Below are 288358 nucleotides of genomic sequence, written 5' to 3' on the forward strand. Positions count from 1 at the left end.
GTCTCCCATTCTATCTAATCGTGCTGAAATCGCTTGTGCAAATACAACTATGCCCAGAGTCCGTTCAAAGCCTCTCTGGCAGACTTCTATTGTTCATCAAATCTTCCGTCGTCACATGGGGCCTCTTGATTCAGACCTTCCAGTATCCGTTGGAGTGCCCTCCTGGCAGACACTCACAGTTCATTCGAAAGCCTCAATGTCTCTAGGCAGTGCACCAATATCTTTCCTCTGCGGCAGGCACTACACATACCATGCTCTTCGATGGTCATGGACGCAGATCACATTGTGCAGACCCAGGTACCGTTAATCAGGGAAGAGCAACAGACTCTCATGCTCAGCAACACTTTAAGGCTCCAACACTCATTATTCAGTGTCAAAGGACGCTCTGGCTGCTGTTTCATGGATACCACAAATATAGTGCCTTTTTCCAATTCTAGATCCTCCGGTGCACTGCCATTCCGTTGGAACAAAGGAAAAGGGGAGTGGCCAAAACTCAGGCGAAGGGGGTCAGGGGACCGCGTGCTGTCAGAGGTTACTAGCACAGGACAGATAGAAAACTGAATCTCCAACCAACCCTGCCATCAATAGCAGGGATCCTTCTCTTTCGTTCTTTCGTACTGAAATTCTGTGGCAAACAGGCCTCCTTATTCTCTGATGTCCGGTCCTGTCTGATGAAGCAAGCACGATACTTGGATGAAGCACTTGTTATCTTTGTCCATCTTTGTTACTTTCTGAGTGCTGAGACTATTGAGCCAAGACGTCCGCTATCATTGATGGGAGTTAGGATTCGTCTTGGTTGCCGTTCTGCAGGGTATCATTCTTCCTTTGACTCTGGAAGATCCCGCAGAACCTAGTGATGTAGGAAATGTGACACAGATGTTAGTTCTCTTCCAAGTAAAGAAAATCAATTCCTAGTATTTAACAAGGTGACTGCAAGCAGGTGGCCTACAATCTTTGTGGGAGTGGCCATACGCCATGGGACTACTATAATCTAAAATGCACTGCTATTCTTCATAGGATGCAGAGACAAAAGCAGTAGGCAAAAAACAGTGCCTCTAGTCTTTTCAATTGTGTACTTTCTATTATTTTCTTGTCATCTAAGGGTAGATAGCTACATGGGAATTCTGCATGTATGTCCTCACACACAATAGCATTGTATACTGGGGTAAACATCTCTTGAAATACTACCTCTATGTGCTCCTACAGTTCTTATCTAGAACATATCAAAAAAGGGAAAGGTATGAAACAACTTATCAGAGGCATACAGATACCTCCCTTTAATAATGGTGTTTTAGGTGAAGTACAGTGTATTGCATTATAGATAGATCCTGAGAGAACAGCAAAAAGGTATCATTCATCTAAATGCCTGCTCAAATGTAATGAAGGAAGCATGAACTTTTCTTGCCAGATAAGAAAATGACGTGTAGAGTTCCAATGGTTCAACCTCACTGAGTACGCTAGTTCTTTTCCTTGAGCAGAATGTTTCATACGAGCAATTCAGTGTTTTTGTGTAATAACTTGCGTATTCAGTTGAATCAATCAGACATATATAATGTGAAAATGTAATTATTAGAAACTGTATCTGAATATCTGTATATAATGATGAAGAACATATTATTTCATATATGTCATCCAATAGTATAAGTGACTTAGGCTTTAGGCCTCAATTTGAATTTCTCATGCCATCCCTTTGGCTTTTAGTGAACTGATTAATCAAATGAATAATGGTTTTGTGCACGGTAGTGGTGATCTCACCTTCTACAGGCATTCTCTTCACCTGTTGACTTTGTATGCAATGTGGTCCAGCTTATTGCTCTTATTGTGCTACCAAAATGACAGCTATGACCATCCCATCTCATACCCCTTCTAAGTCTCAGATGCTCCAACAGGAGATCTGTGAGTTAACGGCTAATAATGAGGAAGTCTTCCAGGATTAGTCCCTGATTAGTTAGCTACATCACGCTAAAAGGAGGGTTTGAGGAACTGAAATCTGAATTAGACCCTGATATTAAACACAAACCTCTGTGCCAAGCACATTGGCTCACTGAGCTATCAAGAACACAAACCCACATGGGAACAATTTTACAAATTTGAAATACACACAATTTTTCTCAAACTAAACTTTTAATCTGTCCCTATTTACTTTTCATTAGTACTTTTCGTGCATTTAAGGTTGTCATCAAATCACAGAGGTTGCTCTTTCTGTAGCTACACCCCCTTCAATTTTCCTTTTGCGACGCATTGACGGCGATAAGACAAAATTACATTTTTACTCCTTAACATTTTCACTTCTCAGAATTCTCTTACATATTCACTGTCATCTAATCACACGCTTTTTCCTGCGCCAGCAACATCCAAAACACAATTTACCACAACACAACATTCTTATTCACGAATAGCTTACTTCCATTCAAAAGAGCAATCTTACAAACATACAATCTCCTATTTACATGGCCATGTTACATATACTCCCATACTTTATACTGCAGTCATATATTCACCACTCACACATATTTTTCAAAAAGTGATGGAAAGCAAGAAAACAGCCGGCGCTTTTAACTAAAACAAAATGCAAAATAGGTGTCAATTCAAATACCAAAGTGACATGTCTTCAAAACGAACAGAGCCCGTCGACTCCTGTTCGGGGAACCGATCAAATCAGATACCAGACCACATAGATTCACAAAAGAGACAGTCCAAAGACTGCCCTGAGACCATCAGACAGGCGAACCACAAACCCTCTTACAGACCATCCCATAGTCCTGTGCTGGTTGGGCCGGGCATCTGGGCGCGTAGCTCCAGGACCCTAGCTTACCCAGTTGCTCCTAGGGCTTTTCCGAAGAGAATTTGGCCGAGTGAGCAAAACCCTTTTTGCAACACTAGGGCGTCCAATGTTTAATCTCAATTAATCACCAAACAAGTCTGTGGGGCATCTTACCCGTGCAGTCACACCACTGCCACGCCAGACCCCCAGATTCTCTTGTGGCTCACTAACCACCAAATTCCAAATACAGTTAACTGTTTCCAAAAGCACCGCTCAACAGTGCTATTCCAAAAGACACCAACAATACAATTCACTCACCTGGTGCACTCAGGTCTGATTGCATATTCTTCACTGCCAGCTCCTGACAAAATGCCCTGAAGACCAACACGGTCAGCTCCTGGGTTACACCTTACAGGATTCCGGCGATGGGTCAATAGCAGCTGGGGAGATCTCTGGGCGCAAGAGTGGAATCTCACCAAAAACTGGCTCTTGCATTAGGATCCTTAATTTCTTATCCACCCCTTTTGACCAGAACTCCCCCCTATCCCTCTTCTCCCGCTTATGGGAGGGGGTGACCCTAAACGCGGAATCCCGGACGAGCCCCCAACTGAAGTACTGAAAAATAATAATCCCAATAGAGCCATACTTACTAATAGCTCCAATACCAATTACCAATAATCAGCCAGTTGGTAGTGAAGAAGTTTCAATCATTTATTCTAAATGGACTCTGTACAGAGGAGCCTCCCCATCCACACCCAGTCAGTGTGACAAGAAGACTGCCAGATTACACTTAGAACAAAGCATATATACTGTCAGTATATCTCATAGACACCCCTTACATGGAAAAGTACAACTTCACATGAAGGCAACAGGAAAACCCATATAAGGCACAATTGATTGGAACGAAACTTAGCTCCTGCTATTCCGGGGGTTGGTCAGCGAAGGTGCCTCCCTAACGCTTGGAGACATGGGAGTACAGGCACAGCTTCTTCAAGAATGTGCTCATCCCACCGAAAGGCAGATGTAACCTTGAGTTTCCCAAGTTAGAATCAATGGTCCATTCATAGCCCAGGCCGACCTTTAGACTCTCCCTTTACACAGTGACAGGTCACGTGTTTTCCTAGCAAGAGCAAGAGGTACGGGGAAATGAAACCAACATGGGGTTTCTTCAGAAAAGGCCCGATTCTTAATGTATACATAATTCGAGTATATTCACAATGGAGGGATTAACCTTAAAACAGTATGCTAATATATGGAATACAAAGCACTCTCAGTTCTGCTCAGCTCGTTATAGCAAGGATGAAGTGGGTATATTAATGCTCAAACATTCTCAATAAACTAAGTAGGTGCATCACACTAATTTCTAACTACTACTATGTGTTTTCAGTTTAATATCAGGGTCTAATTCAGATTTCAGTTCCTCATCTTAAATTGATTTTTTTAGACCAAACATACTTATTAAATGTAATAAGGCAACCCTTTGTTGTCCCGTGGCAGAGGTAGGTTCAGTAATAAAAAATAATTTTATAATTTTTCACCACCAGGACATGTAAACCATAAAAGTACATGTCCAACTTTTTAAATATATTGCACAATGCCCTCTGGGCTGTGTAGGGCCTATCCTAGGGGTGGCTTATATGTATTAAAAGGGAGGTTTAGGCCTGGTAAAAGGTTTATTGTTCCAGATCGAATTGGCAGTTTACAACTGCACACAGGCTGCAGTGGCAGGCCTAAGACATGTTTTAAAAGGCTGCTTAAGTGGGTGGCCCAACGAGTGCTGCAGGTCGACTAGTGCCATTTAATTTACAGGCCCTGGGTGCAGGTTGTAGCACTTTACTAGGGACTTATAAGTAAATTAACTCTGCCAATTGGGTGTAAGTCAAATTGACCATGTTTAGAAGAATAAGCAAAAGCACTTTAACACTGGTTAGCAGTGGTGAGGTGCACAGAGTCCTTAATTCCAGCAAACAGCAGGAGAGAAGGCAAGAAGTTTGGGGAAAGACCACCCCAAAGGCTTTTAGGTCTAGCATGGGCCCCCAGCTTAAGTTGGAGAACTACCCACCTTCATGGGAGTTCTCATTACTAAGGCAGAAGCACCTGGATAGACCATCACCTTTGTGGTAGTCTGCCCAAGGCGGTGTTCCACTGTAACATCCATTTCCTGTAGGGAAATAGACCACCACAACAGTTTAGGATTTTCACCCCTCCTTTACATGAGCCAGCTGAGGAGCCTGTGGTCTGACTGAACTTAGAAGTGAGTTCCAAACCGGTATAGGCTTCTTCAGTGCCCAGACCACAGCAAAGGCGTCACTATCAATTGCACTCCACCTCTGTTCCCTGGGGAACAAACTTCTACTGATGAATATTAAAGCATGGTCTAGGCCCTCCTTATTAAATTCTGATAGTATAGCCCCTATGCCAAGCTCTGAAGCATCTATCCACACTCTCAGCTTCTTCAAAAAGTCAGGGGCTTTGAGTACAGGTCCTATACACATTGCTTCCTTGAAGGTGTCAAATGCCTTCTGGGAACCCTCTTTCCAGGTCACCTTCATAGGCTGCTTCTTAGAAGTCAGCCCTGTTAAGGGGGCAACAATGGTACCATTGCTGTAAACAAGCCTCCTGTAGTATCTAATGAGGCCCAGGAAGGCCCTCACTTTAGTCTAGAGTGTTGTGGGGTTCCCAGGCCAGGATTTTCTCATTCTTGGCTTGAAAGGGCTGCACTTTGCCTCCTTCAACTAAGTGTCCCAGATACACCAGACATCCCTGCTCTATTTTGCACTTGCTGTCCTTCATAGTCAGGCTGGTCTGTTGCAGAGCCTGAACCACATCCTGAAGTTAAAACAGGTGGTTCTCCCAGCTGGAACTATAAACAGCTATATCATCAAGGTAGGCTGAACTGAAGCCCTCCGTTCCAGCCAGGACCCTGGTGACCAACCTCTGGAAGGTGGCAGGGGCATTCGTTAAACCAAATGGTAAGTGGCCCTCTGGGGTGGAGAATGCATACATCTCTTTATCCCCTCAGCCATGGTAATCTGCCAGTACCCTGATGTGAGATTGAAGGTACTCAGGAACTTGAAAGATCCCAGCCTGTGAATGAGATCATCAGCTTGGGAGATGGGGTGAGCAACAGTTTAGTAACTGAATTTAACCCCTATAATTGACACAGAACCTAAGCTCTGAGGTGCTGCACGGTGGGACGTCTTTGGACACCAGCACTACAGGGCTGGACCAGGGACTACTTGAGTGCTCAAACACCACCAATTCAAGCATCCTGGACACTTCCTTCTTGATGCTAGCCCTCACCTTGTCTGATAACCCGTGCTTTTCACAGGCATACTGTCGTCTGTATTAATGTCATGGTTACACAAATGTGTAGGCATAGGGATGAGGGAGAAAAGAAAGGCAAATTGCCCCAACAGATAGTGACAGCCACCTGCTGCTGTGGGCCAGAGTAGGAGAGAGATTGACACCTTACACTGACCCATCCTGCTCCTTTGAAGATGGGAGGTCAGGGAGAGGTTCACTTTCTTCTTCCACCCCATCATCTGTCACAAGGAGTATGGTGACTTCAGACCTCTCATAATGGGGTTTGATTGACATTGAGTATCCTGAGGGGCTCTTGGGGGTCTTGAGGTCTACCAAGTATCTGACCTCCCCCTTTCTCTCCTTCACCTCATAGGGCCCTGACTAACAGTCTTGTAGGACCCTATGGCCCACTGGCTCCATCATCCACACTTTCTCTCCAGGCTGAAACTCAACCAGAGTGGCATTCTGGTTATGGCAGAGTTTGATTACCTCCTGGCAGGCCTCTAGGTTCTCAGAAGCCTTCTGCCAGAAGCATTCCATATGGTTTTTGAGAGCCAGTATGTAGCTAATTACATCATGGGGTGGATTTTTGAGTGCTTGCTCCAACCTCTCCTTCACCAGACTGTGAGGTCCCCTAACAGGGTGACCATAGAGGAACTTAAATGGGCAAATCGCAACCCCCTTTCTGTTGTACCACCCTGTAGGCAAAAAAGCAGACCTGGTAAGAGGACGTTCGACTTCTACCTCATGGGCTCAGACAGGCCCATAATCACACATTTGAGGAGGGTCTTATTGAACCTCTGAACAAACCCCTTGGTCTAAGGGTGACAGGGTGTGAAGAACCTATGTTACCCCACACTGATTCCACATTGACTTCATGTATGCAGACATACATTTTGTGCCCCTGTCAGACAATCAATCTTTGGGGAACACCAGCAGGGTGAAAATCCCCATCAAGGCTCTAGCCACAGCAGGTGCAGTTGTAGTCCTCATAGGGATGGTGTCTGGGTGCCTACTGGCATGATCCAGCAAAACCGGAAGAGACCTTTCCACTAAGGCAGATTTGCGGTCCAAAAATGTTGATGCCCATCTTTCAAGGGGGGTGTCAACAACAGGTAAGGGACCCAGGGGATCCTTTCACTTTTCCCTGACTTCCCACCGGTCTTGCAGATGGGATATGACTTGCAGAATGCACCTGTCTTCATCCAGGGCCAATACAAGTGGGTGAGAAGCCTGGCAATAGTCTTGTCCTGCCCCAAATATCCTGACTGGGGTATATAATGGGTCAGACCCAGTAGAAAGGCCCTGTAGTACTTGGGGACAACACCACCAATATACAAGTTGCCCTATGCTCAGGGACCTTAGGCTCACTATATAGGAGGTCATTCTCCTAAGGAAAAGAAATGGGATCCAGTAGATACCTTGGATGCAACTAGATGACCTAGATTTCGCAGGCAACCTAGCCCTAGAGAAGACTAACTAGGTGACAGCCACATCAGCACAGCTTGACCTCAACATTCACGGGGAAAAACTAAGATCCTAAAGGCTAACATGGCCTGCACATCTGCAGTCGCTCTTGCCGGTGATACATTGGAAGAGGTTGAGGCCTTCACCTACCTGGCAGTGTCATAGACAAGGAGAGTGGCGCAGACAGCCATGTCAAGGCAAGAATCAGCAAAGCAAGGGCTGTCTTATTTCAGCTAAATAGGATCTAGAGCTCCAAGGGTCTAAAGCTGCAAACCAAGATCAGGCTTTTTAACATGAGACCTTCATTAACACCTGCCTGATGAAAATCCTCTAAATCAGCTGGCCAGTCACCATCAGCAACAAACACCTAAGGCAGCAGGCTTTCCAACTCTCTGCTCATCAAGAAAGCATGAAAAGACACTGGGGCTGAAAAGGTCACAGATGGGTCACACCCTCCGCAAGCCCGCATCAAACACTACCAGGCAAGTCCTCACCTGGAACCTTCAAGGGAAAAGGAAAAGAGGAAGCCCAAGAAACACCTGGCGCCAAGGCCTCAAGGCTGACTCAAAGAAAAGCCCCGAACAGTGGTGGCTAGAGAGTCCTGGTTGATAGGCTACACCCAAATCTACCAATCGATGAGGTGATCTGAAGAGGAGCTTTCAGCTGCCTTGGCCTCAGCTTGCCACCTCAAGGCCTCTAGAGTTGGGCACTCTCTCTGAGCTCTACAGATTTTCACCCTCAACTTGTCATCCAGCAAACTCAGGCAGGTCTTCCTGGACAGAAATGTCCTCCTCTCTAGGTTCCGGGGTGGCACCTTCAGACATAGCCTCCTCCTGGACCGTGGGAGTTTTAGAGGCTGGTTCCCATGCCCCTTGTCCTTCCTCTGATAGCTGCCTGAGCCATTTTTCTAGGTTACAGGCCTCCTTGACTCCCCTCTTGCACTGCCATTGACCTTGTGGCCAGGCACACCCACTCAGGCAACCATAACATCTTCAGTTGGACCCTGAGCTCCATTTCTTTCCAAACAGTGTGATCTATGTCATTCCCTTTCAGACAATCAATAGGTAGGGCAGGACTCACAGTTATTCTAAGAGAACCTGAGAGTTCCCCATCCCCCACTGAAAGGGAACCAGAGACACTGGGTAGTGTATCTCACAGTTGTTTGCTACTACAACCTGGTGGAATGTTTTAGGGATTACCTGCTCTGGGGACACCAGACAACATCCTACAGTAGTCACACTGGATCCTATGACCCTAAGAGCCTCCATCCTCTGCCCATTCATGGTGACGTACTGCCTATACGTGGAAGTATTAGCAGCCATGTGGACTTTGGGCACCATTCCCTTGTCAATCAGACACACTAGGGTAATCCCTGCCCAACACCCCATACAAACTGGGGCATTCTCCTACCCAGGTATTATACTGGCCAACCCTTGGGTCTGCCCAGTAGTGGGATGCAGTGCCCTATTAGGGCACTTGGCATTTCCCTTCACATGCCCATACCGGTAACATTCATAGCACTGGGGGACACCTTTTTCGGTCTTGGTGTCCACAAACTCATTCTTCTTTTTGTCAGATTGGGGCTGGGTATCCTTCCCATGTGAACTGTTTTGTGGGCCCTGGAGAACTACTTACTTTTCTTTTTGTCTACCCACTTCTTTCTTCTGTTGAGGACCCTGAACACACTCTTGATGCCTTCTTGGACACTTGGTGGTGACTCACCAGGTCTGCCAGAAAGCTCCCTGAGCTCAGTAAGCTTGCTGCCAATCAGGTGTTGGAGCAACTATTTAAAATAAATACTGAGCATGTGCTCTCTCAAAATTAGAGTGTACAGTTCATTAAAATCACTGACCTTACTGCCCCTTACCCAACCATTCAATGTCTTGCTGGATTAGTCTAATAAATCAACCCAAGACTGGTTTGGCAACTTCTGATTGTCCCTAAACCTAATACAGTATTTCTCAGGGGTCAGCCAAATCTTGGTGTGTAAAATGGCCTTCAATGCAGTATACTTCATCTGGGCACCCACCTCTAGTGTAAGAAGGGTGTCCTTCCCCATTGTGGGCATGTGTTTCCACAAGTGTGCCCCCCTCAAACCTCCTCTGGGACCCTGTGCATCCTCAGTGCTATCTCATATGCAGAAACCATGTATCTTTATAATTCCCCACCAGATAGCTGCGACCCCGGTCTTGAAGTATGCAGTCCCTCACCTCTCCATTGGAGACTGGATCTCTGACACCATTTCTGCTGGTATCAGTGGAGTAGTGTGGCTCACTGGTTAGAGGCGGCAGGCCTGAGAGCAGAAGTCAGCCCGGGACCAGGGTTCAATTCCCGATGCGGCAGGGTCGTGGACCTTGGTCAGCGGACTCGATAATTCTCGCTTCGGTGCTTACTATAATCAGGGGTTCCACTCGGCAACTCTGGGCATTAGCTTGCCTAATCTCCACAACGGCCCCACCAATTCCGGGGATGCCTGGCTCCACCTTGGGGACTCCCAGCAAGGGACCATCCCACAGGGAAAGCCAGGACGGGTTCCCCAGAGTTATACAGCGCCGGGACGCCCCGTTGCTGGGGCAGCTGTGCGCTTTACAAGTATACTACATTTACATTTATTTATTTATCTGCTGCTTGCTTAGATTTAGGGTTCAGCTCCTTCAGATTCATCTCACGAGCCATTCTCTTTTCATCCAGAGCCAGCTTCTTCTTCTCTAGGGCTCTGTCTGCCTCAGCCTTCTCCTTTGCCAAGGACCTCTCTGCATCTGTCTTCTCCCTTGCCAAGGCTCTTTCTGCCTTAGCCTTGTTAAGGCTCTTTCTGCCTCAGTCTTTCTCCCCTCAGTTTTCAGTTTGGTTATCATCAGCCTGAACTCCCTTTCTGCTTTCCTCTCCTCTAGCTCATTTTGGGACAGGTTGTGGAAGGACTTACTTCTGCCTGCTCTGGATCTGGATCTGCCTCTCTCCTCTGAGGCCACAATCAGGGGGTTGCCATCCTCCCATTCCATTCCATTTCCTCCTTTTTCTCCTTCTCAAAGTCCATCTCCTTCTGTGCTGTTTGCTGGTATTGGCAGGCCTTTCCCCAAGCCCTGACGGCCTTCTCGAGCTCCTGCGTCTTGGAGTTCATGTTCATGTGAAGCCCTTCTCTCTACAGAATGCTTTGAGGTCAGCCAGAGTGCAGCTCTCCGGCAGTTGAGCTCAAACTCTATTCTTGCAGCAGGCGGAGACACAAATGCACAAAGTCAGGTAGAATGTATGTGAATTTGGATAAAGCAATAGAGGACAATCAAGGAAAATTTGAATAGAGGTTGAATCTGGTATCAGGTTATTTACATAAGATTTCAATGTTACACAAGGTCACTGAGTGGCATTGCACAAATTCATGGACTGGATCCCACTATTGCGCACCAATGTAGGAAATTGCATTTTTGATTGATGGGGTGAAAACTCTTCTGAAGCAATAACCACAATCCTTGTCAGGGTGAACCACAAAAGTCACTAAATTACCGTGCTTAACCCTGTGGTAGCTTGGCACAAAAGCAGTCAGGCTTAACTTATCCTACACTAATTTAGGAAAATAGAGAAAAATGTAATAAATAAAATTTTACCAAAATGCCAAAAATCCAGGCAGAATAGGAGATGAGCAATTTTAAAGGATTATACTTTTTTTAGACCAATTATTTTAAAGTTGAACTAGATCTTTAAATTCATAGATCCATATCTGTTATAGATCTATAACCATACCTACCCAACGCTGGCTCCTCTCTCCCATGCAAGTTCCTCTTCTCAAGCATAATGGTTGCACCAAGGGAGTACTTCCTGGACAGCTTTCACTTTTAATGGAGAAGATTCAGGCTTAAACCATTGCATTTTTTCAAATAGTTTTCAGCACTTCAGGAGCGACTTCTACCTGTCCATGTGCATTACAAAGAACTTTGTTAAGGGTGAGAGGAGGGGATGTGTGGGGTATAACTGAGGAAGGTGGCAACTCTACCATTTCCACAGCAAAATTATATTGCTTCCTAGGCAGTAAGTTTGAAAAGACATTACACCAAATCCATGCTGGTCTTCTGGTCAGAGTAAAGAAAGCAGGATACGTTTCTAAGATACAGCACGGTTTTCCCACTCTTACTATATGTTGTGCCTTCTTTTGGTCACTGCCCTACGAAAAAGGAAAGCCAAAAGGTTACAATGAAAGTTTATCCTAGTAGAGGGTTTTCCTCATCCTTTTTACAGTAGGGTCAGTGATTGTTTCTGGGGTCTGAAAATATGTTGGACTTGTCGTCAGATCCAGGGGAAGGAGAGTATCAGAAGAGGCTAAAGGCTGCCTGAAGGGACATTTCCATGTTTCAAGTGTCACATTGACATGTGCAGAGTTTTTCACTGATGGGGCGACCTCATAGCACTTGATCATCTGGGTATAGTCGTAGTCCCAAAAAGGTGATCCCTTAGGGAAATTGCTAATGAATTTTTTCAGCTATTTGAGACACCTAAAATCTAACTATATCTTTATAAATTCATAGATCTTTGTCAGTGATATTTCAAAATACTCAGAAATGGACACTACGGGCCACCTATATCGACCAATTTTCCGTTCATAAATGGGCCGATTTGCAGAATCGGTCCGTTTGCGAAAACAAAAAAGGCTTTTTACATGTATCAAACCATATTTTGATATTTGGTAACCTTTTACCGAATCACAAAATGGGTTTGCAATTCTGTATTTAGAAGTGGCATGTTTAGGGCATCCCTTCCAAATACCGAATCGTAACGGTATTTATGAATGTTTTGAGACCGTGAATGCAGTCGCAAAACATTCGCAATGTACCATCAACATCAAGTTAGTGGTAAACCATTCGCACATGGGAAGGCGTCCTGAAGGGGAAGGGACCCCTTCCCCTTTGGGAATGATTGTACAAACATTTTTTAATAGCAGGCAGTGGTCCCATGGATCACTGCCTGCTTCTAAAAAAATTAAAAGAAAACTTTTTATTTTCTTTATTTAAATGCAACCCGTTTTCCTTTAAGGAAAACAAGTTGCATTTTAAAAAAAAAGAAAGAAAAAAAATTGTTTATATAAAAGCAATCATGGACATGACCCCAGCAGACCACCATCTCAGTGATTTTAACGATTCCTAGGAGGTCGCAACTTGCGATCTACCTCATTAATATTAATGAGGTAGGTCGATTTGCGACCCACTAAGAATTGGTATAAGAAACTTGTGGAGTTTTAAACATTGGAAATAGTGATTACCTAATTTGATCAATGTGGCCCTATATATGACAGATACGGGGTTATCCACTTATACAGATCTAGTTTAACTTTCAAATAAACCATATTTTGGGATTTGGTAACCTGTTACCGAATCACAAAATGGGCTTGCGATTCTGTATTTGGAAGTGGCGTGTTTAGGGCATCCCTTCCAAATAGCGAATTGTAACGGTATTTATGAATGTTTTGTGACCGTGAATGCGGCCGCAAAACAATCGCGATATATCATCAACATCAAGTTAGTGGTAAACCATTCACACATGGGAAGGCGTCATGAAGGGAAATGGACCCCTTCCCTTTTGGTAATGGCTGTACCATTGTTTTTTAATAGCAGGCAGTGGTCCCATTGAGCACTGCCTGCTCCTAAAAAAATGAAAAGAAAACTTTTTATTTTCTTTATTTAAATGCAACCCGTTTTCCTTTAAGGAAAACAAGTTGCATTTAAAAAAAAAAAAGAAAAAGATTGCTTTATTTAAAAGCAATCACGGACATGACCCCAGAAGACCACCATCTCAGTGATTTTAGCGATTCCTAGGAGGTCTCAACTTGTGATCTCCCTCATTAATATTAATGAGGTAGGTCGTTTTGCAACCCACCAAGAATCGATATATGAAACTTGTGGAGTTTCAAACATTGGGAATAGTGATTACCTAATTGCGATTCTCAAAAAATTACTAATTGGTAATAGCAATTCTCAAATTTTATATATGTGGCCCTGTATATGACAGATACGGGGTTATCGACGTATACAGATCTAGTTTAACTTTCAAATAAACAATCTCAAATAAGTGCAAACATTTGTTAAAGCACTTACCAGAAGTGTCACATTTCTAGACACTTTGGCATCTGCCGGATGCCAGTCTAGGTGGGGCATGCAGCAATAAACGCATTTGGAGCTTTACTTTTTAGTAGGACTCAGTAGTGCACGGCCCCAATCTCAAAACCAACACATGACTGTCAGAATCGGTCCTACCCATGTCGCCAGCTGGATTACAGCAGCGATTGATGAATTGATATTGTATTCTATTGATGTAAAACTGAAAAGTGTATTAATTATCCCTGTGATCAGGCTAAGGCTATTAACAAGTCTTTAATAATATACTAATAAACATAACATATAACAAATTCAAGTTACTCCTAGGTGTCTGCATGGTGCATGAAGGTAGCCGTCAGTGTCAGCCACTCCATGTAATGGAAGTTTCCTTGGGAGACGTATTTACTTCCACATCATTTCTTTAAAATGGATGCCATATTGTTCAGAAATGCGCATTTTTCCAGAATCTGACAGGCGTAAAACGCATTTTAAAGAATGTATTTGGGAAGGAAAAGAAGAAACTAAGCTGTTTCACACATATCGATTTCATTTCTAAGAGTAAGTGCATATTATTTTACCCCCAAGAAATATTTCATTTTAAAACTGTTCAGGGTTTCCATGATACTAGTAAAGAACACGACGGTTTTAGCTTTAAATAACAATTTATTCATCTGTACATATTCACACAAAAGCATACAATCCCATTTTGTCCCCGAATTGTAAAAATAATAATAGATATATACATCATGGTATCTAAATACAACTGGCGCAAAAATCATGATTTGAAAGTCATCCAAAATGGCGGCTGTAAAGGCCACATTATTGTAGGTCATCTGCATATAGTATAGAATAAATATATAATAATGTCTATGTATATACAAAGGCACTGCATTGGATATCCAGTGGTGTGACTGAGGTGCCAGAATAGGTGAGAACTTGAGACTTAACCCTTCCTGCACCTTCTTTTTTTATATGTCGATCCCTTGTCGTTGACCTGCATCCTCCTAAGAGAATTAGAGCCACAGGATGAAAAGGGACGAGGCATCTGCTCTGGGTTCTGATTCAATGATTCCCTCTCACCCATCACTGGAAATGGCTCTGCCCAGTGCACCTTGAATTAGCTGGTCATCATTTATTTTGTGTCCTCAGTTAAGGGGTATGTATTTGACGATGTCTTCATGCACCGGAGCTTAACTCTTCACCCTAGATTGCGGAGTTTGAACATTGTCAGCCTGTTCATATTTTTATTATTAAAAATGCAAAGAAAGCCATTTTATTGCAGGCCAGCTGTATATGCTATGGTTGAGAAAATATTGCATGGGATATGTATTGATCATTAGAGAACATCTATTTACTTTAGTTTTTATACCCGTGTCTCAGGCATTCGGCAATTGGCTTTTGGCGCCTGATCCAGAATACCTGTGAGGGTCTGCATTTGACCTCATGGTCACAGGTTCAAATCCCAGGGGGTCCACTCAGCATTTCATCCATCTGAGGTCGATAAAATGAGTACCTTTGAGTTGGGTAACAATAAACATCTGTTATTCAGTGCCTTGATACCCTTGGGTGGAGCGTGTGCTTTACAACTACTGTGTTATGTTATACCAGGATTACGATGTTATAGTCGGAAATGCAGCACACCTGCCATCAAAATGCATTCAGTTCTCAGCTGTAGTGCCTGAGACATCTATTGGCATCAGTGCTATGCGCAGCCATTATCCACACCACAAGCACATCAAGGGCATTGAGAAGGGACACTGACTTCCCCACAATTTCCCTTGATGGAGTGAATACATGCGCCATCAGAGAAAAAAAAAGGGAGAGTCCTAGGACACAAAAAAATTCCTACCAAGTGGATTGATATTTGATTTCATAAGGGACCTCCCCGATTACTCCAATAACCAACTGCTTCGTTTTAATTAGTCACTGTATAATATGTCACTGTTGGTTTTGGTCACTATCCTGGGGCACAAAAGTCACTTGGATCACTTTTTATCTTGTATATAGTGTGAATACACATCAATTGTTTTACTCTTTTTTCATATGATTGTTCTTTGCTAAATAAAAGTTATGCCCATGCTCGTCTGAAGTGGGCTTGATAGAAAAACCTTTGTTTCTGGGCTCCAATTTCAAAACTTTGATTGATTCCACATTGAACCATTATAATAACAGAGTTAGAAGGGCAGAACTCCCCGTTCTAACTACAAACTCTACTTTGGATACAAGGAAGTAACATACCTTGTTTTATTTTCACATTTGTTGTTCAAATGAGTTCATTGTGAACATTGTTTGTTGGCTGAATGGCTATACCCAGTTCGCAGGGACATATAGGTTGCTCTTGTTCCTTGCTAAAATCAGATGGGGCGGCATATGATGCCTGGAAGCAGAGGTGGACTAGCCGGTCTGGGGTTCATTGCATTTCTCAATAGGCATGTGCTTTTGGACGTGAAGAAGGTCTGCGCCACAGAGAGTCATATTATGAACCTCGAATATGGGACTCCAGTGATAAAGTGAATAAGCCATACCAATGCTGGAGACTTTGGAGAGAGGAGATACTAGAACACTGCCTTTGCCCTCAGAATAGATGACCACTCTTCTCGAATGAATTAGAATCCTCACTTCGCTCAACAGATGCGAAATGTACATTTCTTGCACCCTTGCAAACTAGGGTGGAACCATTTGTGCAAATCGGCAAACAAGCAGCCCAGCTACCCTTGGAGCCACTTATGCATTTCCTATGCATCAGATTCCTTTAAAATGCATTGTCTTTATTCAGTACATAAGATATTTGTTGGGCCTATATTGGAAAATATCCATGGTTAATCCTTTGGAATTGGCACCTTAGAGACTCTGTTTGCTCGGCTCAAGGCACCATGCCTGTTAAGAAAATGGGATTAAAGGTAGTCTTTTGACTTACAAAGAAAGGGTCAGAATAACCTTAGGAGGTGCTGGAAATCCACTGGGGGTGCCAGAGGCAGAAGTGAAAGGTCGTGTTGGATAAGCTGACAAACGTATTCTTAGAGAAGAGGATGTAGCCTAACAGCTAGGGCGGTCAAGCTCTAATCTGGGGAACCACGTTCGAGTCTCGGCAATGACGCTCAACGTCCTGTGATTCTGGGCAAATCACTTAAGCTCCCTGTGCCAAAAAAAAGAATGTGTCCTTGTGTAACGCAACTGGTGCTCATGTAAAGCGCTCTGATACCTTTGAGTCAAGTTTGTGCTATATAAAAAAAACTTACAATAAAAAACTGCCTGTATCCATTGTAGGCCTGATGTAACAAAATGAGGGAACAACATATATGATGGTTCATATTTGAAAACCTCTATGAAGGCAATGGAGTGGGATGACAGCTCTCTTCTGTTTTCAATCGAAAACCGCAACACATATAAAAGCCAATTTCAAAAGGACTTGCAATGGTCATTTAGAACCCCATGGACCCGGAGGGTGCTTTTGAGTTCCCTCTGAAATGTTTGCTGAGAGCAAAGGGCAGGAAAAGGAATGCCAAATAAGTTAGGTCCTCATTTACCTGGACCCTCCACCAAGAACCAACACTGAGGGCGCTTACAGCTGTGAGGGATGGTGCAGGGGTAGTAGAGCTGATTTTTATAGAGGACTCCCAAGTTCAGAGCAAATCTGAGCTCATTACTCAATCACAACAAAGGCATGGAGCTTCACAGTCGAAACGGACTTTGGGTGGCCCCTGGTGGGCGTTGCACCGCAGCAAGGATTCTCAGAGAGAGATGAGACACCATCAGCTTGGTCTCTGTTATTAGCCTCTCCCGGGACACCTGCTTGGAGTCTGATCAGTCTGTAAATTGCTAGGCGCTTGGGAGAATGGATGTAAAAGCTGGATAGCTGGGCCCTGGGAACGCTGCAGCAGAGGGCACTACCCCTCACCACCGGGCATTGGGGTAGGACTGGACCTGTAGCAACAAGAATAAAATGAAAATACAATTTAGTGAAGTCATTTTTTCCAAGCTCAAGTCAAACTCTTATCAATTACAATTTCCAGAAATTCTTAATGTAAAAAACGGAATTCTTAAAGAACTTGCATGCTTCCCACTACTAACGTCTACAACATTTCAGGCTCTTGAATCGTGAGCTACAAGGGTGCCTTTGATGCCAGCATTTCTGAAGTTGGATCGGCCTTCAACAAAATGAAGATAGTTCCCAACCGGCCAGTGTGTTCCAAGTATGGGCCTAGAATGAATAGGTTGCAGTGGACATTCAAGGAGGAGAGATGCAAAGGCTTAAATATGTGTAGTTTGGGAGAGATGGAGTGATGAACGAGTCATTTAAGTACCAGGATCGATGAGCACAGCTCAGGCATTGAACATCATAGGGCAGAGTTGAGGTTCTGGAACAATGGGTGATGAAATAAGTGTTACAGGAGGTGGAAGGGGCGCCTCACGAGAACCGAAAATGGCAGTACAGGCTTGATTGTCTTTCAGTAGTGGTAGTAGGGAAAATATTGCATCAGAATTGTTAAAGGCGCAAGTCACTCTAGACTCGAGGGATGTTAAGGATAGTTAAGAGGAAAAATAGAGCAGTGACTAAGGCCCCTATCCTGACAGCCACACAGTAGTGCAGCCTCCCGCGCAGACACTGAGCATCCAGTAAAAATGACTGTGCGGGGCTGTGGGAAGTGCAATTTGTGCATTTCCATTTGGGAACAGCATCTAACAAACTATGGGGCCTCTTAGGATGGCGGATGGACCTGTGTCCGTCCGCCACCCCCGAGGTGGAGGGACGCCACAGGGGCAGCGGCGGTCCCTCTGTTGCAATTAGGATGTGACCGCCACCCTGGCGGTCACATCCCGTATCTTTAACCTTGCAGCGGGGGCTGCTTCAAGCAGCACCCGCCGTAAGGTTAAAAATGCATGATTTGCATTTACATGCACAACGTGGCAGGCACCGCGCGGTACCTGCCGCTTTGTGCATGTAAATGCAGGGGGGTACCATAGGTACCCCCCATGTGCACCCCCCAGCCCCGACACCCTGGGCGCCCGCAGGGGCCCCCCAGAAGCTATTGTCCACATGCTTTTCCACGGCGGTAAATCCACATCGGAAAAGCATGTTTACAAACTCATCGTAATTTGCCTGGTGGTGTCTAGCAGACACCGCCACCAAATTGCGTCCAACACCCCACGGATCAGCGGTGGATGGACCTGCCGTCCGCTGCTGATCCCACCGCCATCATAAGCTGGTGGTGGGTGTTTTGAAGGTCCGCAGCGGTGATTCCGCATCCTCCGGGCCGGTGGTGGCTTCCACCGGCCCGGAGGATGCGGAATCACCGCAATCATAATCGACCCCTAAGTTATTAGTTATTACCCATTCTCGAGTTAACAAAAAGCGCACGTGCTCTACTTTCCGGACTGATTTGCCCCAGGTTTGACTAGAGAGACACTCAGGATAGTAAAACCTTTACAGCGTAAACTTAAACGTAATTTTTTTTTTTTTAAACTTACAGCGCTTGCAGTTTGCCCCCTTGTTTTGATAACGAGTAGAGTACAAATAGGGATTTTCACCCTAGTCAGTATTTTCAAACCCTTCGTGATCGGGCCCTTCACTAGCGACTTTGACATCAAAACAGACAGAGAAATATGCAGGCTAGGTGGGCTTGGCGGCCCCTGATGTCCCATCTACAGGACCAGGCATTTCAACACCAGATACTGAATAAATTGTTCCGATAGATTAAAAGTATCTAATAGTCCACCAGCTCCTCCACTGGCCTTTTTCCATGCCACCCTGCCAGCGGCCACCAAGAGCTTCCCTGCTTTGGAAACTCATTCAATGGCTTTAGGAATGAGGATGAGTGCCAGCTGGCTCATGGATGGAGAACTAGCAATTATATCATATAATGTGATAGCGACTTTAGCAGTGCAGACCCTCGCCTGATCTGAACATAAATCAACAGAGTATTTATAACTCTACATGAGAAGTGTTTGCAATGAGCCAACAATCTCCTGTGGCAAGGGCGTTGCGCCCGGTGTGGACTTTGGCCTAAGAGAGTCCTGAGTGTAATGGAGCCAGGCAACGCCCTGCGCAGTGGCCCCATGTATCCTCGAGCTCTCCCAGTGTAATGGAGCCAGACAACGCCCTGCCCAGTGGTCTATGCATTCTCGAGCTCTCCCAGTGTAATAGAGCCAGACAACGCCTGGCCCAGTGGTCCATGCATCCTCGAGCTCTCCCAGTGTGATGGAGCCAGACAACGCCTGGCCCAGTGGTCCATGCATCCTCGAGCTCTCCCAGTGTGATGGAGCCAGGCAACGCCCTGCCCAGTGGCCCCATGTATCCTCGAGTTCTCCCAGTGTAATGGAGCCAGACAACGCCCTGCCCAGTGGTCTGTGCATCCCGAGCTCTCCCAGTGTAATAGAGCCAGACAACGCCTGACCCAGTGGTCCATGCATCCCCGAGTTCTCCCAGTGTGAGGGAGTCAGACAATGCCGGCTCAGTGGTCCGTGCATCTCGAGCTCTCCCAGTGTGATGGAGCCAGACAACGCCCTGTCCATTGGTCCATGCATTCTCAAGCTCTCCCTGTGTAATGGAGCCAGACAACGCCCTGCCCAGTGGTCCGTGCATCCTCAACCTCTCCCAGTGTAATGGAGCCAGACAACGCCCTGTCCAGTGGTCCATGCATCCTCAACCTCTCCTAGTGTAATGGAGCCAGACAACGCCCTGCCCAGTGGTCCGTGCATCCTCAACCTCTCCCAGTGTAATGGAGCCAGACAATGCCCTGTCCAGTGGTCCGTGCATCCTCAACCTCTCCCAGTGTAATGGAGCCAGACAACGCCCTGCCCAGTGGTCCGCCCATCCTCAACCTCTCCTAGTGTAATGGAGCCAGACAACGCCCTGTCCAGTGGTCCGTGCATCCTCAATCTCTCCCAGTGTAATGGAGCCAGACAACGCCCTGTCCAGTGGTCCGTGCATCCTCAACCTCTCCCAGTGTAATGGAGCCAGAAAACGCCCTGTCCAGTGGTCCGTGCATCCTCAACCTCTCCCAGTGTAATGGAGCCAGACAACGCCCTGCCCAGTGGTCCGTGCATCCTCAACCTCTCCCAGTGTAATGGAGCCAGACAACGCCCTGTCCAGTGGTCCGTGTATCCTCAACCTCTCCCAGTGTAATGGAGCCAGACAACGCCCTGCCCAGTGGTCCGTGCATCCTCAACCTCTACCAGTGTAAAGGAGCCAGACAACGCCCTGTCCAGTGGTCCGTGCATCCTCAACCTCTCCCAGTGTAATGGAGCCAGACAACGCCCTGTCCAGTGGTCCATGCATCCTCAACCTCTCCCAGTGTTATGGAGCCAGACAACGCCCTGTCCAGTGGTCCATGCATCCTCAACCTCTCCCAGTGTAATGGAGCCAGACAACGCCCTGCCCAGTGGTCCGTGCATCCTCAACCTCTTCCAGTGTAATGGAGCCAGACAACGCCCTGTCCAGTGGTCCGTGTATCCTCAACCTCTCCCAGTGTAATGGAGCCAGACAACGCCCTGCCCAGTGGTCCGTGCATCCTCAACCTCTACCAGTGTAATGGAGCCAGACAACGCCCTGTCCAGTGGTCCGTGCATCCTCAACCTCTCCCAGTGTAATGGAGCCAGACAACGCCCTGTCCAGTGGTCCGTGCATCCTCAACCTCTCCCAGTGTAATCGAGCCAGACAACGCCCTGTCCAGTGCTCCGTGCATCCTCAACCTCTCCCAGTGTAATGGAGCCAGACAACGCCCTGTCCAGTGGTCCGTGCATCCTCAACCTCTCCCAGTGTAATGGAGCCAGACAACGCCCTGTCCAGTGGTCCGTGCATCCTCAACCTCTCCTAGTGTAATGGAGCCAGACAACGCCCTGCCCAGTGGTCCGTGCATCCTCAACCTCTACCAGTGTAATGGAGCCAGACAACGCCCTGTCCAGTGGTCCGTGCATCCTCAACCTCTCCCAGTGTAATGGAGCCAGACAACGCCCTGTCCAGTGGTCCGTGCATCCTCAACCTCTCCCAGTGTAATGGAGCCAGACAACGCCCTGTCCAGTGGTCCGTGCATCCTCAACCTCTCCCAGTGTAATGGAGCCAGACAACGCCCTGTCCAGTGGTCCGTGCATCCTCAACCTCTCCCAGTGTAATGGAGCCAGACAACGCCCTGTCCAGTGGTCCGTGCATCCTCAACCTCTCCCAGTGTAATGGAGCCAGACAACGCCCTGCCCAGTGGTCCGTGCATCCTCAACCTCTCCCAGTGTAATGGAGCCAGACAACGCCCTGTCCAGTGGTCCATGCATCCTCAACCTCTCCCAGTGTAATGGAGCCAGACACGCCCTGCCCAGTGGTCCGTGCATCCTCAACCTCTACCAGTGTAATGGAGCCAGACAACGCCCTGTCCAGTGGTCCGTGCATCCTCAACCTCTCCCAGTGTAATGGAGCCAGACAACGCCCTGCCCAGTGGTCCGTGCATCCTCAACCTCTCCCAGTGTAATGGAGCCAGACAACGCCCTGTCCAGTGGTCCGTGCATCCTCAACCTCTCCCAGTGTAATGGAGACAGACAACGCCCTGTCCAGTGGTCCATGCATCCTCAACCTCTCCCAGTGTGATGGAGCCAGACAACGCCCTGTCCAGTGGTCCATGCATCTTCAACCTCTCCCAGTGTAATGGAGCCAGACAACGCCCTGCCCAGTGGTCCATGCATCCTCAACCTCTCCCAGTGTGATGGTGCCAGACAACGCCCTGCCCAGTGGTCCATGCATCCTCAACCTCTCCCAGTGTGATGGTGCCAGACAACGCCCTGCCCAGTGGTCCGTGCATCCTCAACCTCTCCCAGTGTAATGGAGCCAGACAACGCCCTGTCCAGTGGTCCGTGCATCCTCAACCTCTCCCAGTGTAATGGAGCCAGACAACGCCCTGCCCAGTGGTCCATGCATCCTCAACCTCTCCCAGTGTGATGGTGCCAGACAATGCCCTGCCCAGTGGTCCATGCATCCTCAACCTCTCCCAGTGTGATGGTGCCAGACAATGCCCTGCCCAGTGGTCCATGCATCCTCAACCTCTCCCCGTTTGATGGTGCCAGACAACGTGTATCCTCGAGCTCTCTAAAGGCCACCCGCCCCTGGTTCCTCTTACCTGTGATTTCCTCCCATCTTGTGCAGCATAAGCGTCTTCGGCGCGGATTGTCGAGTTGTTGCTGTTCACCTGAGTGTTTGCAGTGGCTCGAGGGATGATGACATCATAGGGAGTTTCCCCCTAGGAGCATAAAATGAAATTCAATTAAAAAACTGATGCAGAGAGTACGGGTCAATCCTCATTTCCATCAGAGCTATAGTATTCTTCTGCGGGTGAAGGGCTAGTTTTCAAAGCAACATGAATCAGTGATCAGGTACCAATGAACATCTGTTACTCAGCGACAAGATACCCTTCTGGGTAAAGGTGAGCTTTACAAATACACATGTTATGTTATGATATATAACTAACGTCAGTCTCAATTTGTGTAACTCATGCACAAGAGGACATATTTATCCAAATTCAAAGTCAAAATGTTCTTTATTCAGTTGTAATCACAGCCATAAAAGTGCACTTTCATTAAACAAACAAGGTTATAGTAAAAACAATATAAAATGTATACATATATACACATTCACTGCAAGACTATATTTAAAGCTGACGAAATAAAAACATTCATGCGTCTCGCTGTTATCAGTCAGCCTGATTACGAGTTTGGCCGTGTGGGAGCGGGCCGCCATGCCAGTGCCCCCCTCCCACACCGCCAAACTCATTCCCCGACTGCCCGCCAGATTTGGTGTTTTCTCCTGTTCTGGCGGACGGTGCTTTGGCGGTCCCAGGTGGCGAGCATTAGAAAGGCACCGCAATCGGAATGCCAAAGCAAGTTCCTGCACAGCATGGACTATTAAGTTCATGCCATCTTGGCACTTGGGGTGCATGCATACAGGGGGGCACAACATGTGCGCCTCTGCATGCATTCCCTGGCACTGAGGCAACAGGGGGCCCTGTAGAGCCCCTTCGTTTCCTCACCACCACACTTTTCATGGCAGGTTCACTGTCATGAAAACAGTGGCAGGGAGAAAACTTGTAATGTGCTTGGTGGTGCCACAGCAGCACTGCCAGCATATTGTGGCTTTACACTTCTGCAACATCACCGAGGGATCACGGATCCCCGGCGGTTGCAGCGGTGCTTTGGCGATCTGACCACCAAACTCTTAATAGGGCTGTCAGCCTGCCGGTGCGGGTATGGGTTTGATGGTCCATCGGACCGCCAATTTTACAATTAGGCCCATAATCTGTTCTTAGTTCGCAGACAACATGTAATTTAACACAGCGTAACAGCTGAAGAGTACCTAAATGTTGTTGTATGCGAAAGAAGGCCACCTTCGACAATACACAGTAGATGAAGACTGCAGTTCAGCCAGAAGCCTAAGTATTTATCTGTGCTCAATCTTCTGCAAGAGGCTGACATTCGTATACCCCCAGACACCAGCCCCAAAGTGCCGTCTAACATGCTATAATGACCAATCTCAGAATTGCAGATAGGGCCACTAGTAATGTCTGTTCACACTAGTCGTTCATATGTCTCAAATTCCTCACAGTGACTGCATATGTTCCCCAGGGAATAACATCTACCTTGGGCTTCTCACACTGTATGCCATTTACAATAAGATCCTTACTAGCTCCGACCATGCACACCATAAATATCAGAACCTGTTCAGAAATAACGCAAACCGCTCAGAGGTAACGCAATCCATTCAACTCTCCTTAGAAGCCATCCTACTCTGTTCAGCTCAGGAGTAATTGAATCCCTGCAACTCTTGTTCATGCTAGAGTATTGTAATCTATTCAACTCTTCTTTCCTCTGGAGTATTAGAATCCATAATTCTCCCCTCGGCTCATGAACATAGAAATCCTTGCAACCCAGGATTATTGTAATCCATGCAACTCACTTTCGCTCGCGTATTAGAATCCACCCTACTTTCCTTTGCTTAGGAGAAATGAAACCCATATTACTCTCCTGTGCTCAGGAGTAATGCAAGCTGTCATACTCTCCTTTGCATTCTCTCCTCTATTTAGGGGTTATATAACCCACCCACTCTCTTTTGCTCAGGCATATCAGATGTCATCCTACTCTCCAGTGCTGGAGAGTAATTTTATCCATGCTAATCTCCTTTGCTCAGATGTATTAAATACTATCCTGCTCGCCTTTTTTCAGGAGTAATGGAAGTCATACTACTTTTCTCCAATCAGGATTAATGCAAATCATACTACTCTCCTCTACAAAGGAGTAATGGAATCCATCATACTCTCTCCTCTGTTCAGGAGTAAAGGAAGTCATACTACTCTCCTCCAGCCAGGAGCAATGGAAGCCTTCCTAGTCTCCACTTAGGTCTAATGAAAATCACCTTAATCTCCTTCACTCAGCGATGGCAGAAGTCATTGACCTGTCTTTTGCACAGGAGTATAAAAGCTATATCTCCCACACACAGGAGTAATGGAAGTCATGCTACTCTTCTCCACCCAGGAGTAATGGAAGCCATCATACTCTCCTCTTCTCTGGAGGAATGGAAGTCATACTGCTCTCGTTCACCCAAGAATAATGAAAGGCATCGTACTGTCCTCTGCTCAGGAGTAATGGAAGTCATACTACTCTCCTCCACCCAGGAGTAATAGAAGCCATCATACTCTCCACTATTCAGGAGTAATTGAAGTCATACTATCCTCCTGAACCAAGGAGTAATGGAAGCCATCATACTCTCCTCTTCTCTGGAGGAATGGAAGTCATACTACCCTCCTCCACCCAGGAAGAATGGGAGTCATACTACTCTCCTCCACCTCCACCCAGGAGTAATGGAAGCCATCGTATTGGAAGTCATACTACTCTCCTGAACCAAGGAGTAATGGAAGCCGTCCTAGTCTCCTCCGCTCAGGTGTAATGGAAATCGCCTTAATCTCCTTCACTCAGCCGTGATAGGAGCCACTGCCCTGTCCTTTGCACAGGAGTATTAAAAGCTATACTACTCTCCTCCGCTCAGGAGTAATGGAAGCCATCCTACTCTACTCCACTCAGGAGTGATAAAAGCCTTATTTTAATGTACATTTTGCCACCAGTACTCGAGGTCCCCTGATTCTTATTTCTATTTTTGGATGTCTATTTGTCGCTGACCTCGCATAGAGTGGCGCCAAGGTTCGCTTTAACAATGTTTGCCAGGTGTTAAGCATTAAATTTGTCTCACCTGAAACAACGCGAACCACGTGCCCATCACACAAGAAGGACGTGCAGAGGTGCAGCGCTCTGACGCAACACAAGGGCATTGTGTGGCGTTTCACAATATTTAAAAAGTTTACACATACTTGAGTGACAAAGGGCTTCTTGAAGATAGCTCCGTGCCCTAAATGGAACGATTTATGTGTTTACCTGCTGGCCTTGAAAGGGTGGCACCCGCTGTACAAACGGATCGATGTGCCTGCAGATACCACTAATCAGCGTTCCAATGGAAGGTGTGAATCCGGGAGCGTCGGAAGGGGTGGGGGGCAATAAACCACGAGGTCACCCGTGGCCTGCACCTTGGCCTCGTTCGTCACTCAAGGTATTTTAAGATCAGATCTTCGTGTTCGTCATAACTGTGAGGTGGCCGCAACACTTATAAAACCTCTTGAAGGCTGCACCCAGTACGGTGATGAATACACACTTTGCAAGAATGAGGGGAGCATGCCACCGGGATGATTCCACTTTACATTGTGAAAAAGGGGAGTGGGGAGGATATCCATTGATGAAAAAGTTGATTACATTCTTAAAATCAATCAAACCGTAATGCAAGGCTCTAGGCTGCTGCGTTGCTAACGCACAATGGGGGGAAGACCCAGAATGCCTGGAGAAGCTGTCACCTCACGTGCTCGAACCTGAACTCGTCTTTCAATGCCCGCCAATGAATGACCTCGGAAGAAGATGAAACATGGAGGAAGAGGTCTTGAATGAGATGCCTCTACCAAAATTCGGGACACCCTTACCCCTTAATTTTGGTATGAATCCAATCATAAGGGCTCCAGGAACTGAACACCGGGCTATTTAAGCTAAACTCTGTACATAGGAGGTGTGGGGGCAAGAATATCGCATTCGTAAGCTGTTGGAATGGTTCAGCCACAGGACAGCTGTGGGGCGAGTAATGCAATGTTCTCCCATAGCAAGATGAGTGATTTGTGTAAGCATGAGGAGGGAGGGTAAGCAAATGGTGAGTAAGTATTAGGAAGGAGTAAGTAAGTTGTTGCCGTGCTCTTTGTAGTCAGATGATACTTCTAACGTGGACGAGTGTCATGGACAGAGGAGGGCGGCGGTGTGATAGGGCTAGGGCTCTGTCTGCCTCAGCCTTCTTCTTTGCCAAGGACCTCTCTGCATCTGTCTTCTCCCTTGCCAAGGCTCTTTCTGCCTTAGCCTTGTTAAGGCTCTTTCTGCCTCAGTCTTTCTCCCCTCAGTTTTCAGTTTGATTATCATCAGCCTGAACTCCCTTTCTGCTTTCCTGTCCTCTAGCTCATTTTGGGACAGGTTGTGGAAGGACTTACTTCTGCCTGCTCTGGATCTGGATCTGCCTCTCTCCTCTGAGGCCACAATCAGGGGGTTGTCATCCTCCCATTCCATTCCATTTCCTCCTTCTTCTCCTTCTCAAAGTCCATCTCCTCCTGTGCTGTTTGCTGGTATTGGCAGGCCTTTCCCCAAGCCCTGAGGGCCTTCTGGAGCTCCTGCTTCTTGGAGTTCATGTTCATGTGAAGCCCTTCTCTCTACAGAATGCTTTGAGGTCAGCTAGAGTGCAGCTCTCCAGCAGTTGAGCTCAAACTCCATTCTTGCAGCAGGCAGAGACACAAATGCACAAAGTCAGGTAGAATGTATGTGAATTTGGATAAAGCAATAGAGGACAATCAAGGAAAATTTGAATAGAGGTTGAATCTGGTATCAGGTTATTTACATAAGATTTCAATGTTACACAAAGTCACTGAGTGGCATTGCACAAATTCATGTACTGGATCCCACTATTGTGCACCAATGTAGGAAATTGCATTTTTGATTGATGGGGTGAAAACTCTTCTGAAGCAATAACCACAATCCTTGTCAGGGTGAACCACAAAAGCCACTAAATTACCGTGCTTAACCCTGTGGTAGCTTGGCACAAAAGCAGTCAGGCTTAACTTATCCTACACTAATTTAGGAAAATAGAGAAAAATGTAATAAATACAATTTTACCAAAATGCCAAAAATCCAGGCAGAATAGGAGATGAGCAATTTTAAAGGATTATACTTTTTTTTTTTTTGTGTTCAAATCGATTTTATTGAAATTTTTTGCAACAAAAGAAATAGATAAGTACAATACAGAAAGAATAATTTGTACATGCGTAAATGAGTAAGTAATAAATATAAAATGCAATAAACCAAAAACGCAGAGGAAGGGAAAGGGAGGAGAAGGAAGGGAGGATAGGGGAATGAAGATATCATAGAATCATAAAAACCAAACCATGGAGAGTTACCAACTGATTGAATATAACAAAGATGGCAGCTAGAGAAAAATTAATGAACAAGAGATAGAACAGTGTATTAAACATATCATTGTAGAACATACGAATCAATAGGTGACCAAAAAGATTGAAAGGACTGTGAATTGTGAGTGACACCTTTAAGAGACAGTTGAGCTCCTTTTCTTGTAAAGGTAATCCAAGACCACCAAGCATGAACTGAAAGAGAAGAAGCGTCTTTCCAACAAAAAGTAATGGACTTTAAAGCAGCTGTAATTAAGAAAATTAAATAACTGTGCCTCGGAATCATTAAGAGGATAGGAAAGGGCAGCCGATTTGCATATTAACACAGCATAAGAAATATCATCATGTAAAGGTAAAATTTTCAAAATGACATTCCAAACATCCACCCAAAATTTCATAATAATTGTACATTCAAATAACATATGACGAAGTGAACCCAAAGTTGAGTTGCAGTGCCAACAAACATCAGAGGGTATCAGTTTGGCATGACTTAATCGAGATGGAGTCCATAAAGCGTTAAATAAAATATAAGCATTAGTCTGATAAAGGGACACCGGAAGCCAACCGGAGATGCTGCTGAGCCAGATTGAGGTCCATGAATCATCTGAAAGGGAAATGGAAAGTTCTGTGTTCCAAAAAGATGATATTGCACCAATATTGGAGCCCTGGAATGTAGAAAGTTTTTTATAAAAAACAGAGACAGCTTTAGAAGAGGACGTAACAGCCATAAGATAAATCAAGAGGTCATTAGTGGTGGACGAGGGAATACCATTGGGAAAGGAGTCTAAAATAGAGTTACATAAAGCTTGGTATTTTGACAAATCAGAAACCGGAATACCAAACTTTAACTGTAGTTGTTCAAAAGGAATAAAGGCATTGTTACAAAAGACATCTTCAAGATATAAAATTCCTTTTGATATCCATGAGGACCAGAAATTAATGTTTCTGTTTAATTTAAGTAGGGCACTGTGCCATAAAGACAAGTGTACTGTAGAGAGCAAGGGCAATTCAAAATTAGAGTCTAAATCATTAAGTATTAATCTAGATGATTTAATTATAGATGACTTATGAACAATCTTAGAAGCAGACGACATTGACATCAACGAGAGCAGTGTAAAGGGGCGTATAATTGAGGTTTCAATATCTAACCATATTGGAGGTTTGACCATATGTGAATTTGAAAACCACAAGGAGCTTTGCTTTAAGATAAAAGCTTTATGGTAAAGGTAAAAGTCTGGAAGGGCAAATCCTAAATGGGACTTGGGGAGTTTTAATTTTCTGTAAGCAATACGAGGAACTTTATTGGACCAAAGGAATTTAGATAGCAGTTTATCAACATCATTATAAAATTTAAGAGGAAACTGAGTGGGAATCATAGCCAAAGAGTAAAAAACTTTTTGGTGCAATATTCATTTTTATAGCCTCCATTCTCCCCCACCAGGTGAGATGAAGGGGAGACCATTTGGAAGTTTTGTCTCTGATGTAATCAAGGATAAAATCCGTATTAAGTTTTAATGTAGCAGGCAATGAGGAATCAAATAAAATACCCAAGTACTTAAGCTCAGTGCTTTGCCAAAGAATATCTGCGCTAGGTAGCATATCCGGTGTACAAAAAGCATTTAAAGGAAAAAATTCAGTTTTACTGACATTTAACTTGTAACCTGAAACTACAGAATATTGTGCAATAATGTCTAAAAGGGAGGGAACAGAGGAAAGAGGATTGTTAATAAACAATAACACATCATCTGCATATGCTAAAGCTTTAACAGTGACATCATTTATCATAACACCTTGAATAGAATCACAGCATCGAATATAATTAAGAAAAGGTTCAATTCCTAATAAAAATAACAGTGGGGAAAGAGGACAACCCTGCCTAGTACCTCTAAAGAGTGGAAATTGAGTAGAAATTTGACCATTAATAAACAGCCGCGCAGTAGGGGCAAAATACAAGGCAGAAATCATACGAATAAAATTGAAATCAAAATTGAAAGACAATAAAGTTTTAAATAAAAATTGCCAATGAATTTTGTCAAATGCTTTTTCTGCATCTAAAGCCATCACTCCTGCAGGAGAAGTAATGTGAGAGCTTTGTTCAATAACGTGTAAAAGCGTTCTGGTATTATTTGCAGAATATCTGTTTTTCATGAAACCAGATTGATTGGGATGAATGACGGAATGAAGGATAGGAGCCAATCTGGAAGCAAGGATTTTAGCATAAAGCTTACAATCCTGGTTGATTAGGGAAATGGGACGATAATTAGAAACCAGGGTAGGGTCCTTATCCGGTTTTGGTAGAACAACGATTAAAGCATCCGTAAAGGAGCCCGAAATAGTACCAGAGGAACCAAACTGGGGAAAAAGGGCACTTAAATGAGGTAAAAGGTGAGAATCAAATTCTTTATAAAATTCAGCTGGAATACCATCCGGGCCTGGGGATTTATTCTTAGGAAGGGATTTAATAGCTAGTAAGATCTCATCACAAGTAATTGGGGAATCTAAAGTTAATCTATCGGAGGGAGAGATTTGAGGCAAATTACATTTATTTAAAAATGACTCAATCAAAGAGTCATCACAGGAATCAGGTTTATTATACAAGGTAGAGTAAAAAGACAAAAATTCTTGGACAATGTCATTATGGGAGATAGCAATTTGGCCATTAGTACCACGTATCGATGTGATTTGGGTTTTATCCTTCTTGATACGTAAATAATTTGCAAGGAGTTTCCCAGACTTGTTGGCATTAAAGCGAAATTTAGCATTGGATTTAGCAAGTTGAACCCCTGCTCTAGTGCTAAGTATAGCATTAAATTCATAGCGAAGCTTTTGTAATGTAAATTTGTATGTAGGGTCATTAGAAGAAATAAATAAACGTTCATATTTGGCAATTTGTTTGTCCAAAAGTTTAACTTTAGAGTTAAATTGTTTGTTTGCATGGGCCATAATAGAAATAGTGGAACCTCTAATGTAAGCCTTAAACGCATCCCATCTATTGACAAGTGAAGTTGAATCCTCAGGGCTAAATAAAAAATAATCCTGGACAGCTTGTAATAGTTTAGGTTTATGCGTGTCATTAAGTACCACAGTCGTGTTCATACGCCATCTATTTTGTTTGGCAAAAGAAGAGGAGACATTTAAAACAAAGGAGATTAAAGCATGGTCCGAGATATCAATATTACCCACAACAGGATTGTCAGCTGATTGGAGTAAAGAAGGTGAAAGCAGAAAATAATCAATCCTTGAGTGAGAGTTATGAGAATTGGAGAAAAAGGAAAACCATTTATCAGTAGGAAAGTGTATTCTCCAAATATCCGCCAATTTGGTGGATCTAAGGAAAGACTTAAAGGCATGAAAAACTCTAGGAGGGCGGAATTTTGCAGAGGAAAGCCTATCTAATAACGGATCAATAATCACATTAAAATCCCCCCCAACAATCAAAGGAACTTGTCCTAACCGCAGAACTTCAGTAGTCATAGCAGACCAAAACGAAGGGTCATCAGCCGTAGGGCCGTAAACATTAAGCAAATAAAAGGATGAGTCATAAACTTTAACCTTAACTACAATATATCTACCTTCAGTGTCATTAAACTTGCTAAGAATCTGACAGTGTAACCGTTTTGCAAAGAAAATCGCAACCCCATTTTTCTTCCCTAACGCAGGTGAGGAGACAATATTATCAACCCATTTTTTCTTCATGTATTGCAAAATCTTATCATCAACATGTGTTTCTTGAAGGAAACAAATATCCGCTTTGCAGGCCCCCAGGTAGTCCAAGATTTTCGTGCGTTTTACTGGATGTCGCAGGCCCTTGACATTGAGTGAAACAAGTTTAATAGAGTGAGTATTAGCCATTAGGAGCTAGAAGGAAGAGGAGAGGAAAAGAATCAAAGGAAGAGGAGTTGAAAAGCAGCCACAGAGAAAAAGTAACTCTACGTAGAGAATAGTAACAGGAAGGACACAAAAGGAGGAAACACAAAGGAAGGAAGGACAAACAGACAAAAAACAGAGACAGAAATAAGAAGATAGAGGCGCACACACGTTCCTCAAGCATGGCCAAGTGAACCGTTGGAGCCCGTGAAGAGTGAGAAATATATAGATGTCAGGAAAGATCAGAGTAGATGTCTTCAGGTAACTGGATCATGAGTGTCCATTGACGATGAAGCTTGTTGTGCTAGAAAGAGTCTCAAATCTTCAGGACGATGAAAAGATTTAGAAAAGGCATCTTTCCAGATTCTCATCGTAGAGGGATCAAATAGACCATACTTAAAACCAAGGCTTCGCAATTGTGGCCGGAGAGAGGAAAATTCCTTGCGAATAGCAACCGTTTCTTTAGCAAAATCTTGATGGATAAAGATTTTACAGCCATCTACTAAGAGGGAGGGAATGTCTCTTGCTGCTTTCCTGATAAGAACCAAATGATGGTGTCGCAAAACCTTAAAAATCATCTGCCTGGGTTTCGCGTGGCGAGGATTCCTGTGTGAGGGAATTCTGTGAGCCTTATCGATTTCAAATTTCTCAGGAAATTTGAGATTTAGGAGACCAGGTAGCAAGGATTCTAGATATAATCGGCAATCGGATCCCTCAATCTCTTCCGGAAGATTGAAAATACGAAGATTGTATTGTCTATTACGGTTTTCCAATTCCAGCAATTGAGTATGCATTGGTACTATTTGATTCACCAAAGGAGTAAAAGCGTCCAATTTAGTTTTATTGTCCTGAATTTTGATAGTATTATCAGACACTTTCATGGAGATAGAAGCCATGTCTTTGCGAACATTTTTCACTTCAGTGGCAATAGCGTCTGTATTAAGACGCAGCGCTTGAATTTCCTCAAAAATCAAAGTAAGGGAAGGTTCAGAAGATTCAACAGCTTTGGATTTAGCTGGAGGAGGTGATATCAGCTGTTTCCTTTTATTTGTAAGTAAATTTTTATTTTCCATATTGAGGTGAGAAATTAACCTTTTGTGCCAGAAAATTGCAAAAAAGTAAAAATCACCTCAAATTTTAATAAATATGTGGGAAAAAGGATGTAATTTTCCCAAAAGTACTGTAGAAAGGCTTGGTGCAGCAGCTAAACAGGAGCGTGGGTGTGGCCAGGCCAAAGCCAGGCCCTTTCTTTGTGTTCACTCCGCCCCCCAGGCAGTGCAAGCCGGCAGTAGCAGAAACAGAGGCAGGGGAGAGAACCGAGGAGCAAGTAGAAGCGCCTTCCGTCGAGGAAATCGTCCAAAAATCGAACTGCAGGTAGGGAACAGCTAAATATAACAAGCGCCGCTAAAAAGTGACGGGACCTGACAGAAAAGTCGTCGTTATTCGGCTAATTAAGCCGGTGGACTTACGGAGCTCCGGCGGTGGCGGCCATCTTGGTCGACGCGCTCGCGCGACTCCTCAGGATTATACTTTTTTTAGACCAATTATTTTAAAGTTGAACTAGATCTTTATATTCATAGATCCATATCTGTTATAGATCTATACCCATACCTACCCAACGCTGGCTCCTCTCTCCCACGCAAGTTCCTCTTCTCAAGCATAATGGTTGCACCAAGGGAGTACTTCCTGGACAGCTTTAACTTTTAATGGAGAAGATTCAGGCTTAAACCATTGCATTTTTTCAAATAGTTTTCAGCACTTCAGGAGCGACTTCTACTTGTCCATGTGCATTACAAAGAACTTTGTTAAGGGTGAGAGGAGGGGATGTGTGGGGTATATAACTGAGCAGGTGGCAACTCTACCATTTTCACAGCAAAATTATATTGATTCCTAGGCAGGAAGTTTGAAAAGACATTACACCAAACCCATGCTGGTCTTCTGGTCAGAGTAAAGAAAGCAGGATACGTTTCTAAGATACAGCACGTTTTCCCACTCTTACTATATGTTGTGCCTTCTTTTGGTCACTGCCCTACGAAAAAGAAAAGCCAAAAGGTTACAATGAAAGTTTATCCTAGTAGAGGGCTTTCCCCATCCTGTTTACAGTAGGGTCAGTGATTGTTTCTGGGGTCTGAAAATATGTTGGACTTGTCGTCAGATCCAGGGGAAGGAGAGTATCAGAAGTGGCTAAAGGCTGCCTGAAGGGACAATTCCAGGTTTCAAGTGTCACATTGACATGTGCAGAGTTTTTCACTGATGGGGCGACCTCATAGCCCTTGATCATCTGGGTATAGTCGTAGTCCCAAAAAGGTGATCCCTTAGGGAAATTGCTAATGAATTTTTTCAGCTATTTGAGACACCTAAAATCTAACTATATCTTTATAAATTTATAGATCTTTGTCAGTGATATTTCAAAATACTCAGAAATGGACTCTAAGGGCCACCTATATCGACCAATATTCCGTTCATAAATGGGCCGATTTGCAGAATCGGTCTGTTTGCGAAAACAAAAAAGGCTTTTTACATGTATCAAACCATATTTTGAGATTTGGTAACCTTTACCGAATCACAAAACGGGTTTGCAATTCTGTATTTAGAAGTGGCGTGTTTAGGGCATCCCTTCCAAATAACGAATCGTAACGGTATTTATGAATGTTTTGTGACCGTGAATGCGGTCGCAAAACATTCGCAATGTACCATCAACATCAAGTTAGTGGTAAACCATTCGCACATGGGAAGGCGTCCTGAAGGGGAAGGGACCCCTTCCCCTTTGGGAATGGTTGTATAAACGTTTTTTAATAGCAGGCAGTGGTCCCATGGATCACTGCCTGCTCCTAAAAAAATGAAAAGAAAACTTTTTATTTTCTTTATTTAAATGCAACCCGTTTTCCTTTAAGGAAAACAAGTTGCATTTAAAAAAAAAAAAAAAAATAGATTGCTTTATTTAAAAGCAATCATGGACATGACCCCAGCAGACCACCATTTCAGTGATTTTAGCGATTCCTAGGAGGTCGCAACTTGCGATCTACCTCATTAATATTAATGAGGTAGGTCGATTTGCGACCCACTAAGAATCGGTATATGAAACTTGTGGAGTTTTAAACATTGGAAATAGTGATTACCTAATTGCAATTCTCAGAAAATGACAAATTGATAATAGCAATTCCCAAATTTTATATATGTGGCCCTATATATGACAGATACGGGGTTATACACGTGTACAGATCTAGTTTAACTTTCAAATAAACAATCTCAAATAAGTGCAAACATTTGTTAAAGCACTTACCGGAATTGTCACATTTATGGACACTTTGGCATCTGCCGGATGCCAGTCTAGGTGGGGCATGCAGCAATGAACGCATTTGGAGCTTTACTTTTTAGTAGGGCTCAGTAGTGCACGGCCCCAAGCTCAAAACCAACACATGACTGTCAGAATCGGTCATACCCATGTCACCAGCTGGATTACAGCAGCTCTTGATGAATTGATATTGTATTCTATTGATGTAAAACTGAAAAGAGTATTAATTATCCCTGTGATCAGGCTAAGGCTATTAACAAGTCTTTAATAAAATACCAATAAACATAACATATAACAAATTCAAGTTACTCCTAGGTGTCTGCATGGTGCATGAAGGTAGCCGTCAGTGTCAGCCACTCCATGTAATGGAAGTTTCCTGGGGAGACGTATTTACTTCCACATCATTTCTTTAAAATGGATGCCATATTGTTCAGAGATGCGCATTTTTCCAGAATATGACAGGCGTAAACGCATTTTAAAGAATGTATTTGGGAAGGAAAAGAAGAAACTAAGCTGTTTCACACATATCGATTTCATTTCTAAGAGTAAGTGCATATTATTTTACCCCCAAGAAATATTTCATTTTAAAACTGTTCAGGGTTTCCATGATACTAGTAAAGAACACGACGGTTTTAGCTTTAAATAACAATTTATTCATCTGTACATATTCACACAAAAGCATACAATCCCATTTTGTCCCCGAATTGTAAAAATAATAATAGATATATACATCATGGTATCTAAATACAACTGGCACAAAAATCATGATTTGAAAGTCATCCAAAATGGCGGCTGTAAAGGCCACATTATTGTAGGTCATCTGCATATAGTATAGAATAAATATATAATAATGTCTATGTATATACAAAGGCACTGCATTGGATATCCAGTGGTGTGACTGAGGTGCCAGAATAGGTGAGAACTTGAGACTTAACCCTTCCTGCACCTTCTTTTTTTATATGTCGATCCCTTGTCGTTGACCTGCATCCTCCTCAGAGAATTAGAGCCACAGGATGAAAAGGGACGAGGCATCTGCTCTGGGTTCTGATTCAATGATTCCCTCTCACCCATCACTGGAAATGGCTCTGCCCAGTGCACCTTGAATTAGCTGGTCATCATTTATTTTGTGTCCTCAGTTAAGGGGTATGTATTTGACGATGTCTTCATGCACCGGAGCTTAACTCTTCACCCTAGATTGCGGAGTTTGAACATTGTCAGCCTGTTCATATTTTTATTATTAAAAATGCAAAGAAAGCCATTTTATTGCAGGCCAGCTGTATATGCTATAGTTGAGAAAATATTGCATGGGATATGTATTGATCATTAGAGAACATCTATTTACTTTAGTTTTTATACCCGTGTCTCAGGCATTCGGCAATTGGCTTTTGGCGCCTGATCCAGAATACCTGTGAGGGTCTGCATTTGACCTCATGGTCACAGGTTCAAATCCCAGGGGGTCCACTCAGCATTTCATCCATCTGAGGTCGATAAAATGAGTACCTTTGAGTTTGGTAACAATAAACATCTGTTATTCAGTGCCTTGATACCCTTGGGTGGAGCGTGTGCTTTACAACTACTGTGTTATGTTATACCAGGATTACGATGTTATAGTCGGAAATGCAGCACACCTGCCATCAAAATGCATTCAGTTCTCAGCTGTAGTGCCTGAGACATCTATTGGCATCAGTGCTATGCGCAGCCATTATCCACACCACAAGCACATCAAGGGCATTTAGAAGGGACACTGACTTCCCCACAATTTCCCTTGATGGAGTGAATACATGCGCCATCAGAGAAAAAAAAAGGGAGAGTCCTAGGACACAAAAAAATTCCTACCAAGTGGATTGATATTTGATTTCATAAGGGACCTCCCCGATTACTCCAATAACCAACTGCTTCGTTTTAATTAGTCACTGTATAATATGTCACTGTTGGTTTTGGTCACTATCCTGGGGCACAAAAGTCACTTGGATCACTTTTTATCTTGTATATAGTGTGAATACACATCAATTGTTTTACTCTTTTTTCATATGATTGTTCTTTGCTAAATAAAAGTTATGCCCATGCTCGTCTGAAGTGGGCTTGATAGAAAAACCTTTGTTTCTGGGCTCCAATTTCAAAACTTTGATTGATTCCACATTGAACCATTATAATAACAGAGTTAGAAGGGCAGATCTCCCCGTTCTAACTACAAACTCTATTTTGGATACAAGGAAATAACATACCTTATTTTATTTTCACATTTGTTGTTCAAATGAGTTCATTGTGAACATTGTTTGTTGGCTGAATGGCTATACCCAGTTCGCAGGGACATATAGGTTGCTCTTGTTCCTTGCTAAAATCAGATGGGGTGGCATATGATGCCTGGAAGCAGAGGTGGACTAGCCGGTCTGGGGTTCATTGCATTTCTCAATAGGCATGTGCTTTTGGACGTGAAGAAGGTCTGCGCCACAGAGAGTCATATTATGAACCTCGAATATGGGACTCCAGTGATAAAGTGAATAAGCCATACCAATGCTGGAGACTTTGGAGAGAGGAGATACTAGAACACTGCCTTTGCCCTCAGAATAGATGACCACTCTTCTCGAATGAATTAGAATCCTCACTTCGCTCAACAGATGCGAAATGTACATTTCTTGCACCCTTGCAAACTAGGGTGGAACCATTTGTGCAAATCGGCAAACAAGCAGCCCAGCTACCCTTGGAGCCACTTATGCATTTCCTATGCATCAGATTCCTTTAAAATGCATTGTCTTTATTCAGTACATAAGATATTTGTTGGGCCTATATTGGAAAATATCCATGGTTAATCCTTTGGAATTGGCACCTTAGAGACTCTGTTTGCTCGGCTCAAGGCACCATGCCTGTTAAGAAAATGGGATTAAAGGTAGTCTTTTGACTTACAAAGAAAGGGTCAGAATAACCTTAGGAGGTGCTGGAAATCCACTGGGGGTGCCAGAGGCAGAAGTGAAAGGTCGTGTTGGATAAGCTGACAAACGTATTCTTAGAGAAGAGGATGTAGCCTAACAGCTAGGGCGGTCAAGCTCTAATCTGGGGAACCACGTTCGAGTCTCGGCAATGACGCTCAACGTCCTGTGATTCTGGGCAAATCACTTAAGCTCCCTGTGCCAAAAAAAAGAATGTGTCCTTGTGTAACGCAACTGGTGCTCATGTAAAGCGCTCTGATACCTTTGAGTCAAGTTTGTGCTATATAAAAAAAACTTACAATAAAAAACTGCCTGTATCCAATGTAGGCCTGATGTAACAAAATGAGGGAACAACATATATGATGGTTCATATTTGAAAACCTCTATGAAGGCAATGGAGTGGGATGACAGCTCTCTTCTGTTTTCAATCGAAAACCCCAACACATATAAAAGCCAATTTCAAAAGGACTTGCAATGGTCATTTAGAACCCCATGGACCCGGAGGGTGCTTTTGAGTTCCCTCTGAAATGTTTGCTGAGAGCAAAGGGCAGGAAAAGGAATGCCAAATAAGTTAGGTCCTCATTTACCTGGACCCTCCACCAAGAACCAACACTGAGGGCGCTTACAGCTGTGAGGGATGGTGCAGGGGTAGTAGAGCTGATTTTTATAGAGGACTCCCAAGTTCAGAGCAAATCTGAGCTCAATCACAACAAAGGCATGGAGCTTCACAGTCGAAACGGACTTTGGGTGGCCCCTGGTGGGCGTTGCACCGCAGCAAGGATTCTCAGAGAGAGATGAGACACCATCAGCTTGGTCTCTGTTATTAGCCTCTCCCGGGACACCTGCTTGGAGTCTGATCAGTCTGTAAATTGCTAGGCGCTTGGGAGAATGGATGTAAAAGCTGGATAGCTGGGCCCTGGGAACGCTGCAGCAGAGGGCACTACCCCTCACCACCGGGCATTGGGGTAGGACTGGACCTGTAGCAACAAGAATAAAATGAAAATACAATTTAGTGAAGTCATTTTTTCCAAGCTCAAGTCAAACTCTTATCAATTACAATTTCCAGAAATTCTTAATGTAAAAAACGGAATTCTTAAAGAACTTGCATGCTTCCCACTACTAACGTCTACAACATTTCAGGCTCTTGAATCGTGAGCTACAAGGGTGCCTTTGATGCCAGCATTTCTGAAGTTGGATCGGCCTTCAACAAAATGAAGATAGTTCCCAACCGGCCAGTGTGTTCCAAGTATGGGCCTAGAATGAATAGGTTGCAGTGGACATTCAAGGCGGAGAGATGCAAAGGCTTAAATATGTGTAGTTTGGGAGAGATGGAGTGATGAACGAGTCATTTAAGTACCAGGATCGATGAGCACAGCTCAGGCATTGAACATCATAGGGCAGAGTTGAGGTTCTGGAACAATGGGTGATGAAATAAGTGTTACAGGAGGTGGAAGGGGCGCCTCACGAGAACCGAAAATGGCAGTACAGGCTTGATTGTCTTTCAGTAGTGGTAGTAGGGAAAATATTGCATCAGAATTGTTAAAGGCGCAAGTCACTCTAGACTCGAGGGATGTTAAGGATAGTTAAGAGGAAAAATAGAGCAGTGACTAAGGCCCCTATCCTGACAGCCACACAGTAGTGCAGCCTCCCGCGCAGACACTGAGCATCCAGTAAAAATGACTGTGCGGGGCTGTGGGAAGTGCAATTTGTGCATTTCCATTTGGGAACAGCATCTAACAAACTATGGGGCCTCTTAGGATGGCGGATGGACCTGTGTCCGTCCGCCACCCCCGAGGTGGAGGGACGCCACAGGGGCAGCGGCGGTCCCTCTGTTGCAATTAGGATGTGACCGCCACCCTGGCGGTCACATCCCGTATCTTTAACCTTGCAGCGGGGGCTGCTTCAAGCAGCACCCGCCGTAAGGTTAAAAATGCATGATTTGCATTTACATGCACAACGTGGCAGGCACCGCGCGGTACCTGCCGCTTTGTGCATGTAAATGCAGGGGGGTACCATAGGTACCCCCCATGTGCACCCCCCACCCCCGACACCCTGGGCGCCCGCAGGGGCCCCCCAGAAGCTATTGTCCACATGCTTTTCCACGGCGGTAAATCCACATCGGAAAAGCATGTTTACAAACTCATCGTAATTTGCCTGGTGGTGTCTAGCAGACACCGCCACCAAATTGCGTCCAACACCCCACGGATCAGCGGTGGATGGACCTGCCGTCCGCTGCTGATCCCACCGCCATCATAAGCTGGTGGTGGGTGTTTTGAAGGTCCGCAGCGGTGATTCCGCATCCTCCGGGCCGGTGGTGGCTTCCACCGGCCCGGAGGATGCGGAATCACCGCAATCATAATCGACCCCTAAGTTATTAGTTATTACCCATTCTCGAGTTAACAAAAAGCGCACGTGCTCTACTTTCCGGACTGATTTGCCCCAGGTTTGACTAGAGAGACACTCAGGATAGTAAAACCTTTACAGCGTAAACTTAAACGTAATTTTTTTTTTTTTAAACTTACAGCGCTTGCAGTTTGCCCCCTTGTTTTGATAACGAGTAGAGTACAAATAGGGATTTTCACCCTAGTCAGTATTTTCAAACCCTTCGTGATCGGGCCCTTCACTAGCGACTTTGACATCAAAACAGACAGAGAAATATGCAGGCTAGGTGGGCTTGGCGGCCCCTGATGTCCCATCTACAGGACCAGGCATTTCAACACCAGATACTGAATAAATTGTTCCGATAGATTAAAAGTATCTAATAGTCCACCAGCTCCTCCACTGGCCTTTTTCCATGCCACCCTGCCAGCGGCCAGCAAGAGCTTCCCTGCTTTGGAAACTCATTCAATGGCTTTAGGAATGAGGATGAGTGCCAGCTGGCTCATGGATGGAGAACTAGCAATTATATCATATAATGTGATAGCGACTTTAGCAGTGCAGACCCTCGCCTGATCTGAACATAAATCAACAGAGTATTTATAACTCTACATGAGAAGTGTTTGCAATGAGCCAACAATCTCCTGTGGCAAGGGCGTTGCGCCCGGTGTGGACTTTGGCCTAAGAGAGTCCTGAGTGTAATGGAGCCAGGCAACGCCCTGCGCAGTGGCCCCATGTATCCTCGAGCTCTCCCAGTGTAATGGAGCCAGACAACGCCCTGCCCAGTGGTCTATGCATTCTCGAGCTCTCCCAGTGTAATAGAGCCAGACAACGCCTGGCCCAGTGGTCCATGCATCCTCGAGCTCTCCCAGTGTGATGGAGCCAGACAACGCCTGGCCCAGTGGTCCATGCATCCTCGAGCTCTCCCAGTGTGATGGAGCCAGGCAACGCCCTGCCCAGTGGCCCCATGTATCCTCGAGTTCTCCCAGTGTAATGGAGCCAGACAACGCCCTGCCCAGTGGTCTGTGCATCCCGAGCTCTCCCAGTGTAATAGAGCCAGACAACGCCTGACCCAGTGGTCCATGCATCCCCGAGTTCTCCCAGTGTGAGGGAGTCAGACAATGCCGGCTCAGTGGTCCGTGCATCTCGAGCTCTCCCAGTGTGATGGAGCCAGACAACGCCCTGTCCATTGGTCCATGCATTCTCAAGCTCTCCCTGTGTAATGGAGCCAGACAACGCCCTGCCCAGTGGTCCGTGCATCCTCAACCTCTCCCAGTGTAATGGAGCCAGACAACGCCCTGTCCAGTGGTCCATGCATCCTCAACCTCTCCTAGTGTAATGGAGCCAGACAACGCCCTGCCCAGTGGTCCGTGCATCCTCAACCTCTCCCAGTGTAATGGAGCCAGACAATGCCCTGTCCAGTGGTCCGTGCATCCTCAACCTCTCCCAGTGTAATGGAGCCAGACAACGCCCTGCCCAGTGGTCCGCCCATCCTCAACCTCTCCTAGTGTAATGTAGCCAGACAACGCCCTGTCCAGTGGTCCGTGCATCCTCAATCTCTCCCAGTGTAATGGAGCCAGACAACGCCCTGTCCAGTGGTCCGTGCATCCTCAACCTCTCCCAGTGTAATGGAGCCAGACAACGCCCTGTCCAGTGGTCCGTGCATCCTCAACCTCTCCCAGTGTAATGGAGCCAGACAACGCCCTGCCCAGTGGTCCGTGCATCCTCAACCTCTCCCAGTGTAATGGAGCCAGACAACGCCCTGTCCAGTGGTCCGTGTATCCTCAACCTCTCCCAGTGTAATGGAGCCAGACAACGCCCTGCCCAGTGGTCCGTGCATCCTCAACCTCTACCAGTGTAATGGAGCCAGACAACGCCCTGTCCAGTGGTCCGTGCATCCTCAACCTCTCCCAGTGTAATGGAGCCAGACAACGCCCTGTCCAGTGGTCCATGCATCCTCAACCTCTCCCAGTGTTATGGAGCCAGACAACGCCCTGTCCAGTGGTCCATGCATCCTCAACCTCTCCCAGTGTAATGGAGCCAGACAACACCCTGCCCAGTGGTCCGTGCATCCTCAACCTCTTCCAGTGTAATGGAGCCAGACAACGCCCTGTCCAGTGGTCCGTGTATCCTCAACCTCTCCCAGTGTAATGGAGCCAGACAAACCCCTGCCCAGTGGTCCGTGCATCCTCAACCTCTACCAGTGTAATGGAGCCAGACAACGCCCTGTCCAGTGGTCCGTGCATCCTCAACCTCTCCCAGTGTAATCGAGCCAGACAACGCCCTGTCCAGTGGTCCGTGCATCCTCAACCTCTCCCAGTGTAATCGATCCAGACAACGCCCTGTCCAGTGCTCCGTGCATCCTCAACCTCTCCCAGTGTAATGGAGCCAGTCAACGCCCTGTCCAGTGGTCCGTGCATCCTCAACCTCTCCCAGTGTAATGGAGCCAGACAACGCCCTGTCCAGTGGTCCGTGCATCCTCAACCTCTCCTAGTGTAATGGAGCCAGACAACGCCCTGCCCAGTGGTCCGTGCATCCTCAACCTCTACCAGTGTAATGGAGCCAGACAACGCCCTGTCCAGTGGTCCGTGCATCCTCAACCTCTCCCAGTGTAATGGAGCCAGACAACGCCCTGTCCAGTGGTCCGTGCATCCTCAACCTCTCCCAGTGTAATGGAGCCAGACAACGCCCTGTCCAGTGGTCCGTGCATCCTCAACCTCTCCCAGTGTAATGGAGCCAGACAACGCCCTGTCCAGTGGTCCGTGCATCCTCAACCTCTCCCAGTGTAATGGAGCCAGACAACGCCCTGCCCAGTGGTCCGTGCATCCTCAACCTCTCCCAGTGTAATGGAGCCAGACAACGCCCTGTCCAGTGGTCCGTGCATCCTCAACCTCTCCCAGTGTAATGGAGCCAGACAACGCCCTGCCCAGTGGTCCGTGCATCCTCAACCTCTACCAGTGTAATGGAGCCAGACAACGCCCTGTCCAGTGGTCCGTGCATCCTCAACCTCTCCCAGTGTAATGGAGCCAGACAACGCCCTGCCCAGTGGTCCGTGCATCCTCAACCTCTCCCAGTGTAATGGAGACAGACAACGCCCTGTCCAGTGGTCCATGCATCCTCAACCTCTCCCAGTGTGATGGAGCCAGACAACGCCCTGTCCAGTGGTCCATGCATCTTCAACCTCTCCCAGTGTGATGGAGCCAGACAACGCCCTGCCCAGTGGTCCATGCATCCTCAACCTCTCCCAGTGTGATGGTGCCAGACAACGCCCTGCCCAGTGGTCCATGCATCCTCAACCTCTCCCAGTGTGATGGTGCCAGACAACGCCCTGCCCAGTGGTCCGTGCATCCTCAATCTCTCCCAGTGTGATGGTGCCAGACAACGCCCTGCCCAGTGGTCCGTGCATCCTCAACCTCTCCCAGTGTAATGGAGCCAGACAACGCCCTGTCCAGTGGTCCGTGCATCCTCAACCTCTCCCAGTGTAATGGAGCCAGACAACGCCCTGCCCAGTGGTCCATGCATCCTCAACCTCTCCCAGTGTGATGGTGCCAGACAATGCCCTGCCCAGTGGTCCATGCATCCTCAACCTCTCCCAGTGTGATGGTGCCAGACAATGCCCTGCCCAGTGGTCCATGCATCCTCAACCTCTCCCCGTTTGATGGTGCCAGACAACGTGTATCCTCGAGCTCTCTAAAGGCCACCCGCCCCTGGTTCCTCTTACCTGTGATTTCCTCCCATCTTGTGCAGCATAAGCGTCTTCGGCGCGGATTGTCGAGTTGTTGCTGTTCACCTGAGTGTTTGCAGTGGCTCGAGGGATGATGACATCATAGGGAGTTTCCCCCTAGGAGCATAAAATGAAATTCAATTAAAAAACTGATGCAGAGAGTACGGGTCAATCCTCATTTCCATCAGAGCTATAGTATTCTTCTGCGGGTGAAGGGCTAGTTTTCAAAGCAACATGAATCAGTGATCAGGTACCAATGAACATCTGTTACTCAGCGACAAGATACCCTTCTGGGTAAAGGTGAGCTTTACAAATACACATGTTATGTTATGATATATAACTAACGTCAGTCTCAATTTGTGTAACTCATGCACAAGAGGACATATTTATCCAAATTCAAAGTCAAAATGTTCTTTATTCAGTTGTAATCACAGCCATAAAAGTGCACTTTCATTAAACAAACAAGGTTATAGTAAAAACAATATAAAATGTATACATATATACACATTCACTGCAAGACTATATTTAAAGCTGACGAAATAAAAACATTCATGCGTCTCGCTGTTATCAGTCAGCCTGATTACGAGTTTGGCCGTGTGGGAGCGGGCCGCCATGCCAGTGCCCCCCTCCCACACCGCCAAACTCATTCCCCGACTGCCCGCCAGATTTGGTGTTTTCTCCTGTTCTGGCGGACGGTGCTTTGGCGGTCCCAGGTGGCGAGCATTAGAAAGGCACCGCAATCGGAATGCCAAAGCAAGTTCCTGCACAGCATGGACTATTAAGTTCATGCCATCTTGGCACTTGGGGTGCATGCATACAGGGGGGCACAACATGTGCGCCTCTGCATGCATTCCCTGGCACTGAGGCAACAGGGGGCCCTGTAGAGCCCCTTCGTTTCCTCACCACCACACTTTTCATGGCAGGTTCACTGTCATGAAAACAGTGGCAGGGAGAAAACTTGTAATGTGCTTGGTGGTGCCACAGCAGCACTGCCAGCATATTGTGGCTTTACACTTCTGCAACATCACCGAGGGATCACGGATCCCCGGCGGTTGCAGCGGTGCTTTGGCGGTCAGACCACCAAACTCTTAATAGGGCTGTCGGCCAGCCGGTGCGGGTATGGGTTTGATGGTCCATCGGACCGCCAATTTTACAATTAGGCCCATAATCTGTTCTTAGTTCGCAGACAACATGTAATTTAACACAGCGTAACAGCTGAAGAGTACCTAAATGTTGTTGTATGCGAAAGAAGGCCACCTTCGACAATACACAGTAGATGAAGACTGCAGTTCAGCCAGAAGCCTAAGTATTTATCTGTGCTCAATCTTCTGCTAGAGGCTGACATTCGTATACCCCCAGACACCAGCCCCAAAGTGCCGTCTAACATGCTATAATGACCAATCTCAGAATTGCAGATAGGGCCACTAGTAATGTCTGTTCACACTAGTCGTTCATATGTCTCAAATTCCTCACAGTGACTGCATATGTTCCCCAGGGAATAACATCTACCTTGGGCTTCTCACACTGTATGCCATTTACAATAAGATCCTTACTAGCTCCGACCATGCACACCATAAATATCAGAACCTGTTCAGAAATAACGCAAACCGCTCAGAGGTAACGCAATCCATTCAACTCTCCTTAGAAGCCATCCTACTCTGTTCAGCTCAGGAGTCATTTAATCCCTGCAACTCTTGCTCATGCTAGAGTATTGTAATCTATTCAACTCTTCTTTCCTCTGGAGTATTAGAATCCATCATTCTCCCCTCGGCTCATGAACATAGAAATCCTTGCAACCCAGGATTATTGTAATCCATGCAACTCACTTTCGCTCGCGTATTAGAATCCACCCTACTTTCCTTTGCTTAGGAGAAATGAAACCCATATTACTCTCCTGTGCTCAGGAGTAATGCAAGCTGTCATACTCTCCTTTGCATTCTCTCCTCTATTTAGGGGTTATATAACCCACCCACTCTCTTTTGCTCAGGCATATCAGATGTCATCCTACTCTCCAGTGCTGGAGAGTAATTTTATCCATGCTAATCTCCTTTGCTCAGATGTATTAAATACTATCCTGCTCGCCTTTTTTCAGGAGTAATGGAAGTCATACTACTTTTATCCAATCAGGATTAATGCAAATCATACTACTCTCCTCTACAAAGGAGTAATGGAATCCATCATACTCTCTCCTCTGTTCAGGAGTAAAGGAAGTCATACTACTCTCCTCCAGCCAGGAGCAATGGAAGCCTTCCTAGTCTCCACTTAGGTCTAATGAAAATCACCTTAATCTCCTTCACTCAGCGACGGCAGAAGTCATTGACCTGTCTTTTGCACAGGAGTATAAAAGCTATATCTCCCACACACAGGAGTAATGGAAGTCATGCTACTCTTCTCCACCCAGGAGTAATGGAAGCCATCATACTCTTCCCTTGTCAGGAGGAATGGAAGTCATACTGCTCTCGTTCACCCAAGAATAATGAAAGGCATCGTACTGTCCTCTGCTCAGGAGTAATGGAAGTCATACTACTCTCCTCCATCCAGGAGTAATAGAAGCCATCATACTCTCCACTATTCAGGAGTAATTGAAGTCATACTATCCTCCTGAACCAAGGAGTAATGGAAGCCATCATACTCTCCTCTTCTCTGGAGGAATGGAAGTCATACTACCCTCCTCCACCCAGGAAGAATGGGAGTCATACTACTCTCCTCCACCTCCACCCAGGAGTAATGGAAGCCATCGTATTGGAAGTCATACTACTCTCCTGAGCCAAGGAGTAATGGAAGCCGTCCTAGTCTCCTCCGCTCAGGTGTAATGGAAATCGCCTTAATCTCCTTCACTCAGCCGTGATAGGAGCCACTGCCCTGTCCTTTGCACAGGAGTATTAAAAGCTATACTACTCTCCTCCGCTCAGGAGTAATGGAAGCCATCCTACTCTACTCCACTCAGGAGTGATAAAAGCCTTATTTTAATGTACATTTTGCCACCAGTACTCGAGGTCCCCTGATTCTTATTTCTATTTTTGGATGTCTATTTGTCGCTGACCTCGCATAGAGTGGCGCCAAGGTTCGCTTTAACAATGTTTGCCAGGTGTTAAGCATTAAATTTGTCTCACCTGAAACAACGCGAACCACGTGCCCATCACACAAGAAGGACGTGCAGAGGTGCAGCGCTCTGACGCAACACAAGGGCATTGTGTGGCGTTTCGCAATATTTAAGAAGTTTACACATACTTGAGTGACAAAGGGCTTCTTGAAGCTAGCTCCGTGCCCTAAATGGAACGATTTATGTGTTTACCTGCTGGCCTTGAAAGGGTGGCACCCGCTGTACAAACGGATCGATGTGCCTGCAGATACCACTAATCAGCGTTCCAATGGAAGGTGTGAATCCGGGAGCGTCGGAAGGGGTGGGGGGCAATAAACCACGAGGTCACCCGTGGCCTGCACCTTGGCCTCGTTCGTCACTCAAGGTATTTTAAGATCAGATCTTCGTGTTCGTCATAACTGTGAGGTGGCCGCAACACTTATAAAACCTCTTGAAGGCTGCACCCAGTACGGTGATGAATACACAGTTTGCAAGAATGAGGGGAGCATGCCACCGGGATGATTCCACTTTACATTGTGAAAAAGGGGAGTGGGGAGGATATCCATTGATGAAAAAGTTGATTACATTCTTAAAATCAATCAAACCGTAATGCAAGGCTCTAGGCTGCTGCGTTGCTAACGCACAATGGGGGGAAGACCCAGAATGCCTGGAGAAGCTGTCACCTCACGTGCTCGAACCTGAACTCGTCTTTCAATGCCCGCCAATGAATGACCTCGGAAGAAGATGAAACATGGAGGAAGAGGTCTTGAATGAGATGCCTCTACCAAAATTCGGGACACCCTTACCCCTTAATTTTGGTATGAATCCAATCATAAGGGCTCCAGGAACTGAACACCGGGCTATTTAAGCTAAACTCTGTACATAGGAGGTGTGGGGGCAAGAATATCGCATTCGTAAGCTGTTGGAATGGTTCAGCCACAGGACAGCTGTGGGGCGAGTAATGCAATGTTCTCCCATAGCAAGATGAGTGATTTGTGTAAGCATGAGGAGGGAGGGTAAGCAAATGGTGAGTAAGTATTAGGAAGGAGTAAGTAAGTTGTTGCCGTGCTCTTTGTAGTCAGATGATACTTCTAACGTGGACGAGTGTCATGGACAGAGGAGGGCGGCGGTGTGATAGGGGCTTGAGTTAGGAGTACCGAGGCATTGCAGAAACAAGAGTGAGTTCAAAACCAGCTATCCAACTCATATCCAGTTCAGGGTGCTAAAGGCACACCTCTCCCGCTCTGAAGACTGTGTTGGCATCGAATTGAAGGCGCTATGCCCGACTCCCAGTCATCTTCAACACCAGGCCTCCACACCACCTTAGTATAGTCTACATATTTCATACACCTAAAGTTGGCTTCTCTTAGAATTTTAAATGACGTTTTCAAATAGAGCCCAGACTCCGCGCCAATAGACCTTTCTTTCTTTGTAATGCGTTAATTATTAATTATGAGCAGCATAATAATCTCTAATTGAACATCTAGATTGTTGTATATTACTTTTGCCTCATTACTCTCTGTTGTCCGAGTACCCAGTTGTCTTTCTTTATAAAAGGCTGCACATTACATATCATTTGTTTGCAGCAGGAGGGGTCAAAATCTAGAGGAGATGAGGGTGCAAGAATGCAAGTGCCCCATCCCAAGGGCTCCAGTGACCTCAGGGGCTGGCGTGAAGGGGCGTCAAGGCTTTCCTGAGCACGGTCTGTAGTAATTGACAGCCTCGACTCCAGCTTTAAGTTGGGTGTAAACACCAGTGTTTCCTACTTTCGGAGATTGGGGAGGGATGTCCCAGAGCTTAAGAGCCGTGCCAGGTGAACCATGTTGGGGAGAACCTCACCTTCACCCTCACGCCCCATTCCAAGATTTCTGTTTAACTTCATTCATGCACAGTAAGTTCTCTTCCTGCCTTGCCATGTGTGCTGTAGAGGCAGCAGGGGCCCTTTGTCAGCCTGAACTAGAAAGCTAAAGGCGCCTGGAAAGGTGCTTAAAGTCTCTCTGCGTTGTCCTCCCCGTTCCATGCCCAGTAAGGAAGGTGCTTGAAGGGTCACTGCAGAGATCGGGGAGCGACTTCCAGATCATGGAACCATAGCCTGGCATAACAGATTCCGTGGTAAATGAAACGAACACTAGTGAGTACATAATAATGTTTCATACTATCAAAGTGCAGAGAAGCATTTCAGTCTGTGCCAGGCACTATAATACGGACCATCATTCATGCTACACTTGAAATTGTTAATATACAGGAACCCAAATACAAGGCGAACAAAGTGCTTTGCAAAGGACAGTGCAAATATTTAGAAACAGGTGCCCACAAGAAGTCGGGAGGGCTGGGTCCATGAAGTCAGTCTTTCTTAATATCCATGTAAAATAGACATACACACAGAGAATCTACATAAAACTAATTTACACAATCAGAGACTAATTGTGACACGGATCTAGCCCCAATAACCCCTAACTTTGAGCACTGCTAGCGTTGTTAGAAATAATGTGTCAGGATACTTTACAGGCAGCCTCTCTAGGGAGAACGCGTGTCCCCATGTGGGACACAGGGCTAGGATTGCAAACGTGTCTTCCTCCTGCGTTGCAATCGGGTGGATTTCATCCACAGTTCTTCATCCTCTGCCTGGACTTGCTGCTGACCTTTCTGAGAAGCTGAGCAGCACCTTGACGCAATATTTCCTATGGCAGCACCAGGCAGGAAGACAAGGATAGAAATATCGACGATTTCTGACTCAAAGCAGGCAATTAAAACAGGATTTACAGAGGCAGCCAGCTAGAGGGAAGGTTGCCAGGAGAGTCATGTGTTTTTTCTTTGCTCTTGGGTCTTTGATGCCCTGCCCCTTCTCCTCTCATAGGCATAATTACTCGTGTCTTTTCCTTTCACTAACGTGGCTCTTACCCTGGACAAGACTGTAGGTCCAGTGGCAGTGGCTTGGCAAGGGTACCCAGGGCCCTTAGGCAAGCATTGAAAATGGGACTCCTATTTGTTGTCTGGTAATGAAATACAACAATATTCAGGATTCAGGTAACTTCTCGGGCTTCTGAGTCCGGTTAAACTGCACCTGCTGCACTATTAAAAGCTAACCTGATGTTCAGAGGTGGCCTATTTGAGCCTGATTTCATTACTCACATGGCATGCATGAAAAGATTCTGCCAAGGCACTGGGGATCCTCTTTCATGTGTTTTTGATGTGTTGCTGTTCTCGCCCTTTCCCTGCTGTTGCTTGGAGCCTAGAAGACAATCCTGCCTCCAGCTCCTCGGAGCACAACGCTGCCTAATGTTGCCTTGGTGCAGAAAGCATCTGCTGGTCTCACAGGACAGGCCTCTCTAAACTGGATGGGTTCTAGTGTGACTGCGCCGCTTCCGCCTCCAGGCCTGGAGGGTCAGCTTGGTCTAGGATGCTTATTCTGAAGGTAAAACATTCTGTGATGAGCACTGAAGCCATAAAACATTCTACAAAAAACTCCAGTTGCTGTGTACAGTTACAGATTGTTTGACAGAAATATGGATGAAACATGATCTGTTTCCTTAGTGACCATGAGCCCAGGGCAAGAAGACCACCAGATCTGGTGGCCGAAATAAGTCAATGAAACTAGCTTATCCTTAGACCATTGGGAAACAAAGATATCAAATAAAGAAAACCTATCCTTAAGAACTACATTAGGATGCTGCCTTCACCTAGCTACCCGACCATAAGTGACACAGACGCAGCTCACAGGATATCACATGCACACATTAACAGCAAGTCATGCAAACCAAGCTAACGTGATTTGCCTAGACCTGACTAACAAAGACCAATTCAAGTCTTGCTGATGAAGTGCTGTCTAAAAATGTCTGTCAAAGTCAAAGTCAAAGTTTCTTTATTCGGTTAAAATTTAAAACCATCAAAGCACAAATCACATCACAACTATTTATAATGTATACAATCTAAATGCTACAAACATTTCCAAAAATCAGATTTAAAAGGCCATTTGCCAACCATCTGTACGCCCCCAGCCAAAAACACCCTTGGCTTTCACATAAATACATTAAAAAGTTTGTCACATACAAAAGTACAAAAAAAGTACAAAGAAATCTCATTTTCATAAAAATTAAAAAGGAAGAAGAGAACATGATGCTATAATTGAAGTCTATTTCTGTCAGGAAGTCCTTAAACAAGTCAATAGAATGACACCCAAGCAGAACATTGTAACGGGTCGTTGCTTAAACGTAACTAACAACAAATTTCCAAAATTCTGGTTACTAGAACGTAATTGAAGTCTGACCAGCAGGAAGTCCCGCAGACTAGCATCTGCAGAAGGTGGATCAACCAGGGTAACAGGAAGTCAACTACATATGTTTAATACTAAATTAACTTCATCTGATTAAAAGTAAGTTGTGTGAGGGGTGAGTACCTCAATCAATAAAAAGTAAATCAAATATGTATGCCTAAGTTGTGGAAGCTTACACGGAAGTGACGTAAAACTGCCCGAGAAGATGATCTATACATCTATACATCTAGCTTACTGGCTTATAGGCAACTGCATCGAACAGACTGACAGTCAGTAATGTGCTGCCGGTAGCACCACATTTTCTGTACGTTGGTAACAGTAAATGTCACCTAGACTTTGCTAGTAAAATGAAGCATACCTTTGGGTTATGGTAAATTGCTCAGATCTGGACAGTTGGCACATTTTGAGTCATGGGAGTGTCATCCATCCTTAAAACGGTGTGACATTCCCTGTGTCTAATAAATGTAGTTTTCGTGGCTTGTGTTCCAAATGTGATATTTAAGAGCTCCACAGAAGACATCAGGAAACATCTACATTTAATTAACATTTGCGTTTAGTATGACTTGCTTAGCTGATATAGTGATTAATGTTGTATATTTTAGTGCCCCTAAGTGTTTTTGGCCAATGGCTTTACAAAGGTTGACCATAGGAAAGAGCGACTGATCTTTATGGTAAACAGATGCTTATTTGTTAGATCAGCAGTGATCTGAAGGAATCCTCAGGCTGGAGTGGAGCCAGGCTCTGACTAAATCTGTTTGTGAATTGACAGCTGTGATTCTAAAAATATTTCAGAGAACATCTAGACAGCTGGAAACTGCTATCGAGTTCTTAAAAGGCAAATCTCCCTGTGTTTCCTTGTGAGTCTGCCCCGCTTGAGCGCAAACCCAGGCTGGCTATTACTGCTTGCGGGTGGTTGCAGCTGGTGGTGTTGTCCACTGTGCACAGTGTAGTGAGTGGTAAACACAGGCTGCTGAGGCTGATGAAGGTTAGATTACAGAGTCACCGATCAGGCTTCCAAATGTCCTCTACATATGTAGACAGAGAGAGAAACATCAAGTTTGCAGCCGCAGGAGGCCCCATAACTAGCAGGACCCACACTCACAGTCTCTGCTCCAGTGAGGCCTGGGTGACAGCCCACTGCGGGGCCCCACACTGCTAATCCTCTGAGAGCGTACTACCCACTGCCCCCACCTCAGACTCCACTGATAAAGCTCCACTAATCCTCTATTTAAAGGGGCTTTTCATTCCCAGACCTCTTACAGTGTGAACCTTAAAATAAGCGAGAACAACTCAAAGCTAGGACAGATAATTAGTGAGATTAAAGCAGGTTTCTCAGTAGTGCACAGAGGTGTCTTTCAAGTTCTAGTTCATATTTTCTACAAACACATGGTCTAATCTGTCTAATCAGCTTCTCAAGTGGTCCTAAATTAGCTGTGCTGAACCCCACCAGAAGAAAATCATAACACGTTTTATGCCTGAAAGCATGATACACACCTGAACATCGGCCTGGAGTCAAAACTCTCATAAATGACTGCATCACTACCGAACGCCAACCTGCTGCAAAGCACAATCCTCATTCGATGACATCAACGTCCCCCTTCATGCCAACTGTGACAGTGCGTATAGTGATGAGAGGACTACTGAACTCCTGCTGAATCCAAACGACAACACACTTTGCATAATAAAGATATTGCCACAAAAGTCCTTACATCCAAAACACGTGCAATGCGGTGGCGACAGCACCAGCAAACTCCAGCTTGCTCACAACAAGGATAGGCAATACATGGTGGTGACAGCACCACACAGAACTAAACCAAGACGAACCACAAGACATATTGCAAAACGGTGAAATTGCCACCAACCTGTAGCTCTCAAAAACACATCAAACTTTGCATTTTATGAAAAGAGTTATGAACATTTACCTGTTCCCACCCACAAGTAGTATTTTTGTGGCATCACAACAAAATTCCAGTCCTTACACACACTGTTGTTTATTAGATAACACTAACCACTATACATCAGCCCTTTTCTAACTGTTTAGCCACTTATAAGATATTACGAAACTGACAGCAACTACAAATAAGAACATATAGGCATACTGATGTCCTCCACATCATACCTCAGCCTTCTCTAAATAAACACTGCTAATGAAAAGGAATAGCAGCTTCAGCAGCAAACTAATGCCTCAGCAAACCCCAGAACATTGGTACATATTGATGACATCACCAACAATACGTCATGGCTTGGAATAACACTACTGTGGAGCCCTAACTTTCACCAAACCAAAACACAGTGTCACGTATTGATAAAATCACCGACAAAACCAAACCTGTCTCTGGAAGCTGAAAACACTAGAGCATAGTGAAAAGGAAAACAGCGTACTACGGTCACCTCCAAATCACATCAGACTGTCTCATGACAACATAATCAACAAATCAGCCTCCAAGCCAGAAAACACCACTAAATGTGAAGACCTTGATGTCTAACCATGACCCACCACCTGCCAAGAGCACAGCACCATCCCATAGTGATGACACTGCAGTAAGACAGGATCGGCCCCAACCCAACTCATTATGTCCTGGAAATCAGAATCCAAAGCAAGCCGCCTAACTGTAGCAAAACACTGGAGAGAGAAAATGTCACCAATGTGTGAGTTATTTTCTGATTAGAATCAAAATTTGCTTATTAACATTATTCATTTGTAATTGAAACGAAAATACTGATGGATACAACCTGTTTTGCTGACCTAGATTAAACTAGGCCTCAATTAGACCTCCACTCCATTTTGAAATAACATGGCTGCTGTTTAATAATATTTCTTGGGTGTTTATATTTTCTCATTGACACCATAAGTAACAAAATATACACTGTATGTAATGACATGTTGATCTTGAGGAACTCTGGAAGAAACCTTGAAGTACTTTCAAGCCTCTTTTAGCTCTCACACTGTATTGCATTTATTTTATTTTATTTATTTATTTAATTTATATAGCGCGTTATAACCACCGGGGTCTCTAAGCGCTGTTTGTCCAGATTCCGTAGTGGGGTTCAGTATTTACTTGATCTTGACACCACCTCTAGAGACTGCTCCATGCTTGCTTGAACAGTGCAGTTTTTAACTTTTTTTCTGAAGGATAACAGATTGCTTTCCTTCCTTAGCTCTGTGGCCAGTTTGTTCCACAAAGCTGGGAGTGTGTTGGAGAAAGCGCGTCCACCCACCGTAGCCAGTTTAAAACGGGATTGGGACAGGAGGGTAGCGTCCGACGAGCGCAAAGTCCTGCTCGGTGTATATGGGGACAGACGGGATTTCAAGTATCTTGGTGCCTTACCGTACAGCGCCTTATGTACGATACACAGACCTTTGAATACAACCCTCTGCCGAATCGGGAGCCAATGTAGCTCCTGCATCAGGGGGGAAGAGTGGGCAGTCCTAGGTTTCTTATAAATCAGCCGGGCAGCATCATTCATAACCCCCTGTAGCATATCCAGCAACCGCTGGGGCAGACCAATATACAGGGAATTTCCATAGTCCAGCCTAGCCAGGATTGTGGCTGAGACCACGTGTCTCAAGGTGGAAAATGAAAGTAATGCAGAGATCTTCCTCAATTGTCGCATCAGGCCTATACAGGTACCCACTACCGTGGTGACTTGCTTTTTCATGGAAAGCTTGTCATCCACGTACAGGCCCAAACTTTTGACTGCAGACGCCGGTTCCGGTGGCACACCCAATTCCGCAGGCCAGAATTTCTCGCTCCAGGGGTTGCCCGTGATGGAAATAGGCAACACTTCCGTCTTGTCCGGGTTGATTTTTAAAGAATTCTCGGACATCCAATTGACCGTGGCTTTAAGTATGTCCTGCAGCCTGGTAGACGCTCCTGGGCCATCATCCAGCCGGATGATTATCTGGGTGTCATCGGCGTAGTTATATACTAGGCAGTCCATCCTATTCAGGAGTGCAATCAAAGGCTGCAAGTAGATATTAAAGAGTAGGGGTGACAGGGCCGAACCCTGTGGAACCCCACAAGTGATGGGGGCAGAGGTAGAAAGAAGATCCCCCAACTGTACTCTTTGTGTCCTGCCCTGCAGGAATGATGTAAGCCATGCATGTGCTGTACCCCTGATACCAAAGGACCTCAACCGCGACAATAGTTGTTCATGACACACAGTGTCAAAAGCCGCGGAGAGATCCAATAGTACCAGGGCGCTCGCTGTTTTTATATCAGCCCGACTCCTCAGTTCATCTAGGATTGATAGCATGACTAGTTCCGTGCTATGGTTGGCACGGAAACCCGCCTGATTAGGCTCCAGCAAGTTATTGCTCTCTAGATGTCCTGAGAGCAGTGCCAGCACATGCTGCTCGATCACTTTTGCCAAAAAAGGCAGCTGGGAGATAGGTCGGAAGTTCTTCAAACACTTCGTGTCCGATCCAGGTTTTTTTAGTAGAGGAATCAGGCGGGCCTCTTTGAAAGCTAGAGGGACCTGTCCTGTGTGAAGGGAAGAGTTCAACAGATGCAAAACTTCTTTCTCAACTCCTGGCAGTGCCAGTTTAAACACATCAGGAGGACATAGATCAACCCGAGAACCAGATTTAACTCGGTCCATAATCGTGAATAAGTCCTGTTTTGCAATTGGGGAGAACTCAGCTAACAATGTAATATCTGCCGGACCAATATGGTCAGGTGGGCGAGGACAATCAAGGGGTATAGTTGCAGCAATTTCTCCCAGAATATCGGAGATCTTGTTCACAAAGAAGTCCTGAAACCTCTGGCAATCCTCCTGGGTGAACTCAGTGCTTTGCTCTTTGTTTGTCCTGAGCTCAGCCAGGACCCGAAAGATTTCCTTATGAGGATTTCTAGCTGCCACTATTCTTTCCTCAAAGAAAGCAGCCTTCCTGGTTTGAATGGCTAGTTTATAAATCGCTAAGGATGAAATATATTCTTTCTTAGCTGTGGCGTCATACTCTTTCCGCCATGCTCGTTCTTTCCTCCTCACCCCACGTTTCAAATCACGTAAGGAATCATTATACCAGGGAGCCCCAGCTCCTCTCTCCACCTTCTTCACCCTGCGAAAGGGTGCCACCAGATCAATGGCTCTCCCCAGTCTATGCTGAAGGTGTCCACAAAGGGCATCAACATTAGCATTCTGCTCCTTTACCGGAGGAGACTCTTCCAGGAGATGCACCATTTTCTCCCCATCGATGTTTCTCCACTTCCGGGCCATTTTCCAACCTTCCCCAGGCTTGGACAGGTGGCCGTTCAATAGAATTCTACCCCTTATTAAGGAATGGTCAGACCAGGCACATGGCAAGATCTCTGTAGAGCTCTGGACTGGCATGGTGGTCCAAACTAAATCAAGCACATGTCCCTTCTCGTGTGTCGGTCCCTTCACTTGTTGAGTGAAGTCCAAGGAGGAAATTGCTTCCTCAATCTGTAGCGCTTGCCCCTCTTTAGGGGATTTTTCCCAATGGTAGTTGAAATCTCCGACAATAATCATTCATTTATTCACAAGTCTTTGCATTGTTCATGTAACTAATTTGAGGGGTGGGTAAAAAATTCCGTTCCACCGGCAGTGTTGGCAGAGTTTTGGCCACTCAGATTTACACATGTAACGTGGAGGTCCGGCCATATTCAGCCAACAGCCGCATGGTGGAGTATTTTCTCATGTGCGTCTCACCAACAGTAAATTAGCACGCTCAAGCGAGATTTGGCGTCCCCTGGTGAGATTTTCGGTCACTAGGAGGGCACCTGGCGAGATTTCCCCATCGCAGGCTGTTACAGAACGTCACGACTGTTCACTGTCAGGATGCTGCCACTTTAGTAGAAAACCTACTCGACCATAATCGACCAGCAGCAAAACCAACTCAAAAGCAGAGCCTTCTGGCACGCCGCATGGTGCCGTTCACTTTGATTTTTCAGTGCGTTGCAAGCTCTCAGTGCAAAAAATCAGCGCGAGCAGTGCAACGTGTCTATTTCCACCTGTACACGGAATCTTGCAGATTTTTTATGTAACTTAGTGGAAATTTGTGGAGTGAAATTCCGCAAGTTCCACCCACCCCTAACTAATTTGTTCTGTCACCTCGGATGACATTAGGTCATAAAAGGAGCAAATTATTATTCATATTATGGAATAATGCTAGAATGGTGGTATTATATGACGTTTTAAAATGCTGAACTGTGAGAAGTTAAATTATGTAATAATAATTCATTATTGATTTTTTTATGAACTAGTTAAATGATAATTAATTAGGTAAATTGTGTAATTACTATAGTTTTTTAAAGTTATATTTTAGGTGTGGATTGTTGGGTTTGGAGGGGTGTAGGGTGGGAAGTTAATTAGCAATAATTGATGTATAATTAATTATGAATTAAGTATTTAATTGATTACCAATTATGTGAACTGTGTAATTATTATATTTTTGAAGCTATGTTTTAGGTGCGTGTTGTTGGGCTTCTGGAGGTATAAGGTGGGAGGTTAATTAAGTAAATATTACATTTGAATTAATTATTAATTAAAATATGTAATGTGTTGATAATTATGTAAATTATGTAATAAATATAATTTGTATGATATATATGAGATGTGCATAATGTTTTTAGGGGTATTGGGTGGGAAGTTACTTAAGTAATAATGAATTAACAATTCATTATTTATTTACTAATAACGATTGTATTTATTACCTAATATGTTAATTATGTTATAATTTTTTCTTTTATTTATATTTAGAATTTGGGCTGCTAGGTATGTGGGAGTATAGTGTGGAAAAGTAATAAAATAATCAATTTATATTTGATATTAATTATATATAAAAGTATAATTATATAATTGTTTAATTGTTTTCAAAAGTGTATACATATATATATATATATCCACGCTACAAATTTTGTCAGTTCAGAACAGAAATTCGGGCATACAGGAAGCATCCATCGATGTTGTTTTATTCAGCAGATGGTATGAAAAACAGACACGTTTCGGATATACTCCTTCGTCAGTGTTACATCGATGTACATGACTGCACAGACTGGAGTGGGATTAGTAAATTATTTTACCCCTCCGCAGTCCAATACTTTCCCTACTGTTGCACCAACTCGAGTGGGAATAGTAAATTGTAAGTCTCCTGAATCCAATACTTTCCCTACAGTTGCACAGCCTGGAGTGGAAATAGTATATATTATTTCAAAAATGTAATAGTTTTGTAATTTAAAAAAATATATAGATTATTATTTTGTGTTTGTCTATTTAATTGCATATATGTTATGTTAAAAAATATGTTATGTTAAAGATAATTTTAGTAAAACATATTTTTTCTATTGTTTACTTTTTGTATATAAATAATTTGGCAATGTTTTTTAAAAAAATTCCAGGTTATTTATGATAGTTTTTATTTTTATATATATATAATACCAGCTTTAACCCACATAAACTTGCTTTTAGACACTAGCGGCACCGCCACATGTGTTTTGTCACATATCACCCATCACACATGGCAACATTCAATGTCATACTTAAAGACAATATATATCTTGAGATATTGTGATTATTGCGTCCACTTGGACAAGAGTTTAACTCACTAAACCAGGTCTGTGAATTTAGCGTTAAACCAAATCACAGGGCGTTCGACTAATGATTGAACAGACTAAGATACTGTTGTGAATTGGTTTTGGTTTTAGTTCACATTAATTCACATTACCTCATCGTCCCTCCCTCGCTTCCCTTCCTTACGCAATGAGGCATCCCTGCCTCACCAGACACCCATAACACGTGATTTATCACGCGGGGACTATAAGTAGCCCCCATCCCCCTCAAACCTCCTGTTTTTTCTTTGTCTCACCTTTTGAGACGCTCGTACCACGCGCTGGCCGTTTGCGGTGCTGCGGTCTCCTTGTTCGAGTTTCTTCTTCGTTTTGGATTCTTCATGGGGGTGTCTTCTCCCTGGTTGTATTCTGCCAGCTGGGCCTGGCGGTGCCGGTCTGGACAGCGCGGGGCCTTCCCTCACCGCGTCTGGAGTAGCGGTGCACTTTTGGCGGCAGAGAGGACGGGGTCCGGCTGACGGAGTCACCGGTCCGGGGTGGCTGGGGCTGTCTTTCCGGGTCAGAGGCCGGAAGGGGAAGCGGCGGCAGTGGGGACGGCTGGGATCCTCGGCTGGCTGTTTCTGGTCCTCGTTACAGTAAGGGCCTCCTGTGAGGCCGTTTTTTATTTTTTATGCTTCAGTGTGTTTGCCTCTGTTTCAAAGGTTCCTGTGCTGCTGTGTTTTTTAAATCTGCTCCCTATTTTAGACATGGCTCTGCTGTACTTCTGGTTGCTGTGTCATTCTGGCATCGCATGCTACAGAGCGCTTACATGTTTTGTCCTCCTCTTCTGTGGATGACAGGACTATCCCGGCTCGCCGGACTACGTCCCTGGGTCTGGGGGTTCTTCTGCCCTTCGGCTCCTGGGGTCCAGGTCTTGATTGTGGGTGTGGTGGCTCGCGCCTTGGTAGACGGATTCCTACTGCACGCGAGTCCTCTCATTCTGCGGTGGGTCCAGTGGACTCTCCCTCTGGGGACTCTTCTTCTTCGGGTGCTGCCGGGCCTTCTGCCTCTTCAGGGATGTTTGTTCGTGGGGAAGAGGTTCCTGCGATTCTCGCACACGTTAGGGTGGTCTCGGGGTTTCTCTGCTCCCGTGGGGTCGGATGCCATGTTTCCACAGTATGTTATGCCCCCTGTGCTCGCTATGCCCTTTCATGGTCGCATCATGGTATTTATTTCGGGAGAGTGGCATGTTCTAGAGCTCCCTTCAGTTCCCTGCTTTTGGCGGATGCTTTTCTCCCTGGAGGAGGGGGGGTCTTTCTTCCTCACTCCATCACAGTGGATGCCATGTTGGCCACCCTGATTGGTCATACGGCTATCAATCCAGAGGATTGTTCTTACTGTTGCTTGTGATATGTATGTGGAGGGGATCTGGAATTGGGCTTTTCTGCTGGTAACTTATCTGTGCGTACTGGCTTTTACTCTGCTCTTGCTGCACAATCATTGGTGTCTGCCTTTGGGAAGCTGGCCACGGCTATTCTCCTTGGTTTTATCTCGCTGTATTTGTGAATGCGTGACTGGAGGGCTGTTTCTTCGGATTAGTCCTATCTTCTGCAGCTCCCCTTTGATGACTGGATACTTTTTGGTGAACGGCTGGACAGTATGTTCTCTAAGGCCTTCATAGTTCGTGTGCGTGCTTTGCCTTACAAGGGCGTGGCGTCTGCATCTGGCTCTAGCCGCTTCTGAAATACGGCTCCTTCCTCCGCTTCTTCCTTCCGGTCTGCCCGGCAGTCCTCAGGGTCCTTTTGCATCCCGTCGGCGTTTGTTCCGGCCCTATTGGTCTTCTACCTTTGCTGGGTCCGAGGATCCGTTGGTTGCCTTCATGTGGTTTTCCTGACATCAGCCTCATTTTGGCCTCAGGACCTGTGGGCGGGAGGCTGTTGTTTTTCCTGGAGGCTTGGCAGCTGGTTGTGACGGATCGCTGAGCATCATTCAGTTGCTGGGGGTCCGGGACTTCATGACGTTTATCAATTTGCAGGATGCCTACCTTCATGTTCCGGTGGCTCAGGCTCATCAGCAGTTGCTACGTTTTGCGGTTGGCAACTCCCTCTTCCAGTTTGCGGTTTTTCCATTTGGGCTGTAGTCCGCTCCTCGGGTCTTCACCAAGCTTTTGGCCCCTTTGGAGGCCCTGAGCCACTGTCAGGGGATATTTCTACTTCCATATCTGGATGAATGGTTAATTCATGCTCCCTCTTTCCAGTTGTCTCTCGGTCACACAGAAGTGGTTCTGGCCGTTTTGAGGGAGCACAGCTTTCTTGTCATGTTCGGTCCCAAGATCGTCTCTTCATTGGGGCCCGGTTTTGGACTGATTTGGGGGTGATCAGTCTGCCCGAGGCTCGGGTGGCCAAGATTCATTCTCACATACTGTCTCTTCTGTCCGGACCAGTGCAGGTGGCGGCTTGTTGGCTCCAGGTTCAGGGGGATATGGCAGCCACAGTTTTTCTGGTTCCATGGGCCAGGTTTCATTTACACACGCTGATGGCTCATGTACTGGTGCATTGGTCTCCCCATTGCCTTCCCCTCTCTTCTCCGATCCCGGTTTCTCCTCAGATCAAGACGGCTCTGGGTTGGTGGCTGGTTGGAGATCATCTGCTGCAGGGTGTCTCTCTCTCTCTCCTCCGGCTCACGGGTTGTCATCGAACTGGAGGGAGTTGGAGGCGGTCCGTTTGGCTCTGTTGGCCTTCTCCCGGTTTCTGCAGGGTTCCGTGGTCCTGATCAGGATGGACATCTTCTCTGCCATGGCTTACATAAACGGACAAGGGGGGACCGGGTCCTCTTCTCTGGCCCTGGTGGCGAGAGGTTGTTTGTTTGGGCGGAGTCTCATCTGTTGGCTCTCTCGGCGATCCATATTCGGGGGTGTCCAATTCCCTGGCGGATGCCCTCAGCAGGGCCATTCCGTCCTCTGTGAATTTCTGCCTTCGTCCCGAGTTGTTTGTGGATCTGACCATGCTTTGGGGTGTTCCGGTGGGGGACCTCTTTGCGAATGTGGACAGTGCCTTGGTGTCCCGCTTTGTCTCCCGCAGTCGGGAGGGGTCGGCCTGGGCGATGGATGCTCTCTCCTGCCCTTGGCCCCGCGGGCTTCTGTATGCCTTTCCTCCTTTCCCCCTTCTTCTCCGCTTCCTGCTGTGGGTACGCTCCTCGGGGGCTTCTGTGATTCTGGTGGCTCCGGCTTTGCCTTGTGCCTCCTGGTTTCCTCTCCTGGTGGAGATGAGGTCGGAGGTGGAGTGGTTGCTGCCTCTGTCTCCGTCCCCTTTGATTTTTCCCGGCGTTATAGCTGGATGTTCTGGCCCGGATGCGCTTGGCGGCTTGGAGGTTGAACACTTGGGTCTTCTGCGTCAAGGGGATCCGGCTGGTTTGACCTCTACTCTGCAGGCGGCTAGGCGCACGTCGACCAACAAGTCTTACCTGCGGCACTGGCGTTCTTTCAGTCGGTGGTGTCTTGTCAGGGGTTTGGACCCTACTTCCTCTTCTTTGTTTGAGGTGATGCTGTTTCTTCAGGAGGGTGCTGCCTTGGGCTTGAAGGTTTCTTCCCTTCGTTTGCAATGGGCTGCGATTAAGGCGTTTAGGAGCTCTTAGGCCACTCTCTCTTTTTCTGAGGGCTTGGTCAGTCGCCTTTTTAAGGGTTTGGGTAATGTTCTTCCTACCCCTCTGAGGCATTTTTCCGACCTGGGATCTGTTTCTGGTCTTGGACGCCTTGATGTCCTCTCCCTTTGAACCCTTACTTTCTGTGGATCTGCGCCTGTTGTCCTTCAAGTCTTTCTTTTTGGTGGCCGTTTCCTCTGCTCGCCGCCTGGGTGAACTGGGTGCTCTTTCTTCCAAATGCCCTTTTTGTTGGGTTTTTGAGGACGGGATCGTGTTGCGGCCGATTCTTTCCTTTCGTCCTGAAGTGGACTCTCAGTTCCACAGGGATCAGGAGTTGGTTCTTCCTTCCTTTTTTGATTCCCCGTCCTCGGGGTCTGAGGTGCAGCTTCACTCTTTGGATGTTGTGTGGGCTCTCCTGGTCTATTTGGAGCGTGTCGCTCCTTTCCGTCTCTCGGATTACCTTTTTGTTAATTTTGGGCCTGTGAATCGGGGTTTACGTCCTTCTAGTCCTTCCTTGAGTCGTTGGGTTCGTTCGCTGATTTCTTTGGCGTACAAGGAGGGGGGCACCTTTCTCCTTTGGGGGTTCAGGGTTGTTCCACTCGCTCCATGGCTGCTTCCTGTGCGGAGGTCCAAGGGGCTTCCATTTCTGGGATTTGCCGGGCTGCCGCCTGGGCTTCCCCGTTGACCTTTGCCTCTCATTACGGGATTGGACAGGAGGTTGACTGTGCTGTTGTCTTTGGACACAAGGTTCTTTTCACTATGGTTCCTGCATAGTGGTTTTTCCCTTGTTTTCTGTGTTTTTTATTAAACCTGTTTTTGCATACCTTCTTTGGTTGTCCTGTTTGGCTTTGTACATCTCATTGCGTAAGGAAGGGAAGCGAGGGAGGGACGATGAGGTAATGCCTCAATTACTTACCGGTAATTGCATTACTCTGAGTCCTACTCCCTCGCTTTCCTTACTTACATCCCTCCCTCCCTCCCTGATGGTCCAGGCCAACCTTTGGTATGGTTTCGATCTATGTGGTATTACAGGAGGTTTGAGGGGGGTGGGGGCTACTTATAGTCCCCGCGTGGTAAATCACGTGGTATGGGTGTCTGGTGAGGCAGGGATGCCTCATTGCGTAAGTAAGGGAAGCGAGGGAGTAGGACTCAGAGTAATGCAATTACCGGTAAGTAATTGAGGCATTATCGCATATTGTTTTTTCATTTAAATTCAATATAATTTGTGAACAAATTCTGTATTCTTAATCTAATATTGCTTATTGCAGAGTGGGCAAATGTGAATATAACATTTAGTCTTTTTCATGTACAAATGTGTATAAGCAACCCATAGAAGGTTTTTTTTTGCATGGAGTTTAAACATACACAGAACTTTTTTATGTTGTTTAAAATGTCAGGACAGGGTTGTCATGACAACCAGAACCAGTTGTAACCTGTCAAAATGTCTTAGTGCAAAACATTGATTGAGGTGGTAGCTAGATGTAGTGAGCAAGGCGGTTGGATACCGGCGAAACGCGTCTGGGCTGTAAAACGGAATAAAGCATCTTACGGTGTCAGCGGCTTCTTTGATACGGAAGTTTGGACTAGTACTTGATATTAAGGATTCACCCTCCTGGGAATCCTCACGTTGACCCTCCTCACTTTGGCTGCGCTGTGTGACCAGGAATCGAGTGGTTTTCGCTTTCGAGGAGAAAGATACACAGCGCCCCCCGGAACCGGCATCTGGGACCTGAGTACACTGGTTACTGGCAAGGAGCTGCTCTGCCGGGATTCTGCGATCGCTGGAGGGCAATCGCATTCTTCAGGTAAGACGGCGAGTGCAATGTGTAACAGTAAGCAGGCCACGCAGAGGTTTATGGGAGAGGTAGTCCCGTAGTGCAAAACGAACACGGGCAGTGAATTTACAAAGTGACATTTCAAATTCCGATTATGGCCGAGGAGTGGGTTAAGGAACGTAAGAGGCAGCTCTGGACATTTTTAATGATGCAGACCCAACCGCATCAGCCGCAACTAGTTCCACAACCCAGAATTCTGAGCCTGCACTGGATGATGTTAAAAAATTAACAATGGAACTAGAGAAACTGCGCAAAAGAGAAGTCTCTAAATGGTGGGAGTGCAAATCTCTGAAAAGGTATCTGGATGTGGGGCGAGTACTTAGAGGACTCAGGATCCTAGTAGCCCCCACATATGAAAACTCAGACCCGGCAATGCTACAGGACTGGGCAGATAACAGCGCGCAGTCGTCGCTAAATATGTTGAATATCCTAATCAAATATGCGGCCAGTGACAGAGAAAATATCTTACAGAGAATAGCGGAAATTTACAACGAACTAGAATCACGAGAAAAACAGGAAGAATACAGAAAATAATGAAAGAAATTCAAGCAAAGGTAACAAAATACGAAGATGGAATAAAAGAGAGGAAAGCGATAAAATTCCAAAGAGACAGAAATGATTACCTAAATGGAAGAATATACCCTTTTGCGAAGAAATTTGACAACATAAGATGCCAACAACTGTCAGTAACGGCGAGCAATCCAACTATAAATGTAGAACAGAGCGAAACAGAATGGAGCTCGGAGTTAGAATCAGACGTGGAAAGCAATGCAAGTGGCAACATGAAAGGCAGAGTGCCCACCCCAATGCAGGAGTTTGCTTTTTTACGCATGGAACGTATGACGACCCTGCGCCCACGACCGCCACGCCAGGAGTGGGTAAAAGGAAAACAAAAGAATCAAAAACAAAAAGCAGACACAGAAAAAACAGACGCTGGGGAAAAAACAGTACAAACACAAACAAACGGACAATACAGACGAAACAATTGCCGATAAATCAAAGCATTAACATGGATAACATTGACAACACAGTAATCAACCTGACCAACATGGAATTGACAACAAAAGAAAGAGAAATTTTATCGCTTGGACTTACATATTGCACGCAAACTAACTTTGACTATGCACAAACAAGGATCTACCTGTTCCAATTTGTGCGAAAACTAAAATTGCAAAAATATTTCATCAACACGAATAAAAAGAGCATGGAAACACCAACAGGCTTGGAACAATTTGGGGCTTTGACCACAGCTGACATGGGGATACTCAGAGACATAACAGCTTTGGAGCAAGATGATCTAAGAAGCCAAATCTCTCCAAGTGAGGCAGCGGCTTGATCAGAATTGGACATATACCAAACCATACGCACACCATTCAAGCCCAAATCAGTTTTCATGCCTATGTTACCAAAGGATGGCCAGGATCTTTTAGCTGATTATGTGATTAAGGACTTAAAAGCACTGTCACTCCTGAGCCCTCACTCACTCACAACCATAACCAAAGAGAGGAGTACAACAACTTAATTTAAAAAATACAAGCACGACCAGACATCATGGTGAGGTGGTCAGATAAAGGTGGAAACATAGTCCTGTGGCCACTCACAATGTACAATAACGAGGCACTCTCACAATTACAGGACCAAGAATGCTACAATCGAATCAGCCCAACACATATTGTGGGGATCCAGGAGAAGTACCACAATGAACTATATCGCTGGAAAGGAATGGGCTTTATCAGCAAGCCACAATTTGACTTTCTCAAAAATTACTATCCCAGAACCCCCCAACTATACTTGATACCTAAGGTGCACAGGAACGCAGAACAGCCTCCGGGGAGACCAATAATTTCGGCCATAGTGAGCTTGTTCGAAAATACTAGTATTTTCATTGACCACTTTTTACAACCTCTAGTGCGTGATTTACCAGCTTTCATAAGAGACAGTGGGGACTTTTTTAGCAAAATGGATGTATGTCAGTACAACTCGATCTTTTAGATCGCGGTACTTGACATCGCAAGTTTTACAACGCAAGTCGTTACAACAACTTGCGTTGGAGGGCGCGGATTTAGGAATTTTTTAATTTTATATTCCAACACCAATCCTCGTAACAGTAGGGAAGGTGTTGGACTATAAAATTAAAACATTCCTTATTCCACAGCGCCATCCAGCGCAAGTCGTAGTAACGACTTGCGTTGTAATAGCTGCAGGGAAAAGGTTGTGCGGTGTAAACACTGCGTTGTAAACGACGTTTCCAGGCAACATGTATGATTTTGATTGGAGCGAAGATTATTTGTTCATGACCCTTGATGTGCAATCTTTGTACACTAGTATCAGACACAATGATGGGCTAAGAGCTCTGCAACATTCTTTAGGCAGAAGACCAATATCCTTACACCAACACACCTGTATGTTATTAGAGATGACCGAATGGTGTCTTAAAAATAACACATTTATCTTCAACAGGCTACATTACAAACAAACGCAAGGTTCAGCCATGGGTACTTGCTTCTCCATCAGCTATGCTAATTTGCATATGGGCTGGTGGGAGTAGCAAGTATTGGGGTCAAACATCAACAACAAATGACAAACAATGTGGTAGTATACAAAAGGTTCATAGATGATATTTTCATTCTCTGGAAAGGGTCAAGTGAGAGTGCAAAAACCTTTACTTCAGAGATTAATGAGAACTCCTTGAACCTCAGTTTCACTTGCACCACAAGCACTACATCAATTCAATTTCTAGATTTGGAACTCTTCATAGCAGACAATAAAATTCAGACACGGGCATACAGGAAGCCCACAGCAGGGAATGCAATACTACATGCCCAGAGCTTTCACCCTACCAAACTAAAGGAGTCGATACCATATGCAGAGTGCCTTAGAATGACACATAATTGTAGCACTAAAAAAGATCTAAAATATGCGAAGGAAAACCTCTTTTCAAGATTAAGATATAGGGGCTATAGCAAGAGGACACTAGACAAAGCAGAGAGAAAATGTGGGGAAAAGAGCAGGAAAGATCTCTTGTTTCCAGAACAGAATAGTCAAAGTAACATCAAGGACAAAACCACACAGAACACCCCGAGACTCATTACAGGCTACAACACGTACCATACCAACCTGCGTAAGATCCTAAACAGGCACTGGCCTCTGGTACGCAATTACCCGATCCTAGGTTCTCTATGCGACAAATCTCTTTCAGTCACCTTTAGAAAGGCCAAATCTATGAGGAGCCAGTTAGTTTGTAACGCCCCAACTAACACGAAAGGAACCACGTGGCTTCAGGCCCAAAAGGGATTCAGAAAGTGCACCAAATGTAAAGCCTGCAAGTATGAGATTAACATCAACTCTGTTAAGCTACCTTTCAGACGAACACCGTACACAATCGGGGGGAGCTTAATACGCAGTCTACGTACTTGTATTCACATGTGGAAAAAGATATGTGGGTAGCACCATCCACCAGGCACATGTGAGAATCTTGCAACACCTTAGGGCAATAGCTAATGACGACCAGGCATACCCCATGGCCAGACACTTAAACTCGCATCACGCAGGAAACGCACAGGATTTGATGTATTTTGTGATTGACAGCATACCCAAGAACATCAGGGGTGTGAATCGGCAACTGGCATTGAGACACCTTGAGTAACGGTACATAATCATGCTTGACTCAAAGATTCCTAATGGGTTAAATGCGGATGAGGTGCTTAATGTACACCTCTAGTCCAGAGCGGCTTGGCCCAATTTCCTTAACTACTTCGTAAACATCTGCAACTCACCTAACTTAAATTATAAAAATCTTACTTTGTCACATTACACAAAGCACTGATTTAGCTTTTAAACAACAATTTAAACACGTAGCAATTCACAACACGAAACAAATGTCATAGTCAACAGCACCCTATGTACATTGCAACAACCATTGGTATGCTAAATAAACTGCAAACATGGGACAGGGTGGTATCTGCATTCACTGGGAGTTGATTTAAGCCACATAAACTTGCTTTTAGAGACTAGCGACCCCGCCACACATGTTTTGTCACATATCACACATGGCAACATTCAATGTCATACTTAAAGACAATATATATCTGGAGATATTGTGATTCTTGCGTCCACTTGGACAAGAGTTTAACTCAATAAACCAGGTCTGAGAGTTTAGCATTAAACCAAATCACAGGGCGTTCGACTAATGATTGAACAGACTAAGATTCTGTTGTGAATTGGTTTTGGTTTTAGCTCACAATAATTCACATTATCGCATATTGTTTTTTCATTTAAATTCAATATAATTGGTGAAAAATTCTGTATTCTTAACCTAATATTGCTTATCGCAGAGTGGGCAAATGTAAATGTAACATTTAGTCTTTTTCATGTACAAATGCGTATAAGCAACCCATAGAATGGTTTTTTTGCATGCTTTTTTTGCATGGAGTTTAAACACACACAGAACTTTTCTATGTTGTTTAAAATGTCAGGACAGGGTTGTCATGACAACCGGAATCAGTTGTAACCTGTCAAAATGTCTTAGTACCAACATTGATTGAGGTGGTAGCCAGATGTAGTGAGCAAGGCGGTTGGATACCGCCGAAACGAGTCTGGGCTGTAAAACGGAATAAAGCATCTTACTTTGGATTGATTCAAGGTGTCAGCGCCTTCTTTGATATGGAAGTTTGGACTGGTACTTGATATATATACATATATATATATATATATATATATATATATATATATATATATATAATACCAGTTTTTCAGCTCCTCCTGGGAAAACCGCCCATCCTCTGGTGGCGCGTATACACCGGCAGAGCCACGGCCGGCAAAATTAATCGTAGCACAGTTCAAAAGTAGATGCGCACACTCGGTAGAGTTAAGTGATCAGCAGGACTTTATTTCCAAACTCGTTACGCGTTTCGGGAGTCTCGACTCCCTTGCTCACACAAGGGAGCCGAGACTCTCGAAACCCGTAACGACTTTGGAAATAAATATCTGCTGATCACTTAACTCTACCATGTGTGCGCATCTACTTTTGAACTGTGCTACGATACATATATATATATATATATATATACATATATATATATATATATATATATATATATATATATACACACACACCATTTTTTATATTAGTGTAAAACACATATTTTCCAATATTTGTGTACTTACGTTTTTATGTATAGAAAAACAATATTTTTGTGATCTATATTTTTGACCCAATATTTTGGTAGCACGATATTTATGGTTTTGATATGTTTTTGAACCGAAATTGGGGATCAGCTAGACTCTTTTCTGAGTCTCTAGAGATGCTGCCCGCTGCTCTGCCGATTTGTTTCTCTTTCTGAACTTAAACTGTGTTGTTCAGTGTTTGCTCATTGCTGCATCTCGTTAAATGCTAAATGCCCTTCATGGAGGTTGATAGCATGAGCTGCTGTGCAACATTGCTTGAAGTGAAGGAAAAAAAGCACAATGACGTTGGAAGCATTGACCTTGTCATAGTGTCTTTTTTTTAAGCCATATTCACAGCAGCCTGTACCAAGGGCGAGGCTAGACGAGCCCGCCTTTAGGTCCCGGCCCCCCGGCCCACGCAACACCATTGGTCAGTGTAGGTGGCCGGCCGCCCTATGGGAGGCCGGCCAGAGGAAGTGCTTCCGGGGCAAGAGGTGACGGACGTCCGGTGTGGGGCGGGGGCAGAGGCCGTGACCTATTTAGGTCAGTAACACAGGGATCTCGGCCTCTTCCTTCGCCTACATCGGACCTGCTCTCACCCTCCTGGCCCCATACCCCTCGCCTTAGATTAAGATTTTAACTCCCACCCACCCGTCCCCTAATGCAGTAATTTGAAGGGGTGAGTTGCGGAAAAGAGACATTGGACCATTGATATAGACTTACAAAATGGACGGGAGTACGCCTTGCGCACTCCCTAGGCCAGCACTGAGGGGAGAGAAGGTAAGCTCTCCGCAGGGGGATGGAGACCACCGGTTGGGGAGGCTAGGGCGACAGGTACGAGCCTCCTGGGATCCTGGGCAGCCTGGTGGACGAGAGGTGGGGCCCTGGAAATGGCGGACAAGGACCCGAGGGCTGGGGCCCATCACTCAGGGGCGCAGGTGGGTTGCACCTTGCGTGGGCATCTCGGCCTGGGAGATGCGAACCAGAGGGCCCCGTGGTGCTGGGGGGAAGAAGAATATTTTAAGAGCAAATGCAGCTTTAATAATGAACAATGCAATTTCGATTATATGCTTCAATAATAGCTGTTGTTAATGTTTTGATAATGTGTTTTCTGTTAATCATCTATTGTCATGTTTATGAGTGTTGTCATTAAACATAGCCTTTTGTACACCCACCTTATCTCAAAGTTTGATTAATTGGTGGGTAGGTCGGGCGTGGAGCATGCTGGGGGATCCGGGCCCTATACTGCTGTGCAGTATGAGGGTGAGTGAAGCAACACTAAAAAGGTGCTGGAACGATGGTGAGAGAAGCACCAACAGGAGAGTGGAAAAGCCACACAAGGGGGTTGTAGGGGAGGAAGGGGGGACTGGGAGTGCTGTGCCAGACGGGGGCAGCAATACAGAGAAGGGATGAGTGGGAAGGAGGGAAATGAAATAGTACCTCAATCGCAGTGGGAGCAGCAGACAGGCACTAATTAAGTGCAATCAATCTATGCTTAGTCCATGCTCCACAAAAAGGAACAGAAATGATGCTTGGCCTGTGCTGGTCACTTTAGAGGCAGCAAGAAAAGTAACAGTGAAGTCAACAAATGAATGCTAAGCAACGGGCACGCGCTCAGCACGCGCTTAGCTATTTACTGTAAACAATGACGTCTCACAAGCGAGAGTGCAAGCACCACATGCGCTATCTCAGGCTCGACCTAACCACTGCAGTAAAACAAAACAGTGATCTCTTGATTGGGAGACAGGCCTCATCCTTTACCACTGGCGCTTACTGGTGAATGTGCGCTATCACTTCAGGGCCAAGGCTGCAATTTCAGAAACAAACAGACGGTTTAGTTATTGGGACTATTAATTTTTGTAAACTATGCATGAGCGCGCACCTTTAATTAAAAGTAAACACACCCGCAGATCTGTCTCCAGAGCCATGTTTGCTTTTATATACTGTGCAGAACTCAATTACCTATTATTGTGTGTGTGACTCTCGGCGGCTAGAGGCAGAAAGCGAGCTGCGCTGGTAAACACGACGTTTTGTTTGAGCTTTGCTCTGGTGAATGCAGTGCCTCAGAGGCAGAAGCCTCCATTACTACCTGGTGATAAAAGATGGACCCACACTCGGGTTTTTATTCTGGCAGTGTTGCGCAGTGCGGTGCACCGTTTGCTGATAATACGGATAGAGGCGGCGTGCTACACAGGGGCAGTTCTCTTAAGCTGATGTCACGCGGTGGCACACGCTGACTGATGCTGATATGAAATCAAGACCTCCCAGCAGGTCAGAAATCTCCCTGATGGGTACTGACCACAGCTCTTGTGCAGGGGGGATGAGGGGAGGTGGGCTAGACAAGTAGTCAGTAGCTGGCACCCTAGTTAAGCAATGCAACAGATGCCTTCGTTTTTTTTTATTTAATATTTTTAGGTTTGAAACAGCTTTCCGTCTTGCCCATATTGTTTTTCCAAAAGGTGAGGCCTTTGAGACAGCTCTAGATGTCTCACTAGCCTACCGTTTTCCTAAAACAATTGTGCATAGTATATGTACATATATATATTTTTTTGTTTTGATCAGTGGGCTTCAACCCATCTGTTAAATTGTTTTTCACATTGTGCTTCCACCTACCACAGTATACAGAATGGGGCAAATGGGCCATCCGCTTTACCTGTTGGTGCCTTCACTTTTAGTGATTGCACAGAGCCGAGTGCACATTGTTCACATATGGGTAACATTTAGAAGAAAATTATTTCTTCAGTTGGAAAGCTGCTTTAAAGTGTGCTTTTTAGTTTATTTATATTTAAATGTACTTTAAGTACCAGCTATTTATTTTGCTTGTGCTCCTTTTTTTTAAAGTTTATGTTATAAAGTGTTTAAATGACATAGTAAACATTGTAACTGCCTACGATTTGCTTGCTTGGGTGATGATTTATTCTAAAGTATTATAAAATAAAATGCAAAGTGCAACCGAAAGGCCTGGTGTTTAACAACAACACTCGTTTAAAAAAAAGAATATTTAGTTATGCTTTACACAACATTATGAACGTGCAACAAAAGACTGTGACTATTACGTGCCTAATTCACCACGGCATTATAATTGAAATGACAATTCGGCCCTTCTGCATATGCTCCCCTGCATCTGTGCCATATATTTTCCCTCCATCCCCTTGACTATTGTGCCTTTCATATTACATTATTTCCTTGCCCCGTGGTTCTACCTGCGAGTCCCACCCATGTCCCAACAACCTAGTGCTCTAGCCCGGAAGTGCCCCTGGAGATAGAGGAACCGCCCCATGCTTCCGATATCAACCTACGATCTCTGTCCTACATTACCAGCAAAAACATCACGAGTTAAATAGCTGCATCAATGATTATTTTTATTGCAAGATTTTGATTGCAAACATAAAACAGCCATACTTAGGTGAAGGCATATTTTCTTTTTTTCCTTTTAATTTATGTTGCACTAAAAAAATCAAATAAAAACAAAAAAAATTTCACCAGCTTGTCTATGGCAGACATATTGTCTTTGTCAATGCTTGTTTGATGTGATGGTTTTCCATAAATGTGGCACCGTAGACACCTTAGCACCATAGGCTATAACCTAATTTTTTCTCTATGGATCATACACAGCTCCTTGTGTTTGAACGGCTGTACATTATGTTTAATGCTGTGTATCCAGCTGGTATTTAATCTCCCCTGGCAGAGGCAGACCTGGCCCGTGGCACCCAGGCTGTACTAATCATTGACCAATTGGAAAGATCAAGCCGCCTCTTTGTCAATAATTTACTTGAGACTTGCCCAGCTCAGTACACCTTAATAATGTGTCTTCAATGTGTAGAGTGTGTATGTTTCTGCACCAGTGCTCCTGAGTAATTAACCTTAGCCTAGAGATTAATGAATACCTTCAACCGCAAACACCTTGATCTGTACATCAGTATGCCCACCCTCTAGGACACTGGATTTAAAGCACAGAATCTGCTCTTATTGTCATGGGTGGCGCTGTGTTAGCGTTGTGGGAGTGTTTGAGATAATACCTATCAATGATGGTTTTGAGCGAGCTGAGTTGAAATCTTAGCTTCCCCAATTGACCACATTGTATGATCCACACAAATAACTTTACCTGAGTGTCTTTATCTGTCAGATTTTGAAGCACCTAGAAAGCACTGTTAACCAACATATAACAATCTTTGGTTATGGCATTGACCATCCACCTTTTGGCACTGCCAAGGCTTGTTTTTAGTCATGGTTTTTGGAAAACTGTATTGTTGGGAAAGCTGCCAAGCCCTCATAAATCTAAAAAAAAGACTAAAAAAATAAATATTATTTGGTCTCAAAAAGCAAACATTGTTATAGTAGTAGTCCCTGGAGCGTAAGGGAACTATTTTGTGTCCCAATGTGCTTCTTGTGAAAGTACAGAATGACATCACTCAAAGCAATTCTAGTCAAATGCTAAAGTGGGTTGGCCCATTGCCTAATACTCTATGCTGTAGGAGGTAGAAGAATTTTGAGAATGACACCATATCAGACCTGAAAAGAGTTGTGTGAAAGTACCCATAAGTAAGCATAGTATACACACAATTTTGGTAAAATCAAAAGGTCTTAGCCAATGCCAGACCTAAATATGAGCATGTGACACTACTCTAGGAGCCAGCTTGGGAATGATTCTTAATGGGCAGTCAGTGTACCTCACTGAAATTGTATTAACTACCTTTGTTTAAGCAGAGCAAAATAATGAATACAATAATTCCGTGGTTAATGATTAACTGCTTGTGTATTTATATGGCTGTTTATTTAAGGACTGGGGTCCGGCTTGAGAGTCCCTCACCAAGGCAAATCTAGGGTCATATTGAATAAAGTGCCCCACAGACTCCAACTTTCTGCGTCTCTGGGGAACTTGCGTGGCCCAATCCCAAGAGTCCTTGAGCATCTGGAGTCTATTATGTAGAGGGTGCACCCCTCTGGTCTGTGCTGTGGTGCACCTTTAACAAGGTGCGCTAGGCACAGACCTGGTCTCTGTGCTCTATGAGAGATAATGCACTGCTACCAGGGCAACATAGCCTGTTTTTGAAAGGGTGTCAGAGAGCCCCTGCAGGAGAGTGCAGGGGGATATCTGCAAGGGGATGTCTGGGGAGACCAGGCGACCTCCTCGCCCCCTTTCAAGGGACAAACTTGGGGCACACTGCTGTGCAACTGCCAACTGCCCCTTTACCTTTACCTCTGTGCCCATGTCTGTAACATTTGTAATATCAAAGTGCCTCAGGGGGGCACAAACCTGAAACACACACCTGTAGCGCCCCGGGCACTTTGTGCAATACAGCTCCAGAGCTCGGACACTCTGTCTTTTTTAATGAAACAATGATGAAACTTGTATGTTTCAGCACTGCACACAAAATGAGCACTAGAGCAGATTTGCCACTTCAATTAGGATAGGTGGATGTGCCATGTAAATGTGTGCTTTGGATAATTATACTCACCACAGCGCTGTGCTGCAACTTACAAATGAGAAGTAGCCGGGACACACACACAAACACATGCACACACACAGAAAGTAGTACTGAACAATGTATTGTTTTGCAGCATTTATTTTTCACTTACCAATGCTATGGGGCTGAATATGATCTTGTCCGGAAAGCATTCCAACCGAATCGGTCCGGGGATGCTTTCTGGATAACTCGGATTGGGTGAGTCTGACTGAGTGACTTTGATGAATCTGGATGCTTCCGGATATGATTCGGTTGGAATCCCATTGACTTCAATGGGAGCCTGTGTTCTGAACAAGAACACAGGCTCCCATTGACCATCTCACTGTCCACAAGTATGATTTACAGATCTAACAGGTTTATAGTAAATTTGATGACAACATCTGAAGTTTGGGTTATTATGTTTTTCTTGCCATTTACTTAAAAGCAACCAGTTTTAAACAGTAAACTATGAAAACTGAGAAAAAAAACTATGATACCCAGAGTGGTCAGGTGCTCTAATACTACTGTTACTTTTACATTTGCAGCTTTAGTCCTCAAATGTCTTCTCTCTTGCTGCTGGCAGTCAGCTAAGTCAATTTACATTTTCCTTCCTTTTATCTGCTTTGGCTTGGTACAGCAGTAGATCAATACTAGTACCTACACTGTTTCATTTTGGCATAGAGTACTGCCAAAATTAATGCGTTTCATTTGCACGTAATATGTACTGTTAATTCCTTGAAATATTCCAGGGTTAACATTCCATTTGTTATTAAGAGGTTTCTTCTTATCTGCCATTTGTAATTATGAACTCAGGCAGCTCCTGGGCTTCGTGGTACGTTTCTAAATAGCCTTTCGAGCCCCTCAAGAGCTGCCCTATGAGTCATGACCGCTCACCTGTTTTGAGTTCGTCTTTTCCTTATTCGGCTTCAGGCTCTGGAAGGTGCGATAGCGGGCTGGGGTATGTAAGTATTTGCTCATTCTTTATTTCCAATTCTGCACAATGTATCCTTTTAGCCTCGGGCCAGGCCCAGACTGGGAACCAAAACCAGTCCCGGCAAAGTGCTCGGCCAGCCCCCCCGGGCGATTGGGGTGCTGTTGAGCTGTTTGCCACGGCCGGTTTCGGCCGATTTTGTTTCAGCGGCCGATATTGCAGCTATGCAGCAAAAAGGGCCATGGAACAAAATTGGCCCCCAACCCTGGTGGCCCACCGGGGAAATGCCCAGTGCCTGCTACATTCAGTCCGGCCCTGCCTCGGGTCAAACTTACCTCACTTCATAAAACAAGCTCTATTGCCTTTCAGGAGCTTTCAAATAATTGTATTCTGTGGATGCACAAGATTGGCTTCACATAATATCAAGAGACTGTCTGTATAAACAGATATTTGGCTGAAATAATGACTGAGTTAGGACAGGTACAGGATGATATGGATGTGAGTGCAAAGTAGTTCAATGATAATTTAAAACAATTCATAAAACTCTTATGTTAAGTCAGCGGTGAGTGCTTTTTTTAAAAGAAATTGTTCAAGGGATTTTGAGAAGTGTAAAAGAGGTTATCATATCATATCTGATGATGATTCTTAAGTTCTTATTTATTCTTCTGACACAGATTCAGATCATCAAGATGATGTTGAATTTAATTGGTGTGGCCAATATAAGAGCACACTTAAAAAATTTCAAAATAACCAAAAGCAATGAAAGAGAAATGTAAAACTCTGGTCCTTATTGCGATAGCAGTCGCACGAGCGTCTGACCACCATCGCAGTGGGAGTGGGACTCCCCGACAAGTAGTCGGAGGTCCCACGCGCCAGATTATGATGCGACCGCTGTGTAGGGGCTTAGAAACATCCCTTTTCCTATTGTGGCTTGTGCTGCGGCCCGGAAAATTAACTATTTAGAGCTAATAGCAGGCTTCGTTGTCATGCAATGTTTCATTTAATTTCATAAACTTTATTCGACAGTTAAGTCATAAAAGCACAACATTAAAACATTGGTTATAATTCAAACAATTTAAAATATATATTTATAAAACCAGTTAAATAAATATTTAAGATACAATTAAATTATTTTGATAACTATCGAATACATTTAAAAGAGAAAGATTTCTCTATTTTTTAGAAGAGAGATATTATTTTGTTATTCAAGTTAAAAATACTTGATAATTCATTATACGAATTGGGGTATTGCTCCAAAGAAGGAAGCAGGAGACTGGCGCTGTCAGGAAAGACTCATGTCACACTAGCAAATAGATAGGGCAGCTTTAACGCGAGGCCATCATAGTACTTGGGGTGTCATGGGCGGTCAGTCACTGGCAACTCGGAGCAACATTTTTGAGCGAATTGACCATGCCCAGCTCAAGTACTTCGCCACAGCTATGGCTATGGGAGGGGTGGGGTCGGAACACAAAATTCGCAAGGCCACGGCATATCTTCTAATGCCCATAATCTTACAAATAGGCTTTATCCATATACTACGTGGTACAGCATATAGTGGACAAAAGAATAATATGTGGCCTACTGTTTCCCGTTGTTCCAAACACCTACAGCATCTATCATTGATAACCCCCCACTCCCTCCCCCATTTACAAGTGAATTCCCTTGTTGGGAGGGTACCCACCCTATGTTGAAAATACAGCTTACGATAATGTGGTTTTTCAATCAGATCCCAGTCCTTCTCAAACACTAGACAGGACTTAAATTCGAAAAAGCGTCCAGTAAGATGGGTGGAGATACCTTGAGAACTCGCGGGTGTAAATACCAGCTCCCAATACCTTTCCTTTAAGTTTTTTTAGAGGGAAAGACTGCGTTTAGTGGATCATCCCATAATTCCGACATACCCAACTTTACTAACAGAGATCTAATCACCTTCAGCCCTTTAATTTTGTGGAAGGAGTAGGTTTGTATAACGTCCATGAGGCCCTTGGCATAGTGTGAGAGTTCCTCTGTACACCATACCCTATGCCAATATAGTAGAGGGCGAAGCTTGGCTAGATCTACCACAGGTTTCTTGCCAAGATCCATTAATAATGGTCTCAGGGGGGTACTTTGAGGGAGACTAGTAACTTTGCGTAAGAACGCGTTCTCCAACAAGGTCAGACACTGTAGATTTTCGAACCCCCACAGTTCGGCTCCGTACAGAGCCGAACTCAGTACCTTCATTCCATAAATATCTAGCACTGGGTTAATCGGTTTAGTTAGGGAGGTTTTAAATTTCGTTAAAAGAATACCAGATTGCTATTTATGCATCAGAGCAGCCAAATCAAGTTGACCTTTCCAACGCATATCCTTCTGTAGGGTGACACCCAAATATGTAAAAGCATCAACCTGTTCCAGGGGCAATTTGTTCATATACACGCTACCTCTAAAGGATTCGTGGTCATTGAAGGACATAAATTTAGTCTTGGTAGTGTTTATTTCTAGGCCGCGCAGATGGCAGAATTCTTCGTATCGCTGTAGGGTCTTCTGGAGACCACGCGGTGTCTTTGAAATAATCAAGGTATCATCCGCAAAAATGAAGATTGGGATACGAATACCTGCCAGCATGGGGCATCCGTGGGGGCCAGGGAAAGATAGTCAGCCACCCCATTGACGAAGAGCGAGAACAGGGTAGGCGCCATAATGCATCCCTGTCGCACTCCTCTGCCAACGGGGAAGGCTTCAGTTACTTCACCCTGCGCCCCCCACCGGACCCGGGCAAAATTATCCTCATGTAACCGGACGATAAGGGTCAACAACTCCGGGGCCATCCCCTGCTCTCCCAAGACTTGCAATAGTTTACTACGCGGTACTAAGTCAAAAGCTGCCCTCAGATCAACGAACACAGTGTACAGGGCCCCCTTTCCCAAAACCACCGTCCTCCAGTACAGATTGATAGAGCAAAAAACGTGATCAATCGTGCTAGTTAGGCGGCGGAAACCAACCTGCAGGGGACTTAAGATATCATTGTCATCTATCCAGGCCTGGACCTTGGACAAAACCAATCTGCCCATAATGTTCTGCAGCGAGTCGATTAGGCTAATTGGCCTATAATTGCCTGCAACAGACTTATCTCCCTTTTTAAACACCGGGACAATGTCCGTCCCCTTCCATGAGGGGGGGACGTCGGCTCCTTGGGCAATTGCATTAGCAATATGCACAATATATGATCACCAGATTTGCATGTCATTTAAAAAAACATCCGCAGGGATGCAATCCATACCCGGTGCTCTACCCCCAGTTTAAGAACCACCCCATCGTAATAGGAATATAATATCAAAATGATCCATAAATCTCATCATCACTGCTCCTAGTGTACTGTGGCTTAAAATAATCGACCCAAAGATGCTGAGCCACGTTATTCTGAGGGCGATCCGGGCATCCTCCCCTATCCCATTTGAATGTGTCCCAGAACAATTTAGGGTTCTTAGCCGCACATGCATCTTTAAGTTCCTTCCATTTGCCCTCATCCCAAAGCTTTTTTGCCTCCAGCTGAGTTTTCCTGTAACAACCCCGTGCTGCCCTTACATTAGATGCATCCTTTGTTCTTAGAGCCAAGCCGAGGTTGGCCCGAGCTTGTCGGCAAGCCTCATTATATCAGTCAACAGATTTCTTACCCTTTTTGCTCCTACCTGTGCTTGGCTTACAAAAGTGAGATTTTAATCGGTCAAAAAGTTAAACATGGGCATCAATCACAAAGGAGTGAAAGTCCTCGATGGTGTCACTAGACCCCAGTGCAACTATTACATTGCTTACATCATTTTTAATTGCAGCCAGAGTTTCGGGGTGGTCAATGATTTTACTCCATTTTAGATGGCGCATATCGTTGACTAGGATAAGATCTGGCGCTATTACATCCTGTGGTGCTGGTGCAACCTCAACTAGAGACAAATTAAAAATGGAGGTAAGTGGGTTGTGATTGCTTTCTATTCGGGTCGTTACCACCATATCCATAAGATAATGCCACAGTCTTAAGTGAACAAGCAAATAGTCTATACGACTAGACCTGAGGCCATTATTGTATGTGTTAGTTCCCTGCCTATCTGATAGTGTTCGCCCATTAGCTGCCCTCAAATGATTACCCATACACAGTCCCTTTAGTTGAATGGCCGCCTCAGTCCATTTTTTTATAGGTGGCAACTCAAGACAGGGGATACCCCACCTGGAGTCTTCCTCTTTTGTGAGGCTTTGATCATCATGCCCAAGTGGCTCAAAAGTTGTATTAAAATCCCCCGCTAAAAGAGGCAAATTATTAGAGCGCGTAATCACTAGCAGGTCTTCCAATGCGGTTAAAACCACAGATTTTTTCCTCCCTGGGTGGCCTCTAGCGTAGACATTAAAAATATCTAAACTTATACCTGAAGGGATACTGAATCTCACTACGAGGATATCGGTATTATATACAGGACGTTGCTGAATATTACAGCTTAGGGCCTGCCTAACCCATATAACTAGCCCACCAACCGGGCTGCCCCTATCCTTCTTTACCGCTGGGACGTAAAAATTAAGGTAACCCATGCGGAAAACAGGATCTACTGCCCATGTCTCCTGAAAGAGACAGATGTCAAATTTTTCAATAAAATTGGACCACTCAGGTGAGACTAATTTGGGAACCAGGCCCCCTAAATTCAAAGATACCATAGCGGTAGTCCCATTCTTACAAGGCAAGCTACCACGGGAATCCCCCAGCCTAAAAAATTACATTGTCTATTTACATTGCCAGGCCCAAGAGGTAGAGTCAAAGTTATTTCTCCCATGGATGGATTTGGTAGTATCTCACCCCGCTGGTAGACCAAATCAGTGTTCCCTGCAATGTTTCACAAATAACACACTCGTATGGTTACACTGAGAAGGGACAATCTCACAGAAGTCAAATACATCACTCACTCATGAGGCACTTAATCAGGCATTTTAGCAAATTTAGCAAAACAGTTTTGGAATCTTGCCTTCAATATCATAATTTAGTCAGTGCAGAATATCTACCCATTTATATCAGTTTGGAGGCAGAATGGTACTCCCATCCAGATGCGATTGCCAATTACACTTCCCAGCATTTTAACTAATTCAGGACACATTCCTCAGTAGACATGTGTGGCTCCTGACTGAACATACAACCTCCCCTGTTCTTCAGCTGGAGACCAGATCCTCTGGCAGTAGTTTCAGATGCTTTTCTTTACCCTTACCTTGCGTGTTTCTCCCGTTCGTACTGAAGTCTCTCTGTCTAGCAAAAATCAGAAGGGAATCAATTACTCTACTACTAACACCTCCTTTTTGGGCACCCCGGACCTGACTTCAGGATCTTCTACAAATGTCAGTAGACATCCCTTTTTTCCTTCCCAACTTACCACAACTTCTAATGAATCATAAGAGCCAACTACATAACCTAATAACATCAGGCAATCTTCAACTGGAAGATTTCAGGGCAGCATGGTCTTTTCCTGAACTTTCCTCAGCTACTCATACATTCATTCACCTCTGAGTGGACACCAGGAACCTCTCGAGTTTTTAAATCAGCCTGAAAGTCTTGGATATGCTAGTGTATGAAATCAAGTTCAGATCCTGTTTCAACAAATGTCACTACCATAGCCAATTACCTGGGGTCCCTTGCAGCTCCAGGGAAATTTTATAGAACAGTGAATACATACGGGTCTGAAATTTTGCTTCATCATTATTTCATAGCAGGGAAGCTGACTTTAGGACACACTGAGAGCAGCCAAGTGGACTTCAGATTGTACGTTTAAGCTCATTTATTGTAAACCCGCTTCTCATGTATCTTTTGCTATATTCATGTAGAAAAGTCCTAATTTTATGAAAGACATGGAGGCGAGTATTATCCCACTACTTTGGATCTATAATAATAGTTAACATTACCCTCCCACTGTGGGAGTTTCCTACATGAACATTTGGAAAATCCTTATGATTGGCCAAGTGTAAAATTAAGTGAATAAATCCATGGAGAAGTCCATAGTTGTAAGAAGTAAGTTTAATCCAGAGAATATAAAGTCCCATCCATCAGCAAGCAGGAGTCAGGTGCAACTGACTCATCACAGAGAAGTAACATTCCATCTCTATGGTGCTAATCAAAGGGAAATACAAGCATGCATAGAACTTGCACAAGGAATCATAGGAAACATAGAGTTACAGGAGAGACACAGATTAAGCACTATATTACACCAAGTCTGTCTCTGATAAGCACTAATATTTCCCAGAGCTATGAAGAGCAAATATGGAGCTAAAAAAAGGCGTATTTTTCTAAAGCATTAGCTATAAATGATGAATATATGATACCATTGGGTAAGGACTGTGGAGCTACACACGGAGGAAATACTGTGTGTTATGGCATAAGACAACGATACATAATTAAAAAATGCCTGGAGATAACTTTACATCTCTGCAGAGATTACCTTACAAACCTTCCCCCAAAGAGTCAATCGACAATGCCACTTTAGTTAAAAAGCCTTGTTCATTTTCTGAAACAAGATGAGATTGCTGAAATGCTAAAAAATAGAAAATAAAAAATAAAAAATAGAAAATAAAAAATAAAAAATAGAAAATAAAAAATAGAGTAGGCAATGCACTGCGTAATAATGAAAGAAGTTAAGTTCGATGTTATTTTGCTGATTAGGGTTATAGAGGTGCACCAACTGGTGGCGTAACCGTCCGTTTGCGCCAAAAAATGATTCTCAAAAATGTGTGCACACAATATGTGTGAACATCCCAGTGATTGGGCACTCCCTCTGGTTCTTCAAAAGTGAGAAGACTCCGTGAGTTTTAAAGTTGCTTTATTTTCAGTTTTAGCGATATTGTTTTTTTAGCCTTTCATGAATGTAGATTTAATTCATCAACATCAACTGGCTTAATCAAAGATTAAATCATGATCGCTCCAATGCATTTCGGGCGGGATGCCCTTTCTCAAGGAGCTCTGAAAACGAAAACAAGAACGAACCACATTTGTATCCAGTTACACAGTTACTTCATAACTGTTATACTTATAGACAATGATCAAAACAACAAGTTCCCAGTGGGTGGTGACAGTTTGAACGAGCGTGTATAAATGGATAGTGCACACGTAGTGAGTTGGACTTAAAAACCAAGAGTATGGAGGGGGGGTCGGGGGGTGAGGTATAAGCATGTTATGGAAGCACCCGGAGTGAAGGAAAGATACAAGTAAGTCTTTGACATGCCGAAGGCAAGAAATAAAAAGAAACGCTCACGTGGGTTCACAATGGGCATTAAAGCTGAAAAATACAAAAATGACAAGGATGTCAGCGTTTCGAAATGCGGTAAATGCGGGAAGCATTAGCGCAAAACTAGTCGGGTGAAAGGAAAGAAACTGCAATCTTACCGGGCAGAAGTTCAGGTTCGGGACTGACAGAGTCTCCGTGTATGTTGTGGGCTAAACGCGAATGCGCGCAGTGGAAGTGATTGTATTTCACGTGTGGGAAATGGACAAAGATGAGGGACTCGAGGGTGGTGTGTTCAGAAAGTGAATAAAAGAAGGACAAGAAATGAAGTGCACGGGTCAGCCATCTTGGAGCGGACGTGGCAAGAACAAACAAAATCCCTTGTGATGGGGTAAAGTGAGGATGGGAAAGAGAGTAAAAAAAGAATAAAGGATGAAGGGGAAGAGGGACATTCAATAGATAAAAATGAACCTTAGTGGGAACGATATCATACATGTGTGGGAGCTGGGAACAAAAACATATTCTAGCAAACATAGTCATGAATGCGCATAAGGGCTATGTGTCAATAAATACCACATTGGGTACTAGTCCTGGAATCACACATAAGGTGATTATAGAAAACAACTCAGTTTGATACGGTCATTAAGACCGAACGGTTTACAAGATTGCAAACGGTAAATCCATGATGTTTCTCTTTGTAAGAGGAACTTATTATTGTCTCTTCCTTCTTTCTTTACAACGGTTTCAAGGACCATGAATTTTAGTTGTGCCACGGTGTGGTTGTGTTCCATGAAATGTGTGGCCACACTGGATTTTGTCTGTTTTGTTCTGATATTGGATTTATGTTCGTTCAGACGAACCTTTATTTTTCTCTCTGTTTTCCCAACATAGATTTTCCCGCAGGGACATTTAAGTATAAGATTAAATTGGATGAATCACAAGTTGCGTTGACTCTGACTTTAATTTCTGTACCTCTCATTGGGTGATTGATTTTATTGCCTGCGATGATATTGTTGCAATTATTGCAGTTGAAGCATGGTCTCGTGCCTTTGTATGAAACTTGACTTGGAGTTTCTCTAGATAGAATTTCCTTTAAATTGATAGCTTTAGTGTATGCGAACAGGGGAGGGTTCTTGAACATGTCTTTAAAATCCGGTTCAGATGCAAGGATTCTCCAATGTCCAAGTATAATTTTCTTATATCTCCCACTCAGTGTGGAGTATTTAGATACAACTACCATCTTGTTTTCCTCGCTTTTTGTGGTCTTATCAAGGGCCTTTTCACGTTGGATAAGAGAAACTTTTCTCTTTGCTTCATTTGTTGTTTCCGGCGGATAACCTCTTTCAGTGAATCTCTGGTTCATTTCATCGATTCTTTGTGTGTAGACTTCTGGGTTGGATACTATGCGTTTAACGCGCAGCATTTGGCTGAAAGGGAGGTGACGTTTGAGAGAATGCTGATGGAAACTTGCAAAATGCAACGTATTGTTGCGGTCAGTAGGTTTTCTATAAAGATCTGTTTCCAGGCCGTTTGGGGACCTGGTGATTGATACATCCAGAAAATTAATATTGGACTCATTCAAATTCCATATGATTTGGATGCGGTGATCTTTAGTGTTGAGGATGTTCAACTCCTTTTCCAGTGCGATTTTTGTGCCTTTCCAAAGGAAGAATAAGTCATCGATGTGCCGCACGTACATCAGTAGATTGTTGGTCCATTCAGGGTTGTCGTAGATATGGGTTTGTTCGAACTCAGCCATGTAAATATTCGCGTATGCTGGCGCGGCGCAATTGCCCATGGACATACCAGATAGCTGTTGGAACCATTGGTCATTGTGGCTGAAGTAGCTGTGGTAGAGGGTGAAAACCATAAGCTCCATGAGGAAGATTTGCATCGGTTCCGAAATATCGCTGTTCAATAGGATTTTTTCAATAGCTTCAATCCCTCCACCGTGTGGGATTGACGTATATAGGCTGTTCACATCCGCTGTGCAAAATATGAGATTGTCATGTTCATTGATTTTAATTTCTGCAAGTTTGAGCAAAAATTCGGTCGTATCCTTTATGTAACTCTTGAGTTCTTTCACCGACGGCTGTAGATAGCGATCTAAGAATTTTCCTATGGGTTCATGAAGTGACCCCTTAGTAGATACGATGGGTCGCATTGGAGGATCCATTAGACATTTGTGTATTTTGGGTAGAAGGGTTATAGTTGGACTTCTTGGAAATTCAACCAATAAGAATTTCTTGGTACGTTCATCAATTGTTCCTGTGTCGTAAGCTATGTTAATGATTGATTCTAGTGTGGATTTGTATTCATTAGTTGGGTTGGATTCGAGTGATATATAAGTTTCAGATTCCCAGATATGTTCATTGATTTTTGCTTCATACATACTTGAGTTCATAACGACAAGGGCCCCGCCTTTGTCGGCTTTTATGCATTTAATCAACTTGTTATCAGCGATCCTTCTTAGTGTGTCGTTGTCTTTTTGTGTTAGGTTCAAGGCTCTTGTTTTTTTCTTAAAATTGATTTTTCCCAAGTCCTGTTTTACTAGAGTCTCAAAGGTGTCAATGCTTTTATGACTGACAGGTGGTAGATATGAGCTCGATGGGCGTATCCCGCGTAGCTGGTCAGGTTTTCTATCTGTGGTCGGTGGAAGTACATTTTCAAAAAAATGGCGTAATCTTAATTTCCTTGTTAGCTTAAATGTGCTGGTCTCCAATTCAAGTTGGTTAGTGAAGGTGGTTGGAATGAACGATGTTCCCTTTTGTAAAAGATTAGTCTCATATTCAGATAGTTCAATATCGGAGATGTTAATGACTAACGATTTGTTTTCTTTTTGTCCTTCTTGGAACCTCTTGTGTTTGGTGCTTCTGGTTCCTTTTCTCTTACTCCGCCTGGTTCGTCGCTTTCTTGTGGGCCTTTCTCTAAAAAAGGACCCGATGTGGTGGCACTCTCGTCCGATGGTGTACTTGCCTGTTCTTGATTCCTGTTCATTTCGGCAGGTGTTTTTCTGGGTGGCCGGTTGGTTGTATCACTCCCAGAGGAGGAAGTATCAGTGTATTGGCTGAAATGCTCTCAGAGCTTTTTTGCAAATCTTCACAACTGCTAGCTGACGACGACACCCCAATCTCTCCATGCTAAATACACAATACAGGGTAACACTTGGCTGTATCACGGCTTGCTTATCATTTCGAGGTATTTCCTGTTGAAAGGCACCTGCATTGCACACTGCGGAGAAACTTTGAGATTAAGAGTTGCATAGGAAAGTAAGATCTGACACAGCCAATCATCTTGGAGACATACAGCATGGGCAGCAGCAGTGCAAACTTCTCCCAGACATAGAAACAGCTGCAGCATAGGTAGCAACAACAGCCGTCCAAAATTCTCTCACATACGGAGAACAGCTATAGCAGAGGCAGCATCAGCCGTGTACCTTTCCCTTCTCTTTGAGCATCTCGGAGTACTCATGGTGTATGACTTCAAAATGGGTAAAAAAAAATGAAAGGCAGTGGGGAGAACAATGGGAACTTTGACGTGTGGTAGGAGAGATAATAAACTAGCAGGAAATGTGGATTTTGATACTCCGCCATACACACAGTAGTGGTAAGTCTACGTCTGGAGTACTCAACTAAAGTATAACTACAAAGTTTAGAGGTCTTATATGCCATACTGCCCGCTTTTCTGAAGGCCACATTGGGTGTATTTTGTTCAATTCTCATTTCCTCACCTGGGGTATTGCTTCTACGTTTAAAGTCCTCTAGTGTATTCAGTTCAGCACCGGAGGTCATGACTAGTATAATTTGTTTAATTCTGAAGAACAACTTTTGGGGGTGGTCTGTCCTATCCAGGAGGCCTCACAGGAAGAGATGTGGTAGGTTCTGGAGCCGATTCATCCTCTAGGAGGTCACCTCAGGTGTACTGTACCCTGTTCAAAGGTCAACCTTTGGAGATTAGTATTCTGTTCAGGAGGCCTCTGGTTTATTATGCCCAGTTTGAAGGTCTTTAGAACTGTGTGTGAAGGCATCATTTCTTGCCAAAAATCTTCATGTTGAAGAATGTTCACACAAAATATGTGTGGGAAAGAATTCTCCCATTAAAAGGGTTTTTTATGGAGTTTTGTTTTGCAAATCCTACTTTTTCAGAATGTCTTTTGAGGTCAAGGTTGAGATGAGAATGTGAAAATGAGGGTGAAATAAAATCAAGAGTAACCTAAAGAGTTACCTTTATAGCACGTATACGCTGCAGTTACTTGCCCTTTAAGTGCCATTCGCCACAGAGTATGAACTTTTGGCTGTAGGCTTACCAACAGAAGTTCTTCCATTGGTAGTTGTCAGTAGACCATACTTGCCCCAATTGATTAAACGTGACGGGTATTGGGTTTTTCCCGGCTTTGTGTTCCATTTAGAGAATGGGTGTTGCAATCTGCCTGTCAAAATGTGTGGTGACGATGTGGACTTTGAGTTGCCATTGTGTGATGCATCACTGTGGGGTATTGCATGGGTCTTATGGCCCTCTGCTGAACCGTGTTAACTGTGGTTATGTAGCACATCAGTAGTAGTGTTATCAGGCTTGAAAGTTAACCTCTTAGTTATTTTCCTTTTCTAGGATCTGGGTTAGTGATTGTGGGAATGATCACTCTGTGGGGAATGTGGCTGAATCTGTTGGTCTCATCACACATGCACTGGACCATCACAGGGGAGGTCAGTAATGACTCTGTATTTTGGCGACCCACTCGAATACAACAGGTTTTTAATAATTAAAAAGAAGGCCTGATTTATTTTTTCTTAATGCAGCTAACAGCAACCCCACTAGGTGGAGACAAACGCCCCATTTCCACTTTTCATAGAGTATGCGCTTTCCTACTTATGAGCTGCTTCTTGGTTCAGAAACATAATGCAACAGTTTTGACCCCCATCCTCACCAAAGCATCTGAAATGCCTAATTTTCGTGGGTCCTCCTTAGTTGGAACATGGCATGGGGAGGATGTCACTGATTAAATGGCCTGTTCTCTTCCTTGACTGGGGCATGTACTGACTTGCTTGTCTCATTCATAACTCTTAGTTCCTTGCTAGTGTTGGTTGTTGTTGGTTAGGCGTAATCTTATTTCCTGCTGTGCCCCCAATTCCTCCTGTGTCTCAATTCTTCTGTGTTTCTTTTTTATTCTGACAAAATGTTGTGTCTCTAGTCTCTGTTACTATGGGTCCTTGTCATCTGAGTCTTAATTAGTATGGCCTATGTTGAGCTGAGTGTCAGGAAAATTAAGGAGGAGGTGAGCTTGAGGTTACAGTGGGAAGGGGTGAAGTTTTGGTTGGGTTCAAATTGCAGGAGCGGCAGAGTTTGAGGAGAGGGTGACTTCTAAAAAGGATAGACTTAAGGATGAAGTTGGATTGAGGTGAGGATGAGACAACATTTGGTGTGGCCAACCTATGGTTGAATTTAAATAACTTTATAGATGAGGTAAGAAAGGCATAGAGCTGAGGGGAGACAGACGGGAGCTGACGTTCAGGCAAGGTTGTTACTGAAGGGAGATAGAAATGAGAAGGCTGAAAACGAGAGGAGATTGATAGTGTCAAAGACTGAGATTAGGTTTAAGTGTGTATGAATTTGAGGTGAGGGTGAGGCTAGAAGCAATGAGGATGAACATTTAATTGAGGTGAAGCTGAGTTGAGGCTGATTTTAAGGTTGAGATACAGGTGAGGTTAAAGTTTATTTGAGGTGAATGAAGTGGGAGTGATTTGAAGAGGGGATGTAGTTGAGGTGAGGTTTTGGAGTGAGGCAAGGTGAGTTGAGGGTGAGGTGAGGTAGAAGGGAAGTTAAGGTAACTTTGAGAGTGAGGTGAGGTTTAAGTGAACTCGAAGTAAAAAGAAGATGAGGTTGAATTGAATTGCAGATGAGACTGGGTTAATGAGGGTCAAGATTGTGCACGATAATAGGGCCTCAACTACATTTGCTGTGGCCCTGCGACAGCCACAGTGGAGCACACATTATGAACAGATTTTCTGCACTACCCGCTCCCGTGGCCTCTTTCCACTCAGTTGTTTAAGCATCGGCATAGGACAACAGAGGATGCTAACGCTGTTTGCAGGCTAATGGTCCCCGGCACAAGGGCCATCTCAGTGCTTAACTTTTGCCGGTGTGTGCCAGCGTTCGACAAGGGTACTCATTTTTGCGGACCTAAACACCTTTGGACGCTAGCTTACAATGTATGGACATGTCAATCCAGTCACAAAAGTAATCATTAATCATTGTTATTTCTTTCACATCAGAATAGTAAATGAGTTGAAGTGGGAGATGCCACATTAGGTGGGCTGGGCCTGGACAGGGCGTGGAGAGTGCCTTAATGGTAAAATAAAAGGCCACCCTTCAGGAAAACGTTCATTCGACTTTTACACAGGTATCTGCGGAATTATCCCAGGGTAAAGGCCATCTTTAGCTCCATACTGTTGTGAGTAGGGACTAAATTTAGACTGGCGTGCTTGCGACTCATGTGACAGTGACCGAGGTTGGACGTGCGCATTGTGCACAATGATCAGAGTAGTTCATTTCACTAGTGAATCGAGTATTTACCACATTTGAAAAAGAAACATTCGGTTATGAGCTCAGCTAAAACTTGAACTATATGTCAACTGGATTTTTGTTTAGGTATTTCCCCCTGGGCCTGAACCATGGCTTTTTCTAGCCCAGTGCTCTTGACACGTCACTGCCTAAGCCATGGCCGCAGGGTAGAGAGAGTCTATAGTAGCATGTGGAAAATATAGACAATGTCTGCCCAGCTTAGGAGCTCTGAGCATGACCCATGCCGCAGAAATACCTGCTAAATGAGTGAAATAGTCCTGGGGCAAGCGCAGGTGCGTCGTTGTCACGCCATGCTTTCTTCCCTCTTTGCTGAGCCTTGCTCTTTACCTAACTATGCAATGAGGAGAAGGTAAGGTGCCATTGAAAGAGAAAAAAAATGGTTCCTTTTTTCTTCATACCCTTTATACATCCTATATTATAAAAAGGTTTTTAAAAAAAATGGCAGGAGGCTATTTAATAAATCAGATTGGGGAATCTTTATAATGAGTGAAGAATGCAAATGCGCGAACCAGTGTGACCCCTTGATAATTATCCTGGGCGCGCCCCAGTCTATGTTTTTCTTTTTAACATAAACTGGAGGCAGCGATCAGAAATATGAAAATCATTCTTGTCTCTCCCCAAAAAAGGAAATGTCCTTCCTGAATTCAAGTCATGCACCCCTAGATGGGAAATGCCAACAACCCTGCAGACATTTAGCACCATTAGGCCACATTGCTAAGCTTCAGCTCGGCTCCCTCTGGCACAGTGAGCACAGCATCTAAGCATGGGCCCACCCAGACCGCCCTGAAAGCTCGAAAGTGGAGATTGAAATGTTTGAATGAATTCGATCTACCAGTAATCACACTGGCACCCTGCTCCACTCATTTGCTTGTAGACCCTGTGTGCCGATACAGACTGCAACCAGTCGTGGGCATGCCTTTTTGGAGTGACATAAACCCCTGATATTATTGCCCCTTTGTAATGTTTTTACAGTTATTATGTCAGTGCCATAGCTCAAAAATGAGGTACTTACTGAAGAGATCTGTATGCAGCCTTTAGACTATAAGTTTAAGAAGCAATGGGGGTCAACACAGCAATGGGGGTCAACACAGCAATGGGGGTCAACACAGCAATGGGGGTCAACACAGCAATGGGGGTCAACACAGCAATGGGGGTCAACACAGCAGTTCGTCTTTTCCTGGTCAATAAAATGAATACTGCGGAGAGAGGCAATGATGACAACTACAACTTAAATGTCAAATCAAATTGTGGTTTGCACCTAATAAGTGGTCAGAATTATTTATGATGATCTAAAATTTTCCACATTGAAGAAGGCAAAAATATAGTTTCTTACCGGGCCTTTGTTCATGAGTGCCATCTCGGTAGGTTGGTACACGCTAGACCGCATCTGCCCGTTGTACCCGCTGTATGGAGAGATGGGCTTCTTGGCTGTGAAGAAAGAGAAGATGTTCAAGCAGCGTCAGCCTGCGGCGAAGTTATGATGCCACGCAGGATGTCAATGCCGGCGTACTCCACCCCTCTGAGGATGGACACCAACCCTTGAAGCCTGTGCCGCTGTACTCCAGCACGGGAAAGTCGAATGCCAACTATTTCGTGTGCCTAGAAGCTGAACCTGAGGGTTATCCAGTGCATTGTCCAACTCTGTGAACCTTAATACTATCCCTCTCCTGCACCTAGACACCAGATACAAGCAAAGACATATCACTTTTGATTGTTGATACTTCCTGTTCCTACATGTTGCATGTCACCCGAGCCATTGTACCAAGGCTTGGAGTGTACACTCTTTCATAGAGGTACGCATTGTAACTCTTTGGGCTCTAGTGCGTGCACCTTTGTTATTGAGTAGTGTGGCGCGCAGGTGGTCTTGCTTGGCTGCCATGGTTTGATCCTAAATGAAAACTATACTCATATGTACAAATTACAACAAAACAAATCATTTTTTGTTGACAAGGATAAGATGATATGATGCTCGAGATATAGGTTCCTGGTAGCATCCTCATGTTTCTTTTTAAATCCTGCCGAGGGTGGTACCCAAGAATAAAGGAAATCCCGGCTTACACTGAGGTTGTTTAAGACAAAGATCTGGAACCAGTTTAGGACCAGAAAAAAATTATTCTTATCTCCCTCCCCATTGAGGTTGAGACCACCATGTTAGTATTATCTTAACATGGTGGGTCAGACTGGCTGATGTTGAAGCATGCCAGAAAAGAGTGGGTGAGGCCTTTCCATCCAAAGCATTTCTGTTTTTGATTTTGATCTTTTTGTAAACATAGTTCTCTTATTCCAGAAATGAATGTAGTAATACAGGTCTTGCTGTACCTGTTTTGAGTTATGTTTTATGTGTGGAGGATGAATGGCAAGTAAACCTCTAACTCCTTTGTGTTATTCAGCATAAAACTATTACCCTTAGGCTATTTCTAGCGCCATCTCCAGTAAACACGCTAGAATAATTCTCATAGCAAGAACCCAATCCTATCCCAGTTCTATATTCCCACTGCCAATCGCTTCGCACCCCATGCATGCCTAAACGAGAATAATTAACTTACTCTTGATGCGGAGAGTTTATCCTAGGATCCACTCCCCTTCAGATTTGTCATAATTAAAGGGACAGAGATAATTTCTCTTTTGTTAACAGAGTGGATTAAGGGCCATATGTATCATTGAAGTTCGCATGCGCAAAGGCCGAAATTTGCAGAATTTTGGCCTTTGCGAATGCGAATTCGCAAAATGATATGTATGAAGTAAAATCTGGTGCAAAATAAGGAATCGCAAAATTTGCGATTCCTTATTTTGCAATTGCATTTAAGGAATAGCAAAATTACGATTCCTTAAATGCAATGTATGAAGCCAAAAAAATTTGCAAAATGCCTTTAAGGAATCGCAAATTACCACCAACTTCTAGTTGGTGGTAAGTTGCGATTTCCTTGAAAAATGCACATTTCAGCATTTTTCAAAGTGCCATGTGATGCACATACATGCCCTTAGGGCATGTAGGTGCGCCACATGTGCACCCATGCATATTTCAGGGGTGCAACAGGGTGTCCTTTGGACACCCCTGCACCCTTGAAATTATTCTCAAATTGCGATTTGCAAATTGCGAATCGCAAATTGAGAAAAAATTCCCATTCCTTCCTATGGGCTTCCTGGCCCATAGAAATGAATGGGAAAGTATTCCTTAATTGCGAATTCGCAATTTGCGAATTCGCAATTAAGGAATATCAAGAAATCACTAAAACATTGCGATTTTCTTGATACATACCATTTTGCGATTCTGAAACAGCGATTTCTTAAAAATCTCTATTAAAGAATCGCAAATTGGTTCCTTGATACATATGGCCCTTATTCCTTTATATACAAGAATATAACAACAGATACTGCCTGGCTTTAATGGTCATGTCGACCCCGCCACTTGTAAAAGTGCTCACGCACAAAGCATACTGGCCACAAGCACTAACGGACCTGACAAGCGATTGGCATCTAGAGAAGTATTATCAAATATTTTTATCCCAACTATATGTGACCTGGCACCAGATACAGCTAGAGTCGAATCTGCGAGAGTCTCTCCTGCTATCTCCCAGACTAGGTCTATCCCTACCTTCACATGAAACATGTAAAGGTCTGCAGGTGTTTTTCCTAATATTTATTGTACCTATTACTTTGATCACCTCTTCTGCTTCACCACCACTAACGGAATCTTATGTTAATCAGCCAATGTCAACATCAATGCTAAGTTGGAGTTTGACAGGAAGTAAGACAAAGCTTGAGGACACTGAATGGAGGAAGTTCATCGAAAATGTTTATAGGAATGGCTACAAAAGTTTTTTTTCTTTCCTTCCTGCAATTAGTTCATCTGCTGGGACACCCTCAGTGTGTTTATTAATATGGGTGAACATTTAATTGAAGTGCTTTATCACAGAGTTGTCACTGCACTCCCCTGATCTGCAGGTGTAGGCAGGAAGAATCAAAAACCATTGCTCTACTGGACATGATATTATCCTCGTATGTAGCCTCTCACAATGTCATCATCGCAGGGTATTTAAATCTAACCTTCGAGCCCAATCATATTTCACAAGTTCTATGCGCAGAGGAGGATGCAGTATGCCACATTCCCAAGTTGACGTCTGCCTCTAGGAGCAATTTGTCTAGGGCCACCCAGCAAATGGTGAACCTTAGTTTTACTCATGGATCATGTGCTTGTAATAGTCATTCCGTTTCGGACCTAAGACCTTCTCCAACATTTCATAGTGGCAATAATACCAGCTCTATACACTATATCCTCTTAGATCTCTGCATCTGGGGAACTATGCTAAGCATTTATGATTAAGTGGCTAGCCACATGGGAAAGATACTCAAGAACTATGATTCCCCAGATTGTATCCTTAAAGAAAATAGCCACCTATTTTTGGAACTCAAAGATAATTAAGGGTTTTAAACAAGCCATCAAGAATCCAAAATGCCAGGAGTGGTTCTCAGCTACCCGCAGAGAGGCCAGGAGTAATTTGGTGACTATCCTAAAGTCTAGGCAGCAGGGCTGCCATCGGGGAATCTAGAGCAGCATATAGGAAGATCATCAAATTTGACAAAGCAACGTGGGAACAATCAATCTGGGGAGCTCTTCTAGAGGCCTCATTTAAGAAGGACTCAAAAACATTCTGGCAGATAGTGAGCCAAGGAGCTAAAGGTCGGATTAAATGGCCTAAATCTAAGCCACGGGGGGTGGGGGGGCATTTTAAACTTATGTACAACAATCCCGTTCAGCCGTCCAACAGCCGGCCACTTCTTCCTGAGGACATACAGCAGTTCCCTGCCTTGTGAGACCACCACTCAGCTTTTCCCTTGAAGAAACTTTCGCTGAAGTTTGCTCCCAAAGGCAAGGGAAGACCCCAGGGCCAGATAAAATTCCTTCAGATATGTTTTACTCTAACCCCTCTATCTGGGTGACATATTCACATTGTTTCCAGTACAGTAGCTGTAGGTGCACCCATTTCATCTAAGTGAAAGGCCCCAAAATTATGACAACCCATCAAAAGGGTGTCGTAATCTCCAGAGTATCTACCATCCTATTAGCCTGTTAGACAACCTGCAGAAAATGTTGTGCAAGCACGTTCTGGGCCACTTAAAATCTTGGATAGAGGAGAATAATGTCATCTCCCATTTACAAGCAGGACTTGGGGCACAAATGGGAACTACTGACCAGGCCTTTAGGCTCCTTATGAATAAATGGAAGACTGTAGATGTTAGAGGAGGCTCACTCTTTGTCGCTTCATTGGTTTGTGTTAAAAATTAGTTTCTGGTTGGCTAGGGTACGCACCTCAGCCAGGCAAATCCCACCACTCTAGTCAGGGTAAGGGAGTTACACACCTAAGATAACCCCTTGGTAGCTTGGCAGAGCAGTCAGGCTTATCCCAGAGGCAATGTGTAAAGCATTTGCTCAACACACACACACACCAGTGACACCCAACATACACAACAAAAGAAGATACTTCAAACAAGTTTACCTAAAAATATCCTTTGTATTATATCTAAAGCACGTAGGCCACAATCACATAAATCACTTTGCCATCAGGCAATTGTCTTAATAATACATAGACTATAAATCACTCTGCCCGCTGCCCCTCGCCAAGGCCCTCATCAGGACGTCAATAGAGCTCTCACCACTTGCTTCCTGCTGGCTTCCTGAGGAGAAACACGTGCTCGACGGCCACAAAGAGCGCTCCTCTCGCGCTTTCACTTTTAAGGTTAAAAATGCATCGCGCACCCCATGCTGGTTTGAAACATGGGTGAAACATCAGTCCAGTCCTTTCCCTGTCCCAGACAAGAGAAGCAACTGAAAGCCATCCTACCCCAGACAAGTGTGGGGCAGCCCTCCTCACACAGTTTCTCCAGCACTCCTTCCACGCAGGACACTTTAAGATCCAGTAAGGATCTTTCTTGAAATCGTTTATCTCACTGAGATTTCCAACAGGGGTTCAGCACACACAAGCCCTTGGAGATTTTTCTTCACAAGCAGGATACCCAGCAGGGCAAAAAGAGTCAGTCATTTTCCTTAACCACCGACAGAAGCAGCAACTACAGGCTAGCCCACCCCTCACACAGAAAAGGCAGTGCTCCTCACATAGTCCTTCCGCTCTTCTTCTTGGCAGGGTCTACTTGTTTCTTGAAGTAATCTAAAGCTGTGGTTTTTTTTGTCCAATACTTACACCCCATTTTGTCATTATTCTCTTTGTAGTCAGGGTCTCTGAACTCAGTCTAAACCAGTCCTGTCCCCCCTGGTGCAGCATGACCACATGGGGCAGAGACAGCATTGTGAAAATGAGACACAGCTTATTACGGTGCTAGTGACACTCCTCCCACCACTCTAAATGCAGACCAGGCCTATTTAGCCCCGCAATCAGTCACCCAGGCAAGGCAGGCACCTCCACCCCCTTGTGAGTGTCTAGAGTGAATGCACATCCCCACACTTCAAAACCAGACGCTGAATACATCAACAGTCAGAGGCACACAGAATGGTAAAGCAAGAAAATACCCACTTTCTAAAAGTGGCATTTTCAAATGCACAATTTAAAAACCACCTTCACTAAAAGGTGTGTTATTACATTCTAAGTTCAGGGAGCCTAAACTCCATTTCTCTATCTTGTCCCTATGGAAAGTTACACATGTAAAAAAAAGGTTTCATTGTGGCCCTAGTGATAAGCCTATGGGACAGACACTCTTTCAGTAGTGAAAAACGAAATACACAGTATGTCACTATCAGGACATGTCACACAGCAGTACTTGTCTTACCTTTCCCATACACTGTATTTGGCCAAGGGGGAACCTTGGCCCTACCTTTACATGTAAGGAAAGGGAAGGTTTGGGCCTGGCAAGTGGGTGCACTTGTCAGGTTGACATGGCACTTTTAAACTGCATGCGCAGACACTGCAGTTGCAGGTCTGAGACACATTTACAGGGCTACTCCTGTGGGTGGCACAATCAGTGTTGCAAGCCCACTAGTAGCATTTGATTTACAGGCCCTGGCACGCTCAGTGCACTTTACTAGGGACTTACCAGTAAATCAAACATGCCAATCATGGATGACCAATCATAATCACAATTTACACAAAGAGCATATGCACTTTAGCACTGTGCAGCAGTGGTAAAGTGCTCAGAGTCCTATAGGCAACGAAAACAGGGTCAGAAAAATACGAGGAAAAAGGCAAAAGGTTTGGGGATAAACCTGTTAAAAGGGCTAGGTCTAACAGTTTGCGAACAGCATTTGATACTGTCCCAAGGGCAAGACTCTGGAAGGTCCTAGCTGATATGAACCTCCCAGTCAATTTGTGGAACATAATTATGTGATTGCACAAGGAGAACTATGCTAGGATCCAGTGAGGACCACATGGGTATTGACGGAATGGTAAACGTAGCAAAAGGTATTCGCCAAGGTTATGTTTTGACCCTGAATCTTTTTCTCATATTTGTAAATAAAAGAATAGATTACCCACAAAATTGTGTTAATAACTCATCATCTCTGGCCGGCAAAAAGTTGCCGGCTTTGGTTTTTTGCCGACAACACTTTGCCATTTTTCTACAAGAGGCCTGGGCCTTTAGACGTTTATGGACAGGTTCAAATTTTTTGTGACATATGGGTTAGAGATAAATGCTCTAAAGACTAAATTCATGGTTTATTCTAATAGACTATTAGATTAGGTGGTGCTCCTCTTGAGATAGTATCGGAATTTGACTATTTGGAGATCAGATTGTTGGATAAGGAATCCTGGGACCCCAAATCCAAAAGAGCCGTGAAGTTATCAGCCATAGAGCATAGGCCATCTTAAGGGCTGCCAAGCAAACCCCACCCTATCTGATCTCCCCTGCGATACCGATTTATAATGCCCAGGTAAAGAACATCGCTGTGTACGGCGATGAGCTGTAGGGTCATAGATACTGCTTGTTTCTTGATGTGGGCAAAAAATAAGTTTATATGGGGCTTTGGCTGCCTGAGGCATGGGATTCCACTCCTGCCACTCGGATTGGAACTCGTCTTCAAGACTGTTATAGAAGAAGCTGGATTGTCATCTTTAATGTACTGCCTTTGGGTATGGTCAACAGAGGATTTAAAGCCATTTAGAGAAGCCTTAAGCGAGGTCCTTACCTTAAAAGATTCATAAAAAATCCTTTGGCTGGTGTACATTAAACAGACATTTAGGAGCCTAGGGCTAGGTAGCCTATGGAGTGCCCCTTCAGCTTTCAATAGCAATGTTAAAGGTGTCGCCAAGCGGGCATACTGGACACATTTTAATGCACTTACCAAGTCTCCAGACTCTACAGATAGCAGAACCAAATACATTTTATGCACAAAAATGTATTTGAATTTGAGTATATCCTGGATTACGTTAAGCCGCCCTGGGCACGTTCATTTTACCTGTAGTTTTGTTATGGCACCCTCCCACTGGCTACTTACACCTCACGGTGGATCTTGTCTTCTGACAAGTCAAACTGTGCCCAGCCTGTCATTTCTCGGAAGAGTCAGAGGAGCCCTTTTCATTTGTTTCCAGGGCATACTCCAGATCAAGGCGTAAGTGGACTGCTCCAATTTGTCAGGCTTTGTGTCTGATGGATCTATTAATTCATCGAGGATATGTAAAAGCAAAACATGGACGGTCGTGGTCTTTACAGTGCCCAAATTAAGTATGTCCGCATAGTTGTTGCGCCAGAAAAATTTTAGGCCCTATTAGCTCTTAGATCCTGTAATAGTAAGGTTGTTTTTGTAACCCCTTCACCTGTATGCCCAAAATTAAAGTTAGAATTAGAAGGGTACTGCTGATTTGAATATTGTCAATATTCTATTTTCATTGTTTTTAACTTGATATTATATGTCAATGATTGTATCTTTTGGAAAATGTTTTAATTTTTGTATTTTGTTGAGGAATGTTTAGGTTTGAACTGACAACAAATGTGGAATTTGGAGATTGAAAAGCAAAGGTACCAGAAGGAAGAGGTGTGGTGCAGCGGCCAGGGCGTCTGCTCCGGACCAGGGGGCTCACTGTTCGATCCCCTGCTGCAGATTAGCCCAGCACCTTGTGACTCTGCGCACTAGCTCGCTTAACCTTCGCGGGACACCTCGCCTGAGATAGCTGTGCGCTTTACAAATGCTGGTATTATTATTATTATTAGAGCACAGCTCTGTTTCAGACATTTGTGTAATGATCTTCGTTGATATATTGGAGCTTTGAGTTAGTTTATGTCACATGTCAATGATTGGGTTCAGGAGGGAGTCTGGATGGTATTGCCCAGTTCGGAGCTTAGACGATAGTAGGGACCTATTAACTGTTTCTGAGGTAAACTGTAATAGATGAAACAGCTTTTTGTAATATCAACTGCATGAAGGATCAATTGATGTAAGATCAAAGCAGTGTCCCTTGTATCACAGTTTGGCCTGATACCTGTATGTAGTGTGATTATCTTTTATTAATTTTCCATCTTTCAAAAGACCTTTAGCTAAAAATGTTCCTTTAATATTATTGATCTATGTAGTCATATAGTAGTTTGTTGAAAGTCCAATGCCATCTCTCTTAGGTATTGGTTCCAATATGGAGCCCTGACAAGCTTGCTTTCTATCAAGCTTTAGATTAAGGGAATAACAACGCTACGAGAATGAAGGATCAACTTTAAATAGAGCTTTGGTAATGGCATTTGGACCTAGTGCACCATCTGTGTGTGCTATTTCATTTTACTTGGCCACATCCTCCTAGGCGCAGAAGCAAGACCCTATACCTTGCATAGTGCCTATTTATAAGTCTTCATATAGTTTTTCAATGTACACAAATATTCAATACATCTTGCCGTCCTGAATAAAATTAAAATCCAGGTTTCTTGGATCCAAATGATGTAATACCATGACACAAAGCCAAGAACCGCTGGGTTGGCTAACAATCTAGCCATCCTGACACATTCCAGAGCAACAATTTAATTTAGTCTTAAAAAGGGAGACGTCATAAAAGCCTAATGGGTGTGACATTCATTTGACTGTTTATTACGAGTAGAACCATGGCCATTCTTCGAATTCCATTTAAAATCCACTTAATTAGAATTATTTAGGTGTGTAGAGATAGATGATACTGAAACACCAGTAATTATTTCAAGTCTTTTCTGGATGTTGTGTTGAGATTGTGTCGAGCCCGTGCACATATCAATAAAGATGACTTGAGCGGGAAAGGGGTTACAGTTTTGTGCTGGAAGATGTAGCCTTCAAATGTTTCAAGGTAGTGACTTCTGTGCACCTTTGTCATCTGAAAGCCCCATGATGCAAAGCTTTGTCTCTGTGCCCCAATACAATCAAAAGCAGCCACCGACTTTTTAAGAAAACCGAAATGGTAAACGGAATTGCATTCTATCAATGCCATTGCAGGTCCCACGCTGCACTGAAGTGACAGAATGGTATAACCGTTCTATAATACATGGGATTCTACAACCCCTTTATAGAAACCTGTCTCTAATTTCTTTATAAAATCTGAAAAAGTTTCAAGAGTTCCAGATGGAACTTTCAGACCATCCAGTCGCCTAGGATAAAGAAATGATGTGGCCTCGCAACTGCAATAACTTATTACAGTTAAGTTCTAAAGCCTAAGAGCCAGCAGCAGAGGGGAAAGGCAGGTCATGTCATAGAGCATAATTAAAATAGATGTAAAAATGTGACATTTCTTCCTGGATGTACAGTGACAATCAGAAACAGGGCCGGACTGGGGACCGAAATCGGCCCTGGCAAAGTGCTCAGCCGGCCCCCCCTCTCCCCTGGGGGTGCGACCGCACTCTTTGCGAGGGCCGGTTTTCGGCCGATTTTGTTACAGGGCCGTTTAACGGCCCTGTAACAAAATCGCCCCCTGGGGCCCAAAACCGGCCCCCACCCATGCGGCCGACCGTGTGATTGCCCGGTGCCCGCAACGGCCAGTCCGGGCCTGATCAGAAAGAAGATATTTTTGGCAACATGCTTATTTCTTGCACTCCTTAGGTAAGTTTCGAAAAGTTAGAATCTTTCTGCGTGTTTTTACACATTCAAGCTACTGTGCCTTTCTCTATGTTTTTAATTTTGAACTACAGATTTTATTTTTATTCTTCATGTTTTCAAACATGCTCTCTCTTTCATATGAAAGAGATATGCACCAAGGGCCCGATTCACAGAACTAACTTAAGACAAAATCCTAAACTTACTACCATTTTGGTATTCACAGAAGGCACTTACTCATTTCGGTATTCACAGAAGGCACTTACTCATTTCGGTATTCACAGAAGTTAGGAGTCCTAACTTTAGGACTCCTAAATGCCTTCTGTGAATACTGAAAGTCTTAAAGTTAGGATTTTTCCCAGTTTAGGAGTAGTAAAGTTAGGACTCCTAACTTTAGGACTCCTAAATGTCTTCTGTGAATACCAAAAGTCTTAAACTTAGGATTTCCTCATTTTAGGAGTCCTAAAGTTAGACTTTAGGACTCCTAAAGGGGCTGAGATTTATTCAAGAATTTCATCCATCACTGTTATGTATACTTATTACATTTTGGTATTCACAGAAGGCACTTACTCATTTTGGTATTCACTGAAGTTAGGAGTCCTAACTTTAGGACTCCTAAATTCCTTCTATGAATATAAAAAGTTTTAAAGTTAGGATTTTTCTCAGTTTAGGAGTCCTAAAGTTAGACCTCAGGACTCCTAAACTGAGAAAAATCCTAACTTTAAGACTTTCGGTATTCATAGAAGGCATTTAGGAGTCCTAAAGTTAGGAGTCCTAACTTTACTACTCCTAAACTGAGAAAAATCCTAACTTTAAGACTTTCGGTATTCACAGAAGGCATTTAGGAGTCTTAAAGTTAGGACTCCTAACTTCTGTGAATACCGAAATGAGCAAGTGCCTTCTGGGAATACCAAAATGAGCAAGTGCCTTCTGTGAATACCAAAATGGTAGTAAGTTTAGGATTTTGTCTTAAGTTAGTTCTGTGAATCGGGCCCGGAGAATGTAAGTGGTTTGTAGGAAAGGTTATGTGTGACCACGTGTGACCACGTGTGACCACGTGTGACCACGTGCTTTGCACAGTGATGGACGTGGACCCTTTCCTGAATGCCCCAATTGTACTAATGTCTGGATACGCAATGTTGTTGTCATGGGGAACAAGGAGCTTGTGCGTGCACCATGACATGTCTGGATTGTGTACTTTTTGGAACAAGATGGGCACACAAAGTGCTACCCTCACAATGTTGAAAAGCTACTGCTTTTAACAGGAGTTGTATACAAAATGATAACTGTACAAACAGTGATGGGTGGAATGCTTGAATTAGTCTCAGCCACTGGCAATAACTGGAACCACAACCCAATCAATTGTTATTATTCACATACTGCCACCTGTTTGGACCCAGTCATATGCAAATCTTTCCTCCCTACACCGGAACGCAAGCAATCCAGAACCAGTTTCAATGTGGGCCGCAGGAACACGGTGTCACTGGACCAAGCTGTACCCGGCTGGTGTGCCCATAACTATGGCGAAACCAGCCCTGGCTGCTTGTGTTCTGGTTGAGGAAGGACCTTTCTCGGCAGTTCGGGCTGGACTGTTCTGATTAGAATAGGGTCAAAGCTGATTTGCACATAGCTGAGTCCAAACAGAGGTGGCATAGTGTGCAAAATAATGATGAATTGTGATGTGGCCCGAGCAATTACCAGGGGCTGAGATTTATTCAAGAATTTCAACCATCACTGTTATGTATACTTATTTTACCAGGAGTTGAGCAGCAAGAGTGTCTGGTGGCAGCATATTGTGCAGTGATCAGTAGGAATGAATAGGTCCTTTTTACCTATGCCACTAGAGTGAGACCTTAAGGCGCCCACATTTAAAGTTCTGCTGCTGTGTGCTTAACTCACGCTTGGCCTACATTGGTTTGTAGTGCTGCGTAGTGCGTGTGTGGTATATATGTGCTAGGTGTATTTGGGTCTGAGAATGGTACAATATAGGGTTAATAGAGTGCTGTACATTGTGCGTATATTATATGCATGTGCTGGGTGTATGTGTGCATGTGAATGGTACAATACATAAAGGCTGTAGAGCTGTTCAGCACATTTATTCTATACGCATGTGCTGAATGTATGTGTGTGCCATTGAATGGTACAGTACATGGAAGACTCTGGGTTCCATTTTGGTAGACCGAGGGCTGACTGGAGGAACGTGAGGAAAGGAGGTAGAAGAATCCCTCAGGCAGATTTGTGTATTGCTGCATTCCTGTAAACTGATGCATGAAGGGAGAGGCAGGCTCTTTGTATACTGCAAAGGGTGCTCTGTGCTTCAAAAAGAGGCGACTGTGAAGGGGCCTGGAGAGAACTCAGGGAGGATATGGGACTGAAAAAAGAATCATAAAGAGTTGGGTTGAGGCCCTGGGATAATGTGTTGATACATATATGTAAGCCTAAAATGGTACTTGGTCCAGTTGCTCAGGATCCATAGTCAGTCGAGCCCTGAGATGTCAGGAATAAAAGGGCTCTACCCCCATGGTTGGGCCCAGTAACTCCAGCTTGCACCGTGGTATTCTGAAAAGGCTACTGATACCATGTATTATAAGAAATAAAGTACTCCTGACATTCATGATAAGTATATTGTAAGTCATCTCGGAGTTCCATAACCTTGCAACGGAACTCATTCCTCTTTATAGTCAGGGAATTCTAAGGTGACTTGCAGCATCCTTATAATGTATGGTGGGAGTATGTTTTCCCCTATATATTGCCTTGATTAAGCACGTAATGTGGCCCCCTGGAGTAATTTGGTGGAGTAAAAAGCAAAACTAAGGAATGAAAATCCTGAGACCCCCCTCTCCTACTTCCCACCAGCATCTCAGGCTTTCTACTTTGCAAAAGAAATTGTTGAATGTGCTTGTGGAGCACCAACACAGTGGAATTATGTGAAGGAGCTGGGGCAGGATAAGCTGACCTTAGGGGTGAGCCTTTATTGTCCATCTGTGAGAGCCCTGGAGCATCATCCACCATATGTGTATATTGCAACTTTATATATGCGTGCCTCATTTTCATTTGACTGCGACTCCTCAATATGGTTATGTGCTTTGGATTCTTTGTATTTCCGTTATATTTAGTACCCCTGAAATTTCTTATTGCATCTCTGTTCCACTTTTTTGTCACTTAATGTATTGGTATCCCAGGTCGTTGTGAGGTAAAATTAGGCACATGTGAAAGGGTAGACTTGGTGGAAAGGAAGACACAGATACTGGCGGGGAGGGAGTTGAGTGTCCATAGATGGGACACAAGACAATTGAACACTAACTCTTTAGGGTTTTGGAGAAAAAGGGTAATTGAAGGATGATCGATAATTGGGGTGCAGTGGGCCCCTCCTACATTGGGTTTGTTTATACTGGCATGACCGTTATTTCAATGTTCCTGCTGGTACAAAAATTAGAAAAATTACCTTAAGCTTGTATTTTTTTGCCTCATTAGTATATACTTTAAATAGTAAATGTAAAAAGAAAACAGTGTCAAATTTGTTCTACTACAGCTTTAATGACCCCTGGCTGATAATTAAAGTAAACAAACACAATAAGGCCCTGTTGAAAATGAATACAGACAATTTCATGTACATTTCTCAATCATGCCCTGGTCTATGCAAAATGTTAAAACATGTTAAAACAAGAACTGAAGGCCAATATTTTTCCTTAGGAAAGGCGGCAACACTATTCGGACCGGAACCACTGCACCTTCTGCACTATTGAAAGCTGATCTGCTTGCGACTGGGCCTTGAAACCCTCTTCTTGAACTCTACATATAAGCACAGATCAGCGCAATTTCCATGTTCCACTTCTCCACATTCGCTTTCGTTTTTGGCTGTCGCTGCCTGGGTAGTATTCCATGCTAGCTGCCTGGTTAGAAAAGAAAACAATCTTTTGGCACGCCAAGTTGTTTTCAATAACACCTTTTCGTACAAGCCAGTTGAGCTGCAGGAGAATGTTCTCATTGCACATTTTCCTACCGAGAACAGAAGCTTTGCATTTAATTTTCGTACTGACAATCACTTTCTCGTTTGTTCATGTTTTAAGGAAGTATCACTATATCAGGCATGATATTGGTTCATTTATCCCCCAACCATAGGCTCAGATTAGGAAATAGGTCCGTGCACTCAATCAAAAGTGGCTCCATTAGTGATTTAGAAAGCTAAAATAGTTTGCAAATTGTTTGCAAAAATGCTTGCAAATTGTGTCTGTTTTGAATTTGCAAAGACACGCTGTACAACTGTTTTGTAAGGTATGGAGAACTGCATAAACTTGAGCTTGCTGCAATATTTGTTTTAATATCAGGGAAATCAACAGTTAAACCAACCAACCAACTGTTAAACCAACCCAGCAGACCATAACAGCTCCTTGAACAGCCCAAAAACCAGCCCACACACTGACCTGTCAGACCAGCCTTTCAGGCACTGTCTGATAGCCCGTAAATACAACAAGCATTTGCAATGCAATAGGTCTCGCATTAGGAAAGTTTGAGCTATTGGTATTGTAAATCACAAATCTTTTTTTTATGTTTTGGTTTTGAAAATAGCTAAATCAATAGCTTTGTCATTTACAATGCCAATAGTTTTAACTTTCGCAACTGTGACACCTATAGCATTTGTAATGCAATATGTGTTGTATTTACGTGACTTAGATGTATTGATATTACAAATAACAATGGCTTAATAATTCATACTTAAATGAAAGTTATTGTAATTTATAATGACAATAGCTTAAACTTTTGTAAATAACTTTCCAAAAACCTGGTGAAAGCAAAAAATCTGGGTGGATTAAAAGGATGGAACCCATTTGCATTATGACGTAGTAACAGTTGTTCCTTAGTTTTGTCCTATATACTGTCTAGGTGGTGGTGAAGTTAGCACATCAACATGAATTTGACACTGATTCGACATTGACTGAACTAAACCTCAAGAACTACGGCTTTTAAAAAGTTGTAAGAGTAGGATAGCACAAAGGAGTGATAAAGTTGTGAGACCTTATCCAGGGCAGTGAATAAGTGTGCACTTGAAATACCAAGGACCCACTGAATTCAGAAAAGAAAATCAAAATTCAACAAAGAAGTACCTTCCATCAAATTTTCAAAGCACTTTACAGGTAGGAACAGCAGGCATTATCAACATGTAGGCCGTGCCCTAAACAAAAGAGGGAATGCCCTCTGATGATAGCACGGTTTCTAATTGTGCGCCAGTGCTAGCTGTATTACAGAATGGGCCGCTAAAGGATCTGCGGCCTCTTTTATATTACCAAAAGTGCCTCAGGGCTGCGCAAAGCGAGAGCGAAAACATATTGTGCCCCCACCAGGGCTCTGTGTATAATACGACTCCAGTTGTTCAAGTGTGGCATGAGCTTGTTATCTCTACCATTGACCATGACTGGTGGTATTGTAATGCTGTTGTTCACTTTTAGAATGGCTGAATGTGTCATTCCACATGTGAGTGCGCACTTATTAGCTGGATTGTGGTGCCTGGCCCCAAAGAATAAACTTCTTTCAACACCAATAGAAGAAGTCTGTGTGATCTATTGCCATCACATAACATTAGGTAATACTTCAGCTATTAGCATGCTTGCTCTACTCCTTGTTCTCTGCAGCATCTAAAGATGTCCACAAACAGTTCTGAACATTTGCATGTACAAGCATTGCTTCCGTTGAAACGCTTGGAGGTGTGCAAAAACTGATGAAGTACTTAATCGGGGGTGGCGTGGCACTCAATATTGTGTTCAAAAGTACATAACATTTAATTTTTAGGTGCTGACCGGTCTGCTCCCTCTGCCCTGTGGGGAGTTAGTGAAATACGAAATAGATGCTGTCTGGATGAAGTGCGTTCAGCACGAAATGCATTGGGCATGTGGATGAACTAGTTGTTATGTACATTTTCAAAAGGATAATTGATGAACTTTCACTAAGTTGTGAAGCAACAACTTTATTTTGCATAAACTGAATCACAGGAAATAAAATCAATGTATTAATTGAACTACCTTGGAGTACTGTGCGAATATCTGTTTGCAAAAAACCTTGATTAAATCAAATTGGATCTTTAAGGAGGTGATTCCCCCAAAAGAGTGCGACTGGCCAATCTGTCAATCCAGACAGCATCTATTTCGTATTCCAAAAACTGATGAAGAACACTACAGAATCCTTATAATAATAATTCATGCCATGTTTAATCACGTGACTGTGCTTTGCAGTTCTTGATGGACCAACATGCATCACCGGGGAAAGTCAATAGATGTAAAGTAGTAAGCAAAAATGTATACATTTAGCATTTTATTTTTTTAGGGCTGGTCGTTTGTTTAGTCTTAATGTACTGGAAATGTACTCATATTTAATATCATCAAGACTCATGACTTTAGGCTGCTTTGCTGAATATTTCTCTTTTGACCTTAATAGAAATGCTGTAATGAATGTTTATATATTATCCATTTACACGTTCAATGTTTTCTTTCATGGGTATGAAAATCCGAATAAAGAATATTTGACTGACTCACTGACTCCAAGAAACCTATGATTAATCTTGGCTTCCTCAGTTCAGTTGAACAAACTGTGTGACCCTAAGCAATATTTAATTTTACTGAACCTCCTTTCCTTTTCCTTCATCAGTGCATTTGGCAGCACCTTGAACTACCTTGGTTTAGGATAAGTGGTCAATAAAATCCTCTCTTGTACGTTGGTTAGATATAGAAGGCAGATAGATGCCACCTGCCTTTTTGACTTCGTTCTCTACTGGCATCGTCATCAGGGCATGGCAGTGGGTGGCATGAATGCTTCTAAATTCATGTTAACAAATTACCGTTTATAACAAATTACAACAAGGAAATGTTTTGGAAATGTGAAACTTCTGTTTTTTTCTGTGTTTAAATGATGCTCGTTGCACGATTGACTTGCCAATATTTTCCTAGCTCGGCTCGTGCTAGAGTGAAAAAAAATGCATAAATACATGAATAAATAAATACCGCCTTCGGGTAAAGTCTGCGCTATATAAAAATGCATAAATACATAAATAAATAAATACCGCCTTCGGGTAAAGTCCGCGCTATATAAAAATGCATAAATAACTAAATAAATAAATACCGCAAATCACCGCCGTCACTCTGCCGGCCTGCGACCAGGAAGTCAGGCAGGCCGGCGCGACAACCGGAAACAGGAAGTAGGAGGGCGGGAGCCTACCCCGCCTCCCACGGAAGAGCCAGAAGAGCCGCGATTGGTTGCAGCACCGGAGCAGGCAGGAGCCTACCCTGCGCCCCGGTGCCGAAGAATGGAGGAAGAGTCCTGCTGCCGGTGAGTGGGGCTTCGCTTTGTGGCTGGCCTGCGAGGGCGGGGGGGGGGCATGTGTGGGCGCGCGCGTGGCGGCGGGCTGTGTATGTGTGTGAGCGTGCGTGTGTCTTGGAGTCTGTGTGTATGCGTGTGTGACTGTGGGGGAGGAGGAGGGGGTTGCCTGTCTGGGTGCCTGCGTGTCTGTGTAAGTGTAAGTGCGTGTGCGCGTGTGTGTGTGTGTGTGTCTGTCTGTCTGTGTGCATGCGCGCGCGTTAGGCTGGGAGTATGGGAGGGCGGCGCAGGACGGAATGTGCGCGTTCGCGCACACGAATCCAGAAAGAAAAGCTTGTGCACCCTCTTGTCCTCCTTCCCCCCAGAGTGATCGCTATTGGTCTCCAGCTGGACAAATGCATCCTTGCGGATGCATTGCCAGCGAGACCCAAAAAGGAGGCACCTAGTCAGAAAGCAGTGTGTGTAGTTGTGAATGCAAGTTAAGTGGAAATGAAATTGAAATTACACCAGGCTGAAAAAATTCCCATCAGCCCACCAAACGTGGCAGAAGCATCGTCATGTGGGAAATGGATGGTATATTCCAAATCTCACCCAACCCATCAATCGATGGTGCAGAGACCGGAAAACCGTGATAACCTTCGAGCCACAGTGTATTTCGGAGTGGTGCTGATGAATGTGCAGTGCTCAGAAAAAAGTGTGAAAGAAAATGTTAAAAACAACTACTGGAGCAGAAAATATGTTTATTAGGCACTGCTCTAGTGTTGTGATTAAGAACATGCGCTTTGTAGTCTGAAATTATAACTACAATGTGGCGCTAAGCAGTGTGGTCAACATGTTTCAGCTGTTAAAGACATTATCCAGCTTTCGTCAGGACCAGTGATAATAAAGATGCAACTGCAAAAATATGGAACGGCAATTCAAAATGGAAAAAGTAATCCTACCAGCAATTTGGAGCCCCAATATTAGCCGGAAGAGACTCTAAATGAATTGTCCTTTTCCCAGCATTATGTGGGAAGTAACCTCACCTCACCCGGCACCCGCTCGGGAAAAATGAGGCCCCGCTCTGTCCGTCGGTACCTCTGGCCAGAATCCGAGTGGGAGTGGAGGTGTCTGATAGCCCTACAAGTCAGTCCCACCCGGCCCACCTGCATGTTGAGCTCAGTCTTTTATTGGCATTTCTAAGTTGTGTCCTCTAAAAGTAATTGAAAAGAATCTGCTGCAGTAGAGATATAATTATCCATTCCTATGTCTTGTAAAGTGCTCTTCCTCATAGCTCTTTGACAAAAAGAAAATCATTATGTAACTTGGAATGTGTTAATCAAAACTCAACTTTGATTGGCAAAACGCAGAGCCAGTTTAAGAGAATCTGGGAAAACTATTTTGATATTTTGAGGGTGCTCTTTGAGTTGTTGATGCTCAAACATGCATTGGTAAAGTCAATAGGTCTCACCCTTGGGACCTGGTGGCTTTTTTTAAAATGGTTAAGCCATGTTGCATAGCGTCAATGATGCTGTGCAGGACGACTAAAGTTTTTTAAGCCTTTGAAGCGGCCGCTTGCGTCATTTGGTTGGCATATGCACCAAACATTAGAGGATTAACTGTTTAATAGGAGAGAAAAAGGTAGTGCTTGAAAACTAAGCAGTGGCCGCAGAGATGCCAGTCAGTCAAAGTCATAGTAAGGGACAAACATAAGATTGACATATTAGGCCACGAATAAGAAGCAGGCAAATTAGGGTGATAGAAAAGCCAGCCAATGGTAAGCAGAAGGGGCTCCAGATCCCCTATGTGTTCCTGGTATGCCACAAAATGTCTTGCAACAGACAGTGCATGTGCTCTCTAGTATGCCTGACTTAGAAATGCTAGTGTAGGGGTATGCAAATGATTAGCATGCATTATTTTTAATCTCAGAAGCGACAGACATATGCTTGTGAATTGTTCGCAGAGCAGAAAAGCCACAGTCTCAGGATTAGTGAAGACGTGCAATTGCACATTTATTTTTTCTTCTTTCACATGGATAACATTTCCCATGTTTAGAAACACCTTCACCTACACACTCTGTAAACAAGCTTTGGCAAAACCAATAGCTTTAGCGTAAAGTTGCACATATATGCAATCAGACATTCGTACATGCTGTTCGCTTGTCTTGCCCACAAAAATGCTATTTAGCGCATCAGAGCCTCACCTACTGGTGTTGCTAAAGACAGATAAAAAAGCAGCAACAAGGATTGCTTTCTATATAGAATATAAATAATTGAATGTGACAATGCAGTGTGATGAATGAGTTAACTTTCGAGATGTAGAATAGCCCCTTACTCATTTCAATGAAAGCTCTTCATAGAGGGTGGAATGATACAGCAAACAGCCAATAGCATAAGGTGAAAGAATATAGTCCTCTGGGTGTAGCCAAAGACCTCTCTCTATATTGTTTAAAAATAATTGGTAAGAACAGATCTTTGCAGACAGCTATGTTGCTATGTATTGAAGCATGTATACCTTCTGAAAGGAAGGATGAGTTTACAAATTCTGGGAGAGTAGTCCAAGACTTTTGCAATGTCAGTGTTTACCCACAAAGCTATTACTTTGTGGCTGTTCAGCACAGTTGCATTGCTCTACCTTTCATTGCACACTCATGTGGTCATCTATTTTCCCTCTCATTAACCACACACACACACCTGTAGAAAGTACAACCACATTCAATATGTGCCTTCAAACATCTGCAGTGCCTGAATTGATGGCCCGAATATTGTATTTCGGGCAACAGGTCCACGTCATTTGCAAGCTGAAAAGGGTTAAGGAGGGCCCCAAGATGTTTCTTTAGCACAGTCAATTTGAGAGAAATATTGCCTACTAAAAGGAAGTGCCAGGTTTTCACAGTAAGCAATAATAAGTCATATTGTAAACGAATAAGGCATTGAAAGTGCACAGAAAGTTCAGGCAATAAGTCAAGGAGAAACTGAGCAAGAACAACAGAAGCCCTTTAGAAAGTGTCAGAAGGCTAAGGAATGCATAGATCCAAAAGATAAGGAGGAACCAATGAATGCAGACACTCAAGGACAATGCAGAGATGAAACTAAAACAGGAAGCTGGCGATGGTGGAGGAGATAAGAGCACCATGGCAAAAATAGATAAGAATAAATAACAGATACAGAAAACTGAAGTCAGCATTGCATTAAGTAAAATAGTCAAAGAATATAATTGGACAGACCCGCACAAAAGGAACGATATAATTTAAGAAAAATTCAACCAAATTTGAACAAGAGTTTGAAACAGAAATTTTGGAGAAAAGGATGATAACAAAGAGCAGATTTACATCCAATTGTATGGATTAAATCGTCAAAGTAGAATACAAAAGGAAACCTACATTTTATCAGATGCGGAAAGAGTGGAAGAAGAAGCAGGAATGAAAACAGATGGAGAGGAGACAGTAAAGAAGATCGTGGAAAAAGTATCTCAGACCTGTAGACATTAAGACAGATAAAAGGGGCATTTACACAGACGAGAGGAAGATGTAGTCCACTAAACGTGCATCAAAGGAATCAGCAAATAAGGAAACAGAGAAATGCGCTTGACTCTTGTCTGAATAGTAGAGCACATGAAAAGCAAAGGAAAACAAACGTTGGCAAGTAACGAACAATGAACACACATGCATGAATTGGATTCTTAAAATTCTGGTCTCGCAGGACACCCTTGACTAGAGATCGAAGCAAGGGACAGACAAGGCCTATTACTTAACCAGTTAGAGCCTGCGTCGGGACCTTTTGAAGGCCAAACAGAGCTCATCGGCAGCCATACTTCACAACCTTGCACACTCAGTCATCATTCCAGCTGTAACCCAACTTCATCTCATTTAGGCTTTCACCTTTCACCTCATCTACCATCCACTTGATGCCAACTCAACTTTCAACACCAAGATTTCCAACCTCTTCACTGCAACCTCAATCAGATACAGAAGCAAAATATTCGGGAATTCCAGGCTCCAAGTGATGCATCTGCAAGGCCATGAAGGTCGCCTACTTTATCCTGCTGGTCACAGACAACATAGATCAGCTTGTCACTGTGCCTGTTCACACCATTTGACTCACAGAGTCATGAGCCCCTGCACAGACCACTCACTGCAACATGTAGAATAGACTGACAATGTCACCATGACCGTTAACCCGCTACACATGACTCCCAGCCACCTAGGTCAGCCCAAGTCATCAAAGACCATTAACAGAGGCTTCAAGCGCTTTCCGACAAATATTTTCTAAGATGCCCTTGTGTATCTGACAACCATGTCTGACCCTAATGATGATTTTAAGACCCTATTATCTAGCTTCAGCCACACCCTCCAGATGACATGAGATGGTAATGCCTCACTCAGTCACCGTTCTGTGAAGGCCAAGCACTTCACACTATGGTAATGTGAAGAACTAGTTTGCAGCAAATGAGCAATCAGACATAAGGAGAAGAAGTGGCAATGAGCACAGATACAAGAAGACCTAATGTCCAGAAAGGCCCTCCATGAAACCTATTGACAGCTTAGCAGAGGTCTCAAGTCCTCTTGCAGGTGCAGGGCCCTACAGGATGATCCCGCACTACTTAGATCCCACGCCTAATCACCTCTTGAAGACTCCAAGATTGAATGCATAGCAATTTAGAAAGACATCCCTAACAAACTCAACAGCCTCCTTCAAGACTACGAGTATAGTTTCAGATCTTAGTGCGATACAGAGAGCGACTTTACAAGTGCTTGTTGCACCCTTGATGCTTTCTATTAGTCGATCACAAGTGTGACTCCTGTCTCCTCATTCTGCTTTACCTCTCCAAAATGTTCCACACAGTAGACTATTGAGTCCCCTTTGAAACCCATAGATGCCAAACGTGCTTTAATAGCTCTGTTAAGCAATCAATTGAGTCATACATGCAGAAACATGCTCAGCAGGTCCATATGCACATCTCTCGATCTAGATCAGAGCACACTCCTAGTTCCTGCAATGTACACCAAATGTAATAGTCTCTCTAATGATCTTTAACCTGTGCATGTACTGCCTAGGAGTCATGCTAACCAACAAGGACTTAAGAAACCACCAGAGGGCTTCGGCGCTGGCTTCATTGGGTGGGTAAAGCTCCTCTACTATGCCCCTCTGGCACAAGTAGTAGTTAACAACAAGAAGTCGGATACATTCACCCTTAGTCGAGGGACTCGACAGGGCTGTCCACTCTCACCTTTGCTCTTTGCTCTATACCTTGAACCGTTAGCGGCCTGGATACACAGAGACCCAATCATCAGGGGACTCAAGTACACGGAGGGATTGGAGGACCGTATCTCCTTGTATGCAGACGACGTTCTCCTATATCTTGCTTCTCCTCAAAATCGCTTCTTGTCGTTCTTGATATTTTCAGGAACTTTGGGAAAAACTCTGGGTATAAAATCAACTGGAGTAAGTCTTTGCTCTACGTTCTACATGGGGATCCTCCCTCCCTACCTAGGGATTGCCCTATACAAGTAGCACAAGAGGGGTTTAAATATCTAGGAATCTTCATTACCTCTGATGCCAAACTCCGCTACGAGTGCAACCTCCTCCCCCACTACAAAGATTAAAGTGCGACGCCGCAACCTGGAAGGCGCTGCCGCTATCAATACTGGGAAGAGCAGCGCTCTTCAAAATTATGTCCCTTCCGCGCTTCCTCTACATCCTGCAGAACTACACAGATCTGATCCCAGCTAGGTTCTTCAAGGAAATAGAGAGCATCCAGAGAGAGCTGCTGTGGGATAGTTGACCTGAATTGCAGTACACAAACTCACACGTGGGTGGTACGATGGAGGTATATGGCTCCCAGATATTAGAAAGTACTATGGGCAGCCCATTTGGCAGCTGTGAACCACTGCACCTATCGTCTCGGACACAACCCCGGACACAGGATGGACAGATGGCTACTCTCCGGGGGGAACTGCAACAGAGCACACTACTTCAGACCCCGAAGATATTTACTAACGGGACCAACAAAGCACTCAGTCCAAGTCTGGCACGCAGTGAACCATAGCTTAGGTTGGGACCAAAACATCACACTGGCCACCCCGCTATGGCACCCGGAACAACTGGGCACCCTGGGGAGGACAAAAGGGTTTGACAAATGGGATCTCATTGGGTTGTCTCAGATCGGCGACCTATGGGAGGCAGGTAAAGTGCTGCTGTTTGCCTCGCTCCAGCATGCACATCAATTGGCAGACACTGAATACTTTAGGTACCTGCAAGTCTGACACTCCCTCCAATCTAACCTTTCAGAGGGGTCCTCCCCCCAGAATCCTCTCCACTGTAGGACAGACTGCTTAATGGCTACCTGCCAGATGAAGTCATCTCCATTACATATAAAAAAACTCATCAACAACACTCTAGATCCTCTTGCACTTCTACTGGAGCAATGGGAGAGGGATGGGTTAGAGCTGGATGTTAGGAGTTGCAGGAGGCAGTTTCATCACCACGGGAAGTCGTGATTTTGTCTAGATTACGCCTCGTTCAACTAAAGATTCTGCATAGAATTTATGTCTCTGGACCCAGACTGGTGCAAATGGGTAGGGCAACTAATGGGCTATGTAAGAGACTGTGTGGCCTGCAGGGCTCCTTTCTGAACATTATATCGGAGTGTGGGCTGGTCCAGAAACACCGGAAGAAGGTACATGAGTGCATGAGCGAGGTATTGGAAATTGAGATTAGGCCTGAAGCTAAGAGGTGTCTCTTGAACGTGTGGGAACCCATAGATCTTAACAGTAAGGATAAACTATGGGCAACTTTGGGTCAAATGGTGCCAAAAGAAATATCGTACGACTGTGGGTGACAACAGCATCACCTAAGCTTGAAGCTTGGAAGGCGGATATGGACCGGTGTATGATCAGGGAAAAAACTGTTCATGTTGCTCGTGGCTGCCCCTAAAAATGGATTGCTATTTGGGACAGATGGAATGCATATCATGGATACATACATGACCCCCATGTTCTTCCTTCCCAAGACGATCCAACATCACCATAATTGGAATAACTATCATGTCTCGCTGTATAAGGTGTGTTAGGATATGTAACTGTCAAGTCTCCATAATTGTTCTACTTGATTTAAGTGTCTATGTAAAGTTGTGACCAGTATGGTTTAATAAAAAGAATAAAAAATAAAAAACACTAGTGCATTGGTGACACGCTTTTCTATCTGAAAGTCTCATCTAGCAATGACATTGATCACACAAAGGACTCCCATACTCTGATCCAAGCCTGGATGCCCAAGGGCTATCTGAAACTGAAACCCATAATTTGTGTTTATGGCTAGTGACTTCAAACAATAAGAGGTACATACCTAGCTCATTGAGATGAATATTAATGCCTTCAACCCCCGACTCGTCCACATGTGCCATGTTTCTTGGATTGTACATTAAGCCAACCTCAGCTTCAAGGTCAAACCATTCAAAATATGACAACTACCTGTAATGAATTGACCTTTCCCTGCAGAATGAAACCCCTCTATACCGAAAGCAGATGTAAGAACTGCGCTACACTTGTAAAATCTTCACAGAGAGGAGGTGCTCTGATAGATGGCATCCTTGAAATGCAGCTGACCACACTGAAGAACATCCTCCGTCCAACAGCATGCCTCATTAAATGTCTGCAGTAAGAACAAGATCACTGTGACGTCCAGAGAACTAAGACTCCCTCTAACCTCAATCCTCACCTTTAGGGCCAGCTCTACTGTCTACAAGGCAGTTAAGCCTGGTGCCCCTCTGCTGTATAAGATTCACTGTGTACAGCACTCTGTTGATTTCTAACTAGGATTAGCAAGGATTGCACTTTATAATATTTCTCATCTATATTTATCTATCTCTGGCAATTGGCGACTTCAATAAAGTGCCATAACTGAAATCTTTGAGTGCTGGTGTCCTTATCTACACTGGATGTTGGGGCGAGTGCTATATTTAGCTATCTACACGTAACTATTCATAAGTATAACCCGGCCCTGGAAACAACTGTTAAACATCAAATTCAATAGCACAGGTTCATCAGATTAGTCAGAAAATAACTCAGCTCCCTTCGGAGAAGTTACATCTGCTGGGAATCGGAGAACAATAAATCTACTGTTGTAATTGAAAGAATGTCTGGTCCAAGTGGTATCTTCAAGTGGTTTATTAAGCAAGATGTAAGATGGTAAGAAGGATGTACAAGGTTCAGAAAGAAACCCCATCAGAAGCAGCCTCCTTGCTGCTCAGCCCACACTCTTGTATGGAATGTTGGTGAGTGGAATGCTTGGGTGCCTGGGTGTGAGTGTTGACAGTTGGAAGATGGGCTGAGCTGCTAGCAGGCTGCTCCTGGTGGGGCAGCTACCACTGTTCTTATGGACTTAATAAATAACTTAAAAGACACTACTCAGCTACGTCTACTATGTCACCTCTACGCATGGAACTTAATAGTTACAGCTGCAGTTGAGGATCAGGATGAATGAATTGAAAGACCTGCACAGCGCGCAGAGCACTTAGTGACGCAAAACGCCAAAGGTTCTAGTTCAAGTAGGAAAGGATGGAAGTGAGGTAAGAGAAACGTGATGCTACAGTAGAATTAGAATTAGTTAGTGGTAGCCAAGAGGCAAGAAGATCACACCATGTACAGAACTTCAGAAGGGGGTAAAGGCTACCACTAGTTAAATGATAGTAAACACGGCCTGGTAGAAACAACATGTATTACTTGTTTTACAGACCCACTGAGGTCAGTAATGTATACCAACACTGCTCTTGGGTCATAATGCCTCAGACTAAGGTAAAGATGGCTGTGAGTGACAGCAAGAGCCGCTACAGGGCGTGAATTGTGGAACCTGTGGTATCTTTCCTTGACATTTCAAAATAGAAAAAGAGAAACTAAAATTAAATCAAGAGTAAACACATGCTTGTTAACGAGAACTCCAGCTGTGAATAGTCTGAATGCGATGTCTAATGTTGGAACCGGAGTACAGCGGGCATGTCAGAGGTATTTGGTAGTTCGATCAGCAGTGGATTTGTAAATTCATACATTACGCTGCAGGGGTTATTCCATACGTTTGCATCTCTCTTTTGTTAAAGTCACGCTTTATTAGTACATTTAGCTGACATAAAAAGTGAACCATTTTTACCCTGCCCTCAAACAATAACTTCAAAAAATATTTTAACTCTGGATTGAAGGAGCGTTTACTATTCAGCTATATAATTATAAAGGTTGTGAGCAAAGGACTTATACAAAGAGGAAAATACCGAAAGGTATGAAGATTTGCCCAGCGACATTTCACATAATAAAGTATGTAAAAAAATAATATGTCACTTAAAATGAAGTGCTCATTCTATGACACTCTCCTGTATTTGAACCTGCCTCGAGGAAGCATAGCATACACATAGGACATACTCCAGAGTTACAAGAGGGCCTGCCTAAACTGAGCACACTTCACATAGATACATGCATGTTTATAGCTGTGACTGCCTACTCTAGGTACATGCTATCAACAACACAGCATTAACACAGTGTTCACATCTTGTTTACACCTTCTGTCTCATTGCATTAGGCACATAACACAGTCTTGTAGGTCTCGCCCCAGAGAGTGAATGCTGTTTTGCTTACAGTGATAAGCACACTGCTTATTATTGGTTGGCTTTCTTGCCACTCACATTTGATCGCTTCCTATTCGTTAACTTTCTTGAGCTTTCCCTTCTCTTTTGGTATTTGTTCCTTCCCCTGGAGCATGGACCTATTTCTTGTGTCCTTCTACCTCTCCCTTTTACGGTGCTACCTTTTTTTTAGTGTAAGCATTCTATGAGTGCTTACGTTTTCCATCTGTCTCCCTTGTGTACACCGTGCTCTCCTGGGTGTGTTTCTCCCCATCTCTCTCTCCCTCAGCTGCTGATTTGCTATCTCCCCACCAGCTCTCCTTCTGCTGTCGTTTTTGCTTCCCCAACCCGTTTCCATTGTCTGTGTGCTTCCCCCTTTGCCCACCTACCCTCTATTTTTCATGTACCTTCCCATCTTCATCAGCCCACCCTCCATTTTCCACGCACTCCCCCATCTTGCTCACCCTCATTTACCCATGTGCTTCCACATACCGCACCCTCCATTATCTGTGTGCTTCCCCATTGTTGTCTATAGCTGTTTTCTCTCTCCCCAGCAATAAGCTCCTCTCCAATCCTCCCTCCATGTTGCCTCGTCCCCCAACTGCTCTTTATCCCAATCAACTTCCATGTTTATTTATTTTTTAAAAACATATTAGCTCTATATTAACCAAGCGCATTATTGCTATTTGAAAAAATATATTTTTCACAACTTTTTTTACTAATCCATCTTGGATTGGTAATAAAAAGAAACAAAATGATTGCCTAATTTTGTTGAAGTGTTCAACTGTGTTTTGCCACGTGCCTACAAAATGATGTGATGGCTCTGTCTTAGGGGCCCATTAGGATGGCGGGCGGATTGCCCCCACCAGACTGGCGGTACCCACCGCCAGCCTGGCGGTGGCAATCCGCCGGCCATCCTCTCCTGAATCCCCCCCACCATATTAGTATGGCGGGGGGGGGCCATGGCGGACGGAAAGACCGTCCGCCGCTTTTCCGCCCCGGTCGCCTTGTGACCGGGGCGGAAAAGGTTTAATATGGTGGCGGTGTCTATTAGACACCGCCAGCCATATTACGATGGGCCAGGACAGATGCCGCCACGGAAAGGCATGCGGTCTTCACTTTGGGGGCCCCCTGCGGGCCCCCAAAGTGAAGGAGGGGTGGGGTGCACACGGGGGGGTACTCTGCATTTGCATATTCAATGCGGTAGGCACCGCGCGGTGCATGCCGCTATGTGTATGCACATTGTGGGGGGCGGTGCAGAGAGCACCACCCGCCACAATGTTATAAATGCAGGATGCGCCCGCCACTGTGGCGGGCGCATCCAAATACCCCCCATGGGACCCCCGCCCTTATGGCGGGCGGTCCCGGATTCTGATAGGATGGCGGGAGGACTAAGTCTGCCCGTCATCCTAATGACCCCCTTAGTTATTTTTTTTACATTATTTTCATCTGTGCTGAACAGCAGCCGTGTAGTACAGCATGGCTAAAAATCTCTACCGAAGCCAAAATATCTGATAGGCAAAACCTATTGGCTTTACCAATCCTTGTTACTCTAATGAGAACAACATGCAAATATTGCTGCTGCTTTTGCTGTCAGGCAGCGTTTCAGCCTAGCCTAAGCAGATGCTAACTAAAGACAAATAGTGCAGAGACTCTAGTGTAAAAGTGTGTCTATCTAAGTAAGAACAGATACAAATAGTGCAGTGTTCACTGCCTGTGTGCTTGACTACACTAATCAAATAAAGTAAGTTATACAGTATCCCTGTTAGCACTAATGTTATCTGAATAGTGTGGTGCTTATTTGTGTATGGACTGCACTTTGCATATGACTGCAAGCAAATCTTTTTGCACTAAGTACTTATTAAAATGTCAGTGTTTGCATCCTGAACATGTCTTTCCTTGCCCGAACACAGAGAGCGCGGTATATGACAGTGCAAGCACGCCTGGATTAAATAAGCAGGCGCAAAAAGGTCAGCATCTATAGTCAGTCTCTATTTCAGCTGAATTCTATATCCTTTTAAAAACCACTAACGTGCAAATGAAGATACAATGTAAGAGCACATAAAAATCACCAGACTGACTAATTCATTTGCTAGTGCCTGGTTCGTGGGCTGTGTCCAGTCTGACCTGAGACATGGTGTGTGTGAGGTGAGCACATTACTTGCAACATATCTGCTATGGAGCAAAGATTTCAAATTCCTGTTGTCATGATTGTTCATTCAAAATTAACTCGAGATCAAGGATAAAAGACCTGGGGGCGTATTACACAAAGTGCTCTCGAGGAGTAACGGTATTACCGATATATATATATAGTGCCAGCATGATCCTAACTAGGCGTTCCCTTATTTCATGGGGGTGCGGCTCCATGCAATAATGGGAAAGAGTTTGCCTCTGTGCCGTATTATGGACATAAAGAGGCCGTCGGGGGCACAGTGACTGCATGCCACAAAGAGGTGGCTCACAGTAACTACGCTGCTGAAGGTGCCCTCTGAAAGTGGTTGAAAGCGTCTAATGGACCCCCCTTCAGACATCACCTGTAGTCACTCACTGCATCCACCTCAGGTGAATCTCTGCCGACCCTTGAAAGTGTGGGTCGGGTGCCGCCTGCACTATGAAAGGCAGACTGCTGGTTCAATCAGCCATCCGTCTTTCACTGCTGCACTACCCCAGGGCGGGTCAGCATCTATCATGGGGCAGCGCATTCTTAGTGATAAGGTGCACAGCCCTACTAGGACTGACTCAACTAGTTAAAGATGCACAGACAGCACAAACACCCTTACTGTAATATGGCCCCAGGTTTGTTGCAAAGATGTCACTTGGAGTGTCTCTTGGTGAAGCTTCTGAATTTGTTTTAGTGTAGTACTGCTTCTTTCAGGATTTATTTAGAAAATGTTCTATAGGGCGAACATGACCGAGGCTATCAGAAAGCTTTACCGTTAAATACATCCGGAAGGATACAAGAGGTAGAAAACAGAACGCACAAATAAAAAAGTTAACAGTCTTGTAGGGCTAGGTGCCCTCGGGAGCCTGGCAGCTGGGACTCAAACTTGTGAGGGTGCTCTCAGGGTTACATATGAATAAGTGACTGGGAACATGGTGTCCATGATCGATTTACAGCTGGACAGAACTGTACCATAGCCATAAGGCACAACTATGAGATAGCTAATAAAACCTTAATTTGACTATTACGGACTCTTACCTGCTGCGGGCTCATCCATCGAAAATGCCTTATTTTCCACAAACATATTCTGGGTCTTCTGCTGCTCCTTGAGTATGGTCTCATAGCCCACCCCCCTCGTAGGGTACATGTCTTCCTCAAAGGCCTGTTGCAAGCCAGGTTTTGTAATTTGGGATATCTCTGGGATGATGTAGAAAAAGAGGAAGGTCCAGGCATTGGACACCAAGGCGATTGCCAATGTTGGGTCATCCCAGAGCTGTGACCCTCTTTGCATGTTGCCGTACACATACATCACAATCCAGACAATCCAAATAGCTATGGACATGATTGAGGTGAGGAGGATGAAGATACCATGCTTTTTCCAATGCTTGTATTTCCCATCGAAGATGGGCCATGTGGTCAAAAATGTGGCTAAGATAAGGAACATGACATAGATGAGAGCCATCACAAAGTCCATGTTCAAAATGTTGCACGGATCCCCAAACGGGGTCCGGCTTATGGTGATAGTCAGCCATTCAGTGTTGATGATGACCTCCACCATGGCAAGCCCAACAGCGATGGCAAAGATCCACCATCCGCGGGGCCCACTGTTCTTTCTCACTAGGAAGTTTAAGCTGATGGCATGGGCCCACAAGCATGAGAAGCAGATTCCAAAGAGGACCCCAAAGAGGAACCTCCTGGAAGCACAGGTAGAAAAATAGGGCTTGACAATGAAATCAAAGACAATACCAAAGAGTCCCAAGGTGGCGATGAGGAAGAAGACTTGGGTGCCAATCAGGCTTTTCTTTCTGGAGTCCTGGACAAAGGGAATGCTGGCTACCAGGATGATGAGAAGGATGAAGCTTGAGATAATGCCAGCACCGGCTATGGATTCTAGCACGATACCCCATGCCGCATTCAGGTCACACAGGTTATAATACATGGACCAGAGGCCCGCGCCACATCCAGCTGGGGCAGCTGTTTGGCCCTCACTTGTGGCGAAGGTTACAAGAAGGCACAGAGCTGACAGAAGAACTGCCGACCTCCCCATCTTGGGTCTTGACCAGTGGAAGAGTCTTAACCACCTAAAGAAAGAAAGAAAGAAAATAAACTTTATCTCCTGGGGGAAAACAGTGCATTTGTTCAATTTAGAAATGCTGATGAGGTTTTCATTGAAAATGCCTGGAAATCATTGTAGAAAATCGCGAAAATTAAGTGGCCATATACAAATAGTTGTAGTTATTATTTTTTTTTAACTTTAAACATGAGGTTTGCAAGGAAGACACACTTCAAAATGTAACACACATGACAAAATGATACAGTGTTAATATAATCCTAAAGCTTTGTCTGTCTCCTCCTATACATGTGAGGATATTTATGAAGACTCAATAAACCTTTGTCATGTCCCCTCTATAACTACACAACCACTGGGGTGGCGAAGTGAGTCAACCCAGATTTGTGACTGGGGGTGAGTGTTTGAAAAGTTTCAGCGCTCCGTCCATCATCTCCTTGTGTTTGCTTAGCTAAACAACCAGGCATGGAAATGATAGGCAGAAGCTGTTCTCCTTTTGTTCCCCATGGATAATCAACTCATTCCATAAAAACATATGCAGGCCTTGGCCGTCTAGAATACCGATTATAACTCAAGTGAGGCTGAAACCATTCCCCAGACATCTAGGTTTTCATTATTTTTCCATTCTAAGAGAACCCTCTGGTGGATGAGATTGCCTTATTTAAATGTGGATTAAAATAAGTTAACCGACCTCCCGTTGCTTTGTTAAGTTTTTTCACTTTTAAATTCAGCTTGTGATCAAACTCTCAATCCACAGAGGTGTTTTAGAGTATTTCCATACACAGCCCTGTACACACTTTGCCTCTGGATAAATACAGCAATCGCATAATGAATCTGCCTTTCTAATTACTTATAGTAAATGAAATATGCTGTGTTAACTCACAATGAAAGACTCTGTAGCTTTGGGGGTTGCAGGTGATTTGTGATACTCTCTCCACTGACTGATATTTCCTCAGTAATCAGCTGATCCGTTTAATAGTTAAAGTTAATATGACAGCAACATTCACGCACTCCCAAGACTTAGACTTAAAGCACATGAAAATGCAGCGTTTAATATAAGCTCTTAAGAAACGCCTTTTTGTTCACCAACGGGCCCTGTCCTCCTGTGTACACCTTGTACATCTCCCTTCTCTTTGCATTCTCTGGGTGATGCCTGCCCATCAAAGACTCATCCCAGAGAGGGAGATTTGAGATTACTGGTGAGGAATCTTAGGGGCATATTATCAAGGGGGTTTATCTCCGCTTTTTTGGCTTTAAAAGCCAAGAAAGCGAAGATAAAATTATCTCCCTATTACCTAACTGTCGCTAACACCAGTTAGCGACAGCTAGTAGGAGATAACGACCATCTTGGGCCCCACTTTGCATGTCAGTGATATTTATCACTAATGGCATGCAAAGTGGGCGTGCCAAGATGTTAGCAACTGGAAACAGTCGCTAACATCGCTATCTCCTATTACCAACTTTTGGAGATATTCGCGCTAAGCGCGAATATCTCTAAAAATTAACACCGGCCCTGAGCAATTCTTAGCCATGTTATCCAATGGGAGGTGGATAACATGGCTAAGAGCATTAGCTCGGTAATGCATGATTATCGCTGACTTTTCAGCGATATTCATGCATTGCGTCTGTTTTTTATCGCATTTGCGATAAACCTTGGTAATGCGATAAAAATCGCCGCAGCCTAGCGGTAAAATTTTGTCTCTAACCAAGCAATAGCGATAATTATCGCTATTGCTTGGTAATATGCCCCTTAATTGTCAGGTTAATGCAGGGCACTATTTTTTGGCGGAAAGACACAACCTCGTCACTGACCTGAGAATGGAGCTGAAGCTGCTGTTTCTTTCACAGATGGCACCTGCACAGTAGAGTGACATCATTGCCATGTTTAGATCTGTAACACAACGACCACAACCCTGTATAGTTTCAATATACACTCAGGCTTCAAGAGGAGGTGCAACTGAGAGCGCATCTCCCTTCCTAATGGACCCAAAATGCATATATATTCTGTAAATACCATAAACTGAAGAATGGTCTGCTAAAGCTCAGGGCGCTCTCGTCTTTATCATTACTCTACAACCCATAAAAAAGGCCCAATATATTTAAATGAAAAAATACCTTAATATAAATCTATTAGACTGGGTTTATTGTTGATTGATTCAGTTTGCAATATAGATGAGAATTAAAAATGCAATCCCACTGAACCGGTCTACAGGGATATGTAGCCAAATAATTAAATACATAAGATCGACTTAGTCAGCCTGTAGGTTTTGGTATTTTTTTCTGCGCAGGGGCCTGGTTGGGATGCCTTCTCAAATTTAGTATTTGGTGTTGCATTTCTCATGGCTGCCGCAGGGCCCTGGGACACAGTTGCTTGTAAAGGTAGATCTTGGTTCCCTTAGAATTTTAGACTCTGCTGTATCATTTACTGTCAAGCAATTAAAGCCTCAGGAGGGTGGTAACTGGCTTAGGCTCCTGTACAAAGGAAAATAATAGTTACTAACCCTAATAAAGATAAATGTCCATCGAAGTATAGTTCTGTTTAGAAATACTTCCTAAGTATACATTTGGCAAAGCAAATAGGTCTCACCTGCTGAATATGAAAATACATGCTGAACAACATCAGTAACAAGAAATGTGAAAGCCAATAGGTCTCACCTATGGTAGATATATTGGTTTTTATGTGTCTTTTTTTCCATGTTGGACAGCAGCACGGCTACTGTGCAGTGTGTTTGAAAGTAACGTGGTCAGCACTGACTGTGTTGGTCAGTGATCCGTTTTCTTAGTATGGGATTATTTTCTTCCTTCACAAAAGTGAGAGCTTAAATATCTTAGGTCCGAGCTGGAGTTTCCCGTGCTGGACTCACAGGAAAACAATGTCAAAGGGTCCATGCAGAATAATTACAAAAAGGGGGTGGTGATGGACAGAGTATCTGAGTTAATCAGAACCCTCCTACCCAGTCAACAGATCAGGGCTTGATCCATCACCGTTTTTTAGTTCACTGCACCATCCCAGTTCAGAACCTGGCTATATGCAAATTAGTCTGTCCCTGGCCCAGTGCATCATGGGAACAGGGCAGACCAAACTACCAAGCCAATTCTTCACTGGAAAGGAAACAAGCTTCCGGGGACCGGTTTCTGGCATTACAGCCGTCTTCGGCCCGGCTTGCTTGAATCCTGATGGTGCAATGAGCAAGGGACTCATGTCTGAGCATACCCTTCCACACTCATGGTGGCCAAAATAATTACAAAAAGGGGGTGGCGATGGACAGAGTATCTGAGTTAATCAGAACACTCCTACCCAGTCAACAGATCAGGGCTTGATCCATCACCGTTTTTTAGCTCACTGCACCATCCCAGTTTAGAACCTGGCTATATGCAAATTAGTCTGTCCCTGGCCCACTGCATCATGGGAACAGGGCAGACCAAACTACCAAGCCAATTCTTCACTGGAAAGGAAACAAGCTTCCGGGGACCGGTTTCTGGTTTACAGCCGTCTTCGGCCCGGCTTGCTTGAATCCTGATGGTGCAATGAGCAAGGGACTCATGTCTGAGCATACCCTTCCACACTCATGGTGGCCAAAATAATTACAAAAAGGGGGTGGTGATGGACAGAGTATCTGAGTTAATCAGAACACTCCTACCCAGTCAACAGATCAGGGCTTGATCCATCACCGTTTTTTAGCTCACTGCACCATCCCAGTTCAGAACCTGGCTATATGCAAATTAGTCTGTCCCTGGCCCAGTGCATCATGGGAACAGGGCAGACCAAACTACCAAGCCAATTCTTCACTGGAAAGGAAACAAGCTTCCGGGGACCGGTTTCTGGCATTACAGCCGTCTTCGGCCCGGCTTGCTTGAATCCTGATGGTGCAATGAGCAAGGGACTCATGTCTGAGCATACCCTTCCACACTCATGGTGGCCAAAATAATTACAAAAAGGGGGTGGTGATGGACAGAGTATCTGAGTTAATCAGAACACTCCTACCCAGTCAACAGATCAGGGCTTGATCCATCACCGTTTTTTAGCTCACTGCAGCATCCCAGTTCAGAACCTGGCTATATGCAAATTAGTCTGTCCCTGGCCCAGTGCATCATGGGAACAGGGCAGACCAAACTACCAAGCCAATTATTCAATGGAAAGGAAACAAGCTTCCGGGGACCGGTTTCTGGCATTACAGCCGTCTTCGGCCCGGCTTGCTTGAATCCTGATGGTGCAATGAGCAAGGGACTCATGCCTTTTTGAATCGTTTTGGCCACCACAAGTGTGGAAGGGTATGCTCAGATGTGAGTCCCTTGCTCACTGCACCATCAGGATTCAAGCAAGCCGGGCCGAAGACGGCTGTAACGCCAGAAACCGGTCCCCGGAAGCTTGTTTTCTTTCCAGTAAAGAATTGGCTTGGTAGTTTGGTCTGCCCTGTTCCCATGATGCACTGGGCCAGGGACAGACTAATTTGCATATAGCCAGGTTCTGAACTGGGATGCTGCAGTGAGCTAAAAAATGGTGATGGATCAAGCCCTGATCTTTTGACTGGGTAGAAGTGTTCTGCTTAATTCAGATACTCTGTCCATCACCACCCCCCTTTTTGAATCGTTTTGGCCACCACAAGTGTGGAAGGGTATGCTCAGATGTGAGTCCCTTGCTCACTGCACCATCAGGATTCAAGCAAGCCGGGCCGAAGACGGCTGTAATGCCAGAAACCGGTCCCCGGAAGCTTGTTTCCTTTCCAGTAAAGAATTGGCTTGATAGTTTGGTCTGCCCTGTTCCCATGATGCACTGGGCCAGGGACAGACTAATTTGCATATAGCCAGGTTCTGAACTGGGATGGTGCAGTGAGCTAAAAAACGGTGATGGATCAAGCCCTGATCTTTTGACTGGGTAGGAGTGTTCTGCTTAATTCAGATACTCTGTCCATCACCACCCCCCTTTTTGAATCGTTTTGGCCACCACAAGTGTGGAAGGGTATGCTCAGATGTGAGTCCCTTGCTCACTGCACCATCAGGATTCAAGCAAGCCGGGCCGAAGACGGCTGTAATGCCAGAAACCGGTCTCCGGAAGCTTGTTTCCTTTCCAGTAAAGAATTGGCTTGGTAGTTTGGTCTGCCCTGTTCCCATGATGCACTGGGCCAGGGACAGACTAATTTGCATATAGCCAGGTTCTGAACTGGGATGGTGCAGTGAGCTAAAAAACGGTGGTAGATCAAGCCCTGATCTTTTGACTGGGTAGGAGTGTTCTGCTTAATTCAGATACTCTGTCCATCACCACCCCCCTTTCTGAATCGTTTTGGCCACCACAAGTGTGGAAGGGTATGCTCAGATGTGAGTCCCTTGCTCACTGCACCATCAGGATTCAAGCAAGCCGGGCCGAAGACGGCTGTAATGCCAGAAACCGGTCCCCGGAAGCTTGTTTCCTTTCCAGTAAAGAATTGGCTTGGTAGTTTGGTCTGCCCTGTTCCCATGATGCACTGGGCCAGGGACAGACTAATTTGCATATAGCCAGGTTCTGAACTGGGATGGTGCAGTGAGCTAAAAAACGGTGATGGATCAAGCCCTGATCTTTTGACTGGGTAGGAGTGTTCTGCTTAATTCAGATACTCTGTCCATCACCACCCCCCTTTTTGAATCGTTTTGGCCACCACAAGTGTGGAAGGGTATGCTCAGATGTGAGTCCCTTGCTCACTGCACCATCAGGATTCAAGCAAGCCGGGCCGAAGACGGCTGTAATGCCAGAAACCGGTCCCCGGAAGCTTGTTTCCTTTCCAGTAAAGAATTGGCTTGGTAGTTTGGTCTACCCTGTTCCCATGTTGCACGGGGCCAGGGACAGGCTAATTTGCATATAGCCAGGTTCTGAACTGGGATGGTGCAGTGAGCTAAAAAATGGTGATGGATCAAGCCCTGATCTTTTGACTGGGTCGGAGTGTTCTGCTTAATTCAGATACTCTGTCCATCACCACCCCCCTTTTTGAATGTTTTGGCCACCACAAGTGTGGAAGGGTATGCTCAGATGTGAGTCCCTTGCTCACTGCACCATCAGGATTCAAGCAAGCCGGGCCGAAGATGGCTGTAATGCCAGAAACCGGTCCCCGGAAGCTTGTTTCCTTTCCAGTAAAGAATTGGCTTGATAGTTTGGTCTGCCCTGTTCCCATGATGCACTGGGCCAGGGACAGACTAATTTGCATATAGCCAGGTTCTGAACTGGGATGGTGCAGTGAGCTAAAAAACGGTGATGGATCAAGCCCTGATCTTTTGACTGGGTAGGAGTGTTCTGCTTAATTCAGATACTCTGTCCATCACCACCCCCCTTTTTGAATTGTTTTGGCCACCACAAGTGTGGAAGGGTATGCTCAGATGTGAGTCCCTTGCTCACTGCACCATCAGGATTCAAGCAAGCCGGGCCGAAGACGGCTGTAATGCCAGAAACCGGTCCCCGGAAGCTTGTTTCCTTTCCAGTAAAGAATTGGCTTGGTAGTTTGGTCTGCCCTGTTCCCATGATGCACTGGGCCAGGGACAGACTAATTTGCATATAGCCAGGTTCTGAACTGGGATGGTGCAGTGAGCTAAAAAACGGTGATGGATCAAGCCCTGATCTTTTGACTGGGTAGGAGTGTTCTGCTTAATTCAGATACTCTGTCCATCACCACCTCCTTTTTGTAATTATTTTGGCCACCATGAGTGTGGAAGGGTATGCTCAGACATGAGTCCCTTGCTCATTGCACCATCAGGATTCAAGCAAGTCGGGCCGAAGACAGCTGTAATGCCAGAAACCGGTCCCCGGAAGCTTGTTTCCTTTCCTGTGAAGAATTGGCTTGGTAGTTTGGTCTGCCCTGTTCCCATGATGCACTGGGCCAGGGACAGACTAATTTGCATATAGCCAGGTTCTGAACTGGGATGGTGCAGTGAGCTAAAAAACGGTGATGGATCAAGCCCTGATCTGTTGACTGGGTAGCAGAATTCTGATTAACTCAGATACTCTGTCCATCACCACCCCCTTTTTGTAATTATTTTGGCCACCATGAGTGTGGAAGGGTATGCTCAGACATGAGTCCCTTGCTCATTGCACCATCAGGATTCAAGCAAGCCGGGCCGAAGACGGCTGTAATGCCAGAAACCGGTCCCCAGAAGCTTGTTTCCTTTCCAGTGAAGAATTGGCTTGGTAGTTTGGTCTGCCCTGTTCCCATGATGCACTGGGCCAGGGACAGACTAATTTGCATATAGCCAGGTTCTGAACTGGGATGGTGCAGTGAGCTAAAAAACGTTGATGGATCAAGCCCTGATCTGTTGACTGGGTAGGAGTGTTCTGATTAACTCAGATACTCTGTCCATCACCACCCCCTTTTTGTAATTATTTTGGCCACCATGAGTGTGGAAGGGTATGCTCAGACATGAGTCCCTTGCTCATTGCACCATCAGGATTCAAGCAAGCCGGGCCGAAGACGGCTGTAATGCCAGAAACCGGTCCCCGGAAGCTTGTTTCCTTTCCAGTGAAGAATTGGCTTGGTAGTTTGGTCTGCCCTGTTCCCATGATGCACTGGGCCAGGGACAGACTAATTTGCATATAGCCAGGTTCTGAACTGGGATGGTGCAGTGAGCTAAAAAACGGTGATGGATCAAGCCCTGATCTTTTGACTGGGTAGGAGTGTTCTGCTTAATTCAGATACTCTGTCCATCACCACCCCCTTTTTGAATCGTTTTGGCCACCACAAGTGTGGAAGGGTATGCTCAGATGTGAGTCCCTTGCTCACTGCACCATCAGGATTCAAGCAAGCCGGGCCGAAGACGGCTGTAATGCCAGAAACCGGTCCCCGGAAGCTTGTTTCCTTTCCAGTAAAGAATTGGCTTGGTAGTTTGGCCTGCCCTGTTCCCATGATGCACTGGGCCAGGGACAGACTAATTTGCATATAGCCAGGTTCTGAACTGGGATGGTGCAGTGAGCTAAAAAACGGTGATGGATCAAGCCCTGATCTTTTGACTGGGTAGGAGTGTTCTGCTTAATTCAGATACTCTGTCCATCACCACCCCCCTTTTTGAATCGTTTTGGCCACCACAAGTGTGGAAGGGTATGCTCAGATGTGAGTCCCTTGCTCACTGCACCATCAGGATTCAAGCAAGCCGGGCCGAAGACGGCTGTAATGCCAGAAACCGGTCCCCGGAAGCTTGTTTCCTTTCCAGTAAAGAATTGGCTTGGTAGTTTGGTCTGCCCTGTTCCCATGATGCACTGGGCCAGGGACAGACTAATTTGCATATAGCCAGGTTCTGAACTGGGATGGTGCAGTGAGCTAAAAAACGGTGATGGATCAAGCCCTGATCTTTTGACTGGGTAGGAGTGTTCTGCTTAATTCAGATACTCTGTCCATCACCACCCCCCTTTTTGAATCGTTTTGGCCACCACAAGTGTGGAAGGGTATGCTCAGATGTGAGTCCCTTGCTCACTGCACCATCAGGATTCAAGCAAGCCGGGCCGAAGACGGCTGTAATGCCAGAAACCGGTCCCCGGAAGCTTGTTTCCTTTCCTGTAAAGAATTGGCTTGGTAGTTTGGTCTGCCCTGTTCCCATGATGCACTGGGCCAGGGACAGACTAATTTGCATATAGCCAGGTTCTGAACTGGGATGGTGCAGTGAGCTAAAAAACGGTGATGGATCAAGCCCTGATCTTTTGACTGGGTAGGAGTGTTCTGCTTAATTCAGATACTCTGTCCATCACCACCCCCCTTTTTGAAAGGGTCCATGCAGAGCAGGGATTGCAGCACTGTTTGCTTCTCTGTAGAATCTTGAAATCCGTTGGGGTGAGTTTTGGGCACTTTTTTTGTCTTGCGGAACGGGAAGGGGTAAGCAAAAGGTGGAGGGCTGGAGATGAAGTTGGATGAGGCAAGCAACATCAGGGGAGGGCAATTTAAGGTTGATTTCAAGGTTTAAGCGTGGATAGAGGCAAAGGGAGGTGAGCATGCTTTGAAAGTTAAGGGGTGGCTAGAGGTAATGGGAGGTGAGGATGACTTGAGGGTTCAGGGGTGGGTGGAGGTAAAGGGTGGTAAGGATGACTTGAGGGGTCAGGGGTGTGTAGAGGTAAAATGTAGTTATGTTATGTGGATAGTGAGGATGATTTTAGGGTTCAGAGGTGGGTAGAGGTAAAGGGGGAGAAGGTGACTTGAGGATTCAGAGGTGGGTTGTAGGGGTGGGTGGAACTTGAGGAATTTTTACTCTGAGGAATTCTGCAGAGTTAAATGAAAACTCTGCGATATTCTGTGGAGTTCTGCGGAGCGGGCAGAATCGACATCACATCATGCTGAAATATGGAGTAGCAAGTGCTGTCCTAGCTTCAGCAGCAGTCTACCAACATCTCTCACAAATCCACCAGAAAGTGGTGCTCTGAGATTGATGCCTTACCTGTCCAATTATTTCTCTGGTTCTGGACACACCTCGTGTCAAACCTCATTGCTGTGTTTGTTCCTCTGACATCACACATCTGCTTGCCACATTAAGTCACAGTGATACTCGATAGGTGAATTCCTTCAGACTCATCATTATGCACGTCCGCACTTGGTCCTGCCTTTCGCTCAGTTCAGCCACCATTACAATGATTCAACACTACATTTAGTGGTGGAGGTGTCTATGGACATTATTAATAGCTATCACTATGGCTCGGCTCACTGGTCACTGCCAGATCACATTCCTCTATGATGATTCTCCACATTTTCCTAAATGTATTTATTTCGGCATGAGTCTTTGTGCAGACCCGATACCTGATCTGCCCACTGTATTCCTTCAAAACAGAACTGGTAGATGAAATAAAGTCATGTATATTGAGAAACACTAAGGTTCTTGAGGATGAACAAAGCCCTAATCTCAATTCCATCAGATCTGATATAAATTCATGTGGCACCAGGTTGTGAGTGTAGAGGTCTGTGTCAAAATTAGGTGTGGGTGCCAGTAAGTACTGCAGCTGGCACAGTTGTCCCCGAACTCCACACTTCAAGCAGAGCGCGGAGTAGGCAGACTCCACTAACTCCGTTGGTGGGTAGAGGTATAGGGAGGTGAGGGTAACTTGAGGGTTCAGGTGAGAGCAGAGGTAAAGGGAGATTAGGGTGACATGAAGGTTCAGGGGTGGGATGAGGTTAAGGGAGGTAGGGCTGAATTTAGGGTTCATGGTGGGTAGAGGTAAAGGGAGGTAAGGGTGATTTTAGGGTTCTGGGTGGCTGGAGGTAAAGTGAGGTAAGGATCAATTTAGGGTTCAGGGAGTGTAGAAGTAAGGGAAGCTAATGGTCTCTTTAGGGGTAAGGGTAGAAAGAGATAAATGTAAAGGTGAAACATAAACCTTTTCTAATCAGCGCATGTATGATGATGACTAAAACATCCTCTAAATTATAAAAGAGGTAACCAGCAATTTAGTGACACAACGGCAAAGGTTAATTCAGCAAAAACACATACTCTATGGCAACAGTCTTAAATATAATGAGTATGTGTACAGCTTCATTACTAATAAAAGAGACAGGCGGCTGAAATGTATGTTTTGGAAACTGATCACATGCCACAAAATGTTCTTATTGCTAGTTGTTTGTGCTCAGCTCTTGGTGATACCAAGATGAGTGAGCTTCAACTGTGATTGTTTCAAGGTGTCTTGTAAGCAAAAGCATACATAAAAGTACCACAATCCAAGTACAAGCAGCACGGAAGAACACTAATCAAGAAATCAGTCACTATTTGGTCCATGCTCCAGAGAAGAAACCACATGAAAAAAGTGAAGCCAACAGACATGTGCTCAGTGAGAAGGAAGAAAATCAAATTGACAAATTAAGAAAATCAAATTGACAATGATGTCAACCAATGGTAAAAAGCCCCTTTTTAGAGTTTTTGTTTTTTCAAACCATAGATCGTCGGATATGACAACACATGTGCTTCACCTGTAAGACCTAAAGAGCAATGCTTTCTGTTGGTGCTGTTCAATATTGGCAAAAAAAGGCACTGTGACCAGGCTACTGTTTTCATTTTGAAGCATGGGTCATCACACGTGTGCATCAACAGAGTGATGTGGGTGCCATTTTTTAATTTTTTTTTATTGATTAATGTAAACTGGCGGGCATTACTTCGATCCGTCAATAAAAAAATAAAATAGAATTTGTAAGTGCATAAAAGCACTTTTGTGGAGAAACTGCAGCAATTTGCTATGCAGCCGTCCAAAATAAAGTCTTTTTAAAAATATGCTTATAAGAAATATATAATAGGTGGGGGCAAAGGAGGAGGGGTAAGGGAAAGCAACAGGTAGCAGACACGGGCCCAAGGGAGAGAACAACATAAAGTGCAGTGAGAAACAAATGAGAGAGACAGCAACATGAGTGCGGGCAGAGAAGCACACAATAAAGCCAGCGTTATGTACAGAGAGGTAGAAATCTGTTGGGGAGTAGCCAGGGGAAAGAGTGAGCAGGAGAGAGAGAGAGGCAAGGAAAGTGATCAAATAAGAAGAAAGCCAATGCGAGTGACAATAAAGCCTACCAATGGTGAGCAATGGGCAGACTCAAAGCTCCTGTAAGTTCTTGGTAAGCCTAAAATCCAAGGAAGGTGCCAGTTCTCTTTACAGGATAGACAGTCCTTTGAGTGTGACTATCATATCACTTGCGTGAATCCATATCTCCTGGTGTGATTATGCCGGTTTCTATTTAACTCCCTCTCTGCACACTATGTTAAGTGCTCTGGCAATCTTGCATAAGGTAGGCTGCCAGGGAGGTCGGGCTAGAGATGCACAAGGGCGAGAGACAGCAATGCAGAGTGAGAAAGGGAGAATCACACAAATGAATTACAGCTAAGAGCAAAATGGAGGCAAAAGAGAGACACAGGAGTGCAAGAACAACATGGGTGCGGGGACACAGAAGCACGGGGATGAAGAAAAGCAGGCCAGTGAGGCGCAAAATCGCATGAGCAAGAGAAGACACCATGAGTGGTGGTGGGGAACAGAAGCGTACTAGGGAGAGAAAGCAACACAGGTGCACAGAAGCTTATGGGTAAGAGAGGGCTACATGAGCCTAGGGAGGGGACATAAGCACACTGGTGAAAGAGCAAAACAGTGCCCAAGGGCATGGGCAGAGAGGCGCATGAGGGAGACAACTGAAATATACATGCATTCTTTTGAGTTTAAAGATAATTTTATTGGGTATAAGAATGCAATTCGTACAAGGAATAACAACTGCAATATGAAACAACTCAAACAAGCTAGTTAATATTTATAAGAGAAAGTGGAAAGAAAGAGAGAGAAAGGGGAAGAGGGAAAGAGAGAAAGGATGGGAGAAGGGGAAGGAAAAAAGAGAGAAATGTAAAAAGTCAGCAGAGAAAATACAATTGCAGTATTCAAGGCATATCACTATAAAATGAGCATAACCATTTGAACTACATTAAATCATGAAACGAGTTGAGAACGTATTAAAAAGAGTAAGTAAAAAACAATTCAAGGGGGTTTGGGCACTTCCTCAGTACGAGGGTAATGAAGTGTAGAAGATGCAGCTGAGGAGTCTAAGAAAGAGGTGATAGGTAACCACAATAAATCACGTTTGATAGCAATCGTAATAGGATAAACATAAGCTCTATCCAATCTATGGTTAAAACAAACACCATACCACCAAGCCTGATATGAAATGGATGAGGTATCTTTCCACGCTTTGGTGATTTGCTGGAAGGCGATTGCTAAAAGGAGATCAATAATAGAAGTGTTGAAGGGAGAGGAGGACCATATATCGGAAAGGCTACCCAGGAAAACATTTGTATAGGAAAAAGGAAAATTAGTGGAGAAAATATTATTAATTTGTTTCCAAACTTTGGACCAAAATGTACGAACAAGGGGGCAGAGGAAAAGCATGTGATATACATGCATTCTTAAACAGAAATAAACAAATAGCTCCAAAAACACGACTAGTGGAAGGACACGTGTTCTTCAGCCATGCTCGCTACTAAGTCCTGGGGCCTTATTTATGAAGGACATGCGCTGCCGGTGCGTCACTTTTAACATGGGAAAAAGTGACGCACCGGTGGCGCAAGTCCTTCATAAATAAGGCCCCTGGAACGCCCTCCTCCTGCACCTCCAAATCTCATCCTCATCCTCTCTGCTGGAAATCAGGAAAGGACTCAAGACCTGGCTGTTCAACTGAATCCCACCCGTGCCCCAGGATTTCCAGTGCCTGGATACCCTCATGGGGATTAGCCGTACTTTACGAGTGATTGATTGGTGCTCCAGGGACAGGCACAAGAAGAGGACATAAAGCCCACAGAAGCTAACAAATAAGAAGCAAATGAGAGTGAAAATATAGCCAACCGATGATAAAACAATGCAGGTCTTAAGCTAAAAAGACAACAAAAAAAATATGTAACATATACACCATCATAGTGCCAAATATTCTGCCCTTGTTTTTACATTAATTGAGTTTCACAAAGAAATGAATAAATTAGCAACTGCAATCGCCCTTCGTTGCAAAGCTAAATCACCAGCTACTTGTGGATTGGTGCCGCTCGGCAGCAACTCTCAGAACCTATTCCAGGTCCTACTGCTACCTTCTCTCTCTCACACCCGGCACCCGAGCTATCCTGAAGCAACCTAACCCTTTGATGGGATTACTGGACCATTAATAGAGTTAGGCATCATAATATAAACTGTCTTCACGTTTGGGACAAAAGTGATACTTTTCTTAAGGTAATATATAGTCATTATCATCATATACTTTTTTCGCATTACTTAAAATGTATAAAAGTACACATAAAAAAAGCGATTAAAAGAAACATCTGTGCCAATACATAGTTAAACATAATATCTAAAATATTTTTGTTCACTGGAAATTATCCAAGAATTAATACCAACTCCAGATATCTAGCTTTTTTCACTTAAAATATATTACTCAGTTCATTTCAAATTCATCTGCTACAATTAATCACATTTTTCTAAAAATCCCAATCTTAATTAGTTTATTTATATTAAAAAGAAAAACTATTTTTAAGACTTGTCACGAAAGCTCCAGATTCTTTACAGCCGCCCATCCAAATAATGCAATCAGATAGCATACATACAGGGTTTCTAATTGTTTGATCAATGATAAGGCTACAGATCTTTCATACAAAATGTTCGCAATAGTGGAACAATAAACGTTTTCCTCTCATGGGTATAGAAGGAACAGAAGAAAATAATGTGCAAAGTTGTCTGTATGGACTTTCTGTCACATGGACAGGAGGGAGCTGAGTGATGGGATACAGGTTTGAGGGGTAGCCTTGCATAAGCAGGATGTAATTTAGGCAAACCATAGTTAAAATAAAACGATGCTGCGGATTCTCAACAAATGACAAATTAGACCTAGATCTATACATCACAGGGGGCAGTTCCAGATATGCCATTAAAGCGCTTTTCCCCTTATTACTCTCTTTCCTTTCACTTGCGCTTTTTGCCCAAAAAATCTCCTTTAGTATCGATTTTGATAAATTGTCACATAAGCTTGGAGTATCATACATTTTTATTAGCCCTACAGAGATTTGAGTCGAACGAACATACAGCACCCACTTCTTTTAACCATCCCCTACAACCATAACAAAAGTTGTTGATTTATTTACATATACATCCAATTCAGCCATAAACGAGGTATACTTCTCTATGAGAGCCTACAAAGCCGTTGGTGTTCTCGCTAGTAAGACTGTGTCATCCGCTTAGAGAAGAACAGGAAGCCTAAGGGATTCAACACAAGGGGTATCCTTATCAGTATCCATCAAAACCTCATTTAGCTTATTTGTATAAAGAGCAAATATAAAGGGGGAAAGCACACATCCCTGTCTTAGGCCTTTTTCTATATTAAAAGGGTTTGAACATTCTCTGTGTTTGCCATAGCGAACAGTAGATGTTGCTCCAGTATACATTTGTCTAATAAATATGATTATTGTGGGTTCAACTCCCACATCTTCCATAATAGACCACAGGTTGCTGTGTACCCCACAGTCAAAATCTGCAGTAAAATCCATGAAGGCCATACATCATTTGCCCTTCTTTGCTAATGAATATTTTTCAGCCAGCTGTGACAAGTTTAAGCACTGCTCTATTGTACCCTTTCCCTTTCTAAAGCCATATTGAACCATAGTAAGAGACTTTTTTTCCATTACCCATTCTTCAAGTCTATTTAGCAGTAGCCGGGCCATTCATTTGGCTGTACAACCAATTAGAGAGATAGGCCTGCAATTTTTGGAATATGGCCATCCCCCTTCTTGAAAACAGGGATAATTAGAGATTGTTTCCAGGAGGGCAACAGACCTATTTTAGCTATTGCATGGAAAAAGTCAGCCGCGGCCGGTAGTGGGAGTACCGTCCGGGCGGTGACGTGGGGAGGGGCAGGGGCAGGGTAGTAATGTATGGATTATGGAGCTTTAAAGGTAAGTAAACATATAAATAAATAAAACGAATTTAGTTGCGTGCACTGCATCACCAAATGCGATGCAGTGCGCGCAACGAAATTCGTTTTATTTATTTATATGTTTACTTTCCTGTAAAGCTCCATAATCCATACATTACTACCCCCACCCTGCCCCTCCCCATCCCCACGTCACCGTCCGGCAGGTACTCCCACTACCGGCCGCGGCTGGAAAATGTTTGTCAGCAAGGGAACCCACATGTATTTGTTTACAAGAAAAATATCAGCTAGGACCCCACCTAGGCTGGCAGCTTTTAGAGAAGATGTCTGCACGATAGCAAACTCTATTTCTGCCGTCTCAAACGAAAGGTGTGGGTAATCTTCTAGAGGAATCCAAGTTATAGTAGAAGAGTTACTACTCTTATTTTGAAATATGTTCCGATAACGGAGAGCCCAAGTGTCTTTCTCAATGGGTACATCTAATGAATATCCTCCCCCTCCTGAAAGAAACGGGGTGTTGACCACCTTCCAGCAGGCATTTCTATCACAGTCGCATGCTTTATGACTGTATATGCTTATTAATAAACTACAAATAAAGTATATTTTGAAAGTGAAAATGATAAAAATGAGCCAGGATTGGTGCAAACGTGCCACCTGCAATTCTCTGGAAAGCGTGCTCAACTGCTCTCTGTAATACTGCTGGCAAGTCACTGAATGCCCCTGCATGCTTTTTATTTTGCCTCAGTGAACATGACAATCTTGAATGTTCACTGAGGACTGCCCTGTTAAACTGACTGAGACTCCAGAGCATGCCGGAAGCATAGCCTCATGAAGTGGTAGCATCATTCATTTCTTGTGGAGAAGACAGGCTTTTTTACATATTGCTTAGAGAGAAGGGATGCTTACTGACCTCTCCTGTTAAAAGCTTCTACCCGTCTCACTTCAATGTGCCCTATGCTAGAGCTATGTGGGACGTGGACAGAGGGCAGCTGTACAGTGTGAATGAATGAATGAATACGCACTTATATAGCGCATGGCTACCCTAGGGCATCCCAGAGCAAGTGTGGAGCTTGTTGGCATGCTTGGTTGACCGTGCAGTGGAAGCCATTTTAGGATTTTTTGTGTGATTGGCATTTCTTCATCATCAACATCTTTATTTCAGCTGATTGGCCATAAAAGATAAAACACAACAGTTATACAGTTAAAACAATTAGTTGCATCATGGATAACTAATCAAAGATTTTAAAAACAGCAGCATGGTTCCTTAATACATATCATCATAGGGGAGCTTTAATTAGTCCATGGAAACAGTAATAAATGTTAAGAAAATAGTTACATGTTGATAATGTTTAAAATTATACAATTATTCTGCAACCCTAGATAATAAACGTCTTCTCTTCTGCCAGAAGGTTTCCAGGTATTTGGCTACCGCAAACACTATCATGCCAGAGAGGTCCGTTTTGAGAACCCTATATGCCTGCAGGGAGTGAGTAAAGCCCAGGTTTTTACAGGCCAGAACTATCCAATGCCTTCTAGCCTGCACATAAGTTCGACAGAAGAACAATATGTGCAACTCAGTTTCCTGCTCATAGTTACACCCGGGGCAATGGCTCAGGGAGGGCTCAGTCCACTTACTAGTGAAGGCTCGGATTGGTAAACTTCCGTACCTCCACTGTAGGTAGAGTTTCCTAGTATTAGTTGGAAATATAATATCTAGGATTCCCTCCAGCTTATAAGTATCCTTGGTCTTTAGGAAGGAGTCAGTCAGGGTACCAGACTGTGTGCCCTGTCTCTGTGCCACAATTTTGCTTTCATGGTACAATGAAAGCAACTGCTTCCGAGAAACCGTGGGGCAAGCAGTCGCAGGATCAAACCACAGGTTGGCTAGTCCCAAACGCACAAACTCGTTTTTTATTTGCTGAAACCAGGGAATATTCCCTACAATCGAGTAGTTCAAAATTTCCTGCAGCTCAGACCTATAGTTTGCCAGCTCAGGTGTGGTCCATACTCTGCGCCAGAAGATTAAGGGCCTAAAACCGAAGTCTTCATCAAGTGGCCTTAATCCCAAATCAAGCCTCATCGGCAAAAGGGGGGTACTAGGGGGGAGAGATAAAAGCTGCCTGATAAATTTATTCGCCTTTGCCACCATCTCAGGTTTACACATATGGTCCCAGAGTTCACTACCATACATGACTGCTCCCCTGGCCTGCACTCTATATATCTCAAACGGGGGACCGATTGCCTTGATGGTAGATTTGTTTTTATTTATAAGGCTAAGAACTCCTCCCGCCAGTTGGGCCAGTTTAAGTTGTGATTTTGTTTGATGGTGTCCCCAAGACATATTCTTATTTAGAGTCACCCCTAGGTATTCAAAGGTTCGAACCCTCTCCAGCCTATTTACACCGATGCATGGGTTAGGACGTGTTTTTGATGGGGGATTAAAGATCATATATTTGGTCTTGAGAGTGTTGATCTTAAGGCCATGGTTTATGCAGAATACCTCAAAACCCTTGAGGACTCGTTGAATCCACAGAGGTGACGTAGACAGAAGCAGGGTGTTGTCTGTGAACATAATCGCCGGCACCCTGCTTCCGGAAAGTCTGGGGGCATCACCATCCTCTACCCCATTTAAATGGGCGATTACCCCGTTGACATAGAGGCAAAACAGGGTCGGTGCCAGCACACAACCCTGTCTTACCCCCCTGTCAATGGGGAATCTGTTAGATAGAGAACTATCCTGGCCACATCTAACCTGCGCATAGTTATCTGTGTGTAAGCGGACAATCATATTTAGGAGATGTTGTGGTACCCCATGTTGGATAGGACAGACCAGAGTTTTCTACGGGGTACGAGATCAAATGCCGCCCGTAGATCTACAAAAACGGTGTAGAGTCTGCCACCCTCCAATTTTACCGTTTTCCAATATAGAAGGGCCAAGCGGAAAATTTGATCTATGGTAGAGACTTTCTTCCTGAACCCTGCTTGATAAGGGCTCAGGACTGAGTGATCAAGCATCCACTCTAATAGGTGGTCCAGAATGAGCCTTGCAAAGACCTTTTGTGGGACGTCTATGAGGCTAATAGGCCTGTAGTTGGCTGGGAGCAGAGGAGAGCCCTTCTTGAAGATGGGTACAATTTCTGCCCCCAGCCAAGTGCTAGGAACCTCCATCCCACCCAAAATTGAGTTAAAAAGGACCTGTAGGTATGGGGCCCAGACAGTTGGTTCATGCTTGAACAAGTCTCCCGGGAGCCTGTCCAAGCCCGGAGCTTTCTCCGCTCTCAATTTAGCAATTGCGGCACCAACCTCCGCCACAGTGAATTCTGCCTGGGCCATTTCAGGGCTAGGGCCCATCACTGGATTACCTATGTCTTCTACCAGATCTGTGCTAGCCTGTGAATATAGGGTGCGGAAGTGAGCCTCCCAGACACTAGAAGCAATGTTAGCTTCTACTGCTGATGTTGGGGCCAGAGAGCCATTTTTAACGATCTGCCAGAATTTCCGGGCATCTCTGAGATTAAGGGCACCCACCATTTCAGACCAGTTTCGTTGTCCTACTCAGACTTGGCAATCTGGATTTGGTGTTTATATTCTGTCCTCTTTGCCCTAATCAGCACAATGCTACCCCTTTGCTTCATAGCCTCAAGAAGTTCGGCTTTAGCCTTCCTACAGGCTGTGTTATACCATGAGGCTTTTGTCGATTTACTAATCTTTTTCGTTATTCGCGGGTTCAATACCTCTGCTAATGCACTGGTGAGCTCTAAATGAAGATCGCCAAGTGCATTGTATTTCTCCACCGACGGGCATAGTAAAATAAGCTCTTCTACTCCTTGCAGGACCGGTAGTATTGTGGCATAGAGCCGGGAGATAGATTCTGGGTTCCCTATAACTTTAGCCCATCTTATTCTGCGTCTATCACTAGATAGGATCGCACTATGGTCCGGGGAGGTATTAGGCATCTGGTTCTCAGTGATAATACCGGCACCTGGAATTTCAGGATCAGCGCATTGTGATCGCTTTCGTCACGTAGGGTTACCTGAAAGCTCCTTACCTTAGCCCAGTCACGAATCTTCACAAAGATATAATCTATGCGTGACTCAAACCCCGGTTTCTTAAAGGTGGGCTTCGGGGGAATATCCCCACTGGCCCGCCCATTACAGGCCCTTATAGAGTAATTAAGAGTCAGGGCCATGATTTGGGTAGCAAGCGGAGTCCAGGACTTCACAGTTAGGCCCCCAACAGGTGGTATATCCCATTGGTCATCCTCCTCCAGTGTGGTGCCCTCCAGGAAGGCTGGCAGTGGCTTGAATTGACAATTAAAGTCACCCCCTACCAGATATGGGGTGGCTTGGGGGATGGTACCAAGGAAGAGGGATAGATCCTCAATTGTTCCTGAGACATTAGCCACGCCCGTTGGTCTTGAATATACATTGACTAATACTAGTTTAGCCGCATTTGGCCATTCTAATGCCACACTTTGGATATCCGCGGAGTTTGTCTCAAGTATCCTTACAGAACATCCTAAGTGTGAACCCACCCAAATGAGTAATCCGCCAGACGGGCGTCCCTTCCCGACCCATTTTGCCTGGATAGAAAATGAGGCAAAACCATTGCGCTGATAGTCCTCCCTGGCCCAGGTTTCCTGGAATAGGCACACATCTTGCGAGTCAATAAATGACCCCCATTCTGGCAGGTCAAGTTTATTCGAAATTCCTGCCAGATTCCAGGAAACAATTGACAGGGAACCTTGTTCTACATTTACTCTTAGGCTGTTGTTCATTGCCCCGTTTACAGTCTGAGATGGTGGTGCCTGGGTTGTAATTGAGCTGCTGGGTCCACTTAGGTGTTTCGTACCCTCACTGTTACTGTCAGAGAGACAGTCCATTACACCTATTTGACTGTCGTCTTCATTAGTCTCGCCATCTGTTTTGGGGAGTCAATCTACGCCCTCCAGGTCTGTTAGGGGATCAAACCTATTATAAACTGGGAAAGGGTGCACTAACCTGTGAGATGGATTTGCTCCCAGAAATCCTCTCTGTCAAAAAATGGGATAAGAATTATGGCGTCTGTTATTCATAGCCCCTGGGTAAAAGTACTCAAGGCCCAGGGATTGGATATCCCCCTCTCGGCCAAATCTAGGTTCTCTCCGGATGTGGTCTACAACCCATGTATCGCTAAAGTTCACTAGGATACAATCCCCTTCAAGATCTTTGGGTTTATTGCCCACCCAATGCACCCTTCTAACACCCAAAATCTCTGTATTCAGAGATGGAGGGAGGGTCCTATTCCTATCTAGCCAAAAAACCACCTTGTTCTTGAGTTCCCTGTACGATTCTAATTTTCCTGCCTCCAGGGATCGTACCCCCACTAAGACTATTGCATAGGGTGCTGCCTCTGGGGGAAGGTTTAAACTGGGGAGTTGGTCTTTACAAGCTTCCTTATCCTGCTGGAGTTGCCTATTTGGCCTTCTATCTGCTGGTGAACCACTAAATAAGGGCTGGGATGCACAAACCGGATCCATTACCTTCCCGCCGTGCCTTGATGTACCTACTTGTTTCTTTGGGTGGGGTTTTGGCAAGGGTGTGTTTGTTTTTTTTATGAGGTTTTTCTAGGTTCCTCAGCAGCAGTGATAGTACTGGGACCCGGGTCCTTTGTGGTAGTATACGGTGATTTAGTATGGACATTACCCTTGGCCAAGTCAACTAATAAAAGTGAATTTTCTCCGAACTGCTTTTCAGTCTGATCTAACTTAGAGTTGATCATCCTAGTTCTCTCTAGGAGTGGCAGCATCAGAGATTTCACCAGAATCTCAATTTTTCCCAGGAGGTCACCCTCAGGGACAGTTGAGCAATCAGGGGGGCTAATGACTTCTGTATTGGGCCTAGAAGGAATAGGGAGCTGAAGAGCAGCTATCGGGGCCGGATTTGAAATCTTCTTTTGTTGTTTAGCATGGTGGCCCATCAGAGAGCTGCCCCTTCTTTTCCTACTATTGATTTTTGCGCTATCTAGGGAGACCTGGGTCAAAGTGGGAACAGATGGAATAACTGGCCCTGGGGAATTATGCAAACCAGTGTTGACACTGCTGGAGGCCAGGCTCAGGGAAGATAGATTTATACTCGAACTATCTGAAGCGTCCCCAACATCCACCAGCCTGATTTCGTCCCCTGGAGTATTTGTGGGCGCCAGAGAAACCGTCGTCCCTATACGACCTAGGGAAGACCGTTTCCCTGTTATTAAATCCAAGGAGAGGCGCTTTTCTACGTAGGCAATCTCCTTTTCCAGTATGGTGGAGGCTCTCTTGAAGAAGTGATCCAGGGTGCCTGTAACCACCCCGCCAGAAGTGGGAATTGCAACATGGCGATTTTTCCCAGACCGCAGAGACATAGTAATTATAACCACAACCAACCCACACTTTTAGATAGCAATCGCAATCGTGCCTGTGATCCTCCGGAATCTTTCATACACTTAATATATCTACAGCTGACAGTCAAAATGCCAAATGAAAGGGGGGGGCCCCGCCTGGCCTTAGTCGACCTTGGACGGCCTTAGACGGCCCGCCCTTTGCCCGGGCTTCGCCCCGCGCACGCCCGCGCGCGTCCCGCGTGCGCTACACTGGGCGTGCCTTTGTAGGAGTAGAATAGATAGAGGCGGGAAGAGGGTCAGCTGCAGCGGATCACGGTCCGCAGGGCAGTCTGTTCCTCGCAGTCCCGCTGCAGGCAACACCACAGAGTCCAGATCCAAGATCGGCGGGACGCACAGGAAAGTTCAGGCGTTCAGCAGAGATTCCTCTGGGCAGGTAAGAAATGCGGCCAGAAAGCACCCTCTCAACCACCAGTCACGAGCGGCGCCCGCGGAACGGGGGCCGCGAGAGGTATTAATGGACAGTGAATGGAGGCGGGAAGAGGGCCAGCTGCAGCGGATCACGGTCCGCAGGGCAGTCTGGTCCTCGCAGTCCCGCTGCAGGCAACACCACAGAGTCCAGCCCCAAGATCGGCGGGACACACAGGAAAGTTCAGGCGTTCAGCAGAGATTCCTCTGGGCAAGCAAGAAATGCGGCCAGAAAGCACCCTCTCAACCACCAGTCACGAGTGGCACTTCAAGATGGAGGACTGAGGGAAGAGCCTGCCAGAGCAGATCAAAAAAGCCCAGAGTTGATCTTTGACCAGGCCCTAGAACATTCTTCCCTTTCTCCAGAAGTATGACTGCAGGTGAGCTTGAGTATCTGGTGATCTGGGGGATAAATGATGTCCTTTGTAGTTTTTCCACCTGAAATCTACAAGGCAATCCTAACTCCACCTCCTCTTCATCCTGCATCACCTTAACAAAAGATTTTGCTGGGTTACCTGGCATGAAAAAAGAAAAAGTTAGGAATTGCTTGAAAATGTTACATCTGTACCGAAAATGCACCAGAGATGTCAAGCTTTCAGAAGATGGAATTGTGCTCCTTGTGCTGGATGACATGCTACGCAGGTGGTTAAACATCCTTGCCACCTAGACTGCAAATGTTCCTGCCTCTGCGTTTACACAGAGGGGCATTCTGGAAGCCACCGGGAGCACCAGGCAAGAAGAGCATCGGTATGACTGAGGAGTTCAGTATTGAGCAAAGGATTTCAAAATTGGCATTCATCTTCATGTGCCAAACAATTGCCATGAGTTTCATGAATGTGGCATGGATGAGCGTTATACACCACGCTTTCCCATTGGCGGTCTGTGAGGAGAATTCTGACAACTCCAGTCCAAAAGGAAACAGTTCCTGTTTGAATCATGCATATGGAGGCAGTGACAAGAGATGGTTCTTTGCCCACTTGCTAATAGTTTTGTCCTTGCTTTTGCTATCTTGCAGTTAGGTCTTCTACTGCATCTACTTACGAATCTTCTTGCTTGACTGGGCCGTTCCTTGCTAATAACTTCTTTATTAATATATATTTTCAACCAAGACCTACAAGATTACCAAGCAGGTTTTTTTTAAGCTTTCATTGTTTTTTGCTTCTTGGTTTGGACAATCTGAAGTAACAATTGACACCTTTCATGTATACAATGAAGTGCAAAATGGCATATTGCTATTTTGGAGAATTGCCGGTCATTTAGGTGATCGCCAAGGAAACTCAAGAGACTTTCTCAGTCCTTCACGGCAGCCAACATTGGAAGGCTCTGATGAAAGACTCCAAGGCATATCCTGATCATGTATTGGTCATGCAGGGGGCAAGCAGAGTCCGAATAAAAGAGTTCCCCAAAATGTAAACATTTCAAAGGCCTGATTGGTCAGGAAGCGAATCAATAGTAGGAAGCTCCTGTCCTGATTCAGGACTACTCATTATCTGGAAAGGATCCACTCACAGGTATGGTGGCTGTGATCCAAGGCTAGTATCTCTGATAGGTTGGCTGTCTTCAGGTTGGGATCAAACTTGGATCAAGAGCCCGGCGAGGAGGTCAACAATCTGGAGCAGGGAGTGCTGCCTGCTGAGGAGACAGTGCTCACGGCAGACTGGAGAGAGTGGTAGCTGTGCAAGGGATTCAGATCTCAGGCTCAGGTAGCTAGAGGTGCTGCCTTTAGCTGCTTTGAAGGAAGAAACCGTGCTTGCTCTGGAAGGGGGTGCTGAAGTCTCTTTTGTAGAAGTAAGTTCCCTAGAAGAGAAGACCCATAGCCCAGCCACCTGGAGGCTAAGAAGCGGCACAGAAAGAATGACAAAATATACATCATAAAATAACAGTTCATCCCCTTGGAAGGATAATCTCTTCAAAGACCTCTGTGCTGGGTTCTTTCCCTCTGACCCCCAGTGTGCCGAAACAGTATTCTGGTACCTCGTATTCCATACTACAACACTACAACCATAGGTGATACATGGCTGTCACCAGGCATGGGCAGCCACTATGAAACAACACAAACACATGGACAGTTTCAGAACACAGTGTGCATGCAGTGAGCTCAAGCAGCCATAGTCATGTGCAGACAGGCTCTCTAATGGTGTTGTTCAGCTCCCCCTGGCTGAGCAAGCTCTGGCACATAAGTAAGATCTTTTATTTGCTTTTAGGGGGCAAACACAACCCCTTGTGCAAACATGAAAGGAGTACGCACCCAAGGAGCATGTTGCCAAGGCCAGTTGTGCATTTATGACAAAATGGCTGCTGTTGGTTACAGACCTATTAACACACATGGTGCCACCGTGTGTCAGTATATCGGCTTTGCTCCTGTTGAGGCGACAGCACCATGCAGTGGGAGATAGTGAGCTGGAAACCCATGCATACAGTAGGTTTCCAGTTCATTTTTTGGAGGCTGGTCAAAGCTGATACCCCTGGAAAGGAAGGGTTGCAAACTCCTCAGGACGGCAGCCAAATCAGCTTTGGAAGCTTGTGTTTGTATTTTTCTTTCCGGGGGGGGGGGGGGGGGGGGGGGGGGGGGCAATACTTGATATAAACCCTCCATGGCCTCATCTCCTCATGCCTCATAAGAGTAATGGGTGCGGGGCTGCACTCCGCCTCTGACCCGGCTCCTATTAGCCCCCGCCACCTCTCACAAATTGAGGTTTTATTTCAAAGTTGGAATATCTGTGAAGAACCGGGCACTGGCTACCTGCGGTCACCCTGACAGCGACACCCAGTGACGGGTCTCAGAAAGCCGCTCGTTGCCTCTCCTCCCCAATGCTGGGATTGTTTCTGCCTGCTGCTTGTTTACAGAAGGCCGTGATGGGTGGACGAGCCCAAGGCCTGACTACTGTGAGCCTTGGTCCAACTCCAGTAGCCTTCAGGGGATGTGTTGCCCGTGGAAACCAGGAGCGGCCTCCATAGCAACCACCCAAACTGCCAGAGCTGGACTGGCTTGTCGGCAATGATTTCCTTACCAGGCGTTAAATATTACCCAATTCTGGGGCACCGCTCCTTCTCTGGAAATCATGTAAACGAAAGGCCGAACATATGAAATCCAGCTTAAACGAAACTATCTCGGCCCTTGCATCATGCATGAACCCACTGAGCGCTCTTGCACTTCACACGCCCATGCCTCAACCTAATTTTGGCAATCTTGTTTGGTAATCATGCATTATTTACCGAAAATGTGCAAACATTAATTTTATAATTCCTTATCAATTATCATGGAATCCTTAATATGTATGAAAGACAGACATTCATTTTGCACCATTACCATGTGCTTTAGTATAGCGCTAGATCTATGCACACGTGTTATTATGTTGAGGGTGGCATCCGTCCATTCAGAGATTGCTGGGTTGATGCACTCTAGAGTTCCCGCTTTATGCTGCCGAGGGCAGGTTGAAATGCTGGTAGGGCTGACGGAGCATTTCATGTGCTCCAGACCAGTTTGTTGTTTCCTGTGCTTGTCCACAAGTCAGACTCCTATGATTATTCCAAAGAATGACGCACATTTCTGACTTTTATGCAATGTTTAAAGAATTCCAGTTTCCACGAGGAGTCCTGGAAAATTACAAAATGTGTAGTTTTTTTAGAGTTATCAAATGTGTATGCAGGCAGGAATTCCATCATGTGGACATTTCCAGGTACGGAAATTTGACACAAGTGTGCATTTTCAAATTAAAGATGTTTTCATTTCACCACTCCAAAAATATTTTCCCTATGGAGCAATCTAATCCCTTAAACCCCAGCTAAATGTGGGGGGTGTTCTCTTCCTATTCGTACACTGACAAATACAGTAAGCCTTTTGCTTTACATGAGAACATTTTATAATCTTTACAGGTAGGAAACTACCTGCATGATATCAATGAATAATGATAAGCTTACACGTTTGTGGTGCTCATCTACTTTTGCTCATATGCTTTCTCTGGAACACTCACAAACTCACCTGCAACCGTATATTGCAAGTATATATGTGGAAATAACAACAAAGTTACTATTTCCAAATCCATTTGCAAGCATAAAACGTCTCTTTCCATTAATTACTTATTCGTCTTTTCACTAGCAAATGCTTGCACTGGCACACATGAGTTAAACGTGGGTGTACTAAAAGCTTTGTTAATTTTGTAATTAAAAACAAAAATTGAATTAATTTTTAAAACAGTGGGAGTCCAAAGCCTGAATCTGCCATGCTTAAATCTCTAGGGGCCGAATTGGGCCTCATTTATTCACAATGCTACATACTTTTCTGGAACAAAATTACTTTTCACCAGCCCTACTGGCCTTACAGGCCGCAGTCTTTTGAGTTGTACATGTCTCTGACCCATTCCCAACCACAATATCTTTTTAATATACACCACCATTTTGTAGATGTAATGTGGACGACCCTTCCCCAGCCCTACTGTCTTTTTGGGAATGATTTCTCTATAGTATAAGTCCACCTCCTGTTTAGGGAGTTGAGGAGAGACAGCTCTGGAATACATGTCAATCAGTACAATCTGCCTCTCCTTTCCTGGCAGCAAGGCGAGTGACAACAAACGCTCCTCCAAGGTGACCTCTGGGAGGAAACACAGCAGCTAATGGGCCCTGAATGACAGGATGGGAAAATTACAGCTCAGCAAAACCGTGAAATCAAGCTAACTACGCAGCAACCAGACTACGCAGCAGCAACCAGAGAGCCCGAGGGATTGGGGCTAGCAGCGGCGGCAGGGAGGGGGCGGCGGGTCGATAGGTAAAAGGTGGGGGAGAATATCGGGGGGGGAGGGGTGGTGAGGGGGGAGTGGGAGGTGTATTAACGTGCGGCCTGCTGCTGATCAATGGGTAACTTGCAATCTTGCACATATTGAGAGGTTAATAGCGTGTGAAGTGGTCTATCTTTTAAGTCAAAAACTCAAACGGTGAGGTTCTGAAAGGAGTGCGTCATTTAACCAAAGAATATTTAATGAACTGTAGTGAGGATAGCAGTTGACTTACTCCTCCCAGCCCTGGGATGTCTGCCAAACAACCCTGTTTTTTAGTGCAAATATTAACCCTCCAGTGGGTATTTCAAAAAGGAATCCAGTTTCAATATTAAAACGGACTTTGTCTTTCCGCACTTACGAGATTCCAGTATCTCGCTGCAGGCCATATACTTTCACTGCGGTGCTTTGATCTTTGAGTGTGTCTCCAAGCAAGTGGCAACCTTCTTTTTCATGTTTTAAAATACCCACTGGAGGGTTAATATTTGCACTAAAAAACAGGGTTATTTGGCAGACATCTTTGGAAAAACAGTGGCGAAAAAAAACCTACAAGTCCCAGGATGCCTGAAGAACTGAACACCGGATCCAGCCCACCTGGGGGCAGGTAATTGCCATTTAAATGAGGGACTTGCAAAGATGACGTAATCCCTGCCATCAATCACAGTGCCGGTCCGTGAACAAGAAGCAGGAGCTTCGAAACGTGTAGGACCTTTCAGACTGAACTTTTGAAAATGAATGCCGGTTTGCAAGGAAATAAAGGACCTTACTGAAAAAGATGGGGTCCTGCTTTGATCTTCGAGTGTGTTTCCAAGCAAGTGGCAACCTTCTTTTATATATGTATATATATATATATATATATATATATATATATATATATATATATATATATATATATATATATATATATATGTATATATATATATATATATATATATATATATATATATATATATATATATATATATATATATATATATATATATATATATATATCTCTATACTACTATTATAAAGGAAGAACTTTGAACCTTTGAGGCGGGTAAACTCGGGAACCACTGTGCCAATCCACACACCCGATACATCGCTGTAATCGTCAGGGTGTGCAGATGGACATAGGCTATATAAACTTAATAAATATACGTTATTTAAAAAATTTACCGAAAAAAAGTAGTCCCTTGGAAGAAGCGACATGCGTGCTGACGTGAGGAGCGCGGGGAGGAGCCGCGTCCAGGAGCGCGAGGAGGACCGGCGGACATGGCGCGGGGAGGAGCGGCGGACAGGCGGTGAGGAGCGGGGAGGAGCGGTGAGCGGCAGATGAGGTAGGTTATTTATTTATTTAGTTAGGAGTGGTGAGCGGTGGAAAAATTAAGCAAAAATGACAATCGTGAGCAAGAGGAAGCAAACGGAGCATTACAAAAGTGAGCCAAACGGTGCGTTACAGGAGGAAAAAGTTACGTGTGCAGATTACAAAAGCGTACATCGTGAGCAAGAGGAAGCAAACGGAGCATTACAAAAGTGAGCCAAACGGTGCATTACAGGAGGAAAAAGTTACGGGTGCAGGTTACAAAAGCGTACAAAGTAAACATAGAGGTATAATACTGCATTACAGGAGGAAAAAGTGACGTGTGCAGGTTACAAAAGCGTACAAAGTAAACATAGAGGTATAATACTGCAATATATGGAGGAAGGCTCCGGGGGACCCACGGACAACGTTGGGGCGGGCGGGTGCCCTGAAGCCTAATTGCTCCCGGACAATGTCGGGACGGGCTGCTAGTATATATATATATATATATATATATATATTACTACTATAAATATATATCTCCTGTCTGTTTTTAGCTGAACTAACTATAACGTACGCACTCGCAATGCACTGCTTATGATCTCACATATTACATCCTTTATTATATGGTCAGTGACATAATTGATGACATCACAGATGACATCTCAAATGCCATCACTGATGACATCACCGGCCACATCATCTAGTGATTGGGAGTATTTTCTAAACGTTACTGAGTGTTAAACATATGTACTAAGGCAATTGACTGTGGGAGTGCCTCTATTGCTGAGTAAGTAATGTGTAAGTGGTGTAAAGAAGAGTGAGTGGGAATGTGAGAGACTGTATACATGAGTGAGTGGGTGTGTGAGTTTCTGTATGGGTGAGTGGGGTGTGCTAGTGGATGCATGAGTAAGTGAGTGGCTGTTTGAGTATCTATATGGGTGATTGAGCAGGTACATGAGTGTCTGTATGGGTGAGAGACAGGGTACACGAGTGGCAGTACTGGTGCATGAATGGGTGTGTAAGTGGGTGTATGGGTGATTGAGTGGTTGTGTGAGTGGCTGTTTGGGTGAGTGAATGGGTGTGTGAGTAGCTGTATGGATAAGTGAGTGTGAGAGAGGTTGTATGAGAGATGATGTGCTTGTCTCAGTGACTTTACAGGTGAGTGAGTACATGTGTTAGTATATGTATGAGTAGGTGAGTGGGTGTGGGAGTATCTCTATGGGTGAGTGAGTGACTGTGTGAGTGACTTTATGGGTGAGTGAATAGGTGTATAAGTAGCTGTATGGGTGACTGATTCAGTGTGTGAGTGGCTGTTTAGGTATGTGAGTGGGAGTGTAAGTGTCTGTATGGTGATGGATGCCAAGGCTAAAATAAGCCCTTGGAGGGGGCCCTGTACACCACCGCCTTTGTTTAAAAATAAAAACTAACATGCCCATGGAACTTCACCCAGCGGGTGGCTCAATTACAGAGAAGCTCGGGCAGGTTCATTGCGGCAGAAATGTAGACAGAAGGAAGGAGCTTGGTATGCCCACCCGGACTCCCTGAGGAAAAACTCACATAAGTTCGCCTTGAGAGAATATAAAAAAGCTAGCAATGAAGAAAAAAAGAACTACTTTAACAAAATTACCACCTCATTGAAATCCTCTAGGGAACTTTTTGAAATTATTGACACCTTGGCCACTCCCAAAACGACTGAATCAGTTAATGAGTCGCAAGAGCTCTGCGACGACATCGCGGGATTCTTCCACTCTAAAATCTCGGATATTTACATTTCTCTCAAATCCCTTAATCCCTCACTAGATGTCAATAGTACATCTCTGCCTTCTCCCTCTCCCCCCTCATATACGGAATTCACTGATTCTGATTCCAAACTGCCAAACCTCTCCTGTTTCCCTCACTTGTCGCATGAGGATCTAAATCACCTTCTCGATGCCACTAAGTCTTGCTCCCCTCTCGATCCCTGCCCTTTGAAAATCTTGAAAGCCTGCAGAGAGTCTGTTCTCCCTCCCCTCCTACAAGTTATGAATATGGCCATTGATGAGGGATGAGGGATCTTTTCCTATCCCTTGGAAATCGGCAGTTGTAAATCCCCTTCTAAAGACAGAGGGCGGACAACCCTGCTGGTGCTCCTCGATCTTACGGCAGCTTTTGATACCCTATCCCCTTCGATCCTGGTCGACCGGCTGAAGGGGATAGGAGTGAGTGGAAGTGCCCTGAGTCTCCTGTCTTCTTTTCTTTCGCAGAGACATCAAAGGGTCCAACTTGGTGGCTTCCTATCCTCCTCCAATAATGTGCAATGTGGGGTACCTCAGGGCTCTGCCCTGAGTCCTCTGTTATTCAACATCTATGTAACCCCACTTGCCGAGGTGATAAGATCTTTTGGGTACCAAATTCTGTCTTATGCAGACGATACCCAAATTATCATCTCCACCACCTCACCGATCACTGAGGCCGCTGCCAAATTTCAAACTTGTATGGAGGCGGTCTCTCAGTGGATGTTGCGCAATTACTTGAAGCTCAACGGTGAGAAGACGGAGGTCCTAGTCTTTGGAGGAAATCCCGACATCTGGTCCAAGGACTGGTGGCCTCCTTCTTTGGGAGATTGTCCCCAACCCACCAATTCGGCCAGGAACCTTGGAGTTCTTTTTGACTCGGCCCTCTCCTTTAACCTTCAGGTAAATAGAACCATATCTACCTGCTGCAACACCATACGCATGCTAAAAAAGATTGCTCCCTACTTGTCATCTGATACTCGAAAGCAGTCTACTGTTGCCCTGGTATCTTCCAGGCTTGACTATTGCAATGCGTTGTATGGAGGCATCAACAAGAAAGCCCTCCATCGTCTTCAGATGGTTCAAAACTCTGCCGCTAGGATGGTTTTAAACCTTCCAAGGCGATCATCTGCAACTCAGGCCAGAAAGGATCTCCATTGGCTACCCATACATGCCAGGATTTCCTTTAAGCTTATATGTCTGGTAAACAGAGCCGTGTTCGGCTCTGGCTCCGATGGTATAAAGGCCCTGGTCAGTTCCTACTCTCCCAAGAGAACCCTTCGATCATCCTCAAGAAACTTGCTTGCGGCCCCAGATTCAAAAAGGCGAAATGGGGAGGAAGAGCCTTTTCCATTCTGGCCCCCAAATTGTGGAATAACCTCCCCCCCGAGCTTTCCAACCAACCTTCCCTGACTACGTTCCGGAAGCTCTTGAAGACTTGGCTCTTCTCTCAGGCCTATTATTAAACTTTTAAACTCACGGTCACTCATTGTCTGATTATGTAATTTTATATATATACTCTATGTCTTAGTCTGCGCCTTGATGCCCTTTGGGCTAAGTTCGCGCATTATAAATTATCCTTCATTCATTCATTCATTCATTCATTCATTCATTCATTCATTCAGGTGCGCTTTAAAAAAAGGAAATTGCAGATAATCGTGACGTTGTTGCGAATTCACGGCGAAATGTAAAAACAAAAAGTTTTTTGCCATGGCGGGGTCCCACGGGCCCCAACAGCAAGGATTGGGTGTCAGGGTATTCCTACCCCTTTTTCACAGTCCCTGCTTCATGAATCACTCTGAATCTCTCCATGCACAACAAGACCTAACAACACAAATTTTGGGCAATTTTGGTGAAGATTCGTCGACCGGCGCCAAAGTTACAGGCACGTTAAAAAACTGCTTTTATGATGGAAACATGCTCTTAACTAAAACTATCTACTGGGGATCACCAATACTTAATTACTCAGTGGCTGTCGCCACTGGGTAGCTATGGTTAGGATTGTGTTTTCCCAGGAAATGCATTTTTTGTGTTGCTAATAACTTTGGCGAATTCCACAAAACTTTCCCAAAAAATTCTACTTTTTGTTTCATTTGCAAATGAAAAGTTTCGGGTGATCAGTTAAGTGGGGGCTGGGAAAAGGAGGGATACCAAAACCCATTTTCCCCATTCATTTTTTCCATAGGAACTTTAGACACAACTACAGCCCAAAATGCTGAACAGATTTATACCAAATTTGGCAGTAAGCTAGATCTAGGTACAGAAAGAGTGCTTTCTAGGTCAAGCCCAGTCAGCGCATGTTCTGCTCTGCGAGGCATGCTATATGTAGAATATGGGTTTCAAGCCCCTCCCATCTTTTCTATTGGCTCCTCTCACTATCCTTCGTAAATTCCGGCTTTTGATTGGCTTTTGATTGGCGAAATGGCTTTTGCACTTTTATAACCTCCCATACAGACTGCTTATGGATTGCCCCTGTTACATGTTGTCTTATGCTTCATGTCATTTATAATACTTTTGGAGCACTTTTTATTTTGTTGGCCTGCATCTGCTCATGTAGTGAGAAGTGAGACGTGTTTGTGTCTCACCAAAGCCCTGCCTCCCTGGCTCCTCCCACTGGCAGTTTCACGGAAACAAACCCTCAGCTCTATTTACAATCACTTCTTTTGCGGTTGTTTCCTATTTCAAAGCTAATAACGGACTTCAAAAACTACAAGCACTGCCAAAAAGCATTAAAAAAGCATTCATATGCTCCGATAGAGTGTGCACTCAGCAGTCCCTGAAGGCACAAGCAGGCAACCACTTCTGTGCTGCCTCGTAACTTCAAAAAGTATGTGTGAATTATGTGTCACTAGGGCTGAGAGGTTTCTTTTTGTACCCACTAATTTCAATGCACACAATCTTAAAAGAATGTGTTCTTTATTTAACTAGCATTTACATTTTTTATGTGGTGGTTTGAAAGGCAGTACAAGCACTGGATAAAGACTTTGGAAAAGCATTCATACACTCCAATCGAGCGCACACTCAGCAGTCCACCGGGAGCACAAGCAGGTATCCACTTCCGTGCTGCCTCGTTGTTTTATCTTGCCACTAATCTTATGAAATGTATCTTTAAAGGAGGAGCCATCACATTTCACTTGATTCTCCCTGCAGTACTATTTGCCATCTTGTGATCCACTTTCAGGGGGGGAGCTGACGGCCATTACAGTGTTTTTTCCTCTTTGTTTATTTAGGACAGAAGGGTGTGATTTCTTGATTCTTTCCATAATCATTCTCTCAGGGTCTTGGGCAATTACTTTGCAGTTGGTACAAGTATTGTTCTTGTCACGCTACAGTATGATCACATTTTCCCAAGAAACAGCATTAGGTATTGTTTCCTATTATAAAATAATTCTCATTTTCTGCTTGCTATAAGAACATGATATTCATGGTTTGTAATCTTTATGTAGCAAATGGTATACACACAGGTTGTTTTATTTTTGATGTGAACCAACTCAGTCACTGCAACCCTTTTAACATTGCATGTAGATATTAAGCACACATACTAAAAATGCGGCTCCTTCTGGGCGAGAGCAATTTTTTCATCTGTTTTCCTGCCTGCTTTTGTGCAGGCACGGCAGCAGATGAATTGTTTGTTCCCATCGGCCCAGGAGCATTTTTCATGCTTTAGCCCGCTGGGAGCAGACCGAGTGTTTACACTTGCTTGGCGGGAGCTTGAAAAATACTCATGTCAAGCGGGAGCAATCATAGGTGCCCTGCCCGCGCCAGTGCGGGCAGGGAAACTGCTATGTCCTACGGGTGGGCACTGCGAGATATCGAGGATGGGATTACCAGGGTCATTAATGGTTACAGGAGGGGGGCCACATGGTCCCCCTCACCTTTTGATGCATCCCCAAGCCTCCGGGGATAGGATCTCCAGGGCCTAACATGGCCCAGCTAGGGGGCTGAGCCACACCACTTCCCATTTTTCAAATTGGCTGAGCCTCAGAGAATAGGGTCCCAGAAGACAAAATCAGCCCGGGAGTGGAGCAGTGCGGACCCCTTCCTGTTTTCAAAATCAGCTGAACTCTGGGGATGGGGTTCCTGGGGCCGTAATCGGCCTTGGAAGTGGGACCACATCCTCCCCCTCCCTAGAATATTATCTAATATATTCCCCCTGGACCAGGCCAACCCACTATTACACACGCTTGTTTTTCTAAAAAAAACTATTTCCCGCAATTACAGGGATCCTCTGCGGATTTGGGGGAACATTTAAAAGAAAAAAAGTTCTTGGCCCCCCAACATCAGGCCTAGGGAGTCAGAGTATTACTACCCTATCCCCTTGTCTTATTTTTTAATGTTTTGTCTTTGGACTCGATCGAATCCGAGTCCCAAGATGGCTGCCGACAATTCTTGGTTGAAGTGCTGGCAGCCAATCAGATCTCATTTTGAGATCTGTCAGATCCTAGGAGGATTTGCATCCCTAGATATATTTAAATCTGGTTTTTTAATAGCTTCAAAACTACTGAATGGATTTACACTACATTACAACAAGCATTTGCAATGCAAAAGGTCTCGCATTTGTTGAATTTAGAGCTGCTGGCGTTGAAAATTACAATGTTTTTTACCTTTGTTTTTTGGTTCCAATGGCTAGATTAGCGCTATGCAAATATAATTACTCCGCTGCAAATAAAAAACAAAAGTGAAAAAAGTGTTTCAGAATTTAGTACCTTTTAAATGAGGTTGATTTAGGGATCTGTGCCTTCAAGCTTTGGATTCAGAGCCTGGCTGCAGATCCTGCCACCAACCTTGCTGTGTATGGCCAAAGGCCATGCACAGCACAGATTGGGTGCATGGAAGGTGAATACTGTTCTTCAGAAAGAACGCCCAAGAAACTCACTGACCACAAACCCGAAAATGCACTGACACTTGCCCAATGTGGTGTGCAACGCACAACTTGCATCATGCCTCATGCTGCTCGTTCGGTGCCTTTCATTACTCAGAAATTACAAACTAAAAGTACTCAACAGACAGGGTTAACTCTCATAGAACATTGCAGATTCCATTTTTGAGAGCATGTTTGTTTAAATTTGAGGTCAATTCAGCAAAACAATACTTCAATATTTATGATTACCTGATGTTGTGGCTCTTTTAATTAGCTTGATTATACATGCTTCATGAACAACTGCAGCATGTAAGATTTAAGCACCCAACTCCCATTAGGGAGTGGTCTGTAGATAATCGACAATTAGCAAGGCTATTACAGTTACCAAGAAAACTTACCAGTTTAGGGATATATATCATGCTGGCAATGAGTGTGGAGTTCAGGCAAGGAAAAGGAGGAAGTGCTGCTGAAAGCTTGAGCCTGAACCCTGGATCTGACTTTGCTCGAGGTCCTGTTGGAATCTCGAGACTATAACTATCTGAGCTTTTGTGTGGCTCTGCCTGCCCTACCCTCATGCACAGTTTATAAAAACAAAGCAAAAACATCTGATGCAAAATGGAGAGGCAACTAGATACCCGTTAAGCAGCTGATTTGTACAAAGTGAACGAGAACATTTGGCTTAATTGCAGCTTAACTAAATTGTGTGATCTGAGGCAAATATTTTATTTGACTGACTCTCCTTTTTCTTCTCTATTGCATATGAAAGCACCTTCAAATATCCGAGTTCACAATTGTCAGCTGTACAAAAACCTATAAAGTGTTTGATTTATTAGACTAACGTTGCTCTATACAAATGTGTGTGACATACAGGGTTAACATAACTGTCTTATCATTTAGTCCATTCATGGCACTGCTCGGTATGGCTCCTTAGAGTTTGTGTTTAAAAACTATCACTTTTAATAAGTACGCCATAGTGCAGGACTAGAATGTACTCAACACCTTAAAGAACTTAACTTTACTGAATTCTGAAGACTATCATATTTTACGTGATTTGTTGTATGATTTACATAGCAAACCTCTTTCGAGCTCGGCTCATGCATGGGCCTTTAAGAATCAAGCAGACGCTTGAATCGACAAGCCCTGTTAATTTGTTGGCTCACCCACCTCTAAAGCAAGGTGAAACAAATTGCAATATAGACCATAAACTGCCTCGTACCTTGTAATCAAGAGTTTTAAATAATTGCTTGTAGACCAAACAAAGGCAACTGTGGCACGAGGTTGCCCTGCTGTAATCAATAATACGACTCAATTCCTGCCTGCTACTTAATATTGGTTCAACTCCTGCCTCACTCTTCTTTGCCGCCTCCTACCTGGTACAGGCAGTGATAGGTCACTTCTGTTTTTCAGCAGAGCAGCACTGGCTAAGTACAGTGTCTTACACTTGCAGTACTTTTCTGTTGTTTTGAGAGAACATTTTTTTAAGTGTAGCTTTCTGCCCTTTGCTTTTCTGCCCAGTGCTGCTTCTTTAATTTGTTATAATTTACTTAGAAGCACTTTTCACAAGCGCTACTCATGCTGCGTGCTGCTGTATGCTGTCTCCAGACTGCGATACTAACTCCCACCCCCTGTTATGACAACAGCCACTTGCGGACACACTGTTCTCGTATGCTGGGCTTCCTGGTGTTAATGCAATGCAGCGTTGTGATTGGTCTAAGCGCCATGGTTCGGCACTCAGCGAGGGAATGGGAGGTTGGGCATGTTCTACATGCAAGATGTAATGCAGCCTGCATGAAGAAAATGCAAAGTGCACATGAATGTCTAGCCGGCCCCAGAGGGCTGGTCAAAAATTCATGTGCACTTACATAGTGCACACCATCTGAGAGCAGAGCAGAATTGCCCCAGCAGGGAAAATAAAATGATAATAACGTAGAGTTATTATCATTTTATTTTTCCTTTTTCCCCTGCGAAAAGCAGTAGAGCGACACTTCTCTGCCTTAGCGGAGGAGCCGCCACTGATCAGTTTTTCAAATTGCTGATGTTTTACTGGGGTGCTACAGCAGCAGCTGCACACCTCCTTCCAGCGCCACTAAAAATGTCTGACACTTCTCCAGTCCAACCAGATTCTTGGGACGCTTAATATTTGTATAACTCCTCCATTGACATATCAACTTGCAGGGATTTCAGGCATGTGCCTCAAAGCCCAACCCTGCAGCCCTCGTCCCGGAAACATGCCACAAGCCTACCAGACTTTCTGGATCACAGGCTTGAAACAGGGTAGGTGCCACGCTACCAGTGGCGTAGCATGGGTGGGGCCATATTGGGGGGGGGGGTTGCCCCAGGAGCAATATTCTTAGGGTCGCACATTTTAAAAGAATAAAAGCTTGGGGTTAAGAGTCTCAAAACTGGACTCAGGACGTGCTAATGGTCCACAGGTTAAGGGGTTCAATACTTGCCTTGCCCCAGGCTCAGGCAACCCACGCAACGCCGCTGCACGTCACTGCTACCTGCCTTTAATGGTACAGGGAAGAGTACCGGCTGTGAGTGTCTCTTACATGATGCTGTGCTTTATGCATTGTTCACCTGTGTTTATGCTGTGTAATTGCATAATTCGTCTAGTTATGTACTATATGTGTCGTCTACCTGTGAGCGGCATCAGTTGTGCATCAGCTGCATTGCTCTGCATGCTCGGCTCTGCATCAATGAGCTGCTTTTGTCTCATGCGACAGTATTAATGTACCTGAGAGTAGGTGCAAGGCCCACTGAGCTCGGTGTGTAGCTCCATCAGGTGTCCATTTGTGAATGCTGTAGAGCGGCGTCAGTTGTACATGTTGTATAACTGCATCGGTCGATATTGCTAAAAGAGTTGTCCAGTCCAATTGTGTACTCCACACAGCTACATCAGTTTTGCAAACTGCATCAATTTTCTAGATGTTCGTGCTCTGTCTCCCTATCAGTTGCCTCGTTGTGTAAGCTGCATCGGTTGTCTAGATATTCATGGTCTATCTCAGCACCAGTTGTCTACTTGTGTAAACTGCATCAGTTGTCTAGTTGTGTATCAGTTACCCATCCGTGCATGTTTTGTCTCTCTATCACTTGTCTAGTTGTGTGCTCTGCACAGTGCTTAATTTGTAAAAAAAGAAAAGTGCAGGTGCGGAAAATTTTGCCAAGTAGGCCACAGCTCACTTCTTCCTCCGGTGAGCCCCACTTTCAACACTCTCACTGCCTCATTTTCTATCTTCTAACCTTGATCTGTTGTCTGTCCCCTATGTCTTTGCTCTAAGAGTCTCTCCTCTTGCCTCTCTAATTGTTTTCTATCTTCTTTGTCATACCTGGTGTGTTACCTTATTCCATGCATTTCTGAATTGCCCTCTATTAATTCAAGCCCTGCCCTTTTTCCTCTTCACTTTTATCCATGCTCTGTTCTCTCTCCCCTTGATCTTGGCTCTTTACTATCACTCTTCTAGTAGTGATTAGCTGTGTCTCCGTTTAATCATTTGTCTGCTTTTTTTCCCTCTGTCCTGTTCTGTCCTCTACATCCTTTCATTCTATCTTCTCTCTTCTTAATGCTCTCTTCTTCACATCATGGCTGCTTTCTCTTTGTATCTGATTTGCTCTCCTTTTCTTCTACTTAGCTCCGTCTTATCTCTCTCCTCTCCTGTTGTTTCTTTTGTCTCTTTACTCCTGCTGTCTCTCTCATCTATAAAACTGCTGCTGCCTGTGACACCTGTCAGCTTGTACTTGTCCCTGCTATTTCGAACTCTGCGTTTTCCTATTGTCTTTCCTAAAGAAGTGGAAGATGACGTATTTTATTTTCTTTCCTACACCGAGTGCAAAAACAAAATGTACACCAAATTAAAATGCTTTTTTTGCATATATTAATTAGTGCGGTATAACTGGGTTTATTGTGGAACAGACGGCTGCTTGAGCACAGCAGGTGATGTCACTGCTAGTGCTGCCTGTAATTAGTGGGTCCAGGGATGGCGACGGCATCGGCATCCACTGCTCAGCTTGCTGTGATCCTGCCTGCTACAACACAGACATTGTCCCCAGCCGTATTGCTGCCAATGCCGGTAAGTATGGCTGTGGTGCCTACTGGACTCGCGCACGCTCAGCAATTACCATGCTGGGGTGCAGCGCACAGATTCTACTGGTGATGCCATGGTGCACAAAAGTTGTGTTGGTCCACAACTGCACTTAGCACGTTGAGGATAGCAGCAATGCAGGGCTGCAGGATATGCTACTCTGGCTACGGAGCAAGTGGAAAGTCCACACTTACTTTTGTTTATTCTCCCTCAAGAGCCCTCACTCCCAAGTTCCAAATGCGCTCTTGCAGCTTCCTTGCCTCAACTCCGTCATGAGCCAGCCCCCAGCTACAATTATCCAATGGGAGGCTTAGGCTTAGGCTCAGGCAGTGGCAGTATGCAGCAGACTAGGGGAATAGAATGCAAGCCATAGTTTGTCGATGACTTCTTGGAATTGTGATCGGCGTGATGAAATCATCACTAATGTGGTGATACACAATCATACCTGCCTGGAAAGCCGTATGCTGGCCTGTCTATAAACATTTACCAGCCAGTCACCATGCAATGTATGTTATTCTTTTTTTTTTTTAACAATCAGTAGTGCAATGGAGGATGAAAGCACCACCAATGAATGTAACACTGGTGACATGGAGGATGAAAGCACCACCATTTAATGTAACACTAGTGTGATGGAGGATGAAATCACCACCAAATAATGCAACACTGATGAGTTTGGAGGATTAACGCACCACCAATGAATGTAATACTGTTGAGATAGAGGATGAAAGCACCACCAATGAATGTAACACTAGAAAGATGGAGGGTGAAATACCCACCAATTAATGTAACACTAGTGTCATGGAGGATGAAAGCACCACCAATGAACATAACACTGGTGAAATGGAGGAGGAAAGCACCACCAATGAGTGTACTACTGGTGAGATGGAGGATGAAAGCACCACCAATGAATGTAACACTAGTGCGATGGAGGATGAAATCACCACCAATTAATGCAACACTGGTGAGATGGAGGATGAAAGCACCTCCAATAAATGTAACACTGGTGAGATGGAGGGTGAAAGCACCACCAGTGAATGCAATAATAGTGACAAGGAGAATGAAAACCACCAATAGTCACTGCAATTATAGTGAGATAATCACCACCATTTAATACAAAAATAGTGAAGAGGAGAATGAAAGGCACCACCAACGAATGCAATATTGGTAAAATAGAGAATAAAAGGCACCGGCAATAAATGCAATAATACTGAGATGCATAATAAAAGGCTTCAATAAAAATGCAATAATAGTAAGATTGGAAATGAAAAGCATTATCAATAAATACAATAATAGCGATATATATATATATATATATATATATATATATATATATATATATATATATATATATATATATATATATATATATTCCTACCCTTCTACCCTTAACTGCACGATAATATATATATATGGCAACATCATACACACTCCTTTTTTCGTAGCATACATTCTTTCTTGCTTTTCTTTCTCGTCCTTGAGTGTTGCTTTTATTTGTCGAATTTGTTTTTAAGTGTTAAGTTACAGAATATATTAAGCATACATCTGATTTAACATTTACGGCATAGGAGCTAAACTATATATGCGTATAGTAGATCATATATAGTTTTACCAATTATTATTTGCTAACAATTTTTTTTAATGTATTAATACATTTTTCTAATAATAATGATAAAACAATAACATTGCAATAACATTTCGTAAATTGTAGCAATAATAATAATAATAATATAGTTAAACACGAAAGAACATAGATTTTTAGCAAAACTCAACCGGCCTCTGAGATTCAATTGTTCATTTGATCAGATCTAGTGCTTCAAATGGGCCGGTTCTGTCAGGTGCTGAGCACCAGCACTTCTTCATTATGGGAGTGAGAGGAATACTTTTAATTGTCGAGTATCATCACTACTCAAAAGGAAGTGTGTACTCTGGTACTGGATACCTGCACTTTTATTCTTGCATTTCAAGTACTGATTTGATCGCTGCATCCACAGAGCCAGAACGGGAGGCAGATCCTTCTCCTACATCGCGGCCAAGACCTGGAACAAACTCCCCCTCAGCATCCGACGAAGCCCCACTCTGCAAGCATTCAGGAGGACCCTGCAGACCTAGCTCTTCGGATGACCGGAGCTGCCCGAAGCCACCCTTCCCCCAGCCCCTTGAGACCCTCACGGGTGAGTAGTGCACTCTACAAATCCCTGATTGATTGACACATTGGCAGCATCAGCCTCGCCCAAAGCACACACCCCGTACTGTCCACTGGTGACATGATAGTGAAAAACAGTAGAGAGGTGAGACTTAAATCAGGCGTTATGTCTGTCGACCTTGCGCGTAGCTATCACTCTCGAACCAGCTCATGCCACTGTGGCTCTCACTGCTGTTTACAATATCACCTCTTTCAAACCTGTCTGTAGTATTGCCTCTTTCATATCCGTTTACGCTCTTACATCTCAGCTGTTTTCACTATTGCCTCTCTCACTTCACCTACAATATGCCCTCTCTCAGACCTACGTGCACTATTGTCTCTCTCACTCCTGCTTGCAGTATTACCTCTTTCACTCCTGCTTTTGGTCTTACCTTTCTCAGTTCTGTTTCCCTATTGCTTCTCTCAATGCGGCTTACAATCTGATCTTTTAGTCCTACATGCACTACTTCCTCCCTCCCTCCTGCTGGCAATATTCCCTCTGTCTCACTTTCACTATCGACATCATCCCTTCTAGTACCTCTCAATCCTGGTTATGCTATTATTTCTCTTACTTGTTCTAGAGATATTATCTCTTTCACTCCTGTTTATGCTGTCATTTCTCTCAGTTCTGCACGCTCTATTGCCCCCCTTACTCACTCGTGTTTGCAATACTTCCTCTCTTAGGCCTGCTTTCACTATTGCCTCCCTCGCTCACTCGTATTTGCAATACTTCCTCTCTTAGGCCTGCTTTCACTATTGCCTCCCTCGCTCACTCGTGTTTGCAATATTTCCTCGCTTGGGCCTGCTTTCACTATTGCCTCCCTCACTCACTCGTGTTTGCAATATTTCCTCGCTTGGGCCTGCTTTCACTATTGCCTCCCTCGCTCACTCGTGTTTGCAATATTTCCTCGCTTGGGCCTGCTTTCACTATTGCCTCCCTCACTCACTCGTGTTTGCAATATTTCCTCGCTTAGGCCTGCTTTCACTATTGCCTCCCTCACTCACTCGTGTTTGCAATATTTCCTCGCTTGGGCCTGCTTTCACTATTGCCTCCCTCACTCACTCGTGTTTGCAATATTTCCTCGCTTGGGCCTGCTTTCACTATTGCCTCCCTCGCTCACTCGTGTTTGCAATATTTCCTCGCTTGGGCCTGCTTTCACTATTGCCTCCCTCACTCACTCGTGTTTGCAATATTTCCTCGCTTAGGCCTGCTTTCACTATTGCCTCCCTCACTCACTCGTGTTTGCAATATTTCCTCGCTTGGGCCTGCTTTCACTATTGCCTCCCACACTCACTCGTGTTTGCAATATTTCCTCGCTTGGGCCTGCTTTCACTATTGCCTCCCTCGCTCACTCGTGTTTGCAATACTTCCTCTCTTAGGCCTGCTTTCACTATTGCCTCCCTCGCTCACTCGTGTTTGCAATACGTCCTCTCTTAGGCCTGCTTTCACTATTGCCTCCCTCACTCACTCGTGTTTGCAATACTTCCTCGCTTAGGCCTGCTTTCACTATTGCCTCCCTCACTCACTCGTGTTTGCAATACTTCCTCGCTTAGGCCTGCTTTCACTATTGCCTCCCTCACTTACTCGTGTTTGCAATATTTCCTCTCTTAGGCCTGCATTCACTATTGCCTCCCTCACTCACTCGTGTTTGCAATACTTCCTCGCTTAGGCCTGCTTTCACTATTGCCTCCCTCACTCACTCGTGTTTGCAATATTTCCTCGCTTGGGCATGCTTTCACTATTGCCTCCCTCACTCACTCGTGTTTTCAATACTTCCTCGCTTAGGCCTGCTTTCACTATTGCCTCCCTCACTCACTCGTGTTTGCAATATTTCCCCGCTTAGACCTGCTTTCACTATTGCCTCCCTCACTCACTCGTGTTTGCAATATTTCCTCGCTTAGGCCTGCTTTCACTATTGCCTCCCTCACTCACTCGTGTTTGCAATATTTCCTCGCTTAGGCCTGCTTTCACTATTGCCTCTCTCACTCAGCCTGGTAATGTGACCTCTCTCAGATCTCCTTACTTTTTTGTTGCTATTACCTTTCTCAGTCCTTTACTGCCTCCCTCACTGGTGCTTGCAATACTACTTCTCTTAGGCCTGCTTGCACTATCACGCAAAGGAAATTGATTGTCTCTCTCATTGCTGCTTTCACTATTACCTCTTTCACTCCTGCCTACGTGATTGCTTCTCTTGGTGTCTCTCGCTTACACTATTGCCTCTCCCACTCCTGGGTGACGTTACCTCCATCGATCCTTCCAACGCTCATACCTTGCACAATCCCGCGTGCACGATTGCCTCTCAAGGCACTGCTTGTACGATGACCTCTCGCAGCGAGGTTTAAAGCATTGCTCCTGAGTTCTATTTGCATTATTGCCTGCCGCGCCTGCTTGGCATGAATACTGGATAAGCACCGCCAGGACGTCCTCAGGGCATCACTCTTACAACGTTGCTGCTTGGCTAGGACCGTACTTTATCCTCCAAGTCAACTCAGTCCCAAAGAATGACTACCACCCCCTAAAATTGCTACAGGAAGTACTTCTCCCCTCTGCTCTCCTCTTACAATGTGTGCTGACTGTGGTGACTTTACACTTGGACACTGTTTTAGCTTGTAGACAGGGCTCCCTAGGAAGCCACTTGGCAACACATAGACTTGAAAATCACACTGCTTGACTTACATGTGTCGTCTCCGAAGGATAGATGTGACATGGTCCACAGTTCAACAACCAAACCTACTCTCAGGGTCGCCCACTGGTCACTGCATCTGACACCCACTACACTGGCACAATGGGCCACCTTCTTGCCAAGGTTCAAATAGACTGGTAGCTGATCTCTCCATGTGCAGGGATCTCACCTCCCCTTGAGACTCAAAGAGGATTCTCTTAGGTTCTAAAAAGGTCAGAAAATTCACTTCTTTCACCTGGTCAATGGTTGGTCACACATTTAAGCCTTCATCCTTGGTACCACATAGGTAGTGTGCATCCAGTACTTTAACTATAGGCGCTGGAAGCAAGGGTGTTGAGGGTGCTGCAGCACCCCCAGAAATAACCGTACCAGAGTGCAGAAGGTGAACGAGCAATAAAAATGCCTTTAAGTTTTGATGTGCGTTCCAAGACAGTGGAGTGGGCACATGTCAGGCTCTGTCTTCTGTCAAATTGCTGCTTATTCCTTTAACTGGAGATTGGTGTTTACTTTTCATTCTCGATACTAAACGAGACGATTTTTTTTAAAGGGAACTGTGTGACAATATTTATGAAGTACAGGAAGCGCGAAAGTAAAAATGTCTGTGAGATATTATTTTTTTCTAACGACATGTAAAATACCTGTGAACCTACTACACAAATATTTCAAAATATATTGGCAGACAATAAAGCACAAATGAAGCGCTTTGTTTTTTTTAATTCTAAAGTGAGATGGAAACAAACATTTTAATAGGATCAAATCAAGAAGACACTTAGTAATGTGCAAATGATAATTATTCTCTGACACCTTATTTCCACACGTTGTTTGTGGGCTATGTATTTTTATCAGGTAAACGTCATGCCCGTGCAAATTTAGCGGTCATTTCAATGAAAAATGTTCTGTCTGCAAATGTCAGTGCTCCCACACCATGCTTTAGTATTATTATATTTGTAACAGTGTTGCTTCAAAATGCACCGTCGGTTAGATACCACGCCCTTACCACGGTTCTGCTGTATGGGGGCTCATTTGCTACACTTGTTTTTGTGTGAGGTATGGATTTTTCACAATCCATTTGACGTGGGTGGTGTAAGACTGATGGCACCACGGCCAGTCTAAAGCTTCTACCAGCACCACTGTGTAAAACGCTTAAAAACTGCCTCTACTGCGATGGCCCCTATATACAAGGCTTTTCCAACCTCTCTTACAACTATGACAATGTCCAGGCTCAGGATTGGCAATTGAGATGGGAAGCTTTAAATTGTGTCGGTGAAGTTGGGGGAAGTCAAGATATTTCACCCTTTACAAAAGCAGACAAAGTTTACAGATTATGTAAAAGAGGAAATGTAATCTCACCCCGACTTGACCCAGAAGGCCCATTTGGTGCAGAAACAGCCAAAGGCTAGACACTTCGCTGAAGCTGAATGATACACCCATGAAGGGTGGACTTCTTGTGGCAGGTAATGAGTTGCTGTGTGGATGTGTCTATGGCCTGAGGGGACATTCAGGCTCCAAGTGGTGGTGGTTTCCCGTTTCCCTCTGTTTTTTTTATTATGAGTGACGTAGACAAATCCATTTTATTTCGCTGCCCAAGAATTTCTATTACTGATGGTATCGATAAATCGTAGAAATAAGATGAATTACAAGTTTTGGGGGAATAAAATGCAGGAATCTGTGTTACCATGACAGCCTATACCACCGCCCCCCACCCCCCACACACACACACACATTGCCTCCGTTACTTCTAGTGGGGAGGAATTGCCCTTGCATTGCTCCTGAACCGCAGTGGTTTAAGATCATGGCCCTGAGATTCACAGCCCTCAGTTGTGTCTGGGACCTTTTCCCACCACTGCACAAGTTCGCTAAGTCTCTTCCTTGCCAGTTTTTTGGCTCGTAAAGTTTTTTTTTTAATGTCGTGAACGTAGAAGATAAACCATTTTGCATCTTTGCCCCTCCCACTAACACTGGGGCGTGGATGCTACTGTTGACACGGTAGGACTTCCTGCGAGGCTGCACCTACAGAGTTTACAATACCCCTGGCTACTTTCTTTCCACCGCCTTTCTTCTGGGGGTTGAGGCGGTAGAACCGTGATTTGTGACGTTCCAAAGATCCCATATACATGAGATACAAGGTGCACACCATACATTCTCTCCTTGCAAAGCGAAGGCGTTACTGTGGGGGTGAATGTGGGACAAACAGAGGAGAGTGTTATGCGCGTTGTTGTTGCAGTCTGCCTCTGAGGAGCAGCATGTGATTTTGGCAGCAGAAAGTTCCCCAGTTAATGTCTCTCGTGTGTTAAGCACCTGGCAGAGTCTGCCCTCAAACCACAGGTGAAGTCAGCAGAGCAAAAAGATCCAAGTACGAGAAGTGTTTTTAAAAGTTACGGAGCAAAGCAAGGAGTGGTGGCTAAGTTACCTAAAGCCAACAACCAGTCGCATGTCTTACCATCAGCTTTGTGTGAGTTGTGGGGGTTGCGGTCAGCCTTCGGTGTGTCTCTTGTGTGCCAGGGCGATGTGTCGAGCCTTCGCTTTGATATTTTGTGAGTAGTCGTGTGGAGGGAAAATCAGAATCGGTGTTGTTGTATCCATGGATATTTCGTGTACTCGGTGTGGGATTGAGATTATGATCTGGGAGACGGAAACTCCTGGGCAGTGACTGCTGCCTCGAGCTCGGGGGCATGGACTGACTGGCATTCCATGGTTGCACGATGGGCTGACGGACATTCCCTGGCTGCCAGGTGGGTTGACGGACATTCCGTGCAAGGTGGGCTGACGGACATTCCCTGGCTGCAAGGTGGGCTGACGGACATTCCCTGGCTGCAAGGTGGTCTGACGGACATTCCCTGGCTGCAAGGTGGGCTGACGGACATTCCCTGGCTGCAAGGTGGGCTGACGGACATGCCCTGGCTGCAAGGTGGGCTGACGGACATGCCCTGGCTGCAAGGTGGGCTGACGGACATGCCCTGGCTGCAAGGTGGACTGACGAACATTCCGTGCAAGGTGGTCTGGCGGACATTCCCTGCAAGGTGGTCTGACGGACATTCCATGGCTGCAGGGTGGTCTGACGCACCCTGGCTGCAAGGTGGGCTGACTGACATTCCCTGGCTGCAAGGTGGGCTGACGGACATTCCCTGGCTGCAAGGTGGTCTGACGGACATTCCCTGGCTGCAAGGTGGTCTGACGGACATTCCCTGGCTGCAAGGCGGTCTGACGGACATTCCCTGGCTGCAAGGTGGTCTGAAAGGGTCGATTCTTCTTACCTGTAGTCTCGGCAGGAGCCGATCCGAGCTCAGCAGAAGCTGTCCGAGGAAACTGTACGGGTCCCAGCGAAAGAAGGCGCTGCAGCCTCTTGCCAGGGTCCGATAAACTGTCCTTGCACCCGGTGTCTCTGCCCCGGCTCCGTCTGCCCCCGCGGGTTCTGTCCACCCTGACCGTGCCGCCTGCCCTCTCTCCTCTCTGCAGCTGTGCTGTGCTGTGCGCGGTGCCTGCTCCCTCCTCCCACAGGTGGCTCTGCCCGGCCCAGCCCAGCCCCTGACATCAGCATGACATCAGCGCTGCCTCCAGCCCTTATCGGCGCAGCACACTCCCTGCCCGCCCCAGGTGATGCACTCCCTGCGCAGGCACGGCTCCTGCCCTCCCTGTACCTCCCAGGCACGGCTGCGGCTGGCGCACCAGCCCACCCTGCGCCTCCTTACTGGGCACGGCTCCAGCGCACACATGACCCACACTGCCCCTCTCCAGCATTGATTTATAGGATCTTATCTCCAGCAAGTCAGAGGTCCTCCCTATCGGAGGTGATGTATTTATTTCCCGTGGTTATCAGCCTGTGACACTCACACCAGCTCTTGGACGGGCTTTCACCCATTTATTTATTTCGCACCAGTCTGCCTCGCTTCCTGCCTCCATCCCTTCCTCCCTTCCTTCCTTTTTCTTTTTTCCTTTCTTTCTTTCTTTGGTTCGTTCTTTCTTTCTTTCTTTCTTTCTTTCTTTCTTTCTTTCTTTCTTTCTTTCTTTCTTTCTTTCTTTCTTGCCTTTCTTCATTCAACTTCGCTTTCATTCCTTTCACTTCTCTTTCAAACCTGAAAACCATATTACTGTTTTCTTTCCTTTTAAGGCTGCTCACTGAATTGGATTCAATAACAGGAAAGACCATTCCCTGAGCCTAGAGGAAGGATGGCTGTCTCTGGGTTCCTGCATCCCAAAAAAGTGCATCAAAAACACAGTTTAAGCAATGACTGCTATCTCGCCAAACAATTGTTTTCCTAGTTGTTTATCTGCCTCGAAATATGTTCCCAATAGTGTGTAGCTGTCTCTCTATTTCTCTCGCCCTCTCCCCCCTCTCTCTCTCATGTGACCTATTCACAAAGGCACACCTGCTCAAGAGTGAATCTACAGGTTTAGGTTTACTCTTACACTTTTAAGTAATTTTACTCCTTTGGGCTAGTCACGATTTATGGGCCTGATTCTCAAAGCTAAATGTATACTATACTTCTGAGGATGTTTACTACTTGTAGGTATTCACAAACTATGTGCAGAGTTTCATGACTCCACACTTCCTGTACTTATGAGTGTGGAGTTCTCCACACCTGGAAACTCTTTAGTTGGGACAGAGAAGGCACACATAAGGATAGGGAGTGGAGAGTCATAGAACTGTGCCCGTAGTTTGTGAATACCTAAAAGTAGTAAACTTACACAAAAGTGTAGGTTCACCTTTGTAAATCACGTCCTCAGATGTAAAGTTCCTCAAAAGTATACACTTAAATATATTCACCCCCTAAAATAGGGAGTGGAACTCAACATAAGTGTATGCTTACTACTGCCAAAACGGAGCAGTAGTAAATCCAACACCTCAAATGGCAGGCACTGGTACTGCAGCACCCTCAGATTAAACAATAATGACGGTAAGGTGTTCAAATAAACTGCCCAGGAAATAACGTTAGATTGAATTACATTATTTAATTAGTTAAAAATGTAAATATATTTAAATTAATATTAAGCTTAGTTACCCTTATTTCCAGAATGATACATTTTTTTTGTAGGTATGCAACTCAGAGCAAGGACTTTATGTGGGAGTAACTGCTACCTTTTTATTTAACCCACAGAATGTGTCAAAGTTGTTGTACTGAATCCAGTAAATTTGGAGCTCTCTTCTTCCGGGCAAACATCCCTGTGCATAAACCACTTCATATTACACAAAAGGCACCGAAATTCCTCTAAAACCATTTCTCCACCTTTCCCCTGAGCAAGGAGACAAGCGACTGCTCAACTCTATACTAGCGTTGAAAATGATTTGTGGTCCTGTTTGAACAGAACATCTCTGGAACTCACTTCCTAGTGACAACCTGACATTCAGGGAAACCATGAAGAACTTGTCTGTACTAAAGTGCCAGCAGCATTTTTAGCCCCACACTAATTCAGATTAATCGAAGCCTGTCCATCCAAGAGGCACGTCGTAACCTGGACTGGGTGTAAAAGATAAGGACTACCGCATACACACAAGAACCTTCCCCTAAAACCAAATATGCATGCTGGCGGTCAATACATATTATCTAATCCTCCTTGACCACATGCAAGATCACAAGTTCTGCCTCACAACCTAGACCTCAGCCTCAGCACACAGATTTCAGTGACACAACATTCATCAGTGCTGAGCGAGCACATCCATTGCAGTCACTGACAGACACTATCACCTACTAACATCAGAGCTGTCTCATCTCACCACCAGTGATTGCCACTCACATATGCCTACACCCCATCCACACCCAGCTATCCCACAGACCTTACACATCATGAAATCTGACATCTATCATTGCACTTTGGAGTCGTAATGTTTTCCTTGACTCTTAGGCACCTTTCTTATCAATGTACTGTACCCTTTTATTTACATATAAATCTCTGGAACGCTTGGGATATTTATATATATTTATTGAACATTTTATATAGCATGTAAATCATCCTGGAGCATCACTAAGGGAAAGAGGCATACAGTAAAACAATACAAACGAGTTTAGATATATCAACATAAAAAGTATACAATGAATAAGTATATAAAACAAAAATCAACTTTATAACGGTAGTGGTGGAAACGAGTAACAGCACATCCCTGGAACAATTTATAAGGCTATAATTAACAGATCAAGTTCATGATAGGACAGAGAAAGTAGAGGAGTGCTTAGTCAGACAGCACGTTGATACCAAAAGAATTAAGCCTAGAAGAAATGCTAAGTACACTGGAGTAATCCGAGTTAATTCAGGTACTATGCATTACTCTTGTGATGCTAAATTGCCAAAATTGCATGATTATGTCAGCTTGAGTAATTAAGAGTAATTTGGAGAAAATCCTATTGCAGAGCACAGGATCAACAAACTAAGAGAGACCGAGGGGCTGCAGGCTACCGCTGTTCGTGTCATGTAGCATTTAATGCTATTTTCTTAGCACAAAATGCACTAATGCACTGAGAAAATAGCACTAACCCTGTGTCTCCCCATTAATACAGTTACTTGAGTAAAACATCTACAAACTATATGAACCAACGTAAACAGTCCTTCTAAATAGCATTACAGTTTCTGCTTAAAATGAACGGAAGTCTCGGAACTAAATTCCTATTCTCTTGAGCACATTCTAAAACTTAAACTGGTGCGGCTGTACACGATGTAATCTAGCACTTGGATACTTGAAAATTCAAAAATCAACAAGTCATATCCTGTGATCTGCAGAGGTAGGCCCAATCAGTCACGATTTGAAATTCTGGAAAGTGCAGGCAACATCTAGGATCAGTCATATAGTCTACTAGAATATTTACCATTTTTTTTAGGTGGTGGAAGCTTGGAGAGGTTTAGTCTGTCAGATATCTTTTTGTCAATTGTACAACGCTGAAAATTAATCACACATTAACTTTTTGCAGAACTGTGAATACTTGTATGATCTGCAATTTGTTTATGGTCTTTCTGCATTGCCGGGTTAGGCTATTTGACCAAACACCTCGAAAGGCTTTTGAATCCAAGGGATCATGGGACTTTACCACAAATATGAATGCTGAGCAAATGCACTTCCTGTAACATGTGCTTTCTGCTTGACCAATAGCACGAGATAATGGAATGGCTGCACATGAACAGAGTGTACACTTGAATTCATTTATATGCCATGCTTAGCTGGTTGACTAGTGGTAGTCTAAAATCAGTTTCATGTCCATTAGTGATTGGAAAAATGTAGGGCTGGTTTGTGTACAAAAGTCAATTTGACACAGCACAGCTGTTCAACCCCAGACCTGCTTCTGTATGCATACATTCCCTTTTCGGTTGAGCTGCACTCTCTCCCAGACACTTTTCCCTCCTCACAACATATGCCATGTTTCTATGACTTAAAACTGTCCATTGTCCTCATTCATGGCTGCCATTTTTGGGTCTGAACTATCCTTTTATCAAGGGAGCACAATGATGTTAGCGCCTAAAGGATTGGCCAAATGGTATTTAATATTAAATACCCTGACTTACAGATTCAACCTTTGGAAATCCAAATGGCGCTTGAGAGGTCGGATGGACCCTCGCCGCCAGTGTGTTTCGAATGGAGCTGGAACGAAAGCATAAGCCATGTATACATCATCAATTGCCAGATCCTTAATAGTCAGTCAATGATGAGAGGTTGTGGATGTTTTCAAAGCCTTTATTTATTTGAAAGTATTAGTAGGATTTTGCCATCTTTATTCAGATTAGTCCAGTTTACAGAAATTTCAAGTAAAAGGTTGGTTAGTGACAACATAAATCAATACAGAGTGTTCTATAAAGAAGATTGTCACTTACTAGCTAAAGAGCCTAATCTACCATAAAGTAGGACCCATAAAGAGTCCCTTCTAGAAAAGAGCAAGATTTTCGGAGCATAGACAATGTCTTGAACTTCCCATAAAGAGTTGTTCTGGAAACTCAGCTAAGTTCTCCACAGCTGCAGTAGCAACAGTCCGAATATCAGTGATAGAGATATATTTGTTGCACTAGCATTGATCAGAGAAATCAGGCTAATGAAAAAATAAAGACACCTTTAGCAATAGGTTTCGGTAACAAAGGGCACGGCTGTAAAAGAGCGACTCTCCCATAGTAGTGTCATAAGGGATCTCTACCTTCTGCCTAACCATTAACACTTATTATAATATAAAAACACACAATAATGTATCGAAAATTAGTAGGTGTCTAAGTCTTCCAACCTATGGAAACTGCTCATCTGATGGTGTCATCAACATCCATTGCTTCTTCTTCCGATTCTCATAGTAAACAGCCATGACAACACATAGTAAAACAGTGTTGCAACTGCTTGCAAAATGGAGGAAAGTTCTCATGAGAACCTTCTTACCTAAGCTAAAGCTGCGTTCAATGTCTATTGTGAATACAAAGGCTAGTCAGATGCCCTGAAGCAAAACTATCAAGAATGTTCTAGTTAAGCATGCATAAAATATATCAAAATTATTGTTTGTTTTAGCAGTTTATTCGTTATGAATTTACAGCAAAGTTCATTGTTAACAAAACGATCTAATATGGTACGATGAGGCTAAAGGAACATAATCTTGAAGTCAGCACATTCTTTAGGAAGATGCTGGTGCTAGGCAAAATGTCCTAAATAAACGTCTATTTAGCTGTGAGCACGAGTCGAAAGTAAAAGGCTTGGACCTCGTTACAGGGGCACATTTAAGAATGAAAGCCTAGTACAAAAAAATTCAATTCACGTTATTTTCACATATATTTAAAGCAAGCACAATCACCATTCATGTGATTTACTTGTGTATTCTTTTAGCAAGATTGAAATGCTTTCTAAAGTGATTCTTTGCACATTTGAGCAGGCACATTTTCCCTATGTGTTATTTTCTATGTGAAAACATTTCTGCAATGGTTTAAACTCATTCTAAGGTGCAATTCTAATATGGTCTGTAAGTCGAAGATTGTTTTAAAAATTCATTCCTTACAGATACCAGATGGAAAGGAGTTATAAGGAAGAACACATAGAGCTGTTACTTGCAGCTGTTCCACCTCAAAATTTTTAATTCTGCCCCAGACAGTTCCCCTCTTTGTTGTCCCCTGGAGGTCTCAAGTACCAACACTGTTGTGCAACCAGCCAAAGTTCTGGGTCCCGCCTAACAGAGGGCAATCGAAAGCGCTCATATTTCCATTCTTAGGAAATTAAGACCCTACTCAGGCTGTAGATGACTGCCTAGTTTTATTGTGTTGTAACCTTTCTGTATCACTTTCGTACGTGTTTTAAAGACCGCATAGTGTTTATCAGATGTCAAGGTGATTAATTGACTTCTATTGCCGTTCCTGAGTTGAGAGGACACGAGTGGTGACCAGAGGGGCTCTGCTGCTACTGTTCACGGCCCCCGCTTCGCGGGAGCCGTTCACGGGACTCAGACTTTGTTGTGTTTTTACATGGAGGGACTGCGAGGCCCAGCAGGCAATTCACCATCTCACACCTGCAGCCTCTTCCCTCCGCGTACACGCCCCTGCCTGCCTGGATATCTTCCCCGTTCGGCTCTCGCTCCTCGAGTGCCGTTTTGGTGATTAATTGACTTCTATTGCCGTTCCTGAGTTGAGAGGACACGAGTGGTGACCAGAGGGCCTCTGTTGCTACTGATCACGGCCCCCGCTTCGCGGGAGCCGTTCACGGGACTCAGACTTTGTTGTGTTTTTACACGGAGGGACTGCGAGGCCCAGAAGGCAATTCACCATCTCACACCTGCAGCCTCTTCCCTCCGTGTGCACGCCCCCGCCTGCCTAGTCTTTATATTTGAACCAATATCCCGCAACGCGGGACGCGCGCAGGTCAAAGCGCGGGGCTAAGCCCGGGCAAAGGGCGGGCCCTCTGAGGCCCTCCGAGGCTGGAGTAGGCTGGGCTGGGGCTACCCCCTTTAGTGCTCTCTATATTATATTATATTGTTTGGTGTATGTAATAATTTATATCTGCAGACTCTATGCCGCAGAGACGGTGTTGAAGAAGTTGTGTTAGTAACCCCTTTAGCGGTATAGAGTTATTAGTGTACACCAAATTGCAATACGGTTGTTGTGTTATTTAACTTGTTTCCTTTATATAGTGGCCCTAGTGCTTCTAGTGGTGTTTTATACCTGCTAAAATGACTGCAAAAAAATGAAGATCTGGGGGAGTATTAGTGGGCAGGACTTGCTCTAAGACTAAATCAAATCCCCTATGAAATAAGGACACTTCTGTTTTACAGCTAAAGGGAAAATGTCAATTATATAGTTTATGGGAAAGGGGAAAGGACAAGGCCCAGATTGGAGGTCCAAAGATACTAATGGTAAAGGCAAAGAGGAAGGTGAATCTACAATGAAAGGGTATAGCAATCATGATGATGCTATTGTTCAGGCACACTCAGAAAAATGTGTCTCTAACGTTGGGGTGGTTGGTTCCCAACATCCCCCTAAACTACAGAGGCAATTAAAGCATGTTTCTGGAGATTCAAACCTAAATAACACTGTGCCTATTCATGGTGCTACTACTAAAATAATCGAGGTGTTAGTGCATAATTCCCCTTTTCCCTTAGAGGAAGGTTCAAATGTCTCTCGTGGCATGTCTCCTCCTCTGGTTACTCCTGATAATGATTTTACTCTCCCCGATATAGATATCGAGCTTCACAAGAGACATACCAACTACGAACACAATACGGTTTTAGATCAAACAAACACGCTAAATGTAATAGCACCCCCAGGGCTTCAACTATATAGTAGTACTCCCTCTAATAAATCTCTATTTTCCTTATGACAGGCAAATATCTCTTTGAGCCCTGCATTTAATATTACTGATACTCATCTTAATCCCCTTACTAGGCTTGATAACTCAATCTCCGATTCTCTAACCTCTTTAGAACATTTACTATCTTCTATCCTACTACTATTAGAAAAATTTGTTGAAGGCTCGGAATGTGTGCTAGAAACTGTAACCCAAATACTTAGGGTATTATTAAATAGTAAACAGGAGACCAAATCTAGCTTACATCATGAGTCTTCCCTTTTAGATGCGAAAGCAAGTAAAGATAAGAAGCCTGAGAATAAGCCTGAGACGGTCTTTCAAGCTCTAGATTTAGTTCGAATCGAACAAGATGAGAATCTTAACATATTGATGGAAAGAAACCGGTTGTTACCCCGGGGAATACCCCGGTAGGTACATTAAAAGCAGCTGCAGCTAATTGCATCTCTGAATTTGACCAAGAAATAGAAATCCTGTCAGAGCCAGAAAAAAGGTTGGATAAGGAATTATTTCCCATATTTAAACCACATATAAACGAAGAGAGAGGGGTTGTTTTGGACTCTTCGAATGTAGGACAAAAGGTGACAATAGGAATTCATAAAAAGCATAAAGGGAAAAAGAGGAAACAAATTCGTAGATTTGCAAAAAAAAGACAGAGGAAAATTAATTTTGATGATAACATAGATACTACCATAGGAAAAAATCTTCCCCAAGATTGCTTGCTTAATTTATCTCAAGATTTTATCGGGCAAACTAATTAAGATCAAGTACCTATGACTATTGAATCAAGGGGGCCCTCTAACAGCATCCAACCTGTTGAACCGATAAATCCCTCTAATACCTTATTACCAGCCCTTAATCCTTTAGCCAAGCCTTTTTCTGACATGATTGCAAGTGAAAGGGCTTCCAAATGGTCAAATGCTGTTCCCGAAAAGGAAAGTATAGATACCTTTCTTCTAGATTTCATTCCATTATTTGATACAGATCTTACCCTAAACAGATCTTCACTCCTCAATTGCTTCCCGGAGATTGAAAATTTGAAATTGATTCAAACTAACGATATAGATGTAGTCTCCATTTTGAATCTTGAGGTTGGGAAGATAGCAAGGGTCAGATTTTACTCTAAACTAGTTGTAAATCATATTTTACAATGGTCTGAAGGCTTACAAAGCAGGGGGATTGATGTTATCCCTTTTTTTGTGGAACCTCGTAATGAAAGACCTGTAAACATGCCTGTACTCCCTGTTGCAACTCTAGGTAGTACAGAAAGGCCTTCAAAAATTGATGAATTAAAAATTTGCATTTCAAAAAATGAACGGCATGTGATTTACAAAAATCCCCTCCCTCACCAATCAAATTCAGTAGAAGATGTTTGAAATGGAATAGGTTGCCAGGTGTGCTATCTAGTAAATCTACACCTATTCTCAAACCGTATTCCTATCTTTAACACTGATTTAAATATAATATCATGGAATACGGCTGGAATAAAAAACAGTCCAGAAAAACTACTATATTTGCATACACTTGAAGGTGATGTGATCTGTCTCCAGGAGACTTGGTGTGATGAGAAATGTTTTGCGGGAACGGACTATTATGTGTTGGATGGCAGTGCCATTCCCTCTAGGAGAGGCCATGCTAAGGGTGGAGTGGCTTGTTTACTCTCCAATAAAATAAGATGGAATTTTGCCCATTACTTAGACTCTAATAGTCTTTTCCAGGCAATAACAATGTCAAATCTCATTAATGGTGACCCACGAAAATCAATTGTATTGAATGTCTATATTCCTCCAGATGCATGTTTTAATGTAGGTTTACAGAAGGTTTTCTCCTTCATAAAGAATCTACTTAACTCTGAATTCCCCCCCCCCATATAATTCTGTTAGGGGACTTTAATTGCAAAATCTCTAACTGTAGTCTAGAGCTGTTTAGGAATAAGCATAAGGAGGAATCATTACAGATACCGCAAGCTCTTTTCCCTGGCAATATTAAGACCAATAAGAGAGGGAAATTACTAATGGAGGAATTGCTAGAGGTAGATAGCATTATAATCAATGGAAGGCTTCCCTCTGATAATCCGGCAAATTTTACACATGAATCTAACAATAGTGAATCTATTCTTGATTACATGGCAGTGGGCAGTACTTCGTTCTTTCTTTTGAAAGATTTGTTGGTCTCCAACACAGAACTCAGCAACCATAAGGTACTCGCCATTACTGTAAATTTAAACCCTCCCTTGACGGATCCGTGGTTTATAAATAGCGAACTGGTGAATTTTGGAGCCAATTCTGGGAGATGTTATTGGAACTTTAAGGCTATTAAGGGCCTTGTGAGTATCCTAGAGGCCGCTGTGAAGAACCTGGCTCATTGGAAGGGACGTGAATGAACGTGTTTTGCTGATTTTATGAATATAGTAACCTCTATTGCTAAAAAACCTTCTCCCGTAAGAAATTTTAAAATAACTCCTAGCTGTCTTCGGTACCTCAATATTGAAATAAATAAGTTGGTAAGGGAGCAGTACCTCTTTTATACACCAAAAAGATATCATAGAATAGTCCTATTAAGAAGGAGGAGGAGTAGGGTGAAGAGTAAACTGAAAAGAGAGAATGAAGATACCCTATGGATTAAATTACGGGAAGCAGCACATAAGGGTCAAGCTAGAATATTTAGGTCATTAATTGGGGAGGGTTGTGGATTAAGATCTAGACCTTTACCAATTCCCATTGAAGAACAAACTTGGGTTGGGTATGTTGAGAAATTATATGCCAGTAATGGATTGGTGCCTGATTATGGTAGAACACATGTGGATAGCTCACCATATGGACCACCGTCCGAAAGGGACATTGAATTAGCCATTAAGGGCTTGCGCTATTCTGGCGCAATGGGTCCGGATGAGCTTCCTGTTTCGGTCATAAAACAACATAGTAAGTTATGGAGTAAAATTCTTTTTCCAGTTTTTAATTTCTGTTTTTCTTGTAAAACCGTTCTCCCCTCTTGGAGGGGGGCATATTGGTCCCCCTACATAAGAAGGGAGTCCGTGATGTGCCACAAAACTATCGCCAAATTGCCCTTTTGGATGCCATAAGCAAAGTTTTTACAAAATGCCTTCTTTTGTCGATTAACGATTGGGTGTCCAAGGATGAAATCTTACCCCTTGAGCAGACGGGGTTTAGACAAAGGCATGGTACTCTGGACAATTTGACGGCACTGCAAGTTATAACAGAAAAATATGTTAAGGTTCGAGGAGGGAGAGTCTACGGCGCCTTTATAGATTTCTCCACAGCATTTGATAAAGTAGATCGATCTTTGCTGTGGAGGAAATGATCAGATCTAGGTATGCCGTCCACTCTCCTGGAGTTAATACGAGCTTTTCACTCAGATACCTGGTGCAGAGTCTTGTTAGGTGGGGAAAGGGGACTGTCTCAAGTAATTACTACAGCCAATGGGTTAAAACAAGGCTGTTTATTGGCCCCCATATTATTCTCCCTCTATATAGCTGATCGTCCTCATGTCTTGTCCTTAAGTGAAGGAATTGCTCCTGTCTTGGGGGGTATCCCAATTGTTTGTCTGATGTATGCAGACGATATATTAATCGTGGATTTAACACCAAAAGGATTAAATAATCGCCTGCAGGCTCTCTATAAATATGCGGAGGCACACCACCTGAAGATAAATGTCTCAAAAAGTAAAGTAATGTGCATGACGGGAAGGAAAAAGTTGAAATATGCGAGCTTTCCATGGTCCGTAGGGGGACAAAGATTGGAAGTGGTACAATCTTATGTCTTCCTCGGAAAAGTTATTACTAGTAATTTAAGTGAAAAGGCTCACATAGTAAACAACACCCGGAAAGCTATTGTTCAAGGTAAAAGTCTACTTTCCCTCTATAAGGCTACTGGTAGAAGGCACTTCGCTATTATGCTAGAGGTATATCACGCTAAAATTCCAGCTTCACTACTCTATGGTATGGAAATAGTTGATACAAAAACCTGGGGCTTCTTAAATACTGCGGAAGGCAGAATTTTGCGCAGTCTGATCACGGTTAATACAGCGTGCTCTATGGCCGCCTTTAGACTGGAATTCGGCCTACGTAGTAGTTGGGTCCAGGGCTTAGCGGGAATAGTGCGCTGGGTTTTTAGTCTTGCAGGGGGAGATCCGGGTACCCTAAGACATCTTATAAAAACTGAGTTGTTAGGAAATTTTAAAGAACATTCGCTGATTGTAAAAATTTTTAGAACTGCGGTTGATCTTTTGCAACTTGATGAATCAGTTCTTTTTACTTTATCTGCATATCAGCTGAAGTCCATCTTGAAGTTGGCCTCTTGGGAGTTAAGCTTTAGGATGGACAGGGAAGCTCGTACCCTGAAGAAAGGCGCCTCTCTGGCCATTGATGCCTGCCTAATGAAAAAAGCCCAACCATATGTCATCTGGAACCTTTCTCATGGTGTTCGGCGATTTTTGTTTTTATTGAGGCAGGACCTACTTCCCTTGAATACTCTTTTGTTTAAATGGTACGGCTCCTCAGCTTTATGTAATCTTTGTAACAGTTCAACTCAGGATATTACCCATGTTCTCTTTGTGTGCCCGGCTCTACTTGTGCATAGGCGTAAATGGCTGAGACCTATTTGTCTCCAATTAAGCATTTTTTCTGCCACGTCTTTTCTAGAAGCCATTCATAACCCCCCCAATGAAATGTTTTGTAATAAAAAATGTTACTTTTTCAAAAGTTTCTTAGCTATATATTAAAAGGTTGGAAATGTCAATTTTATTTTGTATCTTATCTCTGACTGTACGTAATTGTATTTATCTTGACAATCTTTTATGTGGATCTCTTTTGAGTTCCGAAATCATAAATAAATAAACTTGATAAAAAATAAACTTCACCAGTGCATGGATGAGAGAAGATGTTGATTGCTGTGGTATTTATGACTGTCATGTGTGAGGCTACAGCATGTACGTGCATCTTAACCACAGGTTATGAGAAAAGGAATGTGAGATCAGGAGTAAGAAGCTTATGCAAACTAGTAACACATTGTGGCCTGAAATTGACTATATCCTGCAATCGGAAAGGGACAGATCTTTATTTCCCGTCTGAATCCTCAAAGGTTGTTTATGATGCTTTGGAGTGTATTCCTAAGCTTGCATGTGTGTACCTAGAAGGACCTTCCACGTGTTTTTTTAATGTGTGGCTTGATTATCTGTCACTGTGCCATCCTTGATCAGAGGATTATGCCTCTACTGTATAATCTGAGTATTAATTGTAGAAAGCTAGCTTTCGCCTCCAGTGGTGATGGATCACCCTTGTGCAATTCAGAAGGATTTGAAAATTATTATTCTTGGTCTTGGTAACCCGTGGTGAGCTTTGAGAGCTATAGTCCCATTGTTTAGGTTGTAGACTTGTCTGCTGATACATTCTGCATTCTTTTCAGTTTTCAGATTTCCTAGAAGCTTCGATATTAAGGCTGTTTGCATAGTCAAAACAGAATATCACTAGAACAAGTGACAACTGTATCCAGTGTGAGAGGCCTCCAATGGAAGGTATTGTCTTCATATAATAGGTGTCCATGTCACTTTGATGATGTGTGATTCAAGTGAGAGTTTTATGTCCATGATCACTCAACACTGTTTCACTTTACTGATGTCGTTTGAGGCTATCTCTTTACCCCATGCCACAAGTTAATAGGGTTGTAGTTTAGCCAGGATCTATTGTGAGCATTTCAATTTGTGAAGAGTATAGTTTTAGATTAATTCTTTAGCATTAGATGTTCCATGGCAATTAAAACTTTGCTGAACCAGGAGGTTGTGACCTCAAAATGTTGTACCATTTTAAGATGATCTGGGTATCATGGGCATAACAGTAGTATGTGAGGCTGACATTTAGAAGTAGGGGTGTGATTGTTGAGACTTGAAGAATGCCTACTAGACAGAAGTAGAGAGAGGAGTTAAAAGGAGGTTGCGAGTCAATTTTTGACCTGTCATTAAGGTAGGGTAGAATCAATTTCAGCAAGAGTACCTTGGGTATAATCATTAATTATTTGGGCTAGTTAATGATGGTCAACCACGTCAAATCCTGACAATAGGTTCAGCAGTAGTTGAGAAGTGACATGATTAGTGTTTGTGGAGTACATGAGGTCATTCCAAGATGGATATTAATCCTGATTCAGTGCGCCTTCTAGGTCTGAAACCATCTGTCTTTCAGAGAGTGGGCTGAGTTGTTCAATAGAAATTTAGATTCATAGATGGCTGCCTTTTCAGAAGTTTGCATAGAAAGGGATCCTATGGTATTCATTTGCAGTTTTCTATTTCTGCCTAATCAAGATCCTATTTCTTTGATAGTCGTTTGAAGAATGATGCTTTAGGTCACTTGGCAATTCCACATGACAGTGAGAAGTTGTTGGTCTCTCTCTCTCTCGCTATGATATCACAGCAGTTGCCTCTATGAAAATGTTTTTCAAGACGTTTGAATTGCAATAGTCTACTAGGGAGCTTGCCTTGTTTACGTCATTAATTAACTTTTAGTTCCTTTCCCAGGCAGAAGTTTCTTGGTTGTCAGTTTAGCCAGGGAAGGCATAGGCAGATTGTCCCTGCTTGCCTTTGAATGTGAGATTCAAGTATGCAGATTTTTCAGTGCAGTGTTTTACTAAGACATGACACAGTTCTTACAAGACGTCTGATTTCTGTTTCTCAAAGTTTTACATCGGGGCTGAATCAGCCTACCTTCTGTGAAGTCATAGATGTGTCCTTTTGAGATAATCACATGTTGAATGCTCTTGCTAGTGATTGATGGAACAGTTTTACTGAGATTTTAAAGTCAGATGGGAAAGAAGGGTATCGTTTTTTAGGTCTCGCCTGCTTGCGAGAATATAGGGGCTTAACTAGAGCTTAACTATTGGGCGATTTCATGTTGTGCCCGTGAAAAGCAAGCTCGATGCGCAAGCGCATTGACCTAAAAGCACGTGCACATGAAAGCCAGCCATCTGCCGCCAGCAGCTTTACTTGGGATCCGCTCCGCCCCCTGCTGCATCAAAGGCTTTAATTTCGACAGGCCGTGTCGCATTTCTCCTCCCCCCTCCCCACAGCAATACCAATTCTTTGGTTTTCGGCCTCCCCCCACCTCCCCAACCCCTTTCTCCTTCCTCTTCCCTCTTTCTTTTTCTTGTCACCTTTTTTTTACAGGCATTTCTCCTCCCCTAATTATTCACGGCCAGCCGGCCGGCCGTACTTTCACTTTCACGGCCGCCAGGCCGTGTCTCTCGTTTCTCCTCCCCCAGAGTGCCCCATATGGTGTTCCCTCCCACTCGATTTGAAATTATAGGCATGAAATAATGCATGCAGAGTTTACAGATTCAGGATATATTCTATATGATTTTGTCATTCCTGTACTTTACAGCCACGCAGGTCACAATAAAATATTTAAACATGAAATGCAAAAGCTGGGAGGGTTCAGTCGTATTCTTAATTTGTGCGACCATTTAAATGATCCAGGTTTATTGGTTTTGGTGCAATAGCCAGGATTCTGTTTGCAATATTGGGCATTTCAAAATGAAACTGCTCTGTGGCTGGTTTCTAATGCATGCGTCGTGTTTATGCTTCTCTACGTTACCATCTTTTTCGATAGCACTTACACCATGGGTAACATGCCCTTCACTGTTGTGTTTGATTCGTGGAGGTTTTAACGTTCTGCACACCACGTACCTTGATAATTAAAACCGTCACTATTTTTAGTGTGCACCGGCTAATATTCAATCGGTGAGAACATATGGGCATTAGAATAGCAGGGATCACTATAAGAGTGCTACGTAGAACCTCTTCTCAATAAAGATTTTTGTGACCACATAGCGATGTGGATAGACGGGAGGCGCTTAAATTTGGTACGCGACGACGCATTGTTATGGCATCTTTGCCTCACGGTGGTGATGGAGGAAAGTTGGAGGCTGTCTTCGAAGTTGCTTGGTGAGTGCTGACTAACGTTTGATGCAGTACATGAGAAGCGGCTTCTCCCGCTTGTGTTTTTTTCCGGATTACACAAGACATGCACTAAATGAAGGGTCTTGTTGTTTGTTTCAGGTCCCAGGCAGATTTTGTGGAGGTTAAGGTGAGCCCGCATTCGGCATGTGTTTGACTTTGTAACTTTGTTTACTGCAATGACAAATAGACTTCACAGGCTTCACGTGAACATGTTCTTAAACTTTTGAAAGCACGCTCATCATTATTGGATTAATCGGCTCCAGAACCAAGCTGGCATTGGATCTGATAAGTCTAAGTAGGATGCTTGGGATGCATACTTAATGATTTACGGAGGCAGCCTTTAATACTACGCGTGTTCATTCCCTTATAGAGCTCAGCTGCTCAAGTTCAGCCTAGTGAGTAACACATGGTTTGATTTCAGGGTTTTTAGCAGGCATGCTTAACCACAAGGATTGTTTGCTTCGCACTCTGCATTTATTAATAGTTAGATGAATACATCTGAGTCACGTACATACGAAACATGTTGCATTACAAATGCTATAGGTGTCACATTTGAAAAAGTTTAAAGTATTGGCATTGTAAATGACAAAGCTATTAATTTTGCTATTTTCAAGACCAACACATTAAAATAAATTGTCATTTACAAAACCAATAGCTCCAACTTTTCTAATGCGAGACCTATTGCATTTCCAATGCTTGTTCTTGTGGTGAGCATTGATCGAGATTCATCCATGCTCTGCTAGCGTGTTTGTATTGCATCTTGAGGGATCTTGAATTGTGGAAGGGAGGTTGAGCCTATGCTGGATGTTGAGGTGGTTGCTTCATGTAATACATGTGTTTCCTGTAACTGAAAGCAAGTTTCTTGGGGACAAGTATAACGTGGAGAGATGTGGTCGGCAGAGTGGATGGGTTCTTGACCAAGTGTGAAAGATCAGATGATACAATGTTAGTGAGTAGATATAATTACTGTTGTATTACTGCTAATCAAACCAGATGTTGTGGTCTTCAAGGATGCAGAGGTTCTTGTGGTCCATTGAAATATCTGCTGGTGATGGTGGCTGGTAGACAGAGGCAGGGTACTGCCTTTTACTGTAACTTTGATTGAGAGGTCTACTGACATCATGATACCAGTTAAAATCCTGCCCTGTGGTTCTGACTCCGATTTCTCCTGGAGACACTCCTGATAATCACTGTGTGTGCAGATATGAAGCTGCTCTGAAGCTGGGCAATTCTCAAATTTGTATCCATTTTCTGCTCCTGCTCAAAACATTAGACCCCAGCTTGCAGAGACCAAGCGCATGTGAAGATACTCCCTATTCTGTTCAGATAACTGCTGCCGAAACTATAAACCAACATTTGAAAAAACTGGAGCTGGAACTTTGTCCAGCTACCAGTCAAATACAGAAAATAAGGAGGTTGACCTGGGTTTATGCTCCCCGATAATAAGCTATGCGCTCCCCCAACCTCCGCAGGTCAATCTGGAAGAGGTGTTTCTTGGCCTTGGGCTGGGTTAGCCTGTCTCTCTCAGGAAAAGAAGCCTATCTGCAGACCTCAAGCACCTCAGCATGAAGAGAACTTCATTGTTCAGGCATAGGGCAGCCCGCTGTTCTCAACCCAGTGACTCTGATGTCAGCACAAGCGGGTGAAGTTGCACAGAAAAACATTTGATTGAACTTAACATTGTGGTCAAAGTACCAGTGAGCAGCCTGGAGCCGGAACTCTGCCTGGTAGGTTTATGCTGCTGTATGAGTCTGAGAATTAACATGAAATACAGGACGCCTTTCCCACAGTACACCTCTGTGCCTTGCTGCAAGGCTATCTTTCAATGTCCTGTGAGAGCAAAAAGGTCCAGGAATGATATTTAAGTTCTAAATTGTTAGTTTCTATCATTATCCATCCGATAACCTCACAAGCCCCTTACCCATGCAGTTACTAAAAGGCGCATAAATTGTGACACAGACTATTAAATAAATATTTTATAAACTGAGAATAGTCGTTTCTAATAGTTGTCCATTTTAATAAATCTTCACGTAGCTTGCCTAGTACCCTTAGTCATGTCAGTGAGGCCCCAGTATTTTAGGGGCACCAGAAACCTTTTTTTCTTAAATATATTTGATTGATTTTGTGCATGGATGACCTATAATACATGCAGAGTATTTTTCAGAAAGTCCACCTATGACTAATCGATCAAGATATTATCTTAATGCCACGTTAAACAAAACAATGTAACAAACAAGATATATTTAATTATGTATCTCCGTACAATCTCACACCCATGGGGAATCACACTAGGGAGCTCTGCCATATGAACCAATGGTGATTTTGGGGGTCTCAGTTGTTATGTGTTAGCAGTCTAGTAGCTGGGTGGGAGGAGCTAGGGGGTTAGGGAAAGGAAGAGGCGGAGTAGGGACAGGATGAGGGCAGTTAGAGTAGGGACAGGGTGAGAGCTGGACATAGATAATAAAGGCTCCAGTTAAAGCATAACCAGCGTCTGTGGTTATTTGTAGCACGATGCTACAACTGGCGACGAGGGTGGGATCGGCATGACAGTAGCCTACAGAACCTCGTAAGAGTGCCCTGTCCCGTGCAGCGTCGGAAAAAGAATCCGCTGCCGTGTAGTGCTGCTACCTGAGGAAAGAGGTCAGCAGCCGGTGACCCTGCCCCTCCAGCGACTGTGGGTAGCCCAGAGGGAGCCACTGCCACGAGCGCTGAAACGCTCGAAAAAAGAAGCTGTTCGCGCCGAAAGCGTGAGTCCCGCCGGATGCGTGCAACTTGGCACCCTTGAAAGAACAGGAGTTGGGAGCCCACTCCGACCCTGTCCCGCACCCCAGAACGAGATAAAGGGTCCTCGACGTGGAGGACGGCGTCCCCGAGAACCTGGTGACAAGCGCTGCCGAGCGCACTGGAGTTGGAGCCCGGGTGCCGTCGGAGATCGGAAAACCTCACGCCCGATGCGTGAGTTTCGGCATGCTAGCAGCGAAGAAGAGCGGGAGCGGGAAAAGTAAGGCGGGAGCCCACCCCAACCTCACCTGGTAGCTGCCGCGGCCAAAGAAAAGTGAATCCTGATGCGTGCTGCCCTGAAGTCGCCGGCCGGTGAGTCCAGAGTGAACTGGAACTGAATGAATCAGGAGAGAAAGCCTCGTGTGTGACTGCAGTGATGGCGGCCATCTTAAAGTCAGGCGCTCTTCAGGACAGACCCCTTGATTGTCATAGAGCGGCCATTTTAAAGTCAGGCAAAACACTGAGAAGAGAAAAAAAAAAGCCAGATAAAGTGCAAATAAGAGAAAATAAAGCACGACAAGCCACCGACGTCACAATAAAAGTGTAACACAAGCAAACAAGCACGAGCCAAACCAATCAAACAGACACTCAGAAGAAAACTGCGCAGAAGTTTGAGGTCGAACAGTGCCAAAGTAACCAGAAGCATCCAGTACAGTATTTTGCGGTCCCACGATGTCGACATCACCGCGACGAAATGAGGTCAAGCCCCTCTTCGCAGAAGGGTCACATTTGAGGGCCCCAGAGCCAGTCACCCTAACGACAGGTGGAAGCATGGGCCCCAAGTGGCAGGAATGGCTCGAAGACTTCGAGGACTACCTTGAAGGGTCCAAAGTGACCGTTGACAAGGACAAGCTGATAGCTCTCCGGAATCTGTCTGGGCGTGAAATAAGTAAACTTATCAAGGATCTCCCTGCCGCAGATACCGGAACGTACGACAAAGTACGCGACGCACTGAACAAGAGATTCCTCCATAAAAAGAACGTGGACTATGAGCGCCATGCTTTTCATCAGGCACGTCAAGGGAAAGACGAGGCAATGAGCACATTCATCACTCGGCCTGCGGCGACTATCGAGGCACTGCGAGTTCGACAATTTTTCAACCGCCGCCGCCATCAAGTCACAGATCATAGAGGGGTGCCACTCAGAATCCCTCAGGAGACGACTGCTGAGAAAGCCGCAAGAACTGGACGACATTGAGGAACTGACTCGCGTCTACGATCAGGCTGAGGAGCATGCCGCCACCATTGAATCTGGGCGCAAAGTTAGCAATGAGTAGGCTCATCGAGTTCAAGACCGTGGTGGCGGGCGAAGACGCTCGAGAGACAATCATTGGACATCGCGACCGTCGTCTCGCTCGAGGCGCTCAGATCACAGGAGGCGGGAAACTGGCCGGAGAGAGAAGAGACCAGAGAGAGCAAGGAGGTGCTACAGGTGCGGATATGACTATCCTCACGTGGACGTCTGCCCAGCCATGGGCCAGTGGTGCAGAAAATGTGGTCGGACGAACCATTTCGAGGCGATGTGCGGCGAGTACAACAAAGAGAGGCGAAGTGGTACTGGGAGGTCGTCCCGATCGGGCACCAGAAAGCACCACATTAGAGCCGTCCATGACAAAGACACGGGGTCCTCCAGCTCGACACATTCCAGCAGGGAGTCACACAGATCGCGATGGGAGCGCAGATCTCCGTCCCGGGGCTCCAGATCTTCATCTCGAGACTCCGAATACACGACTCACCATGCATACATGATCGCAGACCCAGATCAACTGAAGAAATATCCTCGGTTACACATTAAAGTAGGGAATCATGACACTAAATTTGTAATGGACAGCGGGGCTTCGCTGAACTACATCCCCGTCACTGAGTATGAGAGGATGCGCCCCAAGCCGACGCTTGCTCTTGCACCTGTACGGGTCTACACCTGGATGTCAAAGAAGCCGCTGCAATGTCTTGGCAAATTCCCGACTACACTTGCACATGACAATGTCACTATTGATGCAGTCATTCACGTCATCAAGGGCCCCGAAGCTGACTGCTTGCTCAGCCTGCCGACTGCGGAACGTCTCCGTCTTGTGGAGATCCTCTTCAAAGTCTGCGATGACCAGAACATCGTCAACCGTTTTCCTCGCCTTTTCATTGGGCTGGGGAAGTTGAAGGACCGTCAGATACACCTGCACGTCAACAAACAGATCAGACCTGTTGCTCAGCACCCCCGGGGTGTTCCTTTCCACCTTCAAAAGGCTGTCGAAGAAGAGATCAATGACCTCCTGTCTGCCGACATCATTGAACGCACGGACGGTCCGACCCTGTGGGTTTCGCCCGTGGTCGTTGTACCAAAAAAGGGCTCCACCAGCAAAGTAAGACTGTGTGTCGACATGCGAATACCCAACACTGCGATAGAACGTGAATGCCATCCAGGGCCACTTCTATGTGACATGATCTCAGCTTTGAACGGAGCCAAAGTATTCTCTAAATTGGACTTAAACAAGGGCTATCACCAGCTGGAGCTGGATGCCCAGTCACGCCCCATCACAACTTTTGCTACACACCTAGGACTCTTTAGATATAAGAGACTAAGCTTTGGTGTATCATCAGCCGGCGAAATTTTCCAAGAGGCTATTCGACAGGTTATCCAAAACATCCCCAATACGCTCAATTACAGCGACGACATCCTTGTGTATGGCTCCGACACCCGGGAGCACGACATTGCACTCAACCGTGTCTGTCATGCCCTGCTTGATGCGAACTTGACCCTGAACAAGGACAAGTGCGAATTTCATCAATCAACATTAAAGTTCTTCGGTCATATCTTCTCAGAAGCAGGAATGAAACCTGATCCAGAAAAAGTGGCAACCTTGAACAACGCCAAGTGTCCTCAGGACGTCAGTGATCTAAGATCTTTCCTGGGAATGGCCAGCTATTGCGCCCGGTATATCCGGGACTACGCGACCATCAGCCACCCGCTCCGCACCTTGACCAAGCAAGGACAACCCTTTGAATGGACTCCTCAGTGTGAGCAAGCATTCACAGAGATCAAGCGGGCCGTGGAGTCAGCCGATAACCTTTCTTACTTCAACCCCAGACGCATGACTGAAGTCACCGTAGATGCTAGCCCCGTAGGGTTGGGGGCCATTCTGGCACAATATGACAATGACTCTGACCAGAGACGTATAGTTGCCTATGCCAGCCGCAGCCTGTCCGATCCTGAGAAGGCGTACTCTCAGCCCGAGAAGGAGAGCCTTGCAGTGGTTTGGGCATGTGAACATTTTCATATCTTCCTCTACGGCAAGCACTTTACCCTGATCACTGATCACCAGGCGCTAGTCACCATCTACGGCAACCCCCGATCTAAAATGCCCCCCAAAATTGAGAGGTGGGGCCTGAGGCTTCAGTTGTAAACCTTCACGATCGTACACAAGCCGGGGAAGTCTGAAAACCCGGCAGACTACATGTCTCGGCATCCGCCTGCATCAACCAATTCTCATCCTTCAATTGCAGAGGAATATATCCATTTCGTAGCTGACCGGGCGCTACCTCCTGCCATTCCAATGGATGTAATCCGAGACGCCACCGTGCAGGACGCCGTCCTACAAAAGGTACTCCGCAAGATTCGAACCAACAGGTGGAGACATGACCCTCAGGATGAAGACAGTGAGCTGGACACCAAACAAGAGCTACAAGCATTTCGGCACGTCCATGAGGAAATGTTAGTGACCTCAGATGGAATCATACTGCGGGGACAGCGAATTGTGATCCCCAGTAATCTACAGCAAGGTGTCATCGATCTTGCCCATGAAGGCCACCGGGGAGTCGTGTCCACGAAGCGGGCACTCAGGGAACGTGTGTGGTTTCCCCTACTCGACCAAATGGTGGAATCCACCCTGAAAGACTGCCACCCATGCCAACTGACAAGTAAAGGTGATCCCCCGGCCCCCTTGCAAATGACCCCCTTACCGGCTGGAGTATGGCAAAACATTGCTGTGGACTTCTATGGACCATTACCTTCCGGCAAGTATGTGATAGTCATAATCGACGAGTACTCTCGTTTCCCATTCGTACAGTTCGTGCCCTCCACTGGTGCCTCCAGTACTTTTAAGGTGCTGGATGAATTATTTGCAACCTGGGGTGTCCCTAGAGAGGTGAAGACAGACAATGGTCCCCCCTTCAATGGGCATGAGTTTGATGCATATGCCCGACACTTGGACTTCCATCATAGGAAGGTCACATCCCTTTGGCCACAAGCAAACGGCACCGTTGAACGCTTCATGGCCACGATCAAGAAAACATTTCAGCAGGCCTGTGCCGAAAAGAAGAACCTACAGATCGCCCTCAACGAGACCTCAGAGCCTACAGGACAACTCCCCACTAGACCACTGGCAAGTGTCCTGCCACGCTGATGTTAGGTCGCCCCATGAGAAACCGAATTCCAACCTGGGATGGAGCACTGCGAGCTATATCACCCACCCACAACCATCTAGAGATGACAGACACGGACAAGCGAAACAAGGACAAGATGAAGTCGTATGCCTACGCCAAGCGAAGAGCAAGGTCACCCTCTGTACATGAAGGAGACTACGTACTAGTGAAACAAGACCAACAGAAGAAAACGGACTGTCGTTTTCGCGATGAACCACTACTGGTCACTCGACAGAAAGGCACTATGCTGACGGCGGAGTCTGACCACCGTAGAATTACGAGAAACGTGTCTCACTTTAAGAAGTGCTCCAGAGACTCGACCGGATTGTTGCTCGACCCCACTGCGTCACTAGATCCTGAAACCTCTGAACGGGACGCTCTAGAGGATCTGGGACAATTGGGTGTACCCCAGACTGAAGAGAACACTGATGAAGTGAACGCAAGGCCGCGCCGCAATGTCCAGCGACCAAAGAGACTCATTGAAGAGATATGATTGAATATGTCATTAGTTTTGTTAAGAAAGGGGGAGATGTTATGTGTTAGCAGTCTAGTAGCTGGGTGGGAGGAGCTAGGGGGTTAGGGAAAGGAAGAGGCGGAGCAGGGACAGGATGAGGGCAGTTAGAGTAGGGACAGGGTGAGAGCTGGACATAGATAATAAAGGCTCCAGTTAAAGCATAACCAGCGTCTGTGGTTATTTGTAGCACGATGCTACATCAGTGGGCGATTAAAATCGGATAACTGATTGATTAGCAATGGCGATGTGGATTGTCCTTAGTCAGCGTCAAGGAGTAGATAATTGTATTGATGCAACCAGCATCAGTATAGTTAAGCTGAGATACATATGAGTAGCCTCGCAGCCTATGGAAGGATCAAACGCTCTGGTATTTTGGCTTTCTCTGGAGGGGTCTGTCACATTGTGACATGTACTCTGCCCCTGCTCGTTGCTGCAGTGTACTGAGGATTTCATATCATGCCCTGCTGTACCCATTTTACGAGTTCTCGTTTCCAAGGGACTAGGGGTGGAGCTGGGTCGATTTTCAAGACACATCCACCTATTGCTTAGCAAGCAGCCGTGCCAAGTCTGCACATCTGTTTTCTAGCTTTGCAGCATTCACTTTCTTACATATGCCCATATATTTACCAAAAAGACACCTCCTGCACCGTTTTTTGGAGCTACTCCCAGTATTCAGCAAGATGCAAACAACTTCAAAATACCTGAGCGACATCCACTCCAGCCTGATGACACCTGGGACACTTGCTAGGAACAGTAGCATATATTTGGAAATTTATGCGGAGTTAGATGTGGTCTGTGAAGTATTTTAAATGTAATCAGTTTGAATCTGAAGTTACACCAGACCTTGAAGAGGTATTCAGTTATTGTAGACCTTAGGGTGTCAATTGCCTGTTCAAGTCGTGTTCCCACAGTTCCCTCAGTGAAGACATGTCTGTTTTAGATTGTTGTGTAATACAGCCATAAAGAGAAGTTGCTGCTTTTCTGGCTCTGCCGTATGTTAGCATATGTTGCAATGTGTCATGCGTGGGTGGTTCAACGTGCCCCTGCTTCCAAATGGATTTTGACTGGTTAATGCTCCATATGGCAAAACATTGGCCAACGTTTGTGCTCTATTATAGAGAGTCAGATGTTAGTAGTCTATGGTTATCAAAAAAGCATCCAAATGTAGATATATTCGCATGATCTCAACTCTCTCTGCCAGACACAATACTCTTTTTACGTTGCTCAAGATGTATCCACAAGGGAAGTTCAGGAGAGCATGCCACCACTGTTGTGGTGCAGACAAGGCTTTTTTTCCAGCAATGATCAGCCACTTCCAGTAACCTGGATTGTTGTTGTGTTTCTAGTCTAGGGTCCATTACGTCAGACACCAGTGTTCCCATTTGTGAATTCCCAATCCAACCACACACTGCAGCTGTGCCACCAGATAGTAATTTCCATAGCGAGTAGCAGTCATCCCCACCCCAGTCATCTGAATTTCCAGCGCCACTTTACTCCTTTGGCCCCCTATATCAAGCCTAAAATCTGCGTATTTCCCCGAAGATCCTGCCAGGGAGCACATCTAGCACATTAGCAAATAAAGTGTCTGAGATGGTGCAGGATGACCATCGTAGAAAGGGCCAACCTACCCATCTCTGGCAGTGGCAATTTGATCCACAAACGCACAGACTGCCTTGCAGATGTTATCATCCTACCCTGACTGTCTCGATCTGCATGAAGCATCTGGATTCCCAGATATATAAAAGATCTTGGGCACCACCTAACGGTTGAGATATCCTAGGAGGTCTTTCAGTGGTCTGCAGAGGTATATCAACATGTCATTCATACACAGTGAAAAAACATGCGTGCTACCTTGGAGGGTAACTTTCCTGGCCATCTTTTCCTTCTGAATGTGGCTGCCATTTCTAAAGGCAAGTAATAAGAGGGGTAAGGGGCATCCTGCTCCTGCCTCACACCCTTGCACACCCTTCGAGCCTTGGAAACAACTCTATACTATGGACTCACTGTTGAGTTTGTGTACAGCAGTCGTACCTCCTACACCAACCTAACTCAACTCCAAACCCCATTTGTTCCATTACCACCTGTAATAAATCCCAGTTCACAGTGTCATAGGCTTTTTCCATGGTAGCCACTGGCGAGACACTGCCCCCCAGCAAAGCGTTGTTGACCAGATGGGAGATGCTGCTTAGATGCTCATGATGGATTCCTGCCCAGGATGAAACCTGATGAATCCAGGTGAATACGTTCGGGCAACAACAGAAAGAGTCTAATTGCCAGTAATTTAGCCAATATTTTATAATCTAAGCAACATATTTATGAGAGGGTTGGGTCACGTTTGCACCACGCAACATGGTACAAGCGTGACGCAAAACTCAAAGTCAGAGTTTTGAAGACTTTGAGTGGCCCCAAAAATCTGGAGTAACGTAACGCAGTGCAAATTATTGAGTTGCGTTACTCTGCCCTGGGAAGGTCTTCCATGGGGGTTACGTGGATCTTGCCACACAACTCCCATGGTTTTTGAGGCATTCTAAGATTTACAAGACCTTTAAATCTGGGAATGCACCATAAAGATATGCCTCCGCAGGAGAGGCGTAACGAGGATAAATATCTTTATTTCTCCTTGTTAATGCCTCTTTCTATGTGTGCTGGATTGCTTCTATGCAGGAAGGTACCCATTCCTGCAAAAAACAATCCTGCATGCCACACAGGCAACTTTGCACAATGGTGCAAGTGTGGCTGCTTTGGTGCTAGGCAACCAATTGTGCGCCAGTGCAGGGGGAAAAGTCAGGAATGTGCTGTATGCCTTAAATACAGTTACAACGAAACAAGGGGACCCACTAGGTAATCAAGGACCAGGGGTATTAGTTTTATCAGGCAACAAAGGCCCTTGACTAAACACAATCAAGAGAACAATGAATTATAGACACGGATTTACGTTAATTAAGATGGAGGAGGAGCTTCGGGTTGAAGCAGGCACTCGGAATATTGATCGTGACCTGGGAATCAATGTCCAGGGGGAGGTACTATGGGCAGATAGGTACCATGGAGACCGCGAAGGCTTCCGGCGGCGAGTCCCGTCACGAGGATATCCAGTGATAGGATATGATCTGGTGTTCCGAATGGGACATCTCAGATCCGCTGGCGGGCTCGATGGCTCCTGAGGTCTCCACGGTACCTATCTGCTCATAGTACCTCCCCCTGGACATTGATTCCCAGGTCACTATCAATATTCCGAGTGCCTGCTTCAACCCGAAGCTCCTCCTCCATCTTAATTAACGTTCTTCAGCTCAGCACCACCCTGACTCTCCTGGAACTCACAGGACCCTCTGACCCCACCAAGCCCACCCTCTCCACGGGATCGTAGAATCCAACCATTCTCCCAAGGCTTCCAACTCAGGCAATACATTTCTAGTCCTGATGATGACCCTTTATTAGGTCGAGGACCTAAAGGCTGCGCTTGCGCAGTCTGGGGTCGGAGAATTAATGTCCCTTAGTAGCGCTTTGGAACCCGCCTCCCTGCCCTGTCTCTCCTGCATTGGCTGGCTTCCTAAACGGAGGCCAGCCATTGGAGGAGAGATGCGTCACTCCGATTTAGCCCCGTCTTTTTCGGATTTGGGGGCGTAAGTTTTGCTGTTCTTTAGACAGTGATGTTGTCTGTCACTCAAAACAGCTAAACCATGCCCCCGAATCCAAAAAATTCAGAAGCTGGCGGGCGCCATTTTTTCTCGTCTGCGGTGAGGTGAGGATCGATCGTCCGGGTTCTCACATGCTATGGCGGCAATCTTGCTCCTTGCATGAATACTAGGTCCCGGAATTACTTTTGAATTCCTGACTTCGGGTATGTGCAGACGCCCACGCTTCGTCCATATCATTTGGGGCCTCCCTGTAATTATTTAATTGTTTTTTGACGCACATGGGGCATAACGTAGTGTGTCCTGGTCCATACTCATGCTCCTAACTAAGGAAATTCCTTCCTTAGCAGTCCCTCTGAGCCTTAGTTTGCTCCGCTTTCAGTGCGATGGCCAGCGCTGTTGTTATTAGTCCCTCTTTTTTGTATATAGTTGTGCCACGTTAGTTAGCCGGATATGTGTACCCAGTATGCGCAATGAACGGGAGTCCGCTTTTTAGTTTGCCGGTCTTTCCATCTGATAAGATGTCCAGGTGTGCTGGTCAATACTCCCGCTCTCCACTAAGGAACTCCCCTCCATGGCATTTATCGTTCTTTTACCCTTTATGTGGCTGTCTGCCAGGCACTTTTTTTTAGTTTGGAGTTCTCCCTTTTTAGTTTGAAGTTTGTATTTAGGGTATGCTAGGCAGAGCGTGCCAGGGTTTACAATCGTATTGTGGGCAGAGGAGATTTTATCCTCCCCGGTTAAGTATCATCCACAATAGATGGAGCATGCTAGGCTGGGTGGGTGGACTCAGCTACAGTAGTAGGGCAGTGCTCGCCTACTATGAGGTTGGTTTGCCCCCCGCAGGCTCTGTAGTTTTTCCCGTGTATGTACCGCAATAGTAGTTGGGTAGTGTTTTGCACTTGTCAATATAAGCTTCTTTGGCTCCCTTAGGCCTTGTAGTGAATCTGTGTATGTCATCTGTATTTACAGAGAGAACAAGCATTTACAATGCAATGGTCTCGGCATTATTAAAGGTAGAGCTTATGGCATTGCTCATGACATTTTTTTTCATTTTTTTTAAAAACATAAATAAATTGTATTGTCATTTACAATAGCAATAGGTGAGCATTAGAGAGTAGTAGAGAGTATTCACGTACACAGAGCCACACACACACACACACACACAGACAGAGCCGCGCGCACACACACAGAGCTGCGCGCAAACACACAGACAGAGCCACGCACACACACACACAGACAGAGCCACGCACACACACACAGACAGAGCCGTCTGTCTCTGTGTGTGTGGCTCTGTCTGTGTGCGTGTGTGTGGCTCTATGTCCGGGAATATTCTCTACTACTGTCTAATGCTCACCTATTGCCATTGTAAATGACAATACCATTTATGTATGTTTTAAAAGAAAATGAAAAAAAATGTTATGAGCAATGCCAATAGCTCTACCTTTAATAATGCCGAGACCATTGCATTGTAAATGCTTGTTTGTAATGGGATCGAAACGCCGTCGACAGTATATGTAGTGACACACCAGTTTTCCATTGTGTTACACAACAGTGTTGACTACATGAGTACAGCTAGGCCAAAGTTTCAACTGTTACTAGCGTCTCGTTATTTAATAATTGCCTGCAAATACCCCGCCCCCTTAAATCCCTTGGTTTTGTCCTGTTTGTGCTATATGTATTGGATACAGGACTGTGTCCCACTGTATAATATGTTCACTCTATCTGTTTACTTCTTGCATATTATTAAATCCGTGTCCGGCTGGACACCTTCCTTATTATAGTACAGATTGTTGTCTTTAATTCATTGTTCTCTTGATTATGTTTAGTCAAGGACTTTGTTGTATGCCTTAAATACGGCACATACGGCACATTCCTGCCCTTTGCCAGTGACGCAGTGCAACAAGGTGACTTGCTGTATGGCACTGCACCACGTTTTCGTAAATTTGCTCCTTGGTTTAGCATGAATAGAGGGCAGAAAGATCGCACTTTCAGGGTCTCCCTATCTGGCTTCAACAGGCCAATCATTAATGCGTCGGACATAGTGGAAGGCGGCAAATTTACTAATTCTTCAGATGTTAGGAAAACCTCCTGTAAACGAGGGAAATTTATGCCGTTACTACCTGGGTTGTTGCTCGTAGATAATCACTTCACCACAGGCTCTACCTTCTCAGCCATTAAGGGAGAGACACACTGCAGCTTCTATTCAGGCGTTAGCTAGCCTCTTTAGCTGAGTGTTGCAAACATATGCCTGTTGACCCTCTACAGTGTATGTTATAGATTGATCATGAAGCTTAGAATAATAAGGATGACGAGTTCTGTTTACGTCAAATTGGGTATAGCTACAGCATTATCTGCTGTACGCAAGCCAGTGATTGGCAGCTGTGTTCTGTCCGATCTAATCACTGTTGTGTAGTTCCCACGAATCTATAGGATCTGTGTGTTGGTGGACTTAGACTGATTCCATGCACTCCGCTGTATATGTTGGCCAGGAGACCAGGTAGCTCACAGTGTCACCGTAAGCCCCCCCAACCCAAACAGGGAGCAAATGGTTTCTGGCAACCATTGAACATGACAACCCTGTCTCCTCAGGGATTGTGGTAACAGATCTATAACTCTTTCACTTAGTCTCCCATGCACTCGTGTTCTCAGAGAAGTTTAAAGAGAATACACAGTAGGACTTTTTCAATATATTTATTGAAACAAAGTTATTCTTGTATAGAATGCATGTGCTGCGATAATCAATAGGCAAAAGCATAAGGAAGTGATTACAAGCACCAAAAGAGGAAATAGCAGATATAGTTCCACCATGGTGCTAAAATAGTGAATATATGCAGGCATATAAAACAAGGTAGTACTCAGGCATACTCCTACTATGCAATCCCTACTCTATGTGCATCCAGAGTATGTGTAGGTGTGTGCATCTAGAGCCAAGATTCCCTCCACAAGAGGATCCAACCTTATTACCTGGTGGGAAAGAATGTAGGACCCCTTCTTGGTCACAAACTCGACACCCCTCACGGAGATGTGAGGCAGCTGCTTGGCAAAGCCTCAGCATGCAGAAACCCCTCAATGTCAGCTGAAGTGTCTCCTCTGCTAACCCTCATAAAGGCTTCTTTATTTATAATAATAATAAAAGCATCCTTGTGATATATACCGTATGCAGATTGGTATGAAGATAGCCCTGTCGCCCTGTGGATGAAGATAGAACGACATTTGTACAGCGTGCGTAAAGGCCTTTCACTCAGTGTTCGAGGCTCATGATAATGTTACCCAAAACCAGATGTGTAAGCAAAGCAGTTTCAGAGAAACTAATCCAACATTGTCACAAATGCAAATATGTGCAAAAGGTCACAGTAAAATGCTATTGTCCAAAAAGAGGACAACATAAGAAAAACGTGCAGCGTTGCTACATGGGCCTAAACCGGGCACATAACACCTCAAAATAGAATTCAAACTTTTGTGATAATGTGGCAAGCAGTCCGTGTTCTGTTCTCGGAGGAAGTGATTAGCAACTGTGTTCTGTCCGATTTAATCAGGAGGCAAGCATTCTGCCTGCCTTATCGCTTTCACTGCGTTTCTTTGTGATGTATGCTTTATAGTGGTAAAGTCCCAGCCTATCCAATGATTCCTTATAGTCTTTTCTCATTTGTGTTGACTAGGGATGTTTTTTGAATTAAGAATAAGCTTCAGACTATAAGAGCAGTATTTGGACAAAATATTGTGTTGTAAATATCAGAAGACAGAAATATCGGAAAAAAAATACTGATGTGCAAAATTATCATGATGCAGAAATATTGTTGTCAAGAATATCCTTTTTTCAGCTAAGTAATATTGTTCAGAATATCATTATTGTAGATATCATTTTCAATAATCCAGTTGCAAAGAATATGATTTTTAATTAATTTAATGTGTTTTAGTTTATATATTATTTTGTGTTAGTATTGATTGTATAATTAATCTTTTTTTAAATACAGTTTGTAACTTTAAGTGATTTTGAATATTATTTATTTAATTGGTAATAGTAATTTATAGTGCCCTAGCTGGTTGTTAGGTTTGCAGAGGGATAGGGTGGGAAGTTAATTAAGTAATAATTAATTATTAATTCATTAATAATTTTTAGGTAAGTATGTGATTGATATTTATAATGCTGATTTTGTAACTGATTAATTATACTTATATTTTAGGTGAAGGTTGATATGTTTGTAGGGGTATAGGACGGGAAGTTACCTAGGTAATAATTATTTAAAAGTTTAAAATGTATCATTATTTATTTAATTGATTATTAATTATGTAAATATTTTTGGTATATTCTGGGCAGAGAATGCTGGCTTTGTACCGGTATATGGTGGCAAATTAATTAAATAATATTTATTTAACAATTAATTATTAATTTATAATGAATAATTTAATTGATTATTAATTAGGTAAATTGAGTAATAATTATATTTTTTGTTACATTTTATGAGTAGGCTACTGGGTTTCTATGGGTATAGGGTGTGAACTTAATTAAGTAATACTTAACAATCAATTATTAATTGATTAGTAATTATTGACTTGCATTTTTATTATGTAAATTATGTAATTTTTTGTTATATATTAGGTGTGGGCTTCTGGGATTGTAGGGTTATAGGGTAGGAAGTTAATTAAGTAATAATTCATTAACAAATATTGATTAATTTATTATTAATTATTAATTTATTATTAATTATGCACATTTTGTAATAACTTTATATTTTTGTTATATTTTAGGTGTGGGGTGTTGAGTTTGTGGGGAGATAGGGTGGGGAGTTAATTAGGTAATAATGTATTAACTATTAATTATTTATTTATTATTACTTATTTTGTTGATAATCATGCAATTATGTAACAATGATTTATTTCAGTTATATTTAACTGCGGGTTGCTTTGTTTGTAGGGGTTTCGGGTGGGATGTTAATTAAGTAATAATTATCAACTGTAAATAATTAGTTAATTGATTATCAATTATTTTGTTTGTGTTATACTTATTCACTTTAGTTATAGTTTAAGTGCTGGCTGCTGGGTTTGTAGGGGTATACTGTGTGAAGTTATTTAAATAATAAATAAATAAAAATAATAGCTTATTAATTATTACATTGTTTAATAAGCATGCACATTGTTTAGTTGCTTTTTATTTATTATGTATAATTTGTTTTTGGTTAACTAATATTGTTCATATTAAGAGTTTAATACTCATTCTATATTAATAAGGTTATTCAAATATGTAATGTGTTTGAAGTGAAGTACTTTCCCTACTGTTGCTTAGACTGGAGTGGGAATAACAAATGCAACACTGCTGAAGTCCAACACTTTCCCTACTGCTGCGTAGACTGGAGTGGGAATAATGAATATAACCCCTCTGAAGTCCAATACTTACCCTATAGTTGAAAAGACTGGAGAGCGATTAGTAAATGTAATCCCTTCAAAGTTCAAAGCTTTCCCTACTGTGGGGCAGACTGGAGTGGGAATAGTAAATGCAACCCCTGAATTACCGGGTTATTTAGAACCCAGCGGTGCCAGGGGACACACCCAAAGACTTCGGATTCTCCAGTCTCAGACTACAGAAACGCAGAGACTTCTTGGTGACGGCAAAGTTCAGATTTATTGGCTGCAACCAGTAACAGGTATCCTAGAAGTACAACGGTGTATGTTCTCAGGAGACTGCTCAACTTTACAAAGCTGGTCATCCCTTTTATACCAAATATTATGCTTCAGGCAAACACTCCTTATTTACAGTTGACCATTCACATATTTTCACGACAAAGAAAAGCAGATTCATGATGACAAGCCCATATTTTAGTTTGTCCAGCCCACAATCAATTACCTGGCAAGGCCCAACACTTTTCATCAGATAATCGGTCGGACCCCTAATAAAATTGGGCACCTCCTCATCGTAAAGCAGGCCATAAAGAAAGAAACAGAGACAGGTGTGAGTAAGATTAGACATAGTTGTGTGCAATACAGGGCTTATGACATGTTGTGGCTTGATTTCTAATCTCGATCGGCCACTGGGAAAGGAACTGGCCGAACAGGTTTGGCTTCGGGCAGTGGAGTCAGCTTGCCCAGGTCACACAGAAGTCAACAGAGAGTGCACGTGTTCCTAAGACTCGTTCGGTCTTATTCATCGGCCTATGTGAGGGCAACCACAAAATGGCTGCCGTATTCAAAATGGAATCCGCAGGTTCAGAACGGAATCCCTGATTTCATTGTGATCTCGCCACTCAAATGTGACGGAAAATACTCGTACACCTTACACTTGTCATTTTCGGTCTGATGTTACCAAAATAGTCATAATACAGCGATTCTTATGACACGGGTGAAGAATTTCAGTACCACACCTCTCCAAAGTTCAATACTTTCCCTACTGTTGCACAGACTGGAGTAGGAATAGTAAATGTAATGCCTCCGAAGTGCAACACTTTCCCTACTGTTGCACAAACTGGAGTGGACTGTAAATGTAATCTCTTCAAAGCCCAGTGCTTTCCCTACTATTGCACAGACTGGAGTGGGAATAGTAAATTTACCCCATGCGAAGCCATACACTTTCCCTACTGTTGTACAAGCTGGAGTAGGAATAGTAATTTTAATCCCTCTGAAGTGCAATCCTTTCCTTACTCTTGCACAGGCTGGAGTGGGAAAAGTAAATCTTACTCCTCCGAAGTCCAACACTTTCCCTATTGTTGCACAGACTTGAGCGGGAATAGTAAATCTTACCCGTCCTAAGTCCAGTGCTTTCCCTACTGCTGCACAGAGTGGAGAGAGAAATAGTACATTTAACCCCTCCGAAGTCCAACCCTTTCCATACAGTTGCACAGACTGGAGTGGAAATAGCAAATTTACCCCCTTCAAAGTCCAATGCTTTCCCTACTGTTGCACAGACTGGAGTGGGAATAGTAAATCACACCCCTCTTAAGTCCAACGCTTTCCTAATGATGCATAAACTGGTGTGGGAATAGTAAAGTTAACTCACCTTCGAAGTCCAACGCTTTCACTACTGTTGAAAAGATTGGAATGGGAGTAGTACATTTAATGCTTCCTAAGTGCAATGCTTTCCCTACTGTTGCACAGACTGGAGTGGAAATAGTAGATTTAATCCCTCCACAGTGCAATGCTTTCCCTACTGTTGCACTGACTGGAGCGGGAATAGTAAATCTTACCCTTCTGAAGTCCAACGCTTTCCCTTTTGTTGCATAAACTGGTGTGGGAATAGTAAATTTAACCCCTTTGATGTCCAACGCTTTCACTACTGTTGCACAGACTGGAATGGGAATAGTTAATTTAATGCCTCCAAAGTGCAATACTTTACCTAGAGTTGCACAGACTGGAGTGGAAATAGTAAATTTAACCCCTTCGAAGTCCAATGCTTTCACTAATGTTGCACAGACTGGATTGGAAATACAAAATGTAATCCCTCCGAAGTCCAACTCTTTCCCCAATGTTGCACAGATTGAAGTGGGAATAGTACTTGTAATCCCTTAAAAGCCCAATGCTTTCCCTACTATTGCAAAGACTGGAGTGGGAATAGTAAATGTATCCCTTCCGAAGTCCAACGCTTTCCCTCATGTTGCACAGACTGGAGTGGGAATAGCAAATACTACCCCTCTGAAATCCAGCGATTTCCCTACTGTTGTACAGACTGGTGTGGGAATAGTGAATCTTACCCCTCTAAAGTCCAACAGTTTCTCTACTGTTGAACAGACTGGAGTGGGAATAGAAAATCAAACCACTCCGAAGTCCAACCCTTTCCCTACTCTTGGACAGACTGGAGTGGGAATAGTAAATTTGATCCCTCCTAAGTCCAACACTTTCTCTACTGTTGCACAGACTGGAGTGGGAATAGAAAATTTAACCACTCTGAAGTCCAACGCTTTTTGTATTGTTGCATAGGCTGAAATGGGTATATGCAACCCCTCCAATGCCAAATGCTTTCATTACTGTTGTACAGATTTGAGTGGAAATACTAAATAAAATTTTTCCGAAGTCCAACACATTCCCTACTGCTGCACAGACTGGAGTGGGAATAGTAAATCTTACCCCTCCGAAGTCTAACGCTTTCTCTACTATTGCACAGACTGGAGTGGGAATGGTAAATTTAACCCCTCCGAAGTCCAACCCTTTCCCTACTGTTGCACAGACTGGAGTGAGAATAGAAAATCGAACCACTCCGATGTCCAACGCTTTCCCTATTGTTGCATAGGCTGGAATGGGAATAGTAAATTTAACCACTTTAATTCCCAATGCTTTCATTAGTGTTGCACAGATTTGAGTGGAAATAGTAAATTACATTTTTCTGAAGTCCATCACTTTCTCTACTGTTTCACAGACTGGAATGGGAATTGTAAATCATACCCCTATAAAGTCCAACACTTTCCCTACTGTTGCACAGACTGGAGTGGGAATAGCAAATGGAACCCCTTCGAAGTCCAACGCTTTCACTAATGTTGCATAGACTGGAGTGGGAATACTAAATTTAATCCCTCAGAAGTCCAACTCTTTCCCTACTATTGTACAGTATGGAGTGGGAATAGTACGTGTAATCCCTTCAAATCCCAGTGCTTTCCCTACTGCTGCAGAGACTGGAGTGGGAATAGTAAATCTTACCCCTCCGAAGTCCAACGCTTTCCCTACTATTACACAGACTGAATTGGGAATAGTAAATTTACCTCTCCAAAGTCCAACCCTTTCCCTCCTGTTGCACAGACTGGAGTTGGATTATCAATCCCTACGAAGTGCAGCATGTTCCCTACTGCTGCACAGATTGGAGTGGGAATAGTACATCTTACCCGTCCGAAGTCCAACACTTTCCCTACTGTTGCACAGACTGGAGTGGGAATAGAAAATCATACCCATCCAAAGTCCAATGCTATCCCTATTGTTGCATAGACTGGAATGGGAATAGTAAATGTAACCCCTCCATGCCCAATGCTTTCATTACTGTTGCACAGGCTGGAGTGGAAATAGTACATTTATTTTTTCCGAAGTTCAACACATTCCCTACTGCTTCACAGACTGAAATAGGAATAATAAATCTTACCCCTCCGAAGTCCAGCACTTTCCCTAGTGTTGCATAGACTGGCGTGGCAATAGAAAATCAAACCACTCAGAAGTCCAACCCTTTTCCTACTGTTGCATAGACTGGAGTAGGAATAGTAAATTCGATCCCTCTGAAGTTCAACACTTTCCCTTCTGTTGCACTGACTGGAGTGGGAATAGAAAATCGAACCAGTCCGAAGTCTAACCCTTATCCTTCTGTTGCACAGACTGGAGTAGGATTAGCAATCCTAACGAAGTGCAGCATGTTCCCTACTGCTGCACAGACTGGAGTGGGAATAGTAGATCATACCTGTCCGAAGTCCAACACTTTCCCTACTGTTGCACAGACTGGAGTGGGAATAGAAAGTCAAACCACTCCGAAATCCAACGCTTTCTCTAATGTTGCATAGGCTGAAATGGATATATGCAACCCCTCCAATGCCAAATGTTTTCATTACTGTCGTACAGATTTGAGTGGAAATACTAAATTAAATGTTTCCAAAGTCAAACACATTCCTTAATGCTGCACAGACTGGAGTGGGAATAGTAAATCTTACCCCTCCGAAGTCTAACGCTTTCTCTACTATTGCACAGACTGGAGTGGGAATGGTAAATGTAACCCCTCCGAAGTCCAACCCTTTCCCTACTGTTGCACAGACTGGAGTGAGAATAGAAAATCGAACCACTCCGGAGTCCAACGCTTTCCCTATTGTTGCATAGGCTGGAATGGGAATAGTAAATCTAACCACTTTAATTCCCAATGCTTTCAATAGTGTTGCACAGATTTGAGTGGAAATATTAAAATTAATTTTTCCGAAGTCCATCACTTTCTCTACTGTTTCACAGACTGGAATGGAAATAGTAAATCATACCCCTATAAAGTCCAACACTTTCCCTACTGTTGCACAGACTGGAGTGGGAATAGTAAATGGAACCCCTTTGAAGTCCAACGCTTTCACTAATGTTGCATAGACTGGAGTGGGAATACTAAATTTAATCCCTCCAAAGTCCAACTCTTTCCCTACTATTGTACAGTATGGAGTGGGAATAGTACATGTAATCCCTTCAAATCCCAGTGCTTTCCCTACTGCTTCAGAGACTGGAGTGGGAATAGTAAATCTTACCCCTCCGAAGTCCAACGCTTTCCCTACTATTACACAGACTGGATTGGGAATAGTAAATTTACCTCTCCAAAGTCCAACCCTTTCCCTCCTGTTGCACAGACTGGAGTAGGATTATCAATCTCTACGAAGTGCAGCATGTTCCCTTCTGCTGCACCGACTGGAGTGGGAATAGAAAATCAAACCACTCCGAAGTCAAACCCTTTCCCTCCTGTTGCACAGACTGGAGTAGTAATAGCAACCCCTACGAAGTGCAGCACGTTCCCTACTGCTGCACAGACTGGAGTAGGAATAGTAAATCTTACCTGTCCAAAGTCCAACACTTTCCCTACTGCTGCACAGACTGGATTGGGAATAGAAAGTCATACCCCTCCGAAATCCAACGCTTTCCCTATTGTTTCACAGACTGGAATAGGAATAGTAAACCTTACCCCTCTGAAGTCCATCACTTTCCCTATTGTTGCACAGACTGGCATGGGAATAGGGAATCTTACCCCTCCGAAGTACAAGACGTTCCCTACTGCTAAACCGACTGGAGTTGAAATAGTAAATCTTACCCCTCCGAAGTCTAACGCTCTCCCTACTGTTGTACAGGCTGGAGTAGGAATAGCAAATGTAATCCCTCCGAAGTCCAACACTTTCCCTACTGTTACACCGACTGGAGTGTGAATAGAAAATCGAACCACTCCGAAGTCCAACGCTTTCCCTATTGTTGCATAGGCTGTAATGGGAATGGTAAATTTAACCCCTCCAATGTCCAATGCTTTCATTACTATTGCACAGATTTGAGTGGAAATAGTAAATGTAATTTTAGTACATGTAATCCCTTCAAAGCCCAGTCGTTTTCCTATTGTTGCAAAGACAGGAGTGGGAATAGTAAATGTATCCCTTCTGATGTCCAACGCATTCCCTCCTGTTGCCCAGACTACAGTGGGAATAGTAAATCTTACCCCTCTGAAGATCAGTGCTTTCCCTACTGTTGCACAGACTGGCGTGGGAATAGTGAATCCTACCTCTCTGAAGTCCAACACTTTCCCTACTGTTGCATAGACTGGAGTAGGAATAGTAAATTGAATCCCTTCGAAGTGCAACACGTTCCATCCTGCTGCACAGACTAGAGTGGGAATAGTAAATCTTGCCCCTCCGAAGGTCAATGCTTTCCCTACTATTGCACAGACTGGAGTGGGAATAGAAAATCAAACTACTCAGAAGTCCTATCTGCAGCAATGCGTCCCGTAGGGCGCTGCCCCACTCATATTCTGGCCCCCGGGCTCGCAATTAAAGATGAGCAGTATTTAAATTATAGAGAAAATACATAAACTCTTTCAGTTGCAGAAAGTCCTGGGGAAGCCAATGCAGCAGGTGGGTGGGGCTTATATTTACATACAATATTAATCAGTTACATGGGCAGCACGCTGCGCTCATCTGGCCCCAAGTGTGCGTCTCGGTTTGGACGGCTGCCTTTTGCCAGCCAGCTCGACATGCGCACTAGCGGCATCACCGCCTGCACATTAGTGAGCTCTGCGTGATGCAAATCCACATCTCCCTGGCTCAGTAATTAGCGGCGAGGCCACCTGCCCGAGCCAATCCTGATGCTGCTTTAACAGCAGGAGCAGCACCGGAATTGGTTCAGAAAGAGCCTCCGTGGCTTGATTCGAGGCTTCCTGCAGTGTGTGCTCGTCAGCGTCTCATGAGGCAGCGTGGGATGCCAGGGGAGTTTCTCTCTCTCTCCCTCATTTTGATGTGATGACAGGAAGATCCGAGAGATAGTCGTCGTTGGTTGCTACGAGCCTACAAGATGGCATGCAGAAGACTGAGCTGAAGTGCCCATGCCGTAAGTTCTACAGCCTGGTGGTAAGTAAAAATACGTTTCATTAGTGAGTTTGTTGTTCCGTGGATTTATGCGGCTATCATTTTTGTTTATAATTGCACTCTTGCAGTGAGTCGGTATAGCGGCTGCCTTCCACAGTATCTATACTATCTATGTGGAGAAGCGTGGCTCAGTGGTTAGAGGCGGCAGACCCGGAAGCTGAGATCAGCCGTGGACCAGGGTTCGATTCCCCGCCTCGGCGGGTCTCGGGCTCAAAAATTCCACGGACTCGACAATTCTCGCTCCGTTGCCTACTCGACTCACGGGGTCACACTCTGCGACTCTGGGCAATAGCTTGCTTAATCTCCACTACGGCCCCTCGCGGCGGGATGCCTGGCTTTCACCTTGTGAATACCCTGCCGGGGTATCTCACAGGGGAATACCAGGACGGGTTCCCTAAGCAAGCGCCTTGAGACCCCTGGGTGATTAGTGCGCTATATAAATCGAAATACATTTACATTTACAATTATGTCTAAGGTAGCACATAGGCTTATTTCATATTCCTGCTAGCCGATGCTCATAAAACAGAAGGTGCACCTGTGCATGCGCAGCACCTGCGCACGGTACTCTTGCGTGAAAGCACCCCTGGGGCCAAGAAAGGCACTTCTGAGTAACCATATTTGAAGGATGCTGTGACAGGGCATACAGTTAAGAGTGGCAAATGGCGCAACAAAAGTTTAAGGTACATCATTGCTGTCATGTTGAATACTGTTTTATAAGCTATTAAGGCCACAGTAAAGAGAGAGGCTTCCTTTCATAGCTCGAAGCAACGTTCCACCAGGTGGCGAGCAGCTGGCTTGGCTCCAATAAAGAGCAGCTTTTTTGCTTTTTTATTCACTATGTTGTTCTAAAATAGGTTTATCAGGCCCACCTGATGGTGGAAAGTTAGTCAATCAATCAATCAATCAATTCACTTTAATCGATTATTTAAAATCATAAAAGTACAAAAGACAAAATACAAAATCCCCATCCCATAAAAACCTTTGAACAATCTATATAATACAATGATTTTGTATCTAATTAAAAAGAGCAAAGTATATCATGGTTAAAAACAAACTCATAGAAAAATAACATTAAGATTTATACACTGTTCACACTAAGACATCTTTTTTTCTTGATTCGGACAGCAGCAACAAGAAAGCAAGCAACATTAAAGATATCCCAGGGGTTACATAGCATTTGGAGATAAAGTAGCGCCGGTCTAGCTTGTAAAAAACCCTTGCCAGTCAATAAAGGGATTAAAAACGTCCTCCATATATCGTAGTAGTAATCACAGAACATCATAAAGTGCAAAGTGTCCTGTACGCAGAATGTATCATAATGTCAGGGATCCGCATCGTCTGGTTTACACCACCCGGGAAAATCGTCCAACGAGAAGTGGATCAAGTTAAGACAGAACCTAGTCAGGAGCCAGCGATATCAGATAGGGTTCAATGAACAAAGTAGATTTAGTCAAAAAATGAGCCCTAACTGATGATTTCTGTAGCTCCAATTCTTCCCAATCCATCATTAATATATTTAGGAAATTCATTTTGACCCACTTCACACCTGCCTTACAGATCCTTTCGGGGGACTCAACTAATTCTGGCCGCCCTATTTTAAAAAACATATCCTTGACATATGACAACCACTTGATGTTTTTAGCTTTATCAAGTTTTGACATTTTCTCTCTAGATCAGATGGTTCAGGGTCAGATCTGGATTAAGCCAGGTTTTAAGCCAGCACAAAAGTGGAGCTAAGCTCAAAATATCAGAAACATAGCCCTGCCCTAATTCTTGATGAATAGCAAAAGTAGACTTTGATTGAGGGACAGACAGAAGGCTGCTGAAAAAAATTATTTTCAACTATCTGTAGCCCCGCCTGTGATTTAAATCCCCATAAAGAGGAGCCAGTCAGTTCAAAACTTTATTCGATCATTAAAAAATAATCATAAAAGCACATAAAATGATATACAAAATACAGTCCATTGAGAATAAACTCTAATGCAATAGTTTCCTAAAACATTGATAAAGGTTCAGACAGGGCAATTCCTTATAGTCACTGGATAACAGGATATATTAGAAGACCATGCTTTTCCTAACAGCCATTGATTTCAAGACAAACATAACTGTGAAGAAACAAATATCTGGCTCTATTAAGGAGAAAAGCAACCTCATGGCAGATTTTACAGTTGTTATTGCATATTTTTTAAACAAGGGTTTAAGGTAAACAACAGCCGCGGTGCGTCCATTGGGGCGTAGGGGTGTAGCCCCACCAGCCACATGGACCAGCATCGTGGCCGCCGGCCGCAAGCTGTCCTATCTATCTGAATAAAATACATTGCAACCAGCAACCAATCAGCCGCCGGGAATTGGGGGGGTGGCCTGCTGCAGCTTGAGTGACAGTCCACACACTCAGGCTGCAGAAGACCGTAGTGCGCAGTCCCGCTGGGGAACTTACAGGGCGCATGCTTGGGATAGTTGGCAACTATCTCAAGCATGCGCACTGTAAGTTCCCCAGCGGGACCCAGGGGTACTTGTTCGCCTGCCACTGTGCCACAGCCGGGGTTTACAGGGCTAGCAGCAAATGTGCCCCCCTAGCCAATCCTGGCGCTGCATGCAGCACCAGGATTGGCTGGTCCACCACGCAGCATCCATCATTGGATGCCGCGCGTGGGGGTGGCTGGAAAATTCCTGCACTGAAGCGGTATTGGATTCGGCCGCAGCGTCTCACAGACATTGCTGCTCGGAAGGCTTGCCAGCCCGACACGCTAATGAGCACACCGAGTTCCGAGGGGCTTGCAATGACTCTGAAGAAGTACATGTAAGTCTCCCACCAGCCGCTCCGCTATCTTATTGGCTCTTCCTGGGGAAGAATGCATTTGCATTTAAATGGACATGCATGGGAACTGGGCCAAAGGGGACGGCTCAGGGCCAGACTGGTGGGGCACCGGGCAATTCCCCGGTAGGTTGGATGGGGTGGGGGCTGGTTTTCCGACAGGGGGCCGGTTTAGTGGCTGGGGGGCCGATTTTCAGTCCGACCGTCGGACCGTGAGAGGCGTGAGCGTTGCTGTTTAAACAGGGCCAGTGCCCCCTCAGTGATGGTGTGGGAGAGGTCCCTTCGAAACAGGTTTCTCATTTAGGAGTAAAAGTTGCGGGCCCGGAATAGCCATGTGTTCTTAATAAAATCCCTTGCTGCCAGAGACTGTGCCTGATTTCATTCCCTTTCACCAGAGTGTGTATTTTGTCATCTGTAAAGGATGCTGGGAGTAATCACTCTTCAGCATGATTACTTCATAGGAAGCCCATGGCCTCGTCATCACCATGGGCAGTATTTTACTGGATCTCTCCCCTCTCCATATCTTTTGCCGCTGCATATTTGGCCATGAATGTAACTCCCCTGTCTGCTTCCTTCATGAATTCTTTAAGTGCGGCGCCAGTTGTGACCTATAGTATTGCATCGCCTGAAGTGTGTTTTTTAAAGCTCGGTTAGAATTTCATATTCCTTCTGTGTCAAAAGGTGTGTTCTAATTGATTTACGTACCCTATGATGTCATACCTCACATATATAACTGACTACCATTTTGAGTGCTTCCCATCCTTTTCCTGGACTCAAGACTGACTGTTTTCCGTGGTTCCTTTGCAGGGTATATCAGTTAATCGATACCCCAAATAAGGACTTAGGGATATTGTGTATTCTCATTAGGTCTGAATTTCCGGAACCTGACACACAGCATCTTCCCAGCATATAGGTTTGGAACCTTTAGTACGTTAAATTTTGCCAGCCGGCAATGTTTTGCAGTGGTGACAAACTTCACAACTTGGTGAAGTTGTACAGTCTGGCACCTTTGCACAACTTTGCCAGCGGTTTTATAGTCTTGGACACTACTAATTTGTTCTCTAGGCAAATTTGCCAATATTTTTACGGAAAATAATTACCATAACTTTGTGTGTATTTAAAAAGTCTTGGCACAAATAATATTTTTTGTAGACATTGAAAAACTCTTCAGGAATCTTGTAATGTCCTTTTAGTACCACGTTCCTAATTTCTAATAAGTTCCTTTGCAATCACTCCTACCAATACCATGGGATCTCACTTAAACCTAATTACTCTGCTGATCAGAGAGACAATCTGGTCAGACATGCTATTGAATCAGTTCGAAAAAGCAAGTAACCATCAGCTAAACCAAGATGTACAAGAGCCAATGATTTGCAGAGTGTTTTTTAAAGCTCAGTTTTAATTTCATATTCCTCCTGTGTCAAGAGGTGTGTTCTAATTGATTTACGTACCCTATGATGTAATACCTGACATTTATAAATGACTACCATTTTGAGTGCCTCCCATCCTTTTCCTGGACTCAAGACTGACTGTTTTTAAATTAAAGTCAGTCTTTAACAATTGCCTCAAGTAGTTCATTGCAGAATCTAGCAGTGTCCTTCTGAGAAGGGGCAGGTTATTATCTTGAAGTTTGGGGCATGAACTAGGGGTGTAACCAATCTGGCTATTAAGGTATCTTGTGCCTAGCCTGAAATCTTGAGGATATGTTTTGAATCGAGGAGTGAACTGTGAATGCTTAGGTCATGGGATGTCCAGGGTGGGTACACAGACATAATTTCGACCTCACAAATATCGACATACACAAATATCGAGTCAAAAATATAGACTAGACAAAATATCGACCAGACATAATATCGACTACAAAAATATCGATTACTATCGATATTAATAGCAAAAATATCGATTCAAAAATATAGACTAGACATAATATCGAGTAGATAGAATATAGACAACAAAAATATGTCAAATTAGGTGTTTTATAATTTGTAATAATTGTGTAATATAAATCTGTAGCGGGTTGTGGGTTTATAGGGGAATAGGGTGGGAAGTAATTTAAATATAATTATATAAATATGTAATATAATAGTAATTGTTAATTAATTAATAATTGTTAATTAATTACATTATAATTGGTAATTAATAATAATTGAATAATTGATGAATCATTACTTTTTACTATATATTTTTTTTAGGGGGTTGTGGGTTTATAGGGGAATAGGGTGGGAAGTAATTTAAATTTAATTAATTACATATGTAAATTAATAATAATTGTTAATTAATTATTATTTGGTAAATAATTAAAATATAATTGGTAATTATAAATATTTAAAGAATAAATAAATAATAATTAGTAAATTAATTTCTGTAGTGGGTTGTGAGTTTATAGGGGGATAGGGTGGGGAGTAATTTAATAATAACTAATTAAATATGTTAATTAATTAAATTTGTTAATTAATTAATAATTGACCATTAAATAAAATTTACTTAGTAAATGAAAGTAATTTGTTTTGGAAATTAAATTTAAGTTTTGGGGTTTTGGGTAAAGGGGTATTTTTAGGGTTCAGGGTCAGTTTTGGGTTTTTGGGTAAAGGGGTATTTTTTGGGTTCAGGGTCAGTTTTTAGTTTTTGGGTAAAGGGGTATTTTTAGGGTTCAGGGTCAGTTTTTGGTTTTTAGGTAAAGGGGTATTTTTAGGGTTCAGGGTCAGTTTTTAGTTTTTGGGTAAAGGGGTATTTTTAGGGTTCAGGGTCAGTTTTTGGTTTTTAGGTAAAGGGGTATTTTTAGAGTTCAGGGTCAGTTTTGGGTTTTTGGGTAAAGGGGTATTTTTAGGGTTCAGGGTCAGTTTTTAGTTTTTTGGTAAAGGGGTATTTTTAGGGTTCAGGGTGAGTTCTTAGTTTTTGGGTAAAGGGGTATTTTTAGGGTTCAGGGTCAGTTTTTGGTTTTTAGGTAAAGGGGTATTTTTAGGGTTCAGGGTCAGTTTTTAGTTTTTGGGTAAAGGGGTATTTTTAGGGTTCAGGGTCAGTTTTTAGTTTTTGGGTAAAGGGGTATTTTTAGGGTTCAGGGTCAGTTTTTAGTTTTTGGGTAAAGGGGTATTTTTAGGGTTCAGGGTCAGTTTTGGGTTTTTTGGGTACAGGGGTACAGTGTAAAAATAAAGTAAAATTAAATTAATTTAATGAAATGAAATGAAATTATATTATATTAATATGTTTATTTATTAATATGTTTATATATGTATATATATATATATATATATATATATATATATATATATATATATTATTTTTGGTGATTTTTTTATTTATATTAATTATTTATTAATATTACATTTATTTAATAATTATTTCTAAGTTTATATTAAATATATTTATATATATTATTTTTAACTTAATTTTAAGACATTTAAAAAAATCGATATTTTTACTGTCTATATTTTTGTAAGTCGATATTTTGGAGTCGATATTTTGATACTTACCTGTTTGAAGATAGGCTGTCGATATTTTGTATGTCGATTTTTTGATTTCGATATTCTGTCAGTGATTCGTCCAGGGTGCACATCTGCAAAAAGAACAATTGATGGACAGAATGCAGGACAATGTCATACATTCACCCCAGTACAGAGATCTGGTCCTAAATCCATTGTTTTTCTGCTCACCATGCCATTCCAGTTTGGACCCAGCCATATGCAAATCAGTCTTGACCCTGTGCCCAATGGGAACAGTCCAGCCTGAACTGCCAAGCCAGGTCTTCCCTGGATTGGAAACAAGCTTCCGAGGACCGGTTTCAGGCTTTCAGCCCTCATCAGCCAGGATAGCTTGACTCCAGTGGCATGGATTGTCCCGTTGGGGGTGGGTGGGGGCCGCAGCATCAAGCTATGGGGCACTGGCGTGGGTGCTGTGGGGCAGCTGCGCATGCCATGTGCCTTGCAGGGAGATTCGTTGGCATCTGTGGTGTGCCAGTCATGACTATTGGTATCACAGCGGCTCTTTGATGTAGACCATTATTACATTTTTTAAGCTCTAGGCAAAATATAATAGTGACATTTTCTAGAGCCTGCAGTAACACCAGAGAGTTTCCTAGCACTAAGCGGCTCATCCAGAACTCCCCTCCAGCACTCCCCACGTGGAAACGCATCTGCGCTGGAATCCCCGAGAGGTGTACAACTTCGAGTGTGAGCTAATGCCATGCTCTTAGCCACTCACACAAGTGTATTTGGCTTAAATAGGCGTATTAATTGGCATGGGAACTTATTTTTTCCTTTGGCACAGCACAGTTGTTTACAAGACCCCAAACCTGTACTGAGAGTCTATTGGGGGGGGGAGGGTGGATTTGACGGTCCAGAGGCGCTGAAACACCTGCCAAATATTGTAAGAAGCGCCTGACATTTCTGACAATAACTTTACAAATGCCCGACTGTCCGAATGGAGCTCTCGGTCAGACACCTCACTGGCAGAAAAGGTTTGGGGAAAACAGCCTCTTCCACAGCCTCAGTACATCTATTCAACCCTTTACCAGACATCCTCAACTTTTCTCCTTCTACTGCTCTCTGCACCACAATACGAGCACATCCCAGGCCCTGCAGAGGACACAAACACACTGCTCATCTCCTAACCAACACCAATGAGCTTTCAGCCACACTTCGCTCCCCCATTGCTCGCCATTTCTCCCACATGCATCTTCCACCCTCTGCTGCAACATACTCAGTTCAACACACATGGAGTACTCTGCAGTCGTCATCCAAATTACTCCTCCTTCTTTACATATAGATCACAGCAACCAACACGTGCATGCCAGCTAGCGAAGAGAGCCTCGTGGCCATCCTATTGGTAGCGATGAGATATATAATAGCAGTGTCCAATCATTATATAGGTAAAACACCATTCTCTACATCCATACACTACAAATACAAGATGTGTATGAGAAAGTGAGGTTTTTCAACTTTTGTGGTAAGGCACAGTGTTCACTTGCGTTCACAGAAAAATGAGGCCTTACACTTCACAATATGGTTAACGTGCCTGCCTTGTATTAATGAATATTGATGTCAGCAGAGTTGTGCATCTTAGCCAATAAACAGTGTTAGAAGTCATGATCTCATTAACTTGGAGTAAGGTCTTCTCCTTCAGCGTGGGTTACTTCCTGGTTCTGGGCATTCTGGGTGACTGTTGCTCTATTTAGGTGGTTACATGCTTGTGTATGTCTCTGATATTCCTGGATTAACTGCTATTTTTATGTTATGTCTCTTTCGTTTATCATGATTGTTTACTAAACCAGCATTCACCTTATTTGTTGCAGTTGGCTGATTACTTTCATTTCGAAAAAGGAATTTCCAAATTTAATTTGAGTTCTTGTTGATTACTTTCGAGAAGGATTTAGTTGCATTTGCTTTTGATTGGGGCTGATTTCGAAGTCTGTTTGTAAATGTTGCTGCTGACCTTGTTCCCTCGTGGGTTCCTTGAGTTATAAGTGCTTGTTCCATTTATTTACGTACATCTGGTAAGGTAGCTCATTGGGTGCATGTGTTTGTTTTCCTGTGACTAGTTTGTTCTGATATAATTGTCTTATTTGCAATAGTTTTCAGTACACAGTTTGCTCAATCAGTTATGATTTTGTGTGACTACCTGGATTCCTGGAGTGCCTCTGACTTCATTCTGTTTCTTTACTTTTTGTGACTGTTGGTCCTGCGGGGAAACATTTTCAATTTATGTTGTCTTGTTTACTGGGAGCATTGCTTTTATTTTCCTTTAGTGTAATAGGCTGGCTGGTGAAGTGCACTTCCCATAGTGTGCAGTCACTTCAATTTGCCTTTAGGTGACTACCTGGCTTGATGGTGGTTTTCTATTTGATTTCATGTAACTCCTTGTCTTGATGAGTGCATTGGTTTTAGTTTGTTTGAGGTAACTGCTTCACATGCTGGTTTCATCACACAGCTGACACCCACCCTGAGAAAGCCAGAGCTGCCCTGTTAGTGGTATCAACACCAGTGCGCCTAGGTTCCTTACAGCTCCTTCACTTGAAGTGGGTTACCACCTACCCGTTACGTTTTGTATCCTGCTCGTACCAAGTCATCCAGACCCAGACCAGTCCCCACAGTTGCTCCGGATTAAGGGTCATTGTCATGTCATCTCAGGCGCGATGTAAAGACTCCCAGTGAGCTGAGGACTCTTTTGGCTCAAGAACCAACTAGCTGGAGACCCTTGTGGTTGTTTAAAGATTTAAGATCAGCCTGTAACTCAGTCTTGAGCTGGGTGGGTGACCTCGATTACAAAGTGGCTGTGCCAGATGTCCCATTATGACCCCTTTTGCCTGTCTCCCCTTCAGACACACAGGGCATAAAACTTGTTTAGTGTACTTTTGTATGGTTGACTGCATGCACTGTTTTGCTGGATGCATTGCTTTAAGTTACTACTGATGCATTGCTTTCAGTTTGCTTTCGAGTCTTTGCCTCTCATTTTCCTAATGCTTTGTGAAGGCCGTTTCCCAACTGCTGTGCAACTTCTTCTACTCTTTGAGCTGAGATTTTCAGGAAAGTCTTATAGTCTGAATTGAGCACCTGAGCGTAATAGGACGGAATGTATGAAGCTCTGTGGTTATACTGAATAAGCAGCTACCTATGTTATGCCATCTATTAATGTAATAACTGCACTTTCACAATTGCTTTCTCAAATTTGCTTGAAATTTGCTTGAAAATGCACGATTGCTTGAAAATGCACGATTTTTCTTCTTCTTTCTCAAAATTTTCTTGGGGGGGTAATCCCCGCAAACCCCCCTTTTGGGGTTCGGGCTGGATCGCTGCGCTCGCTCGCTATGGTGCTGTATGCAAATCACTCTGCGCCCCACCACTTTGAAATGTCAACCACCGCCCCTGGTCATCTGTATAGGATGCTGGGAGTAATCGCTCTTCAGCATGATTACTTCATAGGAAGCCCATGGCCTCGTCATCACCATGGGCAGTATTTTACTGGATCTCTCCCCTCTCCATATCTTTTGCCGCTGCATATTTGGCCCTGAATGTAACTCCCCTGTCTGCTACCTTCATGAATTCTTTAAGTGCGGCGCCAGTTGTGACCTATAGTATTGCATCGCCTGAAGTGTGTTTTTTAAAGCTCAGATATAATTTCATATTCCTTCTGTTTCAAAAGGTGTGTTCTAATTGATTTACGTACCCTATGATGTCATACCTCAGATATATAACTGACTACCATTTTGAGTGCCTCCCATCCTTTTCCTGGACTCAAGACTGACTGTTTTTAAATTAAAGTCAGTCTTTAACAATTGCCTCAAGTAGTTCATTACAGAATCTAGCAGTGTCCTTCTGAGAAGGGGCAGGTTATTAGCTTGAAGTTTGGGGCATGAACTAGGGGTGTAACCAATCTGACCATTAAGGTATCTTGTGCCTAACCTGAAATCTTGAGGATATGTTTTGAATCGAGGAGTGAACTGTGAATGCTTAGGTCATGGGATGTCCAGGGTGCACATCTGCAAAAAGAACAATTGATGGACAGACTGCAGGACAATGTCATACATTCACCCCAGTACAGAGATCTGGGCCTAAATCCATTGTTTTTCTGCTCACCATGCCATTCCAGTTTGGACCCAGCCATATGCAAATCAGTCTTGCCGAGCCCAGTGACGCTGTGGGAGATTGCCGTCCCTTCTGACTTTTTGAACTCAGCAGCTCGCCGCTCCCGCTGCGCGGGAGCCGCTTCGCTTTGTGGGTGGACCCACCAACTCACCAACGCTGACCGCTCCTGTTCGATTGCCGTGACTGCTGAGAGGGAGGAACATCTGAGGAGGCTGCAGGGGTAGCGCGGCAGGGACTCACTATCCCAGGAGTCCCTGCCTGACCACGTGACATCCGGTCAGCGCCCCCCTGAGTGCCCCGCCCTCCATCGGCAGACCGGTAAAAGGAAGCAGAAGCACTTGCCCTGTGTGACCCTCTTGCCGAGCCCAGTGACGCTGTGGGAGATTGCCGTCCCTTCTGACTTTTTGAACTCAGCAGCTCGCCGCTCCCGCTGCGCGGGAGCCGCTTCGCTTTGTGGGTGGACCCACCAACTCACCAACGCTGACCGCTCCTGTTCGATTGCCGTGACTGCTGAGAGGGAGGAACATCTGAGGAGGCTGCAGGGGTAGCGCGGCAGGGACTCACTATCCCAGGAGTCCCTGCCTGACCACGTGACATCCGGTCAGCGCCCCCCTGAGTGCCCCGCCCTCCACCGCCCAGCCTACATCTTCAAGAGAGAGTCCACCTTGCGGGACGCAAGCGGGACGCCGGGCGAAGCCCGGGCAAAGGGCGGGCCGTCTGTGGCCGTCCGGGGCCAGCAGGGGCCGGGACGGGCCACCCCCCTGACAATACAGGTACAACTGAGAATTGTTTTGCTGGTTCCTTTAATTTATACCCACTCCTTGCGATAAAGATTTCTATGTCTGGATATTCCCCAATGGCTACCCGCTCTGGTAGATGCTCACGGAGAGGGGGAAATAGCACGCTAGGGACAATGGATAATTTTATAACACGTGCCGTCTCTGTTGTAGAGAAGGAAATTATCTTGGCAGAACGTAGACTATCACGAGAGTATTTGGCTAACAAGCGTTCTTCCTTGGGGTCATTGGCGCAGGCCAAATGCCCAATAGACACGGTTCCATTGGGAAATCAAACCAATGTCATTTCCAGTGATCTGCAACCTTGCGTCGTCGATCAGAGATTAGATAGTGACAATCTTGAGATCACCTCTGACCCAGCACCCATAAATAAAACTCCAGGTGACACTAACATCAGTCACTGTCTTCCAACCATGGTCCCCGATCCACTGGCTTTTCCTTTAATAACGATACATGATACTCCACCAGTGGATGCCTTACAATCCCCCCCTCTAAAATCTAGTAGGGTCGCTGCAAAAAGGAAAAGGTTAGTTACCCCACGCAAAGCCTACAGATTAAAGGCCCTAAAGAGAATCCGAAAAAATTATATGAATGGGGGAATGTATTGTAAATCCCAAGTTACCGATTTCATGGACACTGGGGCTGAACCAAGAGAGCAACGAGAGGGTGATCAATTATTAACAACTCCTGACAGTCCTGCCCCAGTCATTGAATTAGTAAACAGCCTTGAAGATCCACCAGCAGATAATCTGTTGACTGACCAGATCCAACATCTTATGACTACCTTATTGCAACCGGTAGTTGAAAAACTGGAAGTGCTCACGAAGCGGCTGGACAAATTTGAGCAAACCTCTTTGGATAATTTTTTTGCCCTAAAATCACTGGTCAAACTCCATTCTAAGATTGGAACAGACACCGTAATAACGGAATTAAGTACAACGACCTCTAAACCAGCGCAACAAACTCATCCATCTAGGAAAGACAAAACTATGGACCAAAGTAGGCCTACACCTGTACCGGTAGGACCATGTGTGGAACTTTCCATAGCGCACTTAAACAGTGGAGGAACACAATTGTTTGCTCCTCCAAAGCCTGCACCGCGTAAAGTTAACCAGGTGACCAATATCATCACCTCTCAAAACACAGCACCTCCAAAATCCACAGATGGAACAGGAAACATAGTCTCTATTTCTACCAGTGGCAATACCAATAATATTCAAGCATTTGATTACAACAAAGATAATTCCGTGCCGAAGAAGACTCCTAACGCACACCTTCCACCAGGGTGCCAACCATATGTGGTAGTGCTCACTGGCGTCCCCCCTTTGAAACCTAATAGAAGAGAATCGTATGTCGAATTAAAAAATAAGACTTTATATTGGTTGAGAGAAAACAGACCTTTACCTTATACTGTCAACTGCCAGGTTATCCAAGTGCGAAGAGTCAGTTGGTTGGGTACTAGGCCGAAAGACATTGAAGGGGATTGCATCCTAGTGAATTTCAAAGACCCCTCAGTTGCACAGCTTGTTTGTAGCCAACAACCAAGAAGATGTAATCTAAGAATTGGAACCTGCGACCTAAGTTATTTCTATCCAATGCAATGGATTCAAGACAACAGAGTACCACCTAAGCCAGGGTTCACGAATGACAATAGATTCTCATTCTTTGATCCCCCAACTCCTGCTGGTTTAACAAATCCACATAATATGGATATGGACAAAAACTGGTCATGGTTGGGCCATTGACAAATTAAAGACTACGGACCAAGTGGAACCCTTCCCCCCATGACTAGAGTGCATTCACAGGAATTACATGCATCATTGAACGCACGGACCCGTGTAACGCCCTTGGTAACTAGGACAGCAGAATTAATAAGGGCTGAGAAACCACCAAATACTATCTTGGTTGTCTGTCAAGGGAGGGCCTCAGCTGATCTTTGTACTATTGAAGATCAAGATATGTTGTTAATGTCAAATAATGAAGTCCTAGATTCGACAAATAATGAGGCCCTAGATTTGGTAAATGGGAACTAGCACTTGGAGGTCTCCAAGGAAGGGGAAAACCCAAATCTATGTATCAATGATCCTGGCAACCCAGTACAATGCAACTTAAAACGTGATACAAAAATCCTGTCATGGAACATTGCGGGGTTGTCAAGGAATCTCCGAGACAGGAATTGGAGTTCTTTCTTGGAGGAGCATGATATCATTCTCCTTCAAGAAACTTGGGCAATCAACATGGTACATAGGCTCGGTTACAAGGTGTTTCATTGTGGAGCACAATTGCATCAGTAAGAGGTCGACCCTCAGGTGGTCTATTAATTTGGATAAGGATATCCCTGAATGTTGTGATTTCACCCCTGTATTTTGCCTCTAATGATTTGCTTGGGGTCAAGATAGCCACGAAAGACATGGGAGATGTTTACTTGATTAACATTTACAATAGACCAAATCCTCGAAATAAAGAATCAATGGTTGTAGAGCAGCTTAGTTTATATCTGTGTAACTTAGAGCCTGACTCCAAAATAATCATAGGCGGGGATTTCAACTGTCAATTCGAGCCCGTATGTGGGCTGGAAAATTTGGTAGAAAATGAAGACAGGGCTAATGATATCCCTCTCTTAGACAGTGTGAAATCTATAAAAAGTACAGTGGCAGCTATGCAGATTTATGAACTGACTGTATCTAACAATCTAAGGGCATGTAATGGGCGCTTAGCTTCTGACAAGCCAGCTAATTTTACATACAGTAACGGGTCGTCCAGATCATTGATTGATTTTATGCTGATAACAATCAACCTATGGTACCTGTTGTCAGATTTCAAGGTCGTGATCAGACCAGAGAGTGATCATTTTCCCTTGCAATTGGGGATGTCATCGAAATTATATTCTACATCAAGTAATGAGTCCGAATCTACCAGGGAGGTGGCTGAGGTTACCGTCTCTAATAATAGGAAAGCAATAAAGTGGCCATATATCCTAGGAAAAGAAGATACGCTTTTGGGTATCTATAATACCTTCTCAGACATCATCCCCCTATATGATAACGCGAGGCTGGGATCTTATGACGTACTCAAAATGCATTGTCACTTAGTAGAGTCACTAATCCCCCTTCTGAGTAAAACTTGTTGTAAAGATAAAAAAAAAAAAATGTCAGACGGCAGCTGGAATTAGAGACACCTTGGTTTAACAAACAGTGTCGCTTAGCCAAAAATAACTTAATTATTGCCGTGAAAACCAAGGACCAGTTGAGGGTTAGAGAGTATAGACACGAATACAAAAGACTCCTTTATAATGCAAAAAGGGAATGGGATGATTCAATCTGGGAGGATCTCTTAAATGCTGCTAGGAAACATGACCAATGCACCTTTTGGAGCCTGATAGCAAAAAAAAAAAAAACAGGTAGCTCCAATAGGGATTTATTCCTAGATGAAAAAACTTGGTTTGATCATTTTGTAAAATTATATGATTCGGCTGAGGTGACCACAGAGTACAACTATCTTGGATTGATTCCCCAGTGTACCAATCCACTTAAATTTAGCATGGATGAATCATTGGGTGCTATAAAAGCGATCAAGGCGGGCAAGGCACCAGGCCCGGATAAATTACCCGGGGACTTATTTACTCACAATATTGACGTATGGTGCCCTTACATAAACTTCTTGTGTAATTCCATCCTGTTGGGAACCCCGATCCCCGAATCATGGAAGGGGGCAGAAATAGTTACCATCTACAAAAAAGGGGATCGTTATAATCCATGTAATTACAGACCAATCAGTTTAATTGATATGTTACAAAAAATTTTTGCCTGACATATTTTAAATCGTCTTTTAATTTGGATAGAGGAATTTAAAATCCTCTCAAAATATCAAGCAGGTTTTAGAATTAAGACAAGCACTGTGGACCAGGTGTACAGGTTTATGTGTATCTGCTGGAAATACATCCAACTAAAGAAGTCCAGTATATACGTAGCGTTTGTAGATCTACGCTCAGCGTTTGATCTTGTCCCTCGTTCCCTATTATGGGATACTTTAATGAAGATGGGCGTCCCTGATGAATTGCTGGTTAACCTCATAAAGCTTCATACTGATAATTTTGCTAAAGTAAGGTGGGGAAGAAATGGCGAACTCACCCAAGCCATACCAGTGAAACGGGGTGTAAGACAAGGGTGCGTGCTGGCCCCGACCCTTTTTTCACTTTTTGTAAATGATATCCCCCCATACTTGGCACAATGCAAACATGATTCCCCTAAATTGGGTAATGAGGCTATTACAGCATTGTTATTCGCGGATGACACCATTTTAATATCACAAACACCGAAAGGCTTGCAAAATTTAATAAATCAATTTCATAGTTATTGCGAGTTAAAGGGGTTAGAAATCAACTCATCTAAAACCAAATATATGGCCATTAACCCCCCTAAAACCTTCAAAAAGAATCTGGTTCTAAATAACACTAAATTGGAGTACGTGGAATTTTTTGATTATCTGGGCATCAGACTTGATAGCAAAATGTCTTGGATACATCAAATAGAAAAAAGTAGGCTAACACTCAAGCACAACTCCCTCCCTATTTTAAAAACTCACGGAGGGAGTACTTCAAAAGCCATAACTCCTGCGATTGAAGTGTTTAAAGCCAAAGCGCAATCTGCAGCCTTATATGGGGCCGAGATTTGGGGGCCTCATTCAAAACAAAAATTTTCCACCGATGAGAATGTGTTCTTTAGACGCTTACTAAAATTATCAGTAAGAACGCCTCTAGTGCCTGTCTATATAGACATTAATCTAAAACGCACAGACCACTTGTGTTGGTTGAGGCCATTGATTTATTGGGTAAGAATATGGTCTACCCCGGAACTCGTTGATTACAGAGCAGGCCTGCTGGAAATCAGGGAACTGGACACTTTTAATTAAATTAAGTGGTTGAAGCATATATCTACTTGGTTTATAAAAATAGGCCTTTCAAACTTTTGGAACACCCCGGATACGTCAATTACCTCGCTAGTTACCTGTAAGGAACTTGTAAAATCTGCTTACTGGAACTATGTGAATATTAACGTATACGAACGTGCTACTGGTTCCCTAACTCACAAGTTTCTGCAATTCAAGGATACCCCTCTATTTGAACAATTTATGGATGTCATCGAACCACCTTTGGCCAAAACCGTATATCTACATTATAGATATGGGGTTTTACAGATAAATGCCAATACTTGTCGATGGGGAAATTCCAAAAGAATAGACCCCCTCTGCAAATTGTGTGACTTTAATCAAAAAGAAGACGAGGCTCACATCCTCTTTTTTTGTCCGTTGTATAAATCACAGCGCATGAAATGGATTAGACCCCTTTGTAATAATTTGGGTACACGTTCGCACAAAGAGGCAGAGAGGATACTTAGATCCTCAACCACTAGGCTGATAACATTCGGAGTGAGCAGGTACCTTCTTAATGTCTGCTTGATTAGAAAAAAAATAGGAATGAAAACCTAGAATTTTAGTGTTTTTAAATCTGGCATTTTTAATCTTTGATTATTGTATTAATTTGTTTTTACCATGGTCTTGTATTATATGGAAGAAAGGTAGATTGTATTTGAACAAATAATGTACTGCCCCAAAAATTGTAATTGATTTGTGATGATGGTTAGGGTTTCGTATACATGGCACTTTTTTCACCTATTTGTATTGTGAATGTTTTGGATAGATTTTAACATATGACTATGTTTTTATGTGATGGCTTAATGACAAATTGTCGAATAAAAGCTTTACTACTACTAAAATCAGTCTTGACCCTGTGCCCAATGGGAACAGTCCAGCCCTAACTGCCAAGCCAGGTCTTCCTTGGATTGGAAACAAGCTTCCGAGGACCGGTTTTAGGCTTTCAGACCTCATCAGCCAGGATAGCTTGACTCCAGTGGCATGGATTGTCCCGTTGGGGGTGGGTGGGGGCCGCAGCATCAAGCTATGGGGCACTGGCGTGGGTGCTGTGGGGCAGCTGCGCATGCCATGTGCCTTGCAGGGAGATTCGTTGGCATCTGTGTTGTGCCAGTCATGACTATTGGCATCACGGCTGCTCTTTGATGTAGACCATTATCGCATTTTTTAAGCTCTAGGCAAAATATAATAGTGAAATTTTCTAGAGCCTGCAGTAACACCAGAGAGTTTCCCAGCATTAAGCGGCTCATCCAGAACTCCCCTCCAGCACTCCCCACGTGGAAACGCATCTGCGCTGGAATCCCCGAGAGGTGTACAACTTCCAGTGTGAGGTAATGCCATGCTCTTAGCCACTCACACAAGTGGATTTGGGTTAAATAGGCGTATTAATTGGCATGGAAACTTATTTTTTTCTTTGGCACAGCACAGTTGTTTACAAGACCCCAAACCTGTACTCAGAGTCTATTGGGGGGGGAGGGTGGATTTGACGGTCCAGAGGCACTGAAACACCTGCCAAATATTGTAAGAAGCACCTGACATTTCTGACAATAACTTTACAAATGCCCGACTGTCCGAATGGAGCTCTCGGTCAGACACCTCACTGGCAGAAAAGGTTTCGGGAAAACAGCCTCTTCCACAGCCTCAGTACATCTATTCAACCCTTTACCAGCCATCCTCAACTTTTCTCCTTCTACTGCTCTCTGCACCACAATACAAGCACATCCCAGGCCCTGCAGAGGACACAAACACACTGCTCATCTCCTAACCAACACCAATGAGCTTTCAGCCACACTTCGCTCCCCCATTGCTCGCCATTTCTCCCACATGCATCTTCCACCCTCTGCTGCAACATACTCAGTTCAACACACATGGAGTACTCTGCAGTCGTCATCCAAGTTACTCCTCCTTCTTTACATATAGATCACAGCAACCAACACGTGCATGCCAGCTAGCGAACAGAGCCTCGTGGCCATCCTATTGGTAGCGATGAGATATATAATAGCAGTGTCCAATCATTATATAGGTAAAACACCATTCTCTACATCCATACACTACAAATGCAAGATGTGTATGAGAAAGTGAGGTTTTTCAACTTTTGTGGTAAGGCACAGTGTTCACTTGCGTTCACTGAAAAATGAGGCCTTACACTTCACAATATGGTTAACGTGCCTGCCTTGTATTAATGAATACTGATGTCAGCAGAGTTGTGCATCTTAGCCAATAAACAGTGTTAGAAGTGCTGATCTCATTAACTTGGAGTAAGGTCTTCTCATTTAGCGTGGGTTACTTCCTGGTTCTGGGCATTCTGGGTGACTGTTGCTCTATTTAGGTGGTTACATGCATGTGTATGTGTCTGATATTCCTGGATTAACTGCTATTTTTATGTTATGTCTCTTTTGTTTATCATGATTGTTTACTAAACCAGCATTCACCTTATTTATTGCAGTTGGCTGATTACTCTCATTTCAAAAAAGGGATTTCCAAATTTAATTTGAGTTCTTGTTGATTACTTTCGAGAAGGATTTAGTTGCATTTGCTTTTGATTGGGGCTGACTTCGAAGTCTGTTTGTAAATGTTGCTGCTGACCTTGTTCCCTCGTGGGTTCCTTGAGTTATAAGTGCTTGTTTCATTTATTTACGTACATCTGGTAAGGTAGCTCATTGGGTGCATGTGTTTGTTTTCCTGTGACTAGTTTGTTCTGATATAATTGTCTTATTTGCAATAGTTTTCAGTACACAGTTTGCTCAATCAGTTATGATTTTGTGTGACTACCTGGATTCCTGGAGTGCCTCTGACTTCATTCTGTTTCTTTACCTTTTGTGACTGTTGGTCCTGCGGGGAAACATTTTCAATTCATGTTGTCTTGTTTACTGGGAGCATTGCTTTTATTTTCCTTTTGTGTAATAGGCTGGCTGGTGAAGTGCACTTCCCATAGTGTGCAGTCACTTCAATTTGCCTTTAGGTGACTACCTGGCTTGATGGTGGTTTTCTATTTGATTTCATGTAACTCCTTGTCTTGATGAGTGCATTGGTTTTAGTTTGTTTGAGGTAACTGCTTCACATGCTGGTTTCATCACACAGCTGACACCCACCCTGAGAAAGCCAGAGCTGCCCTGTTAGTGGTATCAACACCAGTGCGCTTAGGTTCCTTACAGCTCCTTCACTTGAAGTGGGTTACCACCTACCCGTTACTTTTTGTATTCTGCTCGTACCAAGTCATATCCAGACCCAGACCAGTCCCCACAGTTGCTCCGGATTAAGGGACATTGTCATGTCATCTCAGGCGCGATGTAAAGACTCCCAGTGAGCTGAGGACTCTTTTGGCTCAAGAACCAACTAGCTGGAGACCCTTGTGGTTGTTTAAAGATTTAAGATCAGCCTGTAACTCAGTCTTGAGCTGGGTGGGTGACCTCGATTACAAAGTGGCTGTGCCAGATGTCCCATTATGACCCCTTTTGCCTGTCTCCCCTTCAGACGCACAGGGCATAAAACTTGTTTAGTTTACTTTTGTATGATTGACTGCATGCACTGTTTTGCTGGATGCATTGCTTTAAGTTACTACTTGATGCATTGCTTTCAGTTTGCTTTCAAGTAATTGCCTCTCATTTTCCTAATGCTTTGTGAAGGCTGTTTCCCAACTGCTGTGCAACTTCTTCTACTCTGAGAGCTGAGATTTTCATGAAAGTCTTATAGTCTGAATTCAGCACCTGAGCGTAATAGGACGGAATGTATGAAGCTCTGTGGTTATACTGAATAAGCAGCTACCTATGTTATGCCATCTATTAATGTAATAACTGCTCTTTCACAATTGCTTTCTCAAATGTGCTTGAAATTTGCTTGAAAATGCACGATTGATAATAAAAAAGCATGATTTCTTCTTTTTTTTCAAAATTTTCCAAACCCCTTTTTGGGGTTCGGGCTCGCTCGCTACGCTCGCTCGCTATGGTGCTGTATGCAAATCACTTTGCGCCCCACCACTTTGAAATGTCACCCACCGCCCCTGGTCATCTGTAAAGGATGCTGGGAGTAATCGCTCTTCAGCATGATTACTTCATAGGAAGCCCATGTCCTCGTCATCACCATGGGCAGTATTTTACTGGATCTCTCCCCTCTCCATATCTTTTGCCGCTGCATATTTGGCCGTGAATGTAACTCCCCTGTCTGCTTCCTTCATGAATTCTTTAAGTGCGGCGCCAGTTGTGACCTATAGTATTGCATCGCCTGAAGTGTGTTTTTTAAAGCTCAGTTATAATTTCATATTCCTTCTGTGTCAAAAGATGTGTTCTAATTGATTTACGTACCCTATGATGTCATACCTCACATATATAACTGACTACCATTTTGAGTGCTTCCCATCCTTTTCCTGGACTCAAGACTGACTGTTTTCCGTGGTTCCTTTGCAGGGTATATCAGTTAATCGATACCCCAAATAAGGACTTAGGGACATTGTGTATTCTCATTAGGTCTAAATTTCCGGAACCTGACACACAGCATCTTCCCAGCATATAGGTTTGGAACCTTTAGTACGTTAAATTTTGCCAGCAGGCAATGTTTTGCAGTGGTGACAAACTTCACAACTTGGTGAAGTTGCACAGTCTGGCACCTTTGCACAACTTTGCCAGCGGTTTTATAGTCTTGGACACTACTAATTTGTTCTCTAGGCAAATTTGCCAATATTTTTACGGAAAATAATTACCATAACTTTGTGTGTATTTAAAAAGTCTTGGCACAAATAATATTTTTTGTAGACATTGAAAAACTCTTCAGGAATCTTGTAATGTCCTTTTAGTACCACGTTCCTAATTTCTAATAAGTTCCTTTGCAATCACTCCTACCAATACCATGGGATCTCACTTAAACCTATTTACTCTGCTGATCAGAGAGACAATCTGGTCAGACATGCTATTGAGTCAGTTCTAAAAAGCAAGTAACCATCAGCTAAACCAAGATGTACAAGAGCCAATGATTTGCAGAGTGTTTTTTAAAGCTCAGTTTTAATTTCATATTCCTCCTGTGTCAAGAGGTGTGTTCTAATTGATTTACGTACCCTATGATGTAATACCTGACATTTATAAATGACTACCATTTTGAGTGCCTCCCATCCTTTTCCTGGACTCAAGACTGACTGTTTTTAAATTAAAGTCAGTCTTTAACAATTGCCTCAAGTAGTTCATTGCAGAATCTAGCAGTGTCCTTCTGAGAAGGGGCAGGTTATTATCTTGAAGTTTGGGGCATGAACTAGGGGTGTAACCAATCTGACCATTAAGGTATCTTGTGCCTAGCCTGAAATCTTGAGGATATGTTTTGAATCGAGGAGTGAACTGTGAATGCTTAGGTCATGGGATGTCCAGGGTGCACATCTGGAAAAAGAACAATTGATGGACAGAATGCAGGACAATGTCATACATTCACCCCAGTACAGAGATCTGGGCCTAAATCCATTGTTTTTCTGCTCACCATGCCATTCCAGTTTGGACCCAGCCATATGCAAATCAGTCTTGACCCTGTGCCCAATGGGAACAGTCCAGCCCGAACTGCCAAGCCAGGTCTTCCCTGGATTGGAAACAAGCTTCCGAGGACCGGTTTCAGGCTTTCAGCCCTCATCAGCCAGGATAGCTTGTCTCCAGTGGCATGGATTGTCCCGTTGGGGGTGGGTGGGGGCCGTAGCATCAAGCTATGGGGCACTGGCGTGGGTGCTGTGGGGCAGCTGCGCATGCCATGTGCCTTGCAGGGAGATTCGTTGGCATCTGTGTTGTGCCAGTCATGACTATTGGCATCACGGCGGCTCTTTGATGTAGACCATTATCGCATTTTTTAAGCTCTAGGCAAAATATAATAGTGACATTTTCTAGAGCCTGCAGTAACACCAGAGAGTTTCCTAGCACTAAGCGGCTCATCCAGAACTCCCCTCCAGCACTGCCCACGTGGAAACGCATCTGCGCTGGAATCCCCGAGAGGTGTACAACTTCCAGTGTGAGGTAATGCCATGCTCTTAGCCACTCACACAAGTGGATTTGGGTTAAATAGGCGTATTAATTGGCATGGGAACTTATTTTTTTCTTTGGCACAGCACAGTTGTTTACAAGACCCCAAACCTGTACTCAGAGTCTATTTGGGGGGGGGGGTGAATTTGACGGTCCAGAGGCACTGAAACACCTGCCAAATATTGTAAGAAGCGCCTGACATTTCTGACAATAACTTTACAAATGCCCGACTGTCCGAATGGAGCTCTCGGTCAGACACCTCACTGGCAGAAAAGGTTTGGGGAAAACCTCCTCTTCCACAGCCTCAGTACATCTATTCAACCCTTTACCAGCCATCCTCAACTTTTCTCCTTCTACTGCTCTCTGCACCACAATACGAGCACATCCCAGGCCCTGCAGAGGACACAAACACACTGCTCATCTCCTAACCAACACCAATGAGCTTTCAGCCACACTTCGCTCCCCCATTGCTCGCCATTTCTCCCACATGCATCTTCCACCCTCTGCTGCAACATACTGAGTTCAACACACATGGATTACTCTGCAGTCGTCATCCAAATTACTCCTCCTTCTTTACATATAGATCACAGCAACCAACACGTGCATGCCAGCTAGCGAACAGAGCCTCGTGGCCATCCTATTGGTACCGATGAGATATATAATAGCAGTGTCCAATCATATAAAGGTAAAACACCATTCTCTACATCCATACACTACAAATGCAAGATGTGTATGAGAAAGTGAGGTTTTTCAACTTTTGTGGTAAGGCACAGTGTTCACTTGCGTTCACAGAAAAATGAGGCCTTACACTTCACATTATGGTTAACGTGCCTGCCTTGTATTAATGAATATTGATGTCAGCAGAGTTGTGCATCTTAGCCAATAAACAGTGTTAGAAGTCATGATCTCATTAACTTGGAGTAAGGTCTTCTCCTTCAGCGTGGGTTACTTCCTGGTTCTGGGCATTCTGGGTGACTGTTGCTCTATTTAGGTGGTTACATGCATGTGTATGTCTCTGATATTCCTGGATTAACTGCTATTTTTATGTTATGTCTCTTTCGTTTATCATGATTGTTTTCTAAACCAGCATTCACCTTATTTATTGCAGTTGACTGATTATTTTCATTTCAAAAAAGGAATTTCCAAATTTTATTTGAGTTCTTGTTGATTACTTTCGAGAAGGTTTTAGTTGCATTTGCTTTTGATTGGGGCTGACTTCGAAGTCTGTTTGTAAATGTTGCTGCTGACCTTGTTCCCTCGTGGGTTCCTTGAGTTATAAGTGCTTGTTCCATTTATTTACGTACATCTGGTAAGGTAGCTCATTGGGTGCATGTGTTTGTTTTCCTGTGACTAGTTTGTTCAGATATAATTGTCTTATTTGCAATAGTTTTCAGTACACAGTTTGCTCAATCAGTTATGATTTTGTGTGACTACCTGGATTCCTGGAGTGCCTCTGACTTCATTCTGTTTCTTTACTTTTTGTGACTGTTGGTCCTGCGGGGAAACATTTTCAATTTATGTTGTCTTGTTTACTGGGAGCATTGCTTTTATTTTCCTTTAGTGTAATAGGCTGGATGGTGAAGGGCACTTCCCATAGTGTGCAGTCACTTCAATTTGCCTTTAGGTGACTACCTGGCTTGATGGTGGTTTTCTATTTGATTTCTTGTACCTCCTTGTCTTGATGAGTGCATTGGTTTTAGTTTGTTTGAGGTAACTGCTTCACATGCTGGTTTCATCACACAGCTGATACCCACCCTGAGAAAGCCAGAGCTGCCCTGTTAGTGGTATCAACACCAGTGCGCTTAGGTTCCTTACAGCTCCTTCACTTGTAGTGGGTTACCACCTACCCGTTACTTTTTGTATCCTGCTCGTACCGAGTCATATCCAGACCCGGACCAGTCCCCACAGTTGCTCCGGATTAAGGGACATTGTCATGTCATCTCAGGCGTGATGTAAAGACTCCCAGTGAGCTGAGGACTCTTTTGGCTCAAGAACCAACTAGCTGGAGACCCTTGTGGTTGTTTAAAGATTTAAGATCAGCCTGTAACTCAGTCTTGAGCTGGGTGGGTGACCTCGATTACAAAGTGGCTGTGCCAGATGTCCCATTATGACCCCTTTTGCCTTTCTCCCCTTCAGACGCACAGGGCATAAAACTGGTTTAGTTTACTTTTGTATGGTTGACTGCATGCACTGTTTTGCTGGATGCATTGCTTTAAGTTACTACTTGATGCATTGCTTTCAGTTTGCTTTCAAGTAATTGCCTCTCATTTTCCTAATGCTTTGTGAAGGCTGTTTCCCAACTGCTGTGCAACTTCTTCTACTCTTAGAGCTGAGATTTTCATGAAAGTCTTATAGTCTGAATTCAGCACCTGAGCGTAATAGGACTGATAAGCGTGGCTCAAATCCACCCGAGTGACTTACCGCACTCACCTATAGTTACCCGATAATAAGTCAGCCGTACAGTGGAGAAGAAACAACAAGATAGTTTTATTAGGCCACAAACTCCCATATGAGAGGGCCCCGTCCGACCTCACCCCTAAGAGTGCGCCAGGAGGACTGACCCATCCCAACACAGCAATACATTATAACAGGATACAGTAGAGTAAAACACACCCAGTCTGGAAAAATACTGGACCCCTAGAAGGGCGAACAATGGCCTCACACAAGAGGCATCTGCACCTGCGATGGCAACATTTCTTATCTCGGCCCAAGGCCCCGGAGCCAGGCCTCAGCGTCTCCAGCATATGAGAACACCACTGATAATGAATTTGTTATAGTTTCGATCACAGTTAGCTGAGAAAGGAAAACTACTGCGTTAGCATTTCTTTTCTCTATTCCTACGGGAGGGGGGAGTGAATGTGACTCGCACGCAAAGGGAAACACTCCAAAATGGTGGCACACAAGCTAAGCTAAGAAAACATGATAATGTAACACGCATAGGTGAATATTAGATGAAGAATATGAACGTAAATGCATAATGAATATACCATTGGTTAGACACATCCTGCTAACTCATAAACGAAAATGCAAATGTAAATGTAAATGGGCGGGGTATCGGGAAATGAAACCTATCAGGACGGAATGTGTGAAGCTCTGTGGTTATACTGAATAACCAGCTACCTATGTTATGCCATCTATTAATGTAATAACTGCACTTTCACAATTGCTTTTTCAAATCCCCCAAAACCCCCCTTTTGGGGTTCGGGCACGCGCGCTGCGCGCGCTCGCTATGGTGCTGTATGCAAATCACTTTGCGCCCCACCACTTTGAAATGTCACCCACCGCCCCTCGTAAACAATACGAGGGTGCAAATATAAATCACAAATAAATAAATAGTGCATAGTACTCTGTTTCGTTATCCCGTCACAGGGGCATGGTATTGAAGGATAATTTTTTATATGGGGGAACGACACCAAATGATGTACTATTCCAAGTCTTAATCTGGTGAGGACAAACCGATGGGATGGCCAGGTAACTGCCGTTAGATAAATTTGAAAGCCTGTAGTAACCATGTTAGAGTAATAGTACTGAGGAGTTGTTAACAACATATTAGTGTTCCTATGTACTTGGGCTTTCTTCCTCATATACATACTCTTGAGCTCTTTCTTAGGGATATCATTTAGACTATCTGGGTTATCCATGATATTCACATTGAGTAAGTCCCTAACAGTTGTTATAACATAGTTAATCCAAGGTATCAAATGGCTTTTATCTAAACGAAGGCAGTCTTTAATGTTGCTTCTTGTAAAACTAGTTTCCTTCTTCTGCCAGATTGCTCTCCAAACCATTAAGGATCTTAGGCTTATTAAGTCCGACAAATATTCCAGCCCCACTTCCTGGTGTATTATCTCATTGGAGGCTGACAAGGGTAGGCAAAGCAGTTTTTTTAAAAATCAATTTTCCTCAGCTTGTAAAACCCCATGACGGCAATACCCCACAGACACCAGATCCATACAGTGCAATTGAAACACATCTATGACGATATATATGCAACATATCGTATATGCGGCGATCCCCTAGTTTTTTAGCAAATTTAAATACACCAAAGGTACTCTTGGACATCTTGGCTTTGACGTTTGTAATCTCCTGTGACCACATACCATTGCTACTGAAAGTAAAACCTAAATAAAATTTTTTTTTTTTACAATTTGACTTTTTTGGCCCTCAATATAAAAGGCACTTGACTTCCTCATTTTTTGCCACATAGCATAATACATGTTTTCTTATTGTTAATCTTTAATTTCCTTCCCTTGATAAAACATGTAAACCTGTCCATTAGTCTCTGCAGGCCACCAGGAGTTCTCGATAAAAGCACAGAATCATCTGCATAAAGCAGAACCGGGATAGGCTGGCCATCTACTTGGGGGGAGTCAGAGTTAACCTGCTTAAGCTCTGCATCAATTGCGTTAACAAAAAGGGAAAAGAGAAGGAGCGCAAGGACAATGCCCTGTCTTATACCTAGTTTAACACTAATACTATCGGTGCATTCTCCCGCCTGGCCGTATCTTATGCGAGCAGATAATTTGGAGTATAATCTGGCCAGGAAATAAATAATCCCGGCAGGGGCACCTAGATTTAGTAGCGTTGACCATAATAGGGCGTGATCGACCAGATCATACGCGCTACTTAGGTCCGCAAAACAAAGAAAAAGCGAACCCTGTTTAGCACGTGTATACTTCCCTATTAGGAGATCTAGGTTTATGCACTGCTCGATGGTCCCAAGACCCTTTCGGAACCCATATTGAGAGCGCGAAAGAATTCCATTATCAACTGCCCACTTCTCTAGTCTAGACAACAACACCCTACTCATGGTCTTAAGGGAGGAGTCTCAAAGGGAGATAGGTCGATAGTTTTTTGCATCAGACCTATCTCCCTTTTTAAATATCGGAATAATTATGGATTCCCCCCAAGTGCATGGGCTGGTTTCCAGTACTGCCGCATTGAAGACTCTGGTCAAGACAGGGGCCCATAGGACCATATCGGCTTTGAACAGGTCAATTGGAACCCCGTCTGGGCCAGGGGCTTTCCCTCCCTTGCTGTTCCTAATGGCATTCTCCACCTCTGGTATTGTGAAGTTTAGGGGAATAACTGGGCTTTGATCATCATCCCTGGTGGGTGAATAAACCACTCCCTTTGGGTTAAAAATACTAGTAAAATGGGAGACCCAACATTCCTCACTAACTTGGGCAGTTAGAACTGGGGTATTGTCGCTCTTGAGGAAGGGACAGTTAACCGTGTCCCAAAAGAGTTTACTATTTGAAAGTTCTACAGCCATTGTCAAGTTACTCCAGGCTTCCTCCTGCAGTTCGCGCTTCCTGCGCTTTAACTGCACTCGGTATTCGGCCCTGAGATTTATGATGGCCGACCTGTCCCTTGGTCTACAAGATAGAGCCTTCTTCAGCTTCCTCAGTGATTCCGTACATGCGGAGTCAAACCATCCTATCATAGCTTTCTTTTTATTGCGGTTTGAAATGGTCAGAATGTTGTCAATTAAGATGTTAATCTTTTTAAAGCTTGTTAGAATGCCCGCAGGATCTATATTCTCATCCAGGCAGTTGGATAATTCGGGCAAACAGGCCACCACAATTTTAACCAATAGTTTTTCCGAGTTGACTCCACTCCATTTAATCCTAGGGCCATTTGGTCTACACGGGACAATATCATTGACAGTAGATTTGGCTGCCAGTACCTTATTACCCCAGATAGATAATGCCAACATAATACAATTATGGTAGCTGAGCGCAAGGTCCAGTACGACCGGGGTGTCACAGTAAAGACTGATATCCTCTGAGATCAACAGATGGTCGATAACAGTAAATGTAGGGACAGGATTCCCTTCCCTGTCTTTGGCAGTCGGCAATACAGAAAGATCATATTTAGCCAAAACCAAATTCAAAGATTCCCCATAAATACTATGGATAAAGTGAATACAACCCTCACCTCTGTCATCGTTGACCCCACAAGCCTTAGTTAGCGATAAAGGGCACATTGAAATATTAAAATCCCCCCCCAAATAAATGCAAAGTTCACCCGTGCTTCAAGACAAATCTTATCGAGAACCAGCTCTAGTTCATTGACTACTGCAGATGAGCGAAGGGAATCAAACAGGTTGTTGTAATGGTTAATCAACAGAACATTACGGCCATTTTTATGTTGTAACCATATCACTTGGGAGTGACAGCCAACCATTACATCTTTAATAACTTGCACAGGAAAATTAACAGAAAGCAGAATAAAAAGTCCACCTTTGGCTCTACCCTTAGTTGATCCCTGTGCTGGTATGTTAAAGGAAGCAAAACCCTCATAATTAATGTCTTCCACACTCCATGTCTCTTGTAGACATAATATGTCATATTTATTTACAAAGTTTCCCCACCCAAGAGAGTCAACTTTGCTGTTCCAGCCGGCGATATTCCAGCTGGCTAGATTGTACCAGCTACTGCAAGTTACTAGTCCGGATTCAGAGGCTACATTGGTTATCCGAGGTAAAACCTCTACTGATTTTTTAGGCATTGTGTTGAAGGTTAATTTACCATTCCCTGTTATAATAGGGTCACACCAACAATTTGTTCCATCATTGTCCATAATATTTTGTGGCCCCACAACTTTATTCTCCACAGGGCAGGGAGTCTCCGGGGTTTTAGAGTGATCTTGAATTAGCATCTCTCAAGGTTCTAAAAATGCTTCTATGCCCTCAACCAGATCTAAACAGTTCCCTGGTCCTAGAATTGGAAAGTGCAGTCAGTCTACTGCCTCAAGACAGCTATAGCGGTTATAGCTGTAAAATGTATCCGGGAAGTGGATAGAACCAAGTCTGCCCCAGTTTCCCCTATTCCTTCTCCTACTTTCTATTCTAGTCCATTCATCAGACCTCCCCTTTTGTTCCCCCAAGCAATAAGGTAGATACAAAAAGGATAACGGGAGTGACTGGATAGTGGTATCCGACGCTTGGTTAATCCAAGCGCATATATGAGAGACAGATCTAGGGTCTCTAAAGGTCACCACTACACAGTCACCTTTAATCGTTTTCACCGTTCTGCCTAACCATGGAGTCCTTCTTACCATGATAATCTCACTCGAAATTTGGGGGGGTAACGGTCTGTATAAATTTAGCCCGTTAACGACCTTATTCTTAAGTGAGGCAAAGGACTCCTTGGCCGGCTCTTCTAGGACTGGAACACCGGCTAAAACAACCACTAAGGGGTTAGCTTCAGGGGGTAGGTCCGGTAGTAATAGTTTTTTCTCCATACTACTGGCTGCAGGTGCCATATGTTTAGGTGATAAAACTGGCTTTAAATACTTGGACTGTCGCGGAAGAATGATCATATGAACCTGGACAGTACTGGGGGACAGCACTAATAGGGGCTGGGGGTTTGCTTAGTGGTTTATTAGTAGGAATGGTTTGCGCAACCCCTAGTTCACTACCAGTACCTTGGTTCAGAATAGCGGACACTGGGGCCATGGTATTCTCCCTCGCTTTAGATAGCTTATCCAGTGTGCTCATATTGGCTACCACTAACTTTTCTAACTGATCTAATTTTGCATTGATCATTCGTGTTCGCTCCAGTAGGGGTAACATCAAAGATTTTATAAGTATTTCAATTTTCACCAAGAACTCGTCATTTACACTACAGTCAGGAGCTGGGTTGGTAAGGGCCAAGAGCCCCGGGGGTGGACTCAGAGACTGGGAACTCTGAGTTTGACAGTTAATCTTTGCTATCTTAGCTGAGCTCCCCTTCTGAATAGCTCCCTCTCTTTTCCTTTTACTGTTTTTTTGTGTAGCAGCGAGTTTATTACTTTTCAATTGTCCCCCACGTGATGTTTTTACAGGAGATCTATTTGTCGAGGGAGACTTAAGGGATTCACTAGAAGCCGTACTAAGAATGGTGGAATTTAAAGTAGTGAGAACCTCTACTGTGCTTGGCCCTACCAACATTGGACTCAATGTGGGGCTCTATACAACTATTGGATCGTGTAGTCGGGTTACGGGGGAGGCAATTACCCCAATAGGGCCCAAGGATGAGCGCTTTCCTGTCAATAAATCAAGGGACAATTGTTTCTCAGTTAGGGCTATTTCTTTCTCTAAAATTACCGTAGCCCGTTTGAGAAACTGATCCATAGTTCCAGTAACTACTCCACCAGTAGTGGAGAGGGTTACATTTCTCCCCTTCCCCGAGCGGAGAGCCATAATACTCTGGGGATAGTTAAAAGGGCTAATATCTAAAATAACCACAAAATGTACCCAGAAATTAAATCAAAGAGGAAGGGCCCAGCCCGGCCTCAAACGTCCTCGGACGGCCTCAGACGGCCCGCCCTTTGCCCGGGCTTAGCCCGGCTGGTCCCGCGCGCGTCCCACGTACGCGGGGGTAGGTGTGGTTAAATGGAAAGGGAGGGGAAGCGGGAAGAGGCCCCAGCTGTGGCCGATGATGGTGCGTGAGGCCCGCTGGACCTCACAGTCCCGTTGCTGCTGGTTTCCCTCAAGGTCTCTGCCCCTCGATACACACAAGCTCCAAATCAGCCTCTCTTGGACCGAGTAAAAAGACAAATACAGTGTCCACGCCTGCGAGCGGCGCCCGCGAAGCGGGGGCAGCGAGGCGTTAAGTGCTGGGTGGGGGAGGGAGCGGGAAGAGGCCCCAGCTGTGGCCGATTATGGTGCATGAGGCCCTGCTGGTTTCCTTCAAGGTCTCTGCCCCTCGATACACACAAGCGCCAAATCAGCCTCTCTTGGACCGCGCAAAAAGCCAAATACAGTGTCCATGCCTGCGAGCGGCTCCCGCGAAGCGGGGGCTGCGAGGCGTTAAGTACTGGGCGAGGGAGGGAGCGGGAAGAGGCCCCAGCTGTGGCCGATGATGGCGCGTGAGGCCCGCTGGACCTCGCAGTCCCGTTGCTGCTGGTTTCCTTCAGGGTCTCTGCCCCTCGATACACAAAAGCTCCAAATAAGCCTCTCTTGGATCGAGCAAAAAGACAAATACAATATCCACGCCTGCGAGAGCACCCATATGCCACTATGGCCAGACATTTTGATCTATATATCTTGAGGATAGCCTCTACGGGCCTAGCCCCCAAACGCTGGGCAAACCCTAATTGGGCTGTAGTGACAGCCATTTTTTTTTGCTTTATCATTGGGAACCCATGAGCCTATGTCATCGAATAATACCCCTAAGTATGTGAAAGAGGTAACCCTGGACACTCCCACCCCATTACAATAAAACGATTTGCTTTCCTAGGTTTTGTACCAGTCAACATAATATGTGACTTCCCAGTGTTTATAACCAAATCCAAAGTCTGCAAAAGCATCCAGAAGGTTCTGGAGACCTACAGCAGTACGTGCTAAAAGGACAACATTGTCCGCGTATAGGAGGACCGTATTAGGCACTCTCCTACACGAGGAATGTCCGGGCTTGCCCCCATTAAGGATTTGTCAAGAGCGTTGATACAAAGTGTAAAAAGTAGGGGTGCCAATATACACCCTTGGCGAACGCCCCGTTCTGATTTAAAAGACCTGGTACATTTGCTATCCTGGGAAATCCTAACAGATGCGAAAAGGTCTAAATGGAGATCTGCCCAAAAATATACTAAACACGGGTCAATGCCCATTTCCAACAAGATACTCCACAACGTTTGACCAGATCGAACGCTGATGTCAAATCCATAAATGCCATGTGCATAGAACCTTCTTTGGCCACAGTGTATTTACTAATAAGCACTGGTCTATGGTGCTTCTGCCTTGCCTGAAGCCATACTGCAAATCAAATAAAATCTTATTATCACCAGCCCAGTCTGTAACTTTAGCTAAGACCACTTTGCCCAATATTTTTACCGCCAAATCAATCAGTGATATAGGTCTATAGCACCCCGGGTCCCATCTCTGACCTTTTTTAAAAACTGGGATGATAATAGATTTGCTCCAGCATGCCGGAAACCCATGCATACCAGAAGCATTAAAAACGTTAGCTAATATTTTTGCCCAGAAATTTGGTTTACATTTATATAGATTTAGATCTGCAGGAACTCCATCAGGACCAGGAGCTTTATTACTGGAGGTCTTCTTTATTGTTTCTCAATGTCCATCTCACTAAACACAAAAGGGGCTATTACCTACCGAGGCGGTAAACTTACAGTGGTGGATGGTATTACAGTGGAGCCATTGATTGCCCCAAAGTGGTCCAGCCACTGTGCCTCTGTAATATTACATTCCTGCACATAATTTTCCATAGTGAAGAAAAAGGGGGTGTTAACAATGCCAATCGGGAATGTTTGCTATCGAAGGCCAATAGACCGCGAGTGGAAAAAACTTTTTTTGTATCAACCTTCAATACCGCATCACAGCAGATCAAGCGAACAATTCTGAAAAATTGGAAAATCCTGAATTCTGGTCATGTACAAATGGAAAAACCCCTTTTCTCCTTTAAGCACAGCCAAAATCTAAAGGATTTACTAGTCCACACTAGACCTAGAGCAGCGACTGGATATGGAGTTACGAGTACCATCACAGGTTTGCCCCCTGTGACCGGCCACTATCGCTGTGTCTCATGCAGTGTGTGCCATCTTACAACCAATTCCAAACAGATTGACCTGGGTTTACCAACTCCTTGGGAACAAAGGTCACATACCAATTGCAACTCGCAAGGAGTAATATATCTAATCACATGCCCTTGCGGAAACGATAAATGGGCATGACATGTAGGAAGATTCGCAGCCGCATCACGGAACATCGCAGCACTGTTAGATGTGGCAAGTCTAACACGAAGCTGACAACCCACTTTGCAAAATTTGGACGCACAGTGGAGGATTTACGGTGGACAGTTATAGAAAAACCAACTGCCAGCACCCGTGGACAAGATGAGAGCAGAGCCCTCTTCGTGAGGGAACATAAGTGGGTCTTCCGCCTCCGCAGTGACTTGCACCGCTTGAATGATGAAATACCGTGGTATGCCTTGGGGCAATGAAGCAATCAAGTATGGGAGTGCACTCTCTAGATCTGGTAGCCAATACTCTTTTAACTAGACCCTAATTGTGCAGGCTCTGCAGCATGTTCAAGCTAGCTGTGATGATGCCTCAATTATGATATTGAGTGACTGACTCCCTGTAGCAGAAGACTAGGAGTTTCCACTAAAGCACCCAGAGAATCGGAGATGAGGTCCTATTATCAGGGGTCAGGCTCAAAAAATGATATTTATTGACTTATTCCACGTAACAGTAGTTCCTGAAATAACAACTATACCACCTTATTTTTCTAAGATGAAACTCTAGTATCAGCCGTCGCTGTCGTTTTAACTCTAGACAGCTTACTACGGTTACGTTTTGGTACACTACGGGATACACAGGGTGACATGCGGGCGTTTGTTGGCACAATGATGGATGTCCCAATGAGGATGTGAAAACTACCGGTCCCGTCAGCACTACGCACGTAATGACGTTCTTTGACGTGATTACGCGGAAGTGCTGGGACCAGGGGGGACGTGAGGCAGCGCTTATTACCATCGGCGCTACAACATGCTCGAATCTTCACGGCGTCCTCTGGTATGCGGGCACGATTTGTGCTGGAGCAGTCCTGCAGAACAGTGAGTGGGGTGATTAGGCGACGGGTGACTCCTCCCTGCTTTACAATGGACTTTCGTTCTCTACTCGTGTCCTGCGGGAGCTGGGTAGGGAGATTATGACCATATATATTTTACCGAATTCCTTACCCCGGGTATGTAACGGGAGGTGAGTGAGGATGCGTGACATGCACAATATGGTCACATTGGGAATGGTCTTACCTTTTGCATATAACAGGAGGCAAGTGTGGATGTTTGACATGCATAATATGGTTATATTGGGAATGACTTCACATTTTTGCATATGTTTCACCCACGAACACAGGTTGTGTTCTTTGGAGCTCCACCCGCTGACGCCATTTCGAGCCTTAAGAATCAGTAGACGTTCATGCCCCCCCCCGTTTTCTACGCTTCTATCTTGGGGGCTACTTTCTTTACAGTGAATGATGGGACATGTATCCTGGCGATTCTCTAACCATCAAACATGGGTTGTACTACTTCTCTTCCCCATGCCGATTATCATGTTGTCTCGGGAGCGTGTCTGTTAATTAATTTTTGATTTGAGCTATTGAGCACGTAGGGATCGGGGCAATTAAAGCCTAGCAGTACTCTACTTCAGTATACCACAATGGATACTGTTTTGTAAATTACTATTTCCTTTTTAGTAATAACGATCCACGGGTGTGGAAGTACCCTCCATGTGGTTCCCTCTATCAATCACTGCATTGATGTAAGAGGTGTAGAAGGACTGGGACAGTTAGACTGTCCTGACGAAGACCGGTGTGACCCATATAATCGAGGGCACGGATCAACGGTCGAAACATGTTGACCACCGCAGTCTAAGGAGTAGTGTTTGTAGATCTTGACTTCCTGCCTAAACACTTATACATCCTTCAATTTAATTTTAATCCTGACCTTGGGAACCAAGAATAAAGTACCTGCGGGTACCCATGAGCCAGTTTTAATGAGCACCTTCTAACTGCACTTTAAGTCTATCACGTACCCAGTCCGGACGGACAACACTGATAGTTGTGATCACTGTATGTCACTTATATGTTGTTTGTATTTTTTTGGTTTTGAGTAGTGTGTTTTTGTGTTCCCCCTCCCTATGCTCCACCCCCTGCGTGGCTACACAGGGGGCGTATTGTAAGCAGACCCGATGATGAAGCATGTCACACACATTGTGTGTGAGTGAGGGCAGTTTTTGCAAATAATTTTGTTTTCCTTAGCCCTGTCTTTGCGTCGCAGCGTTTGTTGTTCCCCACCCCCTTTGGTGTGTGTATACTGTACTTGGGGGTTAGGGGTGGTGCAACTTACTTTTGGACCCTCTCCCCTTCTTTGTGACGGATGTTAACAATAGACCAAAATTTAGAAATGTCTCTTAAAATCTCTACAGACAAGAGGGCATTCCAGGCCTCTGACTTAATCTCTGTTTTTCGCAAGTGCACTTCTAACTTATACTGCTTCCGGAGACGCGCTACCAGAGCCCTATCGCGGGGTACACTTTTCAAAGCTAAAATTAGGGTGCTGTGGGCTTGTGAGCACTTATTATCCAAACACCTTATTCCACGGTTCTCTTTTATTTTAGTATTAATAGTCAGGTCCACTGCAATCTGTTTACAAATACCCTCAAAGGCTTTAAATACCAGATCCTTTGAGTTAGAGGAGTCAGCACATATTGCAAGATTCCCTTCAGCCTTCAAGCAAAGGTCATTAAAAAAGGAATCAGGCATCACTTTAGCCCACTTGAGCTTCCTCCCTTGATCACACGTTTTCATGCAGTTTACTCCCTGGTTTATCCCCCTCGAACCCAAGATACCGACACTAATATCCAATATTAGTATAACAGGGTTATGATCGCTATAGGGCGACAACCTAGCATTATAAAATACTACTTTGTCTAACCACCCGGAGGACAAAAATATATAATCAATGATAATGTCTTTACTATTGGATTTAAACGTGGGACACCACTCTGACTAAAAAAACCTAGTTCAAAGAGATCGGTTTCAGCCAAAAGGTCCTCGAGGGCCTCTCCTCGACATGATTGTTCAAAATTGGGGGTCACCGAATAGCTATGTCCTAAATGATCATCCAGAAAACAATTCAATTCACACAAGTGTATTTTAAATTCACCCATTAGTAATATATAATAAGAAATGGATTGCTTGGACCTATAGTCTTCTAAAAACACTTTAAGAAAACACAAGTGTTGGTTCCTTAAATCAGATTCCCGAGATTATAAAAGTTTACCAATAATAACTTTGAGTGATTAGGGGAAGTTATTTCTGCTACCAAGCAGTTTGAATAATCAACATCTACCCGTTTTAAAGAGCCCTTTAGTTTAAGGGAAAGGAGGAGCACCTGTCCACCTATTGCTCTACTTGCAGAGGCAGGACGAGCAGGTTGAAAAAATTACCTAAACCCATCCACCCAAAAATCAGCCCCTGTATCCCAGGTTTCCTGTAGCGCTATTATATCATAAGATTTAATAAAATCCAGCCAAATTGGATCATCTCTTTTTGACCTGAGGCCTGCTATATTCCAACTAATTATACTACAGTTCAGTGAAATTTCACCTCCTGTATTGATTATAGCAGAGCCCTTGGGAGATGTTGCAGGAGTACAACCCTCTGTCCTATTCAGTCAACCATTCTCATCCAAATGAGCTAGAGACGAAAATGTATTTGAAAGGGGTAAACCTCCCTCATCAGGACAGGACAAACGGGGTACCAAATTTAACAACCTTCCTGCCTCCTTATTTATATTCTCAGAACCTGATATAGTACTTGTTCTGCAAGGGAGCCATATTAGGGGCTGAAAACAGCCAGTTGAAGCCGCCACCCTTACTCCATCACAGACTCTTTTAATACTTGCCGGTGGGTAAAAAAAGCCCAATGGTAGTGCCCTAATATCTCCCCCAAACACCGTAGAAGCATCCCAAAACAGCCTGTCGACAACATCCCGTTTGTTAAAATTAACTATGATGCAGTCACCAGGTACCTGTTTGGGACTATTTCCAACCCAGGCCACCCTTCTAGCCATTATAATATGAGCAGAGATCTCAGATTGGCCAATACAATAATGGTCAAACCAATGTTTCGTCTTACGTATCAGAGCCGCCGTTGATTCACTGTCAGGGTCCCTAAAAGGTGGAACCCCAACAAGAACCGCAACCAAAGGGGTCGCTACTGGTGGGAGATTAATTCTACCTCCATTATCACTTACTATATTGGCTTAGGGGACATGATTCTCACTAGCTGTCAACAATGGACCGGTGGGTTGCAAATTAGCTAGGTTTCGGACACTCTGGCAAGACTTTGCCCCTAATACTCCTAGGTTTTGATTGTCCACCAATCTAACAACAGGATTTGATATGGGTTTAGATTTTACCCTTCCCCCTGGCAGTTGGGGTGGTTGATTCCCTAGATTTTTCCCCAGATAATTAAACCCACTCTCTATTGGGGGATTAGGTAACAAACCTATTTTTGTAGTAACTTTTGGGGCATACTTTGTATCCCTTAAAAAGGAGTCCAGCCTCTCACATTTCTTCTTTAGGTGTCAATGATATCTTTAGCAATACCTGTTAGTATGGATTTAAACCGCTCACTGAAAATCTCTTCTATCAAATTCCGTAAAGTCAATTGAATGTTTTCATGCAGTTTAGGCGACGTTTTAGAGGGACCCTTTTTTACGCCTTTTTGCCGTTTACTTGTTTTTCTGTTAATGCCTTTTCTCACCTCAAGGTCTCCATTTAGGCCCCCTATAGATTTTTCATTAACAAGATTAGTGGTTTCTAGAACAGCAACCTCTGGCAGAACAGTCTCAGGGAACTGGGCTTCACTCCTTGATCTTGGGGCACTAATCAGTAACACCGGTTCCAGTGGAACAGGGATATGTGATGGGTGTTCAACTACCACAGGCCCCTCTCCACAAATTTGACTTGTGTCCAGGCCCAGCTCCTTTTCAGCATTGGCTATTTCTTTGTTCAGGGCTCCCACAGCCGGAGTCAAATATGATATTATTTTTCACTCACAAATGAGAAGGAATATTGAACTCATGCACCATGCTGGTTGTGACTCAACTCGAGTTGAGTCACAACCAGCATGGTGCACGAGTTGAATATTCCTTCTAGTTTTTGAGTGCACCATGCTGGTTTTGACTCAACTTCAGTTGAGTCACAACCAGCATGGAGCACGAGTTGAATATTCCTTCTAGTTTTTGAGTGCACCATGCTGGTTTTGACTCAACTTCAGTTGAGTCACAACCAGCATGGAGCACGAGTTGAATATTCCTTCTAGTTTTTGAGTGCACCATGCTGGTTGTGACTCAACTCGACTTGAGTCACAACCAGCATGGTGCACAAGTTGATTATTCCTTCTAGTTTTTGAGTGAAAAATAATACCCGTGAGGGAAAGCACGCCTGTATTTGAGCAAAAGGATAGTCCATCGCATCCAGAGTTTTGAATTGGTGAAGATGCGGTAAAAATAAAGAGTCTTCAAGGAACTCAGTCCTGCCCATACTCTACAGTAAAGAAATTTATACTGGCAAAGTTAAGGGAGCCTCGTAGGCAGTAACATAAAAGAGTCCAGTGGCAGAAAAGCCAAAAACTCTTGGAGTAAACGTGCTGGAGCGGCTGCTCCAACTCTAGAAAACAGAATATCCGGACCATTTATATGAAGCCCTGATGATAGTCTCAGTACTATTTGCCTGGGTCTTGAATGCCTGGGTCTTGAAACGCGTTGGCATTTTGGGAGGCATTTAGTTAATTCTGAATGCGGCGAGTGTTGAAGGAAACTATTGGAAAAAGGATTGATACATTATTCAGATACACTTTTGAAGCTGGAGCTGGAATAACATATGTGGTTCATATCATTAGATATGTTCATGTTTATTCCTAAATTTTCTATAGGATGTAAATTTTTCTCAAAATGTGTTTTGCATCAGATTAATGTATGAATTCATTTGCTGATTTTGTCATGTTGCAAGCTGTTGCTAATAATTTTTTCACAGTTTCTAAGTCCTTTTTTTCTTTAAGTGTATGTTATTGTGAATTGTATGTACGTGTAAGTTCATGTGTGAATTTGATAAGTCTATGTTTCTTTTTCAGTTCCCAAAAAATTGTTTTGATTAACTTTTAAAGAAACAGGAATGGTCTAATAAAAATTCCATTCGGACAGATAAAAGAGTTGACTGTTCGTTACTCCATGAGTAGTAGGAGTGTACGGAAGTACGGAGCCAGGTTTATTGTTTTGTGTTCTGAATTTCGAATAGCGCTACCTGGTCCCGGTCCTTTGGGCTTAACCCCTATAGGTTTACGTACTGAAGATGGCATGAACATTCAAGTACGTACACCGCATACTCGGTTTTGCAGGTGAACATACCCTTGATTTTAGATGGGATGAGTGCAAATGCATCGGTGTACTCCTGTTTGTTGACCCCAAACTTGCACGCCCTGCAGGAGCTACACTTATAGAATACTGTCCTGTTGGAGAGCCAATGTACAGTAGTACACACTTCTGGACTAGTTTTTACCAGCGCATCCCGCATAGAGGGTGCCCTCCTAAAGGTAATAGCTGATACTTCATTCAGAATTGAGGAGAGAGTAATGTCAGTTATAAGTATAAACCAATTCTATAGATAACATTCCTGACTTGTTTCTCATGGCGGCTTTAAGTAGTTATTAATCTAACCGCACTACCCTCCTTCTGTGGATTCTCCTCTCTCCTAATTCCTGAATCATGGGTAGAACTGGGCAAGACCGCATCCCTACTAATGTTATTTACTTTTGTTAAAGCAGTTTGCAGGTCCTTTATTTTATAGCCCCAAACCTGAAATCTTTGTACGGATTCTGCTAGACATTGTGCGAGATCTGTGTTATTGCTGCAAATTCTTTTGATACTTAAAAACTCCCCTATACGGGATGCTTTTAATAAGGTGTCTGGGGTGGGAGCTGCTTGCATGTAATGTCGAGTTCCCTGCTGTTGCCTTTCTATGAAGTTTAGTTTGAATGGTGTTGTTATCAATATAAAACTCGTCATCTAGGAACTCGACCCTCTCATTGCATATGGTGGCAGTAAACTCAAGATTTAGATTGTTGACATTGATAGCATTGACAACATCCTGTGCTGATTCCTTCGATCCACACCAGATTCTACACACATCATCAATGAATCGCCACCATTTAATAACATGGGTGGCGAATTTCTCCCCGTGAGTATGTTTGAGGACATGGTCCTCCCACCAGCCAACATGCAAACACGCGTAGCTGGGGGAGAAACATGCCCCCATAGCCACCCCACTTAGTTGCTGATGCACCTCCCTGTTAAATAAAAAGACGTTATTTAGCAAACACAGTTCAATCATTCTTAGTAACATATTGATGTGCTTAGAGAATTGTATGTTTTTGTTAGATAAAAACTTTTTACCACATTCAATCCATCAGTGTGGTGAATACTAGTGTATAAGGAACATATATCCATGACTATGAAATAATAGCTTTCATTCCAGGTGACTTCTTTCAGTTTACTTATGAACTGGCCCGTGTCCTTAATAAAAGCTGGAAGATTTTCAACATATTCATGTGGATAAAAGTCCACACACTTAGACATGGCTTCAAGAAGGCTCTTTTGAGCTGAAATGATCGGTCTTTCAGGTATATATATATATATATAGTAGTAGTAAAGCTTTATTTCGATATAAAAACATATCATAAAAGCATACATGTACAGCAATTAGTAAAAGCAGTTAAAAAATAGGCAATCTAAAAGCCTGCAAGGACAACAAGCAGTAAGTTCTACAATCTAAAAAACCTACAGTGACAGCATAAATATCAGGGGAGTAAGTTAGTGGCCCAGTCATAAAGATAGGTACAAGGTAGTAAGGTGCATTACTGGATCAGCAGTTTCTTTGCAGATCTTATCCGCCAAGCCCAGCCCAAAAATGTTGCCATAGAACAAGCAAAGAAAGGGCGGGCATCTGACCGTAATATGCGTAAGGCTTCTAAGTGTGATCTTGTGCTCAAGCTCCTACATAATGGTTTCAGCCACCTCGACCTGGGCGCTGCATACGCATTACACTCAAACAGCAAATGGGCAATAGACTCAGCCCTTAAATCACAGAAGGGGCAATACGGAATTGTTTGAAAGGGTGGTTTCCAAGTAGAAGTCAACAGCCCCAAGGGAAGTACTCCTACCCTAAATCTGAAGTACAATGATCTGTCGCTGGGGATATGAATTAGATCCAGGTAAGGTTCTCTGTAAGGAAGCTCCTTAATTAAGAGAAACTCAACAACAGATTTACAATGCTTAGAGTTGCACATTCTCTCTTTGGCCACCCATAGCCAATACGACTTCTTAAGCATCTGTTTAGAAGGTGCTGTTCGGTTAGCCCAAGCGTCTCCTAGACCCAGTTCATGTAGAAGGCGCTTGACCTCCCTAAGCCAGCTAACCTTATGCCAGCCCGGTAAGGATAGAAGTTCTCTCAGGGCATCGGCATAGCTGCACAGTTCTGGGACGTTCCATATCCTGGCCCATAGTAAAAGGGGACGTAACCTAGCTTGCTCACATATTGGGCGTGTGCCTGCATCTAGAAGGAGGGGGAGTGTGGGGGTACTGTGGGGTAACTTCATTAGATCTTTGTGGAAGTTGTTTTCGAGGTGGGATAAGGTGTCGACTCTCTGAACGCCCCACAGTTCCGCACCATACAGCGCTGCACTCACCACCCTAGCCCTATAGATGTCTAATAGTGCCCCAATAGGTTTAAGAGATGAAGCACGTTGTTCTTTGAGCAAGGACCCTGTGACCCTCTTATGGGTCAGAAACACCTTTTGGTGGTGTGCTTTCCAACTCATGGTGTCACAGAGTCGAATACCCAGATAGTCAAACTCTTTGACTCTTTCTAAAGGGATGGAATCTAGCACAGGGGGAATAACAGATTTCCTAGGGGGGTTCAGAACAAGGAATTTGGTTTTGCTTATATTTATGGACAGGCCCTTGCTGTCACAAAAGGCCTTAAAGCTAGAAAGCAGCTTTTGGATGCCCACTGGAGTTTTTGAGATTAGAAGGGTGTCATCCGCAAATAGGAGCGTAGGTATTTTTCTGCCAGCCAGGGAAGGTGCATCTGTTGGTTGTTGAAGGAGATGCTCCACCACTCCGTTAACATAGAGTGAGAACAGAGTGGGGGCAAGCACACAACCCTGGCGGATGCCCCTATCTACAGGGATACGAGATGTTTTTTCCCCCTGATCACCCCATCTAATCTGGGCAAAGTTGCTGTCATGAAACTTGATAAGCAAAGCCAACAAATAGGGCGGGATACCCAACCCATCTAAGACATTCCACAATTGGACTCGTGGGACCAGGTCGAAGGCAGTTCGCAAGTCTATGAAGACCAAATACAAACTGCCCCTTCCCAGTACAACCACTTTCCAATATAGCATTAGAAGGCGAAATGTCTGCTCAATGGTGCCTGTCCCTGTTCTAAAACCTGCCTGGAAATCTGACAGTACCTGGGTTTCTTCAGCCCATTGCAAGATCCTACCTAATACTACTTTGCCCGCAACCTTCTGTGTTGAGTCAAGCAGGCTACTTGGGCGGTAGTTAGCTGGGTCGTCCCGACAGCCTTTCTTAAAAATAGGGACGACCTCAGCGCCCCTCCAGGATTCGGGAAAAGAGCCCCCCAGCACAGCCTCATTCAGAAGCATGGAGATTAGTCTGCTCCACAAACATGGATTTACCTTCAGCAGGTCGCCAGGGATTCCGTCTGGGCCGGCAGCCTTATTGGCGACAATAATATATATATATATATATATATATATATATATCACTCCAACCGGTTGCGGTGCAACGAAACCTCCAAAGCACTTTCTCCAGTGCACAGACACGAAATAACGTTCCAAGGCCAGTCTTTAGGTAATCGTTGTTTTATTCAATCATAAAGTGCAGGGGTGCATAACAGAGAACGTCGAACAGACGCGTTTCGGGCGTGGCCGCCCTTGCTCACTGTTGGCGGTAAGGTGGACAAACTTACGTTTAAATAATGCAAAGTGAATTGGAAAAAAGCGCGCCCAAATGCAAATCGCGCGCCCAAAAGAAATTTAGGAAACATAGTGTAAGGACTATATCCAAATCAAATGTTCGGGAATGAAAACAAGAATGTGTCAGCCATCTTAGCTTAGTCAAACCTTCATGCATATGAATAGATCTATTTAAATGAATATTCATGCAGGCAATCTTTACCATTTAAATGATATCCTGAAAGTTAATTAAGCATACAAAATTGATATTGTTTAGGCATTTGTCCTTCAAAATACATTGATCCTTGTCTGTACTAATACATAAAAGTAAAGAACATATTATGTCTATATTGCCTATGTAGTTCATTCTTGATCATGACTAAACACAGGCTCTCAACGATAAATTTGTCCATTCGATACATTTCTAAATGAGCACAAATGCTGGACATGTCCTTAACACTTTTGCTATGGTTTTTCCAAGTATTCTAACCAATTAATGTAACAAATGTTTGTCCATCTCATAAACAAATGATGATTTGTGAATAGTGGGGGAGTGACAAAATGTCGGCGATCAGTCTCGTTTTGACAAATTGTGGTGTGAGGTTAAATCCAAAATAAGCAAACATGTGACAAAAGTAAAATAACTAGTAACCTAAGAAATTAATCTCTATGGTTAGTTTCATGATATTCTCGGATGTTTAAGTCACATCCTATTTGCTCAATTAGCCACACAAGGGGGTGTAGAATCTGGTCTCATGACTGATTATCAATTGATTTCTACAGTGGCTCTAATGGCACATATTTTCTTAACATGTGGGCATTCAATATCTATTTAGAAAATTGTAGACTGATTTGCGGGAAATTACAGAAAATTACAGAAAATTACTTAAGTCCTCTCCCATGTTCAAACCTGCAGGAATTTTACTGTTGAGTCTTATGATATACATTGACTCAAGTTGCCTCAATTTCTTTTCGTAATCCCCACCCTTCTTGGATGTTTTCACAGCATCTATTACAAAATAGTTGATCTGAGACAGGTTCCTATTGTGAAATTGATCGAAATGTCGAGCTACTGGGTAGCTCTGATCACAATTAACAATGGCCCGGAGATGCTGAAGGATACGTTGATACACGGGCAATTTGGTGATCCCAATGTATCTCAAATTGCATGTGCAGGTTAAGACATACACTGCTAGCTCTGTTCTGCAGGTGTAATGAGCTTTAATTGCAATGGGTTTGGGATCAAAGGGAGTTGAATAAAACCTAGTGTTAATACCAAAATGACATGCACGACATGCGATGCAGCGGTAGAAACCCTTGCGGGGTGACAACCAATCGTCATTCCTAGCTGTTTCTGGTGAACTTGACACCAGTTCGTTGCGCATGCTGTAAGCCCTTCTGTATGTAACTGTTGGTTTGTTGGGTAAAATTTCACTGAGTACAGGGTCAGTAAGAATTACAGGCCACTGTTTTCTCACCAAACTCGAAATCTGGCGGGCTTGCCTGCTGTAGCTGGTAATTAATCTAATGTCATTGTTATTGTCTGTGAGGTTTGTTTTATCTATGTCCGTGTTAGTTGCTGCTAGCAACCTGTTCCTATCGAGTTTGTTGGCTTTTGTCCTCGCTTTGTTTAGGGCCTTTCTTTTATAACCCCTTGCTTCCAAACGTAAACTGGCTTCTTTTTGATGCTGGTCTCGAAGTTCCACCGTACTGCAAGTCCTATGTATTCTAAGGAATTCCCCATAGGGGATTGCCCTAATAGTGTGTTGTGGGTGGAAACTTTGTGCATGCAGGATGCTATTTCCTGCAGTGCTTTTTCTGAAAAGACTTGTGGTAAGGGTATTGTCCACTATCTCAACCAGAACATCAAGAAAACTGATTTTATTCTTGCTTATTTCAGCAGTGAACTTTAAGTTGGAACTATTCTTGTTGATGCTTGATACAAACAAATCAGCCTCTTCCAAACTCCCTCTCCAAACAATAAAGATATCGTCAATGTACCTGATGTACTTCACAATATTGTTATTCCAAAAGGCCGAGTGTTCGACCCTGAGGACATGCTCCTCCCACCAGCCCACGTGGAGCCCCGCGTAGCTGGGGGAGAAGCATGCCCCCATGGCCACACCCCTCAACTGCTTGTAAATCTTGTTGTCAAAAAGAAAAACATTATTGTTAAGACAACGTTCTACCATAGCAATCAGCATAACGTTGTGTTTATACAATTCAACAGGCCTTTTGTCCAAATAGAATTTGATGGCTTTTAAGCCATCTGAATGCGAAATACTGGTGTAGAGACTGGCAATGTCCATTGTCATTAACAAATATTCAGCAGACCAATTGCATTGGTTGATATTCCTAAGGAAATCTGTTGAGTCTTTGATGTAGGCAGGAAGGCTAGTCACAAAGTCTTGCAAGTAGTGATCAATATATTTTGAAGTGTTCTCAAATAAACTGTTTATGGCAGAGACTATTGGCCTCCCTGGAATTGGTAAAACTCCCTTATGAACTTTCGGGATGAAATAGATGTTCGGTAATACTGGATGATCGTTTTGTAAAAACTTTATTTCATCCTTGGATAAGAGACCTTCTCTTTTCCATCCATAGAGTTCTTTATGGTAGGCTTGTTGGATGGCTCTGGCAGTTTTGAAATCAGTTTGGGTATAGCATTCTGGGTCATTGAGGTGTTTGTATGCCTCTTCCATATATTGTTGCTTGCCCCAAAGCACAATGTTGCCACCTTTGTCAGATTGTTTGACAATGACTGCTTGGTTGGTTTTAAGTTTCCTCATTAGTTCATTATATGGTCTCATCTTGACATTGGTGAATCCTTCTTGTCCTTTAGTGCGTATGTTTAATGTTTTTAGGCCGTCTATTATGAGTTCTGCATATACATCTATGGCGTCTTTGGGCATTATTGGAATGAAAGTTGATGGCAATTTAAGTGAACTTCCTACTGTTTGACCCAAATCAATATCTTCATCGTTGGCTACTTCCTGTGTGCTTTGAGAGGATGTATTGCCATTAGTGCGTAATGTATGCATAGTTTTCATTAATGCGATGTCTTTTACTTGCAATCCACTTCTTTTTGTTGTGGTAGGGACCATTGTCGTGGCTTTTTTCGTTGTCCCCACTCCATCCTTGATCGCATAATATTTACGCAATTTTATTTTTCTGATGAATTTGAATACATCCACTCTAGTGTTGCCATAATTAAAGTTACTTTCTGGGCAATAGGAAAGTCCCAAAGTTAGGAGTTGTTTTTCTGCCTGATCCAGTTCGACATCCGTGAGGTTAATGATGGTGTTGTCATTGACTACTTGTTGCTTTTCCAATTCCTTTTTTTCTGCGGTCGCCCTCTTCCTCTTTGCGCACTTCCTGCGTTGTCTTCGCCTTGAGTTCCTAAGTTGCTTGTTTGAACGTTCCTGGAACGTAATGTGCCCTTCCGTTGCATCCTCATAAACTCCAACTCTTCTCTTAGGGTTAATTGACCCATATCCCCTTCCTTTGCACCTGGGGTTCCGCTGTCAGATTCTTCGCTGGTTGGCACCAAGCTCTCATTGGATGTTGTGGCGATCGAGTCGCCCAAATCAACTGATGCGGATTGTACTTGTGGTTGGACTTGTGCCTGCTTGAACACATTTTTCCCGGATGCCCGTTGTCTGCGTAAATGGTCATATTTCCGTGCAAGCGTGTATATTTGCCCTAGTTTGTAATCCTGTTCATCTCGGGCAAATTTATACACTTTTCTAGTTTTGATTGTTGCTTCATGTTTGCTTAAACGTTTCTTGATATCTTTACGCGTTTGTTCAATTAAAGCTTCATCTTTTGCAAATTGTTCTTTTGTAAGTTCTTCATTGATGCGTTTGATTTCTATGAGATCCTTATCACGATCAATTTTGGCATATTTTATCAAAAGACATAGCAGTCTCATGGAAGCTTCCAAATTACTTTCTGCCCATTCCTTAAGAAGCATAGGATTTGGATTATCAAAACTAGGCACTAGCATAATCCTTAGGCCTCGTGGCACTCTGCCTACTTCATGGTATTTCTCTAATGAGCGGATCTCCCACCACTTGGTTAATTCACTCCTCATGTGTTTTTCCAGTTCCCTTAACAGTTTTTTAATGTCATTGCCCGTCACAGTTTGAGTGTGTACATTTCTGCTTATATCCCCACTTTGTGTGACTTTCGGCAAATTAAGGAACAGCTGATCGAACGCCTCCTCCTGTTCCCGCTCCTCCGACATTCTCCTTTGGCCCCAATTTGTTATGCACAATTGTTATCAATAGTTCAAGGAAATGGCACGTTAGAGTGTGCCGCTCCTTACCGCTGGCTCGTAGAACACCTTTCCAACCTGGAGAGGAAATCACGGCGTCTTTTCCCGACAGCTCCGGGTTCCTTGCACGGGACCTCCGTCCTCCAACGGATACACCCGCAGAAATTCACTCAGACGTCGGAAGCTCCGCTCGTAGTAAACCTCTCATCCAGGGGGCTGACGTAATTTGCTTGCACCAAACAAACACTCCAAGTGGTCCGTTTCTCAAGCCAGCCAACTTCACGGAAAGGGGTCTGCGCTAACAGGAACCGACCTCGTCCTGTATTTATATCACTCCAACCGGTTGCGGTGCAACGAAACCTCCAAAGCACTTTCTCCAGTGCACAGACACGAAATAACGTTCCAAGGCCAGTCTTTAGGTAATCGTTGTTTTATTCAATCATAAAGTGCAGGGGTGCATAACAGAGAACGTCGAACAGACGCGTTTCGGGCGTGGCCGCCCTTGCTCACTGTTGGCGGTAAGGTGGACAAACTTAAGTTTAAATAATGCAAAGTGAATTGGAAAAAAGCGCGCCCAAATGCAAATCGCGCGCCCAAAAGAAATTTAGGAAACATAGTGTAAGGACTATATCCAAATCAAATGTTCGGGAATGAAAACAAGAATGTGTCAGCCATCTTAGCTTAGTCAAACCTTCATGCATATGAATAGATCTATTTAAATGAATATTCATGCAGGCAATCTTTACCATTTAAATGATATCCTGAAAGTTAATTAAGCATACAAAATTGATATTGTTTAAGCATTTGTCCTTCAAAATACATTGATCCTTGTCTGTACTAATACATAAAAGTAAAGAACATATTATGTATATATTGCCTATGTAGTTCATTCTTGATCATGACTAAACACAGGCTCTCAACGATAAATTTGTCCATTCGATATATATATATCAATCACGAGCTGTCCCGTCACAGAAGGAGCACTTGGCAAGTTGGTGCCGGATTCGAGACCGGGACAGGGTCTCGCAATTATCTCACTCACAAAAATAATATTCCGGCACTCCGTTTGATAGATGAAATTGATGTTTATTTGATACGCTGTTAAAGCCTACGCGTTTCGAACCGAATGGTTCCTTTTCACGGCGGCATCAAACAGTTGTCCTACTTCGCTTTCCATATTTATACATAGTAGGCATGCTATTGCATTCTGGGATATGCAGTTTTTATGCATAAACATCAAGCTATTATTAAACAATTCCAATTATTAAGAAACTGCAAAATCATATGCATATCATGTTAATTCTCGGCTGAGTGCCTTACTGTATAAACATTATCTTTTTTGTCTGCGGTGCAAAATAACATTGTAGCTTGTAAATATTTTCAGAATGCGACAAGGCAGTGTAAAGCTATCCACTTAAAAGAATATACATCATCCTGATCACCAGCACTGTGCTATTTGCAATAGTGGATAGTTAGCAAACGTTACTCGGGCTGAGTGCCCTTACCACTGCCTACATCTGTCTGTATTCATGCCCTATGATATTTAAACGATCAACAAGACGCCAAATCAATAATGAATGATTATAGTTATTCTTAGTACTGCAAAGTTGCAATCCTTGTCTATTACTGGTTGTGACTTTTTTTCCTTCAGATTAGAGCTATACATGATATTCAATGTCATGAGTGGGGTTAAAGATGGAAGTAAAGTTCCTCGTCCCCATTTAATCCTGTCGGATGTTTAGTCTTGAATCGCATGATTAGTTTTGATTCCAACCTTCGTAGTTTTAGTTTCCTGTTGCCTCCTCGTTCATTCTGTTGGATGGTTGCTAAGCCAGAGAACTTAACATCTTTCCAGGTTTTATTCTCATGGCTGCTAATGTGTTTTGCCATTGCATAGGTAAAGTCCCCATTCTGTATAGCACGTGTGTGCTCCAGGATTCTCTTTTTCAGGGGGCAGGTAGTACTGCCAATATAACTTTTACCGCAGAAGCATTGGAGCATGTATACCACGAACGTTGTTTCACATGTTATGTGTTCTCTCACTGTGAAAGTTTTTCCTGATGGATCTTTTGTTGTCTTTAAATTTTTTCCTATCTTGCATGCCTTACAGGTGTGGCATTTCACAAATCCTTTTCTTGTCTCAGTAAGCCAATTGCTGGTTGCTTTTGCTTCAAAGTGGCTATGTACTAAGTGATCCGAGAGGTTCGGTGCTCTCCTATAGGTTACTAATGGTCGTTCACCTATATTTTTCCCAATATCTGGATCTTTTTGGATTATATGCCAATACTTGCCCAATATTTTGCGGATTTTGTGGTTTTCCTTGGTATACGTCATGATCATTCGTGGGGGTTCTGTAGTCAAATCAGTTTCCATACTGTCTCTTTTTTCTTTTTCTTTAGTTAGAAGTGTTTCAGCTCTTGTTTTCTGTCTGGCCTTTATTTCTCCCTTCCGGATATCTTGGTACTTGTATCCACGTAGTTTAAATCTTTCTTTTGTTTCAACAAAGTTCTTTTCCAGTTCAATGTCTTCCGAACAGTTTCTTTTCATCCTTAAAAGTTCTCCATATGAAATACTTTTTTTCAATTTTTCACAATCCGAATTCCAAACGTTCTTTGATGTACTTAATAACAATGAAGTAGGCCTAAAATTCACTTACACAATCAGCAACAAAGAGGTGGAATTCCTAGACACTAAAGTGTATGTAAGCGATAATCAAATTCAAACAAAAACACACAGGAAAAAAACTGCAACCAACAGCCTACTATACGGAACCAGCTTTCATCCTGAAAAATTGAAAAAAAGTATTCCATATGGAGAACTTTTAAGGATGAAAAGAAACTGTTCGGAAGACATTGAACTGGAAAAGAACTTTCTTGAAACAAAAGAAAGATTTAAACTACGTGGATACAAGTACCAAGATATCCGGAAGGGAGAAATAAAGGCCAGACAGAAAACAAGAGCTGAAACACTTCTAACTAAAGAAAAAGAAAAAAGAGACAGTATGGAAACTGATTTGACTACAGAACCCCCACAAATGATCATGATGTATACCAAGGAAAACCACAAAATCCGCAAAATATTGGGCAAGTATTGGCATATAATCCAAAAAGATCCAGATATTGGGAAAAATATAGGTGAACGACCATTAGTAACCTATAGGAGAGCACCGAACCTCTCAGATCACTTAGTACATAGCCACTTTGAAGCAAAAGCAACCAGCAATTGGCTTACTGAGACAAGAAAAGGATTTGTGAAATGCCACACCTGTAAGGCATGCAAGATAGGAAAAAATTTCAAGACAACAAAAGATCCATCAGGAAAAACTTTCACAGTGAGAGAACACATAACATGTGAAACAACGTTCGTGGTATACATGCTCCAATGCTTCTGCGGTAAAAGTTATATTGGCAGTACTACCTGCCCCCTGAAAAAGAGAATCCTGGAGCACACACGTGCTATACAGAATGGGGACTTTACCTATGCAATGGCAAAACACATTAGCAGCCATGAGAATAAAACCTGGAAAGATGTTAAGTTCTCAGGCTTAGCAACCATCCAACAGAATGAACGAGGAGGCAACAGGAAACTAAAACTACGAAGGTTGGAATCAAAACTAATCATGCGATTCAAGACTAAACATCCGACAGGATTAAATGGGGACGAGGAACTTTACTTCCATCTTTAACCCCACTCATGACATTGAATATCATGTATAGCTCTAATCTGAAGGAAAAAAAGTCACAACCAGTAATAGACATGGATTGCAACTTTGCAGTACTAAGAATAACTATAATCATTTATTATTGATTTGGTGTCTTGTTGATCGTTTAAATATCATAGGGCATGAATACAGACAGATGTAGGCAGTGGTAAGGGCACTCAGCCCGAGTAAAGTTTGCTAACTATCCACTATTGCAAATAGCACAGTGCTGGTGATCAGGATGATGTATATTCTTTTAAGTGGATAGCTTTACACTGCCTTGTCGCATTCTGATAATATTTACAAGCTACAATGTTATTTTGCACCGCAGACAAAAAGTATAATGTTTATACAGTAAGGCACTCAGCCGAGAATTAACATGATATGCATATGATTTTGCAGTTTCTTAATAATTGGAATTGTTTAATAATAGCTTGATGTTTATGCATAAAAACTGCATATCCCAGAATGCAATAGCATGCCTACTATGTATAAATATGGAAAGCGAAGTAGGACAACGGTTTGATGCCGCCGTGAAAAGGAACCATTCGGTTCGAAACGCGTAGGCCTTAACAGCGTATCAAATAAACATCAATTTCATCTATCAAGCGGAGTGCCGGAATATTATTTTTGTGAGTGATATATATATATATATATATATATATATATATATATATATATATATATATATATATATATATGTCATTAACTAATTTTGTATGTATTTAATTTACAGTATAATCTTATATAATAGAATATTTAAGATTTACTATTTTGAACTATATAGATATTAATTTATATATGTTTTTCACCAATATTAGTGTGAAACTTTATATTTTTTTTTAAATGATTGTACTTACCATTATAATTACAGGGACACAATATTTTGGTTTCATGATATTGTTGTTTTTAATATTGTGTCAGTGATCCATAAGAGCGTCAATTTGTTTTCTGGTATTATTATGCCTCTCTTCAGGGTTTCCTACATTCCGTAAGTAATTCCCATGCAAATGCCCCTTATCAATACCTTGATTGCTTCACATTCTGGGGTCAAGTTCTTGGCTGTGCCTACATACTTGCTAAAAAATATGATTACAGTTCTGAGTGCCTCTCTGTGCTGGGTGTCAATAAAAGCTGCAGGTACCATATGCCACATGTTGATTCTACTTATGTGTACCCTCCTGCTAACACCAGCTTTAGAGGACCATGGTTTCAAAGGGTTTTACTTCCATATTTGGTGTGAAGAATCTCCCCCTGGAATAGAGAATGGCGTATGTAGCATGTGTATAACACAATAGAACACATGAGTCTGAGTAAGAAAGTCAACAAGCATTTACAATGCAATGGTCTCGGCATTATTACAGTTAGAGCTATTGGCATTGCTCATGACATTATTTGTATTTATGTTTTGGTTTTTGAAATATAAATAAATGGCATTGTCATTTACAATGCCAATAGCTTAATCGCTCGCAAATGCGAGACCTATTGCATTTGCACCCACACAGAGCCACACACACAAAGTCACCCACACACACATACAGAGCCACCCTCACAGAGCCACCCACACATTCATTCACATAGAGCCACCCACACACACACACACAGCCACCCACACACAGCCACCTACACACACACATAGAGCCACCCGCACAGAGCCACCTACACACAGACAGAGCCACCCACACATAGAGCCACCTACAAAAAAAGCTACCCACACAGAGCCACACACACACAGACAGAGCCACACACACAGACAGACAGAGCCACACACACAGACGGAGCCACACACACAGACAGACAGAGCCACACACACAGACAGAGCCACACACACAGACAGACAGAGCCACACACACAGACAGACACATTCATTTTATTTGTAGGCAGAGAGAGGTTAAAGTTTTTTTTGCCCAGAATCAGAGGATGTGGAGTCGACCCCTTGGTTTCCCACCTCCAAAGTCGGCAGGTTAGCAGTAAGACCACATCCTCCCGGTTGGCACAGGAGATTCCAGTAGAGTACTTAACACTTCCTGAGTACAACGAGCAGTGTCAAAATGTAGGCCAGCATCAAAGACCTGGCTAAAAAGGACAACATATTATGTAACTATTTTGTGGGTATTTCATCTTCAGGTAACTGCAAATTAAATAACTCACACATCTTAAATGAAAAATAAATGCAAGTTGAAGTAAGCAGTGGGAAATGCACTCTTCTATGTTGGAAACCTCAAATGGCTAATGCAACCTGCAGCGTGTGTGTGCGTGTACATAATTGAATCCTTGTTGGCACAATGGGCAATAGTGACTTGTGCATTTGTGACTGAGAAAGCACTGCGAAGAAGCAAGTCATTATTTGTAAGTTGTATGACACACGATAAAAGTATCACTCTAAGTGTTTCAAGCTCTTTAGCTTTAACATGTAAAACTCATAAATGCACCTTGGAAATGTTACAAATAAGCAATCTAACAATTTTAGCAGCTAGGCAAAAACCCACCTACGACTACTAAAACAATGTTTGCAGCCTCTCGAATCTTTGAAGGTCTCAATTCTAAACAGTACGGTTGTATCCCTCAATGTATATACAGTGTGCAACCTACCTTATCAGACTCTCGCCGGGCCATTTATCCTCTGTTTGCGAGTTTATTTCCCAAGTAAAAGTGTTTGAAGGGTAGACACATAGACACATAGACACATAGACGGTCAGGTGGTATGAGCGTGAGAAGGACTGAGGCAGTTTGCAACACGGTGGAAGTGCACATAGCAGCTTCAGCAAGCAGTGGAAGAACAGTTGAACTGACAAAGGAACGGTTAGGGATATGCGCTTCTGGATAACGATAAAGAAAATGTAGATGGACGGGGTGGGTGTGTGCATTCAAAGATCAATACACGGTTAACTGGATTTGCGAGCAGATGGCACAGTGAGTGGCATGAACAGAGAGCATGCGGGATGGGTTCACAGCCAGTGCGTCTATGAAAAGTGGGACTCTCACCGGGACAGGAGAGACAACTTCTGCTCCAGCATGCCCTCCAGCCGCTGGGCCTGCTTGGACATCCAGTGCTCCACACCTCTTCGTCTGTAGCAGCCCTCCAATATGAGCCTGAAGTCGGCTACGAAGTCGCCCAGGTCCTGATAGCGCCCCTGACGGAAGCCCTCCTCCATGGCCAGCAGTCCTAGTTCTTCCTCCATCTCCCCCTGTAGAAAGGCCGCTACCAGGGACCGGTTCTTCTCCAGCAAGAAGTCCCTCACGATGCACATACCCTGGCGCAGCTCGGGGCTCGCGGCTCAGAGCCTGCTCCCAGCCTGGCGCCTTGGACCCCGTCTCCTCCTCCTCCATGGGCCCCGTTGCTGCGCCGCGCCGATGGGGATTTAGGGCCGCCTGGCCATGATCCGGACTCCTAGCTTCCGTGGCTTTCTAATTATCCGGTATCCGCCTCAGGCTCCAGTACTTAGGGAGGAGGTTGGGGTAAAATCAATTGGGACACGGCAGGTAGGGGGCAGCGACAGGCCACGCATTCGCCGATGGCTCGTCCCGGCACCGCTCACCTCGGCGGCCCCACAGTACTTTCTGCCAGTTCGTTCTCTATGTCTACAGCCACCAAATGAAGGAGACCCTTGGGGAGAAAGTGAGGAGATAGAATTCGGACAAACAGAATGAACTGGAAGGAGAGGGCTAAGCGAGGATCTGTAAAGCTATGCATATACATGACAGACAACGCTTGCCAAACGACGACAACCTTGCCACAAAAGTAAAACTAGAACCCTTGATCCAGCCAAAGTTCTCTAACCTCTTCTGCTTTACTATTCTAAAGTACTTAAGAATAATGCGTATTTTCCTCTCCAGAAAAAAAAGCTAATGAAATGTGTGTTTGTTTTGCTAACCCACTGGCCTCTATCAGGAATAATTTAAAAAAATAGTTTTTGACACTGAATATCATAAAACTGTTATTTTTGTTTCTTCTGCCGGAACACTCGCTCACGGTGAGACAGAAAACGCACAGCTTCAACATGGCCGCTATATTCACTTTGTTTAACACAGCGTATTTTCCATGGTGTGCTTATGGTGCCAGCTGAAAAATATAAGTTAACAGAGGAGCAGCAGGAGTTGGGGATGCTTCGTAGGAATACATATATTACGTATACTACCGGTCGGTATGCGGCCGGTCGGACAACGGCATGCACACCACCACGTTTCTCCGAGGCGAAGCAGAAATGCCTCGGAGAAACGCAGCGTCATTTTCGGATTCTGGCGTGTTTTCTTTCTCTCCTCTTCCCATTGGCTGGAATGTGAAATTCCAGCCAATGGGAAGAGAAGAGAAAGAAAACAGAAAGAAGCGAAAAAACACGCCCCCGAACCGGACTTAAACGGAGTGACGCCCCTCTCCTCCAGTGGCTGGCCAGTATTTGCGAGGCCAGCCAATGGAGAAGAGGGGCGGGTTTAAGCCCCCATACTGTAGACATAAAGTCTCGGAGCGAGACTGCGCAAGCGCAGCCTTCGCTAGTCCGAGACCTAAAAATGAAAACAAGAAACAAATTAACCTAGCTGAGATGGGATATTCCTTTTAAAGGACTATTTCCCTCACCCACCATAGGTGGCATGCTTCATCATCGGGAACCTCCTCACACAGTGATGCCTAGTCACAGTGTGGTCTACCACTCCCTCACTGAGAGAGAGGAGAACAGCGGATGTTTTCAGAGGTATATTAAATACCCTTCAATGAGCTAGGGGTAGTGAGGTAAGCAGAGCGTGCAGAAATATAATGTGATGGTTAAAACTGGCTACAGGGTATGCGTACACCTTTATTTGTGCAACACTCCGTCAGTATTAAAATGAAGGACACTGCAGGAAGGATTAAACCTGCTGGGGTTTGTCACCAAAAAAGGTCAACATGTTTCAGCCATTAACCCTAAGGCGCTGTGGAATTCATCAAACCTAAAGTTATTGTGCTTATGTTTGAGGTTGTGCTAAAAAATGACCATATAATGTAATACAAAATCATCCATTGGTCCTCTGTGAATCCAAGAGAGGGATCCACTGGTGGTCACCTGTAAAAAAAAATATATAAAGACATATATATAAAGACAACTAGGTTATGGTTTTAAAAGTACTAGTTGGTGAAGCTAAGCCACTAGGCTAAGCCACTCAATGCCCTAACACAGTGAAGTGCACTTGACCCTTTCTTGGCCCATATAAACCAGGCCCACTTAAAACAGTAGAGTGAGAGACAACAGTATAAGCAGAGTACTTTATATATCGAAACAGACTTGCATACAATAAAACCATAAGTAAGGCTTACCCACGCTCATTGGGTGTGGTGCCTCAACTTGCACCCTGCTGTGGGGCTCAGGGTACTCTCTATCCCATAGAACATTATAGGAGAGAGTAGGAGAGACAAAGGATGGGGGGATAAAAATCTCAGACCAAGGGAGGTATATCAGTAGAAAAAATTGATCAGTATAGGTGCTTAGAGTTGGGTCAGTCCATAGATTACGCAGCCACATTGATGGGCTCAACAATTAGATCCCCATTTCTTTTATTCATTGAATAGACTACTTTTACATTTCGGATGACCTAACACTAAGCTCCTACACGGATCAAGTTTTTCTACTGATCCTTCGAATGGCAGATATGCACATAGGTCCTTGTTGTGGTTTCTGAATACTTTATTGCCTACAGAGACAAGACAGCAATCCTTTTTCTTCTTTATGACTGTCCTGACTGGTTTTGTATACAACATGTAAACAACTGTGCTCATCTCTCTAAGGGAGGGATTATAGCCTGCACTGTGACTAGGCATCACTGTGCGAGGAGGTTGCCAATGATAAAGTATGCCACCTATGGTGGGTGAGGGATTTCGTCCTTTATAAGGAATATCCCATGTCAGCTAGGTTATTTGGTTTCTTATTTTCATTTTTCTCTCTCTTACTCACACCCATGTGTTGTATTGTGTTATATAGTGTATTATTGGGGAGTCAACTCCTGCTAGTCTTTAAATCTCTCTCGGCCCTCCTTTTGTATTTCAGATATGTAACATGTGCACATTTGAGTAACCTTCAGAATGCATTGTGCACCATACATCAGACAACTCTAGTTACTAATCTAGAAATGAAGTGGCTGAAAGATCAGACTGAGTCTCTGAAAGTGCTGGCAGGGATCTCTCTGTATCAGTAGTTGGGGCTTAATTGAAATTGCCTCTCCAAATCGTCTTACACTCTGGGTCATTAACAAATAGTCTAGCCACTAGTCAAGGAAGTCAGGTTTTGCAGTAACCAATCTAATCAATCATCTATCCAATTTTCCCTCTAATATTGTGAACGTTCCTGAAAGTCCAACCGGATAAGAATAGCATAGGGCGAGTTTGCAGTGCCAAATAACTGTCCCTTTCCACTTATTAGGCAGCTTCTCTATTGCGTCTCTGATGAGGTGTATCTCTTGCAGGAAGCAATATTAATATCTCTTCTTTTGATGTCGGCATACATTTTACTCCTTTTCATTGGACTTCTCATCCCTTGCATATTACAAAATATCAAGATACCAAATAATACCTTTGAGTACTGACTATTGATGGTCATCAAGGAACAAGAGACGAAAATGTTTCCCTATAAATGGAAATGGTCTAGGTTAAGGTCTTCTCCCCAAACCTTTATCTGACATTCCTTCATTTACTGTACAGTACCGCTGTATCTACTTTCCTACTGGTGTCTGTTTGTCTATATTTGGCAACTAATGTTGAAGATGTAACATACTGAACTGTTTCCCCCCCAGGGCCTAGTTTCGGAGCATTGATGCCCATCTCAAACTAAAGATTAATGTGAAACCTCGGCATCTGAGACTAAGGTAAAGTGTTCGTGTGGAGAATGGCCTCAGATAGTGTCCCTCACCCTGCACAGGCATCCAGCCACAGTGGATGCTGCCCTACCCTCTATCCTCCCCTAAGGTTCTTCCTTGTGATGGTGACTCACAACCTTCAGCCGCTAGGCTTAACAATAAAAAAGAATAGAGCCCTTAGCTACAGACATTAATGCAACATCACTTATCTCACTAAGAGTTATTGTTCACATTCAGACCAGTGAATGTCTGAAGCAGGTAACCTTGATGAACTAAGGATACAATTTCATCTGCTGTAATAGGCCACTGCTGGCAGTGCAGGGTCCTTGGTCTCAGCTTCTTTCTCATCTGGTCCAAATATTTAGAGGCATTGCTGCAGGTACACTATGGGCCATTTGTATGTAGAAATGCTGTGGTGGTCCCTCCGATACAGTCTTGTCCAGTATCCAATTCTCGAACAAGGCCACCATGTTGTGGCCTCCCACCTTTTCAGTTAGTCCTACTATCCTCAGATAATTGCAGTGGGATCTTTCCTTTGTGCCTCGGATTTGGCTTCCAGAATACAGATGTTCTCTTTTCATTTTAGATCTGCTGAGATTGTTGGCTGAAGCTCATCAAGAATTTTTCATTGGCTGAGATGTTCTACTGGTTTCTGCTGATGCGCTCGCTGTAAAATGATGGCTACAGCCCCATGCCTAGATTTGTTTCTCCAGCACTTCTCTGGGTGCCCTTATCGCAGTCAGGCTATTGTCCAGCTTATCATGCCAGCGTCCGGAATTGTGTCCCCAACTAATGGTGAAGTACTGCCAATTAGCTCTTCCTCAGCAGTGGTGCCATCAGGTTTAATAATCTCTGCTTACCCATTTTCTCTTCTTCTCACAGTGTACTTTACCAGCCTAAAGCAGTATGAACATAACCTGCTCTATTGTTTTCAGGCCATCCCCCGGGCATCAGACACTTGAGTAAAGATATTGGCAATTTTCTTCTTTGCACTGTTAGTGACAGGGTCTCTAGTTGGCAGGGGTTCGCACCCTGTCCAAGTAGGGACCCTGGCTCTAGTCAGGGTAATTAAGTTACACTCTAAGTATAACCCATGCTCACCTGCTTTGTAGCTTGGCAAGAGCCGTCAGGCTTATCCCCAGAGGCAATGTTTAAAGTATTTGTGCACATATATAATAATGCAGTGAAAACATCACAACTGTACTCCACACCGGTTTAGAATAATAGACAATTTTTATCTGAGTAAAACAAGACCAAAGCAACAAAAATAATCCAACATACACAAAACAGAATACGAGTTTTCCAACATTAAATCAAGTATGAATTTTAGAAACAGAATAACTCCAACATGGCTATCTGGTCGCTCTTGACGTTGACTACTCCACAAAGTCATTCCTGCCTTGGGGAGTGAGGACCGGCCTCAGGGGTCACTCAGACCCTGGTACAGTACATTGTGGATGCCAGATATCAAAGACGTTGCAAGAGGCAGGGGATGTGAGGCCTCAGGGAGGTAAGGCGGAGTCAGTTCCTACTGCTATGCAGGTAATTGGCACTCGAGTACAGTGCATTGCATGAAGGAGGTGGGGAGTCACCGAAGCAGATGAGGCGGCGGTTCCTGGCGGTGGGGCAGAGTCAGGTAGTCGCTGATGCCGGGGGACGATGCAGGTACAGTGGAGTTGATGCAGCGGTTGCTGAGATGGCCCCTGGTTCCTTACTGTAGTGCGGGGTCAATGATGCAGCCTCAGGGCAAGCTGCAAGACTTCGGGTGTAGGGCGTCAAGGTCGAACCACTGGGCATTATCTGTGATGCTGGAGTTGGGGCAGTGCATCACAGACGTTAATAGTGCGGTGCTTGAGACTTCTACAATGGTGGTTCTTTTGAGGCGCTGTGTGGTTGTCGGAGTCTGCATTGTGAGTCACTTTCGTTGCATCATGTGTGGGCCTTGGCTTCGGTTAGAGCAGCGGCATGGTGTCAAAGTTACAGACAACCGCAGGTTCTGAAGGTGCGTGCATCCTAGGGACAGGCAGTCACCGAATGGTTAGGTAAGAACATGCCAACTTTCTAAAAGTTATATAAACAAGGAGTAGGCCCTTCACTCGGCTAGAATGGGCCGGTAACTACTAGACATGCAATAGTTTCTAGCTGGCTATTTTGAGTGCTGCTACTTATTTAAGCAGACTCTGACCAAACTGTTTATTAAGATGGTCATCACCATTTATTTATGATTATTCAACATTTTTCATTTTTTTCATAAATGTTTGCAGGCGCTGCTGTGGCAAGTTTGAAGGGCTACTCAGGTGGGTGGCACAATCTGTGCTGCAAAGCACTAGAAGCATTTGAGTTACCGGACCGTGCACACACAGTGCACTGTACTAGGGACTTACTAGTAAATCTAATAGGCCAGTCATGGAGAAACCAAATGCCATTTCATTTTTGACACAGGGCACATGCACTTTAGCACTGGTCAGCAGTGGTAAAGTGCCCAAAGTAATAAAACCAGCAAAAACAAAGTTCAGCACATAGTCAAAACAGGAGTTCAGAAGCAAAAGAACTGGGGAAATCACACCAAGAAATGCCATTTCTAACACACCCCAACCACAAAACTACTGGAGGCTCTCGAACTCCAACATACACTGAAGAACTTGCAACCATAAAATTACTGAAGACCTCATTATCAAACAGATTTTCTATAATTAGTGTTTTTGAATTAATAGGATTTCAGCAATAATATCGCAGCTTCAGCAAAATCCACCATGAAATATCTACCAGACATAAATAGATGCTGTGCTAGACATGTGGCCTCTCAAAATATTTTTTAACAAAGCTATGGAGCTTAAAGTCCTATGTACTTCTATGAGTGAATACAGAGCCTCTTCCTGAGAGTCAGCCTGACCCATCTTGCTGTATGTAAAATAACACTTACTTCTAGGATGAATAAGTGATAGGCTCTTCTGCTTTCAATTGTTAGTCTTCATTTTATCTTTTCTACCTTTCAAGCTATATACCAAGGACAGCAATGTCTGGAGAAAAAGACTGACGAGTTGCTCGGGTAATCTCTGTCCTATACTTTTGTAGGATGGAGAACCACTATCAAGCCACACAGTCTCTTGTTAGGCATGCTCAGTGGTACCTGGCAGTGGTTTGCGTCACCCGCCTGAGCTTTTCTGAGCTTCAACCCAACCTTTGCCCCCTATTTTGCACCCTGTGGTCCGAATGGAGCTGCGCCTTCGGTATACCCGGCAGGAGATCTTGCTGAGGAAGGTGAATGGACCTTTCAGGTCCTTACCCCTTCTGTAGTCTATTTTTCATCTTTCTTGAAACCCAATTGTCCATCTTATCTGCCTGCCACTCAGTACTTTGGGATTACTTTAAGGGGGCATAAAGCATTATGCAAGTTATCAACATAACATAACTCGGAAGGGAAGTAAGAAAAGACACTCTCCTGCACCTGCCTTTTGTGGCTTATTGAGGGGCAGAAACTGGATGGAGCCGCTGTCTGGCTGTCTGTTCTAGTCACTCTAATCTGAAACAACAGTCTGCAGGGCTATGGTGTAAACTGGTCTGGTAAGTTAAGAGGACCTTTTTTGCATTCGACTTAACTTTGAAGGCCTGTAGGAGTGTGGGATGGTAGAGGGTCTAATTAAATAAACCATATCTAAGACTAGCTTCTGAAATACTGTTAGGATTTGTACATAGACAGCCATGTTTTGGGTTTGCCTCTGAAATATCTGGAAAGACTGCATAAGTGTCAGTCACATGCCAAACCCAACTCTGAAACGTTAGTAGGTTTGGGATTGAATCAGATAATCATTAGAAAAGTCATAGGCCTGGGACAGATTTAGTCAAATATCTGGTATATTAATAGGAATGTGGAAGAGTCAGGCTCCTCACAGACCAGCTCTTCTTACACTTGCATCAAAGCCAATTAAAGTTCATATAGACAGGACTGTTATGTTATTACTTATACATCGCATGGCTGCCCCAGCAACGGGGCGTCCCAGCGCTAAAAGAGATAGAAGCGGACAGAGAGGCAGTAAGGCTAAAGGTTGAAGAAAAGCCACATCTTAATCATTTTCCTGAAAGCCCAATGGTCCTGCATGCCAAGGGCAGCAAAAGGAATGGAATTCCAGAGGGCAGGTGCCAGTAACCTGAAAGAGCTCCCCCCTGCTCTTGTCCTGCACACCCACAGGACACAGGCCATGTGCAGGTCCGCAGAGCGCACGGCTCGGCCAGAACGTACACCAAGCACAGCTCTTTCAAGATTCGTGGACCAGGCCATGCAGAATATTGTGTGTGGTGCATAGGGTCTTAAAGTGGACTCTCTGTTCTATGGGCAACCAGTGAAGCCGTTGAAGGAGGTCAAAGGCATGGCACTGCTTAGGTAGTGCAAAGAGGGTACGGGCAACCGCATTCTGTGCCTGTTGAAGTCGTTTGGTCATGGCTTTGTTGGCACCAAGTAATAGCCCATTGTAGTAGTCAAGTCGTGACAACACAGTGGATTGAACAATCATCTGTCGGATGGGTTCATCAAAGAATCCCAAAATGGGTTTCAGGCCCATTTTGGCTGACTGTAAGGAGGACTGTATGCATGCTCCCACTGCCCACCACCTCAAGACTCTGCAGTATCTTATCCAGCCACACTGCCACCCCTATTCTTTGGAATTTTCAGCCAATCATATGACTTCAAACACCCGAAATTGGATGGTAGTAATGCTTGCAAATACTCTAAGGCAAGCCCGTCTGCGCCCGTCCCGTCCCGACCGGGAAAAAGGGCCAGGAACCCTGCGAGTTTAAATAACGGAAGGCACAGCTATACTACTGAGTAGCTTAAGCTATACAGAGAAGGGCCTAGAAGTAAGTGCATGCACTCCATGCTACCCGATAGTAATGTCACCCAATGTCCGCGCTGTGATTTTAAACTCTGTCCCTCCTCTCAAAGCCCAAACACACTACTTGATAAAAAGGAGCTTAAAATGTTCTTACTTAATTGTCGCTCCCTCCCTAAGCACGCATTAGAAATCCATCTAATGTTAAAAGATGAGAAACCAGATATATTATTCCTAACAGAAACATGGTTGAACAAAGAGACGAATCACGCTATTGTACAGGCGCTCCCATCCAACTATGCATTTCTGAGGTGTGACCATGATGCAGGTCGAGGAGGGGGTATTGCCATTATTTATAAGAGTGAATTTAAGTGCTGTATCACCGCAAACCCCATACCCGACTGTTAAAGCATTTCTTTTTCGATTAGGACATCCCATGTATGGGGCGTGGCTAAGCAAGCCACGATGGCGGCCGCGTTTTGCTGAGGCTCCGCGATCGGGCTGCCACTCATCCAGGCCCGTGGATCGCCGTGAGCCCCGAAACGCCACACTGCTCACAGGAGCACTCCTACTCACCGGAGTGCCCACAGTGACATCTCAATAGACGCTGACAGTGGCGGATCGCCGCCTTGTCTGCCTCCGCCGGAGCCGCGCGCCGAGACCCAAGATGGCGGCCGCGGCTCGGTAACGCTACTCTCCCTGGGGAGCCCCACACACGGAGGTGAGGAGACTGCCAGTGAATGCCCGGTTTGAGCGGCGAGACCTGCGGGGACTGAGGCTGATTTACCCCACCACCGCGACACCCCCCCCCCGACTGGTGGAGCCGTCCAAGCACTTCCAAGGCTCACCCCTGCCACATCCCGGTCTCCGGTGCCTACACCGGGCAGTCCACGGAATCGCTTGTCATCGCGACGTCCGTCGCTAAGGGTGATCACGGAGCGGAGACCACCTGTGAGTCTGGGGCGCCACCCTGCTACCTTCTAACGTCTGCTCCTCGCCGGTGTCTGACTTAAACATGGCGGCCAAAATCGGCTGAAAGAGACAGCGCCTCAGTAGTCCCCAGCTATTCTTCTGGAGCCCCTGCTTGCTGCCCACTCGCTCCTATTACCGGCTACCTGCTTCTGGGAGGACTGGCTCAGCCCCCCCCCACATGCTCCCTGCCACACGAGCACTAACTCGGTCTAACCTCACTGCAGCATCCAGGGACGTACCCCCCCCGAGGCGAGGACCGCCGGGGCAGTCCCGGCCACAACGAAACCTGTCAGCGGGGAGACCCTGCGCCCCTGCGTCACACCTCCGAGCCCTGGTGGGCTAGCCCTTGGCCACCGCCTGCTGTGACCTCATCCCCTCCCCTAACGAGGGCCTGCCTGAGGGATCTCTCCTTGAAGGATCCACTGCTCCCTGCCGTCACTGCCTCGTGCCACCCGACCAACCAGCAACATGGGGAAACCTAGGGGCGCGCAGGCGACCGCTGTCCCTGAAACAGCCCCCGAACATATGCCACACACCCGGACCTGGGCGCAATCCCATGCATCGCAAACGGACATCACTTTATCGGCGAAGTTGGACCAGGTGCTAGCAGCCATAGAGCTGTCCCGTCTGTCGATGGAGGAGCGCTTGGGCACCCTCTCGACGCACATCAGCTTGGTCCGCGACGATCACCGCAAACTGACGGACAGAGTGGCGATGGGGGAGAAGACTATGGCCGACCTACAACCCGCCGTGAAGGCACAGGGAACAGAGATACAGGAGGTCCTGCGTCGCGTGGCGACCCTCAAAGAGCGCACGGTCGATTTGGAGGGGCGATCGAGACGCTTTAACATCCGCGTCCTGGGCCTACTGGAGGGAATCGAGAACTCAGACCCCCTGAACTATATGGAGTCCTGGACCAAATCCTTCACCCCCGAAGCGGAGCGCTCAGCGTTCTTTTCCATCGAACGGGCCCACAGGGTCCCCGCCCGGGAGCCGAGACCAGGCTTCCCACCTAGACCCATGCTGGCCAAGTTCCTTCATTTCCGTGACCGTGACGCGGTGCTCCGCGCGGCCCGGACAGCGGGCCCATTGCAGGTGGAAGATCAACATGTCATGGTGTTCCCGGATTATGCTCGAGGGGTTCAGCAGCAGAGGTCCACATTTCTCGAGGTCAAAAGATGCCTCCGCGCCAACGATGTCCAGTACTCCTTGCTGTTCCCAGCCCGCCTCAAGGTCCTCCACAAGGGCAGGGCTCTCTTCTTCGACACGGCTGAGGAAGCACGAGACTGGGCTGAACTACACTGCCCATTGCTACCCAGGGCGGGAATCCAACGGGACCAGAACAATCGCTCACGAAGATCCAGGAGACGAGGTCTGAAGCACCCTCCAGCGAACCCTTCCAAGAGCCAAGGATCCTCCCCATCGAGATCGCCTGATTTGGCACAGATCATGCAAGAACGACAAGAAGCCCTGAGAGCGGTGGTCGAGCTACACTCGTCACCCCTGGCACCAGAACTAGAACGCCATCCACACCTCTTCACTCCGGAAAAGGACCATGACAGTGATGGCACGATGTCGGGAATTGGTCAGACCTCTTCCCCCCTGATCGTCACGCAAACTATGGACGCTATCCTGGATGAACGACCCAGCACATCCGAGTGATATCTGACCCGACTGTATCCTCTTTCTGTACACTTTTCTAATTGAATGTACTCTGAATTCACTTAAGCGCTCTTCCTATGGAGGCTCACGCGCGACATACGTTACTCCTACAAAAGCCCGATCAGCGCCCAGCCTCGCATACACACGCGCTGCCACCCCCGCAGTTACTTGTTGTATTCTTCCCCTAGTGGGACACTAGTTTGGATATGCCACCTTCGGTGATGTATCCCCTGCATTGGGACTGTTTCCCACCCCCCGTTACGATGGTTTTCCTCCCTGTCAGTTCCTGTCCCCTTCCCGCGGCAGCAAGGCGCGCATGGGCATGCACACGATATGCGACCTCACATTTCCCAGGGCCCCGTGGGTACTCTCGGGTGTTTACACACTTTCTGATTGATGGCAGCTCCACGGTCGGACGTTAATGTCCTCACACTTAATGTACGGGGTCTTCACACGCCTAGTAAGCGATATTCTGTCTATTCATACATCAAACGCAAGACAGCTGGAATTGCGCTCCTACAGGAGACACACATTAACAGCACCGAATTAGGCAGGCTACAAGCTAAATGGCGAGGGACGTTCTGTGCCACGACCTACTCGGCATTTGCACGGAGCGCTTTGATATGGGTTAGGCCAGGCACCCCCTTCCGAGAACTTAAGCGGGTGGTGGACAGGGAGGGCAGATACGCATTACTGGAGGGACTCTTAGACGGCCAAGGGATTCTCCTGGGCAGCATCTACGCCTCTAATACTGAACAAGATAAGTTTTGGGATCACCTTACGGGAGTCCTGGCCCAATTCACTACTATTCCCTGGATCCTGGGAGGCGATTACAACTGCACGCTTGACCCCTCCCTGGACCGTTCGCACCCCCCTCCCCCGTGCTCCCCAGCCCCCCGACAATCAGAGCTGTTCCGGGCTTGGGTCGCACACTGGGCGCTCACCGATGCATGGCGTCACTTGCACCCCCTTGCCCCCCTGTATTCGTTCCACTCTATCCCTCACAACCTCCGGGTACGCCTTGACAGGTTTCTGTGCTCGACACGGATCCTCCCCATGGTCGTCTCTGCGGACTACCTGGGGCGGGTTCTTTCGGATCATGACGCTCACATGCTGCGACTCACCTGGCGCCCCCCGCACCCACCAGTCCCTACCTGGCGACTTCCCAGGGAATGTTTGACTGACCCAGTGTTTCGCGACTCACACTCACGTAGCATACAGGACTACTTCACGCACAACACGAACACGGCTTCCTCGACACTGATGGAGTGGGATGCATTCAAGGTGGTGGCACGGGGGGAATGTATTAAACAAATCACAGGGGTCCGGCGCACGTTGGAACATGCACTCACGACCATGGAACAGCACCTAGCTACACTCACCAAACAGGTTGATCCCTCTGAGGAACACGCTGCACTCACGGCTGAAGCGAAGTCAGCCTACCAAGCTGCTTGTGCCGATCTCAGGAAATATAACTTTAGGGCCTATGCCTCCCGAGACCGGGACAAAACGGGCGCGATGCTCGCATGGCTGGCGCGACAAGACACCGACACCAAGCCAATCACAGACATCGTCACTCTGGAGGGCGACCTTGTGCGCTCCCAAGCGGAGATCCTTTTGGCGTTTCAACGCTATTACGCCATGGTATACGACGCTCCGAACTCCCTCTCTCCATCATCCGTCGCCCACTTCCTTGACCCGTTGCCGCTTCCCACGCTCCCGGATGCCGACAAACTCGCGCTTGACACCAAGATAGGGGCGGCAGACATTGCTCAGGCTCTACGAACCCTATCTCGCAATAAAGCCCCGGGTCTCGACGGCTTCCCACTAGAATACTACTCGACTTTTTCCCCTCTAGTGATTCCGCGCCTGACGCAGGTGTTCGCGACGGTCCTCGAGCAGGGTGTGTTGCCCCGCTCATTGCGAGAATCGACGATCGTGACCTTTTTAAAGCCACACCGGGACCCGCTTCTTATGGGCTCGTATCGCCCCATCACTTTACTGTCAGCAGATTGCAAACTCCTCTGGAAGGTTTTGGCGGACAGGGATGCCCAGGTCATATGCCCGCTGGTCCACCCAGACCAGTGCGGTTTTGTCCCAGGGAGAAACACCTCTCAGAACATCCCCGCGTCTTCCACGTTCAGGACCAAGTGCGGGACAGATATCCTCGCTCCGCATGCCTCATCCTGGACCTGGAGAAGGCATTCGACACTCTCCAATGGCCATACCTCTTTTCGGTCCTCCACCGCCTCAATATCGGCCCAATACTTTCGGCATACACGCGACTCCTCTATACTGACCTATCCACACGGGTTCGGATCGGGAGACACATCTCGGTGGCGTTCAAAGTCCAGCGCGGTACGAGGCAGGGATGCCCCCTCTCGCCTCTCCTCTTCGCCCTTGCAGTCGAACCACTGGCGATTAGATTACGCCAAGATGGTCGGGCCTGGGGCATCCCACTCGCGGAAACCACACATAGTGTCTCAATGTACGCAGACGATCTCCTCATCTATGTCCGGGATATTACAGCCGACCTCACCCCCATTTGGATAGCGCTCACCGAATTCGCGGACGCCTCGGGCCTCCGTGTCAACTGGGATAAATCCGCGGTTTATCCCTTCCACCCAGACCTACCACCACACGATACCTGGCTGGAAACGCACAGGATCTCGTGGTCCACAGATGCCCCCCGATACCTAGGGGTTCGGCTTTACCATACTCCCGCTGCCATCTTCGAGGGCAATCACTGCAGGGCGCTCGCGGGCCTCCGATCGACAGTTGCCTTCTGGACCAGACTTCCACTGGCCCCGATAGGACGCGTTGCCCTAGCTAAAATGGTGATGCTCCTCCGGCTCCTCTATCACTTCACCAACTTACCGGTAGTCCCGCCCAGGTCCTTCTTCCAGGACCTCAATTCCCTCCTAGGCACCCTAATTTGGGGATCGGGCCGACACAGGGTGGCCTTGAAAACCCTCCAGCTTTCCACCACCCAGGGGGGCCTCGGAGCCCCATCATTCGAGTCCTACTTTCTAGCAGCCCAGCTCCAATGGCTGTCGTATTGGATGGCAGACCGGTACACGCAAGAGACCACTACCCCGGCGGGTAGGATCACGTCACCGGAACTATCCCGTATACTTCTTCCGAGGACTAAACCACGGCGCACATATCCTCTACAGGTCTCAGTAGCGCGTCAATGTATGCTCCGGATTCACCGGTTATCACCCAAGACAACCCCATACTCCCCATTGCTCCCGTTGATCGGTTGGCCCAGATCGGACTCCTATTTCCCAGCCCCCATGCTCGCCGAGTGGACACGGTGCGGCATCAGGGATATGGAGTCGCTCTTTGAGGAAGGTCAGCTTAAATCTTTCGATCGCCTAATCGCCGAATTCGATCTCCCTACCGGTCAATTCCTTCGATATCGCCAACTCCTCGAATGTTTCCGCCCTTACCACAACCTCCAGACATGCGAACCGGACGCGCATCCGGTTATACACGCCATTTTGCACATGGGCACGGGACGACATCTGGTCACCTGGTTATATAAAGCGATACGGGAACTCTCAATTGTTCCCCTAGTGTCCTTGCGCACCACCTGGGAGGAGGACATCGGGCGCCCGCTGCACGACTCGGAATGGACCAAGGCGCTTGAAGCCCCAAAATGTACATCTCGGAACGCCCGTTTCAAGAACATCCAATATTACATATTGCACAGGGCGTACCTGACGCCGGCGCGACTGCAGAAATTTTACCCCACCGCTCACTTCCTCTGCCCCAGATGCCGCTCCCCGACTGCGGACTTCCATCACATGTTCTGGAGCTGTCCGGACCTCCACCCCCTATGGCGCACGGTACACGACACATTGAAAGACCTCACGGACCTCACAACCTTAGACACCTGGGAGTCCAGCGCGTTGGGTATTTTCCACATTTCGAAACAGCTTCCTGCACACAAGCGCTTTGTATCCCTAGCACTACTACTAGCAAAAAGATATATAGCTATGCACTGGCGATCATCAGAGTGCCCCTCCACAGCGGCATGGACGGGGGCGGTGTGTAAGTGGGCGGCGGCGGAAGAGGACGCCCTGCGAGAGGAGGAGGCGAAGGGCGCCCGTAAAAACCACATTTCTATGGAATGGGCCCTGTTATTACATCGTTTCCGACAGCTGATGCGCCCTAATGATCCGAGCACTCCCACCCCCACAACTACATCCACCCCAGCAGACCCCTCCGCCCCCGCGATCCTACAGCCCCTAGACAACACTTAATGCCGGATGTGGGCGACCCCTCAGTCCCACACATCTACCCTGCTCCCAGAGCGTCTGGCCCGATGCTCAATCTGACCCGACACCCCCGTCTTCTAGCGACCCAGCCCACTGTAAGCGCGAACCCCTGACCCCTCGGACGCCCTGCCCCCATATCTCTACAATATGCCCGTGAACACGCCCAGATGCCCCTTCCCCGAGTTTTGTCCCCCAGTTACTTGGCAACACCAACGCACAGTCACTGCAGACCCATACCAATGCTCCCCATGATGTTGATTCACATGCTTGTGCCCTTTCCCTTCTTTGTGAATTTCTTTTCTCCTGCATTTGCTGGCATATGTGATTACTTGAATGGTCTGCCCTGCTGTAATAACGAAATGCCAATAAAAATAAGTTTAAAAAAAACAAAAAACAAATAGGACATCCCATGTATGTACCGTCTCAGGTATTCTAGTATATCGGCCTCTAGGCCATCTTGGCCAATTCTGTCAGATTATGCCAGGTATTGTAGCCAACCTCGCCAGCTCCCTACCCAACTTCACATTATTGGGGGATTTTAATATGCATTTTGATGACACACAACCTTCCACTACGTCAGAACTGGTTGAAGGGATAGCGGCCTTTCAGCTCCATCAAAAAGTAGTCGGCCCAACCCACTCTAAAAAACACTCGCTGGACCCTATATTTTCTAACATTCTAAATCTTCTGGTCCCTTTCACCTGAGTTGGGCAGGATATTAGGACCCCAGCGGTGGGAACTAAAAAGCCAAATTGGACTTGGTCTAAACTTCCGCTGGAATTATGGGTGACAAATCTGGAGAACACAAGACCAATGTCACACCCTAATCCTACTATTGCAAATGACAATCTCAATAGATGGCTGGGAGCCTCACTCAATATGATTCTTCCTAAAACAGAGACCCAAATAAAAACTGGAACCAATAGGAATCCCTGGTACTCCCATAATGTTCTGAAACTTAAACAAGCATGTAAAATATTAGAAAGAAAATGGTGAAGGGATTTCTCACCTGCTAATTAAGCTAAATACAGGGCAGCCATAAAACTTTACAAATCTGAAATAAAATCCGCCAAAGGCTGTTATTACCAAGACAGGATCACATCGGCCGTAAACGTCACTCGTGAAACTTTCCACATTGTTAAAACTCTTTTGACCCTCCCGCCCCTCTCCCTATTTCAGATAACGCTCAACAACGGTGCAACCAGATAGAATAATTTTTCTCTGTCAAGATTCAAACCATCTTTTTCAAAACAAAGGAGAGAGAAAGGGTGTTCTACATGTGTGTAGGGTGGGAACTCCTGCCCCCCTTCTGAATATTTAAATAACAAATGGAGGAGTGCCCCCTATAGGTATAACAGAGAAATACTCTGTAACCAAAGCTTAAAGATCAATAATGCACAGTGTGCCCAACCTTTTTACAGGACATAGTATGTCCTTTCAAAAGACCCCTCACTCACCAACCTTGTTGGTGACATGCTTCATCATCGGGGTCCCACCCCGCAGGCCGAGTGCCAGCAGGGTGTGCTTCGACACCTGACTACAGTGGAGAGGGTAATTTTGACTTTTTTATATGTGCAGTGATACTAAAAGTTGATCAGTGATTTAAAAAGGGGCCAATACTACTCACTCCAAGACTTTATTCCTGAGTGATTGGACACCCTAAAGATAGAACTGTGACACCTATGTCTAATTAGGTAGACTCCGGTGTTCAAGATGTGTGGTGTTTTAAAATAGCGACGTGTGCTATGTGATTAAAATACAGGTCTACATGTTTCAACCATCTTGCAATTGTGGGTTTTCGTCAGGACCAGTGTAGATGACCTGGGTGGTGCGCACACGCTAAGGTGCGCCCTGCCCTCGATCATTAAAAAAGGAACCACAAACTTGTGGCCCTTTGCAAAATCGTGTCGTGTTCTCCCCGTTCTGGAAGAAAAACTCAGAAAGCGGTAATTGGCCGCTTCATGGGCGTCCGGGTTCCAAGAGCCGTATGCTCACGTAACTTGTGGCTTCTGCTCATCGGTTAGGTAACCTACTTGGTTCCTTTGCGGTACGCCCCGTGGAAGTTACCGGCAGCCCGTTCCAGCGCCGGAGATATACTGAAACTCCTCGCTTCCTGGAGTGGGCGTGGTTAGACGTGACAGGGTCACGTGGATATGTGGGCCAAAAATTTGGCCCTCATATCCACGTGACCTGTATTTTAATCACATAGCACATGTCGCTATTTTAAAACATCACACGTCTTGAACACCGGAGTCTACCTAATTAGACATAGTCACAGTTCTATCTTTAGGGTGTCCAATCACTCAGGAATAAAGTCTTGGAGTGAGTAGTATTGGCCCCTTTTTAAATCACTGATCACCTTTTAGTATCACTGCACATATAAAAAAGACAAGATTACCCGCTCCACTGTAGTCAGGTGTCGAAGCACACCCTGCTGGCACTCGGCCTGCGGGGTGGGACCCGGATGATGAAGCATGTCACCAACTTGGTTGGTGAGTGAGGGGTCTTCTGAAAGGACATACTATGTCCTGTAAAAAGGTTGGGCACACTGTGCATTATTGATCTTTAAGTTTTGGTTACAGAGTATTTCTCTCCTCTACCTATACGGGGCACTCCTCCATTTGTTGTTTAAAGATTCAAACCATCTACAGGTCCTTTCCACAGGAAACAGTCCAACAAATGGGAACACCAACAGATACAATAAAGGAACAGGACCTGTTGGAGGAATACCCCCCCTTAGACCCAACCTCTTTGCGGAAGATTCTGAGTCACCTCAAATCTCGCTCCCCTACAGATCAAGCCGCCCCTACCATTCTAAATAAGATCATCAAGACTGTTTCTCCGGTCATACAGGATCTGATTAATGCCTCTCTTCTGACAGGAATGGTACCCCTGCTCTTTTAAAAAAACCTAGTCTGGACTCGGAAGACTGGGCAAACTATCGACCAAAATCTTTGCTACCGGGAATAAGTAAAATAGCCGAGAAACATGTGAAATCAGCCCTCTCTGCATTCCTGGAAAAGAACAACCTTCTCCACCCCTCACAGACAGGATTTAGATCCCAGCAGGGCACGGAGACAGCACTCCTGTCGGTAGTGGAAGAAACTAGAAAAATCCAGGATGGCGGAGGCTGCGAAGCACTTATTTTGTTAGACCTCAGCGCAGTCTTTGAAACAGTGAATCACTCTTTGATAATCAGTAGACTCAAAGATGTAGGAGTGAGTGGAATAGCACTGAAATGGCTGCAGTGCTTACTGGAAGAAAGATTTTTCTCAGTCTTCAAGGAGGAAATCTCCTCAAAACCACAGCCCCTTACATGTGGAGTTCCTCAGGGATCTGCCCTGAGCCCCACTTTATTTAATATTTATATGAGCTCCCTGGTAGAAATAGTTACCCCATTTGGGGTTCAGATTGTCACCTACACCGACGACACTCAGTTGGTCGTTTCCCTCAATAATTGTGACAGTTCTGGATCGGGCATAGCCTCTTGCCTAGAAACGGTCTCCAAATGGATGGATAGCTCTTGTCTGAAGCTTAATGGGGAAAAGACTGAGCTTATGCTCCTTGGCAATTCCGCCTCCCCCCAATATAGACCTTTTTTGCCCTAACTGCCTGGGCCCACCCCCTGCCCCGAAAAAGCATATCAAGAGTCTGGGGGTTTGGCTTGACTGTAACCTTGATTTTAAGGAACAAGCCCGGAAAGTAGCAGCTAGCTGCTATGGCCTCCTGAGGATGATTAGGAAGATCCTCCCTCTGTTGTCTTTCATGGCCAGAAGGCTGTTAATTCAGTCACTGATCTTGTCACGGGTTGATTATGCCAATGCTCTATATCTAGGATCTCCCTACTATACGACCAAAATACTACAGACAGTACAGAACTGTGCAGCTCACCTGCTCTAGAACATCCCTAAAAGTCTCTCAGCTAAACCTGCTCTGGCCTCTCTGCACTGGCTCCCAATCCAGGAGACAGTCCAGTTTAAAGCCATGTGCATTGCACATAAAGCACTCTGTGGAGAAGGATCCCCGATGATTCATTCCAGGATCCATCCTTATCGGCCCAATAGAGCTCTGAGATCTGAAAGTAAGCATTTGGTGACAGTCCCAAAAATAAAACGGACGAGAAGTGGAGGTCGTCTTTTTTCACGCAACGCTGCTAAGATATGGAACCACCTCTTCCTCCATATTCGCATACAAACCAATTACTTGGATTTCGTAAGCAACTGAAACCCTCCTTTTCCCTTGATATGTTGGGCTCGGTATCTGCATCACTATCAGCGCTGGGATGCCCTCGGGCAACCAGGCACTTTATAAATGCTATCAATAATATCATATATCAATCTATAAATATAATAATATCAATCAATAAATGCTACCTTATTCATTCATTCCAACCACTGGCAAACCCTGGGGTATTCCGACCTGTCATTTTTATGCCCACCATTTCACCTCAGATTCCACACAGTCACATGCTCACCAGCTTTAGTCCTGCTCGATTACAAATAATAAAGCCAAAACTTCCAAGCCAGGTCATCTCAGAACCAGAACACAGGCAACAGAAGATCTGATTCAGCATATGGACCTCTTCAATTGGTGTAGCTTGGTTCCAGCGGCACAGTGAGCAAGAGAACAATGTCTGGACATACCTTTGGCCACTTAGGGTGTTACATCAACACACAAAAGGTGATTGGAGGAATTCTTGTAAATAGTATAACCACTGGTAATTGCTCATGGTAGAATTTCACCATATAGCTTTTGTGTCCACCATGCCACATCAGCCATATGAAAATCAGTCTTTTTCCTGCTCCAATAGGAACAGTTCTGCCCGTACAGCAAACCCAGATCTTCAACCACCCGGTACACAAGAAATCCAAGGCAGTTTTTGGCCTATTTGGGCCTCTTCAGTTGGGTGCAGCTTGGATCCAGTGGCTAAGTGAGCAAGGGACCTACATCTGGACCTGCCCTTCTGAGTGTTTGAATCATATGACAGCAACATCAATCTACATACAAAAGGATCAATGCACTATGCTCACACCATTATGCATTGTAGTATGACCTACTCTGTGACGGTGGAAGCGGAAGCTATGTATACTGTTCGTTGTTTCCCCAGCGTCCACTACTGTAATATAGATGAAGTACCTTTTACCCTATTGGCAATATTACACCAAAGTGACAAGAAACGCGAGTAGACTTTTGTTCATTTACTAATCACCAAGCCAAGGGGGCGGAGGGAGGGGAAATCAGGAGGTCAACAAGTACAGACTTTGAGGGATTCTTTGGGGCTGGTCATTTTAATGGGCATACACTTTGTGCCAAACAGTAGTTATTAACGAATCAACAAAGAAATGTAATGTAGACCTTGAATTCTTGGATGATTGGATAATGCTGTGATGGTGCTGCTGCTGTAAAATCTGAATGTATGATGTTACAACGAATTCCGTTGCAACGCATGCCTTTACCACGCATGCGTTACAACGGAATTCGTTTTCCACGCATAACCTTTACCTCGAATATTCCTTAACCACGCATACATTTACAACGTTTTTCGTTGTAAATGTATGCATGGTGAGGGCATACTCTTGATAAAGGTTATAACTCTCCCCTTAAATGCCCCCTGCCTCCACTCCTTATATTTACCCCTGTCCTTAACCCTTAATATATATATATTTATTTTACTAAAATGCCCCTTACCTTTTAACTCGCCTTCTCTCCTTCTTCTTTGGTTACGTCGGTCGTACGTCGTTGAGAGGAAGCGGAAGTTACTTTCCGTTTCCTCTCTAACGACGTTGATTGTTTCAGCTTCGTCTTCAGCTTCGGCTCTTCAGGTTAGTTTTGTTTTTTGGAGACCCCGCCAGCCCCCCTTTTTATCCCAACGCTTTATTTATTTTTTATGGGGGAGACACCCCAAACCCCCCTTTTTTTCTTTTCATTTACCACACATGCCTTTACTACGTATTTCGTAGTAAAGGTATGCGTGGTAAAGCCTCTCGTTGTAACCACGCATGCGTTGTAAAGCATGCGTGGTAAAGGATTTTGTGGAAACGGCTTCGTTGTAGAGGCCGTTTCCCGTAAAATCTGGTTAACAGATATCACCGTCTACATGTCTGGTCTGTCTCGCAGCTGTCGCCCGTCCTTTTATCCCATGTAGCCTTGGACATAGAGGCTCAAGGACAAACAGTCTCAAGGTTCATTGACTGGTCAGTGAACCTAATGCAAAGAGAGCCTCAGAGAAAATGCTAGTAGAGCATGGAAAACAAGGGGACATAGAGATACAGGGAGAGGATGTGACGTTATGGCCAGAACTGAAGACTTAGTAACGGGGGAACCAGGTTGACTCAACTTCCTGATATTCTGGGCAAATTTCCTAATCTCCTTTTGCCTAATTTTTTTTATGACATTGTGTAATATAATCTGGTGCTTATGTAAAATTGCCCAATGCCATCGGGCTATATAAAATTGCAAAACAATAAAATAAAATACAGGTACTGGGAACACAGGGATAGATGGATGTTCGCAAGTGAGTGAGATTGGTACAGAACATTGGGGCAGAAAGCAGACACACCAACAGAGACATTTTGATCCCTACAAGAGAAAGAGTGAAACGACCCGATGTAGGACAGAAAAAACAAGAACCCAGGTGGACATGTTTCCATTCTCATCTATCTGAGAAATAATACATCCCAGTCATGAAACAGAAGATTCACAAACATTGCACTAAAAAGACTGACGCATAGCCATCTGAGTCGTTTGAAGACCCAGTGCCCCAATACACCAGTATTGCCACAGCTGACACAGGTTTAAGTGGAAGACCTCACGACCCAAACTCCCACAGCAAATCACCACACAAACACCCCACTACACACGTTTGTTAGAATGAAGGTTGCAAAATCCACACCTTTTTACAGGACACCTCAGTGAAAATAAAGCACACCCTCCAAGCCCCCAAACTGTTGTTCTTTAGGAGGCGTCCTTCAAATATGTGACTTATTCTTCCCCAGCCCTACAGGTCTCACAGAGACATCGGTCTGACATGTGATTCACAGTATTTGGCCATATTAGTCTTTCCAGCCACAATTCCATTCCAACGTCCCTTCGTATCCTATCTCTTTCCTTGGTGCATTTCATTAAAATGACCCCTCAAAGACAAAACTAAGACAAAACGAAAATCCAGTCTCAGCATTGCATGCGCTCCTTTGTTTGGGTACATCAGGCAAAGTGTTTGAGACATAGTATGACACCATTCACTGGCTGGTCCCTTTAAGGAAGGCAAGAAAATAGTTTTAATAGTAACCTAATCTGCCGCAAAATTGTGATTCAGATCCTCAAATCCCTCCCTACATAACTACCTCCTCTGTGGTGCACATTTCTGACATACCAGCCAGTCCTGCCAAATGCCAGGGCACATTCCTCCCACCTTTCCCCTCCTGCTCTGAATATTACTTCTTTATGAAAAACAACATTCCTATTTAAAGGGGGGCGTGCACGCGCTTAGGAAGGGTCCCCAGAGAAGCTCAATTTAGTCTTTCGGAGTGTGCAATGCTCTTGTGCCCTAGGCACGGGCACTTGTGTCTTGATGACAGGTGATGGACCGTAGGAAAAAGGCAACCGCTGGGATGTGGCAGAGTCAACAGAGAATGGGAGCAGGGCGGGGCTCTGTAGAGGAAGAAGGAGGTGAGAGAAAGAGAGAGTCAACAGAGGGCGCTGTGAGTAAGGGCCTGTGAGAGAGGCTGGCAGTCATAAGAGGCGAGTGTGAAACAAATTGAATTATCAGAGAAAAGTGGAAGTAAACTACTCACAGAGAGGCTGTTCTAATTAGGAACTATGCAGAGAGAGGGGAGAGACAGGGGCTTAAATGGGGGATGTATGAGATGGATCAGAGGCAGGTGGACGAGTGGGATACACAGTAAGGAGGTGGAAAATAGGGTATTACAGGAGAGAGGCGGGCGACAAGGACTCACCAGAGGGAAGTGGAAAAGAGGGCCTCATAGGACGGAAGTGTGTAGATATGGATTTACCAGAGGGAGGAGGAAAAGAGGATCTTGTAGTAGGTAGGCGCCTGATGCACTTGCTCCCACAGTGGCTTGTAATACTAGTTGGTATTTCCTTTGACCACTTAGCTGGCGTTATTGGTCTAAAGGGGGAGCACTGGTGGGTTGAAATACAGTATTTCAGTTTCCTGCTCTTTTCCTCTGGCACTGTTCTTTCATGCTTGGCCTGTATTGCCTAGACTGTATTAATATGGCCAGCAGTTTTGAACCTGGGCTCAAGCCTGGCACTAAGATCCCCCTTTCTGTAACCTCTACCAGGCAAGGTGCTGGCAGCCACGGCCCGAGGAGGGAGTTAGGTGGGGCAGGGAGGCGGGGAGGGGGAGGGGCAGGGTGGAGGGTGCTAAAAACCGGCATATGGATAATTGCAGGTGAGTAAACAATTTAATTAATAAAACGAATTTGGTAGCACGCCTTGCATCGCAAAATGCGATGCAGTGCGCGCTACGAAATTCGTCTTATTAATTAAATTGTTTACTTACCTGCAATTATCCATATGCCGGTTTTTAGCACCCTCCAACCAGCCCCTCCCCCTCCCCCCCTCCCCGCCCACCGTAACTCCCTCCACGGGCCGCGGCTGGGTGCTGGAGGTCGGACAGTGACAATGACATGTGACCTTGAACCAAAGACTGCTTGGCCTCTTTTAGTGACTTTGAGTTCTTGGAGTCTCAAAACCCTAACAAATATTTGACCCAAAAGCAAAACGAACAAAATGATGAACGGAATGCTGAACAATTCAAACATTCACCCCTGTCACAGATTAGGGTTTAATTCATCGTTTTTTGTGCACCATGTAACCCCAGTTTGGACCCTGCCATATGCAAATCAGGTTTGACCCTGCTCCCCATGGGAACAGTCTGACCCAAACTGCCAGGCCAGGTCCTCTCTGGACCAGAAAACAAGTATCCTGGGACCGGTTTTAGGATATTACCCCTCATTAACCAGGCTATTTTGAATCCAGTGACATAGGGAGCACGGGAGCAATGCCTGGGAATACCCTTCCCACATAAAGCGACTAAAGCAACTCAAAAAGATGATGGACGGAATGCTGAACATTGTCAGACAGTCACCCCCAGTCACAGATCTGGGTTAAATCCATAGTTTCTTTGCTCTCCATGCCACCCCAGTTTGGACCCATCCACACGCAAATCAGTCTTAACCCTGCTCCCCTGGGTAACAGTCAAGCCCGAACTGCCAGGCCAGGTCCTCCCTGAATCGGTAACAAGCATCCTGGGACTGATTTTGCTATATCAGCCCTTATCAGACAGGCTAGCTTGAATCCAGTGGCACAGTGAGCACGAGACCCATGTCTGAGCATACCCTACCCACTTAGGGTGAATATTTGAACCGGCACGTAAGCACCGACCAGTTAAATAATTTTTCATTTGATGATTCATGAGATATAAGGCTTTTAATATTTCTCAGAGACCATACACTTAACCAACTGGTTGTCAGAGCCATATACCTCAGCCCACCAAAATATTTTAGCTGCTACCGATTGATTTCTATGACAAGGGTATGTGAATATCATAGTCAATTGAAAGCATTGAAAATGTCAACTGTGAATGGAAAGTTTAGGATAGTAACACCTACCATGGTAGCTGCAACTGTAAACCAAAAGCCAAGACAGACTTTGAGCATTGAACTGTGTACTGCCTTCCGTTGTCCAAGATGAACTAGTTCTCTCGCTAAATTTACTCTTTCCAGTTTTATGATAAACACCTCAGCAGGAGCCAGAACAAACCTGCTGACAAACATTTCCACATACCCACACCTCTGACAGACTCAGCAGGCGTTTGTAGACAGCAGTTAAGTAAGTGAAGGACCAGAGTGCTCCTGATTTATTTTAGTTTTGACAACACAGGTTTGCATTAGGGTGAATTTTTTTGCATGAGGTTGTGTTTGTGGTCATATCTGAGCAGATGCAAGGGCGACACACCTCAAATGTTCATCATTGGACTCTATTTATCTCTTACTTTGTACAATAAACATCTTTCTTTAAATGAATCACGGACAATGGCTGGACAAAACGATCATGTGATGTTGTGTCTGAATCCAAATTTCCAAACATCAACAGTGAAACCCTTGACTGTTCAACTACAGCTACTGCTTCAATTAAACTAAGGATTATTGAGCAACCTTTGCGAACCACAGAATCCAGAGATCTTGAACGGTACGGCAAAAGATGGTGCCAACATTGGTACTGCCAAAAAGCTCTACAAGTCCAGGGTCCACAGAAGAAGCTCCAGACTGATGTCATGGATACGGATCTAATATTCTGTTGTCATAATATTAAGAAACCAGCAAGTTTGTACCTTTGGAAGGAAATTAGCACACTCTTCTCAACTCCCATCTTCGACTTATGCCCGTAAACCCACTCTAGCAGATTCAAATTCTAACCACCACCCCTCCCTATCAATCCCTGGACATCCACATGAAGCACATGGAGCTGGGTCTGCTTCGGGCTCAAAAGTCCGAATAGTTAGCATCCATCCTGAAGTAAATACTTTAGCAGAACAAGCCAAGGATAGGTCAATACAACAGGAAGAGGGACAAGGTGGAGAAGTATCGGGATAGTACTTGCCAAGAAAAGAATCCGGTAGCCCTGCTTGAAGAGGCATCCCCGCAGTAAAAGAAATGAGTGTATGAGGTTGAGCTTCCTAAATAAAAGTGAAAGTTTGCAAAGTTACCTTCTGAAGTGGCATCTTTCTCTTCCCAGTTAGTCTCCTCCCCATTTCACCAAGCTAGCAGACAACTGAGCAACCTGGTTTCATGTGTCCACTTGACTGATTTACTTAGGACTAGAAAGCTCCACTCTACAGATGGTGACACATGAAGAGAAAACAGCAGCTCTACTGAGCCAAGCACCTCTCAGTGGGAATGCACCACACATGGAGCTTCAAGTGCAAGCTGAAAGAGTAAGAATATGGATTTTGAGTTGACCCCTGCTTTTCCCATGAAGCGTTTAAAGAGACCTGGAAAAATATGTTAACTGGAAAGTCTGGGGGCGCTTTGAGAGTAAAGATCAGACTAATGCCCTAATTACGAGTCTGGCAGTCCATGGACCTCAAGACTCACAGGGCTGTGCCATTGGCGGTCCCGCTACCACTGC

At 44.4% G+C, this 288358-nt stretch overlaps 1 protein-coding gene and 1 long non-coding RNA gene across 2 annotated transcripts; both read right to left on the reverse strand.

Annotated features, from left to right (window-relative positions):
• Positions 1-14257: 14257 nt before the first annotated feature.
• On the reverse strand, positions 14258-22836 carry LOC144770031 (uncharacterized). Its single transcript, XR_013598773.1, has 2 exons — positions 22716-22836; positions 14258-17538 (listed from the first exon to the last, which is right to left on the reverse strand). It is a non-coding gene; the product is annotated as an uncharacterized LOC144770031 (long non-coding RNA).
• Positions 22837-35913: 13077 nt separating this feature from the next.
• GPRC5C (G protein-coupled receptor class C group 5 member C) lies at positions 35914-169633 on the reverse strand. The gene is made up of 5 exons (XM_078654235.1): positions 169170-169633; positions 121070-122112; positions 91327-91421; positions 44308-44427; positions 35914-39187 (listed from the first exon to the last, which is right to left on the reverse strand). Exons 2-5 carry the CDS (start codon positions 122076-122078, stop codon positions 39158-39160), a joined length of 1254 nt encoding a protein of 417 aa, XP_078510361.1. The 5' UTR covers positions 122079-122112; positions 169170-169633; the 3' UTR covers positions 35914-39157.
• Between the last annotated feature and the right edge of the window lie 118725 nt (positions 169634-288358).

Source organism: Lissotriton helveticus, chromosome 7 (assembly GCF_964261635.1).
Source record: "Lissotriton helveticus chromosome 7, aLisHel1.1, whole genome shotgun sequence".
NCBI lineage: Eukaryota > Metazoa > Chordata > Amphibia > Caudata > Salamandridae > Lissotriton > Lissotriton helveticus.

What these genes read in the sequence shown, in the direction of transcription:
- GPRC5C (XM_078654235.1), bottom strand. Translation starts at nt 122,078, where the DNA reads ATGGGGAGGTCGGCAGTTCTTCTGTCAGCTCTGTGCCTTCTTGTAACC. An exon ending in CACTCATGAACAAAGGCCCG is followed by an intron (nt 44,428 to 91,326) that starts GTAAGAAACTAT and finishes TTATGCTCCTAG; the next exon opens with GGGGAAACTCCCTATGATGT. An exon ending in AAGATGGGAGGAAATCACAG is followed by an intron (nt 39,188 to 44,307) that starts GTAAGAGGAACC and finishes TTGTTGCTACAG; the next exon opens with GTCCAGTCCTACCCCAATGC.